The sequence below is a fragment of the Arvicanthis niloticus genome, chromosome 1 (assembly GCF_011762505.2).
Source record: "Arvicanthis niloticus isolate mArvNil1 chromosome 1, mArvNil1.pat.X, whole genome shotgun sequence".
NCBI lineage: Eukaryota > Metazoa > Chordata > Mammalia > Rodentia > Muridae > Arvicanthis > Arvicanthis niloticus.
The window spans coordinates 47,087,416-47,375,773 of NC_047658.1; the positions used below are offsets into that span (position 1 = coordinate 47,087,416).

The window sequence follows — 288,358 nt, forward strand, 5'->3', positions numbered from 1 at the left end:
GATTTTCCAATTTGGTGGAGTACAAATTTTTTAAAGTATATTCTTATGATTCTCTGTTGTTATGTCCCCCTTCCTTTCTGATTTTGTTAATTTGGATATTCTCTCTTTCTCTCTACTTTGAGTTAGTTTGGATAAGGATTTGTCTATCTTGTTGATTTTTCTCAAAGAACCATCTCTTTTGTTTCACTGATTCTTTGTATTGTTTTCTGTTTGTATTTTATTGATTTACTCCTCAATTTGAATATTTCTTTCCATTTATTTATCTTAGCTGTGCTTACTTCTTTTGTTTTAGAGATTTCAGGTGTGCTGTTAAATTGCTAATATGAGACCTCTGCAAAATTGTTTCTGTAAGCACTTGGCTATGAACTTTCCTCTTAGCACAGCTTTCACTGTGCTCCTTAAGTTTCAGTATGTTGCATTTTCATTTTCATTGAATTCTAGCATGTCTTTAAATTATTTATGTCTGAGGGGTCAGAATTCTTTGTATGCTTCCTGATTGGTTGATTGTGTTCCAGTAGATGACCCCATATCCATGCATATACATGCTATACTAGATAAACTTGGGGAAAAAAAGACATAAAGTTGGGAAGCAGTCATGAAAGTGGATCTGGGAGAAGTTAGGGAGAAGAGTGAAAGGGTAAATATTACCAAAATGTGCTGTGCGAGACAGCATAGTCAACTCCACCTAATGTTTCATATAGTGACCATGTGACAGTCAGCAGCAGTTCCAACTATGTATTATGGAACATTAGAGCTTCAGGCTGGATCCCTCAGAGGATGCTGCTGCTGCAGATCCAGGGACCACTGAGATGTTACTGCTGTGAAAGACACAGTGTTTTGAGTACAGGCTAAATTAATTGTTGGCAGGATTTCCCAAAAAAACAAAATCAGAACCCAGTCCTTACTGGATCTGCTTTCTGGCACAATCCTGAGAAAGTTACCCTCTCACATCTCACTGCTGCCCAAATTTTCTTATTTTTCCCTACCCTTTTATAATTACTTCTAAGTAGTCTAAGTTATAAGTACCTCTAACAAAAAGTTATTGGAAACTTTTAAAATCATTTTTTTCTGGTAGTGGAACAGTAGCAACTGTCTGTGTTAGTGTTATATTGTTTATGAAATTAGTTTATGTCATATTTAAACCTCCTCCAAATTATAGGACATTATCACATTTATGTAATATGTTGTCATTTGACATGTTTCATTTAAATATATCTCCCTTACCCTATTTCATTAATCCAAGTTCCACCACTTATTATCTCTTGACATTAAACAAGTTTCAAACTCTTTGGGCAAATTTTCATACTCATATTTCTCATGTGATAGTTTGGGGGATTAAAAGGGTATGCACATATACATACAAACACACACGCGCACACACATATTCACAAACACAGACAAAGAGAAGAGAGAGTTCAAATGTAGTCATCTTTGCAAGTGTTTACTACTACTGGAAGTTGCTTATGGAAAAGATCAATGTAAATAGATATTTTTTCAGGGAATGGTTGTCTGAGAAAAGAATTGATTTCTCTAAGTAATTAAATTCAGTTAGTAATCGAAACTAACAGCTCATGGATTAAATATCTTCAACATACTTCCTACAAAATGAAATGACTTGGGACTGAAGAGATGACTCCATGGTTAAGAGAACAACCTGCTCTTCCAGAGAACCAAGGTTCTATGCCTAGCACCTCCATGCAGATCACAGTGATCTGTAGCTCCAGTCCCAGTGGACCTGAGGAGATCAGGCATACATATGGTGTGCAGACACACATGAGAAAACAAAGCAATAAGATACATAAAATTAATTAGTTAATTTAAAATAAATTCACTTAACTTACCAGAAGTAATGAAATCAGAGTTTTCTCAGGAAATGGTTCATATATAGACATGTTTCTTGTTCTTTTTTTTTTTTGCCTATTTTCATCATCAGAACCCATAGCTCTCTTCCAAGGCCTTCCTACCACATCTGATGCCTCGTCCTGTCAGTTAGGCCACTATCTACTGCAGGTCACCTACAGTGCAGGCATAGAAATCTTGGACCTTGATCCAAGAAAGTCAGCATTTAAATGCTTGCTGTGAGGTTGGGATCTCGCGGCATATTTATAGTCCTGCACAAGATCAAACCAGACAAAATACCAGCGTGGTGAAGGGGAGATGGAAACTAATCCCCACCCCTAAGCAAAAAGCTATCTGTAACTGATACCTTCTGGGAGAGAAAGCAGCAGCTTTCTTCAGTGGAGCGACACTGGTTATATGAACCATACCCCATGGCAGGCTGTGTACTTACGAATAGTTGCCTACCACAAAATGAATTCCATGTATGTTTCAGTTTGGTTTGTGGGTTTGTTTTCTTTGTTTGTTTGGGGTTTGACTTGGTTTGAGTTTGCCTCTATTTGTGTTTGTTTTTTTTTTAAGAGAGAGAAAGAATATGAGGTTGGGTGTGTAGGGACATGGGGAGACCGGAGGAGTAAGAGAGGGGAAACAATATGACCAAAATATATTGAACAAAAAGTGAAAAAAAAAAAAAAAAAGCCAGGCAGTGGTGGTGCACGCCTTTAATCCCAGCACTTGGGAGGCAGAGGCAGGTGGATTTCTGAGTTTGAGGCCAGCCTGGTCTACAGAGGAGTTCTAGGACAGCCAGGGATATACAGAGAAACCCTGTCTTGAAAAAGAAAAAAGAAAAAAAAAAAGCAACAAAAGATAAAAAGAGAGCTGGACACGTGACTGAGTGGCGGGGTGCTTGCTGATGACCACCTACTCTGAATCTAGTACCCCATCCCCCAAAGGCAGACAAGGAAAGGTCTGGGGCATAGTTCAGTCAGTAAAGCGCTTGTCATATCAACGTGAATCTGTGTTCAATCCCCAGAACCTACATTAAAGAGGCCGGTGGCACACACGTGTAATCCCAGGCCTGGAGATGAATAAATAGGTGAATTCCTGTTGCTTTCATGGCCTGCTAGACTCACCTACTTGGCAAGTTGCAGGCCAGTGAGAAACCCTGTCTAAAAACCCAAGGTGAATGCCACCTAAGAAACAAAACCTGAGATCCTCTATTTACATACACACATGTGTGCACACACACACACACATCTATACACATACATACACAAAGGCAAAGATCCTTTTTGAATTTTCTTTTTTATTGGTTATTTTGTTTATTTACATTTCAAATGTCCCCCTTTCTGGTTTTTCCTCCACATTCCCCCTCTCCTTTGCCTCTATGAAGGTGTTGCTCCATCCACCCACCCATTCCCGCCTCACCATTTTTAAATTTTCTTGAAAAGTCTTAAGACCCATTTCCACTATCTTTACGTAGCATGCAGAAGATGAGCCTCTAGATGTGAGTAGGGATGAGGAAGAACCATGGCCTGACTTGGAGCTTTCAACAAGGCGATGCAGCTCCCTGTATGGGCCCAAAGTCCAAGGGCTGCTTTTTGCATTGCCTAGAGCACTGTTAGATGCTGTCTGAACAGACCCTTCCTAGAACCAGTGAATCACAGTCTGTATTTAATGGTTTCTGTCTTATCCCAAAAGAAAATTTACCAAAAACAGTCAGGAAGGCTAGTCACGCAGATCATAGTTGTATTGAGCTGGCTGGTGGTGATATGGCTTTGGACTTCAGTGTGCAAAGAGGAAGCAAGGCAGGCTGACTGCCTCAGTGGGTGCACTCTGCCTCACTGTCTCATCTGACTAAACACCTGAGTTCTACACCAGCCTGCAGGAGATAAAGCTGGAGAGCACAATGAAGTGCAAAGCCTTCGCCTTGCCTTGTCCTCCTAGGTTGGTTGTGGCTGTCAGTCTCACGCCTGAGAAAGACTGTTTAGGCAATAGCAGCCTCTCAGCATCAGTGATGGGAAGTGCCCTTGCTCATTCCCCCTTTGTTGGGTCATTGCAAGTCTGACTGTAATTTATTTCTTTTAATTGCCCTCTGTAAAGGTGAGGAAATGCAGAGTTTCCCACAGAGTAAGGAAAGAAAGAAAGGCTGTGCAAAGCCAGCCTTCAATGGAAAGACACAGGAGCTATTGAGATGTTGGTTATGGGAGTTTTCCCTTTAATGCAAAGACACATCAAGAGACATATTTGCTGATTTCAATCAGTTCAGGAATAAGATACTCACTGTGTGACTCTCTTGGTATAGCTGCTGAACTGAGAAGAATAAAAGCAGTTTGTGAACTAACATACATATAAGTCAGGGGCTACAAACTACCTTTACACATTCACTCATCCTGTGTCTCTGTGGTCAATCCCCAACACGGCAAGGTTGGTGTGGGATCACTTGCTTTCAAACTAAGACAGTGAACTTTCTCTCTTTATCCACCTGACAGTAGGCCCAGAGAGATGGCTGTGGAGTTAAGTGTTTACTGCTCTTGCAAAGTGGTGGGTTCAGCTCCCAGCACCCACATGGCATCTCACAACTATCTAAATGCCAATACCAGGGAATCCGAAACCCTTTTCAAGTCTCCTTGGATTCCTGCATTGACATGATGCACATGAACGTATGCAGAAGCACACACCCATCCACATAAAACAAGATAAATACTTAAAATTATAAGAACAAACCAAGCCAGTATTAGCATCCATCTGAAAGACTGGCCCTTCTTGCTCCATCATTCCGTTTCTCAATAAAACTGAAAGCAGTGGCTGATCCTGTACAGAGGGATTGGGGAAAGGCTGCTTAGAGAAAATAAATGCAGGTCAACTTTGCAAAGGAAGCCGTATGGAGGAAATAGGCATATGAGAAAATATAGGGGACCACAGGAGTCATGTGAGACAGAGGAGCTGAGGGGCAGGAACAGACATGGAGAGAGGCTGACCCAGGTTGTGCACACCAAGAATCAAGTAAGAAACTCCTGGGAAGCGTTTTCTAAATTGCAACATGAATGTGCCCCTGTTAATTACTGCTTCTTCCCTCTTCTCCCCTAATCTACTTAAGTGGTTCAGAAAACACCAAATTCCCCCATCGTGATCTTGCAAAGTGATCATCCGGAAGCCTTCAGAGCTGTAACCTACTCTCCACAGATCTTCAATTTTCTCTTCTTGAAATCAAAGATAATCATTATCACATTCTGCAGAAGACTTTAGAAAGTTAGAGAGGATTCGTTTTAAAACAGTCTGGCACATTTCAGGTGGTCAATAAATGATAGCTATTAATATGTTTTTATTGTGTATAATGTGCTTCCAGTGTAACAATTTCTGATATACAGGGGGTATTAATAATAAGTGTGGTCATAGTTCCCAGGGGTGAGGAAGAAGGTTTCTTGATTATCATTATTTCAGATGGGTTGAAAATACTACCAATGATTGGTCTCATCTGAAATTCCAAGCTTCAGAAAAAATTTCAATAGCTGTTTTAGGCAAAATAGCTCTGTGATATGAAGATGTGTTAGAACTATACACACACAAGCACACACACAAGCACACACACAAGCACACACACACACAATAAGCAGCATTTCAAACTTAATAAGGGGAGATATGGGATAGAACTTTATCTGCCTTTAAGAACCCTGTCATCATTCAGGCATTTTTCACAGCAGGGACTATGAAGGGAAGTGAGCAAGGGTTTCAGTAACAACAGCTACAATCCAATCACAACTATCTATATGCTACAACATTTGCTGTACCATCTCATTTAGTCCATGGTCATTGAGGTCTTAAAGTAATGAGAGCCCCATTTACACATGCTCCCTGTCACAAACTACTTCAAGCACTCTACATAGCTTCTTGATTCTTCTTTTTTTCTTAAAAATAAGATTTTTGTTAGGTTTATGTATATGGAGTGGGAAAAGTGTGTGTGTGCGTGTGTGTGTGTGTGTGTGTGTGTGTGTGTGTGTGTGTGTGTGTGTGTAGATCAAATAACTGAGGCTCTGGGGATTGAACTCAGGGTGTCAGGCTTGGTGGAAAGGGCCTTTACCGAATGAGGCATCTCACAGATCCCAAATAGAAATTTGTTTCCACCCAGAGTGAAACACGAAAGCTACTACACTACCTGATACTCTTCAAAGCTTGGACAATCCTACGAGGGCAAATGATTTGCTGAAACTGACAACTCCAAAGTGGCTAAGCCAAGTATCAAGCCCATCCATTTAGAAACCCTCCCTGGGTATATGGGGTGAGGCATGAAGACACATTTCACAAGGACTTTGAAAGATGCCTGTCCTATTTGCTTTCTGTTATTGTGGTAAAACACTGGCCAAAAACAACTTGAGGAAAAAAAGGTTCATTTGGCTTACAGGTTATATCAAAAAAAGTCAAGGCAGAAACAGACAGGAACTGAGGCAGAGACTGTGGAGTAATTTTGGTTAGAGGCTTGCTCTCCTGACTAATGTTCATACAGCCCAGGACCACCTTCCAGGGTGACACCATTCCCAATAGACAGGATTCCCACAGCAATCATGAATCAAGAAAATACACCCCCAGACATGCCCACAGGCCAATCTGATAGAGTACCCCCTCCCAAGTAATTTTAATTTGTGTTAAGTTGAACCAAACAAAACAAAACAATGATCACCAAAAAGTATGAATATAAGTCATTCTCTGAGATGTTCCAATCCAAATATCCCTATAAACCCAAGTCATTCATTATACAGTTGTCTCTGGAGAATTGAATATTACGTGAGAGGGAAGTAAAACTCACAGGGATCCAAACTTTTTTGCGGAAGCTCCTGGGCAAGAAGTCATGAACTCTTATTAGACACCTGTAAACAAAAGTGCTTTCTTCCCCTATCTAAACTGAACTTCTAGCTTGACATGGATTCTCTCCAGTCTAGCTATGGAGCTCGTCCCAGCACACAGGCACTTGCCATGTGGCCCCCAAAGCAAGCAACAAAAAGTTCCATGGTGAGCCTGCCCTAACGAGTAAATCTGCCCATGCAGCAGAACTCATCCACCTTCGACTGCCCTTGACTGCCTGAATCTTCAGTAAACTAGCCCTAAGCTCTCTTCATCTATGATTTAAATTTTAATAGATGGGCTTAAATGGCTCCATCAGATCCACTAAGCCGCAGCTTTAGTTCAATGCCTCACTAATACAATTTCAGACCACAAAGTCTGGTCAGTAGGGTTGGACCCTGGTGCAGTGTGTGACTGTCACTGACAGCAGATGGCTGTATTTCCTCCCCCAGGGCAGCAGTCACACTAATATAACACACAGTGCTTTATTGCTTTTCTAGAATAGTTGCTTGACTTTTCAGAGAAGAGAGGATTTATGGGGGTTACAAAGCCCCCACATGCCCCAAATCTTCCATGTCATCACTCAGCAGGTGTCAGGGCTCTGAAACCAACAGGACACCAACTCAGATAGTGAATACTTGGGCAGCAGGCTTCAAACCATCTCCATGAACCAGTAAAACCTCATTGCGATCCTGTGAAGAGGCAACCTGTATGTATCACAACCACAAGGGATGCAGGAAAACTAAGGCAGAGGATGTTTTGATGTGAGAAAAATTTAAATATCAAAGTAGTTCCAGAATGGTTTTACCCTCTGAATGCAAGTATGCAAAGGTATTTATGAATCTGAAACTAATTGAGTCCCTAATGGGAACATCTAGGTACAATGAGTGAAATTCCATTATGCACTAGTGTACTGGAGAGAAAGGCTTTGAAAATTGCAGTGTACCTTTTTTTTTTGTTTTATCAGTTTAGTAATATCATTTAGGAGTTTGAACATCAAAGAACCATATTATCCATGATAGCTTTTGTAAAGGAAGGAAGTTAATAGCCAATGATTGTATATGAGATGTCAAGGGATGTACCTACAATGTTACAATTAGCCCTCACAACAAAATTACAAGGTGGATAGCTCTATCCCTTTTCTTCCTCATATAACACAAAGGAAATTGCTAACAGATGACAACAATAAATCAAGTCCCAGGTCTTAACTCCTTCCCGAGCAATAGGATTGCACATCTATAACCTGTTCATACGAATACTCAGTCCTCCTTTGACTCTGAGATCAGCTAGCTGGCATGCTTGGGCTCCTAGGATGTTAGCAGATGGAAAACCAACAGGGGTGTGGAATGTGCTTTTGCAGGGGAACCTACAAAAATCTTACCCGTCTGACTTCAGCAGTCTGGTTTTCTGGTCACAAGAAAGACTCATGGGTTAGACCTACCTCCTCTGACTGAAGTGTTAATCCTATCCACACCTACCCCCCCCCCCAGCCCCATCCCAGTTCTGCCTAGTTTCATGCTGCCCCACAGAGATGTGAAGTAACCTGATCTTTACGGTGTTTGGGGAGGAAACATTTTGTTTTTGAATTGAACCAGCTAACTAGTTCACTGGGCACAATGTCATGTTTCATCGGCATACCGATTGTGTCATGGTCAAATTATGGCAATTTGATCATAACATAACTCAACATCAACAACATACAAAGTCAAGCATGTATCATGTCTTTGTGGAAGAATAGCCAAAGCCCTCCCTTCTACCTGTTTAGAAACTACAGTACATAATTGCTGATTAGAGTCAACCTACTCTACCATGTAACAGAACTTCAGAACTTGGTCCTACTTGACCATGATTTTGTTCCCAGTGGGCAACCTCTCCCTTTACGCCCACTCAACATCCCTTATTTCTATGGCTAAGATAAAATGACATGGCCAAAAAATAACTTGGGAGAGCAAGGGGTTGGCTTACACTTCTCAATCATAGTCCAACACTGAGGGAGGTCTTTGCATGAAATCAAGCAGTATGGGAGCCTGGAGGCAAGAACTGATATGGAGGTCTTGGAAAAAGTTATTTTCTTGCTTGTTCTCTGTGGCTCGCTCAGTCTGCTTTCTTAGAAAGTTCAGGGCCAGCCGTGGCACTGTTCCCAATGAGCTGAGTCCTCCCACACCAATCACTAATTAAGAAAATTCCCCACAGAGTTACCTACAGGGCAATCTTATAGAGTAGTAGCTCTCAACTTTCCAAATGCTGCAACCCTTTGATACAGTTCCTCATGTTGTGGTGAGCCCCAACCATAAAAGTATTTTCATTGATACTTCATAACTATAATTTTGTTGCTGTTATGAATCATAATGTAAATCTCTGTGTTTCTCTATGGTCCTAGGTGACCTCTCACAGCTTGAGGTACCCATATAGGGAGTACATTGGGATCTGGGGAGTCGCAAAGGGATGCAGAAAGGCCCACCTAAGTATATTTAATGTGTGGGAAATTGCAATTAACTAAAAATAAAATTGAACAAGTTAATCTTCATCATCCTTTCTGTTTTCCTATCAAGATCCTCCCTCTAAACTGTACTAGTTCCTATCCTAAAAATAATAAGGCTGTTAGACTAATGCAACACAAGTTTTGCCATAAATATTTAAAATTGAATTCAATGTGATTAGATTTTACAAAGTAACATCTTCTATTGAACAAACAGAATAGAATGATTATTACCAGAGATCTCAGCAGGAAGATGGTTGCAGTCCATCTAAGCAATAAAATAGCCTTCTCTATTTTATATGTAATGGCTAAGTAAATATTTGCTTTTTTTTTTTAATAAACAGGGAAAAGCATAGAAGCCACACTAAACTATCATGTTAATCACATCACACTGGGAGGGAAGCACAGCTGAAGAGTTTAGAGATCCAGCTTGGCCTTCCCGAAGCCACTGTGGTGGTTTGAATAAAAATGGGCACCATAGACTCATAGGGAGTGGCATTATTGGTGGTCTTGTTGGAGTGGGTGTGGCCTCAGTGGAGGAAGTGTGCCACAGAGGATAGGCTTTGAAGTTTCAGGAGTTCAAAAAGTCTGTCTAATACCTCATTGTCTCTTTTTGCTACCCATGGATCCAGATGTAGAACAATTAACTCTCCAGCACCATGTCTACCTGCATGCCACCATGCTCCCCGCATGATGACAACAGACTAAAGCTCTGAAACCGGAAGCGAGTCCCAATTAAATGTTTTTGTTTTTTTCCTTAAGAGTTGTTGTGATGATGGCATCCATTCACAGCAATAAATCCCTAACTGAGGCAGCCATCTTGAGTTGTGACTGTGAAAACTGCCCAGAGGTGACTCTATAATCCTGGCCCTGTCTATTTCTTCAGGTCACATCACCTTGCATTGTGCTCTCACACACTAGGACTGGGTAATTTTTCCAAAACAGGAAAGGAAACTTATCAGCATTTACTTAACGCATCTTTATACTGCTTCTCCTGTTAGCGCCGTCTTCAATCACTTCTCAGCCATTCTGAATTTTACTACCTCTCTGCTTCCTCCCTCTCTGCTGCCTTCCGATTTCCCCAAGGTAACATGAGCTCAATGGTCTCCTATGATTAATTGTCTGAACCCCTGCTCATCTTTATTCTTTTTCTCTTAAATCTTCATTCATAGTCTCTATTAAATACTCTATTTGGGTGATTCTTATTTTCTTCCATAACAGATTAAATCGCAAGCCTCCTCTGGTAAATGTTTTATTTGATATGTGTATTTTTCAATTCCATTGGTTTCTGGTGTACAATGTATATTTTGTGTTAATATTCTTTATTTGATGCGCCATTGGCATCCTACCTTTCTTAACCTCCAAAAGTCATACTTATATAATAGGTAGTCTTCTGTTGTCAAAATATGATATCTGAGCCTGGGAAGAAAGTCTACTTGAAAAGTACTTGCCTGTAAGCACTAGGAGCTGGGTTCAGTCCCCAGAACCCATATTAAAAACAAAACAAAACCAAACAACAACAACAAAATGGTTGTGTGCATTGTAATCTTATTGCTGTGAGGGTGAACACACACATGGATCTCTGAGGCTTACTGGCCAACCAGCCTGACTACTTGTCAAGCTTCATGTCAATAAAGAAAATGTGCCTCAAAAAATAATAATAATAAAGGTGAACAGCCCTTACAAACAACATCCATAGTTTGCATATGACCTCAGCATGTAGGTTTGCCTGTGCACTCATTCAGACACACATACATAGTCATATATATGGTAGCTGATCTGTCTCACAAACTTTTTTTTTTACATCTCTCTGACTTCCAACGCATGGAGAAATATTTTTCTGGGGATATTTTTGTAGCATGTATTTATTTTCAGAAGTTAATAGTATCGCTAAGTGGTGCTAGTTTATAACACAAAAGTATACCTTTAATTTAGCTGGCTATCTGAAAAAGTTACTTCTATGTGGCTTCTTAGAATCAAGCAGACAGTATTTATAAAGCTAACAGACTATACACAATGATTTACAGAAACAACATATAATTTTCTAGCCATTAAATTTTATGGAAAAACAGCTTATCTAAACTGCCATGTAGGTAAATCTTTCTTCATGTACCTTCTAATTTCCTGGAGGTAACTAAATCTTTTCAATGGTGGATTGTAACAGCTCTGGAAACCAGTGTCCCGGAAATGCATTTGTTTTTCTCTTGTTTTTTTCTTGTTCAGTTGCTGCTGGATTTAATATGAATGTGACACTTCTGATATTGCTCCTCAGAGAGGCATATTGGGATGCACCACAGTCACCTAGCAGGGTACTTGCTTTCCTTCCTCTATCTCTCCCAAAAATTCAGCTCTGCTAGAAACCTCTGGTTAATACATTCCTTTCAACAGTCCCCTGAGGTAGAAATGTGCTCAAACCTAATCCAGTTGAATTCTTGATGTTCATGTTGGAGATTTGTTTTGACCCCAAGAGTGATCTCCATTTCCCAATTGCAAGCAAACTAGCCAGCCAATAGTAGTAAATTGTGTTATAATTAAGTCTGTGTGTCAGCGTCCTCTCCCCACAGTATTTGAGAGGGTCTTTGGGTTTGAACATATCACTCCAAATGAAATCGCCTGCCTCAGGAAGAGATTAGGAATACCTGCTTTATGGACAGCTTTGCAAATTCTGTAGGACATGGCTTTGGAGGTGAAGTGAGAATGCTGCCAGCTTCTCTCTGTTCTAGAATGGATGCTCGGTAAGAAGGACACTATAGAGTTAGGTCTTTGTGGCTTACCTGCTGAAATGGAACCATAGCTTACAAGCTGGAATAAAGGGTGTATAGGAGACCCCTATATCCTCAACCCACCCTGGTCCACAGTGCAGGAGAAGCAGAAAGGGGCCTCTGACTGAATATCTGCCTCAGCAGCAAGCAGACAGGAACAAGATGAGGAATGCTAGTGTCTGCTCCTCCCAAAAGAAAGGCCTCTGACAAGAAATAAAGAGACAAGGACTCCTGGGTTCTTAGCTGCAGCTTTCAGATGTGGGGATGAATTTAAAGAACAGTCATGCCGAAGAAGAGAGCCCACCTCACAGGAAGGGGACAAGCAGACACTACCCCCTTTCCTGTTCGATTCCCATAGAGCAACCTTCCTAATGCTGTGCCTTTTGATACAGTTCCGCATATTGTGGTGACGCCCAGCCATAAACTTAGTTTCGATGCAACTTCATAACTTTTATTTGGCTACTGTTTTAAATGGTAATGTAATTATCTATGTTTTTCCTACGGTCTTAGGCGACCTCTGTGAAAGGGATGTTAGACCCCGACCCCACCCCCACCCCCAAAGGGTTACAAAGCACAGGTTGATAAGCACTGCCCTACAGTCTCTTGAGTAGATCTACGCACTTACTGTTGGCTATCAAGATCTCTTCCATTGGCCTCCTGGAGTTTTTCCCCACTGGCGAGTGAGTCCCTAGAGTTTCATGCTAGCACCAGAAGTTGGTATCAGTCACTCGTCTTCATGATCATATACATATAACAAATAAAAGAATGAAAGTATTTTGCTCCTGACCTGTTCATGTATAGGTGTGGAAACTGAGGCCCAAGATCATTAGTTCAAGGTTACCCCAATAGTTAGCAGCAGGGCTTAGACTCCTATCAATGTATAATTCAAACTTGTATCCTTTTCCTTATGTCTCTCCTGGTCATCTGCTGCTACGTCTAATTTTTACAGGTGTCCTAACCCTCTTTCCAGCTCCAAGCCTTCTCTGGTATTCGCCATACCTCTCTTGCTGTGTGGCCACAGGCCCAGGGAACTTCCTGTTGAGTTTCTGCCACCTCTCACTCTGGAGCGCCGTAGCAATTTATTGAGCTCACTAATATTAGCAGCCCACAGAAAACAGTGCCAGTTCTCACTATAATCAATGGGTTGAAAGGAACTAAAGTTAATTTATTTCTATCTACAAGAAAAATCTGTGCTTTTCTGGACAAAGCCATGTGATTATTATGAAGAATGCCCTTACCGCTGAGGATTTTGAGCATGGCGGGAATGCTCCTGTGATTCTCTAATGATGGATACATGTCTTTGTACATTATTGAAAACCCATAGACTGTACAACACCAAGAGCCATACAGATACAAATTGTGGACTTGAGGTGACAAGATGTGTCAATGTAGGTTCACTAATGTGTCATTCTAGGGGACTATCTCTGAGGGGTACATGTGGGCAATTCCCTATGCCTTTCTCTCAATTTTTCTAAAGTTACCTGCCCCCAAATTAAGTCTTAAAACCAAGAAGTGTCTTCCTTATAGCCCAGGAAAGATGCTTTAAATGCATCCAGGCTGGAATAAAAATGCCAATTAATGCCCAGTTGAAATGCATGACATTCCCATCAGCTAGTTTTCTCCTTCCTGTGACCAAATACCTGACAGCTTAAGGAATCAGAATTTACACAGCTCACCGCCTGCATGAGCTTGTTAAGGGGCTTGGGGGCTCACTCACCTCTCCCAGATGAGGAAACAGAGGGGTGGGCTAGAAACAGCTGGCTTATGCATACATCCCAAGACCTAATCACCGGTATAGCACCCCCTCAGTAGGATCTCCTCAGGAAGGTTTCACAGACTTACAAAACAGCACCCCCAGCTGGAGACCTAGTATTCAAATATGTGATCCTGTTGGGGGACTGTTTACATGCAAAGCATGACATCTGCTACAATAACTAATATATACAGATTATATATTAGTATACTAATATATACCAAGCCTTGCTGAGGACCTAAAACAACCATACTGCTGGTAACATAACAGTTGCTACAACTACGCTGGAAACATATTTGGTGATGCCTGTCAAACTTTAGCCTATGCGAATTCTGAACTCCACCAATTCAAGTATGAGCTATAGACCCCACTGAGATGCAAGATGCACATTTAACAGGACTGTAAGTGTGTCCATAGTAACAATACTGGAAGACTAAATTTGAATATGACCATACTCCTTTGCTCTGCAGTGCAGGAAGCTGCAGTAGTTTGCAGTATTTTGTTTTTTATTATTATTATTATTATTATTATTATTATTATTATTATTACTTATTCATTTTACTGCCCCCTCTCAGTCACATTGCCCATAATCTCTTCTCCAACCCCCTCCCACTTCTTCACTGAGCAGCTGGAGCCCCCTTGGGTCGCCCCATATTAGCACATCAATTCTCCATGAGGCTAGGTGCATCCTCTCCCACTGAGGCCAGACAAAGTAGCCCAGCTAAAAGAACATGTCCCATGTACAGACAACAGCTTTTGGGATAGCCCCAGCTCCAGTTGTTCAGTACCCACATGAAGACCAAGCTGCACATCTGCTACATATGTGTAGAGAGGCTTATGTCCAGCCTGTAGCTGGATATTTTACAATAAACTCAGTAATGTGGTAAGAGTCAGTAGGAAAGGAAGAGGAGAAGGAAGAGGAGGATCTGGGAAGGAGAGGCAGGATGTAGGAGCCATGGAGAGCCACGAGTCCAGGACTGTTCTAGGTAACAACTTATATCCGGGTTAGTTCATTGGTAACACCTCCAATTGTGTGGGCATCTTGTTAATTGAGCATTACCAAATATATAAGGCCTTTAGTTAACCTTTAAACATTAAAGCTTCGTTTCTACCAGGTACCCCGTGGATGGTGGGATGGTCTGGGCTCAGCCAAGCTTTGTGGAGACAGCATGGTGGATTGGCTGATCTAGCCACCATTCTGGCTTCTCATGGGTGCCAGGGCCAGTACTCCTGGCCCGCCTGAGATGGCAGCCCAAGCCGAGCAGCAGTGAGAAAACTCCACCACTCGTGGCCTCAGGCCTTGCCTAGTCGGGAACATGGCGGGGCCCCGTAACAACAAGATTGAATGGATGCCACCGACTTAAATATTATCATTAACACCAGCCCAGGTATGTTCTTTGGTTAGTGGTTCAGTCTCTGAGAGTCCCAACGGTCCAGGTTAGTTGACTCTGTTGGTCTTTCTATGGAGTTCCTATCCCCTTAGAGGCTGCAGTATGTCTTTAAAAGAGCTCTCAGAATCCTTACCATGGAGGGAAAAGAAACAGAATTGGGCAGAAAAGGGGATTGTTGGGTTGGAGTGCAGTCACATGGTCTGTGCCTACTCTACAAGGAGTTCTGAGTCTGGGTGAGAACACAAGCTGACTGTCCTGTTTGCAGTGTCTACAGTGTTGCGTGTGCCTGCCCCATCAGACAAGTGGGACATTGGGCAATGTGGTTCTTAGCCAACAGTGTAGAGGAATTTATCCTCCAATCTGAAGAGGGAATCTTGATGAGACAAAACAACAGAATGACAAAACACAGTGAATTAATGGAGGCAAACTCACCCAAGGAAAGACAATACAGAATAATGAAACCACAGACCCAGACATGCTAATGAGGGTACAGAACATATGGGAGAAGTTCAAAGATGTAAGTTTCAAAAACAGGCATGACAGATCTGAGGAAGATGGTGGCTACTCTGTTAGGAGTGAGCGGGATCCCGGGAGAGTGGCTGAGTGTCTTTGTCTGAGTTCTGGGGATGCAGAGTAACAAAGATCAGTGAAGTGCACATGAAACCTGGAAACTTTTCTCAATGAAATTTTTTTCTCCAGTTAAACTTTTATTAAGCAGAAAAATAGAAGAAAGGATATGAGTTGAGTTGAGGGGACTGAAATAATAGAAAAGGGGATAGTGAGATGATGATGATGATGATGATGATGATGATGATGATGATGATGATGATAACAATAATAATAAGCCTGCAAGCAGTATAATTAATAAATTATTTGGATTTTGCGGTATAAAGGACAGATTTTTCAGTTTTTTTTTCTTTTTCTTTTTTTTTTTTTTTTGGTCAGGTTACTATTATTCTAGGCTAGAGTTGGAAGAGAAAGGACAGTATAAAACAAGAAAAAATAAAGTAGGCATAGTGGCTCTAAATCTCTCAAAAAACAAAAAAACAAAAACAACAAATAAGCAAAACAAAACAAAAGGCCTGTGGCCTAAATGGAGGAGAAGTAAGCTGGAGGAGATGAGGCAGGCTCAGCCTTCCAGACGGAGTAAGAAATGGTGACAAGGGCAACCTTCACTATGTCTGCTCACCTGCCCTACTTCAACAAGGAGTGCGCCCACTGAAGAGATGTCCTATTTCTATAGCCAGAGGCCCCCACCGTGCCCACTAAATGAAACACCACTTCAGAGCAGGTCCTGGCTTTCTTTAGAATAGTTCCATTCAGTCACAGTCCCTTTAATCTTACTTGACTAAAGATAACTCTGCTTTGTTGGACAAAATCGCATCTGGAGTACAGCATCCTCCCAGAGAATGTACCCAGATGGTAGAGGTATTTAAGGAAATACAGTTTTCCAAATTGGGAATTTGTAAACCCCTCTGAGTTCATTTATATGACTTGCCAGGCCCCTCCCCCTGCTGTGGCCTTTACAGGCTGTTCAAGTGGCAAGGGGGTTATGTGATGTAGTCATAGTAACCCTAAAAGTCACTATGCTACACACACACACAAATACACACACACACACACATACACACACATACACACACATACACACATACACACACATACCACATCTAACACACACACACACCCCACACCACAAACACAACAAGCTTCACTCACCAGCAACATCCTTAATAACAGTGAGCTTAAAATATCAGACACAGAAGTTGTGGGAACTCCCACATGTTGTGGGTTTTGTCACTATGTCTAAGTAGTATTCACAATTCACACCAAAGATAAAAACCATAAATGGGTGGCAGATTGTTTGCAGCGGAAAACATCCCGTGGCTAGAGAATGAGGAGTTCATACAATCCTCCTCTGCACTAACACCGAAGCTCGAAATTGAACGTGGCCTTAAAGATGTGCCCTCTCCTGATTGTTTTTACGTTTCTGGCAGTAATAATTATTCTTGGAGAATCAGGTTGGTTTTTAAGGCAGGTAATTAGTGCTTTCAACACAGTAATTGAATTTCCTGGAATCAAAAGAGCTGTATTCTACTATCTGGATCCCCATTATTTGACCAGGAGCTGAATTTCAATAAGAGGAGGTAAGAATCCCCCCGAATGTATGGTTAGGCCACACCTCAGTTAGATAAGAGTCCCCAAGAGATGCTTCTGGGGAAGCAAACATGGCTGGATCCATATTTGGGAACAGGAGATTGAGCCAGATGTGAAACTGTTGTTTTAAGGCAAGACGAGAACATATCCCATGTACAGGCAACAGCTTTGGGAGAGCCCCCACTCCAATTGTTCAGGACCCACATGAAGACCAAGCTCATGTTTGCTGCATATGACTGGGGACACCTAGGTCCAGCCACGTATGTTCTTTGGTTGGTGGTTCAGACTCTGAGAGTCCCAGAGGTCCAACTTAGTTGACTCTGTTCATCTTCCAGTGGAGTTCCTATCTGATTCAGGACCTGCAATCCTTCCTCCTATTCTTCCATAAGAGTCCCCAAGCTCCATCTACTGTTTGGCTGTGGGTGTCTGTATCTGTTTGAGTCACCTGCTGGGTGGAGCCTCTCAGAGGACAAGCAGGAGAGAGTATCATTCATAGTGATTAACAGTGGGAAAGGCAGCTGATGCCAAGCTGGACAACCTGAGTTCAATCCCAAGAGCCTGTGTTGTGGGAGACGATAATGACTACAGAGTTGCCATGGTATGAGCACGCCTGATGCATGTCCATGTGTGCGCACGTGTGCAGGTACACACACACCCACAATTCATTAAATATAAATAAATAAATAATGTGAAAGACACAGAGTCTGACCAACAGACTGTGAGAGACTTGAGAGGTGATAAAATTATCTCTGAAGAGCAGAATGGCTCCTGGAGCCTGAGGTCTAAAGGAGACCACTGCCCCAGGCCCCCACCACCCTCCATGAGAAAGTGCCAGTGTTACAGAATTAGTCCCATTTGCTCATTCTCTACTCTCTGCAGTGACTCATTAAAAACACCCTCCATAGACCTCTCCTCACTCTCTTAGTTTCTTGTTTTTCTAGCCAGTGTTACCCAGAGTAGTGCCTGAAGCGAATTTTTATCCTCTGGGAAGATGACCCAGTGATCATGCTATATGGAGGCTACAAAGGCTGGGAAAAAAAGTCAGTGTGAGCATACACTGGTGTTATCTATGTGGCCCTTGTTCTAGATAGACCACATCATCATGAGCCCTGTGACTACATGACCTGTCTGAGATAAGAGGAAAGCATGTATCTATTGGCTTTTGTCCCCAGTTGTTCTAGGACAACTGAGGTCTTATATTGAGACCATAAATTTTACTTTTATATGTGAGCCTGTTCTTTGGTTGTGCCACGTTATAGTTGCTGGTAAGTGCACATGGTGTGTGAGTGTGTATGTGTGTGTGCATGTGTTTGTGTGTGAGAGCAAAATGACTTCACTGCAGGAAGCTTGTCACAGCTTGTGTGACTGATAGCTGTAGCAGCCACCATGTAAACAGAGGCGGGGCCAAGAGGAACCCAGAAGACACAAAGGATGCAGCTGATACATCCACAGAAGTGACCAACACCTAAGGGGGTAGGAGACTCAGGCCGGAATGCTCAGTCATTGCTTAGGGTTATTGGACTGCCCATTTCTGACCCAGGATTCAATTCTTCCTTCCATGTCTTTCCCAGGCATTGTACTGTGGTGGTTGCCATGTACCTGAAACTCCTCCTGCCTCCAGACTCAAGTTCTGTACCTCTGACTTGTTGGTAGGCACAGTGCTGTTCCAGGCCTAGGGCTGTGGCTCACATGCTGGACATTATTGTTTAGCCTCCTGGAATATCCAGGATCTCTGAACACGTTCTCTTTGTATTTCTAGAATCTCTTGTGATGACCTCTTTCTTGCTTCCGTGTGAACCACCCGTTGTCCCCTTCTGACTTGGCCTCCTTCCAGGCTCTGGCCCTCTTGCCTTCTGTCTCCTTCTGTCCCCAGGATCTTAGTCATTCTCTCTCACTTCTCTTTAGCATCTTTCTGTTTGGCCTGGTTTCCTGAGAGGAAATCCTATATGCAGTGTAAATTAAATCTGAGAACTTGATGAAAATACGTTATTGATTTCAGAAGCAAGATTATGTAAATTGCTGGTACTCTATTCTTCTTGCTGGAAACTCTTTGACAAAATCAGGAAGCAGAAGTTTTTTAGAGCAAGGCTGCCATTTTTTTAAAGTGAATTCATAATGACCAGTTCATGAAGTCCCATGACTCTAAATCATTCAGCGATGCCTCGATAGAACTTCAATGCCCAGAATTTTGGAGACATAGTATTTTACTGAATTTTGTCCAGTCTCTTCACATCTCCTCACCCATGTGAGACACTCCAGTTTCCTCCAGTCACTTCAGGCGACATGTGACCTGTAACTGTTCATTATACACTTGTAAGTCTCCTATACACCAAACCACATTCAGTCTTCTCCAATGTTTCTTAGGTTCTTCTCCATATTGGTAATGGTACTACAGATGCTACTCAACTCTGAATGGAGTTACACTCCAACAGAAATGCAGTAGGGTGTAACACAATGAAAGGTTGACGGGATGGCTCAGCAGGTACAAGCGCTTCCTGCTGGCTTGATAACTGAATTCAATCCCCAAGTCCAGATAAAGGTAGAAGGAAAGAACCAGCTCCACAGTGGTCATGTGACCTCTGTGGACATGCTGTGGCATATGTGTATCTACATTCACAAATACTTTACAGGGAGAGGGAGTAGGAGGAAGAGGAGGAGGAGGAGGAGAGAGAGAGAGAGAGAGAGAGAGAGAGAGAGAGAGAGAGAGAGAGAGAGATATTTAATGCACCTCACCTCAGTTTGTGGCTGACTAGGAGAACCTAAAGCTTGCAGCCAATGCCCAACAAAACGAGAATGTAGTCATACCACATACCACCAACCAGGAACGGGTTGAAATTCAAAATTTAAAGAATGGTTATTGAAGAATATGCATTATTTTTGCACCATCACAGACTTTAAAAAGTTGCAGATCAAGCTAGTATACATCAGGACGTCTCTTCATAGGATTTTCAGGGTCATTGAGAGCCACATGGGCACTGAAATTCAAACATACCTATATAAAAATTCAAACCTAGCAACTACATGTGAGAGAGAACAGGCAGTATTTGTCTTTATGGGTCTTGGTTCCCTTGCTCAAAATGATTATTTTCAGAGCTACCATTTGCCTACAAGTTTCATGTTTTGTTGGCGGCTGGATAATATCCTATTGTGTAAACGTAGCACACTTTCATTATCTGTTCATCTGTTGATGGACATCTAGGCAGTTTCCATTTTCTGGCTATTTTCAATAGAGCAATGAACACGGAGAAACAAGTATCTCTGTTGTAGGGCGTGGCGTCTTTGGACACAGCCCTGAGAATGGTATAGCTAGATCATAAATCTATTTCTAGGTTTGGGGCGATTCCCATGGTAGCTGCCACATTTAACACCCCGTCCAAGAAGCTTCTTTTTGCAGTAAATAGAATGAATACAGAAACACACAGTTAAGTCAATGCTCGGAAAGTAGACTGTGGAGTGCTTGGCTCTAAATGAGACATCTATATCACACCCCTTCCCTGGGAGGGTCATCACAGAAAAGGGATGGAAAGATTGTAAGAGCCAGAGGCAGTGGGCATGGGCAGTCAGACAGTAGCATGTTTGACGGACATAACAGGGGTTGCGCACATGAACACACAGCGGCTCTGACTGTATGATTAAGACCTGCACAAGATCTCTCCAGCACGGACCAGGAAAACACTCATGGCATCCCACCCCTAGCTGGGGAGCTATTGGCAATCAATGGCTTTGGGAAGAGGGGAAGTAAGTTTCCTCTGGGGATTCAGGCCCGTGTAAGCTACTCCAGCTTCAGTAGATGTCCCTGCATCCACGCACACAGAGGTAGCACTCAGCAGACCCAGTGAGTCTTTAAAAGTGCTCACATTGTGGGGAGTGGGGAGAGATGAGAAGGGAGGGGATGGGGAGAGATTTGACCAAAATACAGCATATGATGCAAGTATGAAATTCTAAAACAATAAAAAAAAATACTTTTAAGAGTCATCTAGTTAGCCTGTGTTTTCCCCCTGCCCTTGTGCCAACCTTGGTTCCTGTCATCAAAGTGCACCCTCAAGCTCTGAAGCATGGATCTTTCTCGATTTCACCATTGCTAGATCTGCAGCCTCAGAATCTGCAACACCCGTAGCCTCCTCTCCCATGCATGAAGGCTTCTCTGAGGAGACCCAGAGAGACCGAGAAAGGGACCTAAAGTCCTGTTGTCTTTCCTTCACTTCTTGCTCACACCGTGTGCCTGATTTTTTGTTTGTTTTTCTCACTGTTGTTGCTGTTTTGTTTCCATTCTGAAAGCCCAAAGAATTCTGCCAAGCCAAAGTCCAAGAAGCTAATGTCTAGGGAACACAAGAGGACTAGGATTGAGGAAACTTTCAAGTCCCCTCGCCCATCTTTCTAGAAGGAGTGTGATTCTTCAGTTCCCTAGTTCTTCCACTAAACTTTAAGATACTTTGCTATGTGTTTGTGCCTGTGGATAATTACTTATACTGGATAGACAAAATGTATGTCTCAAGAAATGCAGACTCAAGGGCTGACAAAGGGCTTATACAATATTCATGGGTCATCTGATGAGAACAAATCTCAGAATTCTCTCTCTCTCTCTCTCTCTCTCTCTCTCTCTCTCTCTCTCTCTCTCTCTCCATCCATCCCTCCCCCCAAACATGCTGTTTCTCTAGGACTTCCCTTGCTCAGTTAAAGTGTCATTCAAAGCTGAGTTCAATTTTCTCTGTGACCTTTTCCTGTAAATGAATCCTGAGCCCATGTTTCCTTCCACAAAACACAAATCGCCTGCTGCTCGCTTGCGCCCTCCACTGGCGAACAATAAGTAAAACAGATTCTCAGCTATGTCACCCTGCCACACAAGTCTTATGTACACATTTTGCATCCAATCAAGATTCTCTGTCTGTGCTTTGGTTGATATCCATTCCTGGGTGGGCATTGTTCTCACCCTAGAAATTCAAAACTTGTGGTCATTTTCCAGCCTTTAAAAAAAAAAAACTTTTCTATGTTAAATATAAAGAAAATGGGATCAAGCAACCAGTCCAAGATCTCAAAACCTTTCTCTAGATGATACAAGTACACCCAAGGGACTCTGGGACTCCCAAGAGGAGTTTATTCTGGTTTATGATATTATCTTTTCATGGATCAGCTCAGCTGTGGGAGGGAAAATATCCATTACCATGACCTGAGCTAGGTCAGTGGCTACCTGGTTTTTTCCATTGAGCTAATGCCAAGAGCCACCTCCATATGTGGAAGAGTTCAGGCTTTGAGATGTGGTCTTCTTCCTTAAACACATTATTCGAATGAATTTCCAGGGATACTCAAAGGTTTTTGCTATAAGAAATCACCTAACGACAGGAAACAGTGAAAAGCTGGTGAAATAAGCCTAGGTTCAAACTCAGCTGTCTATTGGGGTGGTGCAGGGCATGTCCACAGGAGTGCTTAACAAATGGTTACTGATCTACAATTCCTCCTGAGACAAGGAGATTTCCTTATTTCAGACCTGAGCAGACAAGGAGTCTGAAGGAACTCCTTCAGAAAACATCTTCTGGAATCATCTCCACATAAAGAGATATCCTGAAGAATAGAGTGGTGGGACATAAGCATTTTCCCCAAGGCTGTCTTCTCCTGCTGGATAGGGACTGGGTGACAAAGCTAACCAACCTTGGAGTAAAAACTGTCTTACATGTTCCAGGTAGCTACTGCCCTCTAGTGTTCATATTAGAATAAAGCAGCTTAAACTTAAGGTTTTTTATTTGGTTGGTTGGTTGGTTGGTTGGTTGGTTGGTTGGTTGGTTGGTTTGGTTTGTTGGTTGGTTTGGTTTGGTTTGGTTTGGTTTGGTTTGGTTTGGTTTGGTTTGGTTTGGTTGTTTTTTATTGGACATTTTATTTACATTTCAGATGTTATCCCCTTACCCCATTTCCCCTCCGCTCAGGAACCCCCTATCCCATCCGCCCTCCTCCTGCTTCCATGAAGATGTGCCCCCACCCACTCCCACTCCCCACCCTCAAATTCCCCCACACTCAGCATCCAGCCTTCATGGGACCAAGGATCTCCTCTCCCACCTATGCCCGACAAGGCCATCCTCCCCTACATATACAGATGGAGTCATGGGTCCCTCCCTATGTGCTCCCAGGCTGGTGGTTTAGATCCTGAGAGCTCTGGTGGCTGGTATTGTTGCTCTCTTCATTCTGTTATAGAAACACACAAGGGACTAAGGCAGTTATAGGAATATACCTTCTCCTCTCTCAAACATTGGCACTATCTCCCTCCAAAGAATAAAACCTGTTAGCCCTTCAGATCATCTCATTAAAGCACAAAACTTTCCAAATTTAGGACATGATTTTGGAAGGAGGAAAATCATGTCCTAAAAAGGAGTAACACAAGTATGTTACTGTAAATGATAAGCCACCAAACTTAAAAGTCCTTTATAGTACCTTGCTCTGTTCATCCCACCAAGAACAACACATGGGAACATTCCTAGTCTACTAAGATGGCAGAGCTCCATGATTCATCTGGGTCATGTTTTTGCATAGAAAAAAACCTTAAATATCTCCACTGTTGATACATAAAATGGACTTATCTTCCATGTTACTCTTTGGCCCATCTGAAATAAAGCAAATTTGAGAAATTTGCATAAGGTATCTGATAAATATTTCAATCTTTAAAGTATCTTTTCCTGTCTTACTGCTATGTAAAAAAAAAAAACTAGATTCAATAAATAAATTAGACTTTTAAAAACATGTAGATGCATAGCATGTATATTGGACAAAAAACTGTGTGTATATGTGTGTGTGTGTTTAGTATGTGTGTGTATTATATGAGGTATTTTTCCTGTTTTTATATGTTATAAGTACCTACATTGTATTTCCCACGATACAATTTTAAAATATTGAAGTTCCTCTCAAGCCATCTATTAAGAACCCAGAATGGGCATGCACATACTCAGTTATGTATCCAACATGCTTTCTCTGGCTCACTAGTCACAGCTGAGCAACACACTACCAAAATTCTCTGAAAACCATGAGCTATAATAACATCATATCTGCACTGCTCAATGTGAAGAACACAGGTTGTTTTTAAAGTGAACCTTCTTAAAACCATGACAGTGTCAGTAAACACATCACACGAGTTCTAATGGATGCTCTCGCACTCTCAGGTCCCTAGAGATTAGTAAAATTTGGCAGTGCTTGAGGAGGACTTTAACGAGTTTTCTATTCACTCATAAACAATTCTTTTGTGGTATGATGCTCTTGGGAAGCCATTTTATTTATTTGCTTTTAAGCTGACAAGTCTGAGTTACATGTATGTATGCTGGGCAATATTCTTTGATCTATAGATCCGTACTGCATGACAATGAACTATCGAGACAATAGTGGTCCTCTAAGATCGGGTTGCCTGGTTACTCTGTGCCCAGTTTTGCTTGTATGTGTGCACACTCTAACGTTTGCACAACTTCAGAATTGCCTAACACTCATTTCTCAGAATGCACCTCTTCCCCTGGCTAAGCACATGCATATGTATGTATACATTGCCAGGTGGCTAACTTAAGCTATTTAACTCAACACTAAGCCTTCTTCCCTTTCGCTGTAATAAAGTGCCATTTGTGTTCAGACTCTGCTGAAATCACCACAAGTGCTGATCTGAAGAAATCTGAGTGGCTGTGCACACACATCACAAGTGAAGGTCAGGGCTGTCATATTTGAAAGCCTTGTCCTCTTGTTCTTCTGAGGGACAGTAACTCTGATTCAGTAAACCTCCATACCAAAGGGAAATTATCAAGCAGGGTGACCACATTCACTTCAGGAGATAACATCTCAATATGTCTTTATGACCTCTAAATTTTTAAATCATCTTAAGCCCATGCTCCCAAAGGTGAGTGGTCAGCTGAATGCATATTTAAGGTGAGTGACAGAGAGTCTTCACTCTCTATTCATAAGCTGAAGCTTGCAGAGGTTATAGCATGATGAGTCTGCTAAATAAATCCCCTATCCGACCCATAAATTACAATAACTAACAACTTTCATTCTTCTATTTAACATCTGTGGATGGCTCTAGTCTGTGTTTCATTACGTCATTAATCTTTGGGGAAGCCTCCCTGCCACACAAAAGTCATGCTTATAAATTCTTCGCCATGCCTCTGCAAATTACACAAAATATGCTTTAAGCTTGCTTGAATTCAAAGGTGCTTTGTGATTGATTTGCAAATGTGTCTCGGGCTAGGTTCAAAGATGACAGAGCTACCCATAGTAGCACAGCATTTTAACCTGGGAAAATCCTCATAGTACCTACATGAGAGCGGAAACAGGAGGGGGCTGTAAACTATGTCCCATGAGGTCTGCATGGAGAAATCTTTCCATCTCTGTCAAGAGCATCACCAAGTAAGGTCAGTTGATTATCAGCCAGCCATGTTCCACCTCACTCTGTCACAGTCACCAGGTAAGGAAAAGATTTTAGAATCAAACTCTCATTAGAGAGCCCTGGGGGTTATAATATGCCAACGGTATCTTTGTCTGCAAATGGCTATAAACACAGCCACCACGAGTGTACCAAGTGGAAATAGGGCAGATATCAGCAGTCCCAGGTGAAATCTACCCCGTGAGTCTATGGCAGAGGCAGAACTGGACCACCAGACATGGTCCGAAAGCCAAGGCCTGGGGGAAACCATGGTCTTTAGGGATGAAAATGTCACCACTGACACCACCGAGTTATTGATGTCTGTCACTAGTCAATATCTTTAAAATGGTTTTGATTCTTCTTTTTTTTTTTCTTTATGTTCTTACTTCTCATGGGCTCAAATGAGATTCTGGCTGGGATGATACTGGGGCAAAAGGACTCTGCCACTCCACTCCCATCCCAACAAATCAATGTACCTAGGACAAGCAAGTTGTCTATGCTTCTCCAAATATGATTTGGGGGACAAATACCACCCATGCTGTGTAAAAGTTTGTTGAAAATGGTATTTCTCATACCGACCCCATACATACTAAACCAGAATCTCTGGGGACAAGGCCAGGCAGTACATTCAGTTTCATGTTTGTGTCTGAGGGGGTGCACATGCACATGAGTGTGCACATACACAGAATACAACCTTTGCTGTCACTCTTTAAGCACTGTTCACAATTTCCTTGACATGAGTCTTTGAATCCACCAGGAACTTTTCACAACTAGACTAGGCTGGCTGGCCATCAATACCAGGGATCCTCCTGTCTCCATCACCCAGTAGTGGGGTTATTAGCAAGCCACTTCATCCTCCTTAGTTGGGTCCTGGGGGTTGAGCTCAAAGCCTCACACTTGTCAAGCAAGCACCTCACTGACTGAGATATTGCCCATTCCAAGTGATTCTAATGAAAAAGAAAATTTTAGGAATGATTCATTGCTCTATTTTCTTTTAGCACCAAAAACTCCACTTTGAAGAAGTAATGGTTATGTGTCCAGTTAATATATTTCCCATAATGCCCTACCACAAAGGAGAGCAAAGATGTTCATGTTTATAGCTGAGAGGGGTCTCCAATAGAGCAGGTTTGAAAGAGCCTGGTTCAACTAGGAGGATTAATCCACAAACAGAGACAGCATCATCCTAGACCGTGTTACACAATCCTAGTGCCTGGGTACCTGGGCCACATCATTCAAAGTCTACATATGAAAGAATAAGAGAGTTAGGAGAAGAGATTCCATCATGTTAGGAAAGCAGAAGAGACATGAGTGCAGTGATGTGATCTCTAACCTCGGTTCCTAGAGATTTACTCATGGTTATTTTCATTGTTTTGTCAGAGCCAATAGCTAGAAAACCCAAAGAGTAGATTCTTACATGATCTCAAGCTCACGTGCTACAAATTTCAGAACCAGCACACCTCTTTCACTAATTAGTTTTAATAAAACATAATGTCAAAACTCAGCATCAGGAGATCCAACAACACAGTTGAGACTGTTGAAAGTATCGACTCCCAAACAGGCCATCATAAAATACATCATGAACTGTGAACAGTCTTGCTCAATGAGAGAACAGCTCATCTTTTTAGTCCTCTATAGATGCCACTGGGAGTCACTCAGGGCAAAACAGAAAAAAAAAATGAAAAAAAAAAAATGGATGGCTAAGAATTATGCCCCAGTGACCTGCCATGGGGACTATTTTTAAAGACACACTTATCTCACCAGAAATGACAGCAAGTTATGAAGCAGTCAGGTACTGTGGCCAGATAATCCTTCATGAGAGAGGCTGCAGACCATGGCTGCATCCTTCCCACAACCCATGTGATAGATGGATGGGAATTGCCCTTGGTTGGTTAGGCAGTCGGTTTAAGGAGCCATAAATGTAATGCAGAAGACAAAGAGCTTAGAAACCAAGTACAGCTACCTTAAAATGGCTACAGCCATTCCTATGCTTTAAAAATTAACCAGATTTTAAGTTTACAATATCTATCTGGCTGTAAATGTGGATTCTAACTGTCTTGTACATTTCTTGAGTGGGAGCTATGCACTGAGGTCTTTTGTCCCATTAAAGAATACTGTTATGAGGGATACATAACCACAGAGTCACACAATTCTCTCATGATCCTAGCCGATGCATTCCATATCACAAGAAAATGGAAAAGGACATTACAGCTATAGTACAGAAAGTTTCTCGTTATCAACAGAGTGTTATCAGTTAATTCCTATAAAACACCAAGAGAAGCATTAATACATTCTGTGTATTTATATATATTTATATTTAGGGAAATCAGGGTATCACATCAGACTTGATGCATCTTCCTTCCCTGTACAGAAAGTAATGGCGGTGTAAATAAAAGAGGTGGGGACCAGAGAAGCAGAGCAAACACGTTAGCCACACTTGAAGATGGGAAGATCTCAAAACTTTCACTCTTTCCCCCTGCTGACTTATATTCCAGAGGATTAAGAAAAGATGGCTTAAACTGTCCTGGCATCAGAGTATTTCCACAAAACTGAGAAAACACTCAACATAGCCATTAGTTTGGTTTGGATTTAGGGAGGTTTCTAATAGGCAAAGGTTAGCACTTTACAGCTCTGTGTGTGCTGCAAATAACGTGAGCAAACTAGTTCTTACAGTCAGACATTCCCCTGGCCAAGGCAAGCGCAGCTCAGCTGGCAGGAACTCCTAGATCCTGTCTCTACCATTTCAGAGGGTTCTAATGAACAAAAGCTGTTCCCTCAGCATGGTCTCCAGACTGCAGATGACTGCTGACACCTGACAGAGCAGAGTGCCCTGACTCCCTCTCTCCCCTTCCATTTCCACATTCAAGTTCCAGCCTGAATCTCAAGAAAAGATTCCTTGGAGCACTGAAGAAACGAATGAGTGAATCTCATGCCTTTTATTTCCTAACGTGCATCTAATGGCCTGTTCCAAAAGCCCTGAGCCAGCACACAGAGCATAAATTTCTCATAGGTCCTAAATGCTATATAAATGTGCATTATGTTTTTTCTTTGAAATCACACAGGAAGAACTCACACTTTGAAGGGCTCTGGTTACATTTCCCCATCCTTAGTCAGTTACCTGTGGGCTGGGTTTTTTTTCCTCTAAAAAGAGAGTGCAAGGAGCCATTAAAATAATAAAATTAAAAAACATTTCTTCCTGTCCTTTCTGGGTAAACAACATCAAATGACCTATGAACCTGAGTTTCACAAACAGCCAGCATAGGAGAGAACAGTAACTGCCCTACCAAATTGAAGAAAAGTTCCCAGATAAAAGAAATGGCATGTGGCTTCCAAGGACATCTTCCTAACAGCAAGCAAGATGGCTACAGTGAAATCATGCTTACATGTCATCCATTTGCACCAAGTTTCTTGGGACCTTGAATGGAGAGTCATCCCCAAATATGGCTAAAATTCTGGCAATCTTAGCAGCTACCATTTGTGGGAATAAAACCTCAAAACTGTTATGTACAAACTTAGTTTACATAATCCCCATCCTCAAGTTTTTCTGACTAGAGCAAAACCGTAACAAATAGCATTCTTAATGTATCACCTCTTCGTTGAGCAAAGTTCAGGGCGCTTGGGAAGAAAGGTCAGTCTATATACATTTTGCTTAAATATTGGGTTTTTCTATATCAGAGTATCTTCAATACTACTGTGCCAATTTTCAAAAGGAAAATATGACAGGTGATACTTTCAAATGCAAATATGTAGTCTGTTCTCGGAGCCCAGTATTTATGTGTTGACCCCACTCCCACCTGAGGCAATCTGTTGGTCACTGGGCTCCCAAAAGCTACATCGAGGAACTTAAGTGTTTTTTGTCCTCAACTTCAGTCTGAAATGCAAATAATATTTTTTTTGCACCTCATTTAGAGAAGCACATACTCCTGGCTTACTGTATGTGTTTACTAAAGTATCCTCCCCCGGCCTTGGATCGAGAGACCTGGAGCTAAAGCACGCAGCTCTGGGATCCTAAGGATGGTTCTGGGCACCCCTAGTCAATCACCTGAGTTAAAACTGTATTAACAACTGAAGTGGGTCCTAAACTAGGGATCACAAAGTCCATTTCTCTTTCTCTGCTGTCCGTGGTATCCTGTGGACAGTGAGAGTCAGGAGGCGTGGCTGTGCTGGAGTGTCCTGAAAAAAGATCTTCCCATCTGTCTTTCCCCAGTGCGTTGTTCACATCAGGACTTGCTCTCGAGTCTCTGGCAGTCGAAGGGCAATCAGACCACCTCCAACCAGAGAAGCAGCAGCCAGAAGGATGGGGACCACTTTGGTTATCCCAACAAAAGAAGCAAAGATAGTGTTTCCCAGGATGGCGCCAAATTTGCACAGTCCATTGAGGATGCCGAAGGCTGTGGCCCTGCAACACAAGAGGACAGGAAAGGATTCTGAAATGTTGGGCCTCGCTAGGGGAGCAGCAATGTGTTCTTTCCTTGTTGTAAGAGGAGGAGGTGTGGGACTGAAGTTTTTACCGAAATACAAAAACACCGTTTTAATTTTAGCCAACACTGGAACTACTGAATGAAATAAAGATGTAGGCATATCTGGATAATGGCCACTATTAACATTTTGGATTACCTTCAAGCTTCTTTCTTTATCTTCCCAAGCATATCTCTAATTAAAATAGTTACAAGTTGTACTTGCTTACAGAAAAATAGCAAAAGTGTGAGCACACTCTCTTGTGGCAAAGACAGCTAGCTCGCTCTACAATGCAAGTCCACAAGTGTAAGACTACATTTCCCAGAGTCCCTTGCTGCAAGCTGTGTGAGTGTGATTTAGTTTTGGCCAATGAGACAGAAGTGCACTTGGGAAATTTCCTGGTAGAGCAAAAGAGCGAGCTTCTACTCTCTCTTCCTTTACTATTTTTTCCTTGTGTCTTACTTCCTGCAACAGAGATAGTCCATGGTGGAGTCCAGGCAAGGGAGACTAAAGACATAGGAGACGAAGCCTTCTGCTCAGACTGCCAGTGAGGAGGCTATGCAATGCCTAATCTCCTATGTTTGTTTGGAGTTTCTGTCATCCATGGCAGAACCCAGTACCAGTTATTATCCCCAGATCACACTTCAGTGATAAGCTTCAAGAACCATGCAGCCTGTCCTGACCATGGCTGCATAGAACAGCATTTCACTCTATAGGGGCCAAAGGACCCATTCACAGGGGTCACCTAAGACCATCAAAAAATACAGATATTTACATTATGATTCATAACAGTAGCAAAATTACAATTATGAATTAACAATGAAAGTAATTTTATGGTTGGGGGGTCACCACAACATTAGGAACTATATTAAAGGGTTGCAGCATTAGGAAGGTTGAGAACCACTAATATATATGGACAGTATTCTCAAGGTGATCATTCCTGGCTGCAGTTAAAATATTTCTTTTTTCTATCAAAAGTTTACGAATGTTGGCATACCTTTAAGGTCAGATATTAGATGTTCTAAGGTGCTTTTTCCTGATGACCTATTGTTTCTAAGTGTCTCTTCATTTTGCTTCCCTAAATTTCCAACCTGTAAAACCGAACCCCATTCAACAATGACCACTATCCTGTCCTTATTATTTCTTTGACTCAAGGAAAGAGGCTTCAAACTCGGTATGCTAGCCAACCAAAACCCAGAAGCTCTGTCATTGGCTTTGGGAATATTACTTAAATACTTTACAGAATTCCATTTACCCGTCCCCCACACCATGTTCACTCCTCATAAGCACTTATCTGTTATACAGGATCCCCTTCATGTAGAGAAATACCTACAGGATAATGGACTTGACCCTTTGCTTTTAAACAAAGAGTAAACCCTGGCAGCCCTGAACCACTCTACCTCCATCCACCATCTCTTCCTTCCTGTAGAGCCCCACCCCTCCATGTTGTTCCAAAATCTTCATGTTTCCTTCTTAGTTCCTTCTCATAGGCAGACCTGGACTCAGCTGCTGTAAGGATTGCATGATACAGAAGGCTTTAATCACTCTTACCGCTCTGCTGAGACAGCTTACTCTTGTCCTCTGGTTCTTGTTTTGTTTTGTTTTGTTTGAGACAGGGCTTCTCTGTATAGCCTTGGCTGTCCTGGAACTCACTCAGTAGACCAGGCTGGCCTCGAACTCAGAAATCCACCTGTCTCTGCCTCCCAAGTGCTGGGATTAAAGGCATGCGCCACCACCGCCCGGCTGTCCTCTGGTTCTTGTCACTCAATCCTATCAAACCCTAGCCTATCCAGGTCCAGGCTGCTGTCACCATCTTGGAGAGATAGCCCAGGAGACATTTGGAACATGGACTCCAAGATTCAGTGGGAGGTGGGCTTCTGAGCAAAGTAACTCAAACAAGTTCTAGAGGAAACCCCAAAGAAGAACTGACCTCTGGTTGGTGGGATACAGCTCTACTGTGATCACATCCAGAGCATTCCAGGCAGCGATGCTAGTCCCACAGAACAGGCATTGCCAGCCGATCATCGCAGACTCGCTGTTGCCAAAAAACAGGAAGAAGCAGCAGACTGCAGAGATGAGCATGGAGCCGCCTGTGGAGACAAGACAAAGGTGGAAAGAAACAGGAAGCCTGTGTCCTGGAGAATTTGCCCAACCCCCAATCTCACAGGCTCAGCTGAAGTAACATGTCACTTGAGTTCTAGGTCCAACTTCCACCTGGGAAGAGCAAAAGTGGAAAGCATAAACTCAGACATATTTTAAATACAAATATATACAGTATGTATATATTTGATGTGTACACATACACAAAGAGTGGATATACATTATTATACAACTCAAAATTTAAGATATTAAAGTTTAACTGCTTTTTTAAAAAAAAAGTAAAAAATAAATTAAGAACTGGAGTTCATAGAGCTTACATCCCAGTGTGGATACGTTTGCGGGTGGGCTACAAAGGGAAGATTCCAGAAGGGCTGTTCTTCTGTTTCTCTACCTGTTCTGGTTTGAAATTTAAATGGCCCCCAAAAGCACATATGTTGAACGAAGGGTTGTCCACAAGGCAGCCATACTCAGAAGTAGAGTCTCTGGGGGGCTCTGGACTCATAAATGGATTAATCATTGTGGATTCATAGTTTAATAGCGTCTGAAGGAGGAGCTCCCTATGCTCGCAGGCCACCACGAGGTGAGCAGCTTTCCACCACCACCTTCTCCCTGCCGTAATTCTCTGCTTTGACGCAAACCCTGGGACAATGGAGGCAAAAGGCCATGAACCAAAATCTCTAAAGTCAGGAATCAAAATAAATACATCTTCCTTCTAAGTACAAAGTCTGGGGTGTTTGTCACAGCAACAGAAATAGGGCTAATACATCCCCATCTCCACCCCAAAGATCTCTCTGCCCTCACAGAACCCACTGCAGGCCCCTAAGAAGCTTGGAACCATTATCGCCCTGATGGGACAAGAGAGGGGTGGGATTGCTCAGTGACCACCACCCGTTTTAGAAGCTCCATCTTTGGCAATGGCTAAGTCCCTCCAGAACCACAGCTCCTTCCAGGTTATTCTTCCACTACTGTTTGAGGCCCCACTGGGCTCTGGGAATGCTGTTTTCTCCCATGGTTCCTGACACCATGGAATGACAGCTGCCTCCCACTTTTGCCAGTATCTGAGAGTCTTGCCTCCCTGGTTTGTCCTCTCAACCCTGGCCACATGTATAAAGCTGTCCATCAACAATGTTTTTTTTTTTTCACTACACCATTCAGGGTGAACTCTCTGATCAGGAATTCCACTGACAGAGATGGTAATAAGAGACTCCATTTTAAAAACAGCTGTAACAAACCCTTTCCAAACCCAGAAAATTTATCTAGGGGAGCTTAGGAAGTCTTGGGTTGGTTCTGGTCATGACTGAGTAAGCTTCAGGCCTGAAAGGGCCTGGAATCATGTGGGGATGAGGCCAAAAATAGAAAGCAAAAGCAGTGAATCCCAATAAGTGGGTAAGCTCCCCTCCACCATCAGGGCAATGGGAACAAGCATCCTCCTTGCCACGAATCTAAATGCTTTGCTGACTCTATCAAGAAACACCTTCCTGATGGGTTCTCACCCTGGAAACACCCAGGGACTTGGGGCTGTAAGAACAGTGGGAAGCGTAAGCCTGGCTAAGGAGCTAGGGAAGGATAACTAACCAGGATACTGCCCCCTCTGGGAAGGGGTGGGGCTGTAAGTAGACACTCTAGCCTCTTTCTAACAGTCAGGAGGGAAGAAGCATAGGAGAAGGAGGCTGGCATCTATGGGCCACAAGAGTTCTGAGAGCAATTCCCTCCAAAAACATGCTCTGCTCCGAGAGACCAATGTGAGGCTCAGCTAATAAATTCTGACTAATAAAACACCATTGTCAAATTATGCTTGAGTCAAGGAGCTTCCTGAGCTCTGTGTTAACTGCTCCTACCACAGACACACGGCCCATTGCCCCTTCATTTCCATAATCCCAGTTTCTCTTCTAATTAAGAGGTCTGAGTGCAAGTTTAAGCCTCACCACTTTCTATCTGTGTGACTCTGGAAAGGTCCGGCTCCCGCAGTGTCTCATTTTCCCATCTGTAAAGTGTTAATATCAACAGTACCCGCTCCGTGGGGTTTATGAAATGCTTGGAGCACAGCCTGGCAGACAAGCATCCCAGTGTTAGTTAAGTGAAATCTCTAGCTTGTGTCTGTCTCTCTCAATCTGTCTTTGGCTCTTTAAACATGAGGACGTGGATGGTCTCAATTAATGTTATATTCCCATAGCTTCCTTCACAGTCTGGTGCAGAGTAAGGACTGTATAAATAAATGTTATTAAATGAATAAATGAGTGTGTAACTAACAGCTTCATTATGAAAACTTCTTCTCTACCCTTAACAAGACATGACTTCTCCCAGGTGAGAGCCCTGAGGAGTTTTCAGGACAAAGCTGCAGCAGCCAGGCTGCTCTGAGGGTCACAGAAAAAGCTGCTTCAAAGCAGCTCTCTGCGTCCCATGGTGACATGGGGGAAAGGAGGCTTCACAGTGCTCACTATGAACTGAGAATGTTATAGCTGGTCAACATTCCAACATTTACAGAAAGGCCTGGAGCCTTTCTGTAAAGATGAGGGGTGCAATGACCTGAGCAGGCTCCCCACCTCTCTCCCCCATATATATGTATGCATATGTGTATGTGTACACACCCCTCCTGTCTCCCTCTCTCTGCCTTCCCCTCCCCTCCTTTTTTTCCTTTCTCCCCTTCCCTTCCTCTCTCCCTCTTCTCTCTCCCTTCCTACATCTTCCCTCCCCTTACCCTCTTCTCTTTTTCTCCCCTCCCCTCCCCTTCCCTCCCCCCTCCCCTCCCCCCCCTCTCTGTGTTTGTATCACTCAAAAGTCTCCTGACAAGGACACTTCCCCCTAACAAACGCAGCTCAGTCTGCAGTACCCATGAGACAACTTCCCATCTTTCTAATAAGATACCAGAGCCAAGATCACAGGCACATCCTCTGTTCACCATTCTGAATATTCATCTCCTAGTTACAATAATAACATCAAGTACAATCCAAACACCAAGGAACATTTCTTCCCACCAACACTTGATTTGTTTTCTCTTCTCCAATAAGATAACAATGTGATTGATTTTGTTTCCCTTTGTCTGCTAACACTGGGAAATTTAGTATTCATTTTCTCCATCAACAGCATCCTGAAGGCACACCGTTAATGTCTTCTTTATTAGTGTGCCTCCCTCCTATCTTCCTAGCACTGCTCATGGCTCACATTTAGAGCATGCTCTCACTGGCCCTCAGTGCACACATTTCACTCCTACTGACCCCTCACAGAGCTGTGTTTCAGTATCCAGAGGTGCACATTCTGCTGGAAGAAGGCAGATGTGAACACAGCCACCATTCCAAGAGCCTCCAACATACTGAGTGTTATAAGACATTTGGACTATATTATGATTAACTCTCACAAAATCCTCCCAGTTATTATTCCTCGTATTACTTGGAAACCAAAAACACAGAGAAAGGCATATATTCAAAATCAAATGGCCATATGTTCAAGGATTTTAACAAGAGACTGTCCAACAAAGCCTAAACTAATCATCTGCAATTTAAAATAGTTTTTATTTTTATTTATTTACCTATTTATTTACAACTTCATACACACATAGCATTTTATCATGTCTCTTAGCTCCTCTCTCACTATTAAACAACAGAAAGTTACTGTCAAATAAGAAAAAATATGATTTGCCTTAAACCGTCAAACTATCATTAAATACCATTTTATATATTTCCCATCATAGTGCTATGAAGTAGGTATGGTAGATCTGTCATCATCATTATGGCATGCTAATAGAACACTCTAGAAGTAATGAAGAGCCCTGTCCCAGCACTCCAAGCCTTGATACGAAACCCTAGGATCCTGTAAATGTGCCTCCTTGGTATAACAGCAGCAGACCCAGCATTACCATGTGTAATGCTTCCTTAAGAGAAGGAAGCAAGCCATGGTGGCCTGGAGACTCAAATGTTCCATCGTGAGCAACTTACCAATCATCTTGAGTCTTCCGATTCTGTCCATGAGCAGGGCAGAAATTATGTTCCCGGGCAAGACAGACAGGCTGCCGAGGAAGCTGACGAGGTAAATCAGAAAATCATTGTCCTCTTCAAAGTCCATGTGGCAGCCCTCCTTCTGCTCCAGAAAGGTGGAATTGATAAACCGACAGTCAATGAACTTGTGTTTGTAGAGATCTGGGGGGGAGAAAGAGGCTTTGGTTCATATGAGATTATGGGAGTTGGGTAAAGAAAAGCAGGCACATAGACGTCCTTTTTATGGACAAGCTGTGACCTCAAAAGTCAAAGTGATGTTTGGCCAAAAATGTAATAATTTACTTAAGTTCCTATAATAAAGAGAAATGAAACTAATGCCAATTTTAGAGACATTTTTACATGTGTATGTTTGTGTGGTATGTACATGTGTGTAAGTGTGTTCACATGTGTGCGGGCACTTGTGTGTGTGCACACATGCATACTGAGACCTGAAGCTGCTGGATATTCTTCTCAATCACTCTCCATTTTGCCTAGTGAGATAGGGTCCTTCTGTGAAAGTAGAACTCACTTATTCCAGCTGGTCTAGCTGCCTGGGGATCCCCTGTGACTCTAGTGCTGGGATTACACACATCAGCCACACCAGCCAAGTCTTTTCCTGAGAATATGAACTTCAGTCCTCACACCTATGTGGTAAGCACATTATCCTAACCCATCTTCCCAGCCTTTGAGAATCCTGCCTGTCCCAATAACGTGACACGGAGGCCATGCAGTGACTGAGACACTCCTCTGAAGTAATCCATCTTAGAGAGTAGAACTTAAGAATTGGGGTTAGGGACTGGCAAAATAGTAAAGTGCTATCTGAGAAAGGATGAAGACCTGAGTTTGGTCCCCAGAATTTACATTAAAAAGTTGTAGTCTCCGTGCAGAAAAGATGGGCGCAAATGGATGGCTGAGACTTGTCAGTCAGCCAGTCTAGCCTGATTGATGAGCTTCAGGTCCTAGTAAGAGACCCTGCCTCAAAACACAAGGTAGAGAGCAACTGAGGAACAACATGTGTGTGTGTGTGTGTGTGTGTGTGTGTGTGCGCGCGCGCGCGTGCACACACACACACACACACACACACACACTCACATATAGTCTACACACACAAAATAGGACCCACCTGAACTGTCTACTGCAGAGTCCAGGCACTATCTTATTGAAAACCCCAAACTTTCTCAAAGGAAAAACTATTTGCTCTGAAAACAATTCACACCTTTTGACACTATCAAAGAGCAACTTTTCTAGTAGAAAGAATGCTAACTAAGGAAATCTTGGTTGGGATGGCTGACCCTATCACAAATACTCATCCTCCTGAGCTTACAAAACCAAAAGTGTACAGGAACCAGACTCAGATGGAAACGTGCCTGCCAAATATGCATATGATCTGAGTTCAGATCCCTATTCCCTGTGTAAAAATAGCCCCAAGTATAATAGCAAGTTCCTATAGTCCTAGATTTGGGAAAGCGGCCACAGGAGGATCTCCAGGGCTTACTGACCAGGTAGTCCAGCTGAGTCAGGGAGCTTCAGGGTCAGGGAGAGACCGGTCCTGTCTCAAAATGTAAGGTGGAGTGATTGAAAGCTATTCAGTATCAACCACTACCTTCCTTATGTGCGCGCGCGCGCACGCACGCACACACGCACGCACGCACACACACACACACACACACACACACACACAACCCTGTGTTAAGTATGCAAATGAAAAGACATCATTTGAACTTGAAAGAATAAGGGGGTTTTTAATGACAATGGAACTTCTGGAATCCAATATTTTTTAAGGTAAAGAAAGCTAAGAAGAAATTCAGGACGGTATGTCTAATCACAAATTATTAGAGACCAAATAGTAAAGCTTCTGAGGTTGGGAACATGAGGAGAAAAGGTGTTGTGTAAACTATCTGTTGTCCAAAAGGAGGAAGCATAATAAATAAGAACACGAAGCAAGAAGTCCAGTGCAAAGAGCTTTTGGAGCCATGTAACTGAGAAATGGACTCAAGCTCCATCTCTTTGCTACCTGTAACCTTGATCAATTGCTTAAGTCTGTTTCCTCAGCTCTGAGGCAGGGATAATCAGAATACATTTCTCCACTGAGACCCTGGTGGGGAGGGCTCTGGTAATACTCAGGAAGCTCCCTTGTGTCCCTGCTGCACTGAGAGGTCCTTAAGCCATGATGAGCACAGTGGAAGTAGAGCGAGTGATGGAGCAGTGGAGTTCCATGCTTTGTTTTTAATCATGAAAATCTGAAACAGTGTGATTCTAAAATGTTCTTTGTGTCTTGTCTTATGCACTGAGTCTGTACAGAGGTAACAATTCCCTTTTGATTTATTGCTGGTTTTTAATTGTGCAAGTTTTAAATTATGCACAGTCTCCAGGAATGAATCCGTGTTGGAAAACACAGCCCTCCCAGAATGCTGCTTTTATGAATGTCATACTGTATTGTGGTATAGCATCAGGCTCGTTCAGATGAGGACATTTGGCCAGAATTTTTGCTTCAATTTATATGTGATTTTTAAAAACCTGAGGTATAGACTAAGCAAATGCCAGAATGGTACCTAATGTATGCCCTCCCTGGAGATAGAAGGCATTTCTCTCCCACTAAAGCTGAATCCCTTCACTCCTGCTTCAGCTCTGACTTTGGTTCTAAGCCCCAGCCCACCTTTGTGTATTCTTCCCAGAAAGTCCTTCTTACCTGTGTTGTAAAAGGTGGTTGATTCAATGGTGCAGTTCTTGAAATAAGTATCTGTGGATGTCACATCTTCAAAGTAGCATTTGTCAAAGAATGTGTCCTCAAAGAGGACATGCTTAAAGTACATCTTTATGAACCTGTGAGGAAGACAGCATCCTTCAGTGAAGCGTCCCATAGAAAGAAAAGTGCCTGTGACCAAATGGAACTCACAGAAGGCCAAAATCAAGAACTGTGTGGCAAAGGTAGCAGAACATGATTGCAAGCCAGACTGCTGCCCCATTTTTGCAGCTGCTTTTCTGTTGCTGGCAATGGGCTCTGAGGTCATGGAAGACAGCATCTGGTCCAGGTGTGCACGGAAGAGCCTGAGCCCAAGGCATAGCTCCCAAATTCCAAACCTTCCCATCGGAGTGGCAGAAATGTGGAAAGCATGAAATGGAGATATCACCAAACAGCTTGCTTTCCCATGAGCCTTGAACCCGTGCAGATCCCCAGGCTAGACCTACGTATGGGCAGATGAGCACTGTCCTGCACAGAATGTAATCAATGCAGCTTCTTTGAATAACAATTTTACAAAATGTAACTTGTACATTTCCTTTGACTTAGGAATTATCTTACGTGTATTTGCTCATGTATTTGAAAAGACACATGCTGGTCTTCGTAACCACATTGCTTCTATTAGCAATGAATTACTACATGCATTCAACTATAGGTGCATTTATGTGCGTACCTGAGAGCTATATAGATAACAGACAGATACCATGCAGGCAGATCTATGTGTATAAATACGGAACAATATTTAAGATATGCCAAATGAGACAAGTGTGACGGTACTCTTATAATCTCAGCTCTTGGGAAGGTTGAACCAGGATTGTCTTAAGTTTGGAACTACCTAGAGATTTCCCAGACAGCCCGGGCTGCAAGCAAGCCTCTGTCCAGGAAGGAACAAAGAAAGGGAGGAAGGGAGGAAAGAAAGGACTGATATATTAAGATAAAAAAAAATTAAATCAAGATACAATATAGAGTTGACAGAATATGATACATGTTTTCAAATACATCTTCAGAGTTATACCATAAAATAAAAAGCAGTTGTGGGGCCTGGAATTGATATTAATAAGGATAGAAATTGGATCGACTTTTTACTTTAGACCAAGGGTATGTGGGTGTTGTTGTTGTTTTGGTTTGTTTATTTGTTTTCACTTAAAAGCATACCATTAATAATAAGTGGGCAAGTCTTCCGGATAGTTATGAGGGGCAGCCACATTAGGAAGCCACTCGGTACAGCTTCAACTCTCCTGTCAACTTGAATGATCCCTTCTGAGCGCGTTGATCTCCTCCGTTGTAGTGTGGTCGGTGTTTGAGCTGGAAGCCTTTGGATAAGTTCTCACTCATGAGAATTTACAAGCAACTCATTCCCTCATACATGTGCACAGCCAATCTTTAGCCAACCCTTTCAGAGCATGGTACTCATACTCATAAATACTAGGTCCCGTCCTGTGAGTAGAGGAAAAAACCATGCTCCCCACCTTTCAATCTAAGTGACGCTGTAAGCAAAGTAGACCACTGCCAGATTCACAGGGACAGAGCAACACAGGGTGCTGAGGGTCACTGCTCCTCTTCAGTGCCCCAGACGCTGCACTTTCTGGCCATGTGTAATGGCCAGTGTTCCACTGTGCAGTGCTCAGAGACTAACCTAGCAACAGTCATCATTAGCTTCTGCAAAGGGACCTCTTTCCCCACAGTGATCGCCTCTGACCACATCATCAGAATAAAATTAGTAAACTATTGTTAAATATTCAGTTTCCATTGCTGGACAGGGTAGTGAGCACTTGTAATACCAGCACTGGGAGTCCTGAGGCACGAGGATCATTAGTTCAAGGCTAGCCTAGGCTATATAGTGAGAGCTCATCTCAAACACACACACACACACTTCACTTGAGGTAGAGTCAGATTATTATAATTTCAAAGTCTGCTATAATCATTGGTCTAGAAAATGAAGATATTTTGTGGAGGAAAGCCTGCAGATGTTCACAGTAGGTGTGGAAATGAACCATATAGGGGCGAGAATGAAAACTGAGGTCAGGTTGACTTCATCAACCTAGATCAAGACTTCAGGAGTCGGAGGCCAGGTGGTTTATTCCCAACAAATTTAAACAGTATTATTTGGAAGTTTCCTAGTGTATTACAATCCCCAGTGCACAAAGAAGTATAATTGCATCAAAACCACCTGTACTAGTTCAACATCCTAGGGGAAAATCTGGCCTGGTCTCAGTCATACAGATAGCATAGAGCTCATTTGGGCTACTAACCACCTCTGGCCCTGGCTTTGAGAGCTTGGGGAGCCCCTGACTATAAGGGTTATTTACAGTACTAGCCACCTTTAGTCCTGCTTGTAGCAGCTTGACAGATAAAACACATCACCAGGCTATTAATCACTTCCAATTCCCAGTTTTCTGGATGGAAGAACAGGTTTTATATCTTTCCCATTGGAAAGACAATCCTGCATGCTTACCATTTCTAGTTTCTCTGGAGATCTTTGGGCACAAGGCCTTTCATGCTGGGCTCCCAACAACTTTGAATCATTTTTCTTAGACACACATTTGGATGGACATTTAAATTCAAGCTTACAGAATCTGTCATTAACTTTCCAGTTTCTATAGAAAAACTAACTGGGACATGGAAGCTAATACCTGTCAATCCAACATGCAGGAGGATGAGGTAGGAGATTAGCTATGAGTTAGAGGCCAGCCTTAGCTACAGAGTGAAACCCTATGGGGGGGGGGGCAGAGAAAAGTTTGGTGGAACTTGCCTATAATCATCCCAGCATCCCAGCATCCCAGCATCCCAGCATCCCAGCATCCCAGCATCCCAGCATCCCAGCATCCCAGCATCCCAGCATCCCAGCATCCCAGCATCCCAGCATCCCAGCATCCCAGCATCCCAGCATCCCAGCATCCCAGCATCCCAGCATCCCAGCATCCCAGCATCCCAGCATCCCAGCATCCCAGCATCCCAGCATCCCAGCATCCCAGCATCCCAGCATCCCAGCATCCCAGCATCCCAGCATCCCAGCATCCCAGCATCCCAGCATCCCAGCATCCCAGCATCCCAGCATCCCAGCATCCCAGCATCCCAGCATCCCAGCATCCCAGCATCCCAGCATCCCAGCATCCCAGCATCCCAGCATCCCAGCATCCCAGCATCCCAGCATCCCAGCATCCCAGCATCCCAGCATGTGGGAGGCAGGAAAATGAGGAATTCAAGTCACCCTCAGGTAGGAATCTGTGGCCAGCTTGGCCTATTCAAGACTGTGTCACAGAAGATGAAGGCATGGGGGAAGCAGGAGAAGGGAGGCAAAGAGAGAAACAGAAAACTAATTGGAGCAGAAACATGTGTGAGGTTCAAATATTGTACACCAGATATGTTTACATTGGACAGCTATTCCTGTCTCAGTCTTTGCCTCTCTTAAGACATCCTTCTCTTTAATATAATAATGGGCTGGTGACATGGCCTTCAGAAGTATTTTAATATTAAATTCCAAGGGTGGCTATAAAAGCTGAGCCATAAATCAAAAGTGAATCTGATGCAGGCAGACCTTAAAATGTGTCTCCAAGTGGGTTATAAAAAGCCAACATTATAAGGAAAGATAAAAGGAGAAAGGACCAACACATTTTATGAGTCTCTCCATAAATCATCTCTTCCGATATCAAACTTATACACTGAGCCATCTCAGGATTCCTCATTTGAAAGGTTTGGGTGCTAAAGCAGTGTGACCAAAAAACCAGGTGTGGTGGTACCCACCTTCAATCTCAGAGTATTATGGGTTCAGGGGCAGCCTGGGCTATATGGTGAGATCCTGTCTCTAAGTACAATGATGGAGCTGGGGAGTGAGTTATCAAAAGTCAATGTATCTTTTATTCCTTTAAGGAAAGAGAAGCCACTAGTAATGCAGAGTCTGGGACAAAATTATTATGACAACTTTGTTGATCCCAACAGGCTCCAGTGGGTAGTTCCAAATCTGTGATTATACGGGCATCCCTAGCTAATCCCAGTGGGTGACAAAGTAGAAAGACTTGACATATGAAGAAGGGTTGTCAGGGGCGAGAGGGAGGTAAAACAAGGCAGAGAGGAATGGGAACGTGGTCTGAATGCATTGCATTTTATACGTGTGTGAAATTGTCAAAGAACAAGGTTAAATAATAAATTTTAAACTTTTAGAACAAATCACTATTGGGATACTCTATTTGGGTCACTCTTAAACTCAACGCTTTGTCCACTGAGTGATATAAGGACACCAGACTCATACCAATGCAGTCCACAAGTTTGTGGTCTGATGGTGTCACCATCATGAAACTGACTCTACAGAAAGTCAGTTTGATGATTATAATTGACTGATCATTTTTGAGACAGAGACTAGACTATCCTGTCACCACCCAGGCTCAGAAAATCCTGCAGTAGAGCAGACAGGAAGAATGTAAGAGATTGAGGACTGGAAAGAATGCCGTGAAATGCTGTATAGGGGGCATGACAGGGCCATTGTCCTCATGATCTAAGAGCAGCCATGATTACCAACACAAGAGCAAGCCAACATATGCTGGCATAGATGGGAGAAGGGCTCTAGCTGAGGAGTTGTTGGTGGCTGTCGGGGGCGGGAGAATAATTTGTTTTCAGGAGTATGCCCTGCCTGCTAATAGGCTGTCCACGATGTGGTGGATGGTCCCATACCCATGTGCTTACAGGCAGCACTAATTTGACATAATGGGCTATAAAACGAAAGACAGGAGTGGGGAGGGAGAGTTGAAGATGAAATGGGGGAGTATTGATGGAGCCCGGGTGGGAGTATAAGTGAAATTACAGTTGGATATGATCAAAATTCAGTATATACATGTAGGAAATTCATAAAAATTAATCAAAAATATTCTTTTTTTGAAAAAAAAAGTGCAATTGATAAACTCATCAGGACAGGTGTCACAAACAAAAGAAAGAATTGCTGAAATTATACATAATTCAAAAGAAACTACCAAAATGGAAACATAGAGAAAAAAATAAAGACAGAAAAGAATATCTAAAAAGTATGAGGGAATACAGGACAGGCTACTATAGGCAGCATTCATAATTCAAGATGGGGAAGGGACAGAATTTGCCAGGAGAAATACTTGAGGAGATAATGGTGAATAATTTTCCCCCCAAAAATATGGAAACAAAACAGTAAGTTTTGTAAGGAGCTTGAGAAGTCCACAGAGGAAGTACGAGAAGAAGCACAAGAGAGAGAAGGAAGAAGCATCATATACACAAACATAAGCAGCAAATACAAGGTCAGGCGTGGGGCCACGCCTTTAATCCCAGCACGTGGAACACAGAGGCAGGCGGAAATCTGGGAAGTCAAGGCTGCCTTGGTCTACATCATAGTGACTTCCAGTACAGCCAGGGCTACAGTGTCTTAGAGGGGATGGAGGAAAAAATATTGAAAGGAGGAAGATTTTTAAAAATCACATCAGACAGACAGACAGACAGACAGACAGATAAAACTGTAGCAGGGGCCAGTGAGATGACTCTTACCATATAATTTAATCTGAGTTTAATTCTCAGAATTCACACAAAAGTGGGAGAAGAAAACTGACTCCACCAAGTTGTCCTCTGCACACTGACACACATATGTTCCCCAACACACATGACACGCATGCGCGCGCACGCGCGAACGCACGCGCACACACACACACAATTAAAATGTAGATAGAAATGTTTTGTTTAAAATCTGGAACAGTGGATCTCTTTTTAATGCTGAGTTTTATATTGAAACCCCCTTTAATATAATTCCTCATGTTACGGTGACCTCCAACCATAACATTCTTTTCATCGCTACTTCATAATTTTGCTACTGTTATAAATAGTAATGTAAATGCATGTTTTCTGATGGTCATAGGTGACTCCTGTGAAAGGGTCCTTTGACCCCAAAGGGGTCGAGCCCCATGGGTTGGTTCTCAATCACTGTGAGAGCCATTGATATAGAGGAAGCAGAGCCTGTGAGCATAGCTAAGCAAGACCCTTCCCACTCAGGAATTCTACTTTTAGTGATACTAGCGAGAAAAACTCCTTCTCGTGAGAATACTTTTTTTTTTTTTGCAACATTGTAATGGTGAACAATTGTCACCTAAATGGCCACCAACAGAACAGATAGATAGTAGCATATGAATGAAATGAAATTCAAATTAAAATAAATGAGCTATGCTAACCATCACCATGGCTGTAGCTGCCTGAGTAGGTCCTGCAAAGAGTGAGCCCGTAAACAGTCAGACAGAGAAGAGGTCCAGGAGCCCAGCCCTCCCCATGGGAGCCAGAGGCAGATGATGGCTGTGGGTGACAGGAAGTCATTGTCCTTAGCGATGTGGCCTCTGTGAGTGAACGCACTCCCATGGACAGCTTTGTGCATGTGCCCGGGTTAAACCCAATGAGTCGCGATGCAAAACCAAAACCAAAACAAAAAGCCAGGAAACTAGAATAGGGACTCGGTAGGAGGGATATGTTGGTGGGAGTCAGGGATGGAGATGAGTGTGCCTGGGATCTATAATACATTTATGAAAATTGTCACAGAATGAGTGAAATTTAAAAAGAATTTGATCCTAAACAAAAAAAACCAAGTTGTAGACCCCTTAGCATGTGCAAAGTGCGGAATGGACGTACACAGTTGTAATCCTAGCGGGAGGTGGGAGCAGGGAGATCAGGATTCAAGGATATCGTCAGCTACTCGGCAAGTTTGAAACCAGCTCGGCCTATATAAGGCCCTGCCTCCGAAAACCAATAGCAATAACAATTAATATATATTATATACTTAGCTGGAAGTTGACACACAGAGAAGACAATTATGCAATGCTTACACAATATAATATAGAATGACGCTGGGAAATACACAGAAGCATGCACGAATAGAAAGCACCAGCTTCTGACAATGGCGATCACTTCCTCGGAGAGGCGGGAATAGCATCAAGAATTCAACTCAAGGACTCAAGAACGTAGTTGAGGACGGTCACTCTCAACCTTCCTAACGCTGCGACCCCTTAATGTAGTTCCTCGTGTGCTGACCCCCAATCATAGCATTATTTTGCTGTTACTTCGTAACTCTAACTTTGCTATTGTCCTGGATCAAAACATAAATATCTGATGTGTAGGATATCAGGGATTGTGACCCACAGGTGGAGAACTGTTCTATGGTAAGGTACATGCTTCACGTGTGCAAGGTGCTGGGATCAACTCCAGGCAGCCTCTCATCACCAGAAGGAAACAGGGCTAACAAAGTGAGTACTGCAAACCTAAGCTAATGACCTAGAGGTTGTGGTTTATAAGGCTGTGTACCCTAACTAGTGATGTCTGTATTATTCCCTAGTCTCTCAAAGTGCAGAATATTTCACCATAAAAAAGGAAAGCAATCGTTCTTCAAAGGTGATAGATAGGATTATAGAACCAATAATGAAGAAAAACTCTTAGGAGCTCAATTAGGCACAAAGGAAGCCTCCAATAATCAACAGGGTTCTTATATATTTGCAATCATGTGTTCAAATCTTCTATTGAAAGAAAGAAATCCTATGTTCAGTGCTCATCAAAAATACACACAGTGCTCAGAAAGACTATCAAGAGGAACACACACATGGCCCACACATAAAGGGAGAAATGGTACTGAGAAATTTTACCACATAAGCTAATATGTGTCCCACATCTGAACTGCAACCTTCAAATGTAGGCTGTGAGACTGGACAGCCCAATATATTCCAACACCTACTGGTGCTGCTATGCTCACCTATGCTCACCACCTACTGTTGGTATTTGTAAGGGACTTTACTGTATTGAAATTAGCCACAATTGGTGTTTAAAACCACATCTTATTTAACAGCTACTAAAAAGGGCCCTGGTGGCGTGGTGACCTTTCCGGCCGTGCATGGAATCCACCTCTGCTCATTGCCTGACTCTGCCTTCCCCCTCTGCTCTCCGTACTTTCTGCCATGCTCTATACCTCATTTAAAGGTAAATCTCACAAGCCTTGTTTGCACTCTGAGCTACTGGCAGCTGGCCTTTAATGGAAGCCCTGTTGACTTTATATGACTTTTAATAAGAAGCCTTTCTACTCCTCGCTGGCAAGTCACCTCTGCGGATGGAGATGCAGTCCCACTGCTGATACAACCCCGAGGGTTCAGAATACAGCCTCAACTTTCCTCTGCTGTGAAGGAAAAATGGAATTCAGGTCATTTCTTCCAGGGTCCTGAACTTTCCCAGACAGGAACCAGGCACCTCTCCCTGGTACCCTTCCCCAGGCTAACGCACTTACGAGCTGGTGCTGCCAAATGGTTGTCTCCTTGAAGCAGGCACATCAATTAGTTAGCTGCTTAGTTAATACATACTCACATGGGACCACAGCCTTTCTCTTAATTACTAGTAAGGGTAGCATTTTGACTAAGGGTACAAAATATTAATTTAACTCCTTGTCTTTCTTGCACTTTGAAAAGCTCACGAACTCTGAGGCAAAATCTGTATTGGAATGCGGAGGCATCACATCCCATAAAATGCCCCAGTGACTGATCCCTTGGGGTGAGGCCAAAACTGATCTGTGAGCTTTGATTTCTTCCTGCTGCCAAGGGTTTCTCAGAAGGATAATAATTGGCTTTCAATGGGACCGAGAATACAAGGAGGAAGTCTGAGGCCCCTCTACAGAGTGATTCCCTCCGTGTGTTTTAGTCAGTAAAATAAATCACTTTCATCTACATCTTAAAGCAGCAACATGTGCATGGTGTCACAGGGGGAAATACAGGGCACAAAGGACGCTGAAGACCAACAGCTTGGGGCTTTGAAAGAAAAGGTATTGTTATGTTCTGACCACCAGGTGGCAGCATAACACAAGAAGATAAGCATGGCATATTTTCAAATTCGTCCATGAAGACAGATTTTAAACTCAATAGGCTTCAGAGGGGACCTTATATACTCCCCATGACAGTGCCACTTTTGTGATAATGTAGTGGATAAGGAGTTAATGGCATTGGCAGAGATGTGTCTAGGCCATAGCATCTCCAGAAATCCTGCATAATTCTATGGTCATTCACACATCACCTTACTAGGTGAGGTTCCAAAAGGCAACTTCAAGGGGCCCTTGCTCATCTTGATGAACAATATGGCCTGGAGCATATCTTATCTAATGTCCTGCCTCCATCTACTATTGCCTCCATTTACCTCCAGGGGGCAGCCTTGTAGAGGGAATTCAGCAGTCCAAACTGTCCGTGTCAATAGTCCAGCAAGGAGGGAGATGAATCAAATTCTTAGAAAGCAACCTCACAAAGATGTAGGCAGAACCTTTCTAAAAATCCACTGATTTCCCCCTAAGGACAAGACTCCCACTGACCACAGAACATACTGCTCTGCCTTCTGCGGTAGTATGATATGGAGGAGAAGAACAAGAGGTAGTTCCATAATAGCACAGAGAAACTTCCAGAATCAAAGAAAAAGCTCAACAACCAGGCCACAGATTTCTTTTTTTCAGAGTCCTCAGCACTAAAAGCTGTGGGTCCTTTATTTCCCCGGTGCAATGGCAAAGCCGTGGTCACTCACATGGTTGTCAGCCATGCTCTAGGCCCTTGCTAAGCACAGTTCAAGCTCAAAGGAGGGCATGCTCAGCCTAGTGGCACCTGATGGAATGTGGCTTTCTGTTCCCTTTCATCAAAGGATCAAGTTCTCAGAAAAGATGGGCACATTGATCACTGTGATGGTTTGTATTTGCTTGGCCCAGGTAGTAACACTATTTGGAGGTGTGGCTTTGTTGAAGTAAATATGTCACTATGGGTGTGGGCTTTAATACCCTAGACCTAGCTGCCTGGAAGTCAGTATTCTGCTAGCAGCCTTCAGATGGAGATGTAGAATTCTCAGCTCCTCCTGTTCCATGTCTGCCTGGATGCTGCCATGTTCCCACCTTGATGATACTGGACTGAACCTCTGAACCTGTAAGCCAGTCCCAATTAAATGTTGTCCTCTATAAGACTTGCCTTGGTCATGGTGTCTGTTCATAGCAGTCAAACCCTAAGATAGTCACCCTCCACCAAATGTCATGTCATCTCATAGTCAGAGCATGAGGAGAACCTGAGGGGTCAGTGCAATACAGATTCAGCCATTAGGGGACTATAGTATCTCTAGCAGCCAGGATGGGTTGTGAAGGCCACTATACCCTTGGCACTCATCCTTAGTACATTGACCTCTCAGCATCCCAATCTTCCAAGGTAACCCCCAGTGACTGACACCCAGGCCCAAGGAAAGCCCATGATTATGCACTTACTTGTCATTCACAAGCTTCCCATGTTGGTGGATCTGGTTTTCCATGGTGAAGTTGATTGTGGCGCCATGCACATGCTCACCAAAAAACACCTTCATTTTAGATTTATATTCTTCATCCTGGAAATACCGAATCATGTCAGGGAACCACACTGTCAGGCCGTAGTAACTGCAAGAGAGAAGGTAAAGAGTCTATGAGAGCCCCTGGCTGGCTCATGTTTTCCAGCAGTAGAATCTGCATCCATGACTTAACATAGATCACACTTAATGTAGCAATCTGGTTCATTATTAGAAAATAGAATACAAAATTCATCACATTAACACACTCGAAAAACAGGAAAAAAATGATATTCTGAAATGCACTTGATTAAAAGCTCATTTGTTATTAAACAGAAAACAAACAAACAAACAACAACAAAACTCTCAGTAGATTAGGGACTGGTGAACAATTTTCCAACCTATAAAATAACACATCTTAACTCAAAAGCCAGAACTGTAGTTTTAAAAAGGACATGCTAAAGATGTGCCCACTAGCGTGAGGACCGAGACCGCATGCCCATCACCACTGACCCAGCAGCACGTAGACAACCTGGGTAGATGAAAGGCAGAAAACAGAAAGGGGGCTAAGCAAATAGTTCAGTGGATAAAGGGCTCACTATGCAAGATTGAGGGGTGGCGTTCACATCCCCAGCGTCAGCATACATCATAGGTAGATGAGACGGCCTGGAGAGGTAAAGACAGGGAATCCCCAGGGCAAGCTGTCCAACTAGACTAGACAAATCAGCAAGATCCGAGTTCAGTGACAACCTGCCTCAGTAAATAATGTGGAAACAATCTGGGAAGACACCTAACTTTCAATGTTTGGCATATATGTACATGTGCACACACACACACACACACACACACACACACACACACACACACACACGGGGGGGGACATACATATGTATACACACCACATATACACATGAAACAAACATAGAAATGTAAAAATTATAAGAAAAATAGCTCTCCTTTTGAACGATAATAATTATTCCCCAGACCCTAAGATGTTAAATCAAAGCACCAGACATCCGACTAACAGCAAACAGACTCTGTTCTATTGACAGCAAGAGAAGCACATGTGGAGAAGAGCTTACTGGTGCCTAAAAATATTTCTGATGGCTTATTTCTTTTGACCCTTTAATGCCACTTTGAGGAATCTAGTTCACTGAAAAAGCAGCCTCGGTGCAACCAGGCCACAGATTATTTCAGGGACCTCAGCACTAAAGGCTGTGGATCCTTTATTTCCCAGTGCAATTGCATAGCCCATGGTCTAGACATTGTGGCGCTGTTTACAATAGCAAAAATCTGCAAACTCCCAGAAGTCTTGCAAGGGAGCTTTGGTTAACGATGAGTGATGGATGAGGCAGTGTGGAGTACTACTCTGACATACTATTCCTCTTCAGAGAAGGAAGGTCCACATACGGTCAGATATGCGGATAATCCCAGCACTTAGCAGGTGGAGGCAGGAGAATCAGCAATTCAAGGCAAGTCTCATCTACATAGTGAATTTCCAGCCATCCTGGACTACAGAAGTCTATCTCAAAATAAGGGGGGTGGAGGGAAGGAAAGAAGGAGGGAAGCCAAAACCTTAGTTGATTGTTGTGGATAGACACTTGGAATATATGACTGAATACAACATGCAAAGCGTTTTCCTTGAATAAGAAAAGGAGAATGAAGCATCTGCATACATAAATAGACCTTGGATAACAGCTACGTATGTATGTAGACTATGGGAACATCTGCATATAGACATAGATCTTGGGAAACAGCTACACATATTCACAAACCTTGGGAAACACTTGCATATATACACAGACTTTGGGAAACAGCTACATATATACATAGACCTCAGGAAACATCTGCATATGTACATACAATTTGAGAAATAGCTACGTGTGTGTGAAAACAGCTACATGTATCTGTATACATTTGCTTACCTGTGTGTGTGTATAAGAGACAGAGAGAGAGAGAGAGAGAGAGAGAGAGAGAGAGAGAGAGAGAGAGAGAACAGAGAAAACAGGAACTAAAAGATGATTATTATATGTTGGAGGCAGATGGGAGTTAGTGGAGGAGAGAGCGGGGAGCAGAGGTAATATTTCCCTGACGTTCCAACCTTTGGAATGTATTACCTATTACATGAAATTAAATTCAACATGAATACATATAAATAAAGCCTGCTTTTTAAACATTTGGTGAGTTGAATATTAGTGCCCGGTGCACCTGACTTCTGAATGTTGGAATTGAATAGTTTCTCTATAGGTTTCCTCTAGAGTCAACCTGTTTAGGTCTGGAAGGGTTGATTTCCATTCCTTCCACCCAGGTCCTGGATCACATTAATTTACCTATATTCATCCTACTATCAAAGAGATCACTGGAGCTCACTTGTTTTTCTGGGGTGAAGGAGTTGTTTGGGGTCGTGGTGAAAGGACTGTGGCCAGCGCTAGCCTGGCCCGCATGGCTCCGGTAGGCCATGCCCTTCTCCCCATTCCCCGTGCCTTGCTAAAAACTGTTAGATTCCATTCCTAAAGCCCCAAGGTCTCGTCCTCTATTTGGCCTCTACCTCCTTCTGAGGCTGACCACCAAGGTCCAGCTATCAAGTCCAACAATCAAAAGCCCCCTTTGGCTCACCTAATGAACATTCCCAACTAAAACAAATACCTCATCCTAACATGTGTTTTCCCTTTCCCTTTATAAATTGCCATGTACCTGTGGGCTACTTCTGTCTTTGCTCTGTCCAGAGACAGTCCTTTGTCTTGCCCACCCCAACTGAACAAATACCCCTTTCCTCCTCTCCCTTATGCCTTTTCTCCCCTCTCACTTGTTCCCTTCTCCTTTTGCCTTGTCCTTGCCTTCTGTCTCTCTGGAACAAATAAATCTCCTTTGCACTTGGAACTTGGTCTTAGGGTATCCTGAAGCAACTTCTGAGGTTCCCTAACCATGGACTATAGAACAAAGCAATTTAATGGATCTAAGTTTACACCGTGTTCCAGATGCTCTTTGTATGCACAGCTGGACAGCCTCTGAGTGGTGTACACACTATGAAGACTGCACCTAGAAAGCAAGGTGATAAAATCTGAAGCTAAGACGTGCCTGAAGTACCAGCCTGAAGTTTAAGGCCAGAACCAGCTCTGCATCCTTGTTTTGTATTGTTTTGTTTCATTTGTTTTTGTTTCCTTATTGCTGAGCACAGTATGAAAAGAGCTGAAATGTTATTCAGACACTAACCTTCAGGAAAGTACAGGCATCTTCAGCTTGGGAGGGTGTAAGTCTAAATGAGTTGAAATCCACAGGCCAATCTCACTTCCTTAACCAGTAACAGAAAAGGAGACTGCCATCTGACTATTGGAACAAAAGGAAATACTAGCTCCAGAGCTTCTAAGAAAGGTGATGGGTTTTGTTTTCTAGTTACCTTGGTTTTTTGGGGTTTTTTTGTTTGTTTGTTTGTTTTGTTTTGTTTTGGTCTTTTTGTTATTTTGTCTTTTTTTTTTTTTTCAGAGCTGAGTGAGGACCAAACCCAGGGCCTCTACCACTGAGCTAAATCCCCAACCCCGGGTTTTGTTTTCTTAAAGTCAGAAGCTCATTAATAGACAATTAATGGTAGCTAACAGTATCAATCAGTTCACAATCAAAGTCAGTGCTTACTCCAACTCTCCTAAACAGGAGATTTTTGGTGTTGACAGGGAAGAAGGAGGAAGAAGTAGAAGAGGAGGAAGAGGAAGTGGAGGAGGAGGAAGAAGAAGAAGATGAGGAGGAGGAGGGATGACTTTCACCATTATGCTTATCCACAAAGCTTATGTATTCTGGAAAACTAAGTTGTATACTGTAAGCATACCCATTTTCTATTTGTCTGCTATGCCTCAGTACAGATGAAGGAGAAGGCAGATGTTTTGTCCATAGGAAGCCTACAGGAATTCTGCAAACACAGCAATAAGACTTAGCCTGAGGTTAGAACTCCTCCTGGCTGCTCTGAGGTTTCTTGTTGGGAGAAGGGGTTTCTGTTCATAGAAATACCTAGATTGTGTTGCTTGTTACTTGTGGGCCAAAGCATTCACTCTGAGACAAACTGCACCAGACCAAATTATAACCCTCAGTCTATAAACCAGGCTGCTAAGAGACCAACATGAGATAGAACCTTACCTTAAGGCCATGGTGAACCAGACCACAGCCAGAATCAGGGTGTTCATTCTGTAGGGCCCCATCACACAGTACAAGGCGTTATCCCAAACCTAAGATGCACATCAGTAAAAAACAGTTAAAGAGAGTGACAGGTGACAGAGAGAGCACATTTCTTAGATATTTTAATAAATTGCCTAGGACACCTCAGAAGAAGGAAGCGGCCCATCCTCCTCCAGAAGAAAGAGCCCTGCTTATAAATAAATAGTCATCCCTTCCTTCTGGCCAGCTTTGAACATCAACATCCTTGTAGTATTTCCCCTAGAAACATGATACTTTGGTAAATGTGACCAAAAGCACATCAATTTGGAATTCTAAGGTATTCAGTGACCTGCAGTAGTCAGTTCTACCCCCACTACCCTGCAAGCAGGGTGACATTTCAAATATTTATTGACCATAAAGCATGAACCCTTCAAGTCTCAGGAAAAGCTAGCTGGCTACCTCAGTGCTCAACAGCTGGCTTGAAAGACTCCTGCAGAAATGAAATCACCCTTAATGGTTCCTTCCCAACGTCACTTAAAACCCTCAGAGTCATTTATTTTTATCATATCTTCCTTGCTATTTAATTATTTAAGGAGAATTTTCTGGAGAGAAGGATGTGTTCAGAAGGGTGTTTACTTAGACTATCAAAACCCAGGCATTGAGAAAGAGCAGCAGCAGAAGACACTGTGGTTTAAACACTCACCTCTCTAGATACAGGGCAAGTTTAGAGGGGGCCCTATCAAGAGCAGACACCTTCCATGGGTTTGCCTCCTCTCCATCATGTCATACTGCCTTAGTTTAAGGATGCTTGTGAGGCCTTTATTCTTCACCCGCTCCTTTAGTAATAGACTCCTGTGGAGCCCGTGTGCTCACAGATCATACCTGTTTGAAAATGGTCATGAACCTGACCAGCCAGCGCTGATACCACGTTCCTGTTGAACTCTGAATCTCAATGAATTCATCCATTTGCTTGGGAGTTTTGATGTGGGAAACCTGGAAAGCAACGATGATGTGACTATCTCAACACGATTTATTTATTTATTTATTTTTCTAATCGTTTAATGTAATTGGCTTTATTAGATTAACTGGAATTTTTTAAAGTGTTTGACAGTCCTCTGGTTACTATTTGCAATGAAGATTTGCGTGGCAGCTCTCAGTGAACTTCCCTCTGTGGATATGTCTGACTGCAAGCAAAATGAACTATAGTCTTTTCAGGAAATCAAGCTGTTGAGAAACGTGTGTTACCAGGTCTATAATATGTTGCCTGACTAAAGCTGTTATTGCATTAAAATTCACACTTCTATTAACTAGTGAGTATAAACATTAGGAAAGTTTAGAATACAGGTAAGCAAGAAAGTCGCGGGGGGACACTGCTACTTAAGATGTTTTAAAAACACAACAGAATTTGAGAAATCATGGCTTCCTGGACATCCCAACTTTCTTGCTAAAATGAGAGTTGTGAAGTCACGTTAAGTGAAATAGGTCTGTGTTCCCCTCAAATGATAAAAAAAAAAAAAACCTGGAAAATCTAACATAAACAACCCTCATTTGTTATAATAGTAGCTTTCATGTCAATGTGGTTTTTAAACTGATCATTGAATTGTAGACCTAGTCGGTGCTAAGGATACCATGCAAATTCCTCTAGTAGAGTTAGCCAGGTCCACAATGCAGACACTCTTCCCAAGTTCATAGGACCAGAAGAGCATGCTCAATAAAAGTCAGAAGCAATTTCTATTGGTCTTCTAACAAAGTGATTGAATTGAGATAAAATAGATCCAAGTTCTCCATTTCTTTCTTCATTCAATAAACTGTGAATGTGAAGATGCAAAGGAGAAACACACAGGGATGGAGCTAGATAATCTTCAGGATGGCCAGGTGCCCACTCAACAGCCTCATCTGTACTCCCAGCCTCCCTTCCTCTGGGGTTAGCCTGGGGAGTAGGCAACAGTCACAGAAGGCACTGCAGAAGGACTCATCAGAAGCGGGTGGATCAGAGCTACCAATCATCTAACTCCACTGGACATCAGAGCAGCAGCTGCTGCCAGAGGAGGCCAAGGGGAAAAGATGACAGCAGATTTGAAAGCCCCTTATAAAGCATGCTTCAAATCACCAAAGTAGTTGCTGTGGTGTAAATTTTCTTTGCTTTGCTCCTTGAGGGTGTGTTGATTTCCAACACAACTGCTCGAATATTCAGTTAATTAGAACACTTTCTTTGGTGCCATGGAGAAGAGCATTTGGCCTGTGTTTCTGTTTACCCTGACGAAGTTCTTAGTAGAATGCTCCAAGACCCAGACCCTCCAAGGTTTCTCTGCAGGGAAAGCTTCTAGCTCTGCCTGTCCAGGTGCGTAGGAGGACCATCTCGGAGCTGCAAAAAGCCTGAAGCTCCTGGGTCAAGTGAGAGGTGAACACTGGACTGAGCCACTGGACTGAACAGCTCCAGGGCTCTTCTGGTGTGTGTGGCTGAGCACAGTCATGAGTGCTTTACTGAAATGAAGGGGACACACAAGACCAGCTGGTGGCTCTGCCCAGGTGGGTCGCGTAGAATATGCCAAGCTGCCTGAGGTCAGTCAACTTTCAGTTCCTTCTTTCTTTTTTACTTCCTTCCTCTTCCCTTTCCTTCCACCTTCTCCTTCATTTCCCCTTTCTCTCTCTTCCTTCCACTTTCCCCTCTCCTGCACTTTCTTCCTCTGTCCCTTCCTTCTTCACTTCCTTTCTCACCATTCTCTTCTTCCTCTGCCCCTTCCCTGCTCCCCTTTCCCTCTTTCCTGAACTATCCAGTTTTTCACTTCAGCATAACTCATGATCAACAAGTCAGTTTGGAACACTGAACCTATAACCTTTAAGTTTCCTATTAGGTTAAAAAAGAAAGAGGAAGAGGAAGAAGAAGAGGAGGAGGAGGAGAAAGAGGAAGAGGAGGAAGAAGAAGAAAAAAAATCACTAAAAGCAGATTCAAGACCCCAAGGTCTAAGAAGTGGCATACAGGGTAGGGTAAGAAAATCTCAGAATCCGAGAGGCCTTTTCACTCTGATCTCCACGGGCTTCCTTCCCATTGTGCCCCCATCCCTGACATGAAAAACTCTGGTCCTGAAGTAAACAGCTTAGCTTTTGCCTTTAAAAGTTGGGGTGCTTGTTTGTTTTATCACCTCAAACTTCATAAGCAAATATGAACTAGCTGATTGGCCCAGCTTCACCCTGGGGAAGCTCTCCCCTGAGCTCCCACAGTGAAGTCCCAGCCATCTCTGGGTTGGAGCTGCAGACTAGCAAACCACTTTCTGTTCAGATAAAAACCTGATTGTAATGTGCCTGATCTTATCTCTTTGCACTTGGCCAAGTGAGAATGTGGGATCACTTTTCTACAAAGGACAGCCAGTCTCACAAGCCAAGCCAGGTTTCCAGAAGTATTCCTTACAGAAGTCACAGTCCAGTTGCCCTAGGAGAGGCTTATGTGTGAAAGGTGACCAAGTATAAGCTGAGAATCCAGTGAGTATAGTCTCAAGAAATGAAGAATACACTCAAACACGTGCATGCACGCACGCGCGCACACACACACACACGCACACACACACACACGCAAAATGGAGTGGAAAGGAACTTTCTATCATGATACCTCTTAGAAGAGTCTACAGTTGTGAGAAATCCATTTAATAAAATATATGGGTTAAGCAGGAATCCTACAGACACATTCAAACTTCAAAGACCAATGCCCTACTATACAGGAACCAAGGAAGTTTTCTCTGTTTTGCAGCATTTGGGGCACAGTGTGGAGGAGGACATCAGTGCACAAAAAGGTTTAAAAAGAGGGAAATGTCAGGAAGGAAGGAAGGAAGGAAGGAAGGAAGGAAGGAAGGAAGGAAGGAAGGGCAAAGCTATGTGTTCTGATATAGTTTCCATTATCGTCAACTTTTCAGCAACAGCACCAAATTCGCAAATGCTTGCTGCAGGTGGTGGGTGGGAATCTGAATGTGTGTTCTATGCCAGGCTGATATGGTTCAAAGTCCATTGCCACTGAGGTGGATTCAGAGACTGGAGGAAGAGAGATGGCTAGGAACACACTTTCCAGGAAGAACCTGGAGCTCGGACTTGCCCAGGCTGTGGAACAAGAAAGGGGAGCTGCAGGAATGATGGCAGTGGGCAGGGAGTCTGCCTTAATGCCTGGCTTCTGCAACTCTAGCACTGCTGTGCATCACAGTCCATCAGACATCAGACAGAGAGAGAGAGAGAGAGAGAGAGAGAGAGAGAGAGAGAGAGAGAGAGAGAGGAGGCTAGAAGTCTGGGGAGAGCCATGAATCTTTAACATCCTCTTTCAGAGTATTTTTTTTGTTTGTTCTTCATAATACATTTTAGTAACAGATATACTGGTCCCACAAAAGTACAAGTAAAGGTATAAAGGTAGCATGGAGAACAAACAGAAGTAATGGTGGGTGGCAAGGATGGGGATGTCGCTAATATATACGGTAGACATATTTATAAATATGTGGAAAACGATTTAAAATTAAAAGTAAAATAAAATGTCTATGTTAGGAACATTCAAACCGGGCAAACATGCCATTAAGCAATTTTCTATAAAGACAGTAATGAACTAACTTATGAAAAAATGTATGTCATAACATTTTTCACAGCTGTTAATATTTTGTCATACTCCAAGGCAGGCATTGTTTCAGGTTCTTTGTTTAATCTCTGCAATAATATCTTCACAGAAACATTGTCTGCCTTTCCCCATGAGGAAACTCAAGTGCCACCACGTGATTTCTCCTAAGAATCCAGCCCTTTAAGAAGGAAAAAGTGGGTGACTGAGAGTTAGGTGGGTACTTGTCCAGAACAGCTTCTCGGGAAACACCCGTCTGAAAGGGCGTTATAAGCACAGGTGTGAAGAGCTGCCTGGGCCAAGGCTTGATGGCGTCTGGCTACAAAGTATGACCAACAGGAACATTACATCTTCATGGAAATCACCACTGCCTGCTTCTTAAACCCAGGTTAATAGCCAGTGCTGATAGGATGGAGAGAAATGGGTAGCTGGCTACTTGTGGTTTGGAAAGGTTAACATAACTCTAATGAGATACAACTTGGGAATCCATCTCAAGGTTCTATATAAATATTTAATGTGTGTGTGTGTGTGTGTGTGTGTGTGTGTGTGTGTGTCTGTGTGTGTGTGTCTGTGTGTGTGTGTAATGATTTAACTAAAAAAGAGGCCATAAATTTGAAAGAGAGCAGGTAGAGATTTGAGAGGGTTTTGAGGGAAGAAAAGGAAGGGGAGAAATGTTGTGATTTTATTACAATCTCAAAAAGTTAAATAATAAAAATAATCAATGTCATTTGAGCCAGAAATTTTATTTCTACAGAACTTGAAGAGACAGGCACTGTATGGGTGAGGAAGTTCATCACAATGATATTTATAGAAACAGGCAATAGAACAGTATAAATGAGCCTGTGACATTAGGGACGTGCTGAAAATGGCGTTAATGTTCCAAGCACTGACATTCATTAAAATGACTGTATCATTCATTAAAATGATAGTATGAGAGGCTAATGGAGAGAAACACTCGCTATGGACATATGAGGCGGTATCCAAAATGCTAGTGCACGCAGCCAAATACAATACGCAAATCTTCATGTGGATGTATGTTCCCGGGAGTATAGCTAGCCTTTTCATTTTCTAAATTCACTCGTTTTTACTTTTGTGGGAGGGGGTACAGATGGATGTTGCCTGCTGGTGAGTCTGTACATCACGAAAACACCTGGTACTCATATAGAGGCCAGAAAAAAAGGATCAAAACCCCTGTACTGAAGTTACAGTAAGCTATCGCGTAGGGGCTGGAAACTAAACCCTGGTCCTTTGCAAGAAGAGCAAATACTCTTAACCACTGAGTCATCTTTCCAACCTCAATGTGTTCTTTTATCCTTTCTTGATGGTTGTGTGTGTGTGTGTGTGTGTGTGTGTGTGTTTTCTTACTGTGGGCTCTGGGGATCAACCTCAGGTCTTCATGTTTGTGCAGCAAGCACTCTACTGACTGAAGCACCTTCTCAACATTCCTTAGTTAATGGTATTAGAAAATGATAATAGAAAAAAAAAAAAAACCTACCTCGGGCTGGCAAGATGGGTAAAATGATTCTGTGGGTAGAGGTGCTTGCATACAGCTTGATGACCTGAGTTTGATGCTTGAATCCCACAAGGTGGCAGGAGAGACTCCTGACAGTTATCCTCTGAGATATATATATACGTATATGTATACATATACGTATATGTGTGTATATGTATGCGTATACATATACGTATATATGTGTGTGTGTGTATATGTGTGTGTATATGCATGCTGTGGCATGCATTTACCTGTACACATACACACACGCACACACACACACAACACAAATAATTCTGATAAAGAGATCTTTCAAGTGTGAAAATGGTAGGAATATTAAAGGAATACTTTTCCTTCAGTACAGTGATAAAGTGCTTCGTTGGTCCAGGCTAGCACACTCACCGTGAACACCTTCTCAGGGGTCCCCTTAGCTCTCATGTTTGTGTCATGGACTTGCTTGAGAATCATCCAGGCTTCATCATGTTTGCCCATCTGAAAAAAATACAAAAATAGAGACCTGAAACTTCATGGCTGCCTATGCCTCTTTTTCACTGGGATGGAAAGACCTCCACTCCTAAACAGTGCGCTGGGTCTGAAGGATCAGACAGGGACCCACTAGCCACAGGTGAGGCCTATGATAACCTACAGCAAGTTCCCAATCTACACTGGAAGAATAACTAGGTTTTGGCTTCAAGGGGTAAATGCCACATATTGTTATAACTACAAAGTTGAGTGGATCATGGAGCAGGAGCCATACCCCTCACTGATGAGATGAAGCAAAAAGTAATGCATTCTGAATAAGGTCCTAAGTATTATCCCCACACTGGCGCTGCCCTGCAGAGTGTGGCCTTATTCAGAAAGAAAGCTGCTGCAGATGGAATTAGTTAACATCAGATCATTTTGGAGTGGAGCAGGTCCCCAACCCAGTATGACTGGTGGCATCCTTCTGAAGAACAGGGAAGGAACACCCTTGCCTGCAGGTTTCAGAAGGAGCCCAGCCCTGCTGGTACCTTCATTCTGTGCTTCTCATTTACGGAACTGTGAGATAAATTTGTTGACGTCAACCTCTGACACTTTGTTAGGGCATCCATAAGAAAGGTATAGGCAAAGGTCGCATTTTGCAATGACCTTGGTTAAGAACTGTCTGATGTGTGTGACTCGTAAGTGAGGAGCAAGAGAAAGCTAAACATGGATCATCCTTGCAATGACCAACGACGAGGCTGATCTAGGGACTGAGGATGTGGGAGATTGAGTCCTAGCACCTGCCACCAGCTCCCACTTTCTGACTTCTGTAGACACAGAGCAGGAAACTCATCACCAGCAGCCTTCTAATGGGTGGAGGCCCTACAGAGCTAAGAGTCCTGGAGGCCCTGAGATAGTGACAAGATTTAACAAAGACTTCACTGTGGCCATATAAAAAAACAGCATGCGTGAAAATATGACGGATCTCCTATTCGGGACCTCTGTAAGAAGACAGTACCATAAGGCAAGCCAGGACCTGTCCTTAAGAACTCTCCGAGCCTGAGGGAGGATCCCTACCTACTGCACTATGAGCTCCAATCCGTGACCTGCCACCATCACCAAGAGGAAGGGAGCCAGATTTAGTGATAGGCAAGGTCATCAACAAAGGAAAGTGTGCAGCAAGCAACAAGGAGAGGACACACAGCTGGGGACTGAGTGAACTAGGCCAGGACTCCTGTGGCTGGTAAAGACTCACCTCCAGCAGGAACCTGGGGCTTTCTGGCATGAACTTCAGGGCCACCATGGACACAGTGGCAGGCAGAGCACAGACGATGACAAACACTCTCCAGCTGTGGAAGTGATAATTGGTCCCCATGCTGAAGCCCCAGCCTGTAAAGAAGCAGAAGGTTTGTGGAAGGCTTTCTTAGTGTAAACTCACACATAGCATGAAGTAATGAGATCATCATGATATTTTCATCCCAGCATGCCATGTGCTCTGTCTGTATCCATATCCCATTATCCTGTCATCTGCCCCCTTCCTATAGTCCCCTATGTCTTCCAAAACTGTCCCTTTCTACTTTCACATCACCCATAGTTAAATCTGTGCTGTACACATGAACAAAAATATGTGATACTTGTCTTTCAAAGCCTGGCATGTTTTTACATATAATAACCTCCAACTTCATCCATTTTCTTGCAAATGACTTAATTGTGTTCTTCATGGCCGAACAAGTCTTCATTCTGTATCTACACCACATTTGCTTTATTCATTACCTGTTGATGGACACACAGGCTGGTTCCATACCTTAGCTACTATAAGCCACGCTGTGGTAAACACAGATGTGTACCTAGCTCTGTAATATCTTAACTTAGATTTTGGGGGGTATGCAGCTAGGAACGGTATACCTGAATTGTAGGTAGGATAGCCCTGGTTTTATTTTGTTTTCGTTGGTTTTTTTTTTTTTTGGGGGGGGGGAGGGCATCTTCTGCTGTGATTTCTGTAGTGGCTGTGTGAGTTTACCCAAGCATTAACTTTTACCGTTCTCATGGATAGCCCAACTTCCCTTTTGTAAGAAGCTGCAACACAATGGTAAGATCTTGGGTTTTTGTAAATAGGCCAGAGTTCAAATCCTAAGCACATCATTGTCTCCGTGGGTCTTCACAGCTGCAGAATGCAGGTCATGGTCCCCTGTAGGCTTGCCGTGCTCGCCCTTTCCTGGAAACCCATAATGACTCATCTGCTTCAAGCAGGGTCCGACATTCTTAGAAGTAACTTAACTACGTAACATTTAGTGTAAGAGCTGCTGAATAAAACCGATGAGTTACTTTTAAAAAGCAAGGGCTGAAGTGACAACATCCTTCAGGGCTTATCTGAGAACAGCCCACTCGGTATCTCAATAGAAAAAAGCCTAAGAAATAAATGCACTCACTCTTAACTTTTAGAAGATAGTAACTACTTGGATACAAAACCTCTAGTTCTTTAAAAAACAAAACAAAACAAAACAAAACAAACAAAACAAACAAAACAACCCAACACTATGGCTAGTTCAGGTGGTGGGAAGCTTACATCCTGAGATTTCTGATTCCCCACCATGCTTCAGCTTGTGTTTCCATAGTTGACTTCTGACCCAACCTGTTCCTAAAGACGTTTCCTACTGCACATACAACTGGGCAACTATAGCAAAGGGAGGCCAGGTGGTGAGATGCGGCCCCTTGAGAGGGCACTCATACCTCATGCAGTGTGCTCCGTTAGAGCCAACCCTCTTCTCGCACAGCTTGGTCAACCCTGTCTCACTGGGTTGGTTTATTCATTTTAATTTTAATTAAAAAGCCCTTACTTCCTCCTGGGAGTAATACTAGTCAAGGAAAGATAAAACCATAGCATCATTTCCACATTCTCGACTCAGGTCCAAATACAGTTCTGGCATCATTAGAAGCCAAGTGGATCAGAACTTCCCAGGGAGTCAAACTCAAATGGATGACCGGAAAGAGGGACTGACATTGGTATATTTAGAAGATATCCTGCATCAGAAAGACTTTTTCTTTATGATAATATAGGTAAAATATCTAACATCCATTATTCCTTCATGCTTCTGTGGCTTTTCTGGCGATTTTTAGAAATTTGCATTACTGTGTTCATTAGGCACATCTTTGGGTCCTTAAATTGAATAGAATTAAATGGCGAACTGCCTCCAAATATTTGGAACAACATTAATTCAGAGGCATGGATTGCGCTGCTGGCTGATCCTTCTGCTTGCCCTACTTTTCTCTGTCAGGATTCCACAAACATCTGGTGGGGCTGACGACAATGAGAGCCATTCTTCCATCATATACACATTTGTTTTTAGTGTTTGCTGGGCTGTCTCAATGAGTTCTCAGAAGGGAGACAAGGAGGAAGAAGACGAGGAGGAGGAGGAGGAAGAAGAGGAGGAGAAAAAGGAGGAGGGGGGAGGAGAAAGAGAAAGAAGGATTCTGAGTTTTGTCATTTACTTTCTTAGTGAATTAGTTGCCCAAATTTCTGGATCCAGGACTCCCATGGTTCTTTCTTGCAAAAGCAACTAAACAGATTATACAAGCTGTACATATACAAGCTTCAGTCACCTTCTAAAGTCACGCTTCCCATTTGCTAGTGGACACGTCTCAGATAGTCTGAGACATGCCATCAAATGTCTTTCTGCTGTACATCAAGCATCTGGTCCTGGTAAAATGATGCTTAAAGTAGATGATTGCTCTTGTCGTACTCTGATTCTGCCAAAACTTGTCTAGAATAGTTTTCCTCCAAGCTAATGCCTGCTTTGATTAAACCTCTACTTCTAAATTAAAGTATAAAAGTCACAGATTTCATACAGGCATGAGAATAAAGAAAGTTTTTATCCATTTGGGGTAAAATATTTAGCCACAAGCACTATTGTCAGCCAGCAGTGACCAAACAGCAACCACGTGGGTCCCTCCATATGGCCTCTCATTTGGTCTCATTTACTCTACACCAGTCCTTTAGTACATGACTGTAATCCCAGCAATTAAGACACAGAAGTAGGAAGGCTACCATGAGTTCAAGGACAACCAGGACTGCAACATGAAATCCTGTCTAAAAAACAAAGCCAAAAAAGAACCCATGCATTCAGATGTGAGTGTGCATGTGCCTTCGTGCATGCGCTGGCGCGCACGCGTGCATGCGTGCATGCGTGCATGTGTGTGTGTGTGTGCCCCTGTGTGTGTGTGTGCCCCTGTGTGTGTGTGTATGTGTGTGTGTGTGCCCATGTGTGTGTGTGCCCCTGTGTGTGTGTGCTCTTGTATGTGCTCCTGTGTGTTAAGGTTTATAAACTAATTCAAGTGGTAATGATTACTGTGACTCTTCTCTCTTCTTACAGCTTTCATTCCTACCCATCCTTCCCCATTTCACCCACTGTGTTGCAGACACATGGCATAGATCATACTGACCGCACCCCCTGAGCACACTTCCATGGGTGAAGAAGGGAGTACTTCTAACCTAGCCAGGACCTGCATCCTCCAAGTAAATGATGACTGGTTAAGGTGAGAACATGTTTTAGGCTGATTCAACCAGAGGAAGCCATGGCCGCACTGTTTGCTGTCTGAGTTGAAAACACGCTTCCTTTGTACCTGTGCTCTGTAAACAGATAGGGTAAAATGCCTACTGCTTCCAGGATGAAAGTGGGCCCCATTACTGAGATCATCTAGAAAATATTCTCAAGATGGTTTGCACCCTGGGAATCACTGTACTTCAGGCTGGTAGGGAGTCTAAAGTGAATTCTTTTCACTTCTTTCTCCTGTTTTGTAAGCAATAGAAGTATGGCTGTGAAGACGGGGTGCCAAATCCCCATTTGACACAACAGCACTAATCTACTCAGACTGTACTCAGATTTATCCAGAACAAATCTTATTTTTATCCAGATTTGTCCTCACCAAATATGTTTTTCAGTAAGTTCGTGTACATTCGGAAGTAGTTTTATAGTGCTAACACATTTGGATTGGTTAACAGGGGGAGTTGTCTTATATAAAGAATGGCAGCATCCAGCCTATGGATACTGCTTCCCTAATGGGGCCACCTTGACTGGCCTCAGAGGGAGAGGATGTGCCTAGACCTGCAGTGACTTGATGTGTCAGAATGGTTTGGTACCCATGGGGGCATCCGCCTTCTCAGAGAAGGGGGAAGGAAAGATCTGTGCAAGGTGGGGCTGGGAGGAAAAGGAGGCTGGGATCAGGACATAAAGTGAATAAATAAATTAACTAATGGAAAAAATTTTAAAGAGCAACTGTCTGTTGCCTAGAAGAAAAAGATAAATAAGCAAACAAATAAATAACATTTTATTTCTCAGAACCATATACCTAAGTAGGTAAAAAACTAAAATGTGTCTGATGAAGGAGAGAATGGCATCCCTATAGAATGGCATCCCTATAGAATGGCATCCCTATAGAATGGCATCCCTATAGAATGGCATCCCTATAGAGTGGCATCCCTTTAGGTATATACAGTTTGATATCTAAAGTCATAAAGAACCGCCTACTGATGGAATTGCCAGAAGACTCCTTTTCTTCCGTAGACCTATTCAGAACTTTCTGTATCTCTGATATAAAATCTATTTGGTTCTCAAATATTAAAAATGACCACAATGATGGTCCCAAAAACCTTGTTGCCTTGTGTTTCCCAGCATTCATTGCAGTAGCATTTGTTCTGCCACAGAAATGTGGATGAAAGAATGTGAGTGGAGATCATAAGCTCAATTTTCTGCCCTTAAAAAACCTGCATAGAGTCGGGTGTGGTCATGTACATTATTAATCCCAGCACTCAGGAGGCAGAGGCTGGCAGATGTCTGTGAGTTTGAGGCCAGCTTGATCTATAAAGAGAGTTCCAGGACAGCTGGCACTACACAGAGAAAACCCTGTCTCAAAAACAAACAAACAAACAAACAAAAAATCAAACAAACAAAATAACCCAGCAAAATGAAATTTTACAACCTGCACAGAACTGCCCATTCTCTTTCTCAAGTGAAAGACAATGAAAAGCCAGTTTTCACATCCCTATGACAGAATAACTAGCAGAAGCAACTTAAGGGAGAACATAGTTCAGAACCCATGGTACATGGTAGAGAAGGCATAGTAAGGACAGCTATGGCAGCAGCAATAAAAGATGGCTGGTCATATGGGCAGCTGAGAAGCACAAGCCTCAAGCCAGAGCTAGGGCCATAACCTCCTCACTTACCCCATGGACCTATATCTACCAACTGGACCCCATGTCTAAAAGGTTCACAACCTTACTAAAGCACTTACTAAAGGTTCACAGTGCTACTGGCTGGGGACCAACTGTTCAAACTGTATGAGCCTGTGGAAGACATTTAACATTGAAACTATAACATGCTACAGGTATCTACTAAAGACAGTCCAAACGCATGATGTGAGTCCCAGAGTAACTGATGGAGCAGTGCCATCTGAAACCAGAAAAATCAGCCTGACTTTACAGGAGAAAGAAACAGTATTGTTTCTTCTAAAAACTTCTAAACCACTGAAGTGTCTGGATCTACCAGTTTATCACAGAAATGCACTTAGTACTACCCCAACTAATTCAGGATCATAAACATTGAATGTCTCTTACAAAGATGCATGTTAGCCTCCCCTAGCTCAACATACACAGTGGAGTCAGATTTAAAACAAGAAAATGGCACATAATATTCCTACTGGTCTTCAGGATTTTAGAACACTATAGAGCATAGACTTATCAATCAACATTTTGCTAAATAAATAAATAAATAAATGGCTCTGAAGGATGCCCGTGACATTACTCAAAAGACATCAAAAAATTCAAAACTGCTATTTCTTCTCTACTTAACGCTCAACAAAACTGATAGTAAAGTCAAGGTAGACATGTCTTTCTGCAGAGATCACAGTGTTTACCCATTGGGGATCATAAAATTACCCTGGCTCATGATTGCTTCCATTCTGTGGACAGTCAAGAATGACATCAGACATGACAGTGGTATATTTCAGGATAGTGTGAGGAAACAACGACCAACATACAACAATCAGCAGGGCTGCCACACACCAATAACAAATTTACAAAGAAACCTTTTAATCCTATTCACAGTAGCTTCAAAAGTACCTATCAATAAACCTGGCAAAAGAAGTAAAGAGTCTCTTGTGTGAAAAAAAAAAAAAGAAATTGAAGAAGATATTAGATAAAAAGGCTTTCATGTTCATGGATTGATTAGTGGAATCCATATCATTAAAATAGCCAGGTTATCAAAAATCTACAGATTCAGTGAAGTGTAAATTAAAATCCCAATGATATCCTATATTAAAAAAAATGTTCTAAAGTCAGTAGGAAATCAACACACACACACACACACACACACACACACACAGAGAGAGAGAGAGAGAGAGAGAGAGAGAGAGAGAGAGAGAACAAAACAAAAACAACCCTTTGGTGTAATGAGACAAAGAAATCCTTAGAGAGTATCATATGCCTTAGTTCAAATTATAGACAGAGCCACGGTAACAACACATGAGCCTGGCACAGACACAGGCGTGCAAGCAAATGACAACAGAATAGAGGGCTCAGAGGCAAACCTACAGCTGCAGCAAGCTAGTTTTTGTCAAATATGTCAGAAACATGGTTTGGTAGAAAGATAGCCTTTTAAACAAAATTTGATTTCCACAAGTTTCTACTAGAAGCTAGATCTCCATTTCTTTACCTGCATAGAAGTTAATTCAAAGTGAATTTTTTACTTCAATGAAACCCATAAAACGGCTAGATGGAATCAGAGGTAAAATACTTGAAGACATAGGCATAGGCAAGGAGTTTCTGAAAAGGACTCTAACAATATAGCAAATCCCAGGAACTAACATATGAGTTGTACAAAAGTGTTTCTGCACAACAAAAGAAAAACAATCACCAATGAGTTCATCCACACAATAAAAATATCATTTAAGCCACACATTTATCAGGGGATTCATATTTAGAAAATATACAGAACTACAATAAGCATTCCAGACCCAAGTCATCCAGTTAACTAATAGACTAATGAACTAAACGGACCGTTCTTGAACTAAATGGACAGTTCTCTTAAAAACAATTAGCCAATAAGTACCTGAAAAGGGCATTTAACACCCTTAGCCATCCTGGAAACACAAATTAAAACTGAGATTCAAGAGAAAAAAAACCCAAATGTTGACAATGATGTAGGCAAAGAAGAACCTTGATTCATTGCTAATAGGCATGTAACTTTGAATAAAAATCAATATGGAATTTCTTTTAAAAACCAATAGAACTACCAAATGGCATAGGTCTTCCACTCCTGGATACATACCCAGAAGATTCTAAGTAGACACCCCACAGATACTTGCACATCCATGTTATTTCTGCATATCCACAATAGCTAGGAAATAGAATCAACCTACATGTCCATCAACAGGTGAATGGATAAAGACAGTGTGTAACATATACACAATGGTAGTTATGTATCCACAAAAAATGGTGACATTTGTAAAGAAATGGAAATGGGGACTATAAATCATTACATTAAGTGACACAAGCCAGAAGGACAAAGAATTCATGTTTTCTCTTACAGGGTATGAATGAATATATAGCCTGAAAACATTATTATGTACAAGTAACATTATATGGACTGCAAAGGTTGTATTTATATATTTAGAAATGCACACATACATGCACAAACACATATGCAACAACAATTTAAGAAACAGAGGCTATGAATTTAAGATACAGTAAGTGTGTACACGAAAGAGCTTAGAAGAGGAAAGAAAGGGGAAATGACATAATTATATTATAATATTAAAAATTAAATATATAGAAAAGGAAAGAAAGGCAACTAGAGAAAAGTAAAAGGTATGTATGTGCTTATGTGTGTGTGTGTTTATCTGTGTATGTACATGTATGTGTTTATATGTGTGTGGATCATGAGAAAAGAAGAGCTCTTAAAGAAGGTGGGGTAGCTATAAAGAGCAATGAACTACAGGTGGTAAGAAATTGGGGTGGCCGCATTAACTAGGGGAAGGGGATAAACCAACAAGAGGAAGAGGGCCAAGGGGAGGGAAATGAATGAGGACAAAGTGTGGTGACACAAAGAATGAAAACGCCACAGTGAAATCTATTGCTTTGTATTCTAACTTGAAATGTAAAAAATAAGAAGAAAATGTAAAGTGTACAAGAAGTAGGTTACACCTGGAGGAACACCAGGTTTCTATTCCTACCCCATCTCTGGTGCATACCCTGGGGTAAGCCAGCCACACCTCTTGATTTTTGTTCCATTTGCCATCTATAAAATGGGCCTCCCAAAGCCCTACTCATTGGAGTGAAGAGGGCCAGAGGAAATAAAGGCTGTGTGAGTAGAGAACTGAACCTTGTAGGTGATCCTTCATAAGTATGTCCATGAAAACACACACTGAGACATAGGTAAAAGAAAACTTGAAGGAGAGGGAGAGAAAGGAGCAGGTGGAGAAGGAGAAATAGAAAAGGAAAGGGGAAGAGATGATATTATTTCTAAATTGAAATTAACAATGTGTCTGCAATGCTATAAATCTTTTCTTTTAAAAAAAAAGTCACATACAGAAACTGTGTACAAGATAGGGAATAAGGTTGAGAGCAGGTATTTATTTGATGCAGTTGCCATAGAAACAGAGAACCTGGAACTATCTTAAGTCGGAGGCTCACCATAGTGTGGAATGATGCTCCATGCCATGGCAGATGCGTAGATGCCCCCAGTCATCCAGAAGATGCCCAGCCAGCTAAGATGCTCACCACGCTTCTCCCGTGATAAGAACTCAGAAAAGTAGGCAAAAACAATTGGCAGAGAGCCCCCAATACTAAAGAAAGAAAACACCAGAAAGAGATCATTGAGTAATAAACTTAAAAATGTCATAGCAGAAATTAAATTTCCTTCTACCATACCTTTGGGCTCTGTGGTGAAACCCCATTAATTTAAGAGACTAGCAGTGAAGCTTCCCCTACATTTGGAAAGCAGTCTTGGATTGTTTTAACTTTTAAAAGTTATTGCAGGGCCAGAGAGATGGCTCAGCAGCTAAGAGCACTGGCTGCTCTTCCAGAGGTCCTAAGTTTAATTCCCAGCAACCACATGGTGGCTCACAACCATCTGTAATGGGATCTGATGGACTCTTCTGGTGTGTGGCTGAAGACAGCTACGGTGTATTCATATAAATAAAAATAAATAAATATTTTTAAAAGTTACTGCATTTATTTATTTGTTTATTATCATGTGTGCATATACACACAAGACATAGTATAGTCCATAGGCATTAGATGACAACTTGTGTGTGTTAGTTCTTCACTTCCACCCTGTACATTCTGGGTATTGAACTCAGGCTTGGTAGCAAACACTTCTACCCACCGAGCCATCTTGTCTGCCTTTAACCTTAATATAGCATGTTTAAAGTCAAAGAAAAACAGTCAATCCAAATAGTTCATGAGGAATGACGTGGAGCTAGAGAGTCAGAGGTGAGTGACTCATGCTGGAGGAGAGCCAGTACATACCCTATGCCTGAGATGAGCCTGCAGAAGAGGAAGGCTCCATATCCCTGCACAAAGGAGGAGAGGGAGGCGAAGGAGGCATTGATGGCCAAGGACATGCTGAGGACCTTCTTCCTTCCCAGTTTATCAGCCAGCCCCCCCAGGATGAAGGCTCCTGCCATCATTCCTAGGTAGACTATCAGTCCTGTGAAGAAGAAGAAGACAGAAGGTAAAGAGATAAGACAAAACATTAGAGGGCATTAATTACCTTCTCCTCCACCCTTAGGCTTTGTAGTGAAATAACTCAAGACCCACAAGCACTGGTCTCCAATGTTCACTTTACCCACAGTAGAAATCTCATATCAACCACATTAAAATGGGGAATGGAACAAGACCCCCATGGCAAATCAGAAACTATCCAAAGGTGATTTTCTGCATATGCTGTTGCAACCAAATAATAAGCTCACCATCTTTACAAGCAGACACATCAACATAGATCAACTAAAATTAGGATTATCACCCCATTCTAAAGACTATTTTAGTCTCACAGTCCACACATTAAAGGCTATAATTTTGCATTTAAACAAGAAAAGTGTTCTTTAAAGGCCCTCATATGAGATGTGATATTCAGAGAGAGAAGCTTCAGGGTAGGTTGTGTGGGAAACATTGCAAAGGAAGAAAATAATGTAAACGATAAACAGCAATTGGCAACAGCGTTGATTGACTGATACACACCCGTGAGCAACAATTTTTAAGCCATAGCATTTGGACATCTTAGGGAAATATAGTTATATAATTTATAACTATGTACAATGAGCCCAACTTCACTCTTCTGCATGAGGGTATGCAGTGTTCCCACACTATCCTTCCCCTTTCATATTTTATTGACATCTTTCTCAAAGTCAGATCTATCATGGGCCTGGAGGGATGTCTCCATGTATAAAACCACTGGCTGCTCTTCCAGAGGTTCAATTCCCAGCACCCACAGAGTAGCTGTCTCAGGCACCAGACATATACATGATGCACAGACATATATGCCAGCAAAAAAAAAAAAAAACAAAAAAAAAACCAAAAAAAAACAAAAAAAAAACCCATAGACATTAAATAACTTTAAATATATATGTATTCAAAAAAAACCAATCACCATAAATCTGTGGTTTTATTTCTAGGTCATGATTCTGTTTTTACTGCTTTTTGGTTTCTGTGCCAGTACAATTCAATCTCGGTCTTTATAGTTTTGAAACTTATATGAAGTTAGGTGGTGTGATAACACCAACTTTGTTCTTTTATCTTGAGATTTCTTTGATTACTCAGTGTCTTGTGTTCCATACAAGTTTTACATTTTCTTCTAACACTGAGAAAAATGTCATTGGAATTTTGATAAGGATTGCATTGTGGATCATTTTAGATAGTATGAGCATTTAACAGTATCAGCTCTTTCAATCTATGGGCAATAAATATCTTTCCATTTATTTGTATGTTCTTCCATGTTTGTATTCAGTGTTTTACAGTTCTTAGTGTATGGCTCTTTTATTTCCTTGCTTAAATGTATTCTGAATTGTTTGTTAATACAATTGTAAACAGCACTGGTTTTAATTTCTTTTTCTCAGCTCATTTCTTACATATAGAAGCACTACTGATTTTTGCCTATGTATTCCCCATGCTACAACTTAACTAATTTGTTTATTAATTCTAACATATTATTTCTATGCAATGTAGGGGGTTTGGACTCTAGGGTCATACCATCTGCAAACAGACGCTTTTGCTTCTGCCTAATTTTGATGGCTTTCGTCTCTTTTTTTCTTCCCTGAATGCTCTGATTGGATGTTCCAGGACTGGATGCAAACAAAGGACCATCCTGACCTTGTCCCTGATCTCACTAGAAAATTTTTCACTATTAAGCACAATACTAGCTCTGGGCTTGTCACTCACAGATGTTACCACAGTGGTGCACAGTCCTTCTTCACCTGATTTGCTGTAAGTTTTTAATCATTGTGCTGGATAGTTTTATGTCAGCTTGACACAAGCTCTAGTCATCCGAGAAAAAGAAGACCCAGTTGAGAAAGTGCCTCCATAAGATTGGGCTGTAAGCTTACAAACCTGTGGAGTATTTTATTAATTAGTGATTGATGTGGGAAGATGTAGATCATTGTGGATGGTGCCACCGTGGGCTGGTGGTCCTTGATTCTTTACGAAAGCAGGCTGAGCAAGTCATGGGGATTAAGCTGGTAACCAGTGCCCCTCCATAGGCTCTGTATCAGCTCCTGCCTCCAGGTTCCCACACTGTGTGACTTCCTGTCCTGACTTTCTTCAGTGATGGACTTTGATTGCGGAAGCATAAGCCGAATAAACTATTTCCTCTTCAAGTCACGACATTGCACCATAGAAACCCTAACTAAGACACAGATATTGAACTGTGTTTGCATAGCATGACATTGTTATATGATCTTCCACATTTGCTTTCATATTTGATTTGCTAATGATTTAATAATATATTGTTGATGATGTTTATATCATGGCTCTTCAGGGATATTGGCCTATAATTATCTTCCCTTGGGTTTTCTTTGTCTGGCTATGACAAGTCCCCAAACCTTAACACAACTGTCTCCATAATAGAAGCACCATTCAGACCTTGAGACCCACCACATAGGCAACAAAACAAAACAAAACAAAAACAAAAACAAAAAAACATGCCAAAACAGGAGCAAAGACTAAGTCAATAGTTCCAGAATGTGACTGAGAAAGCTCCTAACTGTACTAACCTCTCCTTTACTTCTGTAATCTTGCTTTCTTGCTAACTCTTCAATTGTGTCAACTGGGATGTAGGTTTTGTGCATAAAATGCCAGAAGCTGTAAGGCTCAGGGCTACGTGATTTGGGCTAGTTTTGCATCATGCAGATGCCAATCTGCAAATGAAAATCTTCGGCTTTGAGAGTATCTGTGCGATGGTCTTTGGGGGTTGGGGGAGGTGGGCAGGCATGTTACCTAGTAACATGGTTTTGGTATCGCAGTGATGTTGGCTTTATAAAAGTGAGTTTGGAGATGCTTAAAATTGGGGAGAAGAGTTTAAGGAAATTTGCCATTAATTCTTTTTCAGCTGTTTGGTAGGGCTCACCAGAGAAGACCTCAAGTCTTAAGTTTTGTGGTGTAGACAAGTGCTTGATTATTGACTCAGTCTCTACTAATTTTTAGTCTCTTCCAATTTCCTGTTTCTTGTGATTTGGTCTTAGCAGTATGTGTCTATGGATTTATCTATCCTTCTCCATCTAATCTATTGACATCCACTTGTTCACAGCAGTCTGTTACTGCCTTTTATGTCTGTGGCAATAGTTACAATGTCCCATCTTCCAATTCTAATTATGAGTCTGTTCTGTGTTTCCTTAGCTGAGCTACAAGTTTATCAGTTTTGTCTATCTTTGAAAAAAACTGAGCCTACACTTATTCCACTTTATTGCTCCTTGTACACATATATTGGCTAGATTTCTTGTCTTCATATTAGTTCAATCTTCTTCATTACTCAACTCCAGGACAACCAGCTAAGTAGGGGAATGGGCCCTTCATTTCAAGGAGATAAATAATAAAATATATAATCATCACCAAGTGACAAAATCTGGAAAATGTATGTGTCATGTGTTAAAGCATAGACAAGTAATCTCAGTGTGGGAAGGTTTCCAAGAAAACAAAATTTTTGCTCTTCTTAAAGTGGGCATTAAGGTCTGGGCCTAGGGCTGGGAAAATGGCTCAGTGAATCAAATGCTTTTCATACAAGAGTAAATATCTGAGTTCACATACCCCAAACTCACATAAACGCATAGAGCCCAGATGGAAGACAAGCAGGAGGATCTCAGAAGCTCACAGGCCAGCTAGCCTGCTATGAACAATAAAACAAAAAGACCCTGTCTCAAACAAGGTGGAAGCCCAGTGTGTCTTCTGACCTTCATTCATACACAGTATGGCATGCATATACCTGTATACACATGCCTGCACTCATATATCTGAATACACACACACACACACACACACACACACACACACACACACACACACGACAGTGACCGGTGACATGTTCAGATCCAGAAAATCAAAAAAGAAAGTCTGACATATAGTTAGGAGTGCTGGCATGTAGTCGAGAGTGAGTGGAGTATAATCAATGCAGGAGTACCTGATAATGGGTGAGGCTAAAGTGTAAGACAAATCATAAATAGTTCTATGTTTATGTATGTGATAGAGGAGACAGCCTGGGTTTCTATATCTCTAATATGCTCTTAGGTGACTGGCCCTGCTGGCCCTGAAACAAGACTTTAAATAGCAAAAGAATTGACTTCCTTTTATGACAATAAAGACACTAACCTCAGAACCCAGAGATGTCATTCACCTAATATATGGTTTTAGTCAAAAGTTCTTGCCTTGGGGGAGGGGGAGTCTTAGCTATCTCCTTCATCAAATGGTTGCTGGATTCCAAGCCATCTTCCTACACTTTTTTTTTTAAAGAAATACAAATCACAGAAGATGGGGTTCTGTAGACTTTTCACTTAAGAAAGAAGCTCTTCAAGTTAAAAACAAGCCTCAAAGATGGTTTAGCAGAAAAAGGTGCTTGCTGCTGAGACTGATGACGTGAATTCAAGGAGAGAATTGAATCCCCAAAGTTGTCATCTGACTTCCACATCTATACCATGCCACAACATACACACACATAGATAGATAGATAGATAGATAGATAGATAGATAGATAGATAGATAGATAGATAGATAGATAGACAGACAGACAAAAGCCTAAATACCGATGTCTAATTAAAATACTGAGGGACACACAAGGCATGTTTTTAACAAAAATGACTTCCAGGTTACCTATTTGCTATCCCAGTAGAAAAAATGCTATGCCAGGTATTAAGCTATTGTCTCCCAATCCAAAGCTATTCTGGACCTTATGTGATGCTGCTTCTAAGCTCCTCCCACAGGCGATGGTAGGAAGAGGCTTGAAGAGCAGAAATCTAGATCCTCTTCATTCCATCCTGTTAATGATGGTTTCATCACTGCCACCCTGACAGCAGCAATTCCTTCTTATGGTAGCAGCTGGATTCAATTATAGAAAGCTCTATTATGCTGGCATCCTCTTCTCTCCTACCATGGTGATCCAGCCTGGGACCCCTCTTCTTAGATGCAGCTCAGGATATCCCTTTTCTCATCTGCTTAGTTACAATGCTTCCGGGACCTTCTTTCCATGTCTACAGTCCGAGGGGTGCTAGCTACACCTCACTTTCACTATTTATGCAAAAGCATTTCACTTACCCAATTACTAATCTCTTGGGCATCAAAGTCTCTCTTTTCAGATAACTGGTATTACGTTGGTGTCCTGGCTAATCCTTGACTGATCCAGACTTACCAAGACTGACAAACCTTAGAAATTAGATATTGAATCCCACCCACCCCACCCTCAATTTTATCAAATAAAGTAGCTTAGCCCCAAGAAGCTCATGACTTTGATGCTGGCTGAGGGTCTGTGATCACTGCATCCAAGCCAGGAGCTTTCACCAGCAAACCTCCCAGTCCAAGCTAATGGCGGCATCAGGAAGAGCAAGAAGAGCTTCACCCATGCTGCCTTCGAGAATGGAGGAGGAGGGAAGGCAGAAAAAATGATCCTATCCACAAGGGAAGAGAAATGTGAAATTAACGGTGCCTCTGAAATAACTGCACACTACTAAACTCATTTAAAACCCGTCTTTAGCTGAAGAAATGAAGATAATAAATTGGGAAAATTAGATTGCAATAGAGTTATCAAAAAATTACTTTAGCCTGAAGCAGATGAGAGACCACTTAGAAAGCTGGAAATTATCATCCTTCAATTCCATTCAACAGGCTGCCAGGAGATTAGGAAAACGTCCTCCTCCCCACCCGAGTACACTGAGCATTTTTTTAAAGAAATTAAAAATTATGGCTGCTATTTGAAGAGTAGAGCTAATAACGTCAAATGGTGGTGGGTATGGCCAGGGGGGGCTCTTATTTTTAACTGTTGACAATGTGATAAAGCCATGGAATCTGCCTGTGTGGAAAAGAAGGCAGTCTGCAAAGTCAGAGGTATCTTCTCCCTGTGCACAATGACCAGCAACATGGCCACAGTTAGCCCAGACCATGTTACTTCTTTATGAATGTCGGCCAGTGATCTTCTTGCAGAGCTGTTAGGATAACACGGGGGGGGGAGGGGTTATATGGAGAGGAGTAAAGGCTCAGCCTAGATATACAACCACCTAAAGTTCCTATTGTTATCATTAATAGTGTATCTGGGTGTGGGCTACGGCCTGAGGAAGCCAGGGCTCGGGAAATGAAGATGTAATAGTGGCATTTTAAAACCAAGCCAACCATATATGAAAGGACTCACAAAGGAGGCTGGAGAATGGCAGAAGGTACTTATTTATAGTAGCTCGCCCTTTAAGTAGACTTCTCTCCCTCCAGACCTGGGGAAGAAGTCATGTCCCAACACAAAGCTTCTTTTGACTTAAATACTTTCCAGTTTTTTTTTCTAGCAGAACTTGAATGAAAAACCTTTCCTCCAAACCAACTCTTCCATTTTTAAAGATCTCATTATAAATGTTATTTCATTAGGGAGCTATTCCCAATGTTCTAAACTCTGCCTCACTAAATTTTTCTGCTAAGGGCCAGAAAGTGCTTATTTCACTTGCAGGCAGTTGCTTCACAGACATCTCAGGGATTTTGCTAGATAGCTTTCACTAATTCCTCCTCCTCTTCTTCCTCTTCTTTCTTTCCCCCTTTAAATTTGTACTCTATGTGAAAACACACTTAGAAGGGATGTGTTCTGGTGTTCTACAGCACAGGAGGGTGGCTATACTTTATAGAGATTTATTTTTTATTTTATAAAGACTGAAAAGAGCTGGGTATGGTAGTGCACATCTCTAATACCAGCACCTGGGAAGCAAAGGAAGGCAGATACGAGTGAGTTCAAGGTCATGCTCGTCTACAAGGCAAGTTCCAAGTCAGCCAGGCCTGTACAATAAGAACTGCTTTAGAGACGGGGTGAGAGGCTATTATTTGAATTTGATAATTTAATATCACATATGTATATCAAGTTATCACACCATAACCCATAAACATGTTCAATTATTTTGTATCAATTTAATTTTAAGTAAATATGCAAATCCCTTTAAGCAGTACAAATAGAAATAAGTTTCAGGGTTTTTGGCCATATTTTGCTGACCCCTGTCCCAAACAAACGTGTTTACCCAGTTCATCTTTCTATGACAGGCTCTTCCTCCACTCCACATCTCTCTTCACTATTAGACAACCTTGTGTCCGATGCTTATCAAACTCCTTTGACTGTCTACTCCTGCAGGAGTTCCGTCAATTCTGCTCAAGTTCTCCACTGTTTACCATGCACTTAGCAAAGGGTGGACACATAGTAGGTGTCCCATTAATATTTGCTCAGGGCTGGGGATGAAATGCAATGGGAAAGTGCCATGCAAAGCCCTAGATTCCATCCCCAGTACTGCCAAAGAAAAAGAAGTCCCCCCCATTTTTTGTTGTTCAGCCTTGTATTTGTTCAGTAATCAAAGTAATATAAAATAATTCATATTCACCATGGGAAAACATGAACAGTACCCTCAAAATGTATAAACAATAAAGAAAAAAAACTATCCATCTTAGTGCCGCTAGAAGATGGTTGTTAGTATGTCTGTGGATATAATACTTTATGCTATAGTTACAGGGTCAAAATCACTTCAGCGTTGGGAAGTCCAGAGTTCATTATATTTCCCATTTCATAAATAACCCAGGAAAGGTGCATTTCCTTATCTGCATTTCTGGTTGTTCACTCAGAATAGGTCCTAAGAAACAGAATCATGGGGTTTACGGGGGAATCAATAAGTATGTGGTTCCTAGCATGGAAGGCCAAAATGCTTTCCAGATAGCAAGCATCTACCCACCCCCTCACTAGTCAGATGATTTTTCTTCCCACACACAGGACACTTCCTCTAAGCAGGGGAGGCAATGTGATAAAGAGATGTATAATCAGATTGTATTTGCTTAGAATGATGTGAAAAAAAAAGAGGACCTTATATGGTTGATCATATTATTTAGCAATTAACCCAGGATGAAGAAGCCATTCCTAGCTTTGGCTTCTTGCCAAAATACACAGAAAATAAATGTACTAATTATGCAGAAAAATTCTCCCTAGGAGTATTCTGAGCCCTCTTTTCCTGCCACCACTCCAAATGTTTATTTTACTCTATGTACACACTTTGCAGAGAAAAATATTCTGCACTCCCTGAGTTCAACTGTAGAGTACCTCATAGCTTAGGATAGACCTGCATAGTATAGGCTAGACTGAATTTTACTTTTAGCAGCACAGTTCCACAGAAAAATCAACACCTGTCATCTAAACTATCTCCATTCCAACTACAATTTATACCAGACAATTCCTGACAGTGATTTCCTTTCTTTCTTTCTCTCTTTCTCTCTCTCTTTCTTTCTTTCTTTGAATTTTTTTGGATATTTTCTTTATTTACATTTCAATTGTTTTCCCCTTTCCAGGTCTCCCCTTTGGAAATACCCTATTCCATCCCCACTCCTCCTGCCTCTATGAAGATGCTCCCCACCCACCTACCCATCCACTCCTGCCTTCCCACCCTGGCATTCCCCTACACTGGGGCATCGAAACCCCTCAGGTCCAAGGGCCGCTCCTCCCATTGATGTCCAACAGGCCATCCTTTGACACATATGTGTCTGGGCCCATGGGTCTCTCCATGTGTACTCTTTGGTTGGTGGTCTAGTCCCTGGGAGCTCTGGGGTGGGGTACTCACAGTAATTTTCTATTATTGTTGTTGTTATTAAAAAAATAAATATAATCTCTGAAAGGAAGCTATTCTCTTGGTCTAGGGTCTGGGGTTTGTAGACTTACATGGTGATAAATGTGGGAAGGTCTAATTCTAATACATATGGCAATACCCTAGAAAAATCCTACCTTGCTTTCAAATCAAGAAAGAACTTGAAGGTAACTCTGTGTACACTCAAGAAATAAGAAGTGCTGGGTAAGTTTGACAGGTGCTTCATTTATATAATATCTGGATCCTTGAACACTTCTGGATGAGTTAACACTTAGTGTATTTCATAGTAAAGGGGTTTATTTCACCTTCCATTTTTTCTAGTAGGAACTACCATAGAATCACTACACTAGGCTTGTATGACCTTTCACAAGAGCAATAAGAGCAAGTGAATGAGTCTTGCCTAGTCTGCTGGAAGGTGGACCTTTCCCAAGTGTTACATGTGTTATTTAAAAACAAGGAAGAAAAAGAAAGAGCAACAACACTAGTAACTGAAGTCCCCACCAAGCATCAAAAACATATGCAATAATTTTACTTAGCCATCCCCACGGTGGAGAGAGCAGATAACAAGAGAAATCTGAGGTTGAAGAATTTTCCTCCCTAAGTGTCTAGCTTCACAGAGCCTTGAAGTGCCAGGGTGGGAGGATACCCAGGGGCCCTCACCCACTCAGAGGAGAAGTAAGGAGATGAGTGATGGATTGTGAAAGGGGGTGACCAGGAGAGGGGCAGTGAGCAGAGTGTAAAGAGAATACCTTAAAAAAATAAATTAAAAAAAATTTTTAAATTTCCTCCATTAACAAATACTATCAAAAAAGAAGGAGGAGGTGGAGAAAAAAGGAGAAAGGGGGAGGAAGAGAAGAAAGATGAGGAAGAGGAAGAGGAGAAAGGAGAAGAGGAGGAGAACAAAGAATTCTTTTTAATATCTGGTGGAAATCCATACATACAGTCAGGAGATCCATCAATGCCCCCAAATTAGGGAATGGCCTTTGAGAAGACAAGACTATTGGAGCAGATGAGGGCTGGATAAGACCATTCTCATCCTGCCTGAGAAGGAAGCGTATTCACTCACCACCAGCTCTTCAGTCCCAGTCAAGCCACAGTTCCGTGAACAAGCAAAGCTAAGCCTCATGGAAGGTCGAGGTTCTCAGTGTGGTCAACAAGGCCGGAGTTTTACAGGCAGAGAATCTGAGAGTAAGATGCCTCTTGCTTCCACACTATAGTGTCAGGTCAGACCTTTTAGCCAGAATAAATTTTTATGGGAAGCTAATAACCCTATAATGCAACCTGGAGAATTCATGATCCTAGATGATGGGTAACCCACCTCTGACCTCAGAGAAACTTCCTGCTGAGCAGTGTTCTGTGAGCACACCCAGACTCCAGATCCCTGGCCATGTCTGAGGTTAGCAGAGGCACACTGTCAGCCATGGTAGGAGAAACTGTAACATATATGATGCCAAAACCCTAAGTGAGGCTTTAATCATGATTTACCCTAGCCCTGGACTTAGGGAGCATATTTAATTTTCTCATGAATCTTAAATAAGAAGCATATTCCCCAGAGAATATTTCCCAGAGACACTGCAGGAAAATGTGACTTCCTTGTTCACATACTATACTAGAAGTACCTTAGAAAGACACATTTTCTCTTTTGGAACTTACTATATATGCAGAATAATTGTAGGTAAGGCAGGTTAGGGGCGGTGACACCTGAGGCATAGATATATGACTCTTCTGATAGCTCTCCTGGGCACTGTGAGTGGACATCTCAGATACAGTCACTACCCAATAATACTCAGCAATGCCTCAGCCCTTTGTCATGAGGTTATGTTATGATTGCTATGGTCCTTGCTAAGAGGAGCCTGTGTCTGGTGAGATCTAAAAACAGCCTAGGAGTGTCACAGGCTATGAGTTTGAAAGAGAACATGGAGGAGTATATGAGAGGGTTTAGAAACAAGACAGAGAAGGAGAAAATGATGTAAGTATATTGCCCAGAAGGAGGGTAGGATCTGAGAGTGGCTGACTCAGCATGTGAACATGGAATGGAAAGAAGAAGACACCAAGACTAAGTGGTACATCATGTGATCAGAAGGTAATGAGAAACTAGAAGAAATCAAGCTTATGACCTGTATTATCACAGTCCTTCCAGAATCTAGACACTTTTTCGTCCAGTGACTGAACCAGATGCCTTGTCTTCAGAAGTCAGCATTGCCTATGGTCAGATAGAGCTGCTTTACATCAGGGAAAGATACACCTTTATCTCTGGGAACACTCAGATATCTGCCTCTGACTCTTAGACCACATAAGGGCATTTGTGATATAAAAGTTGGAAAGTCTCCTAGAAACCTCTAGACTATTCACTGATGGGTTTTGGTGGCATAATGTATTATTATACCTGGCTTGATCACATGCAACTGATTAGGCAGCTGACTTGACCTGAAAATTCTGCTTTGATTGCTTCCAAAGTTAATATTTCTTACACATATATGAGTAGCTCAAACTGGAGCTTTCTTGGGTCTTCAATGTTTGTTTACATTTTCTTTTCTTCATGCACTGTATTCTTTGACTTAGAGTAGAAGTCTTTCGTGAGCATACTTAGATGAGTCATGTGGATCATTTTAAATATGTGAACTAATGGATTTTTATACATCATGACCTTGAGGTTTCAAAGCCAAGGGTTTACAGAACAAGATACATAACACACTTGGGTGAAGCCAGTAGAGCATTGATATGGAGTGGATGGCCAGAGATATGGAAAACCAAAGTATATGAAGATGAAGTCTCAAAAGTTGTCTTAGTGGCTAAGAGTACCTTCTGCTCCTGCAATGGATTCAAATGCAGTTCTGACTCAGCAAGCCCATGTCAGATGCTTTACAATTAGTCCAGCTTCAGGGAATCTGATACCTTCGTCTGTTTCTTCTGTCACTTGTATGCATGTGCACACACACACACACACACACACACACACACACACACACATACAGGGAGTGTTCTTTTATAAATATGAAAATAAATTATATAGAGATGATAGATGGAGAGATATAAAAATAGATGATATATATGCATACTTAAATGACAGATACATAGACATACATACATACATATATACATGGATGATAGTAACAGATGATAGATGGATAGATAGATAGATAGATAGATAGACAGATGTCTCATCTAAAAGGAGTAGCAACCACCTTCTGCTGAATTATGTAGGGCAGATCTTATTATAGTTTCAAAGAGAAAGAGAAATTTGAATTACTAAATAAAACCCTGCTTTTAAAATACTCACTAACAAAACAGTTATTTTTATCTCTTGTTTGAGAACCCATGTGTCTTATTTGATTTGTGCTTTAATAGTATGTTAATAAAGTGAATACTCATATTTTAAAAAATAAAATACAACTCACGGGTCAAATCTTTTATTCTTCAAACCTGTAACAAATACTCTTAACATATTATTTACATTGAGTGGCTCCTAGTGGTTCCTGCCTCAGTGTCCCCTCTAGTACTTGCACACACTGTCATTCTTCAATCTGAAGTTTTTCACATTGGTTAGTTCCCTCTCAAACTCCAAACCTAGGTTCTGAGTGGCCTCTCCTGACTAACCATCCACCGTAGCTTACCCTTCCAACAAGCTGAGTCATGACAACCAATAAGGAGACTGGTTATACACTCCAAGCGAGTGATGCTGGCAACCTGGGCCAACATGGCAGCAGGAGAGATGGAATGAAGTGACTGGGTTCCAAAGATGCACCAAGAAAAACATCAGTCAGGGGCACTATTAAAGTAGAGGCTAAACAAGCTCTCCGGAGTCATGGGTGGTCATAGAGAAAGCAGGTGACTGAGCACTAGATACCCAGGGTTTAAAGGCCAGAAGGACAAAAAGTACCTCAGGGTGCAATGTAACAAGGAACAGCCAATGGGCAGCAACAGAAATAGGAGATAGTAGCAGTTGAGAAGGCTATTGAGTGCAGTATGCTGTGAAAAAAGGGACAGTAATGGCAGCAGTTGCTGTGACCTGCTCAGGATGTTGAGCACAAAGGTCTGGCCACAGGGTCGGACACATAGGGCCCATTGGTAATGTAGGCAAGAATAAGCTTCTGAAGTGGACTGGGATTGAAAGCTGCTAGAATGAGTTCAAGGGAGAATGGGAAGAGAGGATTGGATTCAGTGGGCTTTATCAAAACAGAGACTAGAAAAGGTATTTGTGGGAAAACATAGAGGAAACTGCAACACAGTAGGTGCTAATAAAGAAAAAAAATCAATGGAAAGAAAAAAACAGTATTGATGGAATAGAAGTGAGAATTTTAAAAGTCATGTCCCAGGGAGATGAGAGGTGATGAGAGCTGATGTGCAAATGATTAGCTTCCATCCCCAGACTCACATGAGGACAGTGACAACACAGAGGTCAGGAGGCAGGGAGCCATGGAACTAGGAGTTGTGGATGCTCCCTTCTGGTTGCTTCTGTTATCCTTAGGGAAATTGGAAGTGAGTTTACAGGCCAGAGTGTGGGCATAGGTTCGAGGTCCTCAGAATTGGAGAAGTATGAGTAAGGAATGCCACCATCACCAGTGAAAAGGAAAGACAAAGGTTGGTGGCACAAAAAACTCTTGAAGGTCCTTGATCGGGAGTTTAGTGGGGCCAGCACCCAAGCGAGCAGGACTCATCAGCCACAATCAGCTGTAAGATGCAAAGACAGATTGATGGTGGAATAAACGCAATCAACACTGGGGAATCCAAGAGAGGAAGACACACAAGGTAATTGGTGCTGTGTTCAGTGATTCTCGTCACCAGCCATGAAAGAGAAGTTCAACGATGAATGTTGTGAGTGCAAGAGATAATAAGAGACATGTCATCAGTCATCAGATGTCGGTTGAAGAGGACTCAGAGGAACCAAGAGGCTAAGACACTGGAAAGTAAGCATTGAAACCACCAAAAATTATTATGGTGTCAGAATATAATAGTAATCCTGGAGCTAAACTCCTAAAGGACCAAAACACCATGACTCAGAGGCCACTGGATTTCTGTTATGAGAATGAGTAGGAGGTGGTAGACTGTGGTGACAACAGATTAAAATCTAGCATCTGTTAGTCAGAGGAGAATGGGGGAATGGTTTGGGGAGGTTCACGGGGGGTTCTGGGGTGGGGGTGGGGGGCAAGAGTGCTGGCCTGCAGGGAAAGAGAGAAAAAAGAGTTCACATTGAGACTGGACAGGTAAGTAACACTCTGAGGGGAGAACAAGTTTGGTTACAGAAAGAAGGTAAATGGCTTTCAGAGAAGACCTAAAGGGGTATGTGGGTGAGGGTATAGGTAATAAGGAGACATGAGACTCCCAGAGTGACTGATACATACAGAACAAAAAGCATAACAAACAATCTTGGTGCTGGTAGCAGGACTGGCAGCATTGTGGAGAAAGAAATGCTGAGCCATCTACCAAGATTGTATTAAGTTCTTGAGGCTGGCGATAGAAGTGCTTGTCTAGCATGCTTGAGGTCCAAGGTTTAGTGTTCAGCATTGCATAAACCAGTCATGTACACACATGCATGTCTAGAACCGGTGGAGTACAAAGAGTGTTTTAGAGACCTTGGAATTAGAGTTGCAGATGGTTATTAACTACTATGTGGGTACTGGGAGCCAAATACGGGTTTTCTGCAGAAACACTAAGTGCTCTTTACCACTGAGCCATCTCCTCAACCTCCCCGTGCACTATCTTATTTAATCCTAAGTGTGTTATAAGGCAAGTGCTAATGATATCTTAATTTTATTGATTAAGAAATCAAAAGTCAGGATGCTTAAATGACTAATCTAAGACTGTAGAGACAGTGCTATAGCTAAGCTATGAAATCAAGTCTACCTTGGAAAAATAGTAGTGCATGCAGCAAACCCTGTCCACTGCATTCACACAAACTTTCTCTCTCTTTTTTGTTAGAAATGGTGGTCTTTCCTTGTTAGAAAGAAAAATCCTTGCTTTAGGTTTTTCTTTATTGTTGTTGTTTGGTTGATTGGTTAGGTTTGGTTGTTGTTGTTGTTATTGTTGTTGTTGTTTATATTTGTTTTCAGGTATTGAAATGTTTTGTGAAATTTTTCTTCCATACCGAACCCCCAAGGATGACTTAGAGCTTACTTAAGATGGTCATCTTCTTTCTGTTTTTTTGACAGTGGTAATCCAAGGAGAAGGGGAGCAGATAAGGCATCCTGCAGAGGCCTTGGAATAATGCAACATGGCAGATTAAAAGGGAACACAAAAAGAGATGAAGTCTATCCATCACTGCTCTCCCTTCTCTTCTTAGAAAACTGCCCTGAGGAGTGAGCAGAGAGCTTCAAACTGTGATGGCGGCTGTGTGATCTTAATGAAATGGCAAAAATGAAGATATGAACCTCACAGCCCTGACATCAGCAAGACACTGAATCAATGCTTGAAGCCACATACTTTGAGAATTCTGGAACAGTAAATAAATGATGCCTGTATGATTCAAAGTCACTGTTAAAAACAGCCAAATATATCCTATGCACATATTGTTTCCTGTAAAAAGAAATCACACAGATAAAAGATCATCTGACTGGCTTATATAGTTTTTTCTTAGGAGCAAAGGCAAGACAGTTTGATGTAGAGGAAAGAGTTTTCTGACTAGGTTTTTGTCAACTTGACACTAGCTAGAGTCATTTGGAAATATATACTCTTAATTAACAAAATGTCTCCAGATAATTGGTCTATAGACAAATCTGTAGGGCATTTTTTTGATTACTGGTCGATGTGGGAGAGCATAGCCCACAGTGAGCAGTACATTCCCTAAGTAGGTGACACAGGGGTATATAAGAAAGCAGGATAAGCAAATCACGGGGAGCAAGCCAGGAAGCAGCATTCCTTTATGGCTTCTGCTTCAATTCCTGACTCTAGGTTCTTGCCTTGAGTTCCTAGCCTGACTTTCCCCCAGCGATAGAGTTCTAAGACAAAACACACCCTTCTCTCTCCAAGTTGCTTTCGTAGGGGTGTTTTATCACAGCAATAAAAGTCCTTGATAAGACAGCCAGTAAGAAGGAGGCCCAGATTCTGGTTTCCCGACTCACGACCTTGACCTAGTTATTTCCTCTGTGGGGCCCATTTTACTAAAGCTGGAAAGGAAGAGCATGCTAGAAGCTTCATGTATACCGTCACATGGATCTACAGCACTGGAACTTAGGCTTCATAGCTGACTTATAATCAGTTAACACATCCTCTTTCAAAAATAGTAGCTCCCTTTTGCACAGCCAAGGAGAGGTGAGGCGGAGAGGCCAGGGCAGGGAGGTGGCTTCCTTGGGCTATTTTCTGCACATCTCCAACAGAGATTAATATGTGCCCCTGAGTCAGCAAATCTCCTGCCATGAAACAGAAAGTGCTCACTCTGCACATCCGAGCAACCTGGTCAGCCCACCCCCATCGACGACAGTGTTCACATCTAGTCTGTTTGGTGACCCCCCTCACCCGGGGAGGGAGCACGTCAAAGAGCACAGCACTTCTAGAACCATTGATCTGCTTCCATTTCCTTCTTCCCCCATGTCAATATCGATGGCATTTACCCTTTCTCCTCTCAAAACTAAACCAATCATCTGCACAGTAAAAATAAGATCATCTGGGCTTGCTCAGCTTAAGATTTATAAGTAAAGATGGGTTTTACACCCACCAACCTACGCAGGGCCATTTTAGTTATATAGTCATGAACTCCACATGGGACCCAAATGCTCTACTTAATGTGGTTGCTGGAGAACAATTTGAGGAAGGCATTTTGTGCCTCTGCTGCTGTAGTATATCCATGGTGACAGATATGATCTAACGGGCATCTTTCTTGACCTGACACAAGGTGGCGGTGTTGTTTCCCAACTCTCTGGGGGCCTATCCTGGGTAGACACTTTATGCCTCAAGAAATTATTGCATACCCCTGTCATCCCCTGGCCTTTGTGACCCAACTCTCACCAACCAAGATGGCTTGTTCCTGATACTAGCACTTGGCTAGAAGTCCAGCACCTTCACTTATAACTTACTAGAAAATGCATTTTGCACAAAAAGTTAAGGTTATGCATGTCACAGCAACCGCAAAGTCTTCCATGGATGGTAAATCAAGGGAAAGGAAAAGCAATAGGTCAAGTTAGATACAACCAGTTTCAAATCCTAGTTTTCTCTCAGACTGGTTTAGACAAGTTACTTTAACCTCTTAGAGTGCACACGTTCTCATCTGTGAAATGATAAAGAATACTTACCTTGTAATAAGGATTAGAGGTACCATGCATCAGATCCTTGTGTAGTGCTGATGCAAGGAGAGACCTTATCAAATCACAGCTCTAGGAAGTGGTGGTGTGATTATTATAATTTGCTTTTAAATTAGAAGAAAGCTAACAGAGACTGTACAGGCTCTAGAAAATCAGTGATCTCTTTAGCTTTCATTTCTTTGGTATCCCTGGAAGAGATCTGTACTCGATAAAATCAACCTTCTAACCTCATTAGCAGAAAGCAACCCACGCAAAGATGAGTAGCAATGAAGGGAGCACAAGGCCAGAAAACTTCATTAGGGAGTGGAATCCTGCATTCATCAGTGAAGGTCTCCAAGCAACACTTCCTCATCTGGGGAGCTGGGGATTCATACTCTGCTCACATCCCTGGGCCATATAAAGACAAATGAGAATGACCAGAAAAGCAGTTGAGGATCTGTCAAGTACTGAACATGATTCAGATGCATGTCTATCTTTTCATTCCGGCTAAGACAGTAGATAGACCAACTATCAAAGGAAATATAAGAAGGAAGACCACCTGAGAATCATATGTCATCTCGCAAAGCACAAAGCAAAGAAAGGCCCTGGCATCTCTTTAGTCCATTCAGACAAAGAGTCACTGTATCAATTATGACCTTCTCTACCATGAGTGCCCAACAAAACTACTCCATGACCATAACCCACCACTAGGGATTCTGATGAAAGTCAGGAAGACTACCCTAGAGCCAGATATTCTGTGTGTGTGTGTGTGTGTGTGTGTGTGTGTGTGTGTGTGTGTGTGTGTGTGTGTGTGTGTCTGTGTGTGTGTGTGTGTGTGTGTGTGTCTGTGTGTGTGTGTGTGTGTGAGAGAGAGAGAGAGAGAGAGAGAGAGAGAGAGAGAGAGAGAGAGAGAAAGAGAGAGAGAGGTGATATATGGTGGTCTATATACTTGCTAGTATATATGTATGTATATATGTGTGGGTAAATGTGCACATATAAATAGTGACTGTACTTGCCAATGTGATTATGTGCATATGTGTATGTGCACAGTCACATTTGATTGGATGCCAGAGGCATACATTAATTATCTCTTATCTATTACTCTCTATATAATATATATCTATAATGTTAACATTATATATATAATGTTAACATTTATGAACATCAGCTATCCACCTGTCTCTACCACTGCTCTCCTCCACTGCCAAGGTTATAATTATAAGCCACCATTACCAACTTTTACATGGGTTCTGAGTATCCAAATTCAGGTCTTCATGCTTATGCAGCAGGCACATTACTAAATGAACCATCCCCAGCCCTAGATCTGTATTCATTTACAGCTTCTTGGGTGGTGCTAAGGGATAGCCATGGCTGCCATTCAGCTCAGGATCTGCATAGCCTTGCAGAATGTTAAACGTTGACTAGCTTTCCATTGCCTGTGGGATCCAGTTGCCATTGCCACACATGGCAGTCAGTGAGAGAGCCTTTAGCTCTCATTCCACCCTAAGCAACCCTGTGGTCTGAATGATGATAAGCAAGAGCAGCTAAACAAAGTAAATTTACCACAGAAAGGAATGCATAAAAACAATCTAGTGGTAGACCTTTGGACATAGAGTGTTCCTCTCCACTGAGTAACTGCTCTGCTAATCCTAAAGCTTAGATGTTTATCTTTTTATATTATATCACCATAAATCAAATGTTCTGCCATGACACTCAGAAATCTTTCATACATAAAATAATTATAAGATAAATTTTCATAAAATCAGAGGAATAAATTTATGTCTGAGATACTATGAAAAATCAACTCACAATATATGCCAGAGGATTAACCTCTCTGAAATTGTTCTGTGTTCTCCTCATAGCCAGGGCAGACTCCAACTCCCAGGGCCCCCATGGGAAGCATGCTACTCCCTAGGACTTCCCACTCCAGTTAGCAAGAAAAACTACCAAGCAGTAAACAGTGAAACGTGCACTAAGAGATCCTTTAGAAAATCAGGACTCTGCAGGCAAGCATGACACTCTTGCCTACAAGTGAGGCTCCCTTTCTTTTGACAGGCATGAAGCTGAGGGCATCCCATTTATATGGTAAAGAACAGGAATCATGTCAGCAAGCCCCCACAAAAGGATGCTAGTGGTTTGGTTTTTTGTACCATCCATGTTAAGTGTGAGATTAGCTAAAGAAATAAGACGTGTAGCTGTCAATAACTCAATATCAATTGAAAAAAGCAAATCAATGCCTCATTACACTAGGAAGTCTGGAACTTTCTACTGTGAAAGCCACTGCTTTATATATTTGGTTTTTGTTTGTTTCTTTCTTTATTATTTGAAATGCTACTAGGGCTTAAACCCAGGATTTTTCATGTTTTAACAAGCATTCTAATATTGAGCTGTATTCTTAATAATGTTTCCATCTTTTATTTTGAGATAAGATCTTATTAAACTACCCAGGCTAGCCATGCTCCTGCCTCATCCTTCCTAGTAGCAGGAATTACAATATTATACCAAGAGGCCTGGAGGGTGTTTTTGTTTTCCTCAACTATAAAAAAAATGCATAACTATCACTTAAAAGGAAGCTAAAATAAGAAGGAAGTAAAAGAAAAAGTCAAAGATAGAAAAAGACCAGTAAGATGGCTCAGTGGTAGAGACACTGGTACCAATCCTGATGGCCTGGGTTCAGCCTCCAGGACCTACATGATGGAAGAGGAGATCGGACTCCTGCAAGGCGGCATCTGACCACCACGCACACTCCATGGCACACACACACACTTCATTTTGAAAACGTTGAGAGAGGGGTTGAGTAGCTCCATTTGCCAGTCACCTAAAATCATACTGTTTCTAAAGGAAATGTTCAGATCAGCCCAAGGTCTCAGAACCATCTCAGAAAAGAAGAGCTCCAGTAAAAGCAAGGGCCCTCAGTCCAAAGCTGCTCTTTCACAGACTCATCCACGCACACTGCCTTCATTCCTTTCCTATCTGGTAAAAGTGACACCAGTGAATACTGCACCATACAGTTATGCCAGACTGCACTGTGCCATACCATACTGTACCATACTGTGCTGTACCATGCTGTGCCATACTGTACCATACTGCTCTCTAGCATACTGTACTGTACCATACTGTACTGTGCTGTACCATATTGCACTGAACCATACCATACTGTGTCATACTGCACCATATTGTACCATACCTTACTACACTGTACCATACCATACTAAGCCATACTGTACAGTACCCTACTGAGTCTTAATGTACTGTATCATACTGTACTATACCTTACCGTACCATACTGTGTCATATTATACTGTAGCATACTGTGCCATATTGTACTGTACCATACTGTGTGACACTTCACTGCACCATAGTATGCTGTTCTATACTGTATTGTTGCTCTGTATTCACATATGATCTCAATTTCTGTTGTGAGAATAAAACTCTCTGAATGCTAATACTTGGCCTGCCTTGTATTTCTATCAGCCAAAGATGCCACAGGCACATATTCATGCTCAATAATTATTTTTTAATGAATAACTGGGGGTGGAGAGATGGTTCGGTGGTTCGGGGTATTTGATGTTCTTCCACAGAACTGGATTTCTGTTCCCAGAACTTAAATTGGGCAACATAACCCACATGTAACTTCATCTCCAGGGGATCTGATGTTCTCCTCTGGCCTCCACAGGAATGGCACTCACGTGCATACCGACTCACGTACACAGAATTAAAACTAAAATATCTTTATTTAATGAGTCAAAGGTGAAGCATGGAGACACATGCCTATAATCTTGGTGTTTGGGAGGTAAAAGCAGAAGGGCCACTGAACCATAAAAGACCTGTAATCAAAACATTAAAGACATTTTTAAATAGAAGAAAGAAAGGGGCTGAGATGAAACTCAGAGTAGAACACATGTTTAGGGTGTTCAAGTATTTAGGTTCAATGAACAGCAATGGCCAAAACCCTTTTGTAAACTTTTTAAATGTTTATTGTTTTCCTTTTATGTTTATTGTGACTGCATGCATATAAGTGCATATATCTGCATTCTTGGTGCCCAGAAATCCCAGAAGGGAGTGTCAGATCCCCTAGAAATGGAGGTCCAGATGATTGTAGCTGCTGAGAACTGAACCTAGGTTCAGTGGGTACTCTTACCAACTAAGCGTTCTCTCCAGCACCCTACCTTTTTAAAGCAAAAAAAGGTAATTAGCCAATGACTCAGTGGATAAAGTCTTTATTGTACAAGCATGTGGACTGGAGATCAGGTTGCCAGGAAGCATGTGGCAGCCATGTAGCTGCCTGTAATCCCAGTGCATGGGAGACAAACAGAAAGATTCCCAATTGGCCAGCTAGACAAGCCAGAATTGGTGAGCTCCAAGGTTTAGGAACAGACCCTGTTTCAGTAGATAACATGGAGAGAGATCAAAGAAGACACCTCACATCAATCCTGAGCCTCCAAAAGCATGGGCATGCACATGTATATGTCTCTCTCTCTCTCTCTCTCTCTCTCTCTCTCTCTCTCTCTCTCTCTCTCTCTCTCTCTCTCTCTCTCTCTCTCTCTCTCTCTCTCTCTCTCTCACACACACACACACACACACACACAAATACACAACCATATGAATACATGGAAAAATAAAAGAAATAGACAATTAAAAGAATAAAGAGAATGCTTAATTAACAACTGGGTGCATTCTCCTTGTCTTAATGGCAACCATCACTGGACAGAAGCAAGGCTGAACCTTCAGTGCTAGCAATATGAACCTGAATCTGGGCTTCCATACATGAGGGGATTGCTAAAATATAATGCTCAAGAGAAATAATTAACTAAAATACCAAAGGAGAATCTTCAATTTTTCTGAATTGATTCATTTCTTTCCAAAATGAAAATAAAATGACCTCTGAGTCAGACTCGGGTTGTTTTGTGTTGTTTTCTTGAACCATTAGCTGAGAGCCAAGCTAGAGTCTGAATTTATGAGAGTTTCTTTTTTACGCAATAGAAATGGAGGAGTAAAAGTTCTGGAACACAAAAACCTTTTCCAGCTTGGGCCAACCAGCTTAGAACAAATCTGATGTCCTGAGTGTGAGTGGATCATCACTACCAAGCAATCAAGTTAATAATGATAATGATAATGATGATAATAATAACAATAACAACAAGAACTTCCATTTAAAAACTGTAAAGATATCTTGAGCACCTTGTAAGCTGTGGGCAGTAAACCAACCAAGTTAACTACATTAAATCCAGTACAGTTGAATTCAGTCCATCTGTATAGAAATCCTACTGAGCAGGCATCACCCTAATCAATGTTTTACAGGTGAGGAAAGCAGAGCACAAAGCAACTGAGTAACTTTTCTGAGGTTGCCCCACTTAAGAGTCAGCAGTGACACTACAAACCCAAGCAGCCTGGTCCTGACATTCAGGCTGCCCCATTGTGTCACTGCAGTCAGAATCCTTGCAAACGCTGGCAGGAGGGTGTTATGGCACAAAGGAGGGAGCTGAGTTGTCTAGAAACCATCTATACTCTTACTCTGCCTGCATTATCTCAGGCCTCCCATCGTTAGCGTCATCATCCTGACTTAATCCTTTAGAGAACTGAGTTACAGGAGTTAGAACTTGCCCAAGGTCACTGACTGATAATAAGGTAGGTAGCTGCCAAACTGTCATGGTCAATCTCTAGTGCCCATTATTATCCAGTATAACATGATACCATAGGGAGAGGGCTGCATAGGGCATAACTTCTTTTCCATAGCCCATGATTAAGAAAAAGGAAGGATAGTACAGAAGAGTGACCACAGACTTCAAAGTCAGATAGTCCTGCCATCATGCCCTGCTTTGGCACTTGTTATCTCCGTGGGTTTAGACAAGGCTCTCCAAATCTATTTCTACATGTGACCAACCTCCAAGGTGACTCCAAGTTCCTCAGTCACCCACTCCACTGGATCCATTTACATGCGCATTTTCTTGACCCTACAGGAAGTCTCCTGAGCACCCAAGATGGGAATCTCTGCACAGGGTCTACATGTTCTTCTCAGTTTGAGTCATAGCATCTTCTTGGTAAACACAGAGGGCAAAATTGTACCAGTGTGGGCTCACTAGATCATAACCACATTCCCTCGGCTCCTGCCCAGCCTTCCCTCTCCCTCCTGAGAGAAGTGGGAGCTGGCACAATACTACAGCTCTGCTGATAAGGTTACTGGGCATGTGGTGCCAGAGACACTGATGGGCATGAAATCATTATGGACATTGCCAGCATAAACAAGGACTCGTGTTTCAGTTGGAAACAACACAAATACAAGTTGCTGACTTAGAAATGCTTAAGTCAGATATAGATGGATTGGTTTCAGTTAGAAATTTTGTTCTTTTGCTTGCCCTTTCAAAAATCTAGGGTAGAGAGCTGGAGAGATGGTTCAGTAGTTAAAAGCACTGGCTGATCTTCCAGAGGACTAAGGTTCAATTCCCAGCACCCACATGGCAGCTCACAACTGTCTATAACTCCAGTTCCAAGGGATCTGACACGCACACAGACATACATGCAAACAAAACACCAATGCACATAAAACTGAAAATAAAATAAATAATTTAAAACTATTCAGTGTTTAAGGTTGGATAGAGCATATGTGCATGTGTAGGGACACACAAGCATAACTCAAAATTCTACTGGCTTTTAAAAGCTGAATAACTCCAGCTTCTCGAAGCATCTGTTTTTATATACTCAGTCTCCTTGGATTTTCTTGGTCACCCTTGCTGAAGTTCTAATCATTTTAAATGTCATTATAGCGTAAGAATAAATGTACACGGCAAAGTTTAATGGCTCAGGGGCAAATCTTTTTGTTCAGCTAGTTTTGGAGTTCTTGTTGCTGTTATTTTGTTTATCTGATAACAGTTCTTCACATTTCTCGATATAAGCTTTTCTTCCTTTTGTCGGATTTTGTGATAGTCTCACTAGAACTGTGTTCAAGTTCACAGTACTCCTGCTACCACCTTCCAAGTTCAGTCTCAGTTTTACTGAAACATAGTAGTATGCACTAGTTTACATATTGTCTCCAGATGATTTGGATTACAGCATGGGATTTGACTAGCTATGACAGAGGTCATCTGGGCTTGGAAAATGTTTACTATCTCAGTCTTATTAGAAATGGTTGCTAACTCTTTCTCCAAAGTCAAGGTCTAGAACCACAAGACACATTCCAGCATTTATTGCTGATGTCATTAAATCTGTGTTCATAAAGACCTTCTTGTCTTGTGGTATATAATTTTTTAAAGAAACAAAAACTATTTTTTCTCTAAGACTGTATCCCAGGTACCAGCATATTGTAGACCAGAAATATGCACCTTTTTGTTGAATTAATGAATTTGGTGGATGGACAGCTTTTGAACTCCTGGAGTGGCACACTTATTCTTTATCTTGAATGGTAAACTAGTTTATGGCAAGTTTTTAATAGCTGCATATATCTTGGGCTCTGTTTGGACACTAAATGTAGAGGGTACATATGTTTTTTAGACCATTTCAGGATCAAGACAAGCCCTTGGCTCTATTATGATGAATTTCTTCTATTCCACACAGTTTGTGCTCATCCCCTCTGTAACGTCACACAATTCTCTCTGCCTTGAGGCCTTGATGGCTGAGGCTTGGATCTGACAGTGCTGGTCTACTAACTGACTTGCAAGCTGGTTCCCTATCCTTCAGAATCCATCTGTGCTTCACACCATGGTTCTTAACTGCCTATGGGACTCTGCAAGTGAGTATGCTCAAGACCATCAGTTATCCAAGCCACATGGGCACTCAGCCACTAACTCTTAGTACAAGAGGAGCTGGGAGCAGATGCCATTGGATTCTTGGAAGGCACATAAAGAAGGAATGATGGAAGAGACCTCTTGCTTACCCCTTCCAAAATGTATTATTACTCAGTTATGGAAGATAGTTTAATACAAGAATAGTCTGTCATTCAAAAAAATAAGATTTGGGAGTCAAAGAGCTAAGAATCAAAAGGGCTTGAAAAGAAAAACAAGCTGATGATACTAGCTGTGAAAGTTTGAGTCAATAAATTAATTGATGTCCATATATAATAACATCTTAATAGAAAAATGACTATGAAGCTTATAGCTTTGCACAACACCATGGCATATTTAAGATGTCTAACAGTGACAAGCTATACATATGTGTATACATATATACATATATGTACTTATATATGTATATGTAAATACATACATATATAATCTTCTTTACTTTCATATACTTAATGTCACAAGGAAAATGACCATTGGTAGTTCCTACTTACCAAGCATTCCTTTCTTGGAACTGGACAGACACATGTCTTTCTCTGCACTTGGCAGAGCAAAGCTCACCACAAACACTTCCACTCCATCAGCCATCAAGGCCAAACCCAAGACGAAAAAGAGGGTCCACTGGAAGCGCCCGTGGCCACATTCGTCAATGATGGTTTCATATTGGTGAGCCAGCTGCTCCTCATCTTCCATCCTCTCAGCCATCAGGTCTGCCTGGCCCCGAAGACCATCTGCCCTGGAGGGTGCCATCTTAGCCTGTTTAGACTTGACATCATCTGGATGAGGGATGCCTTGGTACTCGCCCTCATAGATCTCATCCTCCTCATCATGACCTTCTGTAACATCACTCTGTGCATCTTCTTCTGGGTTCTGCTCATTGCCTTGGTAGTAGCCATCATTGGGGGCATAGCCCTCATAGTTGTCCCGATACCTGTAGTCATCCATCCCTTGGTTCTGGGATTGTCTGGTAGCTGTTCACGCTATATCTCTTGCTCTGTGGTAGTTTGGGCTGTTCCAATAACCATCATCTGCTATATCATTGAAATGTGACTTCTTCAATCAAAGCACCTTTTAAAATTTATTTCTGAAATCAACCAAATTCATACAAAGACAACCTAAGTAGCCTTTTTTGTTGGTGTGTCTTAAACGTCTTTGGAAAATGTCAAATGTTGACCTGTTCTCTTTCTGTGACCCAGAGGCTTGTGCTGGGAGGTGTTGACTAAAAGTGGGTCCAGCTGTTCTCTTTGATAAGGTCGGGTAGTGCTTGGCAGCCTACTTGCTGTGATGTTTGTCCTTCTACAGAAGGTTATGGCCTGGGAGTAGAGACAGGAAAGGAAATAATTAACAAAAGGCTGAGATTCTGACATGATCTTTGAATCAAATGAATATATTTACTAATACCCATACTTCATGTGTAAGGTGAAGTATATTTGGTTAGGCATTTGAATTCACATATGCTAAGTAAGGATTGAATTGGTAAGGATGGTGAATGGAATCATGGATAGAGAAGCTCTTTGAGCTTTGAAGAACCCAGTAAAGGTCAAAGATCAGATCTTATACAGGAATGCAAAAGGAAGTGGTCAAGGGATTTTCAGTACAAGGGATTTTCAGCACAAGGCAATTTTGTGTTATGGGTTTCCTTTGAACTTATCAAGCTTGTGCCAACAGTAGAACTATCCTATGGGTCAATTTCTATTATAAAAACGCATGTTTTTTCAGCTTCACTATGAAGTAACTGTATCACTTTACATCTAGAAATATAGAACACAGAAATAGCTTTCTCTGGGGCCCAGATTGCTTCTGATATCAGCATTGTGGCTCAAAGGCTTCTGTGACCTTGTACTTGGCATAAATGGGTAAGAACAGGATTTGAATATGAGACTCAGAGCCATGTCTCCCAAATTTTTGTGAAACATGACCCCTGTGCATTACAGGCATGAATGTATACAACTCTTTCCAAGCCTTAGGGCTCCTATGTATAAACAAAGACAATAGTACTTAACGTATAAGATTATATATGAAGTATCCAGCCTGCAGGTCAATATTATTTCGGCAATATCATTTTCCTACTTCCATTTCTGGAAAACCAGGAACCAGTATAGTCTAGGTCCAAGCCACTGTCTTATAACCCAGGTCTAAAAACAGGTTTCCTCTCTTGAGTCCAACAACCAAGAGGTAGATTCCCTGCCCGAACTACCTTCTAGAAAAGTGGATTTCAATCTGTGGGTCATGACCCTTTGTTGTCAAGTGACTTTTTCACAGAGGTTTCCTCAAACCATCAGAAAACACAGATATTTACATTATAATTCATAACAGTAGCAAAATTACAGTTATGAAATAGCGATGACCATAATGGTTTGGAGTCACTAGAACATGAAGAACTGTACTGGAGGGTCATAGCATAGGAAGTTTGAGAACTCCTGTTCTAGAATCTCAAGTCTCAGAAGATTTGAGACATCACTGAATGATGCTTATCATGTACCCAAATGTGGACTGAAAATGAGCTACATCCAGAGAACTGGAGAAAACAGGGAAAGTAAGGATAGAAAAGGAAATGATGAGGGGAGGAAGAAAGAGTGGTCAAAGCAGGCAGGCACATTTCATCTAATGGATGAAGCAAGCATGGCTCAGAATAGGTTAGTAACAAAAGCAAGGTCTTCACAAAGGTGAGGTCATTGCAAGGTCCACATTTCTTTATGGGCTATCTCCTGTATGCTGTCCTGGATGACTGGTAATTAGATCACACAGAAATTTTAAAAATATAGTCTCCAGAGCTCTCAGAAGGGCTGATACATCATCAGAAATCTGAGTTTCCACACAGTACCCCAGATAGCCCCAAGGGCCCAACTCAATGAGCAGGTTTTCAGTAGTACAGGCTAGGCCTTTCCATCAGCCCTTCTCTACTCCAGCTGTGCCCAGGAGCCAGATTTTCTGACTGAGGTAGATATTCCAATCTCTTCCTGACAGAGCTGACAGAAATCCATGCCTCAGTTCAGCCCATCTGCCAACAAATGCATAGCCATCAACCCTTACTAAGCCTCCTACCACACGTGGAATCCACTATCCTTCCCCGCTTTCAGCAGATGTTACTTCACAATAAACCCCACACACTTGCCCTTGCAGCAGCTGCTGGACTCCTCCCCTGCCCACACTCCATGTCTGAGCCTTCTGCCCCATACCTGCTACCTGGTTCTCCTACCTTCAGCCTTGGACAGACTCTAACTCTGGGAACCATCTGACTCCAATGACACAATGCAATTTCTCATGGAAGGGTGATAGAAAACACTTGTTCTTAAATGCAGAGAGAGAACGACCCAGGTAAGTCATTAGGAATGGAATTCTAGGACCTGTCTCCAAAAGACACTAGACTGTAGTGTGGAAATCAGGCCTGGAAATATCATTTTTTATTAGCACCATTACCCACCTGGGGGACTCAGAGCAACAGTGCTGAGGAAGCTAGCAAGAAATACTAAGAAAAATGACTCTCACTCTGCTCTTGCAAAAATGCTCACCGTCTCCAGTAAATAAACTTCGATTGGACCAGGCTGGCCAGGATGGTGTCGGATTAATATTCTAAATTGGTTTTTATCGCATATATTTAGGAACCCTGGGAGGACAGTAAATCACACACAAACAGCAGAAATGTTAGCAGGATGCTGTCACATGGAGAAGGAGTGCCAACTGCCTGAGATCTGCTCTGTTATTTCTATTCTGGAAGCCCCACAAAAATGTCACGAGCCAGGAAGGAAAGATTTTCAATTCTGAAAGCATATGTGGGAAATACCACTTTGGGTAAAGATTCTGGGACTTTATCTGTAGAAAGAAACAGGTCTTTGTTAAAACCAACCCCACTCACCCAATCTGGTTCAAAGAACGACTTTGAATGTCAAGTGCAGTAAAGCAAAGAGGCCTCCCTGTCAGGCGTTTTTTTAGTATGTCTTGATGCTTCTATCTCATTGAGAAATGCCAAGCTACTTTTTTTTAACAGAACATTTTCTGGGGAACATAATAATTAGCCATTTGCAACATTTTGAATTAAATTGCTTCCTTCACAAAAGATAAACTGAACCCTGACCCTCAGGATCTCAGAGTGTAATCTCATTTAGAATAGAGTCTAAGACTGGAGAGGCTGACCAGTGGGCTAGTGCTTGATTCAAAACCATGAGAAACTGAATTCAGATGCCCAGGAAGTGCTTGGGTGTAGCGGCATATTTTCCCCACAAGATGGGAGGAACTAAGGTGGGAGGAGTAAGGAGAGGAAGAGGAGGAGGAGGAGCTAGGGGGGCAGAGATGTAGGAGGATGGAGAACCACGCTTGGATTGAGAGCAGTCCTAGGTAACAACTTATATCTAGGTTTGTTAATTGGTTAACACTTCCAATTGTGTGGGCATCTTGTTATTGAGCATTACCAAACATATAAAGCTATTTGATTAATCTTTAAGCATTAGAGTCTCATTCCTACTGGGCCTGCATTGATGGTGGGATGGCCTGGGCTCAGCCCAACCTTGTGGAGACAGCGTAGCAGAGCCATCTCCCACGCTGGCATCTTGTGGGTGGCAGGGCCGGTGTCTCTGGCCACCGGAACATGCTGCTGCTTGCTGCTCATGACCTCAGGCCTAGTCTAGTCCAGAACATGGCAGCCCCATATCACAAGACAGATCGGGTGCCATAGTTTTAAATATCTCCAGCAACACTTGGGTGGTAGGAAACAGGAGGCTTCTTGGACTTGCTGGGCTCTAACCTGGCTGGAAAGTGAGATCCCATGTGAGCTCCGGTTTTACTGAGAGATCCTATTTCAACAAAATAAGTGAGGGTGGGAAGTGGCCAGAAAGAAAGGTACCCAGTGACTTTTTCTAGCCTAGCCATTCATTCATACACACACACACACACACACACACACACACACACACACACACACGTACGTCAGGGTTGCACAGAAGCAAAAAAGAACATTAGAGGGAGCCTAAAGTAACTGTGACCTATGAAAAAGCAAAAGCAAATCTGGATGTGGTAACAGGGAGACATGGAGAGAAGATGATGTGGACACTCAGGGACAGTGTCACCTACAAGTTACAGCAGGCTTGAGGCCACCAACAGTTGTGAAGTGGGCTGAGAACAGTCTCCCTTGTGGCTCTCAGAAAGAACCAAGCTGCTGATACCTTGGTTCAGGACTTCTAAGAGTCTCTGGAACTGGGGCATGACCAGTTTTGATCCGTAAAATCTGTAGTATCCACCGTTACTTAGCCCTTTGAAAGAACAGTCAAATTTATCAACTAAACAACAGTGAAAATACACCCACAAGAGCAACCCATTAGCTAAGAACTAAAATGATCACTTCCCATAATGCCTTGTCTACACTCGGGATCAAGAATGAAGCATGATTATCTGTGTCTTGGATGGAGATGGAGGTCTGAGAGGATAAACAGATGCACCAAAGTGAATACAAAGAATCTGTACCAGGGCTTGAGTGAGAAGCTGAATTCAAACAGTAAGTTAGGGTTGTGGAGAGAGAAAGAACCTGGAATCCAAGGAGTCAATTCAGGGCTCTACGCTCAGCTGGCCCCAGAACTAATCTTGATAGGGGAGTAGAACCTACTTCCACAATTGAGTTCTTCTCCTCACCCTCACCATGCATTCTTAGGGTATTTTGTGCTTAAAGGCCTGCATAAATGGACACAACCTAACCCCATTCTCAAGAAGCTGAGCCACTGTGAAAAAGCAAAATTAAAACAACATAGGTCATCACTCGGTGATGAAACTTATACCTGGTTAACCTTCATTGTCAAGTTGAATGGATTTAGAATCCTTTAGGAAAGATATCTCTGGGAATGTCTAAGGGAATTACAAGACAGATTTAACTGATGAGAAAAGCACCACTCCATTGACTGGAGTCCCAGATATAATACAATGTCAGGTGCTCTGCTCCCTGACTAAAGCTGCAATGGAGATTGTGGAAATGAGTGGAGAGGGTGTGCAGAGCCAAAATCTGGGACGATCTCACTGGTGGGGATGTAAGCAACAAAATTCTGGACTGAAGACAATGAAACAAGGAAGATGAATGTTCTAGAAGACATGTAGTATAGGGGAGAAGCCAGTAGGTGAGAAGCCAAAGATCAGGGAGACTAAATCTGTCATGACTCCAAACAGCCAAAGGCTAGATTGCCAGTACTTTCCAGATCTCTGTCATTTCTATGTGATTAGTCTTCCTGACTGATTTGCCTTCTGGCATGGTAATAGAATATATCTCAAACATCTTCATGTATGGGAGACCCAGATTCAAATCCTGATTCTGCTATTTCTTGCTACCTGTGCAATAGCCTCTCAGTGTATCGATATCCTCATTTGTTAATGGGTGTTATTAGTAGAACACCCATGCATAAAGTCATCATGAAGATTTGAAGAGCCATCTGTGAACCTCAGTCACCACAGCTCCTAGCGTGAACAGGCCTAACAATGCAAACCCCATCTTACTATCATCCGCTTGATGTAATGATTGTTATCTGAGTATTGAGAATTAAAATGTAGCCATGATCCCAGCTTGATCCCAGCTCTCTCCCCATGAAATCTGTACCCATCTGGGCTGGTCTAGCAAACCAAGTGCAGAGAACAGACTTTCATTTAGACATTCATTTGCAAACTACTGTTTTCCCAAACCTTCTAATGCTGATCTGTTTGTTGTCTTTTTTTTTTTTTTTTTTAACTCTTAAAATGTTAACCTGGCTACTTGATTCAGAATCATTGTGCCATTGACACTTGTTTAGAAGAAAGTTACAAACAATACTCTAATCAAATGATGTAATTCTTCCCAGAAATCTGAATGCTATTAGTACTTGAACATATTCATTTAAGAGAGCAAAAGGGATTCCAAGAGCAAATAAATTTGGTAAACAGTACATCCTTTATTCAAGATTCTCTTTAGGTGACTCACAGGACACACTGTCAAATTGAAAGCTGTAAGAACTGAACAAAAACCTATTTAACACAACAATGAGACACTACCACATGCTCACTAGGATAGCTGTAATCAGCAGACAGATGACAGCATGTGTGAGCTGGGAGGTGATAAACTAGAACCATTAGAAACTGCTGGTGAGAAATGGCTCAACCCCTTTGGAAAATAATTTGCCAGGTTCTTAAAATATTAAACATATATTTAACAAAACCCCAGCAATTCCAATCCAAAAATATACCCAAGACAAAGTCATATGCTTACACAAAGACTTGCACATACATGTTTACAGCATCTACATCAACTCTAAATGGGAGTAACACAAATGTCCACGAGCCCATGAACACATAAATGAAAGGTCATGTGTCTATGCAGTATAACATGACCTGACATTAAGAAGGACCAAATTAGTGATACATACAACAGATTGGACAGATACTCATCTACTTACAAAAGACCTCAGATTGTCTCATTCCATTTACATAAAACATGCAGGATAATCAAGTCCACAATATGAAACAATAGGTCAGGTGTGGTCTAGAGCCGTGGTAAGAGTAGAGGTTGACTACAAATGAACTTGATGGAATTGGGAAACAGAGAAGAAATGGCAGCATCCTCAAATTAGGTTACAGTGGTGAATGTACAAGCTCAGTATACTCACTAAAATTCATTTAATTGTGTGTCCAAGAGTAGATCTATGACATGGAAATATTGCTGTAATCTATATAGAATACTGGTCTAGAGCTGCTCCTACTCAAAAGGAATCCATCTAACTTGCTAAACTCTGTGTTTACAACAGCCACAAGCCTCTTTGTCCTTGGAACTCTTGACAATATGTACGCATACTGGCTCTTATAAATGGTTCAGTGTTTTGTTTTTTTTTATCTCGAGTCTAGATTTGAGGTTCCACTTTGTTGCACCTTCTAGAATCCACTTGTAGGAGAGAAGAGAACTCTATTGGGAAAGGGAGTTAGGAAGCATAGCCTTGTCACCGCTAGGGGAGAAAATAAAATGTGAGGTTTTCAGTCAGGCTTCGAGAGTATATCAAGGACACAGACAATGTCTACTTCAGTGCAAGAACTAACAGAAGACAATCCCTCAGGAAAGACACAGGAGCAACCACAAACGAGTTGAGATACTGGTGTCCTGCATGACAGACGTCAGTAGTAGTTGTACCTTTGGCTAAAATTGGCCATGATAAGAAATTCACCTCAATCCATGAGGGCAAAGGAAGAACACAGTGGGTACTCTGTGTTTAGAGAGGTCATACCCTCAGGTACTTCTGTCTACTCAAGAGGAATAGAACTAGGGCATACAAGGAAACTTGTGATAAAATGTTCTTTAAGAAGCATATTGAGGGCGGTGCAGTGTTAGTGGTGCACAACTTTAATCCGAGCACCTAAGAGACAGAGACAGGCAGATCTCTCAAGGCCATCCTGATTTACAGAGTGAATCCTAGGATGGCCAGGACTACACAGAGAAACACTATCTCACAAACATGAAGAAATAAGAAGAAGGAAGAGGAAAGGGAAGATGAGGAGGAGGGAGAGAACAAGGAGGAGAAGCTCATTGTCTCTATTCTACATGATGAAGAATGAGGTGCGGCAACAAACTCAGATAGACACCAAAGAGGTGCTCATGTGGATCCCTGTGAGCTTAGTTGCTGCTGGAGTTCAGGATATTCTGACCCCAAATATGGCACCCCGGCATTTGAAAAATCATTAGACACAAGAAAGTCTTTCTGGCCTTCTTTTTCCCTATCTCCACCAAAGCCACTTACAAAAACAATGCTCTTGTCCTACTACAAAAGTAGGTCACAAAACCTTTATTCTACAGGTGCCCACCAAATGTCCAGAGGAAATGATTGTCCTTATCTGTGAAGAGTCTAAAGAAACGGGCCCTGTATTATTTTATTACTATTGAACCTACCCCTCTCATCCTGCAGTCGTACTTCATACAACTCACTATAGATCCTCCCGAGTCTTGTGCCATCATTCCTGAAGGCTCTGGTATCATACAGAACCATTATTGTCTCTATTAAATTTTTCTATTGTGGCTTGAATGTGAACTATCTCTGAAATCTCCTGTATTCTCATGCTTGGTCTCCAGGGAGTACTATTTTGGGAAGCAGTGGGAACTTCAGTATGTGGGACCTAGATAGAAGAAGTAGGTTACTCAGGGAAGATATGTGGAAGTATATTATTCCTGGACTTAATGTGACACTTAATGTCACTTTCTGTTTCCTGGTCTACTATAATGTGAGCTTAGGGATTTCTCCATTTTTTTCTTCACTCTAATGGACTGAATGCTATAAGCCATTGGTTCTCAACATTCCTAATGACCCATTGTGGTGACCCACGAGCATAAAATTATTTTCATTACTACTTCATAACTATAATTTTGCTACTGTTATGCATCATATCATAAATATCTGTGTTTTCCAATGATCTTTGGTGACCCCTGTGAAACAATTCATTCAACCCCAAGGGGTCATGACCCACAGGTTGAGAATCACTGCTATAAAGTGTGAGCCCAGATAAATCCTTCTTTGCTTGAGTTGTATCTATCAGATGCTTTGAGCACAGCAACGAAAAACCCAATATGCTATCTATATAGCTACATCTGCATCCATCCATGAACCTAGTAGTAGGTGAATTCTCCACCTCCCCTACACTAGCTTGTCCTTGAGTTCCATCCTTATTGAGAAGTCAACACCAATGATAAATACTTGGAGACATAGGCGATATGAGGAAGGCCACTGTTTAGAGAACTGAACTGCTGTTCTAAACTTGTCTTCAAGCCACTGTGGGATCCTGGGTCAATCACCTGACTTGTGAGGCCTCCGTCTTTCATCTCTCCAGTGGGGACTGTGCTGGATGGTTTCTGTGCAGCCATCTGCTCCAGTATCTTTTTGTATACTTATGCAAACACAAAATGTGCCATCTGAGAAATAGAATGTGCCATCCGAGAAATATATACTGTAAGGTTTTTTATCTTAATATCTAGGATAGTGTTTCTTTCTAACTAAGAGCAATGTTTATAGACTGACAACTTTGATAGCTTATAATTCTTGAGCACTCAGAATTGCTCTAAGAAGACCCCCGGCAGATGCATATTTCTATAATATCACATGATAGTTATTAATGTCTCGTTCTTTACTGTGTGTTTCTCTGCTGGAAACCTATGAATGAGTCTAGGATAGGAATTGCAGTGTGTTTTACTTCACTTTTGAATCATCATCACCAAATGCATAGTCTTTGAGCATAGCAGGTCTGTGAAAATATTTGTTCAACCAAGGTTACTCAGTGCCTCACTAAAAGCAAGTCAAAAAGGCCTGCTAGCCAGAGGGTCCCTCCTTGTTGTAAATAGACCCACTGGCTTAATACTGCTTAAATGGATACTTTCATTTTTAAAAGAAAAATGAAAAGTCTGGATCAGTGAATGCCGGAAAAGCCGCCATGCTTCACATGCTTTCTTCATCTTTCTTCACATGCTTCAAATGCTGGCAGCATCCTAGTTGAGCTGATGGGGACACAGTGGTCTAAGAGAACTTGGTTGGTTGTTACCAAGTTTCTGAGCATAAAGTAGGTTTTAATCATCTGTGATATTTCTTTAAGCAGACTGATGTTTCCAGCAGAGGTCACATCAATTGCAGGTTGAACGTAGCATGGCTCACTGTTCTGGCTGGGAATAGGAAATCACTCTTTGGAACTCCAACAATCACTTCTGGATTTACACCACTTGGGACCATGCTAGTCCATTAGTGCTATAACCTTAGAGGTATGTCACCCTTCTTAGCTGAACCTCCCATCTCGGTTCCACTGTATTCGAATAAAAAGCTGGCTTCGTGTAAGAGACAACTGAGGTTAAGCAAGACCAAACTCCCTGATAGCCCCCTGATTTATTTCCCAAGAAATTAAAACAAACCCTTTACAGTCAAGGCAGACCTAAGTTTGAAGTTGGGGAATGTCTCCTGCTTTTAAAATGGGAAAGTAGGGCAACATTTGATGAAGAATATTAATTATAGAATTGTTTGTATAATAAATATTGAAGTAACTCATATGCTAAACAGAAACCAGGCAAATAAACCTTGAAATATTTATATAGTTAAATAATGTGGCAGGGCAGTGGTGGTGCACGCCTTTAATCCCAGCACTTGGGAGGCAGAGGCAGGCAGATATCTGAGTTCGAGGTCAGCCTGATCTACAGAGTGAGTTCCAGGACAACCAGGGCTACACAGAGAAACCCTGTCTCGAAAAAACAAAAACAAAAAACAAAACAAAACAAATAATGTGGTAATATAAATACTATGCTTTTGAAGGAGTTTTATTTAGAAAAAGGAGAAAATAAAAAACTATAAAAGGAAAATCATGTATTCATCTATTAGACTGATAATATCCATGGGGTTATAGACATTTGTAGATATTATTTTAGACAAGTATCTCTGACAGAATTATCTTAATATGACACAAGCATTCACTCCTTACTCTATGAAAAGTCTGTTAGTTCCTTTTGCCAGCATTCTAAAGTCACAACAGTGTTTTTCACTGTGCCATCTGCCCAGTCAGGAAAGCCTCTGGGTGCTGCTCAAATGTAGACTCCTGGACAAGACTATCCTACCACAGAAGGAGCACTAAAATCTGCTTTGGTAGTAAGCTCCCTCCTTCAGCATTAAAGACCTGCCTCTGGTGTAAGCCTTCTTACCCTGGAAGCAAATAATCATATCTTTGTGAACCAAAAGCAAAACCAAAGAGACAACCTGTCTTCAAACACTTAGGTTCTTCCAGGAGCTGAGCTAGAAGGGAAGGAAACAGGAGTTGGTCCTCAAACTTATAGAGATGCTCAAACTTATATAGAGATGCTGAACCACTGTGATCAGACTTACAGAAAAAGGAATATGAGTTCTCCAAGAGAAGATTGTACCAACAGTAAGGTTTTGGCCCAATGTACAACCTACAAAATGATCAGGAATCCTTGAGCAGTGACCATTGGGTCATCCAAAACAGAATTGCTAGTTGTCAGCAGGCTTTCTGACACAGTTTAGGAGACCTCCTCATCGAGCTGTCTGATAGGCTAAAGAATGCAGACTAACAAAACCCAGTTATGGACCCATATGTAGTAGTGCACAGCTGTGACCCCAGCACTTGGCTATTCAAGGGCTACCTGAGATACATAGCAAGATCACAAAACCCTGTCTCAAAACTAAAATTAAATTAGCAGGCATCTTGCCAGTACCCTGTCCCTTTGATTTGACTATATCACATTTTTTCTACAGCATTTCTTGCCTTGGAGTTGGTAGCAGAGTTTTGGCATCCTATAGATGCCAGCTACATAAATCAATTCCAGTTGACCCTGGAAGCTTTGGTTTCTTCATGTGTGAAATGAGAAGAATATAACATCCTAGTTATTGAGTTGTTATGAAAGTAACATTTTCACAAAGCTTGGTACAGTGTCCATGACCAAAAAGAAACTCAACAGTGAAAATGCCAGCCCCTGTCTCTGTGTAAATACATACACCACACAGAGAAAAGATTTGGTCTGCATGCACCATTTATACTTCTAAGCACAATGGAGCCAAAAGGACAACGGGGATGTAACCTTCACCTCCACACAAATACAAATCTTTAGTCTTCTCCGGGAAAGCTTTTGGATTTGGGGTCCTCCCACTCTGCTGGAGTCCTGAATCCCCGTGCTACTGACCTTCTTCCACAACCTCTTGAATGTCCTTTATGACCTTGAGTCATAGGCACATATTCATATTTTGTTCCCAAAATGAATAATTGTTAAGGTGAACATTTCAAGAGCATCGATGTTGCTCTTCATGGTCCCCCAAGATGATTTTATTCTATTAAATAGCATCAAATTACACAGAGAAAATGTGAGTATCTATTGGTCATTGGTAAGGATCATCAGAGATGACATCTCGGATTTACCAGCTCCCAGCTGACTTTCTAACTGTCCTTTCTAATGAAATGGGGACAAACCTCAAGCTCAGAAACTTTAAAAGAAACAGTAGCAGCTTATTGAAGGCATCATGATATTGTAGTATTTTTATTTGCTTTGCTTTTATGATTTATACAATATGTACAATAGTAATATACTTTCTTTCTTAAATGAACCCATCTAACTGGTACTTTGGTGTGTGTGTGTGTGTGTGTGTGTGTGTGTGTGTGTGTGCCTGTGTGTGTGTGTGTGTGTGTGTGTGAGAGAGAGAGAGAGAGAGAGAGAGAGAGAGAGAGAGAGAAGTGGACAATTGGTGTCTCCCTTTATCACACTTCAGCTTCTTTTTTGAGACAAAGAATCTTCCTGATGTCAACTTTACCAATTGACTAGACTGGCTGCCAGTAAGCTCCGAGGATCATCTGTCTCTACCACCACCACCTCACACACAAAGAGTTCTAGAGTTACAGATGCACACTTCTGTGCCTGGCTTTTTACACAAGTGTTGGTGTCTGAACTCAGTTCCTCAGGTTTGTGTGGCATGCATTTATTACTGACAGAGCCATTTGTCCTGCCCATAAGATGGTATTTCCAAAGAAAATAAATAAGGAAGAATACAGGAATGGTCGTCACCAGAGATACAAACAGATGAAAATACAAATAAATACTTTCTGAACTGAGTAATTTGTCCTTCTTAATTTTGCAACATTCAGATATATATCACTTTACTTTTCTATCCCATAGATGACACATCTAAACTCAAAAAAAATCTCCTGCCCTTAGCTAGTAAATTCAGAAGTCAACTTCAAACTCTCCTACAGCAAGCTGCCTGCCTGCCTGCCTGCCAAGTTTACTGCATCTCCAGCTGCTGCATGGACAGTTCCCAGTAACCAACAATAGATTAGGAAACACTGATTATATGTGGAATTCTATTGACTGCCACTGGGAAGGTCAGCTTGTCATACAGCACCTTGTCCCTGGACTGAAGGTGGGTTTCATCTTCATCTCTTCTCTATAGTTCTGCTTCCTGTTACAAGTTTACCCAACAGAGAGTATCTACTATACATCACAAGTGAAGACATCTCTTTATGATTTATCACTTAGGAATATCTGCACCCAAAGCCAACCCTGAGGCTGACAGTAAACTCAAGAAATCCAGGTGATATCAAAGTATCAAGTGAAGGAATCCACATGGTGGGCGAGTTTGGGAAGATACATGTGAAAGAAAAGATGGAAACAGGTTGGGAACGGTGGAGACATGTTAGGAAGAATTTCAGTGACAACAGAAAACATCAGCTGACACCTCAAAGTCTGAAAGGGGCAACCAGCACCAGTGATTTTAGGATTCAGACAGAAGAGGAAGGGGTCATACTTGGAAGTATCAGACACTGTTCCTGTTTCTTTTATCTGAGAGACAATTTTTTTTAGAAAGAAAAGTAGAAGCTATTACAGTAGACGCCTCTGCTCCTATACAGATGCATGTGAAGGCACATGGGATACAGCATGAGCTCTCCTAAGAAACCATTTACAATAGTCAGTCATATTTCCAGCAAACTTCAATCTCCTGGAGAAAGGAAGAGATATTATAACCTGCTGGGCATTTCAAACATGTGGTTTTTTTCTTCTTCCCAAAATAGAGCTGATTGAAAAACAATTCTACAGGTAGAAAGAATACCTCAAAAATAGAGAACAAATAGCTTAAGCCACTAAGCCAATAATGAAATCATGGCTGACCTTGGAAATTGCCCTTGCTCACCACAAAATGGATCATAAAGGAGAGTTCTATGATTCCCTCCTTGTGTGGCTAGCAGACACTCCCTGATGACTAGCTTCTACAATGTGTCACCAAGCCTAAGAAGGTCTAGCAACAAGCACACTACACCATTCTACCGACATGTCTCTAATATGCATTTTATCCCAATAACCCCAACACCACCAGGCTCTTCTTCCTCCAAACAGCTGGAAAAATTCTCTTAGTGGCCTCTCAAGACTTTCAAAACACTTGATTTGAACTAAATTATCCTTCACTGAACAATGCACACCCCAGCTCTCAGCTTCACTTCCCTCTTTCTGTAGCCCCTCCCTGGACAAACACCCTTACTCCTTTCCCATTGTTGCTCTCTCCATCTATTCTTTCAAATGTTGGGAGTCACATGGAGGTCCTGTGTCAGGTACAGGGGACATCCTAGAGAATGTAATAGGCTCCTACTGTCCTATCCCTTGCAAGACAGTAGGTATAAATGTTACTAAACACAAAATCAGCATCCTGTCTATAAGGGTAAGAACTTCTCACCACACATAAGTCATCATCATCTAGGTCACTGGAGCTTTTGGAAGAATATTCAAAAATAAATAGACGGAGCTGCCGATAAGCCTAGATTACTGTTCTAATATCAAGAAAAGGCTGAAAACTGAGATCTCTATTTAAAAGACTCAAGGATGTCTGGAGATGTGGCTCACTGGTTAAGAGGGCTAGCTGATCTCCCAGAAGACCCAGATTGGATTCTCAGCACCCACATGGAAGATTGCAATAATTGAAGGATCTAATACCCTCTTCAGGCTCTTTGGCATTGCAATCACATAATGTACAGATATACATGTAGATAAAATACCTAAGACATAAAATAAAGGGAAATTTTTTGAAATCTTCAAGAGACTTTATGGCTATAGCTCTATGGGTTTGAGAAGAATGAAGCCTGAGTGACTAATAAAGACGTCAAGGTAGATTTTGGACTATTCTTCCCCTCACATATCCCAAAGGCAAGTTTTTGAGGAGAGCTAGCAAACCACAAGACCCACTTCACATGTCCTGACTTGCCTCTGTCTTCATATACTTTTCTTTTTTGAATGGAACATATCTTTGGCTATAAACTATCCCTTCCATTATCCTGTCCTAGAGAAGTCCCATCTTCTAGGACTGCTCTAAGTGGGCACCTTGTACATCTCAGACCCATTAAGGCAAAACTCTCTGCTTGTTAGCGTTCCCTGATCTCTATTGCCTAGCTATGGTCTTACACAGTCAACCTACAATTCCCTGGGCCTTTAAAAACCTCCTTACTTTTCTCAATGAGGAAATTATAAATAAAAGCTTCACAGATGATTCTGAAGCCCCATCTATTTCCCGAGAATGATTTTTTAAACTCATTTTAATATATCACAATTCCTACCTTCATCTCTTAATTATCCCAAATTCACTAAGTCCTAAGTGTTTCAGGCCCCATGATTCTCCTCTGCCCTGACATGCGCATTCCACTCCAGCATACGACTTCTGTGTAATTAGTCTCTCTCTCTCTCTCTCTCTCTCTCTCTCTCTCTCTCTCTCTCTCTCTCTCCTCTCTCCATACTCACTCTTAATTCAGCCTTGGCAATGTATAAACTTTCTAATTAGAAAGGGCTCAAGTGTTGCCAGGAATGCAAACACTTTCAATGCTAGAGCCTAGCATTTTGTACCATTCTGGGCTCTACTCCAAATGCTAGAAAAACAAAGAAAGACGGCGAAGGAAGAAAGCTTTAATGAGCTTATAGTCAATGTCTGGGATATACTAATACACAGTCTCACATAGTGCTCCCAAAGACGGGAGAGAGACCATTGGGTGTTTGAAGACCCAAAAGACATTGCCAAGGTTAGAAACCTGGAGAAAGGCAGAAGAGATTCTGTCAGGAGCCATAATGGGACAAGCTAATAACCAACAGGTGATCATCCTGAAATGGCCTGCTTTGGATTATTATATAATCTGTGACAAGTACAACCTTATCAGCAAGGCTGTAAGGGATTCACTTTAGGAAAGATTCCTGCTATTAATATGTTTTTCCTATTATTATTAAACATATATAACAATCACTAAGTAATAGCACACCCCTTTGGAGCAGATCTTTGCAGATCCACAAAGATGTACTGCCTTGTAGTGATATTATATAGACAAGTAGATGACTTCTTAAGTCTTAATGATGATCCTATATAAGAAATGCTAAAATTATATCAATGATTATTAAGTTCATTTATAGTGGGACTGCTATTAGGTCCTTTTCTAATAGTCAAAACTGTGATGAGAACTCTGTCAGTCTCCCAAGTATCACCTGTTAATTGCTCTTAGATAGTAACCAGACTTTCTCCTACTCAGAGCACATTTCAAGAGTTTGTAAAACAATTAACCAAAGGTCATAAAAAGGGAACTAACAATTTATTATGGGTGCTAGGACAGAAGATAAAATATTGACTGGGATTATCTGTACAAAACTTCACTAATAACTTAGTTATGGTTTTAAACCTTCAGTGAACCAGTGGAGCTAAACAGGTGATGATGTTTATCCAAATAATTACTCCTAATGGGTATGCATGTAAACATTCTTTGTTGTAAACTATTTCAATTTATGATTTGATTTTTTGTGTTAACTTGTGATGGACTTTGTAACATGTAATCATGTATTCTGAAAGATGTATAAGTACTGAAGACAAAGAGGAGAGAGAAGAATATTTTTTGTCTTTCCCACTTAGGAGATAGAGTAGTAGATAGAATAGAATGCTTTCCCTTTCCCCAGATAGAAGAGAATTTTTTCCTTTTCCCCATGTAGGATCTTTCCACTTTTCCCAGGTAGATAGCTTTCATTGGAAACTTTTTACAACTTAATAATAAACCCTATAACCACTTTTCTCTAAGTGTCCCTTTTTCTTCCTTCGACTTCAGACTAGCAGGGGAAAGTTAGAACCCATCAGTTTCTGCTGAGATACAACAAAAACCACATTGCCTAACCCTCCCCTGTTAGGCTACAGGTGTTAATCACCTAAGCCAGCAGTCTTTCACCCTTAGAAGAAGTTTTTCGGACTTTTTAGAAGTTATCATCAGCCTTCCAGTACAGTTAGAGAGCTAGAAAGCTCTGAGACCCTCAGACTTTAAAGCCATCACCAGAGTCCTACTATGTGCCCCTGCCACTACCTTCTCTGGGCCAGTAGGCTCCCGGCAAGATTCCATCCCAGGTATGTATCTTTTATCAGTTGCATCTGAACCATTGGTCTCCAGCTAGTGGCACTATTTTTTGAGGAGTAGGACACAGATGGCAGAAGTAGGCTACTAGGAATGGATCTTTGAAGACATACCCAACTTCTGGTTGTTCTTGCTTTCACTCTCCTTCCTGGTTAGCCATTATATGAGCAGCTCTGCCACACCCTCCAGATACACTGATTTGAGCCTCTCTACTATTCCTTCCTCCATCCTGATGAACAGAATACTCTAAAACCATGAACTAAAGTAAATTCATTCCTCTCTTAAGCTGTGTCTACCAGGCACTGTGGGAACGGTGGTGCAGAGACAGCCAGTAAAATACCTTGTCTCCGTTGTGATCTTAGGTCTTCACAAAACATCACACATGACCTCCATGTGACATGCCTGACTGGCTCACCTATCTGAGAGAACAACGTCCTCTACATACCTCTTTTCCTGTTTTAATGATGCTACATACTTGGCAAGGAAAGATGCCAACGGTACCAACATCTTTCAAGAACCTGCAAGATAGAGTGCAGTCTTTATCCTTGCAGTGACTGTTAGGTTGTGAGGGGCTGGAGGGTAGGGTCCAACCACTTAGCATGTATCAGGACTCCTGACCAAGTCAAGCTTAGCACGATGGAAACTCAAACAGCCATTATGGCATCATTTATTAAACCATCCCTGTCAAGTCAGAGGATTCTGATGGGAAACAGGAGAGGGAAGAAATAAAGAGTCAAGAGCTGAAAGCAATATCAGGTCAGCTTCAAAATTGTGTCATTATTATTTCATACTTTCTTCTCTCTCTCTCTCTCTCTCTCTCTCTCTCTCTCTCTCTCTCTCTCTCTCTTGCTCTCTCACTCTTTGTCTGTCTCACTCTCTCTTTCTCACTCTCTTGCTCTCTCACTCTCTCTTACAGAATCTCACTAAAAGAGACTTTTTTTGAGGAGCTCCAGCAGGAATGCCTTCATAGGCTTCTCAAAGCCCCTCCCCCAGCTACTAGGAACAGATGGCACATAGCTGCAGGAAGGACATTACTACATCAGACAGCCACAGGATCCACCCCCAGTGCTGCTGGCTGCTTGTCATCAGGAGCCCTGAAACCAAACACAAGATGTCTTTCCGCAACACAGGACTAAACACTGTCATCAGAAAAGTGATTTGTTATCACTTTCTCCTCGAATTGAAACCAGCTAACACCTTACTGTTTTCTTTCCAACAATGGTAAACAAACAAACAAAAGCACATCTTAACCGTAAGCCACACAGGTTTTCCCTCTAGAAATCCAAGGAAGCAAGAGGTCACTTACAGGATGTCGTGCATCTAAGTTGAAGTACAGATACACTAGCTTGTGCATGGGGAAGGCTTTGTGATCTCTGCTGGGGAGTTGGAGACAAGCTGTACAGACTTAAGCAAGTTTCTAGCACATGGAGAAAGTTCCAGGGGCTTGTAGTAGACCAGAGCCCTGGATTAAACTGTAGATACAGGGTGTAGGTGGGAAACTCTGTTCTACAGTGTGGAATCCTGGTCAGTGAGGAAGCAGCAGAGGCTATAGTGTGTGACTTTTCTCCCATCACATCTGGAGTTGGAAGAAATGAAGACAAGGAATGCCAAAAAGAAACAGAAAAATAAAAACCTCCTCTTGCACAATTCTTATCCCCCCCACACCATTAGATCATATCACACGTTTGCATAACTGTCCACAAAAATACACAGATCTTCCCACGGCTTTGAAGTTGTGTTGCCAAAGCCTTCTGAGCTGCACAAAACTTAAATTAAATAAATGTGCATCTTCTTCTCTTCTTAATCTGTTTCTTGTTATGGGGTCTCAGCCGTGAACTTTGCGGCAAGTAAGGAAGTTATTTTTCTGCCATTGGGATGAGTAAACAGACTAGACGGCAGTGTCCTCTGCTTGCACAAACTGGACAAATCATTTCCTGGTGGGCACCCTGCCCATCATACAGACTGTTTTCAGGCACTGTGACTTAGGAGATTCCTTCCTGAGCCAGGGATTTGCCCTTGATACAGTCTGTCTTCTACAAAACTATAGTCTCACTTTAAAAAAAATACCTGACATAAGAGTGTTTTAGATACCTCCATGTGTATTCTTTGGTTGGTAGTTTAGTCCCTGGGAGTCTAGGAGGTCTGGCGGGTTGATATTGTTCTTCTTCCTATGGGGTTGCAAAACCCTTCAGCTCCTCAGTCCTTCCCATAACTCCTCCACTGGGGTCCCCCTGCTCAGTTCAATGGTTGGCTGCAAGCATCTGCATCTGTATTGGTGAGGATCTGGCAGAGCCTCTCAGGAGACATCCATATCAGGCTCCCGTCAGCAAGCACATCAGCAATAGTGTCTGGGTTTGGTGGCTGCATATGGGATAGTGTGACAATCTCTGGATGGCCTTTTCTTCAGTCTCTGCTCCACTCTTTGTCCTCATATTTCCCTTAGACAGGAGCAATTCTGGGTTAAACTCTTGAGAAGGGTGGGTAGACCCATCCCTCATCCAGAAGCCGTGCCTAACTTTGGATATGATCTCTATATGTTCTCTCTCCCCTTTGTTGGGTACTTCAGCTAATGTCATCCCTGAGAGCCTCTTGCTTTCCTGGTATCTGGGACTTTCTGTTAGCTATCAGCAGTTCCCCAACCCCATTGCTACACACCTCTGTTCAATTTTCTGACAATCTGTACATCTCCCCTGTCTCCTCCCACATCTGATGCTGCCCACATTTTTCCCTCTTTCCCTTCTCTTTTCTTCCCAAGTCCTGCCCACCCTTTGCCTCCCTTGATTATTTTAGTCCTCTTAAGTAGGACTGAGGCATCCACACTTTGGTCTTCGTTCTTCTTGACCTTTGTATGGTCTATAAGTTGTATCATGGGTATTTTGACCTTTTTTTTCCTAATATCCACTTATCAGTGAGTACATACCATGCGTGTTCTGTTGTGACTGTTACCTCACTCAGGATATTTTCTAGTCCTGTCCATTTGCCTGCAAATTTCATGAAGTCATTGTTTTTAATGGCTAAGTAGTATTCCATTGTGTAAATGTACCACATTTTCTGTATCCATTTCTCTGTTGAGGGACATCTGGGTTGTTTCCAGCTTCTGGGTACTATAAATAAGGCTGCTATGAACATAGTGGAGCATGTGTCCTTGTTATATGTTGAAGCATCTTTTGAAAGGGATCCATGGGACCCGTGGCTCCAGCTGCATATGTAGCAGAGGATGGTCTTGTCTGGTATCAAAAGGAGGGGAGGCCCTTGGTCCTGTGAAGGCTGGATGACCCAGCATAGGGGAATGCTAGGGCAGTGGGGCAGGAGTGGGTGTGTGGATGAGGGAGCACCCTCATGGAGGCAGGAAGAGAGGGGGTAGGATAGGTGTTCTCAGAGTGGAAACCAGGAGGGGGGGATAACATTTGAAATGTGAATCAACAAAATAATCAACACACACACACACACACACAAAATTTTTTTTGGTCTAGTGATAAGCTTCAATGCTTCAGAGTTTAAGAGTGTTTACTGCTCTTGCAGATCATCCAGATTTGGTATTCAGTATCCACAAAATAGGTGAATTACAACAGCCTATAACTCCAGCTCCAGCGGATCTAATACCCTCTTCTGGTCTCTGCAGGGTTCTGTATATTCAGGGTGCATATAAGCTTACAGAGGCTTACACATATAAATATAAATAGCAGATATTTTAAGAAAAGGTAATTAACAGACTGATCTCTCCAGCTTCTCTTTTTAACTCTTTTGCCCATCTTCTAGAAAGTGATGTGAACATGGTTTAGTGCACATAATCTTGGAGATGATCATTGCAAATGTATTGCTAAGGGTCTCCTCTTCCAGAAGTTTCTACATTTTCATACATGCATGGCACATATTCATCAAAAGGCTGACTAGGTTTATTGTCTTTTATTTCAGTGAGGTAAAAATCAGATACCCTAACGGGAATTGCTTTTTAAATTAATTATTAAATTTAATTTAAAAATCGTTAAATTATTAATTAATTAATTTTATTCCAAATGCTGCCTTCTCCTGGTCCCCCCTCACAGAGTTCTTCCTCCATCCTTCTTCCTCTTTGCGTCTGAGAGGGTGCCCTCTTCTACTATACCCCCACCCTGGTGCATCAAGTTTGCAGGATTAGGTGCATTCTTTCCCACTGAGACCAGAATTGGCAGCCCTCTGCTACATATGTGTTGGAGGCCTAGGATCAGCCTGTGTATGCTGGTTGGTAGATCAGTCTCTGGGAGCTCCCAGGGGTCGAGGTTAGTTGACACTATTGCACTTCCTGTGGGGTTGCCATCTCCTTCAGGACCTTCAATCTTTCCCCTAACTCTTTCATAGGAGTCCCCAACCTCCATCCAATATTTGGCAGTGATTATCTGCAGAGTAGAGCCTCTCAAAAGGCTCCTGTCTGTAAGCACAACATAGCATCACTAATGGTGTCAGGAATTGCTGTTCTTTATTAGAATCAGAATGAAAGCTTTGAAGTTTTCTTGTCATTTGAGAAGGGCTGTCCATCTGGACATACAGTGGACAATGCCCACTTCAAAGCTAATGATTAGAAATTTCTTTTGAGTAAATGTGAATGGAGTTGTAGGGTACATGTTTACTGAAGAGAACAATATATTTTCTTCTGTTGTTAATTAACAACAGAACATTGTTAATGTTACAAATATTTGACCCAGTCCTTGATGTATTTCTCCTTGAATATATTTTGCAATAGAAAAAGAACATTGAGCAGTAAGCAGACCTGGGATGGGTTGGTGGGGTTGGGAAGGGGTCCTCTGATCTTGAAGCTTGACAGATTGGTGCTCTAATGTTACGATCTTTTATTGGTGTGCATCATCCCTAGTAGAAAAGTGAAGTGTTGCTCAATGCTTGGAATACATCTCCCAGAAAGTCTGGAGAAGGTATGAAGAAATGGTTAGGTTGAGAGTGATAGAAAAGTGATAATTTTATAATAGACATTTGGAAATCAGTTTGGTGGTTTCTTAGAAAACTGGGAATAGTTTTACCTCAAGACCCAGCTATATGACTCCTGGGCATATACCTCAAAGATGCCCCACTATACCGCAGGAATACTTGCTCAACTATGTTCATAGCAGATTTATTTTAATAGCCAGAAACTGAAAACAACTTAGATGCTCCTCAACTGAAGAATGGATCAAGGAAATGTGATACATCTACACAATGGTGTTATCCAGATATTAAAAACAAAGATATCACAAAATTCTCAGGCAAATGGATGGAACTTGAGAATATTATCCTGAGCGAGGTAACCCAAGAGCCAAAAAGGCATGTATGATATGTACTCACTTATAAGTGAACATCAGCCATAAAGTACATGATAACCATTCTACAATCCACACACCCAAAGAAACTAAGTAATAAGGAGGGCCGAAGGGAGGATGTGTGAATTCCACTCACAAGGCGAAACCAAATAGTTTTCAAATGTGGATGGAGAGAGGGAATTGTGTGGGAGAAGGGGTGAGGAGGGGAAAAGGGATGGGGATTGGGTGTGGGGAGAGTAGTGCTGAAGAGGCTGGAAGTAAGAACAGAACAGTAGGAGGCATCTCTGAGACTAGATGGAAACCTGGGAAGGGAGATGCTTCAGGGAATCTATAGGAGTAGCCCTAGCTAAGATTTCAACCAGCGGGGGATATAGAGACTGAAGTGGCCACTTCTGATAGTTGGGTGAGACATCCAGCGAAGGGAGGGGGACATCAACCTACCCACAAAACCTTCAACCCCAAATCTGTCCTGCCTACAAGACGGAGCAGAGACTGAGGGAATTGCCAACCAATGACTGCCCCAACTTGAGACCAATCACCTGGGAGAGAGCCAACCCCTGACACTATTAATGATATTCTACTATGGTGCAGACAAGAACCTAGCATAACTTTCTCCTGAGAGGCTTCCTCCAGCAGTGGATGAAAACAGGTAGTGACCCACAGCCAAACATCAAGTGGAGGGTTGTGGAAGAGTCAGGGATAGAAATGAGTGAGCCAGAAGAGTGAAGGGTACCACAAGACGACCTACAGAGTCACCTAACCTGGGCCCATGGGAGCTCACAGAGATGGAACCGCCAATCAAAGAGCTTGCATGGTCTGGATCTAGGCTCCCTACATATTTGTAGGAGATGAGCAGCTTGGTTTTCATGTGAGTCCCTTAACAATTGGAGGAAGGGCTGTTTTAGACTCTGCCATTGTCTGCCATTAGACTCCCTTGCCCTAACTGAACTCCCTAGTTGGACCTGAGTGGAAAAAGATGTGCTTAGTTCTTCTGGGACTAAATGTCTCAGAGTTTGGTGGTACCCATGTGAGGCTTCTTTTTCTTTGAGGAGAGAAGAGAGGCTAACCAGGGGAGGGATTTATAAGGGTAGGACTGGGAGGAGAGGAGAGAGGCAAAGATGTGATCAGGATGTAAAGTAAAGTAATTAATTAATTAATTAATTAATGAAATAAGTTTAGCCTTAAGTTTCAGACTTTCATTTATTTGGATGCAAGTAGAACACACACACATACACGCACAAAGTATGTCAACACACAATGGCATTCCAGGTGGCTGATTTAAAATACTACAAAGACTTGACCTATTTTGCTAAAACAAGTACAAAACCAAAAACCAGCCACCTTCTCATCTTCACCACATACCACAAAGGATAACAGTGATCAAACCTACTGCATTGGGAATCATGGCAATTAGACAGCACAGGAAGATCACTCATTGGTGGTAAAGCCACAAGTAGAAAGACTTGTAGATTAAGTCCAACATGGAGTCTTTATGGGGAAAGCTAAGACTCCCAATGGATGAATTTGCTCTGTGCTAAATGACTCTCAACTTGCTAAGGATTCTTTGGCGGGAAATTAACAAACAGTTTAATAAGAAATACAACAGTTAATAAGATACAAACAGTATAATAAGAAATCATTATCAACTATGTACTGCAGCAGTTTTACTCTGGTGGATAATTGAGGCGTTAAGAGTGATCTGTCAGTGCATGCGTGGGGAGAGAGGGGAAGAGGAGAGAGAGGAGAGAGAGAGAGAGAGAGAGAGAGAGAGAGAGAGAGAGAGAGAGAGAGAGAGAACGCTTCTGGGAGAAGAATAAAAATGCACAAATACATAAGAAATTGCCTGTGTTAAATGAGGACTATGTAGGAGCCTGAGGTTAATACAGAACAAGAGAGATGGGGGCTGTGTTGTGTAGACAATTGAGGGAAGACCCCCAGGGACACAGAAACATTTGAGCGAACAAGAGGAGCTGAGTCATTCAAAGGCATATGGTGTCCTATAAAAGAGGCAAGGGAGAAGTTGGAAAGCATGAAAAATATTGACCAAAATTAGCAAGATTCGGCAAATTCTAAAAGGATTTCTCTGGTTGCTTTGTTGGAAACAGACTCTGGAAAGGCATCTTGGGATAAGAAAGGAAGCAGAGAGGCCAGATCGGAGACTCTGGACATAATCTGAACCAACAATGGTAGTAATTTGGACCAAGATCTTATCAAGGACATGTTAGGAACAGAAAGATCCACACAAGAGATGGAGCCATTTAGATGGGCAGATCGATCAAATGTGTGACAGGGAAAAAAATGAAAGCCAAAGATGAATCCAAAATATGGTCCTCAGTAGCTGGAAAGTGCTGTGAACTGAGATACAAAGGTCTATGGGAGGAATAAGAAGTTGGTGCAAGGCCAGGTGATGTCTAGTAATGCAGTTAGCTCAATAACCATAGACTTTAGCAAGCAATGGGACACAGCCAGACAACTAAAGTTGAGTCTCAGTTCTTCTACTTCTGCCTGATGGGCCTTGTGTAGGATGCAGTGCCTTCCTTTTTGAATTTTTTAATTTTCATCTGTAAAATAGAAAAAAAAAACTTTGTACTAACCTCATAGGGTTATAAAGCAAAAAGGAGAAATATGAATACACACACACAATGTCTTTCATTCAAGCACCACAATGTCCTTAAAAAATTAAAACAAGGCTCTCAATCTAAAACTTCAAAGTTTATTAGTAGGAGCAACCAGGAAAAAGTGACTCAGCGGTTCTGAATTCTAGCTTCTCAGATCTGGAGGAACCTGGGCTTAGCTTTTAAGGGTGACTAGGAGGTTGTCAAATGGATGAGGAAGGAGAGTGGGAATATCCAGGACAGGCAACAATCTGTCTTTTTCTTTTCTGGTAGCACATCCAGCATGCAACCAAAGCCAAGCATAAGAGGGTTGACTTGGGGTTCTTACCTTATATTTTTTTCTTGATAACATGGGATCTAGCTCGTGTCCAAAGAGAATGGAAATGGTTTCTAGTTGACGCATTCAAAATGAGTCAACCTAATACAGCTCACCTTATCATGAGTTAGACCAGGATGCAATATTAACTATGATTGTGTCAAAACTCATATAGAAACTGAGAGCAGTCCCAGCATTTAAGGAGGCTAAAGCAGGAAATTGTGCCACTTTGAGGCCAGTCTGAGCTACATAGTGAGTTTCAGGCTAAGCCAGAGCTATACAACAATACCTTGTCTTTATATAAAAAGACCGTGTCTCAATACATACATTGATACTATATGTACACAAACACATATATAAATATATTAGATATAAATACATATTATATATACTATATTACATATAAATAAAATATACATTATACAATATATTATATAATACATAATATATATTATGTAATAGATATTACATACACACATACACCGGCCTCTAACAGTCACTATTCCTGAACTCTATATTTTCCTTTCTGATATTCCAGGAAAATGTGCTCAAAAGTCATCAACAGATCAGTGGCATTTACATTTGTTTTAATTACCTCTGAACATTTCAAGGCCATATGTTCCAATACACATAGCTATTTCTAAACTCTCACTGCATCTTGGTTCCTATTATTTCTAGAGGAGAAATACATCCCAGAGGTCAAACTCTTGACTCTAGCAGAGCAACGCTGCCTGGATTCTACAGGAGCAGTATCTGCAAAAACTAGAGTCAAAAGTAAGCATCAGGTGCCCTCCATAGAAGCATAATCTCTCAATGAATTGTCAAGTATTAGAACATAAACAATAAGGGAAACTTGAACTTGTACAAGATCAAGGTATTTTCTGTGCTTTCTAATGAACCTTGGATGTACAAATGTGGACAGTATGAGTCAACATTAGCAGATGTTAAGAAAAAAGCAGACCCCTGAGCTATGGGAGAATGCCTGTTGGGCCAGGCCATCCATTGGAAGACTAGCAGTCTTCAAGCCTATCCACATATTGATTCCCTCAGTGAGAATACATACATCCACCCCAGATGCCACAGTGTCCAGATGGTGAGATGTTCAAAGCTGCTTTATCTTTGTCAGACAGACTTGAAATAACCTTTAGTCTGGAATAAGCTAACAAAGCCTCACCCACGGTGCACATGTCCATAAACTTCACTGGGCCACCATCTCATTACATGGCTGACCCACTGACCTACATGGATTCTGAAACCCAAGTCCCATGATGCTTCCTCGGAGCTCTTACTTTGTTGTCCTGTTACAGTAGTGACTTAGAAACAAATCCCAAGAAACATACAGCTTTCCACTGGGATCCTCAAAATATTTGCTTTGTTCAAAGATACTATAGGGCTTAACATACCCTGGGGCATAGTGGTTAACACAAAAATATTTAATAAAGAGCAATCAAGACTCACCCATACCCCAGAAAAGAGCAACCATGAAGAGTCAAACACATGCTCACAAGCAGGCGTGCACACACACCAACAACAACAATAACAACAACAATGATCAGGGAGCACAGTAGCATACAACAGAATTACTTCACCATTTACACTATGTGTATCCCTTTCAGCAAATCTTACAACCAGTTACTCTCATTATGTCCCTGGAGAGTCTTGGGTGTAGATAAGAATCAAATTATTTTCTGAAAAATTCTTCCCTTAAGACTCACTAAGATTACCTCTAGATAGTTTAGATGGCATAAAACAGGTTTTATTCTGAAAATGGAAACTGCATTTTATAATAATGACTATGCTGCCACAAACCTTAAATGTGTATTTGAAAGCCAAAGGAAATTCTACAGGTCCCAGAGAGCCATCTCCATGTAGCTCAGAGTCTCGAATTTGCAGATACCAGGTCCTACCATGTGCCTTCAGCTGCACATGTCTGGGACGGTGCCCACCATCTACATAGACCCAAATGTCCTAAATTTCCCTTGTCATTTTTTTCTGGACACAATGCCTTTCCATTTGAATATCTTGTCTTTTCCCCCATCCATACCCTTCATCTTTGCAGCCAGGCTCTGGTTCTCCATAGAAGAAGCCCTTCTACTCATGAAAGTACTATAGCTTGCATCTAATCTAAAGACAATATGATTTTAGATTTGGGTACAAACACAACACTCCATTTGAGCCAATATGCTCCCTCCCATCCAGCAGACATCCAAACACACTCCTACACACATGCATCATGGATGCAAACCAAGTGCTGTCACAAAGAAGTAATCAAAACCCACTCAATGCTACAGAGAATGACTTTGATAATAACCCTCAGTGCGTTGGTAAAATCATTTTCATTAGCATTCTTAGGATAGTGTGAAGTGTTTCAAATATAAAAATATGAAGGAAGAATAACTCAATAAGCCACCATGAATCCATTGCTCCTCTTCATGTAATGTTAACAATTGTTTTTTCATCTTTTTTTCTCTTAAAATAAAAGAGCTGGGAATATGTCTTTTATCTCAATACTCCTTGGGAGGCAGAGTCAGAGGATCTCCATTAGTTCAAGGACATCCTGGACTTTGGGGCTACACAGTGAAACCCTGACTCAAAACAACAGCAACGACAACAAAAACCCTTTAGCTTTTGTTTTCCTTGAATAGTAGGACATGGTGGCATATGTCTGTAATCCCAGCCCTAGGAAGGTGCAAGCAGAAAGATCAGGAGCAAGACTGAGCTACTTATTAAGTTCAGACTACTCCAGGATTCATAAGACTCTGTCAATAGATAGATAGATAGATAGATAGATAGATAGATAGATAGATAGATAGATAGATAGATAGAAACATATGTACATATGTAGATGGATGGATAGATAAAGATATTCCAATAATGTGTTTTGGAGACTTAGCCATAACATGTATATAATTCTAACTTTTCTGTTTATATTAACTTGCATCCCTCTATCTACCCATTATTCTTTTACAAAACTTGGGATTTTGCTATTAAAAGCAATAATCAGAGTTTCTCATTATGTTGATAGTTATTAACTCTGGGAAGACGTACAATGTTTTAAGACTAGCTTGACTCCTACATCTGTCAGGAGCAAGACATATAGGTCATTCTGCCTTGCTTCCATTGCAGAGTTTAAAGTCTACAACTACAAGCTGAAGGCTAAGCAGAAAGGAGACAAAATTACCATGACCTACAAACTTGTCCTGTGGTAGGACCATTCATGAAGTGTCTGTCACAAAGCCTGCCACATTACAGGCATCCCTATATTCTTAGCATCATGTGCCTGAGCCCTTACTTGGCTGATACCACAGAGCCCTCCTTTAGACTTGCCTGAGTGACACACTAACTCATTAAGAAGCCTAACAGGCAAACTTCTCATTGTGTACAATTTCAACCCAACAAACAGTGAAGAAAGAAGTATCCTAACCATAAGCAAAGTCTCTGTTTGGTATATAAATAAAGGTCATTTGTAACATTGCTGGGTTTTCTCCATCCTTATCATTGGCGTTTGTCTAAGCAAATGTACTCAATGCACACTGCCCCTACCTTGCAAGTCTAAGGCTCTCTACCACAGTTTCAAGAACCTTCCATCCAGCATCAGTTAGGCATCTCATATCATCTGTAGCCACATCCACACCCTCCTCCCAATCAGTGCCTTCCTTCCCTAAGAGAAGCCCCACATATCCAAGGAGTGTCCAACTGGTCTTTAAAAAAAAAAAAAAAAAAAAAGTTAAATATCATTTTCTCTCCAATGTTTGGCCAGCACCAGCATGGGCATTTTATACCACTCTACTATCTGAGTTCTTGTCATTTTTTTTAGTAACTCCATATAGGAGCTTTTATAGCATCTTATTTTAATGCTGCTAAGAGATTCCCATCTCCCACTCTTCGCTGTGAGTTTTGGTGTGAGGCCTGTCTTACACTTCATTCTACCTCATACTTTGCTCTTCACACATTAAAGTGAACAAATGCTTTGTAAATGTATCAAATACAATCAATCCCCAACTGACTTCTACGAGGGAACATAAGCATGGTGGTCTCCATGTTTATTGATTTACCCTTGAGAATAAGATGCTTTTAGCAGATCTGTAACAAAGTATTCTGATCACAATATTAAGAAGTTGATGAGTGTTGTATAATAGCTGAAACCATTCAACCTGCACACCACCCTATAACATGGTTACTATTACAGAGCACAGTTTAGAGCTGAGGGGACCCAAGAATTTGAGTGGCTACTCAAAGCCAAATAGAATTAAATGACCCAGTTACTGATTCTGGAGCCTATCTTCAACCATGAATATTAGGCAAGATCTTATGGGAGCAACATAAACCAAATTTCATATTTGTAGAAATTATGTTTTCAAAGTAACTACACAATCTATTGTTTATTTTAATCATCACAGATCTGGCAGGTTGCATCAACCCAAACAGATGTCCTTTCCCTCATATTATAGATTTGGCAGCTGTGAGTCAACAAATTTACACAGTACACTCAAGAATAGGAAGTTTCATTCAGGACATGCAAAGCTATGTGGTGATAACAAATAGCCCCCAAATACCAAAGACTTAAAGCAGAGCCTATTTTACAGGTTGACTGTGACTCTGCTATAGCCTGCTCCATATTGTCTTCATTCTGAGAGCAGCACAACACAGAAGAAGCAGCTTTGACCATTGCTGCTTGTGATGGCATAGGGGAACAAAGAACTGGCAAGGTATGAGCTAACTCTCCAAACCACACTTACATGGACATAGGTCATTTCATGCACATTTCCTCAGTCAAAACTGGTCACATGGCTATAGCCAAATTCAACTAGGAAAAATGAACAATCAACCTGCATGTGTGGTCTACCCACACAAAAGGGCTCCAAACAGTTATATTTCACAACAAAGAATAAGAGTATCAGGACCTCAACCCAAAAAACGATGCCTCCTTCCATTCAGTGACATTTTAGAATAGAGAATTTTTATTTCATGCCTTCATTCTTAGTGGGCTTCCTGGATGATGGAACACTGTCTAATGAGTCTTCAGAGGCCTGGAGTAATTCATCTGAAATCACCAGAATTTGTTCTGGAATCTTCTAAAACCTTCCAGAGATATAAGAAAGCTAGTTAATCGATAAATACCTATGACTAGGCAAACAAACAAACAAACAAAAAACAAAATAATATTAATGGATAGTCACCCTAGGAAAACAGGAGTGCACATTTGTACAAAAATGGGAATGTTTACTCATTAGCACCACAGAATGAAAGCAACCTAAGATGTTATCCCAACTTTTATTAGACCTGGAAGTAAAACTCATGAAGCTCGGAGATAGACCAGGCTGGCAAAGTTACACCTTTAAAAGGCAGAAAGAAGGGAGATGCCTGCCTTCCTGTGCCTCAACCATTGCTCATCACCTCCGTCACAATCAAACATGATCCTGCTTTCTCACCTCTCCAGCCTGTTCTGTTTAACTGAAGCACAGTATCCTCCCCTCTAGGTCACCTATGGTATGACACCTGCAAAGTTTCCCTCTGCTTACTTTAAATGCAGCCTAAATTCAGCTGTTTGATGTATAATGGCCATTAACTAGGTTTCTACAAGAGAAAGGCTCTGTTGAGTCTTCATCTTTGACTGTCCACTAGCAAACATAAGTGTGGGTTTTCAAATTCCATTATTTTTGCTTCAAAGGGAAGAAAAAAACTGTAGGTCCTTATGATAAAAACGGAGGTTTCATGTGCCTAAACATGCTGGAGTGTATAGCGAATAATTTTGAGATGTTTGTTCTGGACTGAGTTCACAGCATTGATAGCTTCCCGGGGCATCTGTTTAGTGGCCACTTCACTTAAGAATTAGCACTATCGTAATACAAAGGGGAAACATTAAAGCTGAGAGCTTTCTAGTGTGAAGATGCAAGACAACTTTGAGATGATGAAAGCCACCTTCATTCTGCACTGCAAATGTCCTTGTACTCTGTTATGGATCTGATGTCTTCAGGGGGCTCAGATCTTTAACAGTACACGGTCCACCATGAGATCTGCCTAGTGCTTATCCCCAGGAAAGGGAATCGCCATCAGCGTCATCATATACATCTTCCTGAGGGCTCCCTTGCCTCTGATTTTGTTCTTGGATCTCTTTTTACATCCAATTCAAAAAGTGTCAAAACAGAACAAAGTCAATGCTGCTTTACAGGAAATAATGAGGGAACTATACTACTCCTCAGGATACTTCTGACAATATGGTTATCATCCCAAGTCCACATCAGTCAACACGCAAGGATAGATGAGAGAAGTGTACACGAGGTCCCACCTCTATTTATGGAGAAAGAGAACATGAACTTAAGAGGAGGTGTAGGTAGACAAAGGAGAGTAGGACATTTTATAAATTTTTCATATTTTATTTATTATTATTTTAATGCTTGTCTAACTAAAATATAATTATATCATGTTTCCCTTTGACTTTCCATTTTCATCTTCCTCCTTCCAGCCATTCTCGTGCCCCCCCCCACCTCTCAGATTTATAACCTCTTTTTCTTTGGTTACCATTATCATCAATAGATAGATAGATAGATAGATAGATAGATAGATAGATAGATAAGTACATGAGTATATATATATATATATACATATATATATGTATGTATATATACATATATATGTATATGTGTGTGTATTTGTATGTTTGCAAATATATAACTGCAACATGCTGACTCAACTCTTGGTTTTGTGTATGTCTGATCTCAGGGTTGGCCATCCTGCACTGGGAAATCCACTAAATGGCTAATTTCTTGATGAAAGTTAACTCTCCTTTTCTCAGCAGTCATCAATTTCCTATAGTTCTTCTTTTGAGGTAAAAATCAACATAAGAACAAAGAGGTATTGTATTTACTGGTAAAAGAATCTCCACCCTAACAGCCTATAATCGTCATGAATATGAAGTTACACATAGCACAATAGATATGAAGAATCACAGGGGAGAACAGATGAGCAAATCCTGGTAACTGACAACTCCAATATCTCATTCCAGAAATAGATAGAGTGGAAATGTCCTGTTGTAGGAAAGCTAAAAATGTTTGCTTGTGTATAAGGAACATTTGCAAGTGATATGCACCAGGCCTGCAGGGAAGCATCTGGGAACTATAATTTCAGTCATGAAACAAAAGCCATAAGTCAGTATCACATGCCTGAAAATGCTTTAAGGAAAAAACAAAATGGAAATCTGGAGATATTGAAAGCAGCCCAGGTAAGTATTTTATGATAATAAATAAAAACCTTACCTAATGAAAAATATATGCATTTAAAATAGTGAGCAAAAAAAAAAAAGAAATAAAAATGCAAACTTTTACAACTGTATGACATACTACTAGCCTTTGCAAAGCAGTTAAGCAAGAAAAAAGGGTGGGGCATATAAAAACATATAATAATTATCACTGAAAACAATAGGATGTGTGGGCCATTCATGTGGCTCTGGTAATCCAAGGTAAGCATCATTTATCTTTTTTATCAAAAACTAACATGAAAATACAAATAAAAATCTGTAGGGAAATAAAGAAGACAAACCAAAGGGGGCACAAAGGAGGAGGGCAGGAGGTAATGGGAGGAACATGGCCAAAGTATGTTATATATTTTAATGAAAATGTTCCTATATTAATAATACAGAACTCAAGTAATGAGAACCAGTTTGTGGACACGAGCAGACTTTAAGAATAGCATCATGTAGAGAAAGGAAGAAAGGAAATAAAATATTGGCATCGCACCATAAAAGAGAAATGGTATTTGGAGAATGAAAGCGAAGGCGGAAAATAAGACATATAACAGCCAGGGCTTGGTTTGTATTAGAAGCTGCTGGGTCATACGAACAAGTGAAAGGAGGCCCATGATACGTGTTGGGTCCAAACAAGTGCTTTCAAATTAGTTTTCTTTTCAAGCAAATCTCTAAGTAACTTCCACCAGTTAGACTACATAGTCACACTGAAGGAGAACAGTATTTTGTTTGGGCTTCTAAATTTTCTCAGCCCGAAGGGGTAAATGTCTTACGCTGACAGATCCCTGCAGCGCTACCCCTTGGCCTTTGTGAAAAGCAGATACATGGCAAAGCTCCAGTTTATCTGTCTATAATCATCCCTGGTTAAATGAGGTCAGCATGAGAGCACATCGATAAAATAATTTGATAAAAGCTAATGTGAAATCTCCACATACTCTATAAATACGGTAGCCCCATATTTCTTAATACAGACAGATATTTTATGAATATAACATATCTTTGCTAGAATTGCTATTTCACTTATTGTCTTGATTAAATCCTAATGTAATTTTTTAAAAGCTGCCCTACCAGCACCAGACATGGGTGTGATGCAGAAATTTACATACAGTAAAAACACCCTTATGCATAAAATACTTTTTTAGAAAAAAAATGAAGCTGCCCTAGGGTCGATGAATGGTTTGATTCGGCAGGTAAGGGCCCTTTCTGTGCAAACCGGTCACTAAGTTTGGTCCCTTGAGTCACATAAAACCAGGATGGAAAAACTAACTCCATAAAACTGTTCTCTAATCTCTCCAAACATGTACAGTGGCATGTATATACAGACAGACAGATATAACAGACATACATACACAGAGAGAGAGAGAGAGAGAGAGAGAGAGAGAGCATGAAAACACACATACACAAATACATACATACATACATACATATATACATACATACGAAATAAATGTAGTCACAAAAACAAATGTGCCTTAATCTTCAATTATGTGGCTTGGGTTTTTCCCAAAGTCCCTAACCAGCAAAACACAATGATTAATACAGAAAACAACTTTTTTAAGGTCTGCAAAGTTGTAAATGAAAATAGAAAGTTATTAATTATATCTGACACTCAAGAATAATTAACAAATACACCTATATTTGTAACAAGGACAAAAATTATATTAACACGCCCACACACAAAACGAACTGAAATCAAATGATTTCAAGATTACTGTTATTTTTCTAGGTGTCAAAGTAGTAATCTGAAATACACATTCTAACGTCTAAAGATTTCCTGTGCTGAATTATTATAAAGCATGGGGCTGGGAATCTGGCATAGTGGTAGCGTGCTCACTAAGCATGCAGAAAACTCTGAGTTCATTTCCTGGAGCTATGAAAGTAAGTACATAAATAACTGTGGATTCTATCTTCAAATCTGATGCCTTCCTGATTAAAAAAAAAATTCAAGCGATCAAGTTCATAAGCAGAGCAGTCGTCAGCATATAGGACAGTGGCCTCCGTCTGTTCTCAGGCTCAGGGAGCAAGCTGCTTGGAATGTCTTCCTGTTCTGCTGACAAGTAGAAAATTATCGATTGAATGTGAGATCTGAAATTATTCTCTTACTGAGAAACATTTAAGAACATTATAGAATTTTATAACCCTGCAATAAATCTATTGAGTAATGAGAAAAAGCATCTACTCACAAATACAGAGAAACATTTCCTCAAGCAGTCACGCCAGATAAATTATTCACCTCCTACAATATGCCACAAAATGTGCTGCCAATAGATTGTTTTTTGAAGTACAGTGTTCGTGCACATGGGGATGAATGTTTATAAAATGTTAATGCCTGTCACTTTCTTCAAAAGTATGACTTGCGCATGACTGAACTCAGGCACCAGTTGTAAGAATTCAGCAGGTTCAGACAAGCATTCTTTTAAAATGCAAAAAGATAAACAAATCCTAATAAGTTTCTTTTGTGTATTTAGTTGGCATGGCAAGCCTCAAACCAACAAAAGATGGAAGCCGTCAATATCTTTTTAAGTTCATTAAGCATCTAGAATCAGCTACCCTGAGGTAGATATAATGATCTCTTTTTAACAATTAAAAAAAAAAAAAAAACCAAGGCTGGCAAGATATCAAAAGCACTTACCACCAAACCTGGTGACCCAAGAGGTATCCTTGGGATGCATATTGCAGAAGAAGTGAACCAAGTCCTGATAGTTGTCCTCTGATCTCCACATACTAGCAGAAACATGCACTCCCATTCATGTACATACATACCATACATATGTACAAAATCAATAACATGTAAAATAGATCTTTAAAATTAGAAACTTCAGGCCAGGCAGTAGTGGCACATACCTTTAATCCCAGCACTTGGGAGGCAGAGGCAGGCAGATTTCTGAGTTCGAGGCCAGCCTTGGTCTACAGAGTGAGAGAATCCCTGTCTCGAAAAACCAAAGAAAAAAAAAATTAGAAACTTCAGTGTAGCCACCAAGCTACAAACTGCAAAGCTAAGCTTTGAAACAACCCTAACCCAACTCCATGTATACTGCTTTTTCCATTAAAAATCAGCTGAGCCACTGTGTTTTGCCTGATGTCTTATCTAACAGCAAAACATAAAGAAAATAGCTTATCTCATTGGTCTCATTACATAAAAATGAAACATGTCTATGGCTTATTATCCAAATGGGCTGTTGGATAGTTCTCCAGAGGCCATGGAGGCACCACAAGCTTTGGGTGTAAAACAAACCAACCTTGGTTTCCTTTTAAGACAACTCCTTTTCCCCCTTTACTTGTTCATTCCCTCTTCATCTTGACCATAGCCCCCCTCTTCTTCCAGTACCCCCCTCACACTGTCCCTCCCCCATACCTCCCTCTCCTTCGTCTTCAAAAAAGGGTGAGGTACCCCCTGGGTACCAACACACCCTGACACCTCAAATCACTACAGGACTAGGTTCGTCATTTCCCACTGAGGCCAGTCAATACAGCCCAGTTAGGGGACAGAATCCACAGGCAGGCAACAGAGTCAGGGGAAGTTCTTGCTTCAGTAGTTAGGGAACCTGCATAAAGACCAAGCTGCAGGTTTGCTACATAGGCCAAGGTCGTCTCACTGAGGGACCAGAGCATATTTTGTTGGGATAAAGGAAGCAAAGAATTCCATGTTCAAACACACATCCTTGTTCCCAGAAGGAAAGCCATCACAGTGTGGAATATGTATTCTGCCTGTTGGTGGTAACGAAGGAGTGGGAGAGAAGAACGAGTGGACACAGCCTCGGTGCTGATAGCACATCTCAAGAGAAGCCTAAGGACATCCTACTGGTGTTTGCACAGTTGGGTGGCATGACACCCAAAATGATAAAACTAGTGTTGACCTCATGCACTGGTGCAGTGGACATTGAACTCATGATGTAGTGTTAGTGTTAGACCTCACTTACATGACTTTTAGCAAGTTATTTAACCCTCTCTGCTATTAAAGTTCCCTCATATGGAAAAGGAAGGTAATTATATCTGCCTGGCGGGGAATTGTGAGAGCTAATGAAATTCCTGGACCAAAGTAATAGTTCAATAAATGTTAGTCATTATCAACATCTGAGCCCTGTATGCCTTTTCACTATTTGACCTATAATAACATTTACCTCTGTTTTCTTAGGAGGTTTCCAAAGGTTAGTGGCCTGCAGGCATGAGGGCTAGAGATATCTCCACTCCCTTGTGCCCTTTAAGCTTTATTGGAGAAACACCTATTTCCTAAAGCAGCCATGAGCTCTAGGTCAACAAAACCAGGGCCCTGAGTAGTGACTAGAGACAGCTTCACCCCTCCAAGGCTCTGCAGCAAACGATCCTTTTTGATTTTTTCAAAGGAAGCAAGGAAATCATTGCACCAAGTCAAAGAGACCATGCGCAGAAATCCAAAGACATGCAAACAGGAGACATAAACCTGTGCTGCATGCCCTTAATACTGTGACTTACGGATCAAAACAAACTCAATTTGGAAACTTAATTTTTTACATTGTCCTATCACTGATGTTCAGCTGGATGGGCAGACACTTATGAATATTTATCCCCCTTGAAACAGATCTGTTGTGATGTTATTTCATTAACTTGAACAGACCAAGTGTTTACAGATGTTTTCAGTACACATTCATGCAAAATAGCCTTAAAAGTTTTAAGATGACCGTGACATTTTGACTTATGTTTTTCAAAGAAATGTTTGAGGAGCTGAAGGAAATTGCATCTGACTGCTTGATGCTGAATAAGGTGGTGATGGTTGTATAGATAAGCGGGTGCCAATGGTGAAATGAAACTCACTTTGTTGTAACAGAGAAGCCATGATCACAAAGGAAGGAGCCTCTGATGAAAGCTAAGAGAGCAAACAAGCAAAAATAGAGAAGAGCTGGGAAAAGAAAGGGTACCAAAGTGATGATCAGAGACTGCCTCAGGAACCTTGTAGAGAAAAGAGCACATCTTAGAAGCATTAACCAGAGCTAGACCGATGCTCAATAAACAACTGGCTTCTCTCCTCAGCTCTCACATCATCTGACATCCAATTCATGATGCTTAGGCAAAGCAATGAGAAGTCACTTTTACTGAGAGATTGCTTATGTGTGGGACAGCATGCCAAGCATCTTATAGTCTTCTTCTATCCATTGGAATGGGAACCACTAGTGTTTTTATTTACTATAGTGTAGATGCGTATCTCTCTCTTTATCTGTATATTAACTCCCTATGGAAAACTGAACCTCTGAGAAATTAAATGACCTGCCTAAGAACATGTCGGAAAATCAATGCAGAGCCAGGCAATGTGACTCAGAATCCACGGGTTTCTTAATAGATGAAAAAAAAAAAAAAAGATTCTGAAAAGTTAGGAAAATATGACACTGTATATCTAGGCCTTTTGTAATATGGGAGAAAAAAATACCATGTAAATTTTTTCAGATCAAACTTTAATAGAGCTGACACAGAATGGGAAATGCAGAGAATGCTGGGAATGGGGGTCTCCTGAGCTTTGGGGACTTTCTGAGCGTTGTGGTTCTTCTTTCATTTCCATTTTATCTTTCAGTTTCCTTGTGTGGGTGGGGTGGGCATGCACCACACACATGTGAAGTCCAGAGGACAGCCTCGGGCATGGATCCTCAGGTGCCTTCCACTTTCTGTTTGAGATATGTGCTCTTATTAGCCTGGAACATAAGGCCATGCTAACTGGTCTGTCTCCACAACTCCTCTTGCTATCTGTGAGATTACAAGTGCACTTTTTAATGTGAGTTTTAGGGCTCTAATCTCACATTCTCATACTCACAAGGGAAGTTCTTTACCTCAGCCCTTTTATTTTTGTTGTTGTTGTTGTTGAGGAGGAGGAGGAAGAGGAGAAAGAGGAGGAGGAAGAAAAGGAGGAGGAGAAAGAGGAGGAGGAAGAGGAGGAGGAGGAGGAGGAGAAGGAGGAAGAGGAGGAAGAGGAGGCCTGGGAAGAATTTTTTGTTGGTTTGTCTTATTTTGATTTTTTGAGTTTGGGTTTTGGCTGTTTGTGTGTTTTCTCAGACATGATCTTGCTATGTAGTAGCCTTGGCTATCCTTATACTTACTACATTGACCAGCCTAGCCTCAAACATAGAACAACCTCCCTGACTCAGCCTTTCAAGTTCTGGCATTACATGTGTGAGCTACCACACCTGACCATCTTCCCTTGCCATACATAATACAAAATATAATTTCTAACAACTCTATAATGATGTACTGACATTATTTTTAATTAATAATAAATTAACTGTGTATAATGCAAAAAAGATGAGATTAATTCCAACAGCTTTTTAAAGAAGTGATCTTCAACTGTTTGTCATTAAATAACAGATACCAATCAGATAAATAGTAGTCAGACAGAATAACCAGTTTGGTAATTGTTGTGAGGCAGTCACTCTTCTGAGTGACCATATAACTGTCATTCCTGAGTGATAATTTGTCAGTCACTCCTTCCTGTAACAGTTATGACTAAGATGGTATTGGAATATTTGCGAAGTAACAGAAAAATTGCATAATATAATATCTGGTCTCCTAGCCAGAAAGAGGAGGGAGATAAGGAGGGAGGGTAAGATGGAGGAGAGGATTTACATTATAGGCATCTTAGGAATTTAAATACAAAGGACAGGGAGAAAAAAATGAACCCTTGGGATTTTGTGCTTTTTTCCTTCATTTTGAAACACACATCTGCAAATGTAAGATCTGGAACTACAATATCACTGTCTTTCTCAGGAAAAAATGCATTTGAATTAAAAACATACTGACACTTGAAAATGAATTCAAGTAGGTGAGCCAAGAAGAGGACTGTTTTCCTCATGATTAATTTAAAGTGAAGGTGGTTTCCAGCATGGAAAGCTGTTCTCCAGCTTAGAACCTTCCCAAGGCCTGATGCATGGCCATCCATCTAACTGTCACTGTAAGGAACACCGGCACACTTCTAACCCAGCACTACATTTGAGCCTCACATTATAGCTGATGCACAGCAGGAGTGCAACTAATATTTGCTGAATTTGTTTGCACATGCATCCATATGCATGGGGGGAAATGCTAGCTCAAGAAACCCAAAACATTGCAGTTCTCATTTCCAGTCTCTGAAATAAGATAATGAAATTGTCTGTAGTTGCATTGGTGCAGTTTAGCTAAGAACACTTCTCAGGACAAGTTCATGAACTTGAACCCCCTGAAAGCCAGGCAGCTTGTGGGATGCTGAGCCCCCACATTCTACAGTTGGCCCCATCAACCCCATCAACTCTCAAAGGTGCATCAGTGCCCACCACAGCATCTCAGTTGTGTCAGCCCTGAAGCACACCCAGAGGAAACAACTTGAAAGGTCTCTTCTGTATCCAAGCATCTGTGTGACTCCTTGTTTGTAAGGATTTCAACTAAGATTTCTTTTCCTGCTACCTGTAAAAACGTCACTCATGAAGGGAACAAAGTCATAATTCTGCTGGATATTAGTTGACCCCAAGCCAAGCTCAGATGCCAGAACAGTTGTGTTCCCAGCTCCTGTAATATTGTGGCAAGCACGGAAAGACCAGCTTTGTATATCCACCTTCATGGATTGCATATTCCAAGGACAAAATGGACATTACAAACACACAGTCCAGTAAAAACAATAGGAAATGCACCACTTGGGTTGGCTTTATTTAGTCTGTGTTTTTGGAAATGTTCCCAGTAAGGTGCCCTGTGAGTTGACGTACCTCAATGATAAGTAATTAGAAAAAAGTTAAGATCACCATAAATTCTGACTACATACAAAGCAGGATTAATTAATCTAGCTAATTATGGAACCGCTCCCTTCGCTTGAGTTCTTCAGATGATTCCCTTTGCTTTTCTGTTGTCTGCTATCAAAATATCCTATAGAGAGTTGGGTATTGGCCAGAAAATACTTAACCTTAGTTATAAAGATACGGATGAAAAGTAGTTTGGATAGGAGCTATGTAGACATTTGCTTGAGTCTCTGTTTCCATAGCACCTAGAACCAGTCCAGTGTCCATTTTAAGATGTATAGCTTTTTTATATCACAATTTTAAGGTACTTTTTCCCTCAGTCCATGAATTATGACAGATGCCACCACTACTTATTCCCTTGCTCATAAGACATCACCTGCCTAGACAGAATTCCTCTGCTGAACTGTTTTATTGAAACTCACACTCATTTTCTATGTGATTATCAGGACATTCAGCATGAGGACAGAGGAAATGAAAACCCCAGGCCCTAAAGCTGAGCGAATGTCAGTGAGCAAACAGACCAAAGAAGCCAACAAGCCAGATCCACATTCAGGAAAACAGAGCGGGAGGGAAGAGACTATTTGCCAAGGAAAGAATGGAACACAAATAGAATTGAAAATATTGACATTTTTGTCTTATTTTTACAACTTGCTTAACATCCTAAATAATGGCCTTGGGCAAAACAAACAAACAAACAAAAAACAACTGCAGTGTCTTTTGGAGTCGTTTAATTGAAACTGCCATTAACAAGATAATATTCCCACTTTCAATTTTATGAAATTCCTAGAACACATAACACTGTATTGTGAACTCAATGAATGGAGATGTCTTCAGGAGGGTGTCTCATTTCTCTCCATTGCCAAATGCCTAGCATAAATTCTGGCATAAAAACCCATTGGAGACCCTGATGCACCTGCAGAGTAAAAGTGGCTTATCAAATGTCTCAGAATCAGGTGAAGAAAAAGGGGAAGTTTACAGCATAGGAATCAGACCCATGAGACTTTGAATTTTGGCTTCTCTTTATTAGCCACTAAGCACTGTGAAACAGATCAACTTTCTAAAATGCAAGTTCTGTTTCGGTCAAATAGAAATAAAGACCATTCATGTTAGGAGGATATAGAAAGAACAAATCAGGCTCTGCAGGCAAAAATATCAAAACTTATTAGGAATAAGGAAATGTATGTTCTCTTTACTTTCCCTGAAAATGATCAAATAATATGTCAGTGGTGAGAAATTTTCTTTTTTATTCATAGAAGAAAAGTAAGGTGGAGATACAGACCTTTTGACATTCAATATGACAGATACTTTGTTGAAAGTAAGTGTGTGTGTGTGTGTGTGTGTGTGTGTGTGTGTGTGTGTGTGTGTGTTTGAGTGTGTACACATATATGATGGTCATGAGGTAGGGAGCCTTTTTCTTTTCCTTTAAGTCAGGCTCTTTCCCTGGCTTGTAATTTCATCAAGTAGGCTAGGTTAGCTGGCCAGTAAGTTCCAGGGATCTGCCGGTCTCTGCCTCCCATCTCACCCTCGCTGGGATTTTAAGAACACACCACTAACCCTGGCATTTTCTGTGAGCTCTGGAGCTTGTGCTCAGTTATTCTAGACTTAATTCATATCTACCTAAACAGAACCCTGCACTGTGGGTCTGAAATTTGTTCTTCCTCTTTGGCAACAGCTACTAGGCTTACAGAGAAGATGCTATGTCCATGGTTTCCAGAACTATGTGGCAACTGTGTTAGCCACTTTCCTTGTGACAGAACACATAGCAAGAACAATTTAAGGGATGAAAGGTTTATTCTGATTCATGATTTCAGAAGATTTGGGCAATAGACATTTACTCCATCCATGGTCTTTAGCAGAATCTCATGGTGACGGGAACCTGGAGCAGGGGAGGTCCTTTACCTCATGGTAGAAAAGAAGCAGAGATAGAGAACAAGAAATCCAGAATCAGATTTTATCTTCAAAGACTTGTGTCCAGTTACTTTCTTCTAACTAGAAGCTATCTCCTAAAGTTTATATCACCTTCCGAAAAAGTACCATCACAAGTTGGAAACCAAGTTTTCAACACAGGAGCCTGAAAAGGCATTTCATATTTAAACTGTAAGAGCAATTTATCTCTCCTTAGTGTCAGCTATGATTTGAGTGTCCCCAAAGTTTAATATGCTGAAATTTAATCCCCATCTTGAAAATCAAGAGAGTGGCAACTTAACCTAATTATAGTCTATAGAGGGAAGGTTACAGAAGGTCACCAAGTGGAGTCTCATGGTTAAATCCTGGTGCCTTTGTCTCTTACTGAGTTCATGTAATGGTCTCCACCAACTTGGGACTCGGCCAACAAGATTATAATCAGAAAAGGACCCTCAACTTTCAACAAGATTATAGAACCAAATATATCCTCAAGAGTTTCATCATAGTAACACAAAGAGGATCCACATAGCATCTCTCCTGTAAACCTTACAGTGGTGAAAGTCGCCCACCCACAGATCAAACAGCAATATCTGAGCTCAGTTTCACTCTACCTATGGTCCACATCTCAAGCTGAATCCCACAGGGGGTGGGGTGAACCACCAGGCTCAAAACACACATGCTGAAAGACTTGACTACTCACAGCTGGCCTACAACCATCTCTCAATAAACTTTGTAGAGCTGTCACAAATTCCCAGAGCCACTTCAGTAAAGCTTTGCTTCTGCTATGACTACATCTGATTCAATCTGTCCCCAAACTGAATTTTCCTCCAGAGGCTCTGTCCCATAGTACAAACTATCTGAATCAGCTAGCCTGCACATCCTTCATGCTGGATGCCACCTAAACAAAAACATTAATGGGACATAGGATGGGACAGTGCACAGTACAGGGAAAACCTATTTAAAGAACTGATTCTTACCTTTGAATTAAGTCTTTTTCCCCATAAACTCGGGGTAACACAGCATTCTCCATTCAATTTCCGGCTAGGAAGGGATTCAACATGTGTAGAGACACCTCTATGCACTCTGGAGCTTTCTACATAGCGACCACATACAGGACTGATAGTTACCAACCTCGGGAACATGTAAAGGCTTAAGCAACTTGACTAAAGGCACAGGGGTAAAGAAGCGAATCACAAATCTAGTTTGCGTTTCTCTCCAGCCCAACTTTCTTCGCTAGGAAGGGCTCTGTTTCCAGGGCTCTATAGCTCTGGTTGACACACAAATCTGAATTGCTTAAGGTTCTAGAGCAACCAACCAGCTCTTCAGGAATCTGCTCAGCTCGCATGTGTTTGACAAGTGATGGAAGAACCATACAATCAGTTGCTCAATGATTAGAAAAATTAACTGACAGTGGCAATAGTAGACATGACTTAAAAACCGTCATAGTGCTTCTTAATGTACATTTTGATCAAGATCCTAAGGATGACGGAAATCCGTGGGTGGTTGAGATTAAGGCAATCCCACCTTAAAGTGGTATCTTTCACTGAGAAAGTAGTTAGAGCATGATACTGCCACATGAAAGGCAAGACCAGGCCTTAGAGAACCACAGGAATCAACCCAGATGATTAGCATGGTAACTTGGACTCGGGTGTTGGAAATATTCATCAATGCTATTCACCCATGAATACCTGCACTTCTTATGTGGGTCTTCCTAACAAAGAACTCTGAGTCTTTGGTACAAATAGGAAACTTCTCTTCCTGGGCTGGAGCTGGGCAATCACTCAGAGATATTATGAGGGTATGGACACAGGATGGGTGGGTTGGAGGGCACACCGTGGACTAAAGGTCTCTGATGACAGGGCATGCCTAGAGGATGGGTAGTATCATAATACAGTCTTTGGTGTCATAATACAGTTACAGGGATCAGTATTGATGACAGCACTCCTGGATTAGCTCCAATAGAAACTTGAAATGTTGGTGTGCTAGTAGGACGAGGCTCTTAGGAGTCAAATTCCAGCTGCTTGCCACAGCTACACTAAAGCCTGCACCCCAAGGCCATTCTCCTCTGCCTCTGTAGACTCACCAAATACTACAGGCTCTGCTGCTTGGTCACCTCTCCCTCTGGGGTCTCTCCTTTTTCTTCCCCGACCATGTGCCTGGCTCCTCCAAGTGCTTGCTCTTCAGTTCAGATGTAGCCCCTTCATTAAGACCCTTCCACCTACCCCACCAACCAAAAAATCCCATCCTTTGTCCAGAATAATTAAAACCTAGCAAATGTACACCTTTGTGTCATAATGTGAGGTCATCTTGGTATTGATTTATTCACTTGCTTATTATCTGAACTTTTCCACTTGAAACAAGATGGGTTTTCAAAGGCTGGTTTTTGCTCATCCCAGTAACAGGCAGGCAATAATAATACTAAACAGCAATGCTTATGTCATCTTATTATAATAGATACTCATGATACTCATATTATATGTTACCCATATTAATTAACGTAATGCATTGGGGAGGAAATGTTTCTGTTTCTCAACATCTTAGTCCAGCGAACTTAAGTCACCAGCAAGTCTCACACAGCTTGTAGAGAATAGAACTTGGAACCTAGATGAGCTATCTCCGAAGTGGAAAGTCTTACTCTCATTTTTCTCCTTTTACTTGTTGAGAAGAAACTGGAACCTTTGTGGGAGGAACCAGTGGAGAAGAACCTTTGCACTGAGGAGGGAGGGCTCTTGGGAATCATATGTCCATCAGCCTGCCTCTCTCTAGGCCCTGCTCTGCCTCCCCAGCACTGGGATTAAATACACAAAACATCACACTTCAGTTTTGGTTTGTTTTTAATGTGGATTCTGGGCATAAAACTCAGTTCATCCTGCTCGCAAAGCAAGTACCTTAACAGTTGAGCTATCTCCCCAGCCCTAGCCAGGATGCCATCACCCAGCAGGACCAGCTGCTACCAACTGAAAAGTTTTTGCATCACAACAGAGTTTCCACCCACAAAAGAGGGCCCTCAGATTGGTGTTTCAGGACATGGTTACCCAAATGATTAGTGATGTTCCCAACCCAACTCATCTCCATGTGTGATCCATGAGGCAAAGAATATTCAACCGCATCCCCTTAAATATTCTCTCTCGGAACACTGGCAAGTCACAGGCTTTGTCAAAATGCCAAAAGAAGAAAGCACAAACTAGCAGCGCTGGCCTTTGTGGGTTACACACGGCGGTTTTTCGAAAAGAGAGAAAAACTATTGTCCAATCAATACAGCTGCCTGCCGCATCCATCCATCTCCTCACGAGCAGAGATGAGGCCATTTGAGCGGTCTGTGCATTTTTACAGCTGTGAGCACAGCCTCTGTGATCCATTCCAGCCCGTCGCTCAGAGAAAATTAGCTGCCAGCCTGACACACAACCCTGTGAATACAGTGAGCAGCTACAGCTACAGACAGGCAAGGGCATAAAGCATCCAGCCCTGACCCTCAGAGCAAACACTCAAACTCCTCATGCTCAGAAAGGTGGGAGCAATACTGCTGTGGACAACATACTATGTGTTTTGTACACATTATGCAATTGCACTGATAATGCCACTAGTTAGTGCTACCCATACTTCTATGTACTGGCTGATCTCAACCTGTGGGTCACGACCCTTCTGAGGTTGAACGACCTTTTCACAGGGGTTCCCTAAGACCATCAGAAAACACAGATACTTATATTATGATTAATAAAAGTAGCAAAATTACAGTTATGAAGTAACAATGAAATGATTTTATGGTTGGGTCACCACAATATTATATTAAAGGACTGCAGCATTAGGAAAGTTGAGAAGCACTGGTTTAGAAGCAATGAAATTGAAGCACAGACAGATCCAAGGGCTTGCCTGAGATCATACAGCATAGCTATGATTCGAATGCTGAGAGCCTCATTGTAAAAACTCTGTTCCCACTACCCCAACAAACAGCAGAACTGCTTAGCTAAATTAGACAATGAATGGTTTTGGTGGTTTGAATATGTTTGGCTCAGGGAGTGGCACTATTAGGAGCTGTGGCCTTGCTGGAGGAAGTGTCTCACTGTGGGGATGGGCAATGAGACCTCCTCCTAGCTAAGTGGAAGCCAGTCTTCTAGCAGCCTTCAAATGAAGATGTAGAACTCTCAGCTTCCCCTACACCATGCCTACCTAGACACTGCCATACTCCTGTCTTGATATAACGGGCTGAACCTTTGAACCTGTAAGCCAGCCACAATTAAATGTTGTCCTTTATCAAAGTTGACTTGGTCATGGTGTCTGTTCACAGCAGTAAAACCCTAAGACAATGGTCTCTACAGTGACTTCACCAATAGGAAAGTCACTGATTCTTTTCTAAACACGTTTCTCACTGCCTTATTTATACTACTGATTTTCACAATAAAAAATCACAGGCATATCACACAAGAGGGTGATGCCAAGTGGTTGGGTGACCTACATATGAACAAATTGTTAACTTAGTTCTTTCCACCAACTGTCCACACCAATACAATTCCACCCCAATCCACCTCTACCCATCAGCTTGTTCACTAACCCCACTTTAAATGACCTCACTTACTCTTCAGTTACCCATTTCCTGTTCACCTTTCACACCTGAGAAAGAACGTCCCTAAGGTGAAGTCTTATCTGCCTTCCCAGGACACTCACCACCAGCCAGAACATTTCCTGTGCACATAGAGTCAAGGAAGTAACTAAACATCAACATTGTGTGTTCCTGTGATTGAATCTCTTCTCTCAGCTGTTGTGAGGAAAGACAGATAAGGACATATTATTACTAAGTACTTCTTAAACAGGAAGTACCCTGTAACTCATGAGGTGGGAGAAGGAGGAGATGAAATTATCATATACAAAAAGATAGAGAAATGGCCTACAGACCTCAGATGACCAATGGACCATGAGATGGGTCATTTATAAAATAACAATAAACTGCTCAGGTTAAGGAGGGTACTGCAGCCTAGCTTTTCTCTGCACACAGGAGAACTCCATAGCTGAGGCCCACACTGTCGCTTACTTTGTCTCAAGGGCTTAGGGGCTCATTGTCATTTACATTACTAACAGTCTAGCTGGATGAAGGAATATACTCTGCTCCATCTCTCCTGCTGATTGCAATGAAAACCCCTGCACAAACTAGATAGAGCAACTACAGGAGTATTCTAAATGGCAAGCAATAGCAGGTATGCTGGAGAGGAAAATCAAAACACAGGGAAGAGATAGTAGAGGGTGTTTCCTGGCTTGATTTTCTTTCAACCCTCAGTTCTTCTGGCTCATACTCCTCCAGTAGGGACCAACAAATGCATCTCTTGAGAAAATTTCCTTTTTGTGGCCTGAAGACCAGTAAGTGGGACATCTGTGGGACAATGAATATAGTGGCCTCCTCATGTTTTTTCCTCCTGGCTGTTCATGCCCCAAGTTAATCGCAGTCAAGAACCTGCATCCGCACAGCAGCCAGGTCATGGTCAGCAAGACAAGCACTAACCTTGAGAGAAAGAGAGTCATTCATCTGAAAAATGTGGACAGAGTCCCTTTAACATTGTCCTTTCTGTTTTCTCTCACTGTTTTGATTCAAGAGGCAAATTGAACAGGAAGAATAAACCTCAAATTTCTAGCAGGGGGTGTGGCAAAAAAGGGGAATCCTGGGAGCTAGAAGGTGTGGGGAGGATCAGAAATTGGAAGGACCTGACAACCACCATCTTATAAGTGATGACAGGATCATTTCCTAGCCCAAAGCCACAGAACAAACCCCATAAAAACTGATAGTAGTCAAGACTATCCTCAGATTCTATTCTGGCCCAGAGGTACACCCCAGGAAAGCATGCACACCTACAAGGGCCTGAAACAGTAAAGTGCCGTTGGAATCAGAACCCACAGACTGGAGCAAGAATTTGCCCTCTGAACCTTATTGAGCTGAACCTTACTGAAATTTACTGAGCCTCAATTACAAATTGACATGCTTTACAGGATTTTAACAGGCTTTGGAATCTTCTAACGCAACACTCAAAATATATGATATGCAACTGATCTAGGGTAGGATAAAATAACTGCTCAAGTGTGAACTTACTAACCGTGGTGGTTTAAATATGCTTGGCCCATGGGAAGTAGCACTCTCAGCCAGATTTGGCTTTGTTGGAGTAGGTGTGGCCTTGTTGGAGGAAGTGTGTCACTGTGGGGGTGGGCATTGAAGCTCCACCCAGTGCAGAAGAGTCAGTTTCTCCTGGCTGCAGTCAGATCAAGATGCAGAACTCTCAGCTCTTCCCATGCCACAGTGGCCTACACGCCGACATGCTTCCCACCTTGATAATAATGGAATGAACCTCTAAACCTGTAAGCCAGCTCCAATTAAATGTTGTCCTTATAAGAGTTGCCTTGGTCATGGCATCTCTCATCACAGCAAAACCTTATCTAAGACATTAACCACTAGATGCTATGGATGTGTATGGTAGGAGGATCATGATAAGCTTAAAGACCTTGAAATGAGGCAAGCACCTTGGATGATCCCGACGACCCAACATCCTCACAGGGTACCTACAAAGCAGAGTAGGAAAATTAGTAGACAAAAGAAAGTGACAAAAGCCCAGTCAGTGATGGGCTCTGAAGACAGAGAATGGGCCACAAGACCAGGAGAAGGAACATAGCCATACAACACTAGGCCTGTACAAGAACAAATTTGTTTTAGGCCACAAGGTTCATAGTCATTTTTTCTCACTCATAGCAGAAAACAAAAACTCAATTTTAAATTATTCAAACAGAAAATTAGAAAAAAAAAAATCTCATTGACTCTCAAGGGAAACAATACTAAGCAGCAACCTCCGTTTGATTTTTTAGGGTTGTAATAAGTGGTTAATGAAAGTTTGGTCACAATCTGATGGTGCAGGGCAAGGGAGTTACCTCTAAGAGGCAGGGCTTACTGATGGGCCAAAAGACTGCCACCATGTCTTAAAAACACAAAGTGGTGTAGAATGACACTTAAGATTGACCTCTGGCCTCCATATCCATGTACATATATGTACACGTGCATACACACTACATAAGTCAGAAAATACAAAAGTAGAAATAATCAAATGCCATCTTTCACGGAATCCATAGATCAGAAACAGGGAATCAGAGTCTACACATGGACACACTGTTTTGGTTTAATGATAGAGAAGGACTTTTGGCTGACACTGTAAGTACATTCTAGGTCATGTGACAACAAGCAAGGAAATGAAAAGAGACCTTGTCTTACAAACCTCAAAGTGTCAAATTATGTCCACTTTCCTGTAGGGCTTCCAGATGCACTCAGCTGACTGAGGCCTGGGAGAGACTCCTGTGATAACCTGAGTGGAAGACCCAGCCACACCTTGCCCAACTTCAAAATGACAGAAACACAAAACCAAAGCTCAGGAATCAAAACTGTCTGACTCGTTACAGGAAAAGAAAGGAATCGGTAGCACACAGTTTTTCTACTCCGTGAAAACAATGCTTCTACTCATTTCTGAGATGCACAATATTACATTACTTGCTATTATTTTTGATGCAACAAAGTATATTCAAGCACATCCCTGTTTTTAAAAATGCACCTGCCCCTATATCTTGTTATTTTCCAGTAACCCAGCAAGTAATCTTAGGCATTTGACTGAATGTATGTAAATTTTTTTTCTGGAAGACAGCTTAGTAGAACAGGAATGACTTTATTAAAGGAATACACATTTTAAATGTTAACAGGTACTATCTCAATAATCTCTAAAAATAAATTGGTTTATACTTTCAGACAGTCAATTCTTTACATTCCACAGAGCCTGGGAAAGGTTTACGGTTTTATCTACATGGTTAATGGCTACATAGGTTACCCAGCCAGCTGACTGGGCTCTGGGAACTGATCTCATGTCCTCTACAAAAGAAGTCCTTGTTCTTGATCACTCAGGCACCTCTCCAGCTTCACATTTTACATGTTTTTGACATGGATTTTTAAAAAATGTTTATGTTGTTCAATGTATTTCTCTTAGAAATTTCTTGCTTATGTAAACCTTTAAGTATGCTACTCCAATATTTTATTTTTTTACTTTTCCTGTTTTACTCTCAAATTTGCAATCACTTTATTTACATATGACTTACATCCATCTCTAGGTGTGAGAAGTCACATAATTCTATAGGCATTACCACAACCCAGACTTAGAATACCCCATCCATGTTGCTACCATTAACCCCTGCTTCTATTCCAGCCCCCAAGAGACCATTCATGTATAAAGGATTGGCCTTTTCTAGAGTTTCCTATAAATGAAATTATATAATTTTGTAGTGTATATGCTTGGCTTGTTTCATTTGAAATGTTTTGAAATCTGTGTTGTTGATATATCAATAGTCTGTCCTTTGTGTTGACAAGTACTGTGTCCATGTCTGTGGGTTCTACACCAAATAATCATGGATGAAGAATGTTCCAAAACATTCCTATGTACGGAGCATGTACAGAATTCATTTCTCATCACTAGTCTCTAAAAATATGCTACCACAACTAAAGAAATGCAAAACACTGTCTACTTAAGTCATACATGTGATAAGACAAACCAGTCAAATCAGAGCCTCTCTTGGAATTGCTGGACTCAATGTGCACTCAGAAACTGGACTCAGATATAAAGGCCAGAATCAAAAACCATCACTGATCTCCATTCATCTGGATCACCATGGTGTGCACATTATGGAACTTCTAGTGTCTGAGCTAGACATAGCAGAGATTGCTGAGTCTAAGCTCTACCTTTCACAGGTGAAGACAGAAAAGGTCAGAGAAGGAAGCCGACCAGAGAGGGAGCAAAGTCAGGACTCAACCAAATCCTCTAAATCCAAGGTCAAGATCTCTGGTCCACACTCTCAGAACTCAATAAACCAGGAGGATGGTGTGGGTGAGCGAAACTTGGTGGTGTTAAGAAGGCACCTGATGTTGAAAGCACATGGTGTCCTCTAAAGTAAACACAAGAGATGAGGCAGATAATGCCAAGTGGTAAAAGACACTGGATCCCACCCAGTCTGATGAACTTGTTCTTCATCTTACAAGCAGAGTCTTGTTTTATATTCTAGTTCAAATCCTGGCTCTGCCTCCTCACTCTCCCACCTCGTCCCTGTTAACTAACTCCGGTGTGCTTCAGTCCTCTTTGTACAATAGGTTGACAGCAGCATTCTCATGACAGAGCTGTTGTGTGGAATAAATGAGTAATGATGTACAAAGTGCTTAGAACAAACTTTTGGTGTTGAGGACATTCTCAGCATTGAAAAGATGGTTTTTGTGCTGGTGGTCAAAATCCCCTGACTAGGAAGGCCATAGGCCCTGCTGGGGAGGATACTCCTGTTGTTTTGCTGAATGGATATGACAAACATATCAAATAGTACCTCTAAATATGTATGTTTATGCATAGGCCCATAACTAGTCAAAATGCTGAAAATAAATGACTGTTGAACACTCGGCCTTAAATGAGATGTGTGCATCACCCCTTCAAGGCTCAGGCAGGATCCCACAAGGGGCAGGGAGACTGTAAGAGCTGAAGAAAGGGTGTTTTTGCAGAATGTTGCCCTCTGAACATGATGCAGCTTCACACACATGATGTCACAGCAGCTGTGGTTACTTGTGCAGGACTGAACAAGGTTGGTTCCATCAACACACAGTCACAGAGGAAATGAAGGTACAGGGAGGAGGAAGGAATCAGCAGGAGTTAGAGAGAAATAATAAAGTGTCACAGGAGGGTGAATACAGTCAAACTATAGCATCATATGCATGAAAAATCATAATGAAACCCATTATTATGTATAATTAATATATGCTAACAAATATTATTTAAAATTTTATGAGAAGAGTCTCAAGGAAATCTATGTTTTAAGATCATTACTCTAGATAAAATCATCCTGGGGGCAGGAGAAAAGGTGGAAATAATACTTTTTTATGTAGCTGGGATAGGCAGGAAGAGAAGAAAAGGGAAGGAGAGACAGAAAGGCTGGGTCTCCCAAGAGGTCTCTGAACCCATCCCACAGGGACCTAGAGCATCTCTCCTTATGACACACCTTTTTTATTGAAGCCTCAGAAATGGAGCTAACACAAACCATATATTGTACCTCTGGTGAATTTGCATCCATTTTCTCTGAAGAATGCTTCCCAGAAGTCTCAGGAGGCTTTGATAAGAATGAAAATGGAGAAAAAGTTAAAAGTCCTCCCCGAATCCTACTCTGAATTTCCAAATTCAGCATCAGCCACCTGCTACAATGACTGAATATGTGACATCCACAGGGCCTTGACCAGCTCCTGATCTAATGAGTCTCCACCAAAGTCAAGGGTAACAACAAAAGACCCCGGGTAGCAAGAGCCAGGCTCGGCTGGTCCCTGTTCTTCTTATCTGAGCCTTTAGCTTCCAGATGAGGCATCTGTGCTGCCACTTTATGAAAACATAAAAATTCCAATTAGCAGCCCACATAAAGGAAGTGAGGAGTTCTCCATGTGGCTCATAAACCTGGGGAGTTTATGCCTGAGAACAAAGGCTAACAGGCTGTTACAGCCCAGAGGTTTCCCCGGTATTTGAAGCAGGTCACAGGAGCTTCACTGGGAATTTTTGATTGTCACACTGAATTGATCACATCTCCATTTATCTGACTATCTGACATGGAATTTTGACCAGAAGTTACTGGAGTAGCACAAGTGCTTGACTTGACCTTGTATGTTAAGCCAGGTCGGTCACCAGGAAGTATAGTCAGCCCAGAGCCACTGGCACCAATCTCTCCTGAGCCTCTTTCCCTCACTAATCTGCTTCTGCTCCTCTGGTTTTGCCCAAGTCCTCAGCTCCTGTGTCTGTTTCCCAGCTGATTTTCTTGAGACTCAGGCTTTCCTGGGCTTGAAGTCACCCTGTTGGCCCCTGAGAAAGATCACTAGAAAGGGCAGAAACGGGAGCTCTGTGGTTCTTACGGTGGATTAACCTTGTAAGCCTCTGAGTCTCTCATAAACCTTTCCCAGGAGTACATCATGCTCATCAACTAACCTCACACAGGTGACTCCATCTCCGAGCAGTCCCTTTGTCACACAGGCCCTCTCTTTCTTAGTGTGACAGGGAAGTGAACTCACTGGGATACCTCGCTCCCAAGTGTCACAGGCAGTTGAATCCCTCTGAGACATTTCTACTAGACTCTAGCCTTCAGTGGCCTGGAGTCCTCCATGACAGAAACATAAAACATCTCTTCATGAGGTCAGGGACTCCACAGGAAGACCAACAGAGTCAACTAACTTGGAACCTTGAGGGCTCCCAGGGACTGAACTACCAACCAAAAAGTGGGCTGGACCTAGCTCCACCCCCTGTGCATATGTAGCAGATGTGCAGTTTGGTCTTTGTGTGGGCCCCCCAACAACTGGAGCAGAGGCTATCCCTGAATCTGTTGCCTCCCTTTAGATCCCACTTATTTAACTGTGCCACCTTGTCTGGCCTCAGTAGGAGAGGATACATCTAATCCTGCAGTGACATGATGTGCAGAGTTTGGGGGTAGATGGTCCCCCTTCTCAGAGAAGGGGAGGGGAATGAAGGGAGAATCGTTGTAGGGAAAAAAATGGGAGGAGAGGCGCTGCTGATATTGAGGTGTAAGATGAATAAATAAATTAATGAAAAAAGATTTTTAAAATCTCTTCATTCCTTGATTTCTGTTTGACCTTGCCTCTCTCTCCCCAAGGAAGCTCATATTTTACTTAGATGCCTATGTTAATCCATGCAAATACTGGTATCTGGGCCCCACAGATTCTTGAAAAGAGAGAAGATAGTTTTGAAAATTAAAATAAACATGGGTCTCTAGGGAAGTTACATGGGTTTCAAGGATTAATGAGTAAAAACCCAGTTGATCTGACTTTCTCAACTGCCAGGAACAAGAACTATCACATGATATCCAAACACTGAGATCTGGTCTTTCCAACTTGGTCAAGTGGTTTGGCTTATTTTTAAATTTGCTCTTATCAATTACAACTCAACTGAAGAAATTCTGCTGCTGGCATTACCAGTGCCATAGCTACCTTCCTTTCATGAAGGCCGTCATGAGGGAGGAGGGTTCCCCTCAGTAACAGGCAGTTACAGTTGAGTCAATCCCCAAACTTGACCTTCAGCTTTTAGGAAAAACACTCAGGCACAAGAACCCAAGATACACACCCAGATCTAGGACAAAAAGCCTTGTTTGGCATCAATGACTGGCAACAAGTCCTTCACCTAGGTCTAGAGGAAGCCGGAGAGACAAAACATGTAAAAGAAGTTCTGGCAACACTCTCAAATTGTAACAATCAATAACTATCGTTAGATTCCTATGTGCCCAGAACGCATGCGTGATGACTCATTGTACAGAAGCCTGCTCAGCTGGCCCATGGGTACTGAGATAAGCTAAGGCCAGCTGAATTGAGAGATCTCTAGGAGCTGAGGACACAATTGTCTACTTTGGACCTTGGGGAGGGGGACCCTATTGTTTACAACCCTGCCTCTGCCTTCCACATTCCACTTCAAATCCCAGTCATGCCCACTCATCCCCATGGGATTTCTTGTACCAACCTTCTTCCCTTAGCAGCTTCTCTGGAATAGTGAAAGGTAGAATATGGTGGGGAAAGGGTAGGTCATAAAGTAGGATTTAGAATACGTGTGAACATTTAGGACAGATAGTTCACCGATAACAAATGATTACCCATGGGACAGAAGATCCAAGCCCTCTTCATTTGCTTCCCCCCATCACGGTGTTCTGGGCCTACCTTGAGGACCCATGGTCTTAAATAGAAGGTCTATTAGTTTCCTGGGCCTACCATGACAATAGTCAACACAAACTAGATAGTGACTTAACAGAAATTTACTTTCCTGTAAATTGCTAAAAGTCAAAAGTAAAGCCACTTCCCTCTGAAGACACAAGAAAAAAATTCCGTCTTGCCTCATCCAGCTCCTGGTGGTTGCCACCATTCCTTGGCTTGCAGCTGTATCACTCCAATCTCTGAGTTGTCATCATGTGGTCTTCTACATGTGCTTCTTCATTAAATCCTTTGTCTCATCAACATAGCAACACTTTGATAGCCGCCCACATTTGGTACTCTCCCCTGTTCCCTCCACCCCTTACCTATTTCATCCTGATCCTTGTCTGCATCCTTTTATATAATAGAAACTGACCTTCAGCAGTCAGCCTACCCTTCTGCTTGCTGATCTCTGATGACCCAGATCTGGCTCAGAGACTCATTCAGGCACTGATCATTTGGCAGGTCCATAATGCAAGTTTGTCTCAGCATTCCAACTCACAGCTTTGAAAAACTGTGTACAACAGACCCCAGTGCTGATGGTTTGCCATGGGCTAATTCCTCAAATTCACAAAACAACCAGGAGAGATAATTACTGTTGTAATTCCATTTTACAGATGAGGAAAAATGAGCCTCCGGGACACACATCTAGAGTACCAGCACTGGACTCCACCTTGAGGCTGTGACAGTACAGCCAGAGATCCTGAAACATGCTGGTTCCCCAAGAAAGTGGGACACAAGTCATTGTAGACATTGGAGATGGCATATAAACATAGTCTCAAAGCTGAATCCTGGAGTTCTGCTTTGAATAAATTTGTCCCTCTAAAAATAGTATGTGGGGATTTATGCCCCAGGAAGATGGTTCTGAAGTGAGAAGAGATTACTATTACTCCAATTGTGTCTCTCAAGAACTTCAGAGAGTCCCCCAATCCTTCTGTCTCTCCCACCATGCAAGAACACGGAGGATGCTATTTCTGCCACATTAGGACAAAATAATACAGACTCATGTTGGAAGCACAGATTCTCTCACCAGACACTGAATCTGATGACTTTGTGATCTTGGGCAGCTTGTCCTCCAGAACTGAAGAAATAAATTTCTATTGCTTACAAATTGCTCAGACTTTGGCATTCTGTGATAGCAACACAAACAAAGTAAGATAGCTGGTAAGATACCTTCTTGTGGCACTTTCTCCTCTTTCCTAGAACATAATGTAGAAGCTATGTGCTTGGTGATATGGGGAAGCAATTTAAAACTTCCCTGACATTTATTACAATCCTCCATGCCCTACCATTTTTTAAAGCAGAGTTTAAGTCTCAAACTCATGAAATTTAACAGACTTAGGAAAAAAAAAAAAAAGATGAATCCAGTCATCCTTTCTTTGCTATACTGACTTTGAATTTATGCACACTATATTCTTTTGCTTTTGTGGTAGTGGTTAAACATTAAGTGGCTCACTTTGGAGTACACTTAGTTAAGTATAAGATGTGGATACACTCCTTAATGATTGAGAAAATAATAGTGCATACTTCCCCTTCTGAGAAAATGGAGAGTCAGTGCATAGCAGACTGGGAATTGGGAACCGTGCCCTGTGTGGGGAAATTCCAACAGTGACAGCAGCAGCAAAGCTAGCGGCCTCTACCCAATCTGGCTCAGAACACTAAGCACATAGAATAACTATATGAATTTTGCAACTTGCAAGGAGGGAAAAACCTACCACACGTTTTAGAAAACATCAACCATTACATTCCCTTCCAAAGACCCCACAAAGTTTACAAATCAGCTCACACAAGTGAATCTATCCTGACATTCATCCGGCTAGGAACCAGAGACAGATAAAACCAGCTTCAAAACAAAAAGAAACATTCTTCTCCCTGGGACATGCGGCATATCCAGAACTTCTTTGCAGAAAACTACTTCCTTGCTTCTTGCAAAACCTTGATCTCAAAAATCAGACACTATCGGAGTCTCACTGTTGGGAACTGTATCTGTAAAAATGAATGAAACATATCACTCTTGCTTGAAGTGCCTTTGATGCATGAGAGCAGCCTGGTCTCCAGCCCGGGTATACAGCTTCACACAGGGTTTTCTGATGCTGAAGATAGTGTTCACATATACCTTAACTTGGTCGTTTCCAAGGAAACAAGAGACTTGGTTCAATTCACTCAGCACTGCTTTTTGTTCACAAGCTTTAATTTGCATTTTACCAAAGTTTTGCCCTTCCCCCAAATCCTACCCTATGTCTACCTTTCCTTATTTGTATTGGTGGGATGTCTTACACAGTTCGAGTATGCAGTCTCTACTGTAGAAATGAGCCAAAAAAAAAAAAAAAAAAAAAAAAAAAAAAAAAAAAAAAAAAAAAAAAAAAAATCTGGCTTTCCTGGAACATAGATCCGTCCCTGATGATCTTGCACTTACTGAATCAAAGCTGTGTGCATTTAACTGATTTTGTTTATCCTTTGGAATAAACAAACAAATAAATTGCAATTCTCAAGCTACGTCAGAGACATTATTGAGCTGTGACAGCTCTTCCTCAGAAACCTCCTGGTAATTGGAACCCACTCTCCTGCACCTCCATTGACATCATATGTTTGGGTGTTTGTGGCCTGTGTTGTAAGGAATCACTAAGGCTTGAATTACCCCAGGTGTCTTCACTGCTTGTGTTCCGTGCCAGCTCCAGCCTTCATGCATGTGATGAGGCAGCCTCTGCAGCCAAGGCCACGGCTCTCATTGAGTCAACAGAATAAGAATCCTATGGATGAAAGGGGACCACATCCTCTCTCCATCCTCCCAGAAGAAGGGGGTTTTAGTTAAATCACAGGAGTCTCTGGAAGGTGGAAGAATAGCAAGGCCACAGTCCAGCTCACTTCCCCACACTGCCATCTGTTCTCTTGTCTCTGTTCCCAGCAAGCATCTGCTCTCTGCTCGCTCTAGGCTCTGCTAATCTGCTAACCTACGTACGGCTCAGACGTGACTGTGCAGTGAGCTTTGCTACAGCCTCTGTGAGTCTCAGGACTCCATTTCCAAGACCAAAACTGGAGTCAGATTGGTGCTATCTTTCTTGGTCAAGTGCCCACTCAGTACAAACACAGAGAGCTGTGCTTTCCCCAGGAAGGTCTGTGGGTCAGGAAAAGATCAAAGCAAGAAGAGGAGCATTCTGGATATCAACTTTAATAACAGAGGATGAGAAAGCCAAGTTTTATTCACATCTTGTTTCCCAAATGTAAATCTTAATATTTTCACCCTTTAGGAGAAAATATCAATAGATCAGGGGGTATGATTCAGCCCACCATGAATTGAGTAGATTGAATTGAATCAGGGGCATGACTTTCAGAGCATACCAACAAGAGAGAGAAAGAGAGAAAGGGAGAGAGGGAGAGAATGAGAGAGAGAGAGACGGAGGGAGGGAGAGAGAGAGAGAGAGAGAGAGAGAGAGAGAGAGAGAGAGAGAGAGAGAGAGAGAACAAGGTCTGTATAAAACATTCCTCATCAGAAAACCAGCTTTCAGCCACTGATTTGGTTTGAGTCAGTTCAGGAAGTATATAATTATACCATTATTATTAAGTCGTACTGAGCACTTGAAAGGGCATATTCCAAGGAAAACCCAGCAGGCATTGGGGAGGTTTCATCATTAGGCATCCCTGTGATGTGATCATGTGAAATTTCCAGCTGTATGACTGAAGTAAATCCCTCTCTGTGCTTCAGTTTCCTGGTCAGAAAACAACAGGTAGCACTACCTTGCTCAAAGTTAATATTCCTCTCTTTCTGCTCCAAACACATCGAAGACAGAGAGACCTCAGAGAGCCTCAATTCATGTTGAAAAGTCAACAGTTCAATCAAGACTCCTCTTGTGCATCAAAGTTCAAGGTGGCTGTAGACATTTAGACAATGATACATGGAAATAAATACACTGGATGGGGGGGGCTTGAAAATAATTTTAAAATCCTTGTTAATTGAGGAGAGAGAGAAGGAAGGAAGAAAGGAGAAAGAAAGAAAGAAAGAAAGAAAGAAAGAAAGAAAGAAAGAAAGAAAGAAAGAAAGAAAGAAAGAAAGAACAGAGGGAGGGAGGGAGGGAGGGAAGGAAGGAAGGAAGGAAGGAAGGAAGGAAGGAAGGAAGGAAGGAAGAAAAAAGTGAAAATTCCACTCTTTTACCCATCTTAAACAGTGTAATAATACCTGCTCACTGTCTTACAACTACAGGGAATCAATAGCCCCTTGAGTCCTGAAACTCTAGCCATCTTTTGCTGAGCCTAGTCTAGTAATGTCTTTGAAGTATTGTGTCTACAATATTCTAACTCTCCTTTCCCCTATTTAGGCAAGTATGAAGTTCTGCTCAAGCATATCAGAGGGGTTTCTGGCCAAGGGAAAGAACAGTGTTTTTTCTACTTGTGTGTTCCAAAGCCCAATGCCTGCTAGGAAGTGATTCTAAGCATGAACTGAGTGTCCATCAAGGGATGGAAGGAAAGATGTAGCAGACCTTACTCGGCATATATAGAAATTCCCCTGTGCTAGGGAAGAAGAGCAGAAGCAAGGTTTGGAGACAGCACATCTCTAAAGTGACTCACTTTTATATCACATCTCAGGGAGCTGCAGAGGACCAAAAGAACCATGCAGGACAGGAAAGCTCAGTTCTCAGTGATAACCTTCAAGAACTGCCAAGCCCAACACTCTGCTCAGATGTTTAAAAAAAACTGCAGATGGTAGGTCTAAGCTCCTTTAAAAGCATATGACTAAGAATTGTCCACAACCCAACACTAACTTCTCCACTACTGTACCAATTGCTGATGAACTAATATCAGTTGCTTTTCATTCAATAAATATAAATTCTTAGGCATTGGAGATATGGCTAGAGGAGAGTTCAGTGTCCAATTGGACAATGGCTCATAGCCAACTTGGAGGCTCATGGATTGAGTTACAAATCACAGAAGCTTCCCAAATGTTAAATGAGATGACTCAGACCAAAGTAGTTCTATGACACATTTATGGGTGAGCAAAGAAGATTGACAGGTCAAGTGTCTTACCAGTAATCCCACAGTCACAATAGGTTGACATTCAGAGCCACATCCGACCGTTCGAGTGCATGGGTGGCTTCCCATTTGTTCACCATCCTTTAAGCCCACAAAGAGGGAGTCCAGCAGGAGTCTGAGAATGACTCTGTACTTTAATCCCCACTGAAGCTTGCCAAGAAGCATTAGTTATGTCTTGCCATTCAGTATGAATGTTCTCCAGAGCCAATTGTGACATCTGCTAGAGTTCTAAGTGGTTTTCATGAAAACCAATGCTATTCATCACACCTTAAGGAGGAATAGCAATCTCCTATAGGCACACATTAATTATCCCATTAGAAACAAGCTAGAGTTAATTATAGTGCCTTCCTAGTTTAAAGGAGAAAGAGGGAAAAAAAAACAGGCCAGCAGCCAAAGAAGGCTCAACTTTACATCCAAGATGAGACAGCTAAGCTTGTCTGTAAGCTGTCTCTTTGCTGGGAAGAAGAAAATTTGAGAGGTCATGGTGTCAACACTTTGCCACCAACACAGGAAACCTCTCTATGCATTTCCTATAGTGTTTCTCTCTTTAAAGAATGGCTCTGAGCCACTGGAAAGATGGTATCAATTATTAAGAAAGCTTACATCAAGGAATAAGGAAAATTGCATGTCATTTTCCTGGCATTTAGTATTTTTTATTATTTATTACTAGTATTCTTCTATTTACAGAAGACTAAATCAATGTGTGTGTGTTTATGATATATATTATATATAATATATCCCACAAACAGGCAGATCACAGTTGCCCATGTTTGGAATTCCAGCACTCAGGAGGTAGAGACAAGAGGATCCAGAGTTCAGGATCATGCTCAGCTGCATAGCCAGTCCAAAGACCAGCCTGGGATATATGAAATCTTTCTCAAAAAAAAAAGTTGTTGAACAAACCAACTGAAGAGCTAATAAAAATAAATAAATAAATAAATATTTCGAAGTCTTCTGCAAAGCCAGACCATGTGAACTCACCACTAACATCCATGTGAAGATTTTCCCTACTTTAAGTACACCAAGAGGAAAAAAAAAGCATATTGAAGCATGCTGCGATCCAAAACACAGTAGTCCTGAGGTTTACCTTTTGGTTTCTTAAAATAAATACAAAATTAACTAAACTCATCCTTGGTCTTTCTTTGTAGATCCTACAGGTGTATGAGCACTAGCCAAGTTCCCCAAAGTGAAGGGTTTAGTCTCCTGTAGTTTCCCAGAAGCACTGATGGAGTAAACTGCATTGCCTTCGTTGCAAAGAACATGCATAGCTCCAACCCTCAAAAGACATCTCAGTACTCCCTCTTTCCCAAGGACAACATAGCAGAATTATTTGACCATGACTCACATGATTCACATGAGTAGAACCTTGTGCTTTACAGGACAGACGATTCTCTTCCCTGTAATAAAAGATAGAATCCACAGACTTTCACTGACATTTGTTCCAATTGTCCCTAAACCTTGTGTGTTACAATCAGTTGGAAAGGTTCGTAGTCTTCTCTAATAGGACTCAGGTGTCTAATTTTGAATACACCTTCCCCAAGTGATCCTGATGAAGAGTTCCTTTTAAAAACTCTCATCTGGGAGGCTGCGTCTGGCTCCCGTTCTCACAGCCATTGCAGTACCCTGAGCTCCGTAGAGACAGTGCCTGGGCAAGCGAGAGCCGGACGGGCACTGGGCAACTCTGTGCCTCGCAGAGGAAAATCAACTAAACATGGGCAAAGGAGATCCTAAGAAGCCGAGAGGCAAAATGTCCTCATATGCATTCTTTGTGCAAACCTGCCGGGAGGAGCACAAGAAGAAGCACCCAGATGCTTCTGTCAACTTCTCAGAGTTCTCCAAGAAGTGCTTAGAGAGGTGGAAGACCATGTCTGCTAAGAAAAGGGGAAATTTGAAGATATGGCAAAGGCTGACAAGGCTCGTTATGAAAAAGAAATGAAAACCCACATCCCTCCCAAAAGGGAAGACCAAAAAGAAGTTCAAGGACCCCCCAATGCACCCAAGAGGCCTCCTTCGGCCTTCTTCCTGTTCTGTTCTGAGTATTGCCCATAAATCAAAGGTGAGCATCCTGGCTTATCCATTGGTGATGTTGCAAAGAAACTAGGAGAGATGTGGAACAACACTACAGCAGTTGACGAGCAGCCCTACGAGACGAAGGCTGCCGAGCTGAAGGAGAAGTATGAGACGGGTATTGCTGCCTACAGAGCTAAAGGAAAACCTGATGCAGTGAAAAGGGGGGTAGTCAAGGCTGAAAAGAGCAAGAAAAAGAAGGAAGAGGAAGATGAGGAGGAGGAAGAAGAGGAAGAGGAAGAAGATGACGAATAAGTTGGTTCTAGCACAGGTTTTTTTCTTGTCTATAAACCATTTAACACACACCCCCATACACAACTCACTCCTTTTAAAGAAAAAAAAATGAAATGGAAGGTTGTGTAAGAATTGCTTTTAAACTGTCCAGTGTCTTTTTTGTATAGTTAACACACTACCGAATGTGTCTTTACATAGCCTAGTCCTGGTGGTATTTTCAATAGCCACTAACCTGCCTGGTACGGTCTGGAGGTTGTAAATTGGCATGAAAATTTAAAGTAGGTTCTTGTTGGTGCACAGCATGAATTAGTTATATATGGGTACAGTAGTTTGGTTTTTGTTTTTCTTTTCTTTTGGTTTTATTTTTGAAGTTTTTTTTTCCATCTTCAGTTGTCTCTGATGCAGCTTATACAAAGATAACTGTTGTTCTGTTAACTGAATACCACTCTGTAATTGCAAAAAAAAAAAAAAAAAAAAAAAAAAAAAAAAGGCTGTTTCGTTGACATTCTGAATGCTTCTAAGGAGATAAATTTGTTTTTATTAAAAAAAAACTCTCATCTGGATTTATACATGTATATAAGCAAGAACTAAACTAAACTTAATTTTTAAAGGACATCATCAGGGCTGGAGAATTGGCAGCAGTGAAGAGCACTTGTTTTTGACAAAGATCTGGGTTTGATTTTCAGCACCCATATGGCAATTTACAACCATCTGTAACTCTAGTCCTAGGAGATCTGATGCCCTCCTTTGAACTCTGTGGGCACCAGGCACACAGGTGGTACATAGGCATATATGCATGTAAAAAAAAGTAAAAAGCATTTAATCTAAATGAACCTTACTGACTTCTAGAGTGGAAGCATTAAGTAGTTAAGCATAACAAAGAAATTGAGTTTTAATTAATACTCTGGTGGGTCCCAGATCATTCATTTTCTGTCTTAGATATATTACTATCTCTGGACTTTAGTGGAAATTTAAAATTAAAACCAACTTAGGGGTCAATTAAATGGCACAGCAGGCTGTAGGAAGGCTTGTTACAAGCCTGGCTCCCCCAAATTATCCTATGACCTCCACTCATACACCATGGTATGTTTTACACACGCACACACGCACACACACACTGATAACATGAGGCACTGTACTTTAGTGATGCTGTCTCTCCTCCTTCCCCTCCCTTTTGTTTTTCCTCTGTGATAAATTTATCATGAGATTTTTTTCAACTCTCAAAATCTTGGGCCCAGTTTGTTTCTCTGATACTAACACCACCACCCACGTTATCATCCCTATATTTGTTCAGCATCTCGTTACTTAAATATTAGTCTTGGAGGGAGATGAGAAAAAAATAGCATATTAAGAGCAAGCAATATAATTTCTGTCAAAAAGTTATTTTGTTTCCCCTTGATAAGACCTTGGAATGTCAGCTGGAGCAACAGGGACCTGAGAACATGTGTTAGCAAAAACAGCAAGGGAGAGAGCTGAAGAAACTATTCTTCTCTATTTGAAGTGAGCTAGAAACACTAACATAACAAGGTATTATGGGAAACAGGAGAGACATATTGTAGGAAAGCAACGGCAAGAAGATTCTTACAGCAGGGATGGTAGCAGCAGAGGACCAGCAAAAGCATGAAGTCCAAATTAAAGACGACCTTTGAAAGTGCATGTGAAGTATGAGAAATCTCAGATCTTTCACACTGCGTCATATGAACTGATGCAGACATACCCACAGAGCTTTACGGTCCCACTAAACATCTAGCCTACACTGTGTTCCTGCAAAAGCCACCTGACATTTCTTCATTGCTCTGTACAAAATGCCTCTACCAAGAATGCTGAAGGATCCTTACATGGGCATTATGGGACCTTATGTGCTTTGTTGCCAATATCTGTTAGAGTGTATCAGTCTTTTAAACATAAACATTCAAGGTTGCCACTTTCATCTCCCAAATGTGATGTGCTATAAATCCACACCTTAGCTACTTCTCTTGTTGCTAGGACAAAATATCTGCCAGAAGTGGTTTAAGGAGAGAAAAGATTCCTTTGGGCTCTTGTGTTCAAGGGGACCATGCATCAAGGTAGGGAAGGCCTGGTAGCAGGAGCATGAGTCCATGATTACATGGAATGTAAGTGAAGCACTTAGCTCATTGCCTGGCAGGGTGTGTGCTCTGTGACTAGTGTCTACTGAAGCAGTATTTCTTTCTCAGAGGGTAACATTTTTAAGGGTAGTTTTCTGGACTTGGATCACATTTTGACATTTTTTTTCTGCTAAGAGAATGAGATGGTTAATATTGTCAACGTGACAGGATCCAGAATGCATCCACAATCAGTAAGCAGAGATGGATGCTATTGTTCAGCTTCTCAGTCCAGACTCCAGCCAGTGGCATGGTGCTACCCGCATTTAAGGTAGGTCTTCCCATCTGAGTGAACTCAATCTGGACATTCCCTCACAAACATGTTCAGGCATTTGTCTTCTGGATAATTCTGGATCCTGTCAAGTTGACAATATTAACCATCTCATACCCTTAGCAAAAAAGAATCTCAAAATGTAACCCAAGTTCAGAAAACGACCCTTAAAAATGTTACCCTCTGAGAAAGAAATAATGCCTCAGTAGGCACTAGTTACAGAGCACACACCCTACCAGGTAATGAGCTAAGTGCTTTACTTACACTCTCCCATTCCATCATCACCAAAGGCCCCAGAGTGGTTGCCATTCCTAATGTCATTCTGATAAGCTAGATGAGGCTCAAGGGATTTGGTCATTTTTCACTGTCTCCACAGTGGAAAGTGACAAAGTCAACCTTGGAAGCAGGGTCTGTCTGTCCTCTTTATCAGGGCACCTTGATGACTCTCTTGTCACCTGGATTGAGATCAGGTTGAAACAGCACACTACGTTGCTGTCAACTCCTGAAAATACCAGGTCTTCCTGAAGCAAAGCACACCACATTGTAGACCTTGGGTGATATCAGTCAATGATCAGGAAAAGCATTAAACCCTGGTTTGAACAGCTGGAACTTGACAACCACAGCTCCATTTGGGCTACACATCAGAATCCTTCCAAAACCAGAGTTTCTCATGCCTCCAAGCAGACCTGCTGATGGGAATTCTTTGAAAACAGGGTTCAAACAGTCAGGGGGTATGTTGTCTGTGCTTGTGCATGTAGGTGCATGATAATGCACATGCATGTGGAGACAAAAGGGTCAATGTTAGCAATCTTTCCTTGGCCACTCTTGTCTTCGGGTTTTACCCACTGTGAACAGACACCATGACCAAGGTAACTCTTACAAGGACAACATTTAATTGGGGCTGGCTTACAGGTTCAGCGTTTCAGTCCATTGTCATCAAGGCAGGAACATGGCAGCATCTAGGCAAGTGTGGTGTAGGCAGAGCTAAGAGTTCTACATCTTCATCTGAAGGCTGCTAGTGGAAGACTTCCAGGCAGCTAGGACTAGGGTATTAAAGTCCATTCCTACTGTGACACACCTACTCTGACAAGACTACACCTCCAAATAGTGCCACTCCCTGGGCCAAACATATACAAACCATCACAACTATCTTTGGTTTTTGAGGCAGACTCTCTCACAGAACCTGAAGCTTAGCTATCTAACTAGGCTGGTTGGACAATGAGCTTCAGAGTTCCACCTGTCTCCACCCCCACCCTAATGCTGGAGTTACATGCATACGACCACCCTGACTTTGTATGTGTGTTCTGGAATCCCAACTCAAGATCCCATTTGAACAGCAAGGGCAGGGCTTTGCCGACTGAGTCATCTCCCCAGCCCCAGAAGTCTACAAATAATGCTGCCAGTTTCAGATGAGGGCACTAAGAACATGTGATTCTCTGCCATGCCCCACCCTGCCACCTTAGAGCTTGTAGCACGTCCAACTTCCATCACAATGATAGTTCTATTTTAAGAGAACTTGGGGGAAGTGTGGAGAATCTCAGAGTTAGCATATGTTCAACTGAGACAGCAGGGAATTCTGCACAGTGCCTGTGGCCATAAGAAAGCAGAGTTCTATCACTCCAGATGTCAACTCTCAGCAAGGCTACAATTAATGAGGGACCCGGTCAATTATGCTTAATACAAAGTGATATGTAGTCACCGAAGCATGGCAAGAATCTTGCTAGGGCAAGTACAAGCACACCTTTGGCAGAAGGAAATGTTTTGAGACACAAACATCTGGTACATACCGCAAGGCCAATTCTAATTGGTCCAGGAAGACTGGCGTGGAAATCGATGTACAGCAGCTCTCTTCTCCATATTATTTTGGAAGGACAAGAGAGTGAACAGTAATGATCTGTTCCTCCGATCACAAGCAGGTGGCAGACACCCAATGCATGAGCTAGTGCCTGCTAACAACTAGCTCCAACCAAAGTGTGTGAGAACTTAACCACAGGATCTCCATAAACCAACACGTAGGCGACAGATATGCCCAGTTAAAGCCTACCTTGAGGAAAAATCTCTGCCCTGATTCTCAAGAATTCCAAACCTTTTAGAGTTGAATATATTTACATAAAATGCAAAGGAACCCCCCCACCCCACCCCCCCACCCCCGATCTCACTATGCTCACTATATAGTGTTGGCTCCAAACTCACTGAGGTCTGCCTAGCTCTACCATTGGGGTTACCAGCCTGCTCCACTACATCTGTGACTGTCTGTTATTGTTCTTAAGAAAACTGTCATTACATGTCAATGGTCAGGAGATGTTTGTCAAAAGCTGTTCAGTTTCAGAAATGCTTCAGGACTCCTTGCTGCCCTTGCGGCTAAAGTCCAGCTCTTGAAACATTTTCCTGTCCCTGTGGCTCTACTGCTTGATGCTTCAAGAGTCGCCCAGATTGACTGTTTTTAGGGCAGCACCTAGAATTCTGAATTCCTAACTCAATACCAGGTGATTCTATAAGTACCGCACGCTAAACAATTGTGACACTGGAGCATCCAATACCAGGTGATTCTAAACTATTGGTCTCAGGACACACTTCCGGAGCCACTGACACAGATCATTGAAACCAAACTCCAGGTGAAAGGCAGTTCTTTCACGACCATCAAACTTCAGAAAGAGGAGGAAGAGACAGAATCTTGAAGATATGCAAAGCTCCCCTTTGTCAGAGATCCCAGGGGTCTAATTCCTCACGCCAGTCTTGGTTGGTGACTGCTGCTGTCCATTTTCGCCTGTGAATTACTCAGCATCTCCCTTCATCCTGAAAGTGACTTTGTTTTCACACCCCTCTACACATCCTAATACTCTCAAATATCTGCTTCACTCTAACCTGTAGGGATCACTCATCTGTAATGGAAAATTATTTCCTTAAGGGAAAGCCTGCTTTTGTTTTCCTTGAGGGTCGGAGAGACATGGGGACTCTGTGATCACTTCAGCTGGCACAGAATCAGGAACTCCTGCTTCTTGTTCCCCAGCTGACCAGAACTTTGCATCCTTGCCACAGTGTTGAAAGCTGTGTTTGCCCTTTGGAGGCCCTGCACTTCTTTGGCTATTACTGTACACTCTTCTCTGCCCACTGCTCAGCTCTCATTTTAGCTCCAGGGTAGTGATTTCTGTTGCTGTTGCTATGGTGTCTGTTGTCATCTGAGATCAGAAATAGGTTCCTTAGAAGTCTCCCTTACTTCCTTTTGTTGTTGTTATTGTTCACATTTTATTATGGAAACTATCAGGCACATGAAGAATAATGTAACAGGTTTCTGTGCATTCACCAAACAGTCCTGCAATTATTAACTCATTCCAAGACTGATCATTTGTACCCTGATCAAATTCTTCACCTTCACGAAACCACTGAAGCAGATCTCAACATCCTGTGGTTTTTATCTATAATTAATCAGTGGTATCTCTTTAAAAAAAAAACAACAAACAAAACAAACAAACAAAAACCAACAGAGCTCTGCATCTGAGGGCAGTTTGGCTACAACTGCAACCCTATCCATCCACACAGCTGATGCTGTTGTTTATCTGCCTGGCTTGGCCAGGGACCCATTCCTCTCTCACCACTTCATGGGCATCACTCTTGAAGCTGCACACTTGGTGATAGAGGTTGGTGTTCTCTGGACTATTTCTGAACCAAAGATACAAGAGTAACTATACTCCCATTCCTAAACCTCCAAACAAGCTCTTGAGAATAAGAACTGGACCCAACATGGTGTCATGGGCCTCTAATTCCAGCACTTAGGAGAAAGAGGCAGACAGATCTCTAGAATGAGGCTAGCCTGGTCTACAAGGAGAGTTTCAAGCAAGTGAGAGCTATATCGATGATGATGATGATGATGATGATGATGATGATGATGATGATGATGATGATAACAATAATAGGACTCTTTTTTTAAAAGTCCACTGACCCTTATCACATCTAAGAAATTTTGTAATGTCGTTGATATAGAGAGTTCAAGTTTCTCAATAGTTTTACCAGGGGTTTTGTCTACTTATTCAGAGTAGGTGACAAATAAGCTGTATACCCTGTCATTGGTGGCTACATCTCTTCCTTAGTGACTTAGATGGTCCCCAGACTACCTTACCCTATCTACTGGGAAAACAGATGGTTTGTTCCCATTTCCTTGGAATATGCTTTGTTACTTTTATGATATCGGTTCAACATGTTTCCTACCGCCCTTGTCTCCCATGTATTGACAAGATAGACCTAGAGCTGCACTGCCCGATGCTGTAGCTCACAGCACACGAAGCTATTGAAGTTTGATTTACTTTAGACCAACACAATGTAAAACTCGGTTCCTCGACCACACGAATCTCATGTCAAATGTCCAGCACGTACATGATGCTAGCAAGTTCTATCGGGCTCCCCATGTAGTCTGTGCACATACACATACAAAATGTTTCTGTCACCACAGGAAGTCCTATTAGACCTCTTCTTACTAATGCTCACTGGTAAGCATTAGTGGGAATTAGGGTTGTGATTGGCGCTAAAGCTGGATTTAAGGTTAGGATTGGGGTTAGGGCTAGGGATTGGGCATTTGATTCAGGTTTAGGTTATGTGTGGGTTACAGTTATGGTTGATGTTACGGTCAAGTTTGGATTGGGGTAATACTAGGGTTGATGTTAATAGTAATATGTTTATATTAATGTTATTGTCATTGTTGCTTTGGTTTTGGCCTAGCTATTTCATAGGCAGTGTTGCTCTGCTTTTCTCAAGAGGTCAACTGCTCAGTTGGAAAATGATGGCTACAGAAGCACAAGGACCGAAGTTGAACATGTAACACCCGCCAAAAGCGAGGGACAATGATGTACACTTCTTATGACCCCAGACCCACTGAGGGGTTTGGGAAGAGGTAGATCCCTGAAGCTTGCTGGCCAGACAGTCTAGTCAATTAGTGAGGTCCAGGTTCAGCGAGAGAACAGTATAAGCTTGAGAGAACACTGGGGAACCCACTCAAGCCCCCCCGGCATGATTCTAGCCAAAGCTCTCACTCTTTCTTCATCATTTCCTACTCTGGATCCCATAGGACCATATTCGATGCCTCTCAAGCTTGGCAAGAATGGCTGTCTCACCATCCCTGTCTCTCCCAGAGAAGGAAGCAGGCATTCATGATCCCAGGAGACAGGCATGCTGAGATGGAAACCATACTTTGTCTATCTCTGGGGAAGGGATGCCTGGTCCTACAGTACTGTCAGGTTAAGGCTCTGTAAATTATGTCAATGCAACCACTCCCCAAATCCTCACTGCCCTGAAAGTCTTCTGCCAGCACCAGAGCGTCCCACAGGGCTGTGTGCTCCCTGGTGGTGCTCAGCCAGCTGAGATCAGCACACATGGATAAAAGTTCTTTCTCCAAGAATACACCAAAGGCCCCTGGAGAGTTAGCCACCCACACGCTGATTCCTTCTGTTCTGGCTGTCAAATCTGTTAACCCTGAATCAAACTTCCCAGCAGCCTGCTGGGCCAGGCCTGTCTGATCCTACTTATATCTGAGGTTCTTTTACTCCAAAGCTATGTGTGGCTTCCTGAAAAGCATCTTGCTAGATTATCTCCAAGTAACACAAATCATTCCTTGGCATTTCAGAGACCTGGAGCATCTAACACAGGATTCCTAGATATGAAAAGTCTATGAAGAGAGTAATTTGCAGAACATTGTGATTTATATTTATCTTCGTGTCTAACAATACCAGAAACAATGAACATGGGTGGGAGGAGGAGGAAGGGGGCTGCATTCGATCAGTAAATGTTGAGTGCGTGCACAAAAATACCACAGTAGATCCTACCAGTGTATACAATTAGTAAATGCTAATTTTTTTAAATGCCGTGTATAAAAAGGAATGTTTACACATGTAAAAACTGGCAGTAGAAAAAATCTAGGAGTGTGGTGGTTCTCACCCTCCTGCATCGGGACACTAGGATGCCTGTCCCCTGGGAGTCATGATTAAATGGGTAGAGAAAAGGATTTGGGGAGAGAGAGACCCAGGATATGAGCCATCCCCTTGTGAGCTGCTGGCTTTATGAACTTTGACCAAAGAGCCTCTGCAAACCCATCCTTAATTTCTGAAACTGTCACATCCCTACCTTTCACAGAACAAGGCCACAAAGTTAGAGCTAAACACACACACACACACACACACACACACACACACACACACACACAGCACCTAAGCAAACACCAGGCTTATTGCAGAAGCTTGATAAGGATTGCTGCCTTCCACCATCACCTGCTGCCTGTCCTTATGGATGAAGAAGCAGGTGGGATGTTATTTTTGTAGCATAGATGTGCTCTTCAAAACCACTGCAAAATCACAGTGACTTACCTGGACTTTGACATCAGGGAAGGATTTTCTCACAGGGTTGCTGCAGGGTTTAGAGAGAGCATACCTAATCATGCAGTCTCCTTCCTGATGGCTTGCCCTCCCCCACCTTGTAGATAAGCTTCTGCAGAGAAGCAGGACATTCCCTGCGTGGGAGAATCTGAAACCAAGTGGGAAGAGTGAAAGATGATGGCGCTAAGCATAACAACCTGTCAAAGCAGGATGCTGCCTGGAGGGACCAAAATCCAGTTCTCCTGAGAGGGGAGACAACTGGCTCCTCAAGGGGGAAGCTTCAAATAAATACCCTAGCTATCGCAGTGGTTGGTAGCTCCTCAGATACCCAAAACACATGAACATGTGCACACCATATCTGTAAAATGAAATTTTCTTCTTATTTTGATGGGTGGTCTCCTTGTGTTGCCCAGGCTGGTGCTAAGCTCCTCACTCAAGTGACTCTTCCACATTGGCTTTGACAGTAGCCTGAATTCCATGTACGTGAACTGTGCCCAGCCTGCTATTAAAATTTAATGATAACCATGGCAATTAGCATGGAGACAGGGATCTAAAAAAAAAAAAAAAATCCCTTGAGAGGTTAAGAAAAACATGAAAAGCAATTGAGAAACTGCTCTATAAACCCAATAAAATCTGGACAAAGAGTTAATTCTCTACTTCCGGGATATAAACAAAGATAAGAGAGAGGAACAGGCAGCAAGAACAGGAAGAGTTCTATTTCACTGGCTGAACACCAAGAAATGAATTTTGATGTAAAGAAAATTTTGCTACTGCTGTTGGTTTTATTAAGAAAAAAATGTATATACAAATACACATACACACACACACAAACATACACACACACACACACACACACACACACACAGACGCCACAGCAGCAGAAGCAAAGGGCAGCTGATCACACTACATCCCTAGTCAGATGCCGAGAAAATGGCTCTGGTGTTTGGTTTAGCAGGTCTCCCTACTTCAGTTAACCCAATCTAGACATCCCCTCAGACACACCCATGGGCTTGTCTCTGAGGTGATCTTACATCATGTCACACTGAGGATCACAATATATGCACTAGGAATTGAGACTGGCACATGACGGACACTGAGCCAATCTGCCTGTTAGAAGCAAGTTACAGCTTCACCATGAGGAAGCAGTATCTTGAGTCAACATTGAAAACGGTCTTTTCCAAAATCCTGTTCTTTCTAGTAGGCCGCCCTCCCACGATACTCTGGACAGTGCCTCCTGTCATGAAACCATTATTAAAGAAAACTCCTTTCAGTCTCTTGGGTATCCTGGTTTGCTTCACAAATTAAATAACCATTTGACATTGCAGCTACCTTGTTGCTCTGTCTCTTTCAAAGCATTTCCACGAAAAGGGTCAAAAATCAGAACAATGTTAAATATTCCCAAAATCTTTAGCAGTTCCTCTCAAGTACAAAGGTTTCCGGGAAAGCAGAAGATGAGCAATGGAAAGAAGCAGTTATAAAAGGGCTCAAATTTTAAGGCACATTAACAAGCCGCGCTTTTTAAACTATGCTGTAAAAATAACCTTCTGCACATGTGGGCCTTGCAGCACCCAGAGAATACAAAGCCCTATATGTTCCTCACTGCCCTGGGTCTAGCTTCCTGTTGTTTAGACACCTAGGAGGTTCCCCTGACACCCATACAGAGATAACAAAAGCAACCATACGTGCCAAATCCTGGATTTTGTTGCCATGAATGAAGTGACCCTGGAGCTTAGAGACTAGAAATACAGTGGGGTGGGGCTGGAGGCTTAGAGTTGCAGGCTCCAGACAGCATCTACCCAGCACTGTCTTCCCTTCCAGGCCATTGGATGGAAGCTTAGCCGCCTGCCTCCTCCCTGGCCAGTGCCTCATCTGCAGACCCTCAGAAAATTCAACAAATTGGCAAGTTCAAGCAGGAAGTCAAGGCTGCTGGAGACAGTCTATTTGTGCCTGCCTCTGAATAATTTAACACTCCCTCCAAAATAGACTATCATTAGAATTTGTCAATTCCTGTGCATTTAAGCAGACAGCTCAAAAAAAGAGAAAAGGTTCCCACACATAGTACCTCCAAGTAGTGGAACAGACAGGTGGTGGCTCAGTTCTGTTCCTTTTTTTTTTTTTTTTTAACCTCACTGATTCATCTGGCACAAAAGAAAATGTTGTCTTTTATTATTTAAATAGCCCTGAGACCAATTCTGTACTTCAGGCTTGAGATGTGGGGGGGAGGGAGGGGGAAGAAACCCCTAATTCCTACAAATGCACAAATGCATCTTTGCCTCCACCCCTCCTCTGTGTGTGATGCTATTCGATTCACTTAGCCTTCTGACCTTAGTTTCTACAGCCCACAATTGTGAAAGGTGATGTGACTTCTGATGGGTGTAACAGGGTTAAAGTATGGCCCTCCCATACTGCTGCTCAGCTTTGGACCTCGGCCAGGCTTATCTACACAGTGGCAGCAGCTGCCCACATGGTTCAGGTCTGCAGTTCCTTTCCAGCCAACCCATCCATCCTGCCTTCCCCATAGGCATCCCCTTAGAATTAGGTTGTTAGTGTGAGCTCCCTTTGTTGAGCCCTTCCTGAGCATCTAACACTGGAACAAATAAGCTCTTTACCATCTCCCTCAACCTTCCCTAAGCCCCACTTGTCCCTCTATTTCACAGATGAGGAAGCAAAGGCTGAGGAAAGACATTCCCATGCTACACGACAAGACTGACTCCAGAATGTGGGCCCCAAACCATGAAGTCTTACTGCTTCCATCCACAGACCACACTGGACCAAGTCAATAGCTTCCAAAATATCCTTTAGGAGCTTTACACCCCCTACCAACTTCCTCACGCTGTCCCCAGGAGCACGGTCTGTACTGGCCCATCCTGCTGTTCCTCCAGGTCTCCATTGCCACCACTTTACTGCTGTCCATCTTTGCAGCCACGCCCATGCATTCAGGCCATGCCCTTTTGAGCTTCCTCCACCCCACCCCTTTTTACTGGTTCTGCCACCTCCTTTGGCTCAGCCTCAAAGCTCCCTCCTCCCTAGCTCCAACTCCAGCCAGCTGATTTTTTTTTCTTCGTCTGCACAGTCCAGCCCTTGGCTTGTCTCTCTGCCATATCTTCATCTTAGTCTGCTTTATGTGGATGCCCTTCATGTCATACCCATAATATGCAATACACTGACTTCAGAGCATGCTGAACACTTATTGAAATAGCTTGATCCCAGATCTTACATACCCACGTGAGCACTGGCATAATTTTCCCATTGGTAAGTTGTCCACTGGCAGGACAGGAGGCTTGTACGTGGCAGTGCAGGGATCTCAGCTTCCAGCAGAAGCAGGATACTGATCCTGGGGAGTCCTAATCAGTTTGCTTCCTCAGACTTTGCAGAAAGCTCGCCGTTACAAGCTCTGAAGTCAATTTTAAAGGAACGAGCAGAACAGCCTTCAAATTCTGACACATCCTCCTGCTCTCGAATCCTACTTTTTCCAAGAATGGCCTCAGGGTGACTCACCGTGGAAGAGACAGACATCTTCCTGGGAAAGGGTGGGAATCTCAGACAATTGAGTGGGGCGGATGATGAGATTTATCCCCAGAGGCTGTAAACAATCCTAGATTTGATTTTAGCCCCACCCCTACCCCCCATGGGGTAAGATGTTGAACCTAACATAAACAAGAATTCTCACAGTGTGCCTTCTTTCTTTAAGTGAGTTGGGTTCAAATACCTCAGGCTGTTTTTCTCTGCAAAGCACCAAATGCCATAATTTACCATCTTCTCCTGAGTCTCACAGCAGTCCATAAAATGCCCCACTTTAATGTTTATGTTGAAGAAATGAAAAGCTCAGAAAGGCTCAGCCTAGTACTGAGCCTGACAACTTTGCACAGTCGACACACACATCCCGGTAAGCTCTTGTGACTTTCTGTGCTCTAATATACACAGGTGGTACCTGAGTTCCACCTATGGAAACAGCATGCCAGAGCCCTGAAGAACAGCTACACCAAATGCCTCGCCCCTTCCTCTCCATCCATCTCCACATCCTGTCTTCTCAGGTCCTTATACATAAACCCCCCCCCCGGTGGGATAAGCCTCGGGTACTCCTTTCCCAGGGGGTTATGTGATCCACACAAAGAACGAAATCGAGGGAGGGTGGACAACCTGCTTTCTAATCAGCTCCTGGGCTGAGCCAGCCTCAGAGGAAGCGCTGTTGATGCGTGGGTGTAGAGAACAGGATGCTCTCTTGGCACGCTTACACCAAGGGCATGACAAACTGAGCTGGCTCTGGAACACTGCACAAAAGATTCTGCTGGTCTGTATTCCAGATCACCCTCTCTGTTCTGTAATCAGAATATCTTAGACATGTTTCCGTTTACCTTTCTCCCTTCTTCCCACGGCGCATCCAAATCTGGGAACCGGGAGACAGAACGTTTCAGAGTACTTGCCACATGCCCAGCTCAGCGCTGGAAGCCTGACATTCATGTAGTCCTCACATAAACTCTCCAATAGAGAAATGGTCATTATCTCATGGTTGGAAGGAAAAGACAGATCTGGAGAAAGCTCAGGAAGGTTAAATGAATTGGCCAAAACCATATGGCTTGACAGAGCTAGCGTCTGAGTCTAAGCTTTTTGAGTTCAAAGTCCATGTGTCCTGCAGTATTGAGTAGAAGTACAGTTGCCAGGCATCCTTGTCTTGCTCCTGATCTCAAAGAGAGAACATTCAGTCTTTCAACACTAGCTGTACTGCACTCATTCTCTGTGGATTCATCACAGATGCCCTTCAGTAGATTGAGGAACTACTATTCTAGACCTCCATACTTCCAACATAAAAAGGTCTTGAATTTGACCAACCAACCGTTTTTTTTTTTTTTTTTTTTTTAAATATTGATTGAGATGATCACATGGACTTTTTTATTCTTCATTCTACCAATGTATTCTAACACTTCAATTGACTTTTCAGTACTAAGCCAGTTTTTCAATCCTGAAACAAGTGCCATTTGGTCATGGTGCCTGGCTTTTTTGTTTGTTCCTTATTTGGCATGATGGCCTTTGTCAACGATCTTTGCATCTACTCAAAAGACATTGCTGCCCTCCAGGCTTTTTTTTTTTTTTTTTTTTTTTTTTTTTTTTTTGCATTGTCTTTGCTTGGTTTATAGCCACTAAGAGTTTTTTATTTGTGAGGTTGATCTAACCAAGCAGTTATAGTGGGCATAATGGTGGCTCCCCAAATATATCCACATCTAAAACCCCAAATCTATGAATATTTACCTTACATGGTAAACTTATTTTGCCGGCATAATTAGGATGGAAAGATTATTCTAGGTCATTCAGGAGGGTGCTATGCAAACACAGGATCCTTGTAAGTAAAATAAGAGAGGTGGGAGGGCTGGAATCCAAAAGAGAATTGAAAATGTTACATTTCTGGATTTGAAGCCTAGGCATGCACCTGGCCTCAAGAAGCTGGCTAAGATAGGAGACTACACTTCCTCTCTGAAGCTTCCAGAAGGAATACGACACTCCAAATATCTTAATTTTTGCTAAATGATATTCATGTTGGACTTGTGCGCTCCAGAATCTTAAGAGCAACCTTTCCTGTTTTAAGACACTAAGATTCTAGTCATTTGCTTCAGTAGCCACAGGAAACAAACACAATACTCTGGGCTGGGATTTAGCACTTGCCCTAAATCAGGTAGCCTAAGTTAGGGTTTCTATTACTGTAAAGGGACATCATGACTATGCCAACCCTTATAAAACAAAGTATTTAATTGGGAATGGCTTATAGTTTCAGAGATTTAGTCCATTATCATCATGGTGGGAAGCATGGTGGTGGGCAGGCAGTCACGGTGTTGGAAAGGTAGCTGAGAGTTCTACATCTGGATCAGCAGGCACCAGAAAGAGAGTGAGCCATTGAGCCTGGTTTGATCATCTGAGACCTCAAATCCCACCCCCAGTGACACACTTCCTCCAAAAAGGCCATCAAGGGCACACCTCCAATAATTCCACTCCCTATGAGTCTGTGGGGGACATTTTCATTCAAACCACCACACAGGCACAAAGCCTGATTCACCAGCCCTATAGAACACAGGATCCTTTCTCATCACCTAGGCTTTCTAGATGGGAACATGGACTAGAACAGTACTCACCTCTTCACAAAAAGAGATCTACATATAGGATGGAATCCTCATCTGGCCATGACAAGCTCTTCTCTGCCATTCACTATACTGACACAGAGAGCAAGTCCCTACAGAGAAGGATGGTGAATGTCACAGAGCTAAAGCAGCCAAGTGAGTCATATGTCATAGTCATAGGTTCCTAGCCAAGTACCCACTGCCCTAAGGCTCACAATACCACTGTATTGTTAATGGAATCTTATTTTTGAGGTAGCTGGCAAAAAGCTGCCCTTCCTTGGGTGGCATTTAGAAAAGGCCATCCAGAAACTGCCCCACCTGGGGATCCATCCCATATACAGTCACCAAATGCAGACACTATTGTGGATGCCAAGAAGTACATGCTGACAGGAGCCTGATGTAGCTGTCTCATAAGAGGCTCTGCCAGAGCCTGACAAATACAGAGGCCAATGCTTGCAGCCAACCATTGGACTGAGCATTGGGTCCCCAATGGAGGAGTTAGAGAAAGGACCGAAAGAGCTAAAGAGGTTTGCAACCTCATAGGAAAAACAACAATATCAACCAACAAGACCCCCCCAAGAGTCCCCAGGGACTAAACCACCAACCAAGGAGTACATATGAAGGGACCCATGGCTCCAGCTGTATATGTAGCAGAGTATGGCCTTGTCAGGCATCAATGGGAGAAGAGGCCCTTGGTCCACTCATATACTCACTGTGTCCTCTCTCAACTGTGTTGAATTCCCAATCCACCTCTACTTCAGAAAGGGATTCTATTTCATGACAGGCCCAGTAAGGGGGGTGATAAAGCCAAAATGAGCCTGTCAGAATGGGCACAGTCCCATGGCTACTATATGCATGAGAAGAGAAAGTTAAGACACAGAAAAGGAAGACTGCAAGAAGACACAAGGAAAGCATGACTACCTACAAGCCAGGGACAGGGCTTATGAGGAGATGGACTTCTATTGTTTAAGCTGCCCAGTCTCTGACTTTCCTGATGTGGCAGATGTAATATAGGAACTCACTCTCCTTTAAATAAAATTGGGGGGAAAGAGGCATTCTCCAACAGTAGAAAGATTCTGTGTGTATATTAATTGGTTTTGAGACACCGTGACAACATCTGACAGAACAACTTCAGGAAGAAAAGAGGTCTCTGACTCACAGCTTAACAGAGAGTAGCTTATTCTGGGTCATTCTTTCAGGGGATTTCAGAACATCCATGGGCATAGGAACGTTCATGGTGGCAGAAGTGTGTGACAGAAACACTTATGATCAGGGTCAACCAGAAGTAGAGAATAAACCAGAGGCCAGAGGCCAGGATATAATATTTTTAATTTTTTATTTTTCTGTAAAGGTGTTTTGCCTATATCTATGCATGTGTACCACATGTGTGCAGTGCCTTTTGAGATCAGGAAAGGGTATCAGATCTTATCAAACTGTAGTTACAGATCATTGTGAGCTGCCATAAGTAGGTACAAGGTCCTCTGGGAGAGCAACCAGTGGTCTTAACTGCTGAGTCATATCTGCAGCCCTAGGATTTTTTTTCTCAAGATTCATTTATTTATGTGTATGTCTGTGTGCCTGTGTAAGTATGTATGCATATATGTGTGCAGGAGCACATGCATGCGTGTGCACATGGAGACCAGAAGAGGGCATCAAATATCTTCCTCTATATTACTCTCTACCTGTTCCTCTGAATTAGAGTCTCTGCCTGAACCTGTAATTCACATTTCTCTACTGTGCTAGAGGCCAGAACAAGAGATGTTCCCAGCTCTGTTCCCTACAAAGCATCAGCTACAGGCATCTGTAGGTCTCCAGGCTTCCTGTGTAGGTGCTGTACTCAGTCTGGTCTTCATGCTTATACAGCAAGTACTCTTAACCACTGAACCATCTCTCCAACTCAACATTACAATCTTCAAAGCTCCTTCCCTAGTGGCCCACAGTCACCAGTATGGTCTTACCTCCTAAAGGTTTGGCAGCCTCTCATAATAGCATTGCCAGCTAGAAACAAGTGTTCAAAACATGAGCCTGTGCTATTTGTGTCAGATTCATACCATAATCATATGAATTATAAAGATCCCTGATACCTTGGATGAAAATTTGTCTGGTTTGTTTCCAGCAGACCTCTCTCTCTCTCTCTCTCTCTCTCTCTCTCTCTCTCTCTCTCTCTCTGTCTCTCTCTCTCTCTCTCTCTCTCTCTCTCTCTCTCTCTCTCATATTTAGTGCTGTGCCTCACACTCAGTTGAAGGTTTGTCACTTACTGGGGAAAGAGATGCCATTAGCTTCACAATTCCCCCAAAGAGACCTGCGTGGGGAGTTGTGCATGGCATCCTGGCAGAGGAAACACCACTGGCATCACAAATATGAAAAACTGTAAATTCACAAATGACAGATTCGTGACTTCCCTGGAGAATAAATAGCGAGAACAGATGGGTCCTGGGGCTGGAAGATTGCATGCAAATCTTAATAGAACTTTGATAATTTAATGAGTGTGGTGAAGAAAAATGGCAATCCAGTACCAGAACCAAAACTAGAACACAATTTTCCAATCAGATGTTTAACCCCAGGATAACTTCTCTTATTGAGGAATGCAAGGTTCCAATGAAAATATTTCTCCAGAGATTTAAAGCATCTTTCAATGGGATGGCATGCAGAGCGACTTGGTGCACCCTAGTTTCTCTATGCTCTCTGCAAGGACCTCTCTAGACAGCACTCTTCAGGATTGTTCCAGGTTTTGTGTACCCCAAGGAGATCAATAAACTTGCTTTTCCAAACTGCCCAACCCAGTCTTTTTCCAGTCAATCTCTCCTTGGTTATCTCTGGAGTGTTTCAGTGAAGGCATGCTCCATTAAAAGAGAAAAGCATAGGATGAGGACTCTAACAGACTGAGTTAAAACTCAACCACTTACCAACTGTGTCTGGCAAGGTGTGGCTTGTCCTCTATGTTCTGTAGGAGTAACACTCATTTCCTTGCAGGACTTTGTCTTAAAAAGTATAGGAGATGTCCCCTTCAGAACGAACAGGCAAATTGGCAGTGTAACATTAGAGATGACTTGGTTTCACCACCTTGATTCTTTTAGCATCAAACCAAGAAGGCACAAGCCCTCAGCCACCAATGTGTATCTAATGAACAGCAGAAAGCTCAGATACCCTCCATGGATATTGATTAAATGGGAAGATCAAGATCTCAACTCCACGACCAAAACCACTTGTAGAGGAAAGTGGTTTTTTTCAGCTTACACTTCTAGGTAACAATCCATCACTGAGGAAAATCTGGACAGGAACCTGCAAGCAGGAGCTGATGCAGAGGCCATGAAGGAGTGCTGCTTTATGACTTTCTTACAGTTTCAGAGGTTTAGTCCATCATCATAACAGAGAGCATGATAACACACAGACAGACACGGTGCTGAAGAAATAGCTGAGAGTTCTACATCTGGATCCACAAGCAAAAGGGAGAGACACTGGGCCCAACCCCAGTGACACACTTCCTCAAACAAAGCCACACCCACTCCAATAAGGCCACACCTCCTACCCCTTCTCAAGTATTGCCACTCTCTGATGACTAAGCATTAAAAATAGCCTATGTGAGCCAATTTTATTCAAACCACCACACGTAAATCTAGACTTTTATTTAAAGCCTATCCAAAATGCATCTTCTTTAAGCTCCTCATTTTTAATTGACTAGCAGACATTACCATGTATGACATGTTCTTTTAAAATATGTATACATTGTGGAACTGTCAGATAATGCTAATTAATGGGAGGATGAAACAGAGAGAAGGAGAGAAAGAGAGTAAGGGATGAAATATGGAGAGAGAGAGAGGGAGAGAGAAAGAGAGAGAGAGAGAGAGAGAGAGAGAGAGAGAGAGAGAGAGAACTAAAACTAGGACCATTTGAGGGGTCACATGGAAATCTACTACAGTAAAAGCTTTTTAAAAATATGCACATATATGGAAGAAATCTAAATGGAGTCACCAAATAACAAGGAAAACAATGACCCAACTAAAATAAAAATTCCAGTGCCAGGAATGGATTAAATCTAAATGAGCTTTCTGGCCAACGGTGTCCCATGGAACCCCACCCCACCCCAAATAACTCAGTCTATTTCCAGGGCTACTTTTTGTTCTACACAAACTTATGGTAAGGTCCTATTGCTAGAAACAACACCTATATAAATCACTGAACATGGAGACGTCAAGATAGTACCTACACAGAGCCTTCACCCCTGTTGACTAGAGTTTATGGTACTGAGGGGTACACTGCATAATAACAGAAAACTAAACACCAAGCCAGGTGCAAACCTTTGGTCTACAATGGTGACCTTCCTTCAAGATACGCTGGTGCAATAGTGGCACAAAAGTTGGGGGAGCAACCAACCACTACCTAGTTGGTTTGAGATCCCACTCCATAAGATGGAACCATGCCTGACACTGCTAAGGTACCCAAGAACCTGTGGTTACATAGGCCATAGACCTAGGGGAAAATCTAATACTACTGTTCTGCTAAAGAAATGTAGTAATAAAGTAACTCCTAACAACGTTCTGCTATACTCATAGATCAGTACCTTGCTCAGCCATCATCAGAAGTGTTTCCTACTGTAATGAATGGAAACAGTACAGAGACCCACAACTGGAACGTGCAGAGAGTGAGAGATCTTAAAACAGTCAGTTTTAAATGGGTTTTCTTCACCAAATCCCTCCTCTCAGGGCTCAGAGACTCTGCAGAAGAGGGGTGAAAATATTATTGTAAGAGCCTGTGGGGATGGAAAACACCAAGGAAACAAGGCCTTCTAGATACAGCAGGGCTAATACACATATGAATTCACAGACACTGTGTGGTAGCATGCACATGGCTTATACAGACCTAAGCCAGATGGGGTCCCAGTACTAAGAGGGGAAGTGGACACAAACACCTATCCCTAACCTAGAAACTACATCCAACTAAGATCCACTCACAAAAGAAAACTTTGTTTTTCTCTAATGAAATGTCACTAGGTATACAAAACACTCTTAAGAACAGGCCCTACACCAGCAGTAGATGGTCAATACAAAATGAGCTCAGCGGTATTTGGGAAAGTTTTTTGTCTCATATGGCTTTGTCTTTGACATTTTTTAACTCATACATCTTTTGCTTAGACGTTATGATTTCTGATGTGAATTTTTATAGACCTTTTTTGTGTCTAAATGTGTTTACCTCTGCATCTGTATATGTTTCTTACATTTTTTTTCTTTGGTGTTTTTTTTCTGTATGTTTGTTTTGTCCTGTTCTGGTTTGTTTGTTTTTATTTTATATAATTTTGTGATTTTTTTAGATGTCTGTCTTTTTTCCTAATGAAAGAGAAAGAAAGGGGTATGGATTTGGGTGGGTGGGGAGGTAAGAAGGATTCTTGGAAGAGTTTGGGGAGGATAAACCATATAGTGTATGAAAAAAACCATCTATTTTTAAAAAAAAAAAGAAGAAGAAATAAAATCAGTATATATTGTGGAACCATCTGATAGAGCTACTTCATATGTATACTTCCATGGACTTAATCATTTTGGGGGTAAAAAAATTTAAATCAATTCTGAGGATTTCCATGAATAAAATAGTTATACACAATAGTCACCATGTCATTGCATTGTGTATCTCTCCAACTTATTCATCCTAACATTGTATCCTTTGATAAAGATCTCCCAAAATCTCCCTGACCTTGGGCCCTGGCTATCCTGTTCTACTTTCTGCAAGTTCAGCTTTTCAGATCTCAGATTCTACACTGAAGTGAGACTGCCCAGCATTTCTCTCCTCTTTGTCTGGCTTTTTTCATGTGATATACCATCCTACAGATTCTGGCTTTTATTTCATAATGTCTTGAAAAGTACAGGAGTTAAAATAGACAAAAATTTAGGGAGGATCCTAAATTAAATTAGGTCCCCAGATACCTTGTAGAGTCTTGATGGGGACCTACAGTTTGGTCAAACCACTGGAAAAAAACAAATCAGACAAGTAAAAGCATTAGGAATGGAAGAGCCAGAGCCAGAACTGGGAGAGCTAACTTTGCATGGTGTGAGCTGGCAAAGAGGTACAGGGAGCTGGATCCAAATGGCTTGGGGGGGGGGGGGGGGGGGGCGGGGGGGGGACCAGAGAGCTGACTCAGCAGGAGAGACTCTTAAGTATGTGGGGGTTGGGGGGGGTTCAACTACTCCTGCTTCCCAGAAAGTCTCTGGGAAGGCCATCTGGGATCCCCATTTGTGAACATCATGATCTGTTTGTGGAGGGCAGGAAGGGACATTTTTTATATAAATCCTTACTCTGAGTCTGCCTTTGTGCTCGCCTGACCTGCATCTGCAACACCCTAAATGTATGAGACATTTAACAGCAAGACAAGAGAGGGCAGACAGAATGCAGAAAAAGGGAGTCTTGGGAGCACACATTGCAAGTAGCCTTCAGGCCAGAATAGAGGTTCTCTATTAAAAAATAGAGGTTGTGGAGTAGGTACCCCACAAGAACTATTTCAGAAGTCCAGTATGGTAGTGCACCCCTTTAACCTCAAGACTTTGGAGGTAGAGGCAAGCAGATCTCTCAGTTTGAGGTCAGCCTGGTCTAGAGTGTGAACTCAAGGACAGCCAAGATTACACAGAGAAACCAAAATAATAATAATAATAATAATAATAATAATAATAATAATAATAGTGGCAGTGATAATAATAAAGTATTCTAGAATTCAAAAGTTTTTTCAGGTACTTTAATATTTGCATATATAATAGGATATCTTTGGGAGGGGGCCCAAGCCTAAACACAAAATCCAGTTACATGTACCATGTACACACAGCCTAAAGGCAATTTCATACAGTAATATTAGCATGCCTGTACTTCTCATTACATCCTGTCACACATAGAGCCTATATAAAGCACACACACAGAGACATGGAATTTTCCACCTAAGGTGCCATGTTGGGACTCATAGAGTTTTCAGTTTTACAGTATTTCAAACTTCAGATGTCCCCATTGGGAGTACTAAATCAGCAAATGGGTTTCCAAGGTGGGTGCAGTGGGGAAGGGAGTGGTGGGAAAAAGAGAACCCGGCAGAACTGGGATCTGTGCAGTTCAGCAGAGTATGGCTTTGCCTCTTTAAATTACAGGTGTTCTCATTCATGATTACAGTCACTGTGAACATGGGAGTGTGAGGGAAGTGCCCTCTCATCACTGGCCATCAGCTGGAATGAGCTTTGCGGAAATCCACTTATCAGGACAAATGAAGACCTGTGTCTCAAGGCTTCCCACTTACCAAATGTGCTCCCACAGCAAAACTTTTTCCAATCATAAAAATAATAATCATAAAGCAGCTACCTGGGTGGAGAACTTGAATCCGCACTGACTTCAGCAATAAATGTGGGTCATTTCCTAATCCCTTACAAACACAAAAACCGGTACAGATCACTTCAGGGATCCATCAGTTTATAATAATCAGAGCAAGGAGTTGGGTTAGTTGTTTGCTAAATCCAGGAAGGTCACGGGGCAGCTTAGACCTAAGCATGAGAGCAAGTAAATTGCTCACCATAGCTGGGAAGTGCCTCAGATACATCTTAATTTACTTCTTCATCCATTTTAGCCATCTAATCTCCTCTCGAAAGCTGAAAGACTGTCAAATTAGAAAAGGATTTCTCTTTAGAAAGACAGCTCTTACCATTGGGGAAAGCTTGCTCTCCCAGAAATGTCAACCTTTTGCTCATTGCAAAGATAGGCTCCCTGCCTGCATTTTATTTATGTATTTTGGTCTCTACCTTGTTCTCAAAAGTAGAGCAACTGGCCTGAGCATCCTGCGGGGGATTCCATCTGCTACAGGCCAGACAGAAGCCGTGGATTAAGAATAAGAGCCAGGTTCCCCGAGCAGATCAGTCAGCACGCCCACACCCCCAGGCCCTGCCTCTGTGCAGACAGCTCATTAACCAGTATATAAAATAATATAAGGCTTCACACTGAGCTAAAGGGGAGTAAGACAGAACCATGAAGAAGAACCAGAGGTAGAGGAGGTAGATTTAGCTTGTCATTCACACTAGAAAAGTAAGTGAAACATACCAGTAACAACAATAATTACAACTATAACAGGAAGATGTTTCTTTCTGGCATTGTTGTTACTTAGACTAGCTCTCTAATGCTGATGGCTTGTCAGTAGGTAGTTTTCCTAGGGCCATATTGCACTGGCCCTCTTCAGTGCCTATGAGCGTCTCAGCTAAGGTTAAACAAGTCCCTTTTTATGATTCAGCTACTGTTGAAGCATTCCTAGGGCTTCTGCTCCTACCCTAACCATTGGGTTTTTTTTCCTTGCACCTTCCCAAGACCTTATCAAATCCAAAAGAAACAATTTCTTTAGCACTATTACCCATCTTCCTCTGCGGTTATGGACTTTCCATTAAGCTATCTCCCCACAACAATTTTGAAGTTAAATGTATACTCTCTGCCTTCATGGTCCAAAGTCAGGGGACATGCCAAGACCTCTTTTGAATGGTCATTTCACTCTTATATTATTACAGATCAGCAGGCTTCCAAGGACAAGTCACTACCCTGACTCCCTTCCTAGAAGCACCTGCTATGTCTATTAGGGACTCTCTCACAGGCCCTTCACCAGACTTTGTAAGCACTTGAGCAAGCACTTACTATAGGTGAAGACGCCAAAGAGTCTACCTTCCCTTGAGAGTCCTATCCTTACAGAGACCTGGGTGCACCAAGGCCAGGTTTGCTATCTCTTGGAAAATCTTAAGGAGTCTCAGAGTCGGACAAAGAAGAGTGTCTCTGTATCCTACCACAGAGCCATTTGTGAATACACGGTCATTGCCAGACTGTTCACAACAACAAAGAAATGGAACCAGCCAAACTGCCCACCAACAGATGAGTGAATGGCTTAGTAAGCTTTTTGTCATTGTATTGAAAGACTGCCTGGTAGCGGCCTTCAGATGAAGATGTAGAACTCTCAGCTCCTCCTGCACCATGCCTGCCTGGATGCTGCTATGTTCCTGCCTTGATGATAATGAACTGAACCTGTAAGCCAGCCCCAATTAAATGTTGTTCTTATAAGAAAAAAAAAAAAAAAAAAAGACTGCCTGAAACCAATGTGGGGAGGAAAGGGCTTGCTTCACCTTCAACTTCATTGGTCCATCATTGAAGGGAACCAAAGCAGAAATTCAAAGCAGGATCCCAGAGGAACAGAAGCAGAGGCCACAGAGGAACACTTTGTACTGGCTTCCTCCCCATGGCATGTTCAGCTTGGTTTCTTATACAACTCAAGCCCACTTGCCTAGAGACAGCACTGCTCACAGTAGACTAAGCATGCCCGCCTCAGTAATCAAAAACATGCCCCACAGACATGCCACAGGCCAGTCTGATGTCTAATTCCTCAATTGAGGGTCTCTCATCTCAGGCAACTCTAGTTTGTGCCTAACCAGCACAAATGGATAAAGAAAATGGGTTTTTCTATAAATTGCTGGAGCTTGTGAAGGGGATGGCCCTACAGTTCCGAAGCTGCAGGATCTCCATGACACAGAGCAACAGAAGGGTGTCCAAGAGTCCTGGAGAGGATCCAGTATTGACAGTGTAGCAGAAGCAGAGGTCTCAGGCCATTGCAATGAATATTTGCAAGTAAAGAAGTATGGACAAATATATTGTGGGGAACACTGTGACACACACTACAGCTTCCACAAATTTTTTTTTCTTTTGGTGGGAAGGTTGCAAGGGCAGAGAGTAGATAAGAAGGGACAGGAAGGTGAGTGGGATTGGGGTACATGATGTGAAATTCACAAAGAGTCAATAAAAAGTGTTTAAAAGAGAAAAATATGTTTTCTACATACACAATGAAATTTTATTCAGCTATAAATAATGAAAGCATAAAATCTGTGGGAGATCTATGTATCTGGAAAATATTAAGTAAGCTAACACAGACTCAGCAAAACGATAACAAAAAAAATGCTCTCTTTCAAATGTAGATCCTCCTGTCAAATTTTCAGATTTGTATGTTTACCTTGGAGTGAGTACAGTGGCATGAAAACTAGAGAGAGAACACTAGATGGGGTTCTTAAGGGAGGGGAGAAATGTGATATGAAAGTAGGAAGAGAGGTCTTTGGGGGGTGGGAAGGTTTAAATACGCATAGGGAAAGGAGAGGTATTGGGTGAGTTAGCCAAAGCTTCAGATGTCTGAAACGCATATGGAGAACTAATTAAAAGCATAATTTAACAAAAGGAAGCTTGAAGTTAAGCTCCCTGCACAGGTGGCTAATTCTCCTCCCAAAAGCCATAGACCATTGAACAAAGATCCCAGTGTTAGGCACGGGGCACCTCCCTATGAATTATTGACCAGTAAGACCCTAGAGGCCCCTAAAATAATATAGGCTTCTATCATTGCTTCTGGTTGCCCATCACAAATAGTTGATAATAAGACTATATTTCTGAAGACCCCATGCACTATACCACAGGGAAACAACAATGAAGCGAAAAGAGCAAAAAATGGCACTTGACTACCTAAGTCTGTACTCTGGTACTAGCTTTGAATTCAGTCTCGGGCAGGGCTGCTTGCAAATTCCTCATCAGCAACAGCCAGAACAAATCCCAAGAGCTAAGACCATTTTTTTAGCTCTGTTGGTGCATGCAAAGAAGACAAGACAGGCTTCCCTTCCAGAAAGCATGACCCTTTTCTGCACTTTGAAAACCCCACTGGGAATTCTAGCCACAGAACAATCCTGTCATTGTGAATTCTGTCATCTGTGACATACCTCATTCTCTGCCTATTTTTATTCTCTCTAAGCAAATAAGTTTTTTTTTCTCACTTGAAAATTATTATACCACTGCCAGCTGCTGGGATTACACAAATAAATTGATAATAGCAAAGCAATATGCTGCCCCGTGTTCAAACATCACCGCACAACAACAAAGCAGCCTGCAGTGCCAACTCCCATTCACAGCCTGCAAACAGAAGCAGCACAAATGAAGGCCACCCACTCTTCCAGCCTCAGGAGGACAGAGTGGCAAGCAGCATGCTCCCAGGATGGAGTTTCACTCTTCCATTGCCAATGTACCATACGTCCAGGAAGAATGTGCAAAATCATGCTCATCCGCCAGATAACTCAGTGCAATGCAGACACTCCTCTTCCTTTGAGTGGGGTTAGCACCCTGACATGTATTAATTAAGCGTCTGGGTCTTCTAGTTATAAATAAGCTTGCAATTCTAAACGACATAATAAACAATTAACATTAAGAATGTGTGTGTGTGTTTTATACATAGAAAGAGATGCCTTATAACTTACTAAGCTGTGATATACCTCTAAGAAAAGGTATCACATCTTCTGTGCCTGCCACTAATCCCAGTACCTGACATAATGCACCATACATACATACATACATACATACATACATATGCATTTTTGACTTTTGTGCATTTTGGTTTTTTAAATGCAATCCTACAATAAGCAAGATGGTTGTGAACACTTGAGCTCCTCAGTAGTGGAGGAGAACTGGAGAAATAGCCAAAGTCTAGAAGTCTATGATGCTCTCCTACGAAGCTAATGGTCCATGAACCTTATTTCAGCTGGAGAAGTCTGCTCAATGTGGTGAGTATCTGTGGGGTTTGCCTGCCTAGCAACCATGCTCTCTTCTTAGGCAGCTTCCTTTGAAGAACTCCCCTCATCCTCACCACGTGCAATTTTGGCTTTACACATTTTGATCTTTGGGTCTAGGCATGAGCCTCAACTAGGCCAGACAGAATTCTCTTAGCTCAGGGATGAATTTTAATCACAACAAAGCCAAAAAAAATATCATGGCAGAAATTGTTCCTTCTGTTTGCTTCCAAACTGTTTATCTATTAGTGAAGCAGCAGCCTAGCCTGTTCACAGACATACTGAGACTTCGATAGAACACAGTAGGGAAGTCACACCAGTGAAGACTTTTCCCATAGATTGACTGCTCTGCTCTCTCAGCAAAGGCCCTTTACCTAACTCCTTCACAGAAGACCAGAGCAGTACGAAGGAGAGAATTTCAAACCAGGAATTCTGGGTCATAAATCTGCCAGGGGTAGTAAATCACTCCCTCTCTTAGACCCTCAGTCTCTTTCTCCCTACCATGAAGGAACTAGGACCACAACGGGGGGGGGGGAGCCTTATGTATGAGGTCAGCAGAAATTGACCCCCTGAATCTCGGGCACAAAGCTCACATTGTGGGGACAGTAAAGCTTTGAGTTTAAAGCAGTTAATCCCTTGGCTGATGACTGGAACAAAGAAGATTAACCTCAGCTGAGACAGTTATCGTCCAAATATAGAACAACCCCAAGAACACACGAGACCCAGAACACACCGCGCTTTCTCTCAGACTTGCTTCTTCTCTTACGTTCTTTCTCTCTCTCTCTTTCTCTCAGCCTTTAGTAAACACATAGTTTAACCTAAAAGCTAAGGGGTTAGATTGTCAGGATCTTCTCCATGTCCCTCCACTGCCTTCCTAAATTCTCCAACCCAGCATTCATTGATCCTCCTTTTAAATACACACACTCAAGGTTCTCCATGTCTAGTACTAAATAAATGCAGCATGCATGCACCATGTGCCAGCAACCACATCAGACATCTGAGCTACAACAACAACCAAGATGGCGGTCTCAACTCTCAGACCAATGGAGATCCTGTATGCATCCCTCAGTGCTTCATACCATCGTCTCCTTCAGAGTTCTCCCACAAACCCAGGAACCAGATCTTACAATGACCAGTCTACACATGAGAAAACAGACCGAGCAGTTAAACATCGTGCTTGAGGTTATGTAGCCTGTAAGTATCATGGAAAGTCTATTGGTTTCAAAATGATAGAAAATTCTAGAACGTTCCCAACATTTTGTAGAAGAAACAGTGGGAAAAAGAAAAAGGGGTGCTGGATTTTGGTCTCCTGAGAGGGTATATGTACTCACAGAATATCTAGAAAGACCCTGGAACTGGAGTTTCAGACAGTTGTGAGCTGCCATGTGGGTGCTGGGAATTGAACCTAGATACACTGGAACAGAAGACAGTGTTCTTAAGTGCTGGGCCATATCCCCAGGCTTTAATTCTATCATTATTTAAATTTAGAGCATTCCTAAAGAACAGGAAACCTGAGTGATCTCAGCGTAGCTTTTTTTTTTTTTTTTTAAATATCTATGTATGAAGAAGAAACATAGTAGGTCTTTCTGCCATGTGTGGCCATAAGCTTGCAAAACTTGTTTATGAAACTCCAGACTCTGTGCTGGTAGCAATCATACTAGTCATGGCAAAGGTGTCAGTGGGTAATGTCAACTGTTTAACTTGGTTCAACCTTTCCCAGGGCCAATCAGTGGTCCACCCATTCTCATGTCTATTCTCAATCCAACGAAAGAACTATAATGTGGCCACGCCCACCTTAAGTGATGCTGGAAGATGCAGTCTGCATAGTCAGGAAATGGAAGAAAAGATCCTTGATGAACAATTTGCTAGTATTTGTCACAGGCTCCAGCATCAAATAGTCAATATGGTTATTTCTGAGTAAAGAAATTAATGCAGTGTGCTTGAATGTATAGTGGGAGTTATGGATGGGTTTCATGCTTCCTGATTTTTCTGGATACCTATAATGTGGTTTTAGTATAATCAAAATGTCTGGGAGAAAGAGGGTGAGCTGAAGTCCCTAATTGGTAAGGCTTTGGACAGCAATAGGTAGAACCATGTAATCTAGGCAACTGGCTGGGAAATAAACCCAACTGGTGATGTTCCCTGCCTCTCTAGAATACAAAACAGTCAGGCTCCACTATAGACTCATGACTCAGCACATCCTTTTAAAATGTCAGTGTTCTGGGAAGGCACTGTTGAAGCTCGCCCCTTTCCCACGCTGCTCCAAACAGAGCACCTGGGTATTTCCACATCACCTATTCTTGGTAGTAATGTTCTAGGGGCTTCTTTTTCTTTGTTAAATATTTTTCAGATTCTGTGACTTAAAGCCTCACCAAATGACCCACCATACTTGGTCAGGGCTATTGTTTCCTCTCTGGATGTCTATCTGTGATCAAGGCCAAATTAAACTTGTGAACCACTCAGGTCACACATAGCCAAGCCTGTGGCTGGGGAGCTGAGGATTCAAGGGGCCATTCTAAAGGACAGAAAACTGAGTTACTCTGCATGGTATGGTGGCCCTTGAGTTTTTTCCTACTTAATACATTCAGCAATGACTTTGAAACCCAGAAGAGCTTCCAGAGAAAGTTCTTTGTGTGCACTCATGAGGCAGTAAGACCTGCCCTAGACCTCCATGGAAATGACCTCAAATCTTCTTCCCCATGTTCTACAGAGTAGGTAAGTCCACCATTATTTCTGTTTTTCTGATTGAGAGACTGAGGCTCAAGGCTGCCACATGACTTACACAAGTCTAATGTGAGTAAAAAGCAGAGCCCAGATGAGAACCTATGCAGACTGACCCTAGGGTTTCTGGGTCTGAGCCATCTCAATACATCATCAAAGGTTAGCAGTGCAATGTCACTGAGCTCTTCAGGGTCAAGATCAGTAGTTCCTGACATCGCTGTGTTCTCTCCTGCCATATTACCCAGGCCTAGAACTCCATCTAGAACATACCACTTTTTCTTCTCTCTCAGACCTGGGCTATACTCCAGCAAGGCTCCCCATGTCTGTGCCATCTGCTAAACCCCAGATGAGGCAAAAGTCAGCTTCTGTGGCTGGCAATAGAGCAGAGGCCTCAGGCAAAGCAGGGAAGACAGACAACAGGAGTAACCTTCAGTGGACATAGACTCTGGGGCACAGCCAGGAGAGTCCCAGAATGCTAAAGCATTCAAAGGAAGCTACTGAAGGACTCACCCAGCCTGGGAAGCTGGGAAGCTCCTAAGATGGTTTCTGGACCTAATGATGAAGTGAACCTAGGGCCCATTTTCCTGTTCTCTCTTGACCTGTCATAGACACTTGTGTTTCTGCAACCCCACCGTGGGTGAGATATATATAATTTACTATAAGGCTTTAGGCAAGTTATTTTCTTCTCCAAGGCCAGATGAAGAGTTTAGATTCCTTGCCTTCTAAGCTCCCCTCAGCTTTGGGACATTAAGATCTACTTCAGTGCAGGCCTTTTGCTCCCTTGGACATGTTCCAGACCTGAAAAGGAATCTGCCCAACTTTTCCTTAAAGCAAAGCCAGCCCACCTTCAAGGAATGATGGACAGCTCCATTACCCTGGGCAGGTTCTCTTCCTTCTCCTTAGCAGATTCATTTGCAGCTTCCACCATGGAAAGATGAAAATTGTGACGCCCTCCCACCTACAGGAGTTCTAGAAGCCTGGAGTTTCTTTCACTTGCTGACCACACAAGGATGATGACAGAGGCACTTGGCAGCACTCAGCTCCCACACTGTACAGTCTGTTTCACCTACTGGACACCTAACGTTCAAGGGTACAAGTCTGGAAAAAAACATCTTGTCCTATCTTTCCCATGCAGAGCTGATGGGAAAGGAAATGTGGTTGTATAAAGGTGCTTGTATCTTTGAGTTTTATCCTTTCCTATCCATAACCTGGATGCAGGAGGAAGGATGTTGTGTCCTAAAAGATACTAAGTTCTGAGGCATTAAGGAGTTACCACAATATTAGGGATAATTTATTTTTAATTTTTTTCAGAAGAAGAAAGTTAATGTATGTAGGAAGCTGAGGCAGAGGATCAAAAGTTGGATGCCAGAGATAACCCATGGGTAAGGGCATTCACTTTGCAAACATGAGGACCTGAGTTTGGATCCCAGCTCCTGCATAAAAAGCTGGGCATGGTCACAAACACATCTATAATCATGGCACTGTGGAGATTAGAGACAGGAGGGTTTCTGGGATTTTCAGGCCACCAGTCTCAAGTGAGACATAGTGTCTGAAAGGAACATAGTGAGGAGTGACAAAGCAGGACACCCAACATCCTCCTCTGGCCTCTGTGAACATGCATTCTCGCATAGGCAAATGCACAGAACACACACACAAAATGAAGGAGGAGAGGGTGATAGGAGAATGATAACAGAAGGAGGAGAAGGAGAAGGAGGAGGAGGAGGAGGAGGAGGAGGAGGAGGAGGAGGAGGAGGAGGAGAAGAAGAAGAAGAAGAAGAAGAAGAAGAAGAAGAAGAAGAAGAAGAAGAAGAAGAAGAAGAAGAAGAAGAAGAAGAAGAAAATTCTAATATAAATGTTACTGTCTTTTTACCTACACAATCTCTGTAGACTGACAGGAACTGGTGGCAGGCACAATAAAAATCTCTACAGCAAACAGGTAGCCTCCAAAGGCACAAGACCCAAAAGCAGAAGACAGGAGGAGAGAGACCATGAGCCTCTGATGTGCTGGTGACCAAGTCATATTTCTTGCCCAAGCCAATAAGGAACAAACACTACAATCCTTGACCAGGAGAGCAAGGACAGTGGTGGTTGCTCATAAGTGTATTTATAACCACATACTATGTGCATGTGTGTCTGCAACATGGAGAAAGTGAACCACCCAGTATAAGACCATGGGGCAAATCTTATGGGAACAGTTCCCAAGGAATTCCAAAAAGAAAATCAGTGTCTACATACTCCAGGTGACTGAGAGATTTCCATCATGAAATGCCAATACATTATGCCATACTGCAGAACTGGCTTACAATAGAAAACAGACTGATTTCCCTCAGAGTCATTTGGGCCATCTCTGGCCTACAGGATCATTATTATTACATGCTGAACACTAGAGGCCTCATACAAAACACCTAGAAAGCACAGTCTATGTCACAATATTTTTCCAACTGATATGTTGATGCTCTAGCTAACACTAAGTTCAGCGCAATTCCTAATCAGGGAGTGAGGTGAGAACCACAGAGCCTTTGAGTAACTTATTATTCCTCTCATCATCATCATCACTGTCACCCTCATCCTCATCATTTGATAGCTGAGAAAGGCAAAACTCCCAAAGAGATTAAATGACTTGCTCAAGTTTTCACAATCGGAAAGTAGCAAAGCCTGAGTTTAAATGCGCTTAGCCTAATGACAAGCCTACATTCTAAGATCCTAGAGAGTTTAGGATTACTCCATCCTAAACTCTCTATTCAAATCTAACAGCCACATTTAAATATAAGAATAAGATGTGCTTACTACCTCTTCTGAGTTTATATTTATTTTTTTATTGCTATAACAAAATATCTGGGGTGGGAAACTTTATGAAAAGATATTGATGTGGCATGTGATTTGGGAGGTCTAAAGTCCGTGATTGAGTGACACCATTTTGTCACCTGGGGAACCCCAACATGTCAGAGAAGCAGGCAAAGGACCAGACATGTGAACAGGGCCTTGCTTTATAGGGCCTGCTCCTATGAAAGCTAAGTTACTCCATGAAGCCAACACTAATGCCTTTGGAGGACAATGGCTTTGTGAGCTAATTACTTTGTATAAGCTCCCCCTCTTAAAGGTTCAAGCACCTCATTTCTATCACACCAGTGAGCAAAGCACAGGAACCTTTGAGGGTGTTTGTAAATCTGGGGTAGGAGGAGTGGAATAAGAAAAGGTAGGTACTATAATTGAAAGTGATGTGTGTGTGTGTGTGTGTGTGTGTGTGTGTGTGTGTGTGTGCGCGCACGCGTGTGAGAGAGAGATGGGAAAATACAGTGAAGAAAAAAATGCACATCTATGGTCTAGTTTTACCTTCTGTGGGAATAATAGCCTTTACTCTCTTAATCAGAGCATTTGTATGAATTTTCCGTACAGATATAAACAAAGTCCTGCTTGCCCCGACAATGCCCCCAAGTTTAGCATGATGAACCAATGAATTTATTATGCTTACAGACAGAAGCATGAGTTAGAGATTACTTACAGGAGAATGGGGGACTCCAAAACAACCACACCACCAAAGGTCTCACCTCAACACAGACAATGACTTCCCATGGCTACCTAGATGGAGTTCTCCCAGTCAATGTTCCAACCTCAGATCACAGACCTCAACACCTCTACATCTTGAGATTGCCAACCTCTGCATCCTAAGACCATGAGACCATGAGATGGAGCAGAAGTGCATACAATGGAAATGATGGGGTACAGAGCTGAATGACTGGAATATCAGATGATGGTCAAATGACCATTCTCATGTTCTCTATGAGAGAATCTCAACCTTGTTGAAGGTCTCTTAGAGTAACCACGGGTGCTCTGATTAAGAGAGTAATGGCTATTATTCCCACAGAAGCAAAAACTAGACCATAGGTGTGCATTTGTTCTTCACCATATTCTCTCTCTCTCTCTCTCTCTCTCTCTCTCTCTCTCTCTCTCTCTCTCACACACACACACAAAATCACTTTCAATTACAGTAACTGTCTTTTTTATTCCACTTCTCCTACCCAAGATATTACAAACAAAACTCATGCTCACCCCAAATCAGCCAATCTCTGAAGAGTCATTGAGCAGCACATAGCCTGGGATGGAACCCCTTCCAACCTTCTTGTTTTCCAATAATAAAGGCTGCCTATGTCTCTCCTTTTATAAACAGAAATACATTATGCAAGGTACTGTAGAAGAGGAATTTTTCAAGTAAGCTGGTGACATGCTTTCACTCAGCGTAAGTTGATTTAAATAACTTTCTCTTCCTTCCAGAATTCTTCCTTGCTGCTTCTGCTTCATCTCAAATTAAAAGCAGTATAATAATAATCCAAGAACATCACACCCCTGAATTTCAGCCACTTCTCCCTGGAGGATTTTTTTTTTCTAAGTCTGAGCTATTTTTTTGGTTTCCACGTGTTTCTCTTTCCTGTCTTCTTGCTCTGTGTTGATTTCTATAAGACATGAACAATTGAAACCTTCACATTTAAAGCCTGGTTTCATGCCCCAAGTTCTACAGTAAGTTGCCCATGAGACCTTGAGAAGAAATGGAATCTCTTCTGGGAGTTACACGTCAAGATCCACCAGAACAAGCATTTACAGTTACCTAGAGTGAAACCGTTTTTTTCAGTCACCCTGCAGACAGTCACTGAGCACATGCTGGCTGGATTCTGGGCCCTAGCCACATAGCAGTGACTCAGCTCATTGAGGGGACAAATGAAGACCTTGCTGGTGTCATTGGAACTTAAGTCTCCCTACTGGACTTCTTTTCTGAACTCTTAATACATTTATAAACTTGACTTCTTCATTGGCTATCCAGCAGCTCATATTCAATAGCAATAATGGCTAGTCTATCCTGTCCCTTACCTCAAAGTAATGAATCCTCTTTGCTTGTGCCCAAAGTGTAACTCATTACAAATCGTGTCTGCTCTACCACCAGATATATGCAGTTCTTGATCACTTTTCAGCATCCCATCTGGTCCAGACCACCATCATCTCTTACCTGACTGACATCCTTAGTCTAAGCACTAAAGCTCCAGTGATCACTATGAAACATAGATCAGATAAAGCAGCCTGTACTCAGAAATGTCCAGGGGCTTTCCATCTCAGCCAAAGTCTAAGTCCACTTGAATCCCTGTATTATCTCACTTCAGGATGCTCTGATGATGCCACCAACGTTTGTGCTCACTGTTTCTCGTCTGATCCTACTTCCTGTTCCTGAAATGTGCCAGCACTCTGTTGTCTCAGGACCTTTGCATTTGTTTGCCCTGCCTTGAACCCTCTGTAGTGGTTCACTCACTCATCTCCCTCACACCTGTCCAATCAGTTACTTGATTCCCACCCCTCACTTTGCAGTACCTTCCCAACCCCATTCAAATATCTCCCTCCTCCTTTCCCTGTTTGGTGTTCCTTAACTGCCTGACATGGTATACATATACTCATGTATTTATAGATTTGCCTCCCCAACTGGAATGGACGCTTCATGGGGCAGAGCTTGCACTATGCTTAACTGCTGCATGCCCTGCCTTTGACATGTCTGGCCCTAAAGAATACTCAATAAAGATTTAGTGGATGACTGTCTAAAGATGCATGTAAATACAGAGAAAAGACAGTCACAGAGGAAAGCCACAAGCTTTATCCATCCAACTTGGGCCCATAAAGAAAGGAGGTCTAGCCACAGAAACTTAGTTTTTAGTGTATTTTTGTCAATTCTTTGAGAATTACATCCATGAATACAATGTATCTTGATCATATGCACCCCTGACTCTTCCCCTACTTACTCTCAGTTCCAATGCCTATACCCAACCCCTCATGTTCATATTCTGTGTGTGTGTGTGTGTGTGCTGCGCACCTTTGTCAAGTCCAATGTGTGCTGCCCATGTCATTTCTGGTGTAGGTCCATCAACTAGAGCACAGATGACCACATCCTTAAAGAAAACTGACTCCCTATCAACTGTCAATAGCTCCTCAGCTAGGGGCTCCTGAACTCTTCTCCCCTAAGATCCACACATTCCAAATTCTTCCCATCACTGTACCCTGCTCTTTGCAATACTGAATCTAATTGCTCCTCAGTCTTTTTGGCTAAGATCAACAGAAGAAGTGGAATCTATTTTTTTACACCTTCATACTGGCTTCCTTGTATAGTGTTTTTGTTAATAAATGAGGATCAAGAATGGTATGTCAGCTATAAGTTTAGACTTAGAAAAACCATTCCATTTTCTTTCTTTCTCCTCCTCCTTCTTCTCCTCCTTTTTCTCTTCTGTTTTTCTAGACAATATCCCAGGTAGCTGAGGTTGGCCTTGAACTTACTATGTAGAAAAGGATGACTTTGTATTTCTGATATCCTGCTTCCATCTCAGTTGCTGAGATTTCATACATGAATCACCATGCCCAGTTTTTATGGTAATGGAGACCAAATCGAGGGCTTTGTGAATGCTAGGCAAGCAGTCTACCCACTGAGCTGTATTTCCACCCCATACACTTCCACTTTGTTCTGGTTTCTTTGCCTTTGCCATGTAAACATTCCCAGCTATACTGGGAAACGATGAGGGACAAGCATGGTCAGAACCAAGTCATCCCAGCTCAAGTCATCCCAAAGCAGTCATTTTTCAAACTCTCCATCAAGAGAGCCAAGTCACATGAACAGGCACAGCAGAGATCAGCCGAGGACGATTCACACACATCTCCTGGCCACTCCATACACATGGGAAAAAGATAATAAACGCTGGTTGTTCAAGGTCACTGAGTTTGAGCATGGTTTATTCTGTAGTCTCTTAAGACAAACCTTAAAGTGTGTAATCAGTTCTTCAGGTAGGTCTCTAAGCAGCTCTGCTCCCTCTACTTTGGATGTCAGGATGGGGGTTTGCAGGGCTTACATACACTAGCCATAGAACAAAGTGTCTCCACCACTGAGGATCAATAACATGGCATGCAGATAATAAAGCCACTCTGACATGGCCCAGAGAGACATATCAGGTTTCTGAGACTAAGCAGTATAACTAAGAACCAAACCTTGGATGGAAAAAATGCACAGAAGTAAATGTTCTCTTCTGAGATGAATTGGATGATGGCCAGCCAGTCACCCTGACCTTGACCATGCTTCCCCACATCCTATTTCACAGATGCTTTCACAAGGTTTTCAGCTATCAATCTCCCCACCACCACCCCCAGATTTTACGCATGGAACACTGCAGTAGGTTTACTGCGCCAAAGAGAGCTGATGGAGTGCTCAGATCCCCAAACACTGCTTTCTCCAAAGGACAAAGCAGCAAGCTGTGATCTTTATAGTAAGCTTCTGGATGGAAGCCCTAAATAAATTCACCATCTAGCCATACATAAATGCACTCCATCGTGCACTGAAGGTCAGTATATTTCCAGATGATCCCAATCCTTTCCATAATCACAAAGATTCTTGCCAAAGAAAAGAGAACATGAGCCAGTGAGGACAGTACCTGCTGGACTGTTCACTAAAGGTGATGCTGGTTCATCTGGAAAAGAAACAAATGTATCCTCCATCTGGGTGATAGGAATCTGAGCCACAGAACCATCTCTTCAGACCCTGTTTGCCTTGCAGAGATGTATCCCTCTGGTTTGTTGCATTAGATTATGTTTTGAATTGCCCAGGTACCACTTCCTACCAAATAACCTTCTTTTAAACATGGAGCTTAGGAACTCAGCCAAGAGAACATTTAGAATAAGAAGTCAGTGCTGTATCTTAGTGACAAATATATAAACAGAAATCATGAAGCAAGGTAACAATGTCCTTTTAATGTTATCTTCAGATAGTTCCCACCACCATCCACCTCATTCACACAAATCGGCTTCCTGGGTCTCTTTCTTGTTCTCATATGAATGTGCTTGTCTCTTGTCTCAGGCTTTTGCAGGTTCTGTTACTCTACTCACACTGCCTGGCTTCCTACCTCACTTTCCCCAGAGTTGGTCAGATGCTCTTGTTATCAACCATCTCCCTGACCACTTAGAGATAGATAGATAGATAGATAGATAGATAGATAGATAGATAGATGATAGATAAATAGATGACAGAGATGATGATAGATTGATAGATAAGTAGAAGATAGATAGATAGATAGATAGATAGATAGACAGATAGATTGATAGATAGGCAATAGATAGATATGAAAGAGATAGATAAATAGATGGTAAAGATGATGCTAGGTAGATAGATCAATGATAGATAGATAGATAGATAGATAGATAGATAGATAGATAGATAGATAATTGATTGCTAGATGATAGATAGATAGATAGATAGATAGATAGATAGGAGATAGACAAATAGATAATAGAGATGATGGTGCTGATTATAGACAGACAGAGAGACAGATACCAAACCCACTCCAAACCTTGCAGCACTCTTCATGCTTCTAATTCTACTTTATTTTTCTTCATCACAGTTCCTGAGCTAACATGCTATATACTTACTTATTTGTTCATTCACACACACACACACACACACAGAGAGAGAGAGAGAGAGAGAGAGAGAGAGAGAGAGAGAGAGAGAGAGAGTTTGCTCGATGCTATAGTTCCCACATATAGAGAAGTACCTGACACATGGTAGGAACTCAATGAACAAACTTAAAGTTCTTAAATAGCGACTTCATCCCAGATGATTAATATATGATGATTGTTTAACAACGGAGCAAATACTTTTAAGGGTATATTACATAGCTATCATGACAGTGTCATTGCTTCCATTTTACAGATGATGAAATCAAGGCTCAAAGAAAGACTAAGTTACTTGCCTAAAACCAGCTCTCTTGGAACAGTCAAGGCCACACTACTCACAGTGTGCCAGGCTATTGTTCAAACACCTGGTGGTTTCAGTTACAAAATGCATGAAGGCACACCTCTGGCAAGAGGAATAACCCACCAACATAGTCCCAGAGGAATTAACCCCAAGGCTAAATGTTCCTCTCCCAGGGTAGACGATAACAACTTTACCTCTCCTTTATTCCACCATGGGGGATAAACTGGGTCAGAGTTGTCCTGAGCTGTACTGGAACATAAACAACCAGGGAGGAGGAGAAGGAGGAGGAAAAAGAGGAAGATGAAGAGGAGGAGAAGGAAGAGGAGGAAGAAGAGGAGGAATGGGAGGAGGAAGGGGAGGAGGAGGGGAAGAAGCAGATGTTGATCTGCTCTGAAACGCCCTTAGAAATTTCCAGAGTCCCTGCCTTTGTGAAATGCTATTTCAATACTCCATCATCTTGAAATTTAGAGAAAATACTTATCAAGAGAACAAAAGTAAAAACCCCGACCTGCAGTGGTGTCCTTCGCCCTCAGTGCAGCCTTCAAAAGTGCCTCATTGACACTAGTCTTGTTCTGCAAACATCAGCTCTGCCTTCCCATCAGCAGTGATGGTGGTGGGGTGGGAGAGGGTTGCAGGATATTCAAGAGCAATGGATCAAGAAACAAATCCAATCTCTGCTAAGCCCCCTGGGGGCTTCTTTTTACGATAGTTCTCTTTTCCTCTTTACCGCCATCCACTCTTCACACCACCATCCACGAACTGATCACACCTCCTTACTACAGGTGTTTGTCACCGACTGGGTGCTAGCTTGTGCCACCTTAGGATTTTGTTTCCATCACCTCTTCATTCCTAAGGATCAGTCCCACCTCTGACACATAAAATGTTAGGCAAGTATTTGCTGACTCAGGGGAGAGGCAGATTGTGCCTCACCATATCAACTGCATCTTCTAGCAAGCAGAACAAGTCGCCTCTTCTGCACAGGGCAAGCAAAAGCATAGAAGAGACAGCCAAGCTGGTTGCGATGTCTAGTTCCCCACCATCCACACACCTCTCATCCCTCACCGGCCCCTCCCGGAAGCCCAGAGCCACCCACATTCACCTTCCAAACCGGATTAGAAACCAGCAAGCATCCCTCAGCGCCCCGCCCTACCTTACCCAACACATCTGCATCAAGTTACCTTTAAACGGAGCCTGTTTGCATCTGCGATTTCTGGATAAAAGATACAAGCGATTGGGCAGCTGGATCTGCTGCACCCAACAGATGAGAAATCTACCACCAGTCTGCTGAGGGAACAGCAGCTACTCGCTCCTCCCTAGCTAACCGCATTTGCTCACCCATCCCTGCAAAACAAATCATGTTCTTTTCCTTGCGCTAAAATCCATCCAGAAACAAAACCCGAATCCCTAAGAAACGGCTCCCACGCCCGTGGAGGGCGCCCTCCACACAGAGAAACACAGACTCACAAACCCCAGTCCAGAACCAGCAGGTGTGGGCATGTATTTAATCTGTTCTTTGAGAACAAAACGGTCTAGGAAGAGTAAGGTTGAAACTAAAGGGATGCCCAGGAAGCATGTGGAAAGCAGCTCTAAATGTCAGTAGCCCAAGTTGGGAAACTATTTACCGCGCCAATAGTTCATGCGCTTTCACTCCAAGTCCTGGGGAAGGCCACCTTCAAAGAAGCGCGCAGCCCGGGGCGGCAGCAGCAAGTGCTCGCTTTTTGGTGCGCTGCTTTCCAACTCTACTGTCCTTTGAGGCTTTTCTCAACAACCGCACCCAGCAGTCCCAGCGCGGGTCTCAGCATGCCAGGCCTGGGAGCCAGGCACCGCCACGAGGATCGCCGTCCCCTACCTGGGTGGAAAATCCGCAGCGAGCTGGTCAGCAGCCGAGCACCGTCGGTCTGGGCAGCTCAGGCTAACGCGGTTGGTGATCCCAACCAAGGCAGGCGCTCTCCCTAGGGCACACCTGCACCGGCGCGCCTTCTGTCGCCGCTGCCACTGCTGTGCAGAGCCTCTGTGCAGCGCGCTCCCAGCCCGCTGCAGCACCCCAGCCCTCCCGGGGCTCCTGAGTCTATTCAGCAAGATCAGCCAGAGCCTAGTCCAGGCTCCAGCGGTGTTCACTGCGGAAAGCTCTTTGCGTCTAACTCCCTTTCAGATCCAAGGAGAGGAGTTCCCAATAGCTGGAGCGGAGCCAAAGCCCACTCCCCAGTCCCGCCCTTTCTGGATTTGTAGATGGACAGATCTGCAAACTTCTTATTCCATTAGGTTTGTTCCCAACTGACTATAAATATCTCGCTCTCTCCACCCTGCAACCTAAGGTACCAAGGCACATAAGGATCCAAGCTCTGTCTTGGGCAGGGGCATCCTTGGATTATGCCATGCCCAAACCACGTGAGATAAAGGATGTTGACAAATCACTCTGGCCTTCTTAACTCCTTTGAAACTGAAAAACAAAAACAAAAAACTGCTTGGTCGGTGGAGTGTCGGGAGGAAATGACAAAAACTTGGAGGGTTTAATATATTAGAGAAAGGCTATAGCTGTTTCCTTCCTACCAACACACCACACACACACACACACACACACACACACACACACACACACCACACCACACCACACCACACCACACCAACTCCCGTTTATAGCTGGCTCACAACCACAATGCAACCAGCCTGGGAAGACTTTCCAAAACCACAGGGTTCCTTCTAGAAGGAAGTAAAGTCATGAACAAAGTCACCCTGGAAGTTCAAAGTCCAAATGAAGCAACTGTACAGGTGCCTAGTCTTCTGTAGTTTCTGCTAAGTGCCTTCCCTAATTGTTTTTTCTAACTATGAAATGGATATCTGTTTTTCTAACTATGAGAAAGATACCATGACCAAAGGCAATTTGGTTTGGAAGGAATCTACTGAGCTTCCATATCAGCAGCACAATCCATTGAGGGAAGTCAGGGCAGAAGCTGAAGGAGAGGCAGTGGAGGAACACTGCTAACTAGCATGTTCAGTCTCCTTTCTTAGACCTCTCAGGACTACCTGGTCAGGGCTGGCACCATTCCCAGTAATCTGGACCTTCTCGTATCAGTCGATAACTCGAAAAATGCCCTCACAGACTTACCTACAGGCAATCTGATAAAGGCATTTGTTTTCTCAAATGAAGTTACTTCTCACATATATGTGTATGTTTGTGTTGAGTTCCCAAAACTAACCATTGTATCTGATCATGTCAAAATGGAGGCAAGTGGAGAAGAATCCTACCTCTTCCCCACTCAGCACTTCTGCCAACCCAAGATCGTCACTTCTATCTCCTTCTTCCAGCTATAGTAGTCTTCTCCCAGCTCCCGCCTCTTTGTTAGCCTGGGCTTAACCCTGGACCACCATGCAAGGGCTTCCCTAGTTCCCCTCCCAGAGTTGTTTCCTAAAATGTAAGTCTAATCTTGATTCCTTCATGACTAAAACCAGGCCATTGGCTTCCCTTTGTCCTTAGAAGAACCACTTCCTCATTGAGTGAACAAAAGGGTCACTCCACTGACATCAACAGCCTCTGTGCTTCACCCTGATCTGTTCCCCTCTATCCAGCCATACTAATTTGTTTCTTTGGGCCTGAACTCAGCATGTAACCTAGGATGACCTGGATTTCAGGCCTGTGCCATCACACCGAGTTGCTTGTGGTTCTGTAATCAAACCCAGAGTTACACATATGCCATGTGAGCATTCTACTAACCGAGCCCCTCACAAGCTCTTAAGTTAAGATGTGACTCACTCTCTCCCTTCATGACCTTTGAATATACTGATGCTTCCTCCAGGTTCTTTTTAACCCCTTCCCCTGACTGTATACTTTTCTGCTCTCAGCTGAGCCATTGGTTCCTCATCCCTGAACTTCCTGTATTCTCCCTACCCTGTATGTCCACAGCATCAATGCACTACCAATGTTAGTTGTCAATAATTTCTTTCCCATTAGAACGAATTCTTAGAAAGGCATGACTCTATTGCTTGCCATACAGAGACAGGGCATGCTGTACCAGTGTCTGCCAGTGTCTGCTCAGTATGTTTCCATAGCCACCATTTATATCGGGATTGCAAATCATTCCAGCATACAGGGATATCTTTATGTTCCTTCCCAGCCAATACATGCCAGCCCCAAGACATAACTGCTAATTTTATTCTCTGTTCTTTAATTATATATGAAAAGAATAACACAATGTGTACTTTTTTATACTGGACTTCCTTTACTCTAAATAATGTCTGTGAGATTCATCTGTGGCATTGCATAGGTCACCCTTTTATCACTGTATAGTATTCCATTGAGTGAGAACTTGAAAGAACAATCCATATAATTTCCTTAGTAATTCAAGACATTTACAGACACTGACATATACTGGAGAATAAGAACATTATGCAAATGCCCTGTATGATGTGTTCAAATGATTAGCCTAGAAAGTGGTACTATTAGGGAAGTGAGGCTTTGTTGGAGAAAGTGTCTCACTGTGAAGGTGAGCTTTGAGATCTCTTCTCCTCAAGCTATACCCAGTATGGTACACAGTCTCCTTCTGCTGCAAGTGGATCAAGATGTAGAATTCTCAGCTCCTTCTTCAGTACCATGTCTGTCTGCACGCTGCCATGTTTCCTACCATGAGGATAACAGACTAATCCTCTGAAACTGTAAGCTAGCCCCAAGTAAACAGTTTCCTTTAGAAGAGTTGCCTTGGTCATGGTGTCTCTTTACAGCAATAAAACTTTTAAAAAAGACAAAGGCTAAAGTAGATTCACAAGTGACCTGTGTAAGTGTTGATGGATACGACTAGAGGTAATCAGATTCAATTAAGTCAACCTCAGAAAGACTAATCTCAGGTTTTCTCTCATTTATGGTGTCCAGATTCTATATAGAGAATATCATATGAATATGTGACATGAAAGTAGACATAAAAGCTGTATAGGGCAAATGCTGGATGCTTTCTCTCGTATGTGATTCCTAGTTCAAATGTGTAGATGTGTATATTTAAATTGACATTTATTTCGATGATGAAGACAAGGAGAAATACTTACTTTGTGAGCTACAAAAGAAAAATAGTTCGAATGGAAATACTCTTCTTAGATAATAGTTCCTTGGGGAGCTATCAGCAGATAATTGCTGCTAGGACATCCAGAGTCATATTCCTCAGAGGTGTCACTGATGGAAAGTTGCTTTAGATCTAGTAAATAAGCCCCCACCCTGTCTCATGCAAATGACCCTAAGCAGAGGTAGTGGATTACGTATATATAAACTTGTGAAAGGCAACGGACAATCAAAAAAAAAAAGCATTAAAACCTATTTGGGAGAATAGGGGACTACTGGGAGAAGGAAGGGTAAGAAGAGAAGGCTAGAGAGCAATGTGCCTAAAGTCCATTACATACTTAACCCAACACCATGTGCCTGAATAGTGGTTCTTATTGTCATTTTATTTTATGTGTATGGGTGTGTTGTCCACATACGTCTGTGCACCACATGAATAGAAAGTACCCTCAGAGGTCAGAAGAGGGCATTGGATCCCCTGAAACTGTAGCTACAGACAGTGGTGAACTGCCATATGGGTGCTAGGAATTGAACCCTGGTCCTTGGAAACTCAGCAAGTGCTCTTAACCTCTGAGCCATCTCTCAAGCCCCAAATAATACTATCTTTTTAAATTATTTGTTATTTTCTTTTATGTGCACTGATTGGTATTTTGTCTGCATGTGTGCCTGTGTTGTGTGAGGGTATTGGATCCCCTGGAACTGGAGTTCCAGACAGTTATGTGCTGCCATGTGGGTGCTAGGAATTGAACCCAGGACCTCTGAAAGACCAGCCAGTGCTCTTAACTGCTGAGCCATCCTTCCTAGCCTTGATAATATCTTTTTAAAGAACTAAAGGAAAGAGAACAAAAATAACAAGATAACATAAATGTCTGTAAATAAATAACTGGATAAATAAATTATTATAGTAATATTAAAATTATACTGGAGAAAATATCTCAAAAAATGAAATTAGACCTTTATGTCACATATAAAACCTAACTCATAATATATTAAAGACTTAACTAAGAGAGCTAAAATCATAAAATCCCTACAAAAAAATTCATGACATTGCATTTAGCAATTATTTCTTGGATACAATCCCAAAATCCTGGATGATTCTAATTTTAATTTATTTTATCAATATGCTTGTAGCCCTAGCGTTTAGGAGGCTGAGGCAGGAGGATTTCAAGTTCCAAGATAAAGACCCTGTCTCGAAATCAAGGTCTCTGGGGTTTGTGTGTGCGTGTGTGTGTGTGTGTGTGTGTGTGTGTGTGTGTGTGTGTGTAGTACAAATTTCTGGTTTCATTGGAGACCCAGTTGTGTCATGTGATTTTTTTTCTATCTTGTGAGAGAATGTTTTACTGAAACAGACATGTGGGAGAATGTTTTGCTGAGAACAGACACATGGTACTTTCTGGAAGTTGCCTGATGACAGGGCATGTGATGTTTTGCTTGAGCAGATGCTTTGAGAGGACACATGATGTTTTGAAAGTGCGTAAGTATAACCCAACAGACAGTGGATGATGCTCTGGCATTGGCTTGCTTTCCTTTCTTTTCTGGTCTTTTCTTGTAACTTCATAGAGTAAAAGAACTTCTGCTGGTGTTCCAGCTGCTTCTTGTCATGGGGTCTTGCAGTTTCTTCTGGATCAAGCTGCTACTGCTGATTCATGTTTGGTGTTTGGCTAGTGGACTGGACTGCAGACAATGAATATTGGAGTCACCCCGAGGAACCACTCCTAAACAGGCTCACATCCCCCTTGTCCTCTTAATTATCTTCCTCCTTACCTTTGGTCCTTGGGCTATAAGGGAGGTTGAAGTACTTAAGAACCCTTTTTAAAGTAGGTTTTGAAAAAATATAAGCCTTCACGTGTGTGTGTGCAAGACAGGCAAAGACAGAGAGAATAGCAAAATCAGAATTCATGCTCTCTACAGATCTGCTCTATGTTTAAGAAATTTTTACACAGACACGCCCTGCTTTAACCGTCTGACTCTGCTTATCACAGGACTGACCCTCCAGCAACGCCTTCCTTCTCATCACATAAAGTCACAATATATTTTCATCTGCCTTTTTAGGACTTTGCCCAGCCTGTCAGCATTCAACAGACTCCCTGTGTGCCAGTGTCCTGAGTGTGCTTCTGATCATACACCAACACGTGGCTCCTGGCGCTATTCTAAAGTATCATCAGTATAGGTCCTCTGCCTATAGCAAGCCAGGCCTCTGACACATACTCAACCTCAGCAGATACTCCTAAGACAGAAAGGAGTAACTTCAACTCTCTGAGAAAAGTTCTTCCTGCTTGGAACTTAGTTTATCTAGTTCCTGGTGCTTCCAGTGACCTTCAATATGCTTCCAACACCACTTTTATAATTGCATCCATTTTTAGTGGATTTTTGAAAGACTTTTTATCCATTTTTGTCGCGTGAAATTTTTATGGATTTTTGGCAAAAGATAAATGGCTTGTTGCCATCTATTAAATATTACCCAGAATCTAGAACCAACTTGCTGGTTTTCAGCCCTCGCAATATTTTTATGAGGTCTGCAGCTTTTTCCAGCAGGTTATGTAATCTGCCAAAGTGTGAATTATAGTAAGTAGAAAAATCAGGGAGATGTATAAGCTGTCTAGACCTCAACATCTATGGTCTCTAATGTTGAGAACAACCTTCCCTTTAAGGGAAAAGAAATAGAATTCTGGTGTCTAAGAATCTAAAGAGATATCAGTTTTTAAAGGCTCTTTTGTGATCTCCTTTGAGTCAAATGCATAAAGAATTTGTTAAAAATTCGAGGCATATCTCTCACCAAAATTCTAGTGTAGAAATTAAGTTAGTTTTTCCTGCCCCTCAATAGACAGAGCACAAACTTCACATGCTCAATAAGGATTCCCAACCCCGTTTTCTTAAATAAACACAAGAGTCCATTCAATTGTCCACGTTTTCCTTTCACAGAAGATCATTAAGTGGGACAATTCACTTCGCTGATATGAGTACATCTCAGAAAGCATGTTTATTTTGTCATTTCACTTTTGAAATGTAACTACAGCAACAATTTAACTTCTGCTTAAAAGACCAAATGTTGTTGCCCACTGGGGAAAGCTACACTGTGTTTGTGTTTTGCAAAAGGCCAGACACAGGTGAGAGCCCAGAGGTCACCAGGCAGTTTCTGGCTCCTGACTGCAAAGGGCAAATGACAGCTGAAGTGTAGCAGAAGCCACTAGACTCTGAAGAGTCCTGGGATTCATGCTGCAGGCATTTGAATAATAGAAATGTGATCATAATCCCTTCTGTGGTTTTTCTAGGGAAATAAATCTCCTCCACTCCCTGTACTGCCAGAGAGGGATTTAAGATAGTAATAGACCCAGAATTAACTCTGGCTTATAGTGCCGGGAGAGGGGTGTGTGAGCATATGTACATGCACTCTTAGGTGCTTGAGCTTGCCTGTGGATATGTGCAGAAGCCAGAGATCAACCTTAGGTCCTTCCCTCAGGCACTATCTGCCTTGTTTTGTGAAACAGGGTCTCTCCTTGGCCTGGGATTTACTGATCAGGCTAGCCAGCTGGCCTTGGGGCACCAGGATCTGCCTGTCTACCTCAGCAGTGTGTCTGCGTGTCTAGCTTTTTGTTGTTGTTTGTTTTTGCATGGGTTCTTGATTCAAAATCAGGTCCTTGTACTTGTACAGTAAGCTCTTACCATCTTTGCTATTTCTCCGTGCCTGGGAATTGGCTTCTAGGAAGGAAATATAGCCCAATACTACAGGTAAATCAAACAAATTCTAAAGAAAGCCATGGTCTGCAGATTTTTTTAATATGAAATCAGAAGTAGGAGGAAGGGGATCTGCACGGTCTCAGCTCGAGATATGCAATGTTCCCGTTGCCTTCTCCTGCTTCCCAGTCAGCTAGAGGAGGCAGTGACAACTTCCATGCCCTGACAACTGCTGACAAACATCCTGTTCATCCTGAATTGTATCAACTGTATAAATCTTGATGATTCAAAGTCATCAGCGTTAAAATACCAGTGCCCTGTATAAAGATGCTCTCAACCATGATGTCCTCTCTAGCAATCAACTCAACGGGCACCTTTAAACATCTTGCTTGTGACTAAAAGGTAGACTCTGTGTGTTCTTGCTAATCTCAAAAATACTGCAGATGGTTATGCACACCGTTTTTATTTTAGAGATTAAAAAGCTTAGGGTAGTCAGGTGATTTCCAAGCAGTAACTGATGGGGTGGAAAGACACATCACACTGTAATCCAAAGCCTGGATTCTTTCCACAAAATCACTCCTGTAGCCACACAACTCTGGCTCCTCCACAGATTGGTTCCAAACTGCAAACATATCAGTCTATGCCTTACAGTTCACACTTATTCTCTCTTGTACATCTTCACATATGTACCTTCTCCTCCAATGCTGTTGGAGCTCTTGGCTGTAAAAGTCAATTTGTCAGCTAAGCTCTTGATGAGATGCCACCTTGTCAGAGAAACCTTCCCCAGGTTCTGGTTTTCACTCTACCTCTCCATGGTAATCCTCCCTTCTGGGTATGTACAGAGTGCCCCTATGTCTATGTCTTCATTCCCTCACTGAATGTGACTTTATTCTCTTCAGACATGAGAAACACAAAAATGACTGCAAGCAATGTCATAGAGCATGCATTAAAAAGAAACTATATTTTTATAATTATATATAGAGAGAAATGTCACAATAAAGCATACTTGCTTTATGTGCTAAACAAAACTAATTTAAGTACAGATTTCAGTGAATATTTTTTAAACGTACATTTATATTACAACTGACATTTTCAAACACTTACTGCATACTAGGCACGGTACTAAACTACTTACATGTTCTAGTTAAATTAGTCTTCACAGCAAAGTTGTAAAGTAAGTCCCCTTGCACTTTTGAAATAAGAGTAGAGACTCACAGAGAAATGAAAACAAGTTGCAGGGGTCACAAGGCTAACAGGAAAGATGGCTCAGTGGATAAGCACTGCTCTTCCAGAGGACCTTGGTATGGTATGATTTCCAGCACCCACATGGCAGTTCACAACCAGTTCCAGGGGCTCTGGTACCCTCTTCTGCCTGCTTTAGGTACCAGGCACACACATGGCACACAGATGTTCATGCAGGCAGAACACCCATACACCCAGATCAGAAGTTTGACAAGCTACCTCAAGAAACTGTACTTTTAAAAACCACTGCTGAACCCACATAGATTCTGGCACAAGATAAGGACATGTCCTGAAGAATGACCCCAAAGCAGCCAGAAAAGGAGGGTACAAGAGACATTGCAGCATACTATAGGAATCCAATAATGTCAGCTATAATATAAATATATATTCTTTAAAATGTATATTGAAATGTGTATTTAAATGTTTAGTTATACATAAAGAAATGAGTTGCATTGTAACATTTTTAGATATACGTATCAACATTAAAGCAGCTTATTTTTGTAAGCCTGATATGAGATTTTATATATAGTCATTTTTGTGCTTCCAGTGCCTAAAAAGAATAAAGATGTGTTCTATGAAGGAATGAAGACACAGTTCAGAGAATCCATACACCATCCAACCCAGGCTCCTTCAGTAACTATAGAGTTTAGAAGGATATGGATTTTATGTTTAGCCCATGACTAACCTATCCCAGCCCTGCTACCTACAACTTACCCAGAAACCCAAGCCTAACAGCGTTTCCTTGCCACAGAAATTGATTATAGAAGGTTTGCAGGGTCTGGTTGAATAAAGAGTCTCTAGGCCCCTGCTTGTGAAAGAGGAAGTGGAGAGTTCTGCTTGCTGCTGGCAGCCATTCTAAGTCACAGTGAGAACCAGCATCTACATGAAGGCTGCAGCCTTAGCCCAGGCTCCTCCATCCACACCCTTGCTCCCTCGTGCACCTGCTCCTCATCATAGTTCTCCATTCCAGAAAGTCTCGGTGACTGTCACAGTGCAACGTCTCCAAGGCAGCAGGTTTGCATCAGAATCCATTCTGAGGAACAGCTTTTCAGGACACTCCCCAGTACCAAATGCCATTGTCTGTTTTTTTTTTCCCCTGAAAGCATAGCCTTTGCATGCAGGGGTGCATGGGTAGGTATATTCTCAAGGATAAAATAGAAGAGGAAGGAACACAAATTTAAGATCGTATTATTCCACTAGTCACTCCTGTCAACAAGTGAGCGTTAGCCTCACAGGAAATTTCCGCAGAAATGTATCAAACATGACACAGAAATGCTGCCCAGGGGTTAGAAGAGTGAGGCATTGGCATGCCGGCTTTCACCCCACATCAGTCAGAGGGTGCACTGTGTGCTGTTAACTTTTCTTCATGCTGGTGAAGCTATGCACAAGTGTCCATATGATCAAAAATGGTGGATTCTCCTGAACATGCCTCATCTAGCATGAGAAATGCCCTGGGGCAGAAAGAAGAAAATACTCGGTATAACTGAGGTGGGATGCAGGGATCCTTGCACACAGCTGATACCTGTACCAATGACTATTAACAGAGAGACAGGGTCTGAGGCAGGACACTAGAGCTGTCCACACAGCACTACCAGGTGTCAGAGGCAAATAAGGATTCACAAGCTCAAAGCCATCATTCATTGCAACCGTCTCACTACTTCTCTATTTCCAGTAATGCAAGCATATAAGGAGAATATATATATATATATATATATATATATATATATATATATATATATATATATATTGTCTAATATATACAATGACAGGGATGAGGATGTAGCTCAATGGTAGAGTACTTGCTTAGCCTGAGGAAGGCCCTTGGCTTCAATTCCAAGCACCACCAGAGATAAAGATGAGGAGCGAACAGGAAAGGCAAAAGAAATAGAGAGAGCAGATGAATCACAAACAATCAGCTGTGGTATAAGAGGTAACAGAAAGGGTGTCAAGGAAATAAGGATTGTCTATCATTGGTTTCCTTTAATTTTAGCACATCATTCATCCTCAGAGATAGCATAAAGCCTGTACTCCTTTTCAGTTGCTTACCCCGAGGGAGCCAGGAGATGGAAGGCTGCACAAGTTTACCGGTATGAAATCTATCCCATTTAACAAGTTTTGAACGTGATTTAGAACACTTTTGCTCATTGGCTTATTAAGATGTTCCTCTGAGATTCACTAATGGCAGCTCCTGCAGATAAAGTTAGATAGAAGGCAGTTTAGCTATGAATTAGACTAGCATCCTGATCAAACAGAATCTCTGTAGATCGGATGTCACTTAAGAGCTAATTTAACTAAGCTTGGCTCTCCCACATTAATAACTTCATAATTCATAGTTGCAAATAGTTATTCATTGCAAGGCTCATTTTCTTTTCCTGGGGGAGATGCTCAGTTCGGGGGGGGGGGGGGGGTACGTCCTGTGGTTTAGAAATGGAAAGCATGTCCTACAGTAGCTCGTGACACTAAAACCAGCTAGATGCCTGGAACTTGGTTTGCCTTCGCTTCTTGGAATAGAAGGGAAACAGATGAGTTTCACTGGGTGGCTCTCTTATCCAAAAGTGTTTGGAACAAGTTCTTCCTTTAAATGCAAGAGCCTGTGAAAGGATGAACCCTGTCATACTGAATGTTTGTTTGTTTGCAAGGTAATGGGTGCCATAGTGATGTTTTCACACAAACATGTCACTCTGTTTTCTTCTTTCCCTGCTCACCACTTCACTCTTCTTTATCCCTCTGACTAGCACCTCCTTTTGCTTTCATGTGATAGATACTTCCTTTCTCTCTCTTTCCCCCTCTCTTCTCTTTAGACTTTTTTCTCTCTTCTCATACTCCCCTTTCTACTTTCATATCATACAAGCATGCAGACATGCATATATACATACATGCATACAGTTCAGATGCTGCAAATAAGATGAAGCATGTGATATTTGTCTTTTTTTAATTCTGGATTATTTCACTTAACACAATTATCTCTAGGTCCATCCATTCTCCACAGAAGAAATGCTAACAGCCTATGTGCTGGTATAGCTCTAATGTTAGCTATGTTGTTCTAAGAATGGAGGAATTCAGCAGGACTTGGTTTAACTTGGGTAACAGGGATAGATCACTTTATGAAGGGTTGTTCCTTGCTCCCAGGTTGTCCCCACCATACCACCTGCAGAGATTCTTGTGTTGCAACACTTAAAATCTTATAGATTGCAAACCCCCCAAACTCACCCCTAACCCTGTAGCAGTCCACCTGCAGGGTCCTATCTTCTTCCATCCCCTAGTGACTCCACAAACAGCCTTCCTCCCTCATCCCACCCCTTTGCGTCAGCCACCAATACCCAGAAATCAGATAGGCAATCAATCTTTACTCTGCTTCATGTCCACCACTGAAAATTCTCCAGTCTCATCTCCAACTGTGTCATGGCCATCCTTCCCTCTCTGACTTCACTCCTTGAAGAATCCACAGATCCTCATTGCAGATCCAGCTTTTCATCTTCTTGCAGAACTCAGCCCCACTCTTCTTGTTCATCCTCATTCCTTTCTGTCAGCTTCTAATACCTAAGAACCTGTTCTATCCTAGATCCTCAATGGCCATACCTAGCAGGGTCTCAGAAGTATTCCCTCCCAGGCAAGCCATACCCATCACAATCTCCTCTGATTCAGAAATGGCAATAGATACCAAGGAATGGAACACTCACCCAACAAAGACAAGATCAGGTATTAACACCTAGAATTATAATCATCCCAAACCCAGATGCCTAGACACCAGCATAAAAGCACAGTCAATAACAGCTAGGACAATGTTTGCATCAGAACCAAGCAACCTTACTACAGTAGGCCCTGAGAAATGCGACACAGCTCAAGCACAAAGCAAGGACTTCAAAATAACCTTTAATGAGTATGTTAGAAGCCCTTAAATAGTAAATGAATCCATATATATATATATATATAGAGAGAGAGAGAGAGAGAGAGAGAGAGAGAGAGAGAGAGAGAAAATACAAAGAAAGATTGGAATTAAATGAAGAAAACCAGTCAAAACCTGAAATTAGAAATGGAGTCATTAAAGAAAACCCAAATTAAAGTAAAACTGGAAATGAAAGATTTGGGAACTCAAAACCTCAGAGGCAAGCCTCATCAACAGAATACAAGAGATGGAAGAAAGAATATCAAGAAATGAATACAAGATATAAAAATAGATATCTCAATTAAAGAAGATGTTAAATCTAAAAAATCTAGGACAAAACATCCAGGAAATCGAAGACACTATGAAAATAATCTAATTTATAAATAATAGGAATAGAAGGAGGAGGAGAAAAAGGAGGAGGAGGAAGAAGAAGAGAAGGAAGAGAAGGAGGAGGAGGAAGAGGAGGAAGGGAAGGAAGAAGAGAAGAAGAAGCCCAAATCAAAAAAAGAAAAAAATCTTTTTTTAAATTAATTTATTTTTATTTATTTTTATTTTATGTTCATTTGTGTTTTGCCTGCATGTGTGTCTATATGAGGGTGTTGGGTCCCCTGGAACTGGAGTTACAAATGATTGTGAACTGCCATGTGGGTACTTTGGAACAGCAGCCAGTGCTCTTAACCACTGAGCCATCTATTTCTCCAGACCTCAAAATATATTTTCAACAAATTAATAGAAAAAAAATTCCCCCAATCTAAAGAAGGAGATACCTATCAAGGTACAAGAGGTACACAGAATACTACATAGACTAGACCAGATAAGAAATTAACCACTTAACATAATAATCAAAACACTAGATGTACAAACAAAGAAAATATTTAAAAGCTGCCAAGAAAAAAAAGACAAGTTACATATGAAGACAGACCCATTAGAACAACACTTGACTGAAAAAAAATAATTAGAGTATACTGTATGGGAAAATGTTTTCAATAAAAACTAAATTAAAACTTTATAAACTGCTAAGGGGAGGGGGGAAAGCCTATCTGAGGGAGGAGAACCCAGGCAAGACCAATCAGAGAGGAGAGGGACTCAGGGAAGCCAATTGAAAGTCCAACCAGAGCATGATAGGAGGTTTGATCTCTGGCTTCCTCTCTAAAAGCACAAACACACACACACACACACACACACACACACACACACACACACACACACACTGCTAAGTAAAAGATGCCCTTTACTCTTATGTGTTATAGTTATTTCAGTATTTACTTTCCTAAAATGTTCTTCAGCTAAGTGTGATGGCATATTCTGCAATCTCACCACTTTGGGGGACTGTGACAAGAGGATCAAAGTTCAAAGCCAACCTGGACTACATAGCAACCCCCCCCCCCTCTCAAAATAACCAATAATATAAAAGCATTATTCTATTAAAACCTATATTTCTTCTTTATTTTCTTTGTATTTTTAGTCAGCATACAGAGCAATAGGCTTTACTGTGATATTTCCATACACAATGTGTCTGGGCTGATCCTCATCCCAGACCCTCCTCTCCATCCCCTACCCCTTATAACCTCCTACACTATAAGCCCCTTTATAATCTCATGCTGCACACACTCTATTTCTCTTCCTTGCTTTCCTAACACTTCTTTTCCTTCCTTGTGGTATCCTTATTATTGACATGATTGATTGTTTTTTATTTTATCATTTGTGTGGATGTTTTGCCTGCATATATGTCTGCATACCATATACATGCTGTGTCCATAAGGGCCAGAAGAAGGTCTCAGAAAAACCTGGAACTTGAGTTACGGATTGTTGTGAACCACCAGGTGGGTTACGTGAATTAAACACAGGTCCTCTGGATGAACAACAAATGCTCTTAACCATTGACCCATCTCTCCAGTCTCACGTAATCTCCTTTTCAGTTGTATGATTTATACCCACACTTGTATCCACATATGTATACATATGTAACACTCAAAAGCCTAGGATCTATATATGATAGCAAACATAATATCTGTCTTTCTGAGTCCAGATTACATCACTTAATACAATAATTTAGGGTCCACCTATTTTTCTGAAAATTTCATAATCTTACTCATTTATGGCTAGATAAAATTCTACTGTTTATATGTCCCACATTTTCAGCATCTATTTGTCTAGGCTGATACTGTCTCCTGGCTATTGTGAGCACAGTGAACACAGATGTACAGGTATCTCTGTGGTAGAAGTCCCTTGGGTATATGCTGAGAGTAGTATAGCTGGGTCATATGATAATTCTGTTTTTAACTTTTTGAGAACCATCACACTAATTTTCAGTGTACGTATGCACTAACAGGGAATAAAGGGTCCCCTTCCCCCATATCCTCACCACCATTTGTCGTTTGGTTCATCGATGATAGTCTAACCCGGGTAAGATGGAAACTCAAAGTAGTTAGAATTTCCCTAATGGAACAGTTTAAAATATTTATTGTCCATTTGTGTTTCTTCTCTTGAGAACTGTCTGTTCTGTTGCTTACCCATTTATTGATGCTTGATTGGTTGGTTGGTTGATTGATTGATTAATATTAACCTCTGTCTGGAGTACATCTGACTAAAATTTTCCTCCATTTTTTTAGACTCTCTTCGCCGTGCTCATGTTTTTTTTTTCCATGCAGAAATGAAAAGCTATATTCCTAAGTCAAATTTTCAGGTGAATGATATTCAACCCTCTAAAAGTTCATCTTCATTGTCAACTTGACTGAATTTAGAATCACCATGGGAACATACCTCTAGGTGTGTCCATGAAAGCATGTTGAGAAAGAATTAACTGAGAATGGAAAACCAGCTCTAACGTGGCACCATCACTCCATGAACTCAATAGCAAAGAAAGCGTGAACTGAACACCAGCACTCGCGCCTCTCAGCTTTCTGACTGTGGGCATAATGAGACCAACCAACCGCCTATGCTCCTTACACGACAGCTGCAGCCAAACTAAACCCTTCCTTATATGGATTCTGTCAGATATTTTGTCATAGCGATGAGATACTAACATCGCCATAAGCTATAAAGTTAGGTATCTTGGCAAAGATTCCACACCTAACCTTGCTCAGTTCCATGAAGAATAGGATTTCTTGAACATTCCCCATTGGCTTGACTTCCTGAAACACTGGTAAGCAATGCTTTGCCCTACCAAGATTCATAACTATGAGTTTCTGTATAGTCTTAAGGAAAACTACAACCTTTGAGACAAAAATGAAACTAATAACCAACTTGATACATTTTGTGAATCCAGGTTTTGTTTCTCCTGCATCAGTGCATCTCTGAACTTTACTTTCCATCTCTACCCTCCTGATCCCATCTCCACAGCTGTCTACTCAGGATACCACGCTTAGCTTAGTCTTCAACTGGCTGAATTCTTAGCTATCTTTGTAACCTCAACACAGATAGCAGATATATACAAATTTTGCTATGGGAGTTGCTTCTCTCCTTCCACTATGTGTGTCCCAGGGATCAAATTCAGCTCATTAGGTTTGGTGGCAAGCACCTTTACCTGCTGAGCAATAAAAAAATATTACTCACTGTCCTGTAATATTGACTTAAGTGGAAGAAAATTTTACTTAAATCTTTTGCACCTTCCAATTTTACTAGAATGGATATTTGTTCCTTCTGGGTAAGCAGAAATACAAAATACCTTGAGATTTACCAGTTCTCCCAACCATGAAAGAGGAGGAAAACTCAGAGTGACCATGTGGACTTCTTCCAGTCTCGTGCTTCCGAGTCAGAAACTATTGGAGGAATGACACACTTTGCTCTCTGGCATGAACTGAGTTTGTTCTGCTGTGACAATCTGCAGCCAAAGGGCTGTGACTCTTCCTGGCTGGTGTCTTCCTTGGGTTGCTCTCCCAATCCCCTGGCCACTATAGCCCAGAGCTTAATAATAAATGTAACTTGGTGATATTGTCATGCATAATTCAACATTTATTAACTTCCAAGGGACCAGCATTCTCCAAGTGTTTGTAACAAAGCCATTAGTCTTTTGTGCTTCTTTTGTTCATATGTGAAGACAACTCAACCAACTTCCCATCAGAAATGCAAGAAGACAAAGGCTACTAGCAGCTATGGAATCTCCTCAGGAACAGGCAAGCTCAAAGAAGGACCTAATTTTATATACACTAGGCACCACACAGTCGCAGACAGGGGGTGAGAAACCAAGATGTGTATCTAGCCAGGAAGCACGTTTCCATGGTGATCTCATAACTCCTGCACCTGCCTTTCTTCTCTCAGCCAGGGTGTTGTGTCCATTCAGTCTCTGCAGGCTTTGCCCATCTGCAATGCAGCTGGGGCCTCAGCTGCTTAAAGGGCTGCTAATAAGCCTAGAAAATTAACCCAAAAGCCAGACAATAATGTTTACAGTCATTATCTTGTGATTGTTTGTCATATAATTTTTTTAATTCAAAGACAAAAAGACTGGGGACCATGTTTTATTGGTAGTAGCAGCAAAAAACACTGGAAATCACTTTGATGTTCAACATGAGGAGAGTTTTGAAGTCAATAGTGGCGTATAGCTGCATGTGATGAGACACTTTAAAATGTGAAATCACTTTCTGGAAGATGGCTTAATGGAGAAGGGAATATACATGAGAAAACACAGCCTCTGACCTGAATGTACAGAATAACTCCAATATAGGGATGGAGATTAGAGTTATATGCTTCACAGAAATGATTTTATACAATTCCTCCAAAGTCCTAAGCAGAGGATCTCAATGTGGCCTCTCTACTGCCCTTCCAGGGGTCAGATAGGCTTGCAAATGTTTGAAAAGTAGCACTGGCCACACAGTCATCCAGACAGACTAGCAGAGTCTTGGAGAACAGATGGCCAACGAGAGAATTGGTCCATGTGCCAAAGACCCGCTGGCTGATCTCTGTGGGTGTTTCCACAGCATCGGGGGAAGGGAACTATTGGCTTTATTCTGTGGCACTAGAAAGTCAAACACAGAGACTAGGCCAGTGGTCCCTGGGCTCATCCTGACCCAGCTCCGTCCTCATAGCTGGCAGATGATGCTCACTGGAGCAAGACCTGGGCAGCAGCTTTGCAGTCTCCCTTGCTAAGCCCTATAATTCTACTCATAGTCACTAGCCTATCCCTTTGCACAGGGATACAGGTTCTATATACACCCTAGCTGAAATATATCTCTTTTTTTTTGGAGGATGGAGAGATGATTCACCAGTTAAAATTACTTGTTGCTCTTGCTACCCACATGATGTCTCACAGCCATCTGGAACTCCAAGTGCAGAGAATCTAATGCCCTCTTCTGATCTCCATGTGCAGCAGACACATAAGTGATGCGCAGATATACACGCAGATAAAACACTCATACATATAAAATAAGTAACTCTAAAACAAATTTTATTTCAAAGATATTATTATTATTGTTATTATTATTATTATTATTAAGAATCTCACTACTATGTAGGTCTAGTTGGCCTGAAACTCTATTTTATAGACCAGCCTGGCTTCAAACTCAGAGATCTACCTGCACCTGCCTCCCAAGGGCCAGAGAATACAATGGGGAAAGTAGTTACAGTACTCAGACTTGCCTCCTGCCACATAGGTGTTTGTGCATGATAAATAGCAGAGAGATATACACCATTAACAATCATTACAACTTTTATTTCAATACTGAGGTCTGGAAGGTTCTTTCGATATACTTCTTCAAGTTTTCTGCAATAAGATTCATACTGCAATAGAGACGCATTCTAAATCAGAATCAGTTTCTAATGACAATGTGTAATGTAAAAAAAAATCACATATAAACAAAACTAAATGTCTCTTTTTGTCCACCAAATACAGTAATCAAGCAAGCCCTGATCAACCCAAGTAGCAATACCTGTGGCTCTGAAACATACTGCTGTTTCAACTAAACACTAGATAAAATAATCAGATTGCAGATAAAGTCAATGATGAGGGATTAGCAAAGTGACTCAGCAGGTAAAGGAGCCTGCTGCCAAGACTAAAAACCTGAGTTCAATTCCAGGACCCACTTAACAGAAGAGAACAGTCTCACAATTTCTCTCCTGACCTCCATCTTTGTTCCTTGGCATGTGTGCAAATGCACACACTCACACATTCACAAACACACACAATAAATAAATACATAAAATATAAATAATAAAAGGGTATGGTGATATATGCCTGCCTTTAATTCAAACATTTGGGAGGTAAACACAGGCAGATCTCTATAAATTTAAGGCCATCTTGGTCCACAAAACAATTCTTCTAGAACAACTGTAGAACAGTTCTAGAACAGTTCTGAAACTATCAAGTGTGAATGTGTGCTCATTCATGCGCACACACACACACACACAATAAAAAAACAAAGAAAGAAATTTTGCTTGTACCTATCAAAGAATATATTTCATTAATACTTTCATAAATCAATACAGGTATTTTGATCATTTTAACCCTACTCTTTTCCCAAATGTAATTTGTTAAAGTGTTTTAAATGCAAGGTAACCTGGACTGTTGTCTGTTAACTCCTCTCAGCTATTTCTAAATAAAATATAGAAAACACCCTAACAATAAATAAACTCAAAGCCATGAATTTGCTATAGTCCCTTAACTCACAGGCTAACCATCTCAAATCAGTTAAAAAAGTTAAAGAAGGACTGGGTCTAAGCCTTGTATTCCTAAATGTGTTATACAGGCACAATGCCCATGAGAGTATCAATATTCATCTCCCTTTTATATCAATACAAAGTTCGTATCAATGAAAACCTTAAATTTGAAATCAAAGTAAATTTTGTGCCATTTAAGAAATTATAACTTCATCTTGATAATAATTATACAGATTTCTACCAATAGGTTTGGCTATGCAATAAATCCTAGCTAATCCTCTCTGTTCCAACAAAAGCAATACTTTTCCCTAGAAAGACAGCCCAATATTAACCACCTTAGTCCCCAAGCCCAGGGAATAGGGGCGATGACCCTTCTTTAACTTCTTCAAGCTGATTATGCTCTAATTGTATTTTGAGAGAGAAGGTTTATTTTAACAGGAAGGGTGATATGTAGGAGGAGCCAAGGGGGAAGGAGTACCGAGAGGAAAAGATGGAGTAAGGAGAGAAGATGAAGGAGAGGAGAAGCTAGGTGATGAGAGAAAGAGAGAGAAAGAAAGGGGGGCATGAAGGCAGATGTTCATGTGTCTCCACCAGTCAAAGATAGTTTATATATCTATGTTGGGTATTGGGTTACACTTCTGATTGAGCACTATGAAACTTTGATTAACATTTAAAAAATTGTACAAAAGGAAAAGGGGGCATGGGATAGGGGTTTTCTAGGGAGGGGAAATGGAATGGCACCTGAAATGTAAATAAAACGTCAGAAGTCCATAGAATTGACGTTACAAACATTTCTATATTGATGTTCATTTTGATTAGAGACCTGTCTGCTCCTGACAGCTTCCTGTTTTGGATTCTAAGAAGAAATTGAGCATCTTTGGAGTTACTCCAGTTGTGGGGAGACAGCCACTAGGCAAGAATTGCCTCTCTCCATCTACAGACAAATTACTGTCCAGAAAAGAACACACTTGCAGAATAGTTGACTGATCACATCTGCCTAGACAGAGTAATCACCCCTTAATAATTCTGCATCACTAAGGTCTGTCAGATGATTCTGGGCCAGAAGGCTGAAGATTTGATACTCCAATGTTTGGTAGCATAGGGACTGTCCAGGTGTTCTCTATAAATTGGCTAAGTTTTAGAAGCTATGCTTAGTGCTTCCCATAATTTCAGTTAACTCAGTCATTCTGGATTTCTGACGGGGTTGAAGATCTATAGTCTCATAGCCAATCTTGGCTATTTACTTTGAGAGAAAAGATCTGAGTGGTTAGTTTTCAACTGACATTCATTCTAAAGCCAAGAAAAAAGCCAGGTTCAAAACTAAGTGTTTTAGTTAGGAGAGATGACAGAGGTTCTGGTTAGTCAACAAAATGATGGACTGGGTATTAGGACTATCTTGTTTCATTTCTTAAAATTTTGTTCTTGGAACTTTGAGTTTTCATGTTTTAATTGATACGGATACTACATTTACTAATCTTATTGTTAAATTAGTACTATCAATAGAACTATTTAACCACTAACTAAATGAAGAATAGATTGTCAATACACCTGTGAAATCTATCATGCTCTAAACTCCTCCCCATAGACCTAACCACTAAGACCATAAAATATTTGACAATTTTTAAATTTTTGAAGATAATACACTACCTCCTTTATGTGTTATTTCATGTGTTTGACATTGTATTTTGAAGTTTCTCCATGTATTTTCTTATAACATTCTTAGTGCTATTTGGTATTCAATTGCATGAATTTACCATTATTTTAAGCACAGTCCACTGTTAATAGAGATTTGAGTATTTTCTATCTTACAGTTAGGATCAATTAAGCTATTTTGAGTATTCATGGTTCTGTCTCTTGATGCACATGCATACTTATTTCTGTTCAGTAAATATATAAGAATAAATCCAATTAATGTGTGATTTTATTTTATTTTGTTTACCTAAGTGGATTATCTGTATTTCTACTTCTACTCCCAAATTGAGTTAGTCAATCTATTTGGACATAGAAAATTTTTCTTCTAAGTGGAATAATTTCACAACTTGTAATAAATTGTTTATATACTAAATATTTTCCTAGTAGATGCTCTAGACTTGCATATAAACAGACACACTATCTTATTAATATTTACCTCTTTGATATATAGTGGAGATTATGGCACATAGCCAATCAACAAATATCTAGTGAGCCATAAATATAAGTGATAACTTATGGGGAAACAACCTATTAATGGACTAATGGACAGATACAGAGGCATAGAGTTTTTCAACTTAATAAATTAATAGAATATATGAGCACCTACTATGTTCCCAGGCTGCTGCCATGTGATGTTACTAATACTGAACAATAAATTAATTTCTGTGCTCTAGTACCATGAAAAAAAATTATTTTAAATGCTAAACCATACAAAGAAAAATCAACACTCACCCCTCAATCTACCTACAAAATGTAACTACTATCAACCATTATCAACAATTTAAAAGATATGTTTCCAGCTTCTTTCGGGCACATATATAAATCCTTATAACATTCTGTATCTCTTATTTAACAATACAAGGAGTCATTTTTGTATCAGCATGCACAGGCTGTCTCCTTTGTGTAACATCTAAGCAATATTTATGCTCTGCAGTCACTTTCCCCCCTCAAGTACCTTGTAAAGAAATAAGAATGAACTCAATAGGGAAGCCAAGGCATTTTATAAATGGTGTAGGAGGTATGGATCGTCATTTTAAACACTCATGATTAGAACCATCTTTCAACACATACAGAAACAAGGTTCAAGGAGATCAAGATTTAAGCTTAAAACATAAGGTTGAAAGGGTTAAAATTTTTCAAAACCTCCTAACAGGCTGAACAGAAGCAAGAATGCAGGTCAGCTTGGTCATGAGCTCTGTGTTTCAGGAACTTGACTGACCACAAGATAGATGGCTGATTACATACAGGCTCTTAGAGAATAGCCTATACAAAATGTTCCCCATGACTGTTACTTGGACCCTGTCACAAACTGAATAATGGGCTGGGACTTTCCACAGGTGCTCTCCAATAGCCCTCCCTTACTCCCCGTGGGTTGTGGGTTTCCCCCTGAGTTGTGGGTTTTGGCTTTAAATTCTCTCTGTCTCCAAAGCCCCAGGGTCAGACCCCACTGCCCCTGCATGGGTCATGGGTCTTGACCTCAGTATACTGATTGAAATATACCTCTTGTTGATTACATCAAGTTCGATGTCTTGTGAGTTAATGGGTGGCCACAAATTCCTGAGGCTTGGGTGAGGTCCTCCCTTTGTGGGGGCCTTACAAGATCATGCAAAAAAAGCTGAGCAGATATATGTAGCATGGGGGTATGGGAATGCATCCCTCTACTGTGATTGGGAATGTGTCCCTCTACCATGAGTAGGAATGTGTCCCTCTTCCATGGCAGAGAATCCCAAAGCCACAATGTCAACATTGATGAGTTTGAACACACAAATATCTTACCATCTGGAGAGAGAAAAGGAAAGAAGGAAAGACCCAGGAAGATAAATGAATCAGGGAGCCTGCCTTGGCCTTACTTTGTTGAACAAACATAGGCAAAAGCAGACTTCTTTACATCATTGCAAATGGCGCACTATCTTAGCATGCTAGTAAGGTGTGCATCGTTCATCTCCCAGTTCAAGTTCGAATCCTTGACATCAGGAATTACAGGTCTTCTTTTTCCAGCTGTTCCCAACTAGAATAAAATTACATTAGAAAACATTTCTCATATTTTAGTACAGTTAAGGTTGTGTGTGTGTGTGTGTGTGTGTGTGTGTGAGTGAGTGTGAGAGAGAAAGAGAAAAAGAGGGAGAAAGGGAGGGAGAGGGAAGGAGGGTTAGAGAGGGGGGGAGAGAGAAGGAGAGAGAGAAAGAATGCACTCACATATGTGTGTCTGTGCTGATGTCAGAGGACAACTTGCAGTAGTTAATTCTCTCCTTCTGTCATACAGGTCCTGGGGGTCAAACTCAGACTGCCAGGACTGAAGGCAAGCAGCTTTTTCCTCTGAACCATCTCGCCTGCCCTTTCTCACATTTTTAAGAGATAGAGGAAGGGAGGGAAGGAGAGAAAGAGTAGCTTAATTTTCTGCTCAGCACTAGTGTGGACTGTTGGCTTTAGGTAATAAAAAAAAGATACAGTTCATACTAATAATAAAATGTGTATTAATACAAAGTATCACTATTAAGAGCAGTATCATTTTATCTGTGATGAGGACACTTGGTAAAGAATTAAGAGCAGCGAACTGGTGTTTCACGGAGGTGAAGGGGGAGTGGGAGATGCAAGCCAAGGGGTGCAGACTTGAAGTCCGGTAGTGTGAAAACCTTAAACACTGAAAGCACAGTGTGAGGGTTGTAGTGAATAACAGTGTCGTATAGGGAGCTGAAAATGTGTTAAGGGAGTAGGTCCTGGGTGGTTTTATCACACACATGAAAACATATCTGTTATAGTTTGATATGAAACACCCCATCCCAATGCTCATGTGTTAAATGCTTGATCCTTAGCCGGAGCTCTATTAATTAGCTGGAGAAAGTAGATTACTAGAGGTAGGATCTTGGGTGTATCCAGCCCCCTCCTCCTCCTCCTCCAATTCTCCTCCTCTTCCTTCCCCCTTTCTCCTCTTCCTCCTCTACTTTTCCTCTTCATCCTCTCTCTCTCTTTCTTAGCTACCATAATGTACGAAGCTCCTCTCCACAAGCCCCCACCGCAATGATGCTCTGCTCCAGCACATGGAGCCTTCAAGCAAGCTGGGCTGAACTCTCTAAAACCAAAACCTAACTATACCTTTCCAACTCTTAATTTGACATTGCCTGTTTGATCACAGTGACAAGGAAAGCAAGCAAAACCATAATTATGTGAGAAAACAAACATGTAAAATTGCTTATCTGTAGAAATCATTTCAGATGTGTACTGAAATATCATGCTGTGAACATTAAACTTATGAAATAAAGCAACAAAATTATTGTAAAAATAAAATTCGTAGCAAAAGTGTGTACATTTTTAAAAATACTTCTAACCATGTTTATTATACTTACAAGTGATTAAATATAATGTTTAAGATCATAAGGGTAAGGCTGGCATTAATAGAAATGTCTAATCTTCTACAGTGCTGCCTTCTTTTGACATTTTAGTGTGACTGTCTCTGATGATGCCTGATAGATCAGGAGCCCTCCTCCTCCTCTTCCTCCTCTTCCTCTTCCTCCTCCTTTTCCTGCTTCTCCTTCTCTTCCTCCTCCTCCCCCCTTCCCCTCTGTCTCTTTCCTCCTCTTCTATTTGCTTTCTTCCTCCATACTTTTATGAAATGGAAAAACCCTAACCTATAATTCAGGTCATCTGAAATGGCAGTGGAAGTGGGAAATCCAATAGAAAATCAAAGAGCTTTCCATGGATTCCTGCCTTTTCCCACCACGCCGGATACTTTGTAGACAGCAATACAAAGAGTGACCATTTCTGCACAGGGGATGGCTTTGAATACACGTTCTCTCCCTGTTTGCTTGATGGTGACTTTAGAAAGTATTGTTCCAGGGACTGGAGAGAGATAGCTCACACCGTCAAATGCTTGCCTTGCAAGCATGAAAAGCTAAGTCAGAGTCCTAGAACCCATGTTGAAACAAAACAAGTAAGCAAAACAAACAAACACGAGTGACTCTAGTGAGAATTTCTGGAATCTTGCTTCCAGAAATGTTATAAGAATATGTTTTCATTTTAATCCCAGGTGTGGGATATGGGGCTGCTCTATACTGTCTGCAGCAGCTGACTATGATTTGCCTTGTACTGTAGCAGAGGCATGGTTTTCCCGACTGTAGATAGTTTCTATGTCTGTGTGGCCTTTGGAATTCTGGGAACTTTACAGAGGGCATATAAATGCCAGGACCCCTGATGGGCAGGGTTGGTTGTGGTTGTCATTCAGAGAGGTTAGTTGTAGCTTGTTAGTTGTGCTCAAAGAAAAAAAAACAAGTAAAAAGAAATTAGATTCTGGTCGATCTCTCTCTCTCTCTCTCTCTCTCTCTCTCTCTCTCTCTCTCTCTCTCTCTCTCTTTCTCCTCCTTTTGTTCTCCTATCTAGTGATAGGGAGTGAAACCAGGGGGATAAAGGATGGCAAAAAGAAGAACCAAGAAAGTAGCAAAGACCAGCTACAAGCAAAGAAATTAGATTCAAGGATCTCTAGCTCACTCTCTCCCCCCTCTATCTTTATTTTCTTTCCTGTCTAGTTCACCTAGATAGGGGGTGAAACCAGGGAGATAAAGGGTGGGAAAAAGAGGAACCCACAAGGTAGCATAAGATGAGCTAGAAAGGATAGCAAGTGCTTATACTCCTGATGCTGGAGAGACGGAAGCAGGCAGATCCCTGGTCTGGCCAGCCAGCCAGCCTACTTGGCATGCATCAAGCCAGTGTCTCACAAAAACAAGAACACTACCTGAAGAATGATACTCAAGGTTGTGTTCTGACTTCAATATGCACACTTACCCACACACATGATGTGCACACACATGTGCACACACTCAGAAGTGCTAGTAGTAGTCCACATCCTGTTGCACTACTTGAATGTAATGGGAATTTTTTAAATATACAATACAAAATACTGCTTTTCCTTTTTCAATTGATGAAAACAAACATTTTCTTTTTTTTCTTTATTACTTTTAATTTTAGATGTTATCCCCTTACCCCATTCCCCCTACCACCCAGGAACCCCCTACCCCATCTCCCCTCCTCCTGCTTCTATGAGGATATGCCCCCATCTACCCCCCCCCACTACCACCTCCCCACCCCTTGAATTGCCCCCCCACTCGGTCGGTGTTCAGCCTTCATAGGACCAAGGATCTCCTCTCCCACCTATGCCCAACAAGGCCATCCTCCCCTACATATACAGATGGAGTCATGGGTCCCTCCCTGTGTGCTCCCAGCCTGGTGATTTAGACCCTGGGGAGCTCTGGTTGGTTGGTATTGGAAAACAAACATTTTCAAATGATGAAGACATTCTGGTAATCAAACACCCAGAGAGCAACATCTCTACCCCATAGTTCATTCTAATATTTTGTCCTGAGCGTTCATCATAGATTTGTCCCTAATGTACATCTAGAACCCTGGTTTATATTATTCAAGAAATTGAGGTTTATAAATAAAGGCAAAAATGACATTATTTAAAAAAAAAACTATTACTTCAATTTCATCCTGTACTTCTTTTTGTAGAACTTTATTATAATAAGTAAATGTTTTAAATTGTTGTTAGACTGAGCATTGAACCTAAGGCTTGCACAAGCTACAGAAATGCTCTGACACTGGGCTCCAGCTATAACCCTGACATTCTTATTATTAATTAGTATACAACAATTATACTTATTTATGGGGGGTCATCCATTATTTCAAAAACAGCAGTGCATGTTCCCACCCTACACAGCAGCTAGTGTTGCTCTGATGGACTATTTATCCACAGACTCACTAAAAGGGTAAGTGCAGGGGGCTGCAAGCTGCACTTAGTTACTGTTTTCAACATTTCCATCAATGCTCAATCAACATTGGGAGGCATCTCATTAAACGCCCATTTTTGTTTGTGAAAACCGTTTTGTGGTTTGATATTCAAGAGCCACCTGGGTTCATGTCACATAGCTCTTTCCTGCAATAAATTAGCCAACACTCCATCAATATTTTCCCAATAACACTACTTGCACGAACACCAGGCCTCACAAAGTACTATTGACTGAATCGTTTAAACCTTTTCTTCTTTTTTTTTTCTCAGCATGTGACTTCAATAATAAACAGATCAGAAGTCACGGGGCTGGTTTTCACATATACACAGCAGTGACTCTCACCTTTCCCTGTAGTGGGCAGAGGATGGCCCCCAAAGATACTGTGCCTTCATCCTAAACCTCAGAAGTGTTATCTTGTACAGAAATTAAATAAGGGACTTTGAAGTGGGCTGGACTACCATCGTATGTATGTTGTGTGACAGGCATAGGAGTCAGAGATGTAGGGAAAAGGTGGTTGGAAGACAAAGAGATGCAGCCACAAGCCAGAGAAGCATGTGATACTTAAAAATGGATGGTTTGGGGTGGGGGTTGTTTTATCTTTGTTTTTTGTTTAGTTTGGTTTTTTGCTTATTAAAAATATATCCCGCTCACCTCCCTGTTCCCAGTCCCCCCCTCCCACAATCCTTCCCCCATCCCCTTCTCCTCTAAGCAAGTGGGCCCCAACCCTGGTTATCCTCTCACCCTGGCACTTCAAATCTCTGTGAGTCTTGGCACTTCCTCTCCTACTGAGGCCAGACAAGGCAGCCCAGCTAAAAGATATCCCACAGACAGGCAACAGCTTTTGGGATAGCCCCCACTCCAGTTTTCGGGACCCACATGAAGTCCAAGCTGCACATCTTGCACATATGTGCAGAGAGGCCTACATCCGCCCGTGTATGTTCTTTGGTTAGTGGTTCAGACTCAGAGCCCCAAGGACCCAGGTTAGTTGGTCTGTTGGTCTTCCTGTGGAATTCCTATCCCCTTTGGGCTGCAATTCTTCCTCCTATTCTTCTATAAGAGTCCCCAAGCTCCATCTACTGTTTGACTGTGGGTGTCTGCATCTGTTGGAATCAGCTGCTGGGTGGAGCCTCTCAGAGGACAACATGCCCCTGTCTGCAAGCATAATAGAGTATTATTGATAGAGTTAGGGATTGGTGCTTGCCGTGGGATGGGTCTCAAGTTAGGCTGGTTATTGGTTGGCCATTCCCTCAGTCTCTCCTCCATTCCTTGTGCCTGATTTCTTATAAACAGGATAAATTTAGGATTAAAGATTTGTGGGTGAGTTGGTGTCTTTATTGCTCCACTGGGGTTCCTTCCTGGCTACAGGAGGTGGCCTCTTCAGGTTCCATAGCCCCCATGTAGTGAGTCACAGCTAAGGTTGTCCCCACTGATTCTTAGGCGCCTCCTTTATCCCAAGAATCATCCCAAGAATTGTCCCTGTCTCATCCTAGAGATGCCTCCTACCTCCCCACCCTTGTCAGTTGCAGATTTCCATTGATTCTCATGGCCATCTGTCCATCCCTCCTGTACCTCCCCCCACCTGATCCTTAACTCTCCTCTGTTCCCCTCGCTACCCAACCTCCCTCCCAGTTCCCTCCCTCCATCTGTCTCTTATGACTAGTTTATTCCCCCTTCTGAGATTCAAGCATCCTCACTTGAACCTTCCTTCTTGTTTAGCTTCTTTGGGTCTGTGGAGTATGACATAGCACCTGTATTTTACTGCTGATATCCACTTGTAAGTGAGCACATACCATGCATGACCTTTCAGGAGTGGGTTACTTCACTCCAGATGATATTCTTAAGTTCCATCCATTTGCTTTTTTAAATTTTTGTGTTTGTTTGTTTGTTTTTCTTTTTGTCTTTTTATTCACTTTACATCCTGACAGCTGTACCCCTTCCCAGTCCCCTCTCCCATAGTTCTTCCTCCCATTCCCTCTCCCCTTCTGCTCTGAGAAAGTGGAGCACCCTCCTCCAGAATACCACCACCCCCCCAACACATCAAGTCCCTGAGGACAGACAAGACATTGGAGTTAGGAGAACGGATTCCACAGACAGGTTATAGCTTTAGGGATAGACCCCGCTCCAGGTGTTCAGGACCCACATGAAGATAGAGCTGCACATCTGGGGGTGAGGGCAGCTAGGTCCAGCCTGTGTATGATTGGTGGTTCAGTCTCTGAAACCAATTCAGGAACAGGGTAGAGCAGAGACTGAGGGAATAACCAAGCAATAACCGACTCATGGGCCAGCAGCAATCCCTAACACTATTAATGATACTCTGTTACACTTGCAGATAGAAGCCCAGCACAGCTGTCCTCTGATAGGCTCCACCCAGCAGCTGACTCAGACAGATGCATAAACCCACAGCCAAACATTGGATGGAGCTTGGGGACTCTTATTGAAGAGTTGGAGGAAGGATTGAGGGCCCCTAAGGGGTTAGGAACTCCACAGGAAGACCAACAGTGTCAACTAACTTGGACCCTTGGGGGCTCTCAGAGACTGAATGATGCAGGGTTTTTAATCAGTGACTTTATATCACAGAGCAGCCACCAGAAACTGGAAGGAGTGAGAAATAGATCTCCCCTGAAACTCCAGCATGAACACGGCCATGACAATGCTGTGGTTTCTGTTTGGAAAGATAGTTTTGTATGTCTGGCCTTCAGAACACTGTAAAGTGAATTTAAAAAAAAAAAAAAAAAGGTGAAGGCCAACCTTTTTTCAGCAACCAGGAAAGTAACACAGTCACACAATGGTTTTTACCCAAATGTACAGTCAAGTATCTCCCAGGAAGGTTGGCACCAGCAACTGCTCATTCACACTGTGTATTGCTAACATGCATCACAGAGCATTGCTGTACTGTGATTCTGTCATTAACTCCTTCTGTCCCAGGTGGTTGTGAAGCTTATGTTAACTCAGAGGATGACTTTTCTAAGCTCTTCAGCGATGCTATAACTACTGTGATTCCTTTCATTTTAGGGATGCTCTGAGTTTTTGTCTCTATACTTTTGATCTCTTTGCTAACTTTTTCCTTCCCTCTGTGGTCCTGAGGATGAAGCTCAAGGCCTTGTGAGTGCTAGGAAAGTGTGGTACACTCAGATGCACTCCCAACTCATGACTTGAGTGTTTGTTTGTTTGTTTGTTTGTGATGGTGTCAAATTCTGAAACCCTGACTGACCTGGAAATCACTATGTAGATCAGGCTGGCCTTAAACTCATAGTAATCCTACTGCCTCTGCCTCCCAAATGCTAGGATTAGAAGCATGAGCCCCCATGCCCAGCCTCTCTATTGGTATCTTCAGTGACCAAAGTCATGTTGTCCTAAGGTGATGTATATACAAATTACCCATATTTGATCCTTCTATAATGTAAATATGTATTAAATTTTCACAATTATACTCATAAATGTATAGCAATTACTATTTTCCAATTAAAAATAAAATGGGAGCCAGGGGGACAGCAAGATGGCTCAACAGGTAAAGGCATTTGCCATGCAAACTGGACCTGATCCTGATCCTCAGAACCCGCATAAAGGTGGAAAGAGAGAACTGACTGACTCCACACAGCTGTTCTCTGACTTCTCCACATGTGCCATGGCACAGACACACTCATATACACAATAATAATTGTGTTTACATTTGCATGTGTGTATAAGCATAAGGCATGCATGCATGCCTGTCACACACACACACACACACACACACACACACACACACACACACTCAAGTATGCCATGACTTCTGAAAAGCCAAAGAAAAACTTTGGGAGTTGGCTTCCTCTTTCCAACATGTAGGCCCAAGAGCTCCAACTCAGATCATCAGGTTTGGAAGCAAACAACCTTACCTGCTGAGCCTTCTCACCAACCCAGATCTCTTTTCAACATAATTGTTGTGTTGATTCTTGGGGAATTTCACCTCATGCACCCGATCACACTCATTTCCGAGTCCTTCCATGTGTGCCCCCTGCCCTTGTGGCCTCCCTCACATCGCCCCTGAAAAAAATAAAAAACTAAAATTTAAAAAAGAAAGAGAAAACCAAGTCCAATTTGTGTTACCTCTATACTCACTGGAGCATGGTCAAACTCTCAGTGGCCTGCCCCTTAAATAGACCGGAGTCCTTCTCCTGCACCCCTGCCTGAAGATGTCAATTGTAAAGCGCTTACTTCAGCATTCTTATTATTCTTTTTAAGAGTGCTCTTTGATGGCTTCCAGTTTAGGCTGCTACCTTTTGAGGGATGAGGGTAGGAGTTGCCACAGAAAGCTTCTATGTCTGTCTTTCACAGCTGTGACTCTGTGATCATCAATACCACAGCAAAAGTAGCTTCCTTGTCCTTTACAGTCAGAGGAGCACAGATCAGGAGCCTCCATGTGGTTTCTGGCGATGGTAGAAACTACAAACATGGCCCCGGCCATCCTAATATTTTTTTAAAACATTAAAAATAATTTTAAAATTAAAATAAAATACTTCCTGTTACATTCAACAGTTTTTCATTTTCAAAAAGAAGAAACTTTCATTCTAAATTTTTTCAAGAAGCAAACCTGATTAGCTTACACAAGGTCATTGTATGAATATTTATCTAAACTCTTCAGTGTAAGCAGATGGTCCAGGGGGTAAGCATGCACTGGCTGTTCTTCCAGAGGACCCAGATTTAATTGTCAACACTCATACAGTGGCTCACACCATCTGTAACTCCAGTTCTCCAGAAGCTCTCTTCTGACCTCTGAGGACACTAGACACTCACGAGGTACAGAGACATACATGCAGGCAAAGTACCCTTATGCATAAAATAATAAATGTCTTTAATTTTTTTAAAGTAAATACAATTGCTGGACATAGTGGTACACATCTTTAATCCCAGTGCTTGGGAGGGAGAGGCAAGAGGATTTCTGTGAGTTCGAGACCAGCCTGGTCTATATAATAAGTTCCAGAACAACCAGAGCTACATAGTGAGACCCTGAAAAAAAAAAAAAAAAAAAAAAAAAACAAAAAAACACCCTAAAAATACAAACAAAAAGTAAATAACTACAATTTTAGAACCTCAATAGGTTTTAGTCAATATGAAAAAAATCTTGATAGATCATCCATAGAGCTGAGGGCAAATAGGTCAACAGTTTGTTTAAATTCACTTTTCAGCTTTTTGTTGGCCTGTCTCCTGTGGGAGTCATTTTTCCAAGCTACTTGTGCAAAATCAATAACCTAGCAAAATCCATTGTCCTGAGTTAAGAAAATTTACATTCTAATTTTGCCTGAAACCTATTCACTATTCATGTTTGCAGATTGTCATGAATTACATTCACTGAGGTTTTTTTAGTTTTTGTTGTTGTTGTTGTTGTTGTTCTTTTGGGGGGCGGGGCTGGTTTTTTTTTTTTTTTCATTAAAACCCACTAGGAATGGTACAAATCCATGTGAAGTTGAACTAGTGAACTAGTGAAGTTGAAAGTTCAAGCCCACTGTGACAGAGTGGTTCTGTCCAGATTTGAAGGATGAAGAAATGTTTGTGTGTATCCTACCAGACATGAACAAGGATATTTATGCAGCGTGACTACTAAAGCAAACCAGCCAGAATGCCCATAGACACTGGAGCTGGTTAGTTACTTACAGCGTGTCTCTCAGCTCATTCTATTTTGTGAATACGTTCAGCAATGAAAATAAGCCCAACCTAGATATGCCTGCAGTGATGAACCTCCAAAGTATGCTGATCCAAGAGGAGCTAGTCACGAGGGCAGAGGGAGATGGCTCAGTGGCTAGAGATGGCTCAGTGGTTAAGAACACATATTGTTCTTACAGGGGACCTAGGTTCAGTTCCCAGTACCCACCCACATGAAGGCTCACAACTGTTTGTAACTCCAGGGGCCAATACCTTGTCTGACCTCCTCAGGCACCAAAAATGCACATGATGCACATACATACAGACATGCAGGCAAAAAACAACTCACACACATACCATAAAATAAATTTTTAAAAAGCAAGTCACAGAAAAATAAGTATTATTTCACTTTATGTAAAATAAAAAATAAGTGAAAATAGCATATTTTTCTAACTTTAATGACATTTGTTTATTGTATATGTGTGTTCTAGTTTGCTGTGATAAATACTGTGACCAAAAGCAGTTAGCAGTTGGGGGTGAGGGGGGAGAATAGAGTTATCTCATTTTATATCTTAGAGTCTCTCATTAAGGGAAGCTGAGGCAGGAACTCAAGGCAGAAACCTGGAAGCAGGAACTGACTGAAGCAGAAGCCATTGGAGAGTGCAGCTTACTGGCTTTTTTCCCTGACTTGTTCAGATACTATTCTTTTTTTTTAATTGGATATTTTATTTACATATCAGATGTAATCCCCTTTCCCCAATTACCCCCCCAACCAGGAACCCTCTATCCCATCCCCCCTCCTCCTGCTTCTATGAGGATATGCCCCCACCCACAATACCCACCCCACAATGGGGTGTCCAGCCTTCACTGGACCACTGGACTTCCTCACCCTCCTATGCCTGACATTGTCATCCTCCCCTACATATATAGCTGGAGCCATGGGTCCCTCCCTATGTGCTCCCAGGCTGGTGATTTAGACCCTGGGGAGCTCTGGTTGGTTGGTATTGTCGCTCTCCCCATGGGGCCTCAAACCCCTTCAGCTCCTTCAGTCTTCTCTCTCACTCCTCCATTGGGAACTCCTTGATCAGTTCAATGGTTGGCTGTGAGCATCTACATATGAATATGTCAGAATCTGGTAGACCTCTAAGGAGACAGCTATATCAGGCTCCTGTCAGCATGCACTTCCTGGCATCCACATCAGTGTCTACCTTTGGTGACTACACAAGGGATGGATACCCAGGTGGAGCAGCCTCCAGATGGCCCCTCCTTCAGTTTCTGTCCCATGCTTTGTCTCCATATTTGCTCCCATGAGTATTTTGTTACTCCAAGAAGGGCCAAAGCACCCACACTTTGGTCTTCCTTGTTCATGAGCTTCATGTGGTCTGTGAGTTGTATCTAGGATATTGCAAGCTTTGGGGCGAATATCCAATTATCAATGAGTGCATATCATGTGTGTTCTTTTGTGATTGGGTTACCTCACTCAGGATGATATTTTCTAGTTCCATCCATTTGCCTAAGAATTTCTTGAATTCATTGTTTTTAATAGCTGAGTAATATTCCATTGCGAAAATGTACCACATTTTCTGTATCCATTCCTCTATTCAAGGACATCTGGGTTCTTTCCAGCTTCTGGCTATTATAAATAGGGCTGCTATGAACATAGTGCAGCATATGTCCTTGTTATATGTTGGAGCATCTTCTGGGTGTATGCCCAGGAGTGGTATAGCTGGGTCCTCAGGTAATGCTATGTCCAATTTTCTGAGGAACCACCAGACTGACTTCCAGAGTGGTTGTACCAGCTTGCAATCCCACCAACAATGGAGGAGTGTTCCTCTTTCTCTACATCCTTGCCAGCATCTGCTATCACCTGAGTTTTTTATCTTGGCCATTCTGACTGGTGTGAGGTGGAATCTCAGGGTTGTTTTGATTTGCATTTCCCTGATGACTAAAGATGTTGAACATTTCTTTAGGTGATTCTCAGCCATTCGAATTTCCTCAGTTGAGAATTCTTTGTTTACCTCTGTACCCCATTTTTAATAGGGTTATTTGGTTGTCTGGAGTCTAATTTCTTGAGTTCTTTGTATATATTAGATATTAGCCCGCTATCAGATGTGGGATTGGTAAAGATCTTTTCCCAATCTGTTGGTTGCCGTTTTGTCCTATTGACAGTGTCCTTTGCCTTACAGAAGCTTTGCGATTTTATGAGGTTCCATTCATCAATTCTTGATCTTAGAGCATAAGCCATTGGTGTCTGTTTAGGAACTTTTCCCCTGTGCCTAGGTATTCAAGGGTCTTCCCCACCTTCTCTTCTATTAGTTTCAGTGTATCTGGTTTTATGTGAAGGTCCTTTATCTACTTGGAGTTGAGCTTTGTACAGGGAGATAAGAATGGATTAATTTGCATTCTTCTACAGGCTGACCTCCAGTTGAGCCAGCACCATTTGTTGAAAATGCTGTCCTTTTTCCACTGGATGGTTTTAGCATCTTTGTCAAAGATCAAGTGACCATAGGTGTGTGGGTTCATTTCTGGATCTTCAATTCTATCCCATTGATCTAAGGCAGGAAGATCAGATACTATTCTTATATAGCCCAGGCCCAGCTGCCTAGGGATAGTACCACCCACAGCGGTCTGAGCCCTCCCACACCGGTTAGCAAATGAAAATGCCCTTCAGACAAGCCCATAAGACAGTCTGATGGAGGCATTTCCTTAGTGAAGTTCCCTCTTCCCAGATGACACTAGTTTGAGTCAAGTTGATAAAGAGTAACCTGCCACTCTGCGTTCGTGTGTGTGTGTGTGTGTGTGTGTGTGTGTGTGTGTGTGTGTTCATCCATGTTCCATCTGTCTGCATATCTGTGTGTGTGTGTGTGTGTCTGTGCATATGGCATGGTGCACATGTAGAGGCAGTTAGGGGACAGCCTATGGGAATTGGCTCTCTCCTTCCACTATGGGGATCAATCACACTTGGGTTGCCAACCTTAGTGGAAAGTACCTGAAGCCTTGGAGCCACCTTACCATCTCAAGAACACATCTCTTAGTAACACATGTACAGGTGGTAGAATTTTTTTTTTTTTTTTTTTTTTTTTTTTTTTTTACAGTAAAAAGAGGGAATGCAGGATGCTGAAGTCACAGCTCAACCATGGAGGTAAGGAATAGAGAAGACACCACTGGGGAAGGGTGCATAGGTACACATGAAGCACTACCTGTGGTCTGGTCCTGAACCCAGCTGTTACATATACAATCATTTGCTTTAGTATGAATTTAGGGTAGGTAGGTTTAAGTTTCTATATCTGACTATATTATATACATACTGACAGGCAATATTCTTTGAAATACCAAGCCACTTCTATGAATTTTGTCAATAACACAGACAAATTCTCTGAAAACATTATCTTAAGCAAAAGGTGCAGGTAGCAGATTTTACCTGGGAGATACTCACCAACCAAGTCCTTCTGGGATGGGTTCAGTAATCTGAATGTGAAATATGCAGGTCAAATATTCTGAGGTGTAATTAATCAAATGTTATTATATTTTTTTCTATAAAACTAGAAATAAGTTAACATAATAAAGATCAGTGGGCTGGCCACTGTGGCACTTACCTTTAAACTCAGCAGTCGGGAGGCAGAGACAGAGACAGAGGCTGGAGGCTTTCTCTGAGTTTGTGGCCAGTCTGATCTACATAGTAAGTTCCAGGACAGCTAGGACTAAATGAAGAAACCATGAGATAGATAGATAGATAGATAGATAGATAGATAGATAGATAGATAGATAGATCAGTGTTTCCAGTAACACAATTGGTTAATGTGCAGTACGTTCATAGACCCAAGGATCACCAGTAATCAGACAGCACAGACTGAGCCAACACTGATATGTCAGGAACAGGGAAGCTGGCACCAACGCATGAGAGTTTAAGTCCCAGCACTATCCCTCTGCAGCTGTGTTGTCTTGTAAACATTCACTTCATTTAAATATTTCTCAGTTTCCTAATCTGCAAAATAGGAATAATTATAGTACTTACATCATAGAGTTCCGGACAAGGAGTAAATAAGGCCATGTGGGGGTGGGGAGAAGCCCTTGCTGGAGGCATAAAGCACTCAGTAATTTACCACAACAGGGATGCTTCTGCCTGATCTATACAACACTTGGTTCTTTTTCCCTTAATTACATGCGCCCACCCATGGAGCAACATCCCTCTCCTTCCAAAGAGGTGATTCTTGAAGATTCAATGTGAATCACAAAGTCTTCTCAGCCAAGCCAGAATGTTAGGCCTGTAGTTTCATGGGCAAACCAATAACTAGGATCCTTCCTCTGGATGTTTCTAGCCACTCTGGGAAGATTCTCTTTGATGTATTTACTTTTTCAATTGCATGTGTATACAGTCCCAAAGAAGCTAAATAACAATAAGAGCCCAAGGGAGGATGCTTGAATCTCACTCAGAAGGGGGAATAATATAATCATCATAAGTAGATGGAGAGAGGGAACTAGGTAGAAGAGGGGATAGGAGGGAAACAGGGAGTTGGGGGCAGGGGACATGTGTAGGTGGGCCAAGGAGAGATGGCTGTGAGAGTGAATAGAAATTAGTGCAAGGAGGGGAGAGGGGATCTCTAGGACATGCCAGAGACCTGGGATGGGGGAGGCTCCAGGGAGTCTATGAGGGTGACTCTAGCTGAGACTCACCCTAGCAGTGGGGATATGGAGACTGAAGTGACTACCTCCAGTAGCTAGGCAGGACTCCTAGTGGAGGGATAAGGATACCAATCCACCCCCAAAACCTTCTACCCAAAATTTTCCTGCCTAAAACAAGTTCAGGGACAAAGATGGAACAGAGATTGAGGGAATGGCCAACCAATGACCAGCCCAAATTGAGTCCCATCCCATGGGCAATAGCCAATCCCTGACACTACTCTGATATGCTTGCAGACAGGAGCCTAGCATAATTGTTCTCTGAGAGGCTCCACCCAGCAGCTAACTGAAACAGATTGCAAAGACCCACAGCCAAAATTTAGATTGAGTCTTCTGGCAGAGTTGGAGTAAGAACTAAGGGACCCAGAGGGGAGGATAGGGACTCCATAGGAAGACCAACATAGTCAACATATAGACCAACATAGAAAGCCTTGGTGGCTCTCTACAACTGAACCACCAACCAAACAGCATGGTCTGGACCTCGGGCCCCTGCATATATGTAGCAGGTGTACAGCATTGTCTTCATGCAGGTCCCCCAACAACTGGAGCGGGGGTGGGCGTTGTCTCTGACTCTGTTGCCTGCCTGCCTGCCTGCCTGCCTGCCTGCCTGCCTGCCTGCCTGCCTGCCTGTGAATCCTGTTCCCCTAACTGAGCTGCCTCATCTGGCTTCAGTGGTAGAGGATATGCCTAGTCTTGCAGTGACTTGATGTACCAGGGTGAGTTGGTACACAGGGGGGCCTCCCCTTCTCAGAAAATGAGAATGGGGAGGGGAGAAGGGACTATATGAGGGGAGATTGGGAGATGAGGGCTGCAATTGGGATGTAAAGTGAGTAAATAAATAAATTGAATTTTTGTGTGTGTATAGGTAGTTTGTACACATGTATATGTGTGTACTACATTTATGCCTGGTGCTTGAGGAGGATAGAAGAGGGCAATGGGTCCCCTGGACAGTTATGAGCCATCCTGTAGGTGATTGGAATAGAATCCTGGTCCCCTGGAAGAGCAGCCAGTGCTCTTAACCACTGAGCCATCTCTACAGTCCAGACACTTTCTTTTACATTACAGAGTGGACACTCAGAGCTGCCAATCAACATGTCTTCAGCATCATAATAAACACCAACCTGGGAGAGACAAACCTGACTCTGCCAGCCTTCATACAGCCTCCTCTGAGTCTGCTCTTAAGGCATAGCCATTCTCCTTTATACTTATCAGGCGGAGTTGGGCTGCAGGATTCTAGCCAGCTGTTCCATCCATTAACTAGAAGCTGCTTTATGAGTAACTGTTGCTTAGGGGCCAACATTTTTAATAACATTGTATCATCACTCTTCTCCTCCTAGGCTTTGTGATAATGGCAAGTGATTTTAACTAAAAGGTATCAACCTTCCCTAAAGGCTTCTTGGGAAAATGATAACCTATTGTTTTCTCTCCACTTGACACTAATAACTCTAGGGCTTGGGTTTCCACTGTTCTTCAGTTCTGTGAGAACAGACTCATGGATATCTTAAGATCTAAAACTAGCATTGCTTCATTTTTTTCTTTATCCTAAGTAATTAGTTCAAAATTTTTATTGTGATTGTTATATTTTCAAAGAAAAGGTATGCCTACTAACCAGACACTAGGAGAATTCAAAGGGTGATATTATTTTGGTAATTCATATGTCAAAGAGGTAATTCATATATCAAGATGGAATGAACATTGCAGTTCCTCAGTAATGACTTCACACTAACCTGGTTTGCAGAGAGTAGAAAGTAATTTAGAATGCCAGCATATTAACTTACAATGACAGACACATCTATCACACCAACCAAGAGACATGCTTTTGCAATGCATAAATAATAAGAAACACAACTATCAGATGGTGTATTTGGTGTGTATAAAAGAAAAAGGAACCTTGCATATGTGGTTAAAAGATTTCACAGAGTTGCAATTGGAGTTCAGCTTTGACAGATACTAGAAAAGTCAAATATACTGGGGAGGGAAAAAAACTTAGATTGAAGAAGTATTATGATATTATTTATCTTTTAATATTTATTTTTATAGTGTAAATGTGTGTATGGGGTGTGTGTGTGTGTGTGTGTGTGTGCCACATATATGGAGACCTCAAGGGAGCACTAGATTCCCTGGAGCAGGAGTTACAGGTTGTTGTAAGTCACCCAGTGTGGACATTGAGAAATGAACTCAGGTCTTCCAGAACAGCAACAAACACTCTTAACAACTGAGCCATCTCCCCAGCCCCAAATACTACGAGTTATCTGTTTTATGTCCTCATGCCTCTACGGACATGACTACATCACAATAGTAGAACAGATTATCTATACATAGACAGAGACATACATAATAAATATACAGCAAATAGAGAGAGAAGAAACATTACTATTCATTCTCAATGAAGAATATGTCTTCTGAACATACTGAAAATGAGCAATTGCTAATAATATTAAAGATAGTATATATGCATCTATATTTACAGTACTGTGTCCTATAGATAGCACTGACTAAGAAACAATGAAAATGCTCGGCATGTTTTTGATAAAACATGAAACCCATTGAAAATGCTTGATTGCAGATTGGCTTCCAGCTATGCCTTTGTACCCTCAACTGTGTGCTCTCAAAGTCCATAACTTTCTTTCCCTTCTTACCACAATCAGCCAGGAGTCAATTAGATACGTATGCCTGGGAGTAAGGTGGCAATGCCAATGGCTCAGGGCACATGCTCTGGGGATAGAACACATGAACACATGAATCCTGCCACCATTAGTGGTCAGTAGCTGGTCCTTGCTACTTTGTGGGCCCTTCTTTGTCCCGCCCTTTATTCTCCCCATCTCCTTTTAATGTAGTCCCCATCATTAGATGGGCAAGAAAGAAGTACAGAGAGGAGAGAAAGTGATCCTGAATCTTATTTTTTCCTTTTGTTTCATCTTTGAGCACAAATACTAACAAATTGCAACCATTCCCTCTGAGCAACCATCAACCCCACCTATTAAAGTTCTAGCATTTATGTACTCCCTGAAAAGCTCTCAAGAATCCCAAGCATCACACAACTGAAAAAAAAAAAAAAAAAAAAAAAAACTATCTGCAGCTGGCAAAACCATGCTTTGGCTAGAGCATGAGGCAAATCACAGTCAGCTGCTGTGCACAGTCAGAATCAGTCCAATATACCTATACCTGGGACTAAAACAAAAGCACATTCTTATAATATTTCTGTGTTTTTTAAAGAAACCAAAATTCCAAACTTCTCATTATAGCAGTCACCTTATTTCTGTGCCTTAGTTTGATATTCTGTCATATGCACATTAAAACACACACATATATATATAATTAGGAAACTATGTATAGATATATAGATATATCACATGTATGCACTGTTATGTTAATACACACAGAACAGCATTTAATCCAGGGTCTGGCATGTGGTGAGTGTGTCTATAAATGTCGACAATTATTTTAAAAGTTACAATCCATTTAGTAGTTTCACCTCCTTGAAACTGCATCCTAATAATATTAAAGATTATGATGACACTGATAATAACCTATTAAATACCTATAGCACTCCACTATTAACAAAGACCCTTTAGATAAAAATATCTCATTTAATTATCACTGTAAAGTCTTTGCTATATATGTTTTTAACCCTTAAACTACAAAGAAGCTAAGAAATTTGCCAGGACTGTGAGAGAATAATTGTCTAACATACGTGAGGCCATGGTTCATTCCCTAACCCTGTAACCATTAGAGAGAGAGAGAGAAAGAGAGAGAGAGACAGAGACAGAGAGAGACAGAGACAGACAGAAAGAGACAGAGAGAGACAGAGACAGACAGAAAGAGACAGAGATAGAGAGAGACAGAGACACAGAGACAGAGACACAGAGACAGATAGAGGACTTGTCTAAGATTAAACAAACAGAAGATTATGAAACCAAAATTTGAAACAAATTCTTTCAACTCTAAAGCCAGTGTTTTAACAGCTGACTGGAGTTTGGAGTGTCCTTAACTCCTTGCTCAAACATTTTCCTTTTTATTATATTGACTTAGTAGGGTGTGAACACATACATGTGCTACGTGCACATGTGGAGGTAAGAGAACAACTTGCTGGAGTCCATTCTCTCCTCTTCCCATGTGGGACCCGAGAGTGGGACTCAGGTTGTCAAGCTTGGCAGCAAAGGCCTTTACCTTCTGAGCTACCCCTGCCGCTTCAATATTTTCTTATCGTAAAACCACATTACAATTTATTCAATGGATTATTAATCTTATCCACATTGGCTTTTCCATTTTTTCTAATGCAACCTCATTTCTCTGACATCCAAATTTGCAGGGGGAGGGAGAACTGTGGCTGCCATGTTCTTCATCATCTTAGAGACTATGGAAAACAAGAGAGAGCGGACATTCATCAAAACTGCTCTCAGAAACAAATGTATTTCAATGAAAGAGGTTTGCTTTCCTGGAAGAGAGCAGAACTAGGATTGCTTTGTGCTCTTGGGTTGTAAGCAAGGCAAGAACTCCAGATTCAAGAACGGTGTGGCAAAGCCCCCATCAATCAAGCAAGACATCCCATGTCACTGAGATCCAGAAGAAAATGACTCTCTGAAGAGACAGTTTCCCAAATTTAAGGCCCAGATTCACAACTTCCCTCTTCACATGGGGACCTAGAGGCCCCCATGTGTGTCTCTCCTTTCTTGTCAGGAGTGTTCGTTCTCCCACCAATCTGCCTCAGGCTCAGCCTTCCCAGAGCTGCACCTGCTAAGAGTCCCGCTACAGAACAAGATTCTCTGGAAAATGGTCCTGTGTGAAAGGGCCACAGAGCAGTGTGTGAGGAGTTGACGCAGCCTTCTCCCTGACCAGTCCCCACAGCCAAAGATGGCAACTTTGAAAACAATATTAGGGATGGCAATAAGCTAAATGTAATTAAAATTTGGTCAGCATAGCCTTTAGAAGCATTTCCCAGCACTCTCTTCATGTGGCCTTCCCCAAAACACTTGGAAACAGACGCTGTTGTTCCTATTTTACAAATGAGGTGACAGAAGAGTTATGGAGACAGCTGGGGTCTGGGCCCAACTGAGTGACTCTGAAATGTCTCCTTTGGCTGCCCTGTGCTCAGAAGCATCAAATACAGAACACAGAGCCAGCCCTGGCTGTATGTCAGGCCATATACTGGGAGCTCACCATAGACAGAGTAGTCCTGAGAACACAGTCCACTGATGGGGTCAGACAGTAAACGTGCACATGAAGCCCCAGCACTTGCTGTCATAACAGGCCAAAGGAGAAACATGTCTGCCACAGGGAAAGGGGGTGGCACCAAAGCCAGAACTTGAGGGATGAGGAGGGGAATGGTCCATAAGACAGAGTTCTGTTCTCTGTTCATACTATTCTATGAAGGTTTTAATTGCTCAAGACCCATCTTGAGCAATCTCCAATCTGACAGCCCGGACTCCCAGGTTCCCCTGATCCTGAAGGCTCATGGGATTCATGGCTCTCACTTCACACCACCAGGCAAGTATTTTTAAAATAATAATCTTTTCCATATGGATTTGTAATATATCAACAAGTGTTCGTGTGTACATGTGAGATAGATAGATAGATAGATAGATAGATAGATAGATAGATAGATAGATATTAATATAGATACATGCAGGTGGATAAAAAGACATTACATTGCTGAGTAAATTTTTTTTTTTTCAGGTAAAGCAGTGGTTCTCAACCTTCCTAATGCTGTGGTCCTTTAATGCAGTTTCACATGCTGTGGTGATCCCCAACTATAAATTTTCTGGGTTGCTACATTGTAACTGTAATTTTGCTACTGTTATGAATAATAATGTGAGTATCTGATATTCAGGATATCTGCTGTGTGACCTCTGCGAAAGGGGTCATTTGACTCCCAAAGCCAAAGGGATCACGATCCACCCACGAAGTGAGAACTGCTGATACAGAACATTACCTCATCAGGTAATTTTTTCAGATATTCAATTATTTATTAAGGAACCAGAGTTATTGCTCAGTAGTTGAGTGTGGTCAGCATACTTGAAGCTGCTTTAGAGTCTATGACCAACAGAAAAAAAAAAAAAGAAGAAGAAGGAAAAGGGAAGAGAGAGAATACAGAGAGAGACAGAGACAGAAAGAGAGAGAGAGAGAGAGAGAGAGAGAGAGAGAGAGAGAGAGAGAGAGAGAGAGAGGAGTGAGGTGGAACAAGAGACGGGGGAGGGGAGGGAGAAGGCAGGTTTGCAAAGTATTAACTGAGCACTGTCATAAGCCATTAGCATCTAGGCACTAAGGCTATAGCAACAAGACTCCCAGTCCTGTGGTACCTGCATCCTACTGGAGAATACAGAGGAAGTGATCTTAAATAAACAAGGTGCTCACAGATTGAATATTGACCATATAACTGAACTCAGCCTCCAACTCCTTTCCCTCTCCAAAAGGAAGCAGAGCCCCAAGCCGTGAGTCTCATGGTTGATATTTCTGTCATGGCCAGTCTATGCCCTGAATCTCAGTATTACAAATTCAGGTGTGGTCCAAGGGGTGCTATGGAAAATAAAAACACTCCTGTAACATTAGAAAACCCAGAGGTTTACAGTCTTCCCTCAGGAACTAAAGACAAAAGACAAACAATTCTTGCCTTGTTACTGTTATTAATATTGTTGACAGGTAGTCTGCCAGTGCTAAGTTGGAGGAGGGCAGGCTTGGTAAAAACCAGGAGTACAGTTTGGCTGGGTGTGCTGGCACATGCCCTTGATCCCAGCACTTAAGAGCCAGAGCAACATAGTGAGATCCTGCCCAGAGAGGCAGGGATAGGTTAGTTCTGGACATGTGGAACTGAGATTGCAACTTTGTCAGCTGAGCAGAGATGTCAAGGAAGAGATGAACAAGGAGTGGCTAGGGGTGGCAGCTTGGAGAGACCAGGCTGCCAATATAATTTGAGAACTATCATGATGTTACTAGTATTCAAGACCAGAGGACAGGGTAAAAATCACTCAGCAAGTTGGCATTACAAAGAAAAATGGTCCGAGTCTACGTGAGTCCCAAAGCACAGCAGCATTTGGAGTTTTCCCACCTATGCTCTGCTTTCCTGCTGGTCTGTCTTTATCTGCTCTGGCAGCAAACAAACAAACAAACAAATGTTTCTTCCAGTTGAAATAAGTTTCATCTGTTATAAGCACAAACTTTCCAAATGCCATGCATCGTTGGGCCAGAGGCAGAGGTCCTTACTGTGGACACCAGACTCAAGCCAGTGACACCCATGAAGTCTGTTACTGCCTAAAACAAACAAAATAAAAAAGTGTAATCTAGAACATTTTATTTTACTATTATATTTATATGCGTGTATGAGTGACTATGTGCGCAAGTGTGCGTATGTGTGCGTGAGTGCATGTATTTGCGGTGTAATTGTGCATGAGTGTGTGTGTATGCATGGTGTGTGTGTCTTTACATGAGAGTGTATGTGAATGAGGGGTGTGTGTGTGTATGAGTGTGAGTGTGGGTGTGAGTGTATGTGCAAGAATATAAGTATATGTGTATAAACGTGAGTGTATGTGTTTATAAATAAACCTGTTACGTTGTGCTCAGCTAAAGAAGGAAAGCTTGATCCATCCATAAAACACATGATTACCCCCTTTATAAGCTCCTCCCTCTCCTTTCTTGTTCTTGTATCCATTATTTCCAGACTCAAATGAGACAGCTGCTTTGTGAGTCTTTCTCCTTTCCTCCATTCTTGGCCACACATGAACTTTCTTTCAGTGCAGAGAGAGTTCTGTACCATTCATTGGTTCCGAAAATAAAAAAGGATCATGTTTGGGGCCAAATTTGGTGTAATACCTTAATCATGACTTTTTTACAAAACAATAGTAATGTTTGAACTTCTGTTAAAAAAAATAATAATAAAAATTATTGGCCAGCACAATGCCCCAGCATTTGCCACCGACCCTGACAACATGCATCCACATGGCTGAAGAAAAAAACCTGACTCCTTAAAAATGCACAAGTTGTCCTCTGGCCTCCACATGCTTGCCAGTCTTACACAATTACAGACAGACAGACAGACAGACAGAGTCACACACACACACACACACACACACACACACACACACAAATTAAACATAAAAGAATTTTAAATTTTTATTCAAAAATGTTTTAAAATATGATATTTTGGCCATGTTTTTCCCTCTCCCAGCTCCTCTCTCACTCCCTACTCACCCCCAAAGTCATGTTCTATCTGTCAAAAAAGAGAGAAAGAAAAGAAAAAACAGAAACAAAAATATTTTAAAGAAAAATTTGCTCGTTATTATAAGGAAAATTTTCTATTTGTTCAGGTTTCAGGAGTTAATGTGAAATGACTATTAGTTGAATAGATGAACTTTACAAGCATGGATGGCCACTTAGGATCAACATTATTAGAATGAGACTCAGTAAGATTCATCCCAAATCATCCCACGTGGGATACTAAGTAACCGTAAAAAGAACAGTGAACATCTGAGCTCTCATTGTAAGGGGCAATCCATGGCTAGCTAATAGTTATTAAAGGCAGGCATCTATTTTTATTTTTTTATGACAGGGTCTTGTTATGTAGTTCAAGCTGGCTTCAAATCCTCAATTCCTCCTGAGGATTGGGATTACAGGCATATACCACCAAGCCCACTCAGAATTTAATTTTATTTAAAAATGTGCTCGCCATATATTAACCAATAACAGAGTAGCCGGACCAGATACTACAGCTGTGCTACACTTAGGGGGAACTGAGGCTTTTTTTTTTTTTTAAACAAGTTCTAGTTCATTTAACAGAGGATACAAGACAGCATGGTTAGTAAGTAACAATTCTGAGCTATTAAGACTGCTCTGTCTGAAGCTGCAGTATAAAGAGCTGGGGGATGGAGGAAAGGAACGCTTGGGGTGGGTGGGAGGGGGCAGGGGAATGGGACACCACAGAGCCACTGATGCTGGTAAGCCTGCTTTCCAGCAGGAAGGCTTCCCTGATGTGGGATTTTCTGCTTCAAGGAACTGGTTAAAGTACTGCCTGTAAATGGAAACCCATGGGGTTCCCTTGCTTTTACAGCCTGCAAGAACAGGAACAGACAAGCCTTAAAGCCAGCTGTGGTGGTGCACAGCTGTAAACCTAGCACTCAGCTAGGGGAGGGGGAGTGCCTTTGATTACATGAAAGGTTTGAGACCAGCCTGGGGCTACATTAGACCTTGTCTGTCTATTCATTCTCTCTCTCAGACAGAGTCTCACTATATAACTCTAAATGGCCTAGAATTCATAGAGATCTGCCTGCCTCTGCCTCCCAAGTGCTGGGATTGGCATGTGCCTGAGATCCTGTCAAAGAAGGAAGGGAGGGAGGGAGGGAGGGAGGGAGGGAGGGAGGGAGGGAGGGAGGGAGGGAGGGAGAGAGGGAGAGAGAGAAACAGTATTCAATGCTCACTTTCTTTTAATCTTTTGTCTCTTTCTAGTTCCAGCCCTTGAAGACCATCTATTAGAGGCCCCTCTCCTCGCCACTCTGGTCTATAAAGTATCTTTTCACTCACTAAATGACAAAAAATTAGAATGTCTAGATATCTATACTCAGACTATTAATGAAAACCATCATTTATTGGTTATTTACTATTCATATAGATAGCATTTTGTAGTTATAAATTATTTCCCACTTACTCTGGTAATAAGAGCTATATGTTGAGTGGCTTCCAAGAATTAGGCACTTATTATATGTTTTATTTAGTCTTCATGGCATTCAGAATCATGGCCACTATATTCCCTATGGAAACTCTGAGGGTTCAAAACCATCCAGAGTCATACAGTGTCAGAGCTGGGACAAGTTCCCAGGGCTGGGACTCCTGAGTGCTGGAACTGTCACACACACACACACACACACACACACACACACACACACACACCACATTCTCTCTCTAACACATGGGTAGAAAGCAGTCTCTTCACTCCAGGAAGAGTTCAGAGATATCTGTTCATCACAGATGTCAGCCCCTGCCATCAGCCATCCTGCAAATAATAAAGACTTCCCACCTGTTTTATTAAACTGAATATATTAACATTATTTGAACAGGTGTGATAACTCTGTATGCTGATATAGTGATAGTCTCAGGGTTACCAGCACGCATAGAAATCTTTGCTGCTGTGGTAAAAGATGAAACTCTGGTGTGATTTTTTAAAATTTTTCTTAAATTTATTTATTTGACTGTTTTATGTGTACCTACATCTTTGTCTGGGCAACATATGTTTGTCTGGCACCCTCAGAAGTCAGGAAAGGGTATTGGATCCCCTGAGACTGGAGTTACAAACTTTTGTGAGCCACCAATATGTGGATGCTGGGAATTGAACCTAGGTCCTCTGCAAGAGTGACAAGTGCTCTTAATGACTGACCCAATTCTCCAGTCTCAAGTTTTATTTTTTTTAACTCATGTGTATGTTTTTATCATTTTCCTGTCTCCTAACTGTTAGTCTGTAAGCTGTCACATGTCCCATGTGTCATCCTGATGTCCATATGCCCAGCTGAGATGGATAATCCTCTATTTTCATAGGGGCACGTTGTAGTTTGATTACAAAATGACCCACACAGCTCATGTGCTCATCACTTCCTCAGCTGCCAGCACTGTACTGGGAGGTTCTGGGAGCTTCAAGAGGTGGAACCTATTTGGAGGAAATAGATCACTGGAGACATAATTATAAAGGTTGTACCTAGTGCCCAGTTCCTTCCTCCCTGCTTCTTAGACACCATGGGATGAAGAAGCCCCTCCTCCACTGGCTCCCATCACCAAGACCTTCTGCCCAAGCACATGACACAAAGAGACCATGGACTGAATTCATGGAAAGTATTAGCAAGTAGATGCAATATGCACCCGTAGGTTTTGTGACGTATCAAGTTACATTCTGACTGACAGCAGAGACCATCTTGGGCATTGTGGGGTATCTATTAAAATCCCTGTTTCCCATCAGCTTCTCGGATTTTCTTTTTCTTGCAACACCTCCGCCCAAGACCCACAGCACCGTGCGTACAGGTCTGTAAAGTAAATATACAACAAATCAAACACTGATAGTAAATTTTGAACTCATTTTTAAACAATTTCAAAGACACTTATTTTATCATTCATTTAAAGTGAAAGAACATTAGCATAGCGATGATGTGGCTGGTACCCAGAAACTTCCATATATTCTATGACAAATAATTCCTATAGTGTTTCCATTGTTCCTGAATCAAGAGTTTTGCTAATGGCTTTTTTTTTTTAAGAAATGAATGGATAGTGCATTGTGTTCTGTACCTTGTGAGCAGCATGAGAGGTACCATGTCATTGACTCTGCACAGACACCGTTATCAGCTCCCTGATCTAAGAACATCTGTGAAGCAGATAGAGTGATGATCTCTCCATAAAAATTAAAAAAAAAAAAAAAAAAAAAAAAGCACCAACAACTGCTGCTAATGCACTGTAAGTAAAGCACCAAGTAAATCAGTAGCTAATAATCAGTCTGTTCTGCCTTCCTCTGCTTCACCTTGCACCATTCTTGACAGCAGCACTCTGGACGAATTGATTTCTCTCTCATACAAACCAGGTCAGTTTTCCCACCCGCTCTTTAAATACTGTCTTGTTGCAAAACAAAAACCACCACCGGGGCTCATTGAAATCTGCAACTGTCTGCACTACTCGGTTGTCACTGTCGATTGAAAAATAAATCCTTACCAAGGATGCTGATAGACTTGCTGAGTCATAGGATGCCCTCATCTTCCACTTCCAGATAAGGTGGCAGTTTCTTCTCCAAACTAGCTAAAATTCCATCAGCAGTATATTAGAGATATAGCTACTTCTTACAGAGAAAGGTGTTACATTACACTACTGATATTTGGAAATACATATTACATTTACATTATTACAGTGTGTGGGGTGGGATGTTTTACTTTTTAAAAGAATTTCTTGATAGACATACTTCCATGGTCTCTGGTTGTCTGTAGACCAGTGGGTTACACACTAAGTGCAGCACTGTTTGGGTGAAAAGCCCAGCTAGGATTGCATGCCCAGCCTGAGTCTGTAGCCAGGACTAGTTCTAAGTAGGAAACAGTGCTATGGTGCAGTCACTTTAGGCCAGTGATTAAGAAACACGAGTTGCCTCTGTACCATCTTCCCAGCTCATCCACTACATGAAAAAGAATCTGAGAGCCTGGCAAGAGCCAGAGCCACACAAGGTGGAAGGAGGTGGGGCTCTGACTAGCCATTATCAGAAGTTTCCCAAGCAGTTTGGGGGAAATCTAAAAGAGAAGTGTTTTGTTTTGTTTTGTTTGGGTTTTTTTTTTTTTTTTTTTTTTGGTTTGGTTTTTGGTTTTTTTGAGCCAGGGTTTCTTGTGTTTCCCTGGCTGTCCTGGAACTCACTCTGTAGACCAAGCTGGCCAAGAACTCAGAAATCTGCCTGCCTCCACCTCCCAAGTGCTGGGATTAAAGGCGTGGGCCACCACTTCCCGGCTGAGAAGTGTATTTTTATTGTGTTAATATTTTGGCAAATGATGTTAGCCTGATATAGAAGTTAACATAGCCCAAATGAATACAGAGAAAATAGCCACAAAAATATACTTTAATGTGTATGTCGTAGGGTTTCTATGACTGTGAAGAGACACTGTGACCATTGCAACTCTTATATAGGAAAACATTTAATTGGGGCTGGTTTATCGTTCAGAGGTTTAGTCCATTATTGGCATGTCAGACAGCATGGAAACATGCAGGCAGACAGGGTGCTGGAGAGGTAGCTGAGAGTTCCACATCTAGATCCAATAGCAGCCAGAAAATAGAGTGATACAGGATCCAAAGCCACGTGTCATCAAAAGTCTTCATCTTAGGCTACAAGTATAACTCAACAGAACACTTACCTTGAGTGTATGTGGTCCTAGGCCCAATCCCTAGTACTTCACAAACAAGCAAACAAAACCTAGCACCTTTGGATTTACTTTTTAAAGATTTATTTAATTCTCTCTCCCCCCCTTCCTTCCCTTCTTCCCTCTCCCGTGTGTGTGTGTGTGTGTGTGTGTGTGTGTGTGTGTGTGTGTGTGTGTTTTCATACCACATGTGTGCAGGTTCCCTTTGAGGGCTGAGGAGAGTGTGAAATCCCCTGGAGCTAGAGTTAGAAGTTAAGAGATTGTGAAGCTGCCTAGTGTGAATGCTGGAATCAAAACTATGGTCCTCCAGGAAGAAATAAAGTACTCTTAACTGCCGAGACATCTCTCTAGCCCCTTTTAATCTTTTAATCTTTCTAAGACATAAGGCTTTGGGGCCATAAGGACAATGAAGTCATTGTCTCAATGTTCAAGACAACCCTGCATCACTTATGAAAATGGCATGTTCTGAGAAACACGCTGCTAGGCAATTTCATCCTTGTGGGAACACCACAGAGTGTTCTTACACAAATCTAGGTGGTCAGGATCGGTGTGACCACGAGACATGATAAATCAGAGATGTCTAAGGGTGTTGGTAGCATAATATGGCATACTGTTGAATAACGCTTTCTTTTTGAGATAGGATGGTATATAGCCTAGGCTGGCCTTGAACTCCTTATGTAGCTGAATATGGCCTTGAACCTGAATTGCTCCTACTTCTACCTCCTAACGAGCTGGGATTTGGGATGTAAGCATGTTTCACTATCCCCGCTTTTGTACAATTCTTTATACAGGGCCTTGTGCATGCTAAAGAAACATGGTCACCTGAGCCATATCCCAAACCCTATTTGTGTTCATTCATTTGTTTGGTTGGTTATTTATCTTAAGTATATGTGGATGCCTGGGTGTATGTATGTGCACCACATTTCTTCAGGTGCCCACAGAGGCAAGAAAATGGCAACAAATCCCCTTGTGAGCCCCAAACCTGAGTGCTGGAAACCATAACCCTGACTTCTGCAAAAGCAGCAAATACTCTTGACTACCAACCATCTCTCCAGCCCTCTCTAGGATACTTTTTAAAATTAGAAGTGAAGGTGAAAATAATGGCTTAAAAATATAGCACTGGGTCTGGGGAGATGTCTCAGTCAGGGAAGTCCCTTCACATAAGCATGAGGACCTGAGTTCAAATCTCCAGCACACACATACAGATGGAGAGTGGCTTCCATCTGTGATGACAAGGCTGGAGAGGGTAAGATGGGCAGAGCCTCATAGCATACTGCCTAGGCAGTCTAGGCAACCAGTGAGCTCTATAATTAGTGAGACTTTGTAGAGTAATAGAGAAAGATCCTTGACATTGACCTCTGGCCTCCATAAGCTCACATCTTTGTACACATATGCCCACATACACACAAATACACATGCATACATTATATATATATACACACACACACAATGAAAAGCAAGCATAGCACAGTAAAGGATGAACCAACAGCACTGCCATTTATTTATTATCATTATCAAGCATTGTGTGCTGTATGTAACTGTGTGTGCTGTGTTTTTTTATGACTGGCAGCATAGTAGGGTTTTTACACGAGCAGCATCACAAACATGACTATGATGTCACTAAGCGCTAGAAAGTTTTCAGGGCTGATATAATCCTATGGGACTACTATCTCACGTGTAACATTTCCAAAACATCACCATGCAATGCTAACTCAATAATTCAGACAAGAGAGAAGCACAAACAAAAAGCAGCTGACATGGTGTCATGTTGTATATAGTTAAACATCTAGTTTAGCAGTTTGTTTTCTGGGTTAAGCTAGCTATCTCAAGTACCTCTTTGTGTCCTTCCTATCCTTTGGTAGGCTCCATTTTGTATGCGCGTGTGTGTGTGTGTGTGTGTGTGTGTGTGTGCGTGTGCGTGTGCGTGTGCATGTGTATGTGCGTGTGCGTGTGCATATGCTCAAGCATACACACCTTTGGTTTTTGAGGCAAGGTCTTGTTATATACCCTAGGCTAATCTTGAACTCAAGTTCCTTTTGCCTCAATTCCCTGAGTGTTAGAATTACTTGGTAGTATCACCATGCTTGTCTGCAGACACTCTTCACTAACCTTTGAAGACATGGGTTCTGGCTTGCGAGACAGGCAGTGGGACACAGTTGAGGATTCTCCAACAGTCCTCCAGCACTTACTGTTTCTGAACTCCACCCCATCACAGGAGTATAAACAGAAAGCTCCAGGCCCAAAGCACTCATATATGCAGAGAAGCCACCCAGAAGAGCTTTTTCAAGCTTTTGTCAGTGTTGCCTCTGCCATAATAGCTCCTGTGGCAGGAGCCAGCAAATCAATAGCCAGAAAGAAGAATGTCAATTACTTGAACATGGTTGACACTAGCTGTCGCTTGAAAAGAACTCTCCCCTCCCCCATCACAGAGCTCTGAATTCAACATGAAGATTGTAATTTGCACAAGAAGCCAGAACTAAACCTGCGGGCATGTTGTAGTTAGACTTAAATAGCAATAGTGCCCTCCACGATTTAGAAACATGTTGGGCTATACATGACCAAAGCAACTTGGGGAGAAAAGGGTTAATTTGGCTTACACTTCTATATCGATCTTCATCATCAAAGGAAGTCAGGACAGGAATTCAAACAAGGCTGGAGGTAGGAACTAATACAGAGGCCATGGAGGGGTGCTGCTTACTGGCTTGCTTCCCCTGGCTTGCTCAGTCTGCTTTATGATAGAACCAGGACCACCAACCCAGGGATACCATCACCCATAATGGGCTAGGCTCTCCTGCATTAGTCACTAATTAAGAAAATGCCCTACGGGCTTGCCTAAAGCCTGATCCTAAGGAGGCATTTTCTGAGTGATGCTCCCTCCTCTTGATGACTCTAGATTGCGCCATGATGGTATAAAACCAGCTAGTACGGGGATCACAGGGGAACATCTCTCCTGCACACAGAGTGATCTTGCGACTTCGTTTCCATCACACACAAAAGCAGACTTGAGCAGAATGGTCAGTCCAGGAGACTGAGATGGGATGTAGCAACTGCTTCATCATCCTAAATTACACAAAGGTATTCTCTGGCTCACTGAGATCTCCTGGCATTAGATGGAAATGGCCTCCAGTGATGGCAGTGCCTGTTTTAGCAGCGCCACCGTGTGGCAGGCTCAACAATGACAACCCAAACTCTAAAACATCGTGTCTTTAAGGGAACCTGATGGCAGTTGGGGACATCCCTGAAGCTAGAAGTATCTGCCATGGAGTTGTCACAGAAAGGGGGACAGCAGAAGGGGGTGGGATTGATTCTCACAATCAAAGGTATGAGATCATAGAATGAGTTAAGTTAAATATTGAAAGTGTATCTCAAGCTACAGAATAAACAGCACAGCCTTTTGTGCCCTCCACGATTTAGTAACGTGATGGGCTCTACATCTGTCATTTCATTTATTCCTAGCAACAAAGTCTATGTGGCATGTATTTATCTTCATTATTGGATGAAGCTGACGATCAACAGCTCAGCAACATGCCCAAAGAAACACTGGCCAGTGTCCTTCTCTGATCCAAGTAGGTGTGGAGCAGTAGAGAGAGCTGAGCAATTCTGCCGTCAAGGTTGAGATCCTAGTAAGTGGAAATTCTGGCTTCTAGCAATTACAGCCTAAATTTCACAAAATTCCTACTCAAAGCTGGGCATGGTGGTGCATGCCTTTACCCCAGGACTTGGGAGGCAGAGGCAGGCAATCACTGTGAGTTTAAGAACAGGCTGGGCTACTTACTGAGTTTGAAGATAGTCAGGATTACAGAGACTATGCTTTAATAATAATAATTGTCATTATTATTTTGCCCACATACACGAAATAAATACATCTTTAAAATGAGGAAAGGAGTGAGGTCTCCAAAACTAATGGAAAGAAAAGTTAAAGCAGTCACAACAGGGGGGAAGTGATAATATAACAAAAGAAAGAAAAGAAGGTGCAGAGAAGTAGACATCGGTGTGTGTTGGTTAGCTACCACTACATAACAAACCTCAGCCGGTCTAGGCTGGAGTTGGCCTGGTTGCTTCGCTCCTCTCAGTTGATGAGTAGATCTATAGAGAGAAGCAAAGCAATCAGGCCAACTCCAGCCTAGACCGACTGAAGTTTGCAGAGGTAAGTGATCATGAATAACTGTTGTACTGGGCCATTTTGTTATGCAGTATTACTATTGAACCTGACAAGAGCTGCCGGAGGAGTTGGAGCTCTGGACATCTGGCTTTTGCTTATAAAGGGAGTTTCCTGTGAGGGCCCAGCACTAATCAACTGCCCCTCCTAGTGTGGGGGAGGGGCGAGTGGCTCGGCTGAAGATGCAGGGCAGCCCAGTAGAGAGCATCAAGGTATCCTTCATGTGAGTGGGTGTAACACTAAACAATGCTCTATGTTGCTATGGGAACACACATATTTATGTAAACACACAGGAGTCTGGAAGAAATACTCCTCGCTGCAGCTGTCTTTTTTGGGAAAACATTAAACTAATAAGGGATATTTGTAGCTTGATCAGGATGTTTTTTTACTAGTACCAAGAATATATTGGTCATTTGCATGACTTGAAGTTAAATGAGAAAAGGTCCATGCTCTGGCTTCCTTGCCTTACTAAGTATGTTAACAGAAACGGCAGCATCTGCGCTATCTTTCTGTTTGCAATGGGCAGTAGTTAATGCTGAGATTCCTAACTGATCAAGTGACTCTGGAGCACTCGACCCTAAATGGAACATCTATATCACCCTTCCAAAGCTCACGGAACGTTACAGAAGAAGGAGCAGAAATGATGTAAGAGACAGAGTCTGAAGATGTGAGCAGAGTGCCATGAAATCCTTGTTATCTTCTGCACATAATTGTGGTATCTGTGAAGTCCCAGCAACTGTGGCTACCTGCACAAGACAGGGCCCATTAACATTCACTAGGGGTGGATGAGGTCATGAGGCCCCACCCCTCCCTAAGGAGCAATGGGCAGTAACTACTGCAGAGGTAAGAGTCATATTCCTCAGTGGTGTGGACACTGGCAATTTGCCCTTGCTCAAGTTAATAACTCCCCCAGCCTTTCTCATTAAAGCAACCCAACTTAAATGCAGTAAGAGACGACCATTTTAAAACTTAAAAAGACATGGAAGTAGGAAAGGGACTTGCTGGGAAGAAGGGGGCTGACAAGAGGGGCAGAGAAGAAAGAGGATAACTGGGGAGGAGCTGGGGACATGGCTTGGGGATAAGATAACTCTTCTGGCTTCAGAGACAGTGCTGGTAGCGCACATACATACACGCAGGCAAAACACTCATACACATAAAATAAAAATAATGAATGCTTTTTTTAAATGTCTCTCCTAGCTGCTGTCCTGGCATGTCCTTGGAAGGCATGTGGGAAATTGCGCGGCTATGTCCACCCTACGTGTCCCTACTCCCTGCCATCTGAGGGCTGGGCATCTTGAAGCCTTCCTTCACATGGCAGCTTGGCTCAGCTCTCTAGGACTCTCCCTTGCTTTTATTTTCTCAGGAATGCGTTGTGAGAGAAGTGTGTACCCCAGAGTCAAGGAAACTTCTGAAGTGTCTCTGCTGGCTCATGGTCCCACTTACTCAATCTCTGTGATCTTGTTCTTTTTTTCTTTACTGAAACCTGTGTGCTTCTGTTTCATTTATAAAATACGGTTAAAAAAAATCTTTCAAGTGTAGCAATGGCTGCTACTATAAGGTTGTTACATTTAAAAGTACTAGGTTCTATGTTAATCTTGAAAAACCCTGAAGATCAGCTGGGAAAGGAAGGCAGGATGATGGAAAGCCTGCCTCTCCAGCCTACTTGTAAACTTTTTCAGCCTAGCTCTGCTGTATATATCACAAAAACGGGAGCTTGCTTCATGCTTTTCCCTGGTTCTCCATGCTCCAGCAGATGGCAGAAGTGAACTGAGATAGTGGAGAAACTTGCCTAGCCAGTTTAGTCAATCTGTGCCCTGAACGCAGAACATTCTCATTCTAGTGTATAATCTGAAACAGCCCTGCCTAATGACATCACAGACTTACTAAATTGTGTAAACACAGATGGGTCTGGAAGTCCTGTCAGTGATCAGTACAATGAAATCAGTCTCTCCAGGGTTCCGGTCACAGAAATAAAAGCCTAGCATGGTGTCATCTGCCTGTAACCTCAGCTACTGCTCGGTCCTACTTGCCCCTCCTTGTTAGTGTGACTAACACGGTTTAACTTTCAGGTCTCAGAGTAAATACTATCTCCTTTGGGAAACTACCTCTGATGGGTTATGAAAGATTGAGTTGGTGTTTGTTTTCTTTTTTATTATATTTATTTGTCTGTGGGGGGGGGGTGTATCTGTGTGTGTTTGTGTGTATGTGTGTATCTGTGTGTGCGCACATACACACAGACACACAAAGGAATGGCGGAGCAGATGAAGGGCAGGGGATAACATGCAAGACTCAGTTTTCTGCTCGTGAATTCAAAGAAGCTAGAGTTACCTGTACAAAATCAAGCCAGTCGCTAATCACAACATGGATCCATGGATGGAGGCTCAGTCTCAGCCTTACCTGAGGAGCTTTTGGCAACTGAGGGCTGCTGTAGAAAGAAAAGGCATTTTTCCTCTGGCCCTTGGTTAGTTGCATACTGATAAGACTAACTGAACTCAGTAGATTATTTAAAAGAAGACAGCATCTGGGCAAAGGAAGAGGAGGAGGAGGAAAAGGAGGAAGAAGGAAGAAGGAGAAGAAGGAGGAGGAAGAGGAGGAAAAGGAGGAAGAAGGAAGAAGGAGAAGAAGGAGGAGGAAGAGGAGGAGGAGGAAGAGGAGGAAGAAGAGGAGGAGGAAGAGGAAAGGTAATACAAGGGCATATTCTGGGGACTCTGGAGAAAGAGGAGTGGGGAACAGGATTACTATCAAAAACATTGTCTAAACTATAAAATTGTCAAAAACAAATTAAATATATTTTTAATGAAAACACAGTCCCCGGATTTTGGCCCTGCTATCTTTTTCTGTGTGGAAGACATGTGGTCGGTTAAGTCACCAACTGACTTGAAGGACTGGGCCAGGACAGGGCACAGTCAGGAAGGAAGAGGAGGAGATGCAACTGCTGTAAGAGCCACAGCCCTGTCTGCAGATTAGAGGATGTGGCTTTCTCACATGGACTCCCACAGCAGACAGGCTGAATGTGGTTTCCCAGGCCCACAGGCTCTCTCTGCCCTTAAACAAGCTACCTCCTGGGGACCCTCAGAGTCACCTACACCATGAACTAACAGTCTATGGAGCTTCTATGAGGACTCCATGATATCACAGATGGAAAGGGACCAGGTGTCCAGTGACTGACTCCTATGCAACTGGGTGACAGGTGCAGGAAGATGTCATTTTTATTTTAGAATAACCATTAATCCAGTTATTTTCTTTCTCATAGTGTGTGTGTGTGTGTGTGTGTGTGTGTGTGTGTGTGTGTGTGTGTGTGTAGTCATTGAGAAAATTCTGGAAAAACAGAGAAAATAAATTAAACTAAGAGCATGTTATTCCATTACCAGAAAGCAATAAACAGACTTGAAAAGACTTGAAGAGTCTGGCCATGTGATACACTTAGGAAATTTGTGTGAGTTTTCAAAAATTACTTCATCCCCAGTGTTTACTTTATTTCTGTCATCAATAATTTGATCACCCAGCTCTGTGTCTAAAATCCAATTAAGTCTTCATTTCAGTTCCCTAGGTGTTTAGTTAGCAATAAATTCACATCATACTTAATAAGAAAAATATTTCAAATAGTTTCACGCTTGGATGGATTTCCTAGGATCGGGGTTGGGGAACACTGCTGTCAACATTAACTAGTCTTAATTAGTGGTAAACATCACTTAGCTCCTGGAAATGTCATTTTCTCATCAATAAAGTGATGGTGCGTATCTCCAGTGAGACATTTAGATTCTGAAAGGCAGTTCTAGCCATTATTACTCTGGCACAACTGGTATAAACTGAGACTGTTCCAGGAACTTCTGGATATGGTCACCCCACCCATCTGAAAATGAACTGAACCAGATGATCTCAGAGATTTCTTCCAGCCTTGTGTTGTCTCACCCTATAACAGGAATTGGGATAGAGAACATTTGTTTAAACCCACTCTCTGTTCAGACACACAAAAATGTTGTCTCACCTCTGACACAGTTTCATTTATCACGATCAGTGCCATGGTGACGTGGCTGATAACTCAGAACTTCCATGTAGAAGAAGGGAGAGCAGATGGGCTCATGTTCTCTTCTCTTCCCCCAAGCAGATGGTCACAGACTGTGTAATCTGCTCATCATGCTTGCTGGAAGGAGGAGCCAGAGTTGTTAGAGCTTCTGGTGTTGGAGTCTGTGTCCAATAAATCCACTGAGATGAAGCTCTCTCTGTCCTCACACTCACAGCCTTGCTCTCTGTGGCCCAGACACTGTTGGAAATGGCTAAATTTCTTCACTCATTACTATGAGTTAATATGAGGTGGGGAAAAAGTAAAAGAGGCACTAGAAGGAAAAAAAAAAGACTTGAATATAAGAAGCCTGGAAACAGACCTATCATATATGAGTGACAGCTTGGAAACCTGTGAGAGTGCCTCAGAAAAGAGCAAAATTTAAAACAGAGTGTTAAATCAGTGGCAAAATACTTGCCTGGCACCCAAACATGGCCCAGGGTCCAGTTCCCAGAACCACTAGGGGAAAAATAAATGTTAGCTTGGGAGTGGCATCTGCAATCACAGCACTTGGAAACAGAGGCAAAAGAATCAGAATGTCAAGGTCATTCTCTGCTACACCGTGTGTTTGAGGTCAACCTGACTCTTGATACCCTGTCTAGTCCTCCCTTGGGATCCATAGACATATAGGATATAGGTTATAGGCATATAGGATATAGAACATACAGATTGCTGGAGGAGAGACATTATAGGGTAAAAGGTCTGAACTTGTTGAAAACCTACCAAAACCCAATTCCTGAGCTCCAAGTCCCACCAATCCCTGGACTTGGCTTGAAGTCCCACCAATCCACACCCTGGAAAAGTCCACCCTACTCCCAAGAAACCCTATATAAATCCTGCCTCCTGCTCAGTTCCCTGCTGCATCTCACTTGAGCAGAGGCAGCCACCCTCTCAGGATGTGTCTCTCCCAAGAAATCTCTTTTTGTGAGGTTTGTTGTGCACTGTGACTTTGTGGCATTCCTTGGCTCCAAGCTATCAGGATTCCTTTCACTTTGGAGATGCAAGACCTCCATCAGAGAAGCCTTTCTTCTCAGAGCTGTTAACACTTACAGACATTTAATTCAGTGGTATAGACACTGATAAGATGCTCAGTCTCCAGTAAATGACCCCAGAGACTATCGTAGAACACTTTTCTCCAAGATTACAACCTTCCATCTTAGAGGGAAGCTTCTTAAAACACAAAATGTTAGAGGGGGTGGGTGTGAAAGAACAAACAGGATGTTTGCAGGGAGGTAAAATAACAGAATATTCTAAGACGTGTAGATGTCTACATTCAGGGAAGCTCCTTCTGTTCAGGAAGCAAACAACTCAAAATAGCTTCAGGAAGTCCCTAAAACTAATCAGATACACTAGACACCTCCCCAGTATATAAGCTGTAAGAACTGCTGAGGGATGCTCAGCTGACTAGAAGAGGCTCAGACCACCCAATCTACCTAGAAGAAACCGAGATCAGCCAAGCCTGGAAGAAGCAGAAACTATCTGAGATGCCTGGAAGAGGTTCAGAGCCACTGAACTGTTTTGAAAGGACACTCTCCAACCTATTGAGCTGCCCGTGGGCTGTGCAGTATGCTCCAGATTCCCAGATTCCCGTGGGCTGACAGCTGTGTTGGAGTGGTCTTTGGTGAAGCTGCTGTCTTTGAGTCATTTCTGGTCCTGTAAGTAATCCCTCATTGGTATTTCTGTAAGTAACCCCACTAAACTTCATTGATTCACCAAGTTGGACTTGACTGGTATCCTTACTTTGGTCTGTCATCAGTTTCCGATCTGGAGTAGATAGACAGTTGTTCATGTCTCCCCAGGAATAGTGTCTCACAGCACATATGGATGTTTCTGTAAGCAACTGTAGTGAAATTCATCCAATAATTTTATAAAAAAGACATGAGTATAAAAGGGGTTGTTGGGATGCTGTTGGGAAGAATGGAGTCAAATGAGAGAGAGGCACAGAAAGGCAATGGGAGTCAACATAATCAAAATATTTAATTTTTAATTTATATTAGATGTATTAGTTTTATTTTATATCTGAATGTTCTGCCTGCATGTGTATCTGCGTGTGCTTGGTTCTCAAGATGGTCAGAAGAGAGCATCAGATGCCCTGAAACTGGAGTTACAGATAGTTGGTAAGCCACCTTATGAATTGCTGGAAATCAAATGCAGGTCTTCTGTAAGAACAACCAGTGATCTTAATCACTGAGTCATTTCTATAGCCCCCAAATAATTTAATTTTAAAACATTAAAATAGACATAGATAAGATCAATCAACTACTTAAGAGAAAATGTGAACTAATAACAGGTAGAATTCAGTTTTACACCCACGATTTGGCAACAGTTAAGAGTCTAATAATACTACATGTTTGTGAAAAGGTAAGACCAGGAAGTTGTTCTTGACTCTGGTAAAGGTGCAAGTTGGGTCAGCAGCTGTAATGAGCGGTGGGGCAATGCTCTTATTGAAAATGGCTTCTCCAAATTTAGAAATGTACACAAAGGATTACAAAATGGATTCACACGGAAGTCCCATGAGCTGTGTTTATTGCAGCGTTGACTTTAAGAAATATTTTCCATCATTTAGGCCATCATAAGTAAACTACATAATGAAGCAATCTCTGATGGTTTAAAATAATTTTAACTTAAAATTTAAAAGAAAGAAAACACACAAATAAATTGATACAGTGCCACTTATATACACTTAAAAACAGAAGCAATGCCATATGTTATTTCAGATACATTCATGCCTGAACTATATACATATTTAGTATCTGAATATTCAAATATTTAAAATAAATTAAAGTTGGGTATTGGACAGATTGTTCAGCAGGTAAAATCATGTACTGCTCTTTCAGAGGACTAGAGGAATCCAGGTCCCAGCACAACTTCAGGAGGCTCACAAATGCCTATAACTCCAAGATATATGACTCACATATATCTGGTCCCCTCAGGTGCGCATGCACGCGCGCGCGCGCACGCACACACACACACAGAGAGAGAAATTTAAAAAAAAATAAGCTTTTTTGAAAAATATTGGGAAAGGGCTGTAAACATGGCTCATTATTTAAGAGCACTATTTATTCTTACAGAAGTTGCAGGTTCAGTACTCAGTACCCTGTTCACGACAATCTGTAAGTTCAGTTTCAAGGGATCCAACAACTTCTTCTAACCTCCATGAGCACCAGGCACACAAGCAGGCACACTTACAGGCATGCAGGCAAAACACTCAATATACATAAAATAACATCTAAAATAATAAACCCCCAAACTTTTTTTATTTACATTTCAGATGCCATCCCCTTTCCCCATTTCCCCTCCCTAGAAAACCCCTATCCCATGCCCTCTTTTCCTTTTTGCTTTTACACATTTTTTAAAATGTTAATCAAAGGCTTTATAAGTTTGGTAATGCTCAATCAGAAGTGTAACCCAATACCCAACCTAGATATATCAACTATCTTTGACTGGTGGAGACAAGTGAACATCTGCCTCCATGCCCCCCTCTTCTCTCTCTCTCATCACCTAGCTTTACCCTTCCTGTTAGAATAAAATTTTCTCTCAAAATGCAATTAGAGCATAATTATTCCTAATTGTACCAGTGAGGTACAAGATAGTCCTAATACCCAGTCCGTCATTTTGTTAACTAACCAGAACCTCTGTCATCTCTCCTAACTAAAACACTTAGTTTTAGTTTTGAACCTGGCTTTTTTTTTTTTTTTTTTTTTTTTTTTTTTTTTTTTTTTTTTTTTTTTTTTTAGAATGAATGTCAGCTGAAAACCATCCACTCAGATCTTTTCTCTCAAAGTAAACCCCCAAACTTAAAAAGCATTGCTAGACATGGTGGGAGACACCTTTATCCCAGCACTCAGGAGGCAGAGGCAGGTGGATCTCCTCTGTGCTCAGTGTCAGCCTTGTCTATATAGTGGGACTCTGTCTTTAAAAAAATAAATAAATGAAGCCGGGCAGTGGTGGCACACACCTTTAATCCCAGCACTTGGGAGGCAGAGGCAGGCAGATTTCTGAGTTTGAGGCCAGCCTGGTCTACAGAGTGAGTTCCAGGACAGCCAGGTCTACACTGAGAAACCCTGCCTCAAAAAAACAATAAATAAATAAGGATGAAAAAGGAAGGAAAAGATACGTACAACAGGATCAGTGGTTACTTCTAGGAAGAAAAAGGAAAATTGTGTAAGAAGTCAGATTGGTCGTTATCTCCTCTCTTCCTGACACTTCATTTATACATACATTAAAATAGCTAATAGGGCTGGAGAGATGGCTCAGCAGTTAAAGGCTAGGCTCACAACCAAAAATAAAATAGCTAATACTCCACCCTCTCTTTGGTGAGCTTAGGAAGTTTTTTCCTTTTCCTTTAAATTATTTATATATGTATATATATATATATATATATATATATATATATATATATATGAGCTGGATACCCTCTACTGCCTTCTCTTTGGGTGAACTTACTCTTCCCACAGTAATATAATGTCTCCCAAGCTGCTCAGCACACAATGCTTCCTCTCTATCATTCTGTCTCTTTTAAAATATTATAACGTTATTTACTTTTAAATGCTTTTATTGAAATAGAATTATACTACCTTCCCTCCTCTCCTTTCTCCTTCTAGTCCCTCCTGGTTACCCTCCCCCAAACCCTTTCCATATCTCCCCAACTCTCAAGCTGATAACCTCTTTTTTCTTGTACTATTATTGTTGCATACATACATATATGTGTGTGTTTGTATGTGTGCATCTGTGCACAAATGTGTATAAAAACGACCTACTGCATCTGTTTTTGTTGGTGGTGTCTACACAGTTTCTAGGCTGACCTCTCTGCATTAGACAACCAGTAACGGGGCTCGTTCCTGAGAGGGGCTCATTCTCCTCCTCCCAGTGGCCATTAGTTGCCTGTAGATCTTTGTTGAGGGGCAGGACATCATGAAAATGATTATTGATGTTGCCACTGTTCCAGCCTCGTTTATGCAACCACTTCTAGAAAAGACTATTCAAACAACCTCTTTCTTTCTTCTGTTTGTCTATATTAGTCATTTTCATGGGGCTGTGGCCGGCATACCTGGCAGAAACAGCTTGAAGAAGGACTAATTTATTTTGACTGGACATTTCAGAGCTTTGTAGGAAGGCATGGTGGAATGGTGTGAGCCCCAGTCTGTTCACATGGTTACTACTCAGGAACCAGGGAGAACAGGCTAGAAACAGGGACTGTCATCACTTTCAAAGGACTACCTTCTGAGTCCCTGATCCCACAAGTTCTTCACCCTCCCCAAATAGCAACACCGGTTAGAGAAGAAACGTTTAGAACAGGAGTCTGTTGGGGACATTTCAGACTCAAATGATTGTATCATCTGTCCACTGAAAATTTCCCATAGACTCATGCATATTGTCTGCATCTTCCGCTGGAGCTTTTAACATAGTGATTATGGCTATTTTAATCCCCAAATAGTCTCAAAAGAGTAGTCTCCTTTGTTTTGGTCTTGTGTAGTTTGATTTATTTCCGTTTGGTTTAGTTTGGTTTGGTTTATTTCATGGCAACTATACAGCTCAGGATGGCCTAAAACTTTGTAGACCAGACTAAGCTTGAACTTGTGTCAGTTGTCCTGTCTCTGCCTATGCTAAGATTATGAGAACAAAGAGTCATGCCCAGCCCTGTTTTTCTCATTCTGTTTTAAAATTTGTATTACATTTATTTATTTGCGGAGGAGCTTATGTGCCACAGTGTATGTGTGGGAGTGAGAGAACAACTTGATAGAGTTGGTTTTCTCCTTCCACCACACAGGTCCTGGGGCTTAAACACAGATCACCAGTTTTAGCAGCAAACACCTTTATCTGCCAGGCTGTCTCACCCACACTTGTTCATTCTGTAACAATTGGATTTTTCTTTCATGTATGTATATATATTCATTCTGTTAGCCAGGGCCATGCCATCATCTAAAGCGCCTCAGTTTTCGTTGAACAGTGAGTATTCCTCAAATTAAAGTGCTTTTGTTTCGAGAGCTAAAGTAACTTTTTCTCTGGATTCTTGCCCTTTCCCCCATCAGAGCTCCCACCTTCATAACTGATTCAGAAACAGCCTGACTGCAAAGAGATGCTATGGACTACTTAACAATCCCATGGCACAGAACCCACACTTACCTCTGGAACCTGTAAGAAGGTATCCCTGCTTAAGGTTAGAGAAATGGCTCAATGGTTAGAAGTACTCCCTGGCCTTCCAGAGGACCCCATGGTAGTTTACAACTGCCTATAACTCTACTGTCAAGAGATCCAGTGTTGTCTTCTGGCCTCTGTGGGCTCCTGCACTCGTGTGGTGCACATAAACTCATGCAGGCTCATACACATGTACACAAATAATAACCTTTTGAAAAGTCAATCATGAAAAGGGGACACTCACGGCCACTTCTAGCACATTGACTTTTGCTTTCCCCAGAGCCTCCACTATGCCGCTGCCTGTCAGTGGCATTAAAAATAATAATAAATATTTTTTGAAACAAGGTTTCTCTGTATAGCTCTAGCTACCCTAGAACTCACTCTGTAGAGCAGGCTGGCCTCAAACTTAGAAATCTGCCTGCCTTGTGTCTGCCTCCCGAGTGTTGGGATTAAAAGCATGTGCCACTATGCCTGGAAATAATTCTTTTAATAAATATTGTATCCAGAAAGACGATTTGAAAATCCTTATTTCCACACCCAAAACCTTTCATACTGAATGGTAGAGTGTGTAGAATAGTATGGAGTGATATAAATAGCACTTATCCAGAAAATGGGTACATGTCTTCTTGAATTCATTTGCCAGTGTAGGGGTACTGAGTAACTCTGATAAAGAATAGAGGAATTGTGTTTGCTGTTGCTATAGTTACCACCCTACATACTGGCTTCACATTCCTCTGGAGTAGCCTCATGCTTGATGAGACTGGATATAGAGGGTGTTTCTACTTCCAGCCTTCCCTATGTGCATACAGGGGACTTCCTAGCATACTATTCTGCCATCAGGGGTGGTAATCTACAATTGCTAGATGCTTGGGGACCTAAGCAGGATTCTCTGTCGTCCTGGAAACCACCTGTGCCTGAGCCTCAGATGTGTAACTTCCCTCTGATCCTGTTCTTTTTCCTCCACTGTTTTCTCTACAGAGGTCTTGTGCAGGTGATGCTTGCCTGACCCCTCCTTGGCAGCAGAAGACTGCTTACACAAGCCTAAGGGTCAACCTTTGGAACTACTTATAATCTCTTTCCACAGAATAGAGGATGTTTGCTTTTACTTTTCCCACAAGCAATGTGCTCCCCCTTGTGGTGTTACCTCCCAGCTTATCCCTCCTCCTTGCACAACTGAGAGCTTTTGTTCCACAGGGAGCAGGTTCCTACAGAGGTGACAGTTATCTCACTATCAGCTACAGGAAAAAAGTTCCCCTGGTCTCCTTCATCTCCCAGTATGTCTTCTAAGCACCCTCAAAGGTTCATGCAGAATGAGATGCCAATGGTGGGATCTTTCCTTGTGTAAGGGAATCTTTTTTGAGACAGGGTCTTACTATGTTGCACTGGCTGGCTTGGAACTCACTATGTAGACCAGATTCACTTGAAAATCACAAAGATTGCCCCTGCCCCTGCCCTGTCTGCCCCGTCTGCCCCGTCTGCCCCGTCTGCCCCGTACTGGGATTGACAGCTTGCACCACCAGGCATGGTCAGATCTGATTTCTGTAAAACTAGTAGTCCCTATCAGCCTTTACCAATTGTGCTAAACAATTTCACTTTCTGTGATAAATGCCTGAAAAATATTAACTTATTGTGTTGGCTAATTTATTTTATTTTATTTTTGATCAACTTGATCCAAAATAGAGTTATCTAAGAAGAGGGGACCTCAAAGAAGGTTCTTGTTGACCTTTAATCCTGGGGAGGCAGAGGCAGGTGGATCTCTAAGAACAAGGCCAGCCCAGTTTACAGAGCAAGTTCCAGGACATCTACACAAAGAAATCCTGTCTGGCAAATCCAAGAGGAGAAGGGGAAGGAAGAGAGGGAAGGAAACACCTCCATGAAATAGGCCTGAAGGCAAGTCTGTGGGGGCATTTTTATGATTAATGATTGATGTGGAAGGACCCAGATTACTGAGGGTGGTTCCACCCCTGGGGGCTGGTTGTGAGTATATAAGAAAACTGCGCAAGGTATAAAGAAGAAGCCAGTAAGCAGGTCCTGCATAGTCCTGCCTCAGTTCCTACCTTGAATTTCTATCATGTTTCTCCCATGATATAAAATGTAAGCCAAATAAACCTTTTCCTTCTTAAGTTGGGACACTTAGAGTTTTACTGCTGTGAACAGACACAGCCAAGGCAACTCTTATAAAGAAAACATTTCATTGGAGCTGGTTTACAGGTTCAGAGGTTCAGTCCAGTATCATCAAAGCAGGAACATGGCAGCATCCAGGCAGGCCTGGGACTGGAGGAGCTGAGAGTTCTACCTGTTGTTCCATAGGCAACTAGGAGAAGACTCGTCTCACACGGTTAGGAGGAGGGTCTCATTGCCTACTCCCACAGTAACACACTTCCTCCAACCAGGCCACACCACTCCAGCAAGGCTATACCTCCTAATAGTGCCACTCACTGGGCCAAACATATTCAAAGCAGCACACTTAACATAGATGAAAAGGTTTATTTTGAGTCAAGGTCATCCTCAAGTACACAGAGAGTTCAGGGACAGCCTGGGCTATGTAAGACCCTGTCGCTTAACAAGAAAAATGAAAATGTAAGCTTTTTAAAAAGTTAATAATAAAGTTAAAATATTATTAACCACTGTAAGTAAATTAGAAAGGAAAGGGGGAAATATAGAAAATAAGAAGAGAAAGGAAAGGAGTAATAGAATTAAAATACACAGGGACAAATTAAATTATATTCACAGGGACAAAAACCCTATCAAGTGTTGGAGCAATGTTTCTCAGGCTCCTAACAAACATGAGTATCGGTATGTTCACAAAGTAGGTGATCATTTGAACTCGTAGGTGCTCATTTTTCCTGTGGTTTGTGCTGGTACCAAGTCTACAGTGAACAAATGCCAGGTATCTGTCAGAGCTCTTTCCTCTTTAGTAGCTTCTCTTCTTTGCATTTGAGAGGCCCCTGCTTATCAACCACACTGAGGTCTGTAGTCAGTGGGCTAGGCAGGCCCTCTTATCCTCTCAAGCCCCGCTGGCTCAGATCTCATGGCTATATATCCCAGAGGTGTCCCTCAAGTGCACAAGGAACCTGGGAAGGAACCACAGCACTGAAATCTGACCTGTGTCTCCCAGTCTTCCCTAATTGGTGGTACATGCTTGTAATTCCAGCTCTCAGGAGGTTGAAGCAGGAAAATCAGAAGCTCAAGTTAGGGATGGAGGCATGAGGGTTAGAGGGATGACTCAGTGGTTAAAATCACTGCTGTTCTTCCAGGGATCTAAGTTCAGGTCCCAGCACCCATGTCAAGCAGCTTACAACTGCCTGTGCCTCCAGGGGATCCAATGCTCTTTTCTGGTCTCTATGTGTACCAATAGTCATGTGTCTTTATTTGCTTACTATTGCTATGATAAGACAATATCACAACGTGAAAAGTGACCAAAAGCAACTGGGGGAGGGAAGGGTTTCTTTCATCTTACACTCCCAGGTAACAATTTGTCACTGGGGGAAGTCAGGGCAGGAACACAAAGCAGGAACCCTGGAATGGATGCCATGGCTTAATGGCTTTTCTCTTTATGGCTTGCTCAGATTGCTCTCCCAGTAGATGGGGAATTTTTCTTATCAAGTAGAAGCAATACATTTTCAGCTTTCTATGTCCTCAGGGGGAAAAATGTGTGTGTGTGTGTGTATGTGTGTGTGTGTGTGTGTGTGTGTGTGTGTATCTTTAATTCTTCATTTATTAATTGAAATGTTTTAAAGCGATTAGTAAAATGTTGGATACGGTTGGCATCTAGCCATGGTGGTACTCACCTGTAATCCCAGTGCTTAGGAAGTAGAGGCAGGATCATGGATTCAAGGTTAGCCTGGCCTACATAGCAAGTTCCAGAATACTTGATCATAGCTCCCAGGAGAGGCTGGCCTACATAGTAAGATCCAGGACAACTTGAGCCCCTCAAGCAAACACATAAACAAGAATCCAATTGCTGCTCCATAACATGGTAAAGATTTTAGCTGAGACCCTCATTATCTTTTTTTTTTAATATTTCTATTTTTTTATTAGATATTTTATTTACACTTCAGATGCCATCTCCTTTCCCCATTCCCCCCTCCTTAGAAAACCCCTATCCCATGTCCCCTTTTCCTTTTTGCATTTATACATTGTTTTAAAATAATGTTAATCATAAGAGTTATAAGTTTGGAATTGTTCAATCAGAGGTGTAACCCACTGACCAACCTAGATATAACAACTATCTTTGACTGGTGGAGATGCATGAATATCTGCCTCCCTGTCTCCCCCTCTTTCTCTCTTTCATGACCTAGCTTCTCCTCTCCTTCTTCTTCTCCTCTTCTTACTCCTTTACTTCCTCTCAGTGCTCCTCCTACACATCACCCTTCCTGTTAAAATGAAACTTTTCTCTCAAAATACAATTAGAGCATAATTATGCCAATTTGTACCAGTGAGGTACAAGATAGTCCTAATACCCCGTCCATCCTTTTGTTGACTAACCAGCACCTCTGTCATCTATCCTAACTAAAACATTTAGTTCTGAACCTGGCTTTAGGATGAATGTCAGCTGACGACCATCCACTCAAGTATTTTCTCTTACTGTAAATAGCTATAAGTTTTCAACCCCGTCAGAAATCCAGAATGACTGAGTTAACTATAATTGTGGGAAGCACAAAGCATAGCTTCTAAAACTTAGCCAATTTATAGAGACCTCTGAACACCTGAAAAGCCCCTATACTACCGAACGTTGGAGCATCAAATCTTCAGCCTTCTGGCCCAGAATTATCTGACAGACCTTGGTGATGCAGGATTATTAAGGGCTGATTACTCTGTCTAGGCAGATATAATCAGTCGACTATTCTGCATGTGTGTCCTTTTCTGGACAGTAATTTGTCTGTAGATGGAGAGAGGCAATTCTTGCCTAGTGGCTGTTACCACACAACTGGAGTAACTCCAAGGATGCTCAATTTCTTCTTAGAATCCACGACAGGAAGCTGTCAGGAGCAGACAGGCCTCTAATCAATATGAACATTAATATATAAATATTTGTAGTGTCATTTCTATGGACTTCTGATGTTTTGAAAACCAACTATCCATGTAAGGTAACCTGGACTGTTGTCTGTTCACTCCTCTCAGCTATTTCTAAATAAAATATGGAAAACACCCTAACAATAAACTCAAAGCCATGAATTTGCTATAGTCCCTTAACTCATAGGTTAACCATCCCAAATCAGTTAAAAAAGTTAAAAAAGGGCTGGGTCTAGGCATTGTATTCCTAAATGTTTTATACAGGCACAATGCCCATGAGCATATCAATATTCATCTCATTTTTATATTAATAAGAGGCTCATACCAATGAAAACCTTAAATTTGAAATCAAAGTAAATTTTGTATCATTTAAGAAATTATAACTTCATCTTGATAATAATTATACAGATTTCTACCAATAGGTTATGGCTATGCAATAAGTCCTAGCTAATCCCCCCTGTTCCAACAAAACCACTACTTTTCCCTAGAAAGACAGACCATTATTAACCACATTAGTCCCCAAGCTCAGGGAATAGGGGCGCTGACGCTGACTCTTCTTTAACTTCTTCAAGCTGATTAAGGGCGTTGAGATTTTAGAAGAGGGGTGGGGGGAAGAGTAAGTTGATAAGCCTCTGATGCTATGTCTTCACTGAATCCAGATGGAATTCCAGGACATCGGAGGTTTGGGCAGGTCTGCTCAGTATGCTTGATGAGTAGATACACCAAGGCTGTGTATTCTGCAATATATAATTCTCAGAACAAGTTTTAGTATCAAGAGAGAAAAAAAAAATTCCCACCCCCAAGGGGCTGACATTTTTTTTTAAAGATGTTGGTTCTGAAGACTTTCCCCCTCCCCCATTGTTAAAATTGGTTGTAGTATTTACGTTTCAGATTTTATCCCCTTAGCCTACTTCCTCCCACCACCCAGAAACCTCCTATCCCATCCCCCTCCTCATGCTTCTATGAGGCAGTGACAGCACCTACCACCCCTCACTATCCCCTCCCCGCCCTCACATTCCCCCCTCCCACTGTGTGTTCATTTTTTTTTTATGGGACCAAGAAACTCCTCTCCCACCTATGTCGGACAAGGACATCCTCCTCTACATATACCTCTGGAGTCTTGAGTCCCTCCCTATGTGTTCCCAGGCTGGTGGTTTAGACCCTGGGGGGCTCTGGTTGTTTGGTATTGTTGCTTTCCACCTGGGGTCAATAACCCTTTCTGCTCCTTCAGTCCTCTCACTAAGTTCTCCGTTGGGAAACCCCTGATCATATCAGTGGTTAATTGTGAACATTGTCCTCTGAGTGTGTTAGTCTTTGGCTGAACTCTAAGGAGACAGCTATATCATGTTCCTCACATTATGCACTTCCAGCCATCCACAACAGTGTTTAGATTAGGTGGCTGTACATGGGGTGAATACCTAGGTGGAATGGTCTCCTGATGGCCCCTCCTTCAGTTTCTGTCCCACGTTTTGTTTCCCTATTTGCTCCCTTGAGCATTTTTGTTTCTAGTTCTAAGTAGAACTGAGGCATCCCCTCTTGGTCTTCCTTCTTCATGAGCTTCATGTGGCCTGTGGGTTGAGTCTTCGATAATCCAAGCTTTTGGGCTAACATCCGTGGAGATATGTTTGTGTAACTATTTTCTTTTGGGGTTTTTGGAAGATTACTTTCTTGCTTTTTCTAGGTTGTAGTTTCCCTCCTTATGTTGGAGTTTTCCACCAATTATTCTTTGAAGTGCTGGATTTGTGTTGAGATACTGTGTAAATTTGGATTTGTCATGGAATATTTTCGTTTCTCCATCAATAATGATTGACAGTTTTGCTGGGTATAGTAGTCTGGGCTGGCATTTGTGTTCTCTTAGGGTCTGTATGATATCGGTCCAGGATCTTCTGGCTTTTATGGTCTCTGGTGAGAAGTCTGGTGTAATTCTTATAGGTCTGCCTTTATATGTTACTTTGCCTTTTTCCCTTACTGCTTTTAGTATTTTTTCTTTGTTTTGTACATTTGATGTTTTGACTATTATATGGCGGGAAGTATTTCTTTTCTGGTCTAAACTATTTGGAGTTCTGTAGGCTTCTTGTATATTTATGGACATCTCTTTCTTTAGGTTAGGGAAGTTTTCCTCTATAATTTTGTTGGGAATATTTACTGGTCCTTTAAGTTGGGAGTCTTCCCCCTCATCTATTCCTATTATCCTTAGGTTTGGCCTTCTCATTGTGTCTTGGATTTCTTGTATATTTTGGGTTAGTAGCTTTTTGTATTTTGCATTTTCTTTGACAGTTGTGTCAATGTTTTCCATGGTATCTTCTGCAAATGAGATTCTCTCTCCCATCTCTTGTATTCTGTTGGTGATACTTGTGTCTATGACTCCTGATCTTTTTAGGTTTTCTATCTCCAGGGTATTGTCCCTTTGTGATTTCTTTATTGTTTCTACTTCCATTTTTAGATCCTGCATGGTTCTGTTTAATTCCTTTTCCCGTTTGGTTGCATTTTCTTGCAATTCCTTAAGGGATTTTTGTGTTTCCTCTTTAAGGGTTTCTATCTGTCTACCAGTGCTCTCCTTAATTTCTTTGAGAGTGTTATTTATGTCTTTCTTAAAGCCCTCTATCATCATCATGAGAAGTGATTTTAATTCTGATTCCTGCTTTTCTGGTGTGATGGGGTGTTCAGGGCTTGCTCTGATGGGGGAGCTGGGTTCTGATGATGCCATGTAACTTTGGTTTCTGTTGCTTACATTCTTGCTCTTGCCTTTTGCCATCTGGTTAACTCTAGTGCTGTCTGTACTTGCTGTCTCTGACTGAAGCCTGTCTTTCTAGTTATCTAGCTTGTGTCTGATCTCCTAGGGGTCCACATGTGTCTGTGATCTTTTCCAGCTGCACTGATTACAGTGGTACCTCTAGGATGCCTCAGGATATGGTGCCTCCAAGGTAGTAGTCCAGCTAGGTGTCTGCTGTTCTGGGTGCAGTGTCTCTAGAATATCTCAGGATATGTTGTCTGAAGCTCTGAGTTCATTTGTACTTCTGTGGCTCTGGATTGAGTGGACCTTCCAGTATGTCTCAGGTGGAATCCGGGGTCCACACAACAGCAGACCTGGCAGAGGTCTGATCCAGGCCTCAGATCTGAGAACTAGTTTCTAAGACACTGTCCAAGTTAGAGCACCTGGGATCCCTGCTTCCTCTGGGTTCTTGGAGGTTGGGGACAGAGCTGTCACCCAAGATCTGCTCAGTGCTCTGGCCCAGACTGGAAGGAACCAGTGTTCCGGGCCGGGAGTGACTTCCTGGGTCCTTTTGGTTCCCAGTTACTCCCTGTTTAGGGCGGGCCCTGCTGTCTGCTTACCTAAGATACTGCCTGAGTTCGAGCGCCTGGGATCCCTGCTTCCTCTGGGTTCTTGGATTTTGGGGGTAGAGCTGCTACCCAAGATCTGCTCAGTGTTCTGGCCCAGACCCGACCCTCATTATCTTGAATAAAATATTTTATTCCCTACCTTCTGTATAATTAAATGTGGCCATTTGACTAAATTTGAGCCAAAATACATAAAGTGTTGTGTGAAACTCCCTAAAACATCTCTCAAGAGAAAGATGTTGTAGGGTGTGGATGTGATTTCCGGAACTCCAACAGCTATTTTGTCAACACAAAGTTACTCTATCAAGAGCAGAGCAGAGAACTCAAAATAAGGGCTAGGGGGTGAGTCTGTTCTAGAGCTGCAGGACTCTATCTGGAATGCCCACTTACAGGTCCAAATCACTATATCGGTTGTGACAGCTTATTAGAAAATATGCTTGGTTTTGCTCACAATTTAAATTTTAATCAAAGCAAAATTGTATATGCAACTTTAAGATGTGCACACTGAAGCCAAGCATGATGGTGAATATCTGCAAACCCTGCATTCAGGAGGAAGAGGCAGAAAAACTTTGAGTATGTGCCTTGCATGGCCTAGACAATGAGACCATGTCTCAAAAAAAAAAAAAAGAGCAAAATAAGCAAGAATTAAACATAATGAAGATGAAAATATGTTATTACTGTTTTGGTTTGGTTTGGTGGATGGGAATCAAGACAAGGTTTCTGGGTGTATAGCTCTGGCTGTCCCGGAACACAATCAGTAGACCAGGCTGGCCTTGAACTCAGAGATTTGCCTGCCTCTGCCTCCCTAACAGTGGGATTAATGGTGTGCACCATCACCACCCAGCTAAAATCTCATTACATTTTTATTTATTAATTTTGTCTGTGCAAGTGACCCCGAGCCGTGTATATGGAGGTCAAAAGATAACATGTGAGTGTAGGTTATCTCCATACATCTGTGGGTGGGCCCTGGAGATTAAACTCAGGTATTCAGGCTTGGTGGCTTACCCACTGAAGGATCTCAATGGCCATACCTCGCCCCCCCCCCCATTTTTTAAATGTTAATATTATTCCTTCTGATAATAGAATTATGTATGGTTGTTTTTATTTTTCCTTGTATATGGTCAAATTTTCCACTTTGATCTTTATTCATATAAATTCTTGTTTGTTTACAGAAGTATGATTTTTCTTTCTTTGTGGTTGCCCTCCTTCTGGCCACGTATAGGTAGTCCCAGTGTGAAGTATGAACAATTGTAAACAAAGATGAGGCCCTGCCTCTTCCTCCACTAAGATGAGGCCCCGCCTCTTCCTCCACTAAGATGAAGCCCCACCTCTTCCTCCACTTCTAGCACTTCCTTTTCATCAAGGATTCCTCTCACCATCAGCAATCTTAGCTTCTGGTGGGGATCCCCAAGTTAAAGTGGATTCTGGTGCTTGCTCTTCCTGGGTGTCTTAGGCATCGTGCTAGAGGCTATAATTAACATTATCCTGCATACCTCAGAAACAATTTTTCTTGGATCTGAATGATCTCATTCTTCACAGCAAGATCCAAACTAACTAAAAGTATCCAACTCCAACTCCACCCCTGCACCCAAGTTTGGAGGATGTCTTTCTCTCTCCACATAAAATCTTAAATTGTATTTGCCTCATGCATTATTTCTCTAATGCTGCAATAAAAAAATTACTCCAATTTACAAGATTAAAACAACAACACAAAGCCAGGTGTTGGTGGCAAATGTCTTTTAATCCCAGCACTTGGGAGGCAGAAGCAGGCAGATCTTTGAGTTTGAAGCCAGCCTGATCTAGAGTGAGTTCCAGGACAGCCAGAACAACACAGAGAACCCCTGCCTCCAAAAAACAAAAAATAAAAGCAAACAAAACCCACACACATTTATTATCTCATGGTTTGAGAAGGGAGATCAGAAATTCAGGCACCACTTAGTTGGGGCCCTCTGATTCACAGGCTCCAACAAGACAGAAATCAAAGTGACAGCCAAGGCTATCACCAACTCGAAGTCCAACTGGGACAGAATGGACATCCTTCTAAACTCATCCCCACAGTTGTTGACAGAATTCAAGACCTAAATGCTGATGAGTTGAAGGCCACAGGGTTTCTTTATATGTTGACCAGAAACCATTATGATTCCTTGCCATCGAGCCTTTTTCAGCATGGCAGCTACCTTCATCAGAGCACACCAGAAAGCACGGGCAAGAATAAAAGTGAGACTGTGGTGGCAAGAGAGGGATATTTAACAAGGCAGAAATCACAGTCTTTTGTGACCTAAACACTGAACCAATATCCCATTACTATTGTCCCATACTTTTTATGAGAAGCAGATCATGGAGTTCTAGCTCAGGGGCAAGGGAAGGAGATCACACAAAGGATTCAGTACCAAGAGTTGGGGTACGCTAGAAAGTCTCAGAAGACTACCTATCTTAATGGGTCTCACTCTCCAGTCCAAAAGTCCTCCTAACAGTTTCTTCCAGGAGACCAACCAGGACCTCATGCAAACTGGACTCCAAATGACCTCTTCTGCTCCCCCTGCTTCCATTGAGGCATCCCAGACATACTCTTTCCCCTTTCTCTTTGCAGCACAGTCCAATTTGGGTTGGCCTTTCAGAGAAGGAAAGTGGCAAAGAAAAGGAGAGGAAAGCTTGTATGAAGCTAAAGACGGAAAGGATGTTCTGATTTCCAAACAAAATTGTGCTCCCTGGGTTTTTTTTTTTTTCTTTGTTGTTTTGTTTTTTAAAAAGTCCTTACTGTGCTTGTCTGGTGTACACTTGACCCTGGGCTCCACAGCGCACTATTTCTGTTCACATTCACTGAGGCCACGCTGTCTTCCTGAAAGAGTTATCCTGGCCTTAGCTGGAGCTCAGCTCCACAGAGGGACTTAAAAGGAAACAACAGCTCTTGGCCCAGAGCAATAAAAAGACAAATGAGTCACAACAGTCTGGATTCTCCACCAGCATAAGTAGTTCTGTGAATCGCCTCCATAAAAACCCTGCCCTTCCATCGAAAGCTGTGTTCCAAGTGCCAAAGCCTTCCATTCAAGAGTCTTATAACTCAGCCCTGTGCTCAGAAATGTCACTGCACATAAGAGGGCCTTTGATCTCGGGCCATACCCAAGCCCAGAGTCTGCAGTGAAGCATGGTTTGATAACTATCTAAAGAGAAAAGCGCTTTGGCTTTCTCTCATCTCTTTCTACTCTACTTTAAATAAGCTGCTTAGCTCTGGGCATCTGCCCTCTGCCCTGAGCTTCATCTGAGCCGGAGGTAAAACAAGCCTATAGTTATGTGCTCTGAGAGTTTTTAAAATAACGATGGTGGCACAGTATCATAAAAGGCTTACTGTGTACCAGGCACTGCCCTCAGTTTGGGAGGGCTGTGGCCTCTAGGAGGCTTGCCCAGATGAGGAAATAGAAGCACAGAGAAGCTCAGAATGGCTGACAGAGCCACACAGCCAATAAAGGGTGAAGTTGGGATTAAGAAAAAGCAAGAGTGCAGCTCCAAAGTAGACCTTGCCCCTCCACAATGAGTTGGAATAATACTCCATATATACCCCAGAATGAAGTCATAAGAGTGTCTTTTGTTTTTACAAACAGGGTTGCTCTATGTAGCTCTGGTTGGCCTAGAACTCACTCTGTAGACCAGACTGGCCTCCAGTTCACAGAGATCCAACTGCCTTTGCCTCCTGACTGCTGAGATTAAAGGTGTGTGCCACTGCTGCCCACCATATAAGTGTCTTTAATAAGAGAGAAACATTGGAACAAATTCCTACACCTAAAAACACATTCCTCCAAGTATTGTGTTAGAAGTCTCTTCAGTAAGAAAAGTCAATGTGCAAACTTTGTACTACATGAAAGTGCATTCCATAAGTCCAGCTGAAGGCTCCAAGTCCGATTAAATTATGCTCCTTCCTAATGTACTGTGACCCTTGATATAGTTCCTGATGTTGTACAGATCTCCAACTATAAAAGTGTTTACATTGCTACTTCATAATTGTAATTTTGCTGGAACTCACTCTGTAGACCAGGCTGGTCTGAAACTCACAGAGATCTACCTGCTTTTACCTCCCAAGTGCTGGGATTAAAGGCATTTGCCACTACCACCTGACTCTGTGTGTGTGTGTGTGTGTGTGTGAGTGTGTGTGTGTGTGTGTGTGTGTGTGCAGGTGGTGTGTTCTTTTTAGTAATAGCACACAAAACACAAGCCTATTGCTGTTCCAGAGGAACAGTGTAACTCTTTCAGTGTTGGGAAAAACTGAAAGTCAGAGAGGAACTACTTCCGGTGATAATATTAAGACATTCATATCCAACTATACCTGAATCTTCTTCGGTGCTGTGCAGTTAAGAGTAATCCTAACCCTAACCCTGCCACTTGTTACCTAAGGGGTGTGGATTAGTTCAGAGAAGGTTAACTCCTGGACTCTGCTAAGTTACTACTGACCACAGTAGGTAATTTGAATCCCACAAGAACTGGGTGCTTCAAACTCATGGCCATGAGCTGAATGTTTCAGCTCAAAGAATTTAGCAATCTGTGTAGAGCTGGGGCTGAGTTAGGAAGCTTCTCAGAAGGCCTGAACCAGCAATTAGAGGTCATATAAATTAGTCTACAGCACTGTTTCTCAACCTAGGGATCATGACCCCCAGAAGACCTTTGGAAACTGATATTTACATTAAAATGTGTAACAGCAGCAAAATTACAATTATGAAGTAGCAATGGAAACAATTTTATAGCTGGGGATCTCTACAGTATTAGGAGCTATATCAAGGGTCACAGCATTAGGAAGGTCAAAAACCACTGGTCTAGAGAATTAATAAACAACACATACCACAACTACCACCATACCAGTAGGCAAAAGTGCCGCATGTTTCTTCTTAGAGAAATAGCCCTGAGCAAAGTACAGTTATGAATCAGTAGCTGCCTATAAGTAGAGGCTTCCCCCACAACTGGTAATGTCTGAATTAAGGTGGAGAACAATAAACAGTCCATTGGTTGGAAAAAAAAAGAAAACCAAGCCACATCTCTACTGATGGTTCCCATGACTCAACTCCTGAAACGCAGGCTGCTGCAAGTCAGGAAAACGCTTCCTAGGAGAAGCTAATGCCTCCGTGTTCAGGAGGTACCTCCTCTCCATCAGCATCCAAATAATTCTACCTTAGCTCTTCCACTTAGAACTTGGCATGACTCAGGCATCCACTCCAGAGTACCCACCAATTGCATAATTTCAGGACTTGTTTCTACATACAGAACAGTATAGGAAGTGTGTGTGTGTGTGTGTGTGTGTGTGTATGTGTGTGTGTGTGTGTGTGTGTGTGTGTGTGTAGATGATAATTATATTAAACACTGTCCCAGTCCACCCAGATTGAGAAGTTCATGACAAGTCATTTTTAAGTTCACCTGTTCTCCTCACTTTCCAGAGAATTAATCACTATACTGTCTTTAATGTTGAATATTCTCTTAAATTAAAAAGAAAAGATAGCAATTGTTGCCTAGTGAGATGGTTCAGGCAATAAAGTGCTTGGCATACAAGCATTGCAAACAAGAGTTCCATTCCCATGGCCCACTTAAAAAGCCAGGCATGGCAGTACAGTCCTCTAATCTCTGCTGGAGAGACAGAGACAGTCGATCCCTGGACTTCACTGGTCAGCCAGTTGAACCATACTAGTGAGCTCTGGATTCAGTGAAAGACTGTCTCAAAAAATAAGGTAGAGAGCAACTGAGGAAAATGCCTGTGTAGGCCTACATGATCATACATATTATATATATATATATATATATATATATATATATATATATGCAATATATATGCAATATATATGCAATATATATATAATTATATATACATATATACATACAATTATAATAATTGGAGCACATTACAGCCACCCACTACATTCTAACCTTGCTGTTATCACTTCTAGGTGAAAGACCCTAAGAAAAGCTAAGCTAAACAGAGAAGATGGCCTCTAAATCACAATCTGATATCGGATTCCCTTGGTGTAAGTGAGAGCCCTCCTACAGAAGTAATAGGGCTGTGGCATGTCAGTGAGTTCTCCACAACAAGGACCACAGGGCAGGCCAGAAAAAGAATGTCTCCCTGCTTCTAAACCTATCCTGGGGCTAGTGAGATGGCTCAGCATGTAAAGGTGGCCTACAAGCAAAACTGATGACCTTCGTACAATCCCTTGGCCCCATATAAAGATGGGAGGAGAGAACCAAGCTATAAGGCTGTCTCTTGATCTCTGCATGCACATCACAACACATCTTGTAATAATTATTATAATAAAGAATAAGAAATGTAAGAGGAAGCTGAGCATCATGGTGCAGACTTCAATCCCAGCACTCAGGAGACAGAGGCAGGCAGATCTCTGTGAGTTTATGGTCAACTTGGTCTATTTAGTGAGGCCCAGGCCAGCCAAAGCTAGTTTGTGAGACCCTGTCTCAAAGTAAAATAAAATAGTCCCGCTGTGACTTATGCCCTCATCCTCTAGCCCTCAGTGAAAATACAAAACTCCTTTTGGGTAACCTGAATGTCATCAACAGATCTAAGCAGAAACACATGGGGCAGCTTTGTCACTGTCGATTCAAGCTAAATTAAGAGAATAATGTGGGGGCTGGATCAACAATTAAGAGCTCTTGTCAGTCTTCTAGGGGATCTAAATTCAATTCCCAGCATCCACATGGTGGCTCACAACTGTAACTACAGTCCCAGGGGAACTAGAGCTTCTTCTGACCTCCTCCAGCACCAGACATGCACACGGGACACAGATATACACTCATACAAAACACCCATATACATAAAATAATAACATTTTTATCAAAAAAAGTAAAATAATATGAAACTCAGACACACTGTCTTCAAGTTAAAAGTGAAGTAAATGGCTGAGCTGAAGTCTCTGGTGACAGCCTGTCCCCAGAGTGTGCTCTCCAGGTTGTAGTTTGGTGGCCCTGTGTTTGAGTTAGTTAGGGTTTTATTGCTGTGAAGAGATACCATGACCAAGACAACTCTTATAAAAGAAAACATTTCATTGAGACTGGCTTATAGTTTCAGAGGTTTAGTCCATTATCAGCATGGCGAGAAGCATGGCAGCATGCAGGCAGACAAGGTGCTGGAGACAGAGCTAAGAGTTCTGCATCTCAATCAGAAGGCAGCCAGGAAACTGTCATCAGCAGTGAGCAGATAAGCATGGGAAGACAGCCTGTGGCGAAGTGGGCTGTGAGAGGCAGCTAGGTACCTGGTCGAGATCAGGCCTTGAACCCCAGATACCATAAAGGGACGGCAGAAGTTCAGCCTTGTTACTGGGCCCTGGTTCCTCTCACTTAGCTTCAGCCATCCACAGCCCCTCCCAAAGAAAGGTTTGTGGCCTTCAGTTACATAGCACAGGTAGAGGGCATGACTACAGGCTGCAGAGCCTCAAGAGATCTCCATATTAATGAGATACCTAAAGGCCAGAGGGCATGGCCAATTAAGCATTCCTTCCCAGACCCTCCTCCTTGCAAAAGATTTTTAACCACAGGCCCACTCTGAGAACACGGGGTACAGCTTCATCCACTTTCCGCCATGACAACAAACCTTTTTAAACCATGGACTTCTCTCATACTTGGGACCACCGTGGAGAACCATGGAGGGGGCCTTCAACTACCAAGCTGCGGTCTAATCTCCCTCCAAGGACCTCTCTGCATTCCAGCCACAGAACCCACCAACTCAAGCAAGCTAGCCAAGTCAGCCATGACCAGGCTAAGTGTGTCACCTCGACCAAATTCTTATCTACCTCACAGCCACTGGAGCTTTCCCGCCTCGACCCTTTTTGTTTCAGGGCAATCCAGACTGCATGTCCCCTGCCCCCAGTCTCAGTCTTTCTGTGGTCTCTCAGTGGCACCTGGGAGCACAAGGGCTAAGACTAGCCGTTCTCCGGCCAACTGCCTCGGCTTGGAGACCCCCAACCCAAGAGCTCCACCCCAACAGGACCTCAGACTGGGATCTTCCCACACCCAGAGTGGAACTCAGTGGCTTCCCCTAGCCCAAATTCCAACGTGTCTGCCTGCCTGGGCAGCAGACGCGCAGGACCCACAACTCAGCCCAACGGGACCCATGCCCACTCGTGAGCTACAGCCCCACAACAGCCCACACCCACAGTGACACACTTCCTCTAACAAGGCTATACCTCCTCTAATGAGGCCACACCTCCTAATAGTTCCACTTCTCTGGGCCAAGTGTATTCAAATGACCACACCATGAAAGCACAGCTTCTTTCTGGAATCTTCTTTCCCATGTTCCAGAGACACCTTCTCATTTTTCTAAGCTGACCTCCCAATTCCGTGTTGTGTTTTGTCTTCTTTCTTGGTTTTTTCTTTCATTTTTGGTAGAATGGTTTCTACTTGACATGGCTTGAGGAGGAATAAGAAAGGTTGCATGAGACAGGATCTTTATGTTCTCCATGCTTGAAAATGGTTTTTATTCCTCAAACTTACATGATAGCTTAGTTTTAGAATTCTGAAATGAAAATAAATTTTCTTCAAGATTATAGAAGTACTGAATTTCTTTTTACATGTAATTTATTTTGTGGGTTTGTCTATGCACATACATGGGTGTGTGTGCCATGGTGCACATGTCAAAGTCAGAAGAGGCCTTGTGGGGGTCGGCTCTGTTCTTAGAGCATGTGAGTCCCAGGAATAGAGGCTTGGAGGCAAGCACCTTTACCCACTGAATCATCTCACTGCCCCCTAAAAACATAGAAGTGCCATCTTCTTGCCTACTGAGTTTGCTTTGAAGAGGCCAAAGCCTTTTTGTTCTTAACCCTTAACATTTTCCCTCCTGCTTGCCTTGGAAGTTTGAAGTCACATTTATGGATCTGTGGATTTTCTGCAAGTCTATATTCACCAGTTTTGCTGTGCAGGCTTTCCCCAGTCTGGCAACTCACGTCCTTCAACTCAGAGAAATATTTTTGAATTGTTTCTTCAGTAATTTCTTCTTCTGTCCTCTCATTCTAGAAATTTAAATCACGTGGACATTGGATCTCATGAACTTTGTATCCTATTATCCATTTCTGTTTACATTCTTCACTTCTGAATACTTTTACAGTATCATCTTTCCTTAGGTTCTACTGAGGATTTTAATGAAAGAAGTTTTGTTGTTATTATTGTTACTATTTTTCTCTGTTGTATCTTTAAGCTGTTCTGGGGTTTTTTGTTGTTGCTTGGTTTGGTTTGGTTTGGTTTGGTTTGGTTGGTTGTTTTTTGTCTTGTTTTGATTTGTTTTGTTTTTCTACATTTTGAGTTTTTGTTTTATTTGGTTTGGTTTAAGACAGGGTCTCACTATGTAGCTCTGGCTGACCTGAAACTCACTATTTAGACCAGGTTGGCCTCAAACTCACAGGGATGCATCTGCCTCTGCTTCCCAAGTGCTGAGATTAAATGCATGCACAACCATGCAGACTTTTCTTGTTTGTTTGTTTGTTTGTTTGTTTGTTTTGTTTGTCATTTGTTTTATCTAAACCTATTCTGTTGGAGATTATTCTTAAATATTTAGTAATTCTTTAAGAATCCGTTCAAACAGAAGAGAAAATATCTACATATAATGGCTTCAGGGTTTATCCCTACAGGCACCATCTGTTTAGGCAGCAAGACTCATCCTGAGCACGGGGCTTCCAAGCAGCTTTGGTTGTCTAATATTGTTACAAGTGAATGACCAAGAACTACTGGATGATGGGTCAAAGTTTGTATCCAGAGTTTCTTAAACTTTATCCACTTAGCCTTTTTGCCCTAGAAATTTTTATGCAACCCCAGTTATACAGATATATAAACGAGGCATACAAATCAAACATTTATTGATAATAAACTGTAAAGAATTTTATGTTAAAATGCTTCTTTGTTACACATACAATTTTACCATTTGTTAAAGACAAATCAAAATCTGCTTATTAATAAGATGGTGTGGTGTTTATTCAAACTTAAGGGAGCAGCTCAAACAGCAATTTTTAAAATAAAATGTTTTATAACACACTATCGTCTAAAAACATACTAATTTGGCACATACTGAGGAATGATGTTAGGAATATATTTAACGTAATTGTTTTAATCCTAGCACTCAGGAGGTAGAGAGTCTCTGAGTTCAAGGTCAGCCTGGTCTATATAATGAGACCCTGTTTTGTTTTGTTTTTTAAAAAAAACTTTTGAGTATTTAGTAGAAACACTGCAATTCATAACATACAATACTCTCTCACCTGAACCATGGTGTCTTAGGCAATTTTATCATGCTTGGGTAGTGTCCTGGCTTATGTAGTACAAAGAAAGAAGGTTGTATAGTCAGAACCAAGGCTGCATTTGAGGCAGGATCTCAGCTGGTAGCCCTGTCTAGCCTGGAGCTCACTCTATCATAGGCATGAGCCACCATGCTCAGCCCATGGATTTCATTTTTTTAATTACTCTTTGGTCTTTGTGCACTCAGAAAACTTTTGCTATTGCCAGATTTCTCATGACCCCTACAGTCAATTTCATGACCCCATGAAGTTGTGACTCACAGTTTAAGTCACTGCAGAGTTGTGAGCTGTTAGTCAGGACCTACTGGGACCCACCCCTTATAATTTTATTTCATCTTATTTATAATATTTTTCATTTCTTTGTTTTACATATATTGCAGGAATGGATATATGTACATCATGCATGTGGGAGCCAGCAGAGGTCAGAAGAGGAAGTTGGATCCTCTGAAACTGAAGTTCCAGATAATTCTGAGCTGCCTATCGCTAGGAACCAGACTTAGGTCTTGTGCAAAAGCAGCAAATGCTATTAACTACTGATCCATCTCTCCAACCTTGTGTTATTTGGATGGAGTCTGAAGTGTATCTGAAAAGTTGCCTTTGTGAGAGGCTCCCAGATGATACTGTTAGTCTTTGAGCATGCTCTAGAGTTCACTAGGGGATTAGAGAGACACCACAGGGGTTATGGGCTTGCTATGCAAACATCAGGACCAGAGAGAGACCCCATCCCCAAAACACACATAAATGCCAGATGACAATGTCAGCCTTCCTGTATTTCTTCCAGCCTCGGAAATGTGGAGACAGAATCCCCAGAGCAAGCTGGTTAATGAGATTAGTCATATCTGAGAACTCTGGGTTTGAGTGAGAGACATTGACCCATTGAATAAGGTGAAAGAGCAACTGAGGATGATTTTCCAACACTGACACACACACACATACACACACACACACACACACACATGCAATCACGCACATAGACACACACTCATACACTCACACACACACTCACATACTCTCTCACACACATACACTTACTTACATGTACACACACACAGATACACACACATAGACTCTCACACATAAACTCATATATACATACATACACACATATACACACAAATAAATATTCTCTCTCTCTCTCTCTCTCTCTCTCTCTCTCTCACACACACACACACACACACACACACACACACACACACACAGGGGACTGAGAGGTTAAAAAGTAAATTAACAATGCTTCCCTAATGAGTCAGCACAAACCACAGTCAACCCTTTTGCTTATTGTTCTGATGTTCACAGCTACTAACAAGGGATGAAATCCACTCTAGCTCCTGAGGAACTGTGACTATGAAGGTTTCCTGAAGGAAGCCCCAGGTGAGTTTGATACCATGGAGACACAATATGCAAAGAAAACAAATACTCTCAGCAAAGCTGCCCTTTTAGCATAGATTTTGATTTTTTCTAAAGGCAAAAAAAAAAAAAAACCCACAAAGAAACAAACAAAAATAATAACAACAACAACAAACACTCACAGGGAATGCTCAGATTTGAAGACAGTAACAATAGTTGGGCCAGATGGGAACAGCATGACGTCACAACACACTTGAGCTCCCTCCATTTTCCTGACAATGCCTACTAAGAAGTGTGATCAGCCAGTGTGTCTCAGTGGATATTTACAATGTGCTCAAATAGGATGATGAAGCAGGGCATGGCTCCTGACCTCTTAAGTTGCTGTGATGCCTCATTGAGCAGTTTCTTCCCTTTCAGGAAGTATGCCGTGAAGTAAAATTCCCAACTAAGTACAACTGAGTTCTTAAAGTACTTAAATTTTATTTACTTAAATATATATTTTGGCAAAATAGATGGTTAAGTGGTTAGGAGTGGGTTTTCCTCTAGTAGAAGAACCTAGTTCAGGGCCCAGAACACTCACCAGGTACCTCACAACTGCCTGTAACTCCAACTCCAGGGGATCCTATGCTATCTCCTAGATGCCTGTCTGCACTCACACACACATAGGCACATGTAGTTGCACACACACACACACACACACACACACACGTGCATGAGAGCTTTCTAAAAACATTAGGTTATGTTTTTAATCTTTCTGAAACTCATACCATTATAGTTTTAAATAGAAAACATGAAGGTTAAATTTGGTTTGAGGAGTAAGCCAACATTACACATATCTACTTTTGGAATGTTTAGTAATTACCCACAAGACGGTAACAGAGTCTGTAGCTATTTGCCCCACACTGATATTAAAGAGAGCACACATCTAGACTTACTATTTGGGCTTTACCATCCTCTGTCAGCTGTCACCTGATTTCAGCTTTTATTGACCCCACCTCAAGCTGTTCCGATTCGCCTCTTCTTTGCTGCTTCGTTTGTCTCTGTTACAGATTATAAAACACATAATATATAAGAAACAAAACTAACAAAACTAAACTCACTGAAGGCCTGGATGCCCTGCCCAGAGATCTGGTGTGAAATAGGGGCTGGTCTTTCTAATTTCATCTCTGACAGACTGCCGGCTGGTGCTCACAGTGCTGGACCAAGGGACCCCAGTAAGAATGAAGTTTCCCAATGAGTCGTCTCTTCACATACGCTATCTTTTTCCCTCAGTGGGTCTAGTTTGAGGGTCTCCACGTCCAGCTTCACTCTGAGATGTTCGGTTCAATTCTCTCAGCTTTTTGCTACTTCTTTCTAAACACATTTCATATTCTGAAATTATCCAAGTAATCAGTTAGGGCTGTAGTCTCCACCCTGACAATCGGGCCATTAACTTATTGGCTGAATAAATAATGATTATATAACCCAGTACTGCAGGTCATGCCTGAAATTCCACCATCTGGGAGAAGGAAGCAGGGGTTCAGGATCATCATCTACATAGTAAGTTTGAGGCCAGCTTGAACTACAGGAGATCCTGTCTCAGAAAGAAAGAAAGAAAGAAAGAAAGAAAGAAAGAAAGAAAGAAAGAAAGAAAGAAGCAAAACAAAAAGATTATGTAAATACTCATCAGTGATTAAACTGCCTATAAATCAAATACAATTCAGATATATTTTATTTTTTTTTATCTCTTTAACTTTCACGCTTGTATGGCCATCTAGGGATAAAGAGTTTCTGCGTGTGCTGAGCTGGAATGGGGGTAAAGCGACTCACTCCTTCAAGGTCATGTCTGCTAAGTGGTGTAGCTGGGATTCAAGTAGAGTTAAAATATTATCTCATCATACCATGGCTACTGTCCCATTGAATGCAAGATGAACAGTGAGGTGCAAGGAAAGATGGCAATCTATGATTTATAAAAACAAAACAAGCAAACAAGCAACCCACAACAAGCATATTGGCACCTACCAGATACACCCACAACCTGCCAGTTCTTCTTAGAACTGTTTTCAAACCCCCTGTCTCTGGTAGCCAACACTAATCAATCAGAGGAAGTATAAGTTACAAACTTAGATGTCTTTGCTTCGTTTATTTGTGAATTTCATTTGGTGCATTATCACTTAGAAATATCAAACTAAAGAGACTTGGGAAGATGGATGGCTCAGTGGTTAAAAGCATCAGCTGCTCTTCCAGAAGACCTGGGCTCGGTTCCCAACAGCCACATGGAAGGTCACAAACCCAGTTTCAGAGGATTTAGCTTTCTTCTCTGACCTCCCTTGGCACCAGGCACACACGCACACGCACACACACACACATACACACACATACACACACAAACACGCTGACATCTGTGCCATGTTTGTATTTTTGGTAGTCACAACTTAGAGACGCTACCAGCATTTTGTAGATAGAGTCCACGGATGATGTTAAGCATTTCATAAAGCGCAGGACACCCTGCCTTCTCTGCAGCAAATACTTTACGGCCCCCAATGTCAATGGTGCTGCAATAAAGAAGCCCTGATTGAGTTCATAAACACAAGTAAAGGAGTTAGGGGTTTATAGTTCCTGCAGACGCACATGTGTGCGCCTCTCTTGTCACGTTTCGGGGAAAAAAAGCCAAGACCTAGAGATGAGCAGACCCTGGCTTGGCTGTTTCCCATTGCCCACACACAGACTGTGAAGGTCACATCTGGCTATGGTACCCTTGTTTCCTTGTTTCAGCTCAGGACACCTGAAGAAGCATCTGTCTTCGCTAGGCTTCTGGCTGGCCTTCTCAGTTTGTATCCAACCAGTTAAGACAAAAGACATTTACAAGAAAAGGAAAAGTGCACTGGCAAGAGCTGGCCAGAATCAACCAGCAAAAGTCCTGCCTCTGCCCTCAGCAATGGTCCCGCCCTCAGCAGGACCCGCCCACAGCAGCCAGACAAGTTTTCACTGCTGGCGCTGTTCTCAGAACCTTTTTATCCTTGGTTTTAAATGACCTCATCCTGGAAGTGCAGAAGCCAGAGCAGCAGTGCTGGCATCAGCTGGCATCTCCTTAGAATTGTAGCATCTCAGCCCCCCCCCCCCCCGCCCCCTTGACTCAAATCTCTTCATTTTTACCAAGATCTCCGAGTGATTCTGAGGCACATGAATGTTGTGCAAAGCTCAATGATAGGGTTTCCAAGAGTCAAGATAAAACTTCAAAGTGGGCAGCTGCAGATAGAAGCATAGTTAAGCACGTAACATGATATACAATTTCTCTAAGTAGGATCTTCTGTGGATGGGATGTAAATATCGTGTAAAAAGACAGACTTTTAAATGTTCCAAAGGGGTTCACTGTCACCTCGGGGTACAGGAAATGTACCCAGCATCCGAACAGCTACATAAGAGATGGGGTCTGTCTTTGTAGCCCAGGATGACCTTGAACTTACAGCAGTTCCCCTGCCTCAGCCTCCAACATGAGCTGTCACCTTAGCTTATTTTTTAGAGTGCAAAAGTTTAATCTCCATTGAATGGGAGAAAAAAAACTGATTTAATCAATATCCCCAATACAGCATTTTACAATATCAATTTTTTATAAGAAAACAAAAAGTATATGTAGCCTGGGCTGCCCTAGAACTAGCTATTTAGACTAGGCTGGCCTCAAACTTATAGAGAGCTCCCCACCTCTGCTTCCTGAGTGCTGGGATTAGGGGCATATGCTACCAAGCCTGCCTATATACACACACACACAGAGAGAGAGAGAGAGAGAGAGAGAGAGAGAGAGAGAGAGAGAGAGAGAGAGAGAGAATTTTTAAAATAACTTAGGAAACAAGTTAAGGTAGATGATGCAGGTTCAACCTCAGGTTCACTTTCAGCTCATACAGATTGACTCGCTTTGATTCATTCAACCAGTTCCTTGGTTTATGCAGAGTTACAAATTGCAAGGAATGTAGCCACACACACAGCAGCCAGTGTAGAAGATTTGGGCTTTAGAATTGCAGGCTGTTCCTGGAAATTCAGCTAAAAAGAAAGAAAGAAAGAAAGGAAGGAAGGAAGGAAGGAAGGAAGGAAGGAAGGAAGGAAGGAAGGAAGGAAGGGAGGAAGGAAGGAAGGAAGACAGAAAAGTAAGACTCTGGTTTCTGGTTCAGGTCTTGATTTCTGGACTTACCTAAAAGACCTAGCCATGGCTCATGGTAGAACATTTTGTTTATTTTTGAGGAGGAGTCTTATTATGTAGCTATATTTCAAATCTTGAACTCCAAATTCCCCTGCATCCGATTCCCAAATGCTGGAATTGCAAACCAGCACCACAAATAGCTCTGTTAAAGGCTTTCAGAGAACAATGTCACCCAGTCTTGCCAACCCCTGTCTGTGGCCCAACAGCTCTCTCTGGCCTACTCAAAAGGAGCAAGTTCCCAATCCTAAGGTCCCAGACTTCTAACAGCATATCCGGAAACAACCACTAGATGCTGCCCTTGGTTCCCTCATCCAGGAACTGGAAGCCCTGAGCATGTCTGGGGGAGGGCTTTGTTCAACCCTGAACACTCTGTTCTGTCCTAACATCCCCACACTCTTCTGGGAGAAATCAACCAACAGGGAAATAAAACAGAGGTTTCTAGAAGCTGCCCCACCTACAAAAAGAGTTCAAAGGCCATTGAACTTTGAAGCTCAGGGAACATTCTGAGCTGTGGGGAGAGGACTCAAGTGTTGAGAGCAGAACTTACTCCTGAAATACGTCTGAGAAACATGAGCCAGTGAACCACAATCCTGCCCAGGGCGGGGACCTAGGCATTTGTCTACGGGAGGGAAATGGCCTGGCAACATTAGTGAGTCCCCTCCCCCATGCAGCTTAGGGCCCGCCTTCCCTGATTCCAACACTTGGACTAACAACTGTTTAAATGCTTGGCCGAGGAAAGCTGATAATAGTAACAGAGTCAGGATGCTTCTTTGGTTTGAATTATAAGTAGATCATGCAGTCACACAATCACATTATTCATAACTCAAAAAAAAAAAAAATAGAGATAGAGAAGAAGCTGGAGAGATGGCTCAGCCATTAAGAGGTTTGTAACTCCTGTAGAGGACCTGGGTTTCATGCAGGGCAGCCACAAGGCAACTCACAAAGATTAGTAGCTCCAGTTCCAAGAGGATCTCATGCCTCCTTCTGGATGCTTTTGACACTGTATACACATGGAGAACAGACGTACATGCAGGCAAAACACCCATATACACAAAATAAAAAATAACAAAATGAGTGCAGAATGATAAGCAATAGCAAGGCTTCTGCCCCACTCACCCCCAAATCTCCAGCTTCCTCCATCTTCTGTGTCCACGTTCTGTGGTAACCACCATCCTTTCCACCTCACTGTATTATTTTTAGCATGTTTTTCTCTCTCAAACGGGCTCTAATGCACCCCCCCCCAAAAAAAAAAAAAAACTGGCCTCATACTTGCTATGTGGCTGAGGATGGCCTTGAACATCTGACCTTCCTGCCTTCACCTACCTACTTACTAGGGTATTAAGCCTGCACCACTGTGCCTCATTTATACACTTACTGAGCCCAGGACTTCAGACAGGCACTCTACCAACTGAAGTACTTCCTTGGGCTCCGCTTAGCATCCCTTCATGGGTGGTGTTAACACAATACATATTTTTTTTTCCCTCCGTAGCAAACATGCTGTTCCAGATTTTACTCCATTCCCATGACAAAATATCTCAAAGGGTTTTTCCTTTTTTCTTTTCTTTTCATTTTTTTTGTACCAGCACATAAATGGCTTCCTCATTCTTTGCTTCTCACAGCTGCACAGTGTCCCATTGTATAAAATACAGTGATTTAATTGGGCAGCCTTCTATTGGGGGAAATCAGGCTGTTTCCCACTTTTTGCATCTCTAAACAATGCAGCAGGAACTTCAGACTCACATCCTTCTTCATAAGCCAGAGCCAGAGGCCAGCATCTAACTAACTCCAGTTCGTGTCCCTTGTGCTCTCAAGTCAAAGGAAGATCAAATAGAGGGAGCTCTGGCCAATAAATACACCTATCTCCTATCTCTCCACTTTCCGTACCTAGTTATAAAGCCTGTTTATATCTGGAACGGCCACAGACGCTACGGACAAAGAGTTCCTTCCAATTTCTCTCTGCCTATAACCGCTTTACTCCATTCCTTAAATACTGTGTGACTACAACTGGGCTGAGCTGGAGCCGAAATCTGAAGGTGGTCTGCATAGAATGGGATTTCTGCTACCTTTTAGACCACACTGTTTTCTCCATGCCTGAGAGAAGTCCAAATCTTGCATCCTGGGCTGGCTAGTGTTATGTCAGCTTGACACAAGATAGAGTCATCAGAGAGGAGGGAACCTCAAGTGAGAAAATGTGCTTGTAAGATTGGGCTGTAGGCAAGTGCTTAATAAGTGATTGGCATGGAATGGCCCAGCTTCATCTTGGTTGATACTACCCTGGTCCTGGGTTCTATAAGAAAGCAGGCTGAGCAAGCCATGAGGAACACACCAGTAAGCAGCACCCTTCCATGGCCTTCGCATCAGCTCCTGCCTCCGGGTTCCTGCCTTGTTTGAGTTTCTGTCCTGCTCCCTCCAGTGATGGACCATGAATGTGGAAGACTAAGCCAAATAAACCTCTCCAACTTACTTTTGGTCATAGTCATAACAATAATAGCCCAAACTAAGACACCTGCCATAGCCTACCACAGCCTTGGATTCCAGTTTAGACCTTGAAGGAAGACCCCAGAAACTACCTGCTACTTCAGAATCCAGCATCTTCCACCATCTTTGGCTGTGACCTAAGGGCTGGCAAGTGAACAGAGGCAACACCAGACAGACCCAAGAAAGTCT

General features: G+C 42.0%; 1 protein-coding gene across 6 annotated transcripts; it reads right to left on the bottom strand.

The window, feature by feature from the left end:
- Nucleotides 1-27,057: 27,057 nt before the first annotated feature.
- On the bottom strand, nucleotides 27,058-198,273 carry Sv2b (synaptic vesicle glycoprotein 2B). Of its 6 annotated transcripts, none has more exons than XM_034495595.2 (13): nucleotides 197,989-198,273; nucleotides 95,662-96,480; nucleotides 70,370-70,550; nucleotides 69,533-69,684; nucleotides 61,103-61,236; nucleotides 59,788-59,877; nucleotides 54,191-54,301; nucleotides 53,291-53,379; nucleotides 49,113-49,277; nucleotides 38,813-38,946; nucleotides 36,085-36,285; nucleotides 31,983-32,142; nucleotides 27,058-29,993 (listed from the first exon to the last, which is right to left on the bottom strand). In XM_034495595.2, the coding sequence occupies exons 2-13, from the start codon at nucleotides 96,110-96,112 to the stop codon at nucleotides 29,810-29,812; spliced, it is 2,052 nt and encodes a 683-aa protein (XP_034351486.1). In that variant the 5' UTR covers nucleotides 96,113-96,480; nucleotides 197,989-198,273; the 3' UTR covers nucleotides 27,058-29,809. The 6 variants fall into 6 exon arrangements, with proteins under 6 accessions (XP_034351486.1, XP_034351494.1, XP_034351479.1 ...); XM_034495603.2 differs by having other exon boundaries at nucleotides 197,762-198,236; XM_034495588.2 differs by lacking the exon at nucleotides 197,989-198,273 and adding an exon at nucleotides 197,318-197,610.
- Nucleotides 198,274-288,358: the final 90,085 nt, after the last annotated feature.

What these genes read in the sequence shown, in the direction of transcription:
- Sv2b (XM_034495595.2), bottom strand. Translation starts at nt 96,112, where the DNA reads ATGGATGACTACAGGTATCGGGACAACTATGAGGGCTATGCCCCCAAT. An exon ending in TCATGACCATTTTCAAACAG is followed by an intron (nt 53,380 to 54,190) that starts GTATGATCTGTG and finishes TGTGCATCTTAG; the next exon opens with GTTTGGGATAACGCCTTGTA. An exon ending in GGGAAGCTTGTGAATGACAA is followed by an intron (nt 38,947 to 49,112) that starts GTAAGTGCATAA and finishes TCTTCCTCACAG; the next exon opens with GTTCATAAAGATGTACTTTA.